General features: G+C 43.8%; 1 protein-coding gene and 1 non-coding gene across 2 annotated transcripts; one reads left to right on the top strand and one right to left on the bottom strand.

The window, feature by feature from the left end:
- Window positions 1-57,055: 57,055 nt before the first annotated feature.
- On the bottom strand, window positions 57,056-225,152 carry PARVA (parvin alpha). Its single transcript, XM_068989329.1, has 13 exons — window positions 224,977-225,152; window positions 123,500-123,589; window positions 123,345-123,415; window positions 121,209-121,311; window positions 107,881-108,021; window positions 98,723-98,838; window positions 95,183-95,241; window positions 93,575-93,594; window positions 91,977-92,038; window positions 91,241-91,309; window positions 88,523-88,624; window positions 87,433-87,505; window positions 57,056-61,248 (listed from the first exon to the last, which is right to left on the bottom strand). Exons 1-13 carry the CDS (start codon window positions 225,110-225,112, stop codon window positions 61,172-61,174), a joined length of 1,119 nt encoding a protein of 372 aa, XP_068845430.1. The 5' UTR covers window positions 225,113-225,152; the 3' UTR covers window positions 57,056-61,171.
- On the top strand, window positions 192,446-192,518 carry TRNAG-UCC (transfer RNA glycine (anticodon UCC)). The gene has a single exon. It is a non-coding gene; the product is annotated as a tRNA-Gly (tRNA).
- Window positions 225,153-239,968: the final 14,816 nt, after the last annotated feature.

The raw sequence follows: 239,968 nt of genomic DNA on the forward strand, positions 1-239,968 counted from the left end.
AGAATACTGGAAATAAAAGCAAAAATAAACAAATGGGACCTAATTAAAATTAAAAGCTTCTGCACAACAAAGGAAACTATAAGCAAGGTGAAAAGACAGCCTTCAGAATGGGAGAAAATCATAGCAAATGAAGCAACTGACAAACAACTAATCTCAAAAATATACAAGCAACTCCTGCAGCTCAATTCCAGAACAATAAATGACACAATCAAAAAATGGGCCAAAGAACTAAATAGACATTTCTCCAAAGAAGACATACAGATGGCTAACAAACACATGAAAAGATGCTCAACATCACTCATTATCAGAGAAATGCAAATCAAAACCACAATGAGGTACCACTTCACACCAGTCAGAATGGCTGCGATCCAAAAGTCTACAAGCGATAAATGCTGGAGAGGGTGTGGAGAAAAGGGAACCCTCCTACACTGTTGGTGGGAATGCAAACTAGTACAGCCACTATGGAGAACAGTGTGGAGATTCTTTAAAAAACTGGAAATAGGACTGCCTTCTGACCCAGCAATCCGACTGCTGGGCATACACACCGAGGAAACCAGAATTGAAAGAGACACGTGTACCCCAATGTTCATCGCAGCACTGTTTATAATAGCCAGGACATGGAAGCAACCTAGATGTCCATCAGCAGACGAATGGATAAGAAATCTGTGGTACATATACACAATGGAGTATTACTCAGCCATTAGAAAGAATACATTTGAATCCGTTCTAACGAGGTGGATGAAACTGGAGCCGATTATACAGAGTGAAGTAAGCCAGAAAGAAAAACACCAATACAGTATACTAACACATATATATGGAATTTAGTAAAGATGATAACGATAACCCTGTATGCGAGACAGCAAAAGAGACACAGATGTATAGAACAGTCTTTTGGACTCTGTGGGAGAGGGAGAGGGTGGGATGATTTGGGAGTAATGGCATTGAAACATGTATAATATCATATAAGAAATGAATTGCCAGGCTAGGTTCAATGCAGGATACAGGATGCTTGGGGCTGGTGCACTGGGACGACTGGGAGGGATGGTATGGGGAGGGAGGAGGGAGGGGGGTTCAGGATTGGGAACATGCGTACACCCGTGGCGGATTCATGTTGATGTATGGCAAAATCAATACAGTATTGTAAAGTAAATAAATAATAAATAAATAAATAAATAAATTAAAAAATCAAATCAAAATTGAAAAAATAAATTTCTCATTCTGTTAATCTGCTGACTAATTAAGCTTGATCTCAACTAGGTTACAATTTCTACCTCCAAATTGGTGCAGTCAAACATATCACAAAGGGACCCTAGGTATAGGATTCACCCTCTTAGGAAGAGGAGAGGTGGAGAAAGTGGAAAGGTGGGGGTGGGGAGTAAGTGACTGGGAAATAACAAATACAGTTAATATTAATAACTAACATAGCCTTTCTTTATGCTTATTACACAATGTAACTCCTCTGTTTCAGTGCCTTGACCACACCAACCTCTCTCCCACTTCAAGGTCTCAGCAAAGGCTGATCCCTTACCATTTCCCCCTAGTCTGTAACTGGTTATTTCATACTTATTTATTTATTTAAAACAGATATCTTTTAAAAAAATTATATGTTTGTTTATTTGGGTATACTGGGTCTTAGTTGCAGCACATGGAATCTTCCCTTTTCGTAGAGGCATGTGGCAGGAGGGGGTTTTAGTTGAACTCTTAGTTGGGGCATGTGGGATCTAGTTCCCTGGCCAGGGATTGAACTCTGCAGCCTGCATTGGGAGCGCAGAGTCATAGCCCCTGGACCACCAGGGAAGTCCCTTTACTGATCATTTAGATCTTAGCTTAAATGTCTCTTATGAACAGATGGCTCCCCTAAATGCTCCAGATTATAATTTCTCATAACATCTTTTCCTTGCTCTTCAATCTCAGTGTGAAATTATGTATTTATGTGATTATGTTCATGTCCTTATCCCCAACAAGCTTTTAAGTTCCATGAAGGTAAAGGATGTATCAACCTTGTTAAATGATGTATTTCCCATGCCTGGAAAACTAGACTAATAAATCAATAAGCCTCTCTACCGCAATAGTATGAAAAAGCAGGTTGGGTGTTTTGGTGGCTGGACACATTCCTGATTTTAATATTTGAATGTGAATATGGAAATGATGTGATTTTTGGAAGGCATTTTGCTTTGGTAATGAGCTAGTAAACGAGGAGTTGATATTATTCTAAACTTTCATAAGTTGCGTCATATGTGTATCTGCATAACATTGGCCTTTAAAAACCGATAGTGTCAACAGTTACCATGTGTTGTGGCGCTAGTGGTAAAGAGCCCGCCTGCCAATGCAGGAGACATAAGAAACTCGGGTTCCATCCCTGGGTCGAGAAGAGCCTCTGGAGGAGGCATGGCAACCCACCAGTATTCTTGCCTGGAAAATTCCATGGACAGAGGAACCTGGCAGGCTACAGTCCATGGGGCTGCAAAGAGTCGGACACTGAAGTGACTCAGCATGCACCATGTGTTGAGCACTTACTCAGTGCCAGACACTGTGCCTTTTTGTAGACATCATTTTATCTTCACAACCACCCATGAAGTTGTTATAATTGCCTTTTTACTGATGAGGATACTGAAACTCAGAGAGATACAACAATGGCCAACAGCTTACATGCTGGTAAGAATTAAGACCCATGTCTGTTTTTAATCAACAATATAACTAAATTTTGTAACTTCTAAATAATTCATTTTAAGAATGATTTAGTAGGCATTTTGCCCCCTTTTCTAACTCAAGATAAAGGAAGGGAAATGACCTAAGCTGTAAATAGCAAAAAGTCTTCAGAGAACTTTCCTGCCTCGGCAAAACATAAGTAAAGCAGATACCTGTCTGTGCAGAAGTGTGAGAACCTCCAAGAAGTCCAGTGTGGAGAAGATATATCTCCTAGCCACCAAGAGCCATGAAGGTCTCTGTGGGAAGTTAAGTTCAGATTTGCAGGTTGAATCCACTGGTGTGCCAGCTCACAAAAGCTGATTGTTCAATTTTTAGGAATTTTGTGAGCTGGTTATTGGATGTAGCCATTATTAAAAATAAAATTTATAAATATATAATTTGAAATTATACCAGAAACAAAGATATTACAAGGTATCTAATCACTTCTTAATTACTACATTTTACTTTTATCTATGCTCTTGAGTTGTTTCCATCTATTGACACTAAATGGTGGAAATATTAATACTGTTTAGTGATTAGAGTGCCACTGTGCATCTCTTTTTTATTGTGTGTTCAGTGATGTCATATAAGTAGCTTGAGGAGGTCCATCATGGAGCATTTATACCATTTGTTGTTTTTCAGTCACTAAGTCATGTCTAATTCTTTGTGACCCCATGGACTGCAGCACTCCAGGACTCCCTGTCTATCACCAACTCCTGGTGCCTGCTCAAACTCATGTCCATAGAGATGGTGATACCATCCAACCATCTCATCCTCTGTCATCCCCTTCTCCTCCTGCCTTCAATCTGTCCCAGCATCAGAGTCTTTTCAAATGAGTAAGTTCTTCACATCAGGTGGCCAAAGTGTTTGAATTTCAGCTTCAGCATCAGTCCTTCCAATTAATATTCAGGACTGGTTTCCTTTAGTATTGGCTAATTTGATTTCCTTGCAGTCCAAGGGCCTCTCAAGAGTCTTCTCCAACACCACAGTTTGAAAGCATCAGTTCTTTAGCACTCAACTTTCTTTGTGGTCCAACTTTCACATCTGTACATGACTACTGGTAAAACCATAGCTTTGACTATACAGACCGTTGTTTGCAAAGTGATGTCTCTGCTTTTTAGTACATTGTCTAGGTTTGTCATGGGCTTCCCTGGTAGCTCAGCTGGTAAAGAATCTGCCTGCAGTGCAGGAGACCCCAGTTTGATTCCTGGGTTGGGACGATTCCTTGGAGAAGAGATAGATTAACCACTCCAGTATTCTTGCCTGAAGAATTCCATGGACAGAGGAGCCTGGCAGACTACACTCCAGGGGTTGCAAAGAGTCAGACATGACTGAGTGACTTTCAATTTCACTTTGTAGGTTTGTCATAGATTTTCTTCCAAGAAGCAAGTGTCTTTTAATTTCATAGCTGCAGTCATTGTCTGCAGTGCTTTTGGAGCCCAAGAAAATAAAATCTGTCTCTATTTCCACTTTTCCCCCATCTATTTGCCTTGAAGTGATGGGATCAGACACCATGATCTTAGTTTTTTGAATGTTGAGTTTTAAGTCAGCTTTTTCACCTCCTCTTTCACTCTCATCAAGATGCTCTTTGGTTTCTCTTCACTTTCTGCCATTAGAGTAGTATCATCTGCATATCTGAGGTTGTTGATGTTTCTCCCAGCAATCTTGATTCCAGCTTGTGATTCATCCAGCCCAGCATTTGCATGATGTACTCTGCATAGAAGTTAGATAAGCAGGGTGGCAATATACAGCCTCAATGTACTCTTTTCCAAATTTTGAACCAGTCTGTTGTTCCATGTCCCATTCTAACTGTTTCTTCTTGATCTGCATACAGGAGGCAGGTAACATGGTCTGATATTCCCATCTCTTTAAGAATTTTCCACAGTTTGTTGTCATCCACACAGTCAAAAGTTTTAGCATAGTCAACGAAGCAGAAGTAGATTTTTTTTTTTTTAATTCTCTTGCCTTTTCTATGATCCAACCAGATGATCTCTGGTTTCTCTGCCTTTTCTACATTCAGCTTGTACATCAAGAGGTTCTTGGTTCATGCACTGTTGAAGCCTAGCTTGAAGGATTTTGAGCATTACCTTGCTAGCATGTGAAATGACTGCAATTGCACGGAAGTTTATACATAGAAATCAGCAAATGCTACAAATGAGCCTCCATTCTCCCAAAAGATTGTTGCTAAACATTTATGAGGACACCACCGATTTATTCCCTGGGAAAGGGGCAAGGTTCAGAGCCAATGTCAAAAGCAAAAAACAATAATTAAAACTACAGTTGCCTGTGGTTGCTGTCCTCTGTATTTGGGGAAACTAACACTCAGGGGTACTAAGGAATGGGGCTTTGTGTCTTACAAATAAAAATGTTTGGTATAGGTGTTCTTTAGTTAAAAAGAAAAGAAAAAAGCTGATGAGAATATAGTTATGAAGGAGAAATTAGACACTTAATATAAACTCAATTTGAAAAAAAATTTAGAGGCTAGAGAGTCTCATTAAATAACTATAAATGGGATTGTTTTTTATTTTAGACCTGATTAAACTTGGGATTTCTTTGGAAGGAATGATGCTAAAGCTGAAACTCCAGTACTTTGGCCACCTCATGCGAAGAGTTGACTCATTGGAAAAGACTCTGATGCTGGGAGGGATTGGGGGCAGGAGGAGAAGGGGACGACAGAGGATGAGATGGCTGGATGGCATCACTGACTAGATGGACGTGAGTCTAAGTGAACTCTGGGAGTTGGTGATGGACAGGGAGGCCTGGCGTGCTGCGATTCATGGGGTCGCAAAGAGTTGGACACGACTGAGCGACTGCACTGAACTGAAACTTGGAGGTGATGCGTGAGGTTTAATATACGTGTGCATGTGTAGTCATGTCCTACTCTTTGCCACCCATGAACTGTATGTTGCCCCTCCAGGCTCTTCTGTCTGTGGAGTTTTTCAGGCAAGAATACTGGAGAGGGTGGCCATTTCCTCCTTCAAGGGGTGTTCCCAACCCAGGGATCGAACCCAAGCCTCTTGCCTCTTCAGGATTGGCAGGCAGGTTCTTTACCACTAGCACCACCTGGGAAGTCCAGGTGGTGTAATGTGTGTGTACAAAGTTTACTCTTGCCACATTCTGCCACTGTCCTGCTACTGCCCTGCTGTCCCCGTCTTTGGAAAGCAACAAGATGTTTGTGTACATTTTGGCATGCTTTGTCTCCAGTTATATTTGGAAAAGGCTCTGGAACATGTCTGAAGAAGCTGAGTGTTATTTATAGCAGATAAAGCTAACGGTGCTACAATGTGGTGGTGGGACGACGGTTAGAGCTATTGTCAGCACCAGAATTTTGGCTGTGCTTGTATAAAAGGGTTTTTGTAGGGGTTTTATTTGACCTTTGAAATCTAATTCTTAGCAACCCAGGCAATATGGTAAAGAACATGAAAAATTATGGAAACCTTCAATTTAAATTATTTGAGTGAAAATTAGCTAGCCTCAATACCTGGGACATTTTTCCTAGCATGATTTTCCTGCTTGTTTAAAATTTTTCCATGCAAATTAATTAATTACAAAGCAATATATGCTTATTGTAGTAATTCCAATGACACACACTATGAATATCTTAGAAACTTACAACCCAGGACTCAGAGGTCAGATTCCATAAGTTAAGTAGTTTCAGTAGTATTCCAAAATTTTTCTATTGATTAGTACTTAACACACATAAGAATGAAAGTTCCATGAGATCATATTACTCTGCAAACTGCTTTTTTGTTTTTTCTTTTTAAAATATTGTGATATATTATCATACATATGGATGATTATAGAAATGGATATGAACATTTTAATGAATTATAATTAAACATACACAAGTGCAGCCTCTAGTCAAGTTAAAAAATACAAAATTGTCTGCACCTTAGATGCTGTCTGTGTCCCTTCATGATCACAAGGACTTCTCAGTCTTCCATAGGAAACTATGACCTTGATTTTTGTGACAATCAATGCCCTGCTTTTCTTCATACCTGCATCACATATCTGTGTATCCTGAAATAGTATTTTGTTTAATTTTGACTCTTTTGAACTTTTTATGAAAAAAATCATACTGAATGCATTTTTCAAGACTTCTTTCTTTCATTCAATAATGTTAATGAGATTCCTTCATGTTGTTCATGTAGCTATAGTTCATTTATTTTCATTGATGTATAATATTTCATCACCTGGATATGAGTCGGTTTGTTTGTCCATTGACCTGTTGATGAACATTTGTGTTTTTAATATTATAAATAATGCTAAGTAATTTATTTACATCTCTTGGTATAACTGTATAAAAGCTTTCCTATGATATGTACCTAGGAGAGGGATTGTTGAATTGTAGGATTTGCACTTGTTTATTTCTACTAGAAAATCTAAGTTGTTTTCCAAAATAGTTTTACCAGTTACTCTCTGACCAGCAATAGACAAGAGGTCCTATTTCTTCATATCTTTGTCAACACTTGGTACTGTCGGACTTAAAACCTTTTGCCTGGATGTGGAATCTCATCGTGGTATTCATTTGCATTTACCTGATTCATAGTAATGCTTTTTCCACATAATTAATGACAATTTTGATTGTCTTTTTCTAAAGTATCTATCCAAGTCATCTGTTCATTTTTCTTTTGAGTTGTTTGTATTTTATTTAATGATTCTTAAGTATTCTTTAGGCTTCCCTGGTGGCTCAGAGGTTAAAGCGTCTGCCTGCAATGCAGGAGACATGGGTTCGATCCCTGGGTCGAGAAGATCCCCTGGAGAAGGAAATGGCAACCCACTCCTACATGTAGTTTTTAATCAAATCTAAGATGCCACTGGGGCTTCCCTGGTGGCTCAGAGGTTAAAGTGTCTGCCTCCAATGCGGGAGACCTGGGTTTGATACCTGGGTCAGGAAGATTCCCTGGAGAGGGAAAGGGCAACCCACTTGATTAAAACTGCATTGCTATTTTGTTACATTAAAAAAGAGAACATTATCAATTAAATTATAACCTACCACTGACTGTGATATGTACCTAATTTCTGTGGTGGCAAAGTGTGGAAAGTGTTTTAAAAACAAAAACATGGTATTCCAAGTACAAGATAGTTGGTAGACATATGTGCTGCAGACAGCTTCTCCCAATTATGGGGTTGGATTTTCCCTTTCTTTCTAATTCCTTTGACTAACTGAAGTAGTAAGTTTTAATAAGTCAAACATCTACTTTTAAATAAGTTATCATTTTATTCAAAATAGGACATTTATACAGAAATGTGCATAAAGCCCTATATGCATTATATTTTATTTTTTCTAAGTATAACATGTATAGTTCTTATTTCTTAACATAAAGGTTTCAAATATTCAAAACTAAAATTATATCAGTAATGATGTAGATACAACTCTAAAATTGAGTATATACAGAAACAAATTAATCTTGTTGTATTTCAAATAAACATTGCAACTTCAGAGAAAAATAAATGAATCCAGGTAATTTGGGGCACAGTACTCTACCCTTAATCCTCAATCTACCCTGAATATTCATTAGAAGGACTGATCCTGAAGCTGAAGCTCCAATACTTTGGCCACCTGATGTGAAGAGCTGACTCCTTAGAAAAGACCCTGATGCTGGGAAAGATTGAAGGCAGGAGGAGAAAGGGATGACAGATGGTTGGATGGCGTCACCGACTCAGTGGACTTGAGTTTGAGCAAGCTCCGGGAGATGCTGAAGGACAGGGAGGCCTAGAGTGCTGCAGTCCACAGGGTCGCAAAGAGTCAGACACGACTGAGTGACTGAACAACTTTACCCTCAGAGTAAAAATAAAAAAGAAATGCCAACAGATCTTAAACTCTATAACTGGTTGGAAAAGTCAGGGTGGTTGTTTTTTGGTTTTGTTTTTTTTTTTTTAGTTTTTTACTTTAATAAACACATACCTTTAAAAAACCCAGGGGATTAAGATATATTTCACAGCCATACAATTTATCCCTTTAATGCATTAAATTCAGTGGTGTTTAGTGTAGTCACAGAGTTGTACAAGTGTACATTTTAACAAATAGAAAGAAATACTCATGTAACCACCAATCAAGGTTAGGAGTAAAACGCTGGGGAAGCCCTCTGGAACTCTCTTTTCTTTTTTTCTTTTTATTGAAGCATAGTTGATTTACAGAGTGTGTTAATCTCTGATGTACAGCGAAGTGACTAGCTAGTTACACATACATGTACATTCTTTTCTGTATTCTTTTCCATTATGGTTTATCTCAGGATATTGAAGATAGTTTCCTGTGCTATGCGGTAGGACCTTATTGTTTATCCATCCTATATACATAGTCGTTTGCACCTGCTAACCCCAAACTCTCAACACTTGCCTGCGCCCCTCCCCCGCCCCCGCCTCGGCAGCCCCAGGTCTGTTCTGTTTCTGTTTCACGGATTCATTTGTGTCTTGTTTTAGATCTACTTTTTTCTCCATATTTTTTTTGCATCTTGTTTAAGAAAACCTATGAAACAGTGAAAATATTTTCTGAAAGTGATACAGTTTTACTTTTTCCATTTCATCCTTAATCTGCCTAGAGTTTATTTTAGGTGTAGTATGAAGTAAGGGTCCAAGAATGTATTATTGATTATGGCCTATTTCCTTATGAGTGACTTTGATATGGGGTTCTATACTTTCCCATTGGGCTTCTCTCATAGCTCAGTTGGTAAAGAATCCGCCTGCAGTGCAGGAGACCCGGGTTCAATTCCTGGGTTGGGAAGATCCCCTGGAGAAGGAAATGGCAATCCACTCCAGCATTCTTGCCTAGAGAATCCCATAGACAGAGGAGCCTGGCAGTCCATGGGGTCGCAAGAGTTGGACACGACTTAGCGACTAAACTACTACTACTTTCCCATTATTTGTCAACTTTTGTGTCAATACTGTATCAAATTTCCTGTAGCTTAGCCTTGGTTAGAACAAGTCCCTCTTCACTGTTTTTCTTCAAGGGTATTTTGATTATTCTTGATCCTTTGCACTCATTTATCACACACACACAAATTACCTCCCAAACAAAAAATTGCTAAAACTTTATCACATCGAATCTATGAATGAAGTTGAGAAGAAATGACATCATTATAATATTGAGTCTTACAATTCATTGTTGTGATATGTATCTCCATTTTGGGGTCATCCTTACTAATTTCCCTTGATAGTGTTTTATGATTTTGAGGATGTTGTCCACATTTTTTATAAGACTTTCTCCTGAATACTTTTTATGATATTAATATTTAAAGCAATATTTGTGTTTTTTGTGTTTTGTTGTTGATACATAAAAATATAATTCAGGGTTGTTTATTGCCCTTGTATTCAGCAATATTGGATTAATTCAGGTTTATTAATTCTAGTTATTTAAGTTAAAAATTTGTTCTGTGTATGCAATCATAACATTTGTGAATAACATCAACACTGTTTCTCTTGATTTTGTGCTTTCCATAATGGATAGCTAGGATTTCCAGTGTAACAGATTTAGCAATATGTAGAATAAGACAGTTTTGTCTTATTCCCAGTCCCCAAAATAGTTTTCTACAATAAGAATGGTGTTTGCTATTGTTTTGAGGCTTGGGTTTTTGGGGGTTTTTTGAGTTGTACTCTGTAAGATTAATGAATTTCCTTGGGTTCAAAGCCAAGTTCTATGAATAACTAGTTGGGTGATCTTTGGCAAGTAATTTTACCTCTCTGTGTTTTCTCGTGAGAAAAAGATAGATGTCCTACTCTAGATTCTTAGACATATAGAGACTGGGACAAGGATTAAGTGCAAATGCTTTATTAAGGAAGTGTAATCCCAGGGTAGCAAGAATGAGTGCAAAGGAAAGTGAGGCCAGGCAGTGTGAGAAGCAACACAAGGTAATGCCTCACTCCCCTGACCACTGTCTCATGACAAGCTACGAACACATGAGCAGTGGCTTAGCTGGTGAGTCTCTCAGCCATGCAAGACGCCTCCAGATAGGCTGAGGGACAGCCTGGGTCTCAGAACAGTCAGCAGGTAGGAAGGAGGAGAGGGATTCTATCCTCCAGTTCCCTGTTTTTCCCTGCAGCAGGGATGTCAACATTTGCCCCACTGGAAATTAAGTTTCCCTCCTCCTCTGTTGCATCATCAGGCCTTTTGGCAGCTGTGGGCAACCAGATCCGATACTTTGTGGAATGGCATTTCCTCTGAGCCTGGAGGTTGTCGGGGGGAGCTGTAGGCTCCAGGTAAGTGTTTGGCCAGCCTCGGGCATCAAGACCACAGGGGCCTTAGAAAGTCCTTTGGCTGAGGTGGTGAGTGAAGCAGAGCAAATGGCTGAGAGTCCAGGAGATGTGAGGCTGAGACTATGAGGACATGCACAAGAGAGGTTTATTTATAGGGCTAGTACTAGTACCTACATCACAGGGTTGTTACATGGATTAAATACATTACTAGTTTTTAGGTGCTTAGAAAAGTGCTTGCTACAGTATGAGCTCTCAAATACTATTAGCTAAAATGCAACTTAATATATCAACCTTTTCTGTATAGGCAATAATCCTTGTGAAATGCTTAGAGAAGTCTTCTTTACTCAGCTATTATAGAAATAGCATCCACCTAGATTTTATTCTAGAGTATGAAATGAGGTCAGATCGCTTCGTATTTTTCCAAATGACTTGACACCAGTCAAAACACCATGTATTAAATATTCCATATTTTGCCCTTTGCTTTGAACTTTGATATATAATACATTAAATATTCATACTTATTTGCTGATTTACTAATTTTTATTTCATTTCATTGATATATTTATAAATTGTACTGTTTAAGAATTATCATCTTATGATAATAATGTTGTATGACATGTTTCCATTTCTTGTTCTTTTAAGGATTTTCCTGGTTATTCTCACATGTTTATAATTTTAGGTAAATTTAAGAATCATTTTTTCAGACTCCTTCTAAAAACTCAAGATGGGATTTTGATGGAAAAAACACTGAATTTATAGTTTAAGTTAAGAAAAATTTATGATAGTGAAATTTCCTTTTAAAAAACAAGATATCTCTTTCCATTTATTCAAGATTTAATGTTCTTATAGAATTTTGAATTTTATAATTTCCAACAAGTTCCAAACATTTCTTGTTACATAATTCCTAGATAATTTATTATTTTCTATGGTTGTGAATGGGATGTTTTCTTATATATTTTACTTGAGTATCACTTGTATATCAGAAATCTCTTGCTTTATTTTTAATATTTTAGTAGCTTTATTAAGGTAAATTTTACCATATGGTAGAATTCACTCATTACCAGTGTGCATTTTGATGAATTTTAGTAATGTTGCTGAGTGGTGGAACAATCACCATAAATTAATTTTAGTATATTTTCTTTCCTCCTCTGAGATCTTTCATTCCTACATACAACTAATCCCAGTTCTCATCCCCAGCCTCAGGTGAACACTAATCTACTTTCTGAACAATTCATATAAGTAAACCATATAAATAAACAATCTCAAGTGTCTGTCTTTCATTTAGCGTCTCAATTCTTTTTGAGATTTATCTGTAATTTAGCCTATGTTAGTAGTTTGTGTCTTGTGCGGTGTGTGTTTAGTCGCTCAGTCGTGTCCAACACTTGGCAACCCCATGGACTGCAGCCTGCCAGGCTCCTCTATCCATGGGAATTCTCCAGGCAAGAATACTGGAGTGGATTGCCATTCCCTTCTCCACGGGAGCTTCCCAATCCAGGGATCGAACACAGGTCTCCCACAATGCAGGCAGATTCTTTGCTGTCTGAGCCACTAGGGAAGTTCAAGAATACTGGAATGGGTAGCCTATCCCTTCTCCAGGGGATCTTCCCAGCTCAGGAATCAAACCAGGATCTCCTGCATTGCAGGCAGATTCTTTATCAGCTGAGCTACCAGGGAATCCCAGTTTGTTTCTTGTTACTTCCAAATAATATTCCACTATATGTTTGTATCAGTTCAGTTCAGTTACTCAGTCATGTCCGACTCTTTGCAACCCCATGGACCGCAGCACACCAGGCCTCCGTGTCCATCACCAACTGCCGGAGTCTACCCAAACCCATGTCCATCAAGTCGGTGATGCCATCCAACCATCTCATCCATTGTTGTCCCCTTCTCCTCCTGCCCTCAATCTTTCCCAGCATCAGAGACTTTTCAAATGAGTCAGCTCTTCGCATCACGTGGCCAAAGTATCAGAGTTTCAGCTTCAACATCAGTCCTTCCAAAGAACACCCAGGACTGATCTGCTTCAGGATGGACTGGTTGGATCTCCTTGCAGTCCAAGGGGCTCTCAAGAGTCTTCTCCAACACTACAGTTCAAAAGCATCAATTTTCCTGCACTCAGCTTTTTTCATAGTCCAACTCTCACATCCATACATGACCACTGGAAAAATCATAGCCTTGACTAGATGGACCTTTGTGGACAAAGTAACGTCTCTGCTTTCAAATATGCTGTTTAGCTTGGTCATAACTTTCCTTCTAAGAAGTAAGCGTCTTTTAATTTCATGGCTGCAATCACCATCTGCAGTGATTTTGGAGCCCATAAAAATAAAGTCAGCCACTGTTTCCACTGTTTCCTCGTCTAAATGCCATGAAGTGATGGGACCAGATGCCATGATCTTCGTTTTCTGAATGTTGAGCTTTAGGCCAACTTTTTCGCTCTCCTCTTTCACTTTCATCGAGAGGCTCTTTAGTTCTTCTTCACTTTCTGCCATAAAGGTGGTGTCATCTGCATATCTGAGGTTATTGATATTTCTCCCAGCAATCTTGATTCCAGCTTGTACTTCCTCCAGCCCAGCATTTCTCATGATGTACTCTGCATAGAAGTTAAATAAGCAGGGTGACAATATACAGCCTTGACATACTCCTTTTCCTATTTGGAACCAGTCTGTTCCATGTCCAGTTCTAACTGTTGCTTCCTGACCTATGTACAGATTTCTCAAGAGGCAGGTCAGGTGGTCTGATAGTCCCATCTCTTTCAGAATTTTCCACAGTTTATTATGATCCACACAGTCAAAGGCTTTGGCATAGTCAGTAAAGCAGAAATAGATGTTTTTCTGGAACTCTCTTGCTTTTTCCATGATCCAGCAGATGTTGGCAATTTGATCTCTGGTTCCTCTGCCTTTTCTAAAACCAGCTTTAACATCTAGAAGTTCTTGGTTCACATATTGCTGAAGCCTGGCTTGGAGAATTTTGAGCATTACTTAACTAGCGTGTGAGATGAGTGCAGTTGTGTGGTAGTTTTGGGATTGCCTTTCTTTGGGATTGAAATGAAAAGTGACCTTCTCCAGTCCTGTGGCCACTGCTGAGTTTTCCAAATTTGCTGACATATTGAGTGCAGCACTTTCACAGCATCATCTTTCAGGATTTGAAATAGCTCAACTGGAATTCCATCGCCTCCACTAGCTTTGTTCGTAGTGATGCTTCCTAAGGCCTATTTGACTTCTCATTCCAGATGGTTGGCTCTAGGTGAGTTTGAGTGATCACACTATCGTGATTATCTGGGTCGTGCAGATCTTTTTTGTACAGTTCTGTGTTTTCTTGCCACCTCTTCTTGATATCATCTGCTTCTGTTAGGTCCCTATCATTTCTGTCCTTTATTGAGCCCATCTTTGCATGAAATGTTCCCTTGGTATCTCTAATTTTCTTGAAGAGATCTCTAGTCTTTCCCATTCTATTGTTTTCCTCTATTCCTTTGCATTGATCTCTGAGGAAGGCTTTCTTATCTCTCCTTGCTATTCTTTGGAACTCTGCATTCAAATGGGTGTATCTTTCCTTTTCTCCTTTGCTTTTTGCTTCTCTTCTTTTCACAGCTATTTAATTTAAGGGACTAGATCTGATAGACAGAGTGCCTGGTGAACTATGTTTGTATCACACCTTGCCTATTCTTTCACCAATAATGGACATTTAGATTGTTTTCAGTTATGGACTATTAAGGACAATGCTGTTATGAACGTTTCATGAAGTCTTTGTGGGGACATATGTCTTATATCTCTTGGGTAGATATGTAAGACTGGAATGATTGGGTTATATGTTAATTTTATATTTAACTTTTTGAAAAATTGCCTAACTGTTTTCCAGACTGGCTACACTATTTTACATCCCCACCAGCAATGTGTGAAGATTCTCTATTGACTTTAATATATTTATTTTGTATGTGACTATCTTATTGAATAATCTTTTCTTTTAGTGGTCTTTCTGTTGATGCTTATATTAATATGTACTCACAATTTCAAGTGATAGCATTCCAAATCAAACTACCTGAAGTATTGGTTTATGTAATTAAGAGAAATGTAAATAAAAGCAAAAAGTGTTGGTTTATGTAATTAGGAAGGACAAATGAAATGCTGATCATATACAACTAGAATTCAGTTTAAAAGATAATTAGGAGCTTTCTTTCTCTCAGCTATGCTTCTTAATACTTATTACTCTTAAACACATTGACAGATGTAGATAGAAGTTCAATGATGATACACTTTTTCTCCTTTGATGTCTTTATGTAATGAATTATGTTGATCAGTGCAGTTCAGTTCAGTCACTCAGTCATGTCTGACTCTTTGGGACCCCATGGACTGGAGCACGCCAGGCCTCCCTGTCCATCACCAGCTCCCAGAGTTTACTCAAACTCATGTCCATTGAGTCAGTGACTCCATCCAACTGTCTCATCATCTGTTGTCCCCTTCTCCTTTTTCTTTCAATCTTTCCCAGCATCAGGGTCTTTTCAAATGAGTCAGTTCTTTGCATCAGGTGGCCAAAGTATTGGAGTTTCAGCTTCAGCATCAGTCCTTCCAATGAATATTCAGGACTGATTTCCTTTAGAATGGACTGGTTTGATCTCCTTGCAGTCCAAGGGACTCTCAAGAGTCTTCTCCAACACCACAGTTCAAAAGCATCAGTTCATCAGCACTGCTGCTGCTGCTGCTAAGTTGCTTCAGTCGTGTCTGACTCTGTGCAACCCCATAGATGGCTGCCCACCAGGCTCCACCGTCCCTGGGATTCTCCAGGCAAGAACACTGGAGTGGGTTGCCATTTCCTTCTCCAGTGCATGAACGTGAAAAGTGAAAGTGAAGTTGCTCAGTCATGTCCAACTCTTAGCAACCGCATGGACTGCAGCCTACCAGGCTCCTCTGTCCATGGGATTTGCACTAGGCTTTCTTTATAGTCCAACTCTCACATCCATACATAACTACTGGAAAAAAATATAGCTTTGACTATATGGATCTTTGTCAGCAAAGTGATGTCTTTGCTTTTTATTACACTGTGTAGGTTGTTCATAGCTTTCCTTCCAAGGAGCAAGCATCTTTTAATTTCCTGGCTGCAGTTTACTGTCCCCAGTGATTTTGAAGTCCAAGAAAATGAAATATATCACCAAAATATATAAACACTTCCACTTTTTCCTCTTTTGTTTACCATGAAGTGATGGGACAACTATTGTTACAAATTTTCCTTTTACATATGTTATCAAACCCACATTCAGCCATTATTGCCTTTGTTTAAAATGTCATTAGCTTTATTAGAATTTATATAAAAGAAAGAAATCTTATATATTTACCTATGTAGTTACCGTTTGCAGTGTTCTTTCTTTGTGCAGATCCATTTTTGAAATCATATTTCTTTTTGCTTCTGCCTGAGGGATTTCTTTTACTATTTCTTATAGTGTGGGTCTGCTGGTGGTAATTTTTCTTTCTTTCCCTTTGAGTATCTGAATAAATCTAATTCATCTTTTCTTTTGAAAGATCTTTATGCTGAGTATAGAATTCTAGGCTAGGCTGATATTTATTTTCTTTCAGGATATTAAAGATTTTGTCTGATGTCTTCTCATCTGCATTGTTTCTGGGAAGTTATTCTTGTTCCCCCATATGTTATATATTGCTTTTTATGGGTTTATTTAGGTATAATTGATAAATTAGAAGGTATTTATAGTATACCTTGTGATGATTTGCTATGCATGTACATTGTAAAGAGATTCCCACCATCTCATTAATTAATACACCCATGATGGGACTTCCCTGGAGGTCCAGTGGTTAAGACTGCATTTTCACTGCAGGGGGCACAGGTCTGATCCCTGGTTGGGAAATTCTTGCATGACACAGTATGACAAAAAAAAAAAAAAAAAACAACCAAACCTCAAAAAGCACCCAATCGGAAAAAAACCACCCACATTCACTACCTCATATATTATCTTTTTTTTTTTTTTTTTTGCCAAGAACATTTAAATTCTACTCTTTTAGAAAATTTCAGTTATAAAATACAGTGTTATCAACTGTAGTCACCGTGTTTTACATTAGATCCTCAGACTTTATTCATTTTATACCTCCTTTTACCAACCTCTCCCTATTTCCCCCACCTTCAGCTCTGGCAATCACTTTTCTACTCTCTGTCTCTATCACTTGGACTTGTTTTTTAAGATAACACATATTTAAGTGATAGCATGCAATATTTGTCTTCCTCTGACTTGTTTCACTTAGCATAATGCTCTCAAGTCCTATCTTTGTTGTTGCAAATAGCAGGATTTCCTTCTTTCTAATGGTTGAATACTATTCCATTGTGTATGTTCATGTAAGTGTGTCTGTCTATCTATCTTTCTTCTCTATTCATTCACCCTTGATGGAAACTTAGGTTGTTTCTGTGTCTTGCTATTGTGAATAATGCAACATGAACATGGGAGTACAAGTATCTCTCTGATACTGTGTTTCCATTTCCTTTGGATACATACCCAGGAGTGAAATTGCTGGATCATATGGTAGTTCTATTTTTAATTTTTGAGGAAACCCTGTACTCTTTCCCATAGTGACTACACCAATTTACATTCCCATCAATAGTGCACAAGGGTCTCCTTTCTCCTCATTTTTGTCAACACTAATCTCTAGGCTTTTTGATAGTAACTATCCTAATAGGTATGAGGTGATATCATGGTTTCGATTTCATTTCCCTGATGATTAGTAATGTTGAACACCTTTTTATGTACCTCTTGGTCATTTGTATGTCTTCTTGAGAAAAAAATGTATTCAGTTTTTAATTGCTTTGTTTTTTGCTATTGAATTTTATGAAATCTTTATATATTTTAGATATTATCCCCTTACCAGATATACGATTTGAAAATATTTTCTCATTCAGTAGCTTGCATTTTCATTTTGTTGATGGTTTTCTTTGCTGTGTGTTTTTTAGTTTGATATAATTCCATTAATTAATTTTTTCTGCCTTTGTCTTGGTGTCAAATCCAAAAAATCATTGCCAACACCAACGTCAAGGAGCTTACTCCCTTTCTTCTAGGAGTTTTATGGCTTCCTGTATTACATTCAAGTCCTTAATCTGTTTTGAGTTAATTTTTGTGTATGGTATTAAACAGTGGTCCAGTTTCACTTTTTGCAGGTGTCTGTCTACTTTTTCCCATCATTTATGAAAGAGACTATCCTTCCCTGTATAGTATTGGCTCATTTGTTGTAAATTAATTGACCACATATGCATGGGTTTATTTCTGGACTCTGTATTGTGTTCCACCAATCTGTGTGTCTGTTTTTATGCCAATGCCATACTGTTTTGATGACTGTAGCTTTATACTATGGTTTGAAACCAGAAGGTGTGATGCAACATATTGTTTTGTTTTAGCTTTCTTTAAAAATATGACTGCTTTTAGGTTTTTTATCACTTGTTTTGAATGATTTATGATGGGAAGTGGCATGTTTTTCTTAATATTTCTTGTTCTTGTGGTTTGCTGAGGTTCTTGGATCTGTGGGCTTATAGATTTTACCCAACTTTTAAAATTATGATAATTATTTCTTGATATATTTTTTTCTGCTCCTACATTTTCTCTCCTTCAGGGACTCTGATTATAAACATAATTAGGCCACTTGAAGTCTTCCTGTAGCTCACTGATGCTATGCTCATTTAAGAAAATTTCCCTTTCTTTCTTTTGGATAATTTCTATCCTTCCATCTTCAGGTTAATTAACCTTTTTTTTCTGCAAAATCTAATTTGCCTTTAATCCTATCCTTATATTTATCATCTCACACATTGTTGTTTTCTCCTCTAGAATTTTTTGTTTGTTTGTTTCTCATTCTTTTAAAAACATCTTACATACCTCTACTTAACTGTTTTTTAACGTGTGGAATATAATCATAGTAACTTTTAATGACTGATGTTTGCTAATTTTAATAACTGTGTCGGTTCTGATTTGGTTTTAATGTTTATATTTATCTCATTATGGGTCATCTTTTGCCTTTTTTTCTTTTGCACCTGGAAATTTTAAAACTTGGATCACAGACATGGTGGGTTTTTCCTTGATGGATGCTGGATACTTTTGTTCTCACCCTTTGATCTGAGACACAGTTAAGTTACTTAAAATCTTTCAGGATTTGTTTCTAAGATTTATTAGGCAAAGCTAAAGCAGTGCTTAGTGGAGGCCTTAACTATTCCCCACTATTAACACAAGAGTCTTCTGTGTGTTCTACCTCACACTCTGAGAATCATAAGCTTTCTCAGCCTGACTGGTAGGAACAGGCACCATTGCTAGCTCTGTGAGAGTGCTGGACATTGTTACTTCTAAATCTTTAGATGATTCTTTTCCCAGCCTTGGTGCCTTTCCTCACACACATGTGCTTATTATACTCAGTTGAATAGTCGAAGAGACCTTCTACAAACCCTGGAACTCTTTTTGCAATGCTTGGTCTCCTCGTTCACTCTTGTCCTGTAAATGCTAGTAACCCCAGTCTCCTCAGGCTCTCAGCTACATCTCCTCAAGTCAAGGATTATTTCCTTTTTGATGAATTGACCTCTTAATTATTATTAACTGTCTTTCTGTATCCATCACTATATCCTTTGTTCTAATTCTTAGTGTTACTAATGAAGTGACATCTTTCTAAGTATTCCACCCAATGCCTATGAATTAGGAGGTTTTCCATGTTGGCTGGCAGGAAAATGAATTATTCCTGGCTTGGTGCGAGCTTTGGGGATTTTCCCTGTGCTATTTTTGGTTGATTATTTCCCCATCCTTGGGTAGTTTTCTCACAAGCATGCTCTGATCGGTATTCAGTTGAAGACTCAAGAGGCTCTGATGATCTCTGGAGCTGTCTCCTGGCTGATTTTTCTCTTCTCTGGTTTTCTGTCCTGGGAGCTCTAGCCACTTCAGCCTCCCATCTTACAGCTCTCTCTTTTCAACATAAGGAAACTGCAAGACTCTGCCTCGCTTCTCTTTTCCTGTGTTGTGGCAGGAAAATTCCCTCCAAGCAGTAAAGCTGAAGTAATTGTTGGGCTCACCTTTTATGTTCCCTCTCTCTTAGGTGTCACTGTCCAGACTGGCTGATGACCAATATCTGAAGACCATTGTTTCATATAGGATGTCATTTTGGGGTTGTTTCAAATGAAAAGCATATCCTATCTCTGTTACTTCATGTTGGCCAAAAGTGGAATTTCTCATATTTGGTAACTTTAAGCATATCTATCTTATGGATTCAGACCGTACCTAAGATTTCAGTTATTACATCGTGTTGTATATGGGGCACACAGTTTACTCATGGTACATTAGTTTTCAAATGTCTGACATTGATATCTTTTATTATAAGTTCATCCTCAGTGGGCATTTTCTGTTGAAATCCTCTGGAGCCAGTCAACACTGAAGGCATATCCTTCCAGGGTAGTTTTGTATTTCTGTCTGCCAGGATATGTTAAATTCTCAGCTGTTCAGTATTCCCACCTATTAAAAACCCACAGAAGATAAACTGACAAAATATATAAAATAATTCTTTTCAACCACTGGACAACTTTGATGTCCTCAGATTACATGGAGAAAGTCAATTTCAAGTCCAAAGCCATGTATGTTGCAGGCTTCCATTTTTGAACTGTCGAAGAGGCTTTTCCTATTTATCAATCTAGATCCTAAGAAAAGACTGACAAACTTTCTTATGATCCTCATGTGCTAATTGATAGTTTTTCCCCCTTAGGAGGCGCTGAGCTTTGTGTAGATATCTCATCTCTAACTCCTAGCATTACAAAAGGCTTTTCTGTCCTTACAAGAGTATGGAAATCCAAATCCCTAGGTTACTGAAACTAGCATCAGTTTTCTTCCTCAAGGGCCTTCACAGAGTCACTTCTCATATATACTACTCTGATTTTTAGTTTCTTCTTCATTTCTAAGATGTGGAGATTTCTCTTTATTTCTTATGGTATTAACTATTAAAATATATGTGACTATATATTAGTATACTATATAGTTTTATATAGTTAATATATAACAATTAAAAGTATATGTGTGTGTGTGTGTTAGTCACTTAAGTTGTATCCAACTCTTTGCAACCCCATGGACTGTAGTCTGTCAGACTCTTCTGTCCACGTAATTCACCAGGCATGAATACTGGAGTGGGTTGCCATTTCCTTTTCCATGGGAATATAACTCTTCCAGATAACTACATGACATCTTTTTGATTACTAGTTAGTGGCAACTTAGTGAAGCTTCCAGCCTTCAATAATTTGCAATTAAAAAATAAGTACCTAAATACAGACAAGACAAAGGATTTTTTAAAAGATATTGTCAGTAATTAAAGGAAGTGGTGGTTGAGAAATGGGACCAGGGAATGAAAAAAGCAAGAGAAAAAAGAGTGGGATCCAGGCCAAAGGGGATAGGTGAGGTAAAACTAATAATCACTATTCACTCACTGACAGTGTGTAGGTCCCTTCACATGTGGTGTCTCACTGAGCCCAGGGAACCAGAATGTGAGAGGTCTGATTTTAACTAAATCTGTTATTTGTATTAAAATGTGCTGCCTCCTTTAAGTGTGTAGAACACACTGGATTCTTGTGAGAAAGAAGAATGAGGATAAGATTATTATAGCCCCTTTGAATGAACACCTTGATCCTGATCTCACTATTTTGCAGTGAAAGTATATGCATATACAGACATATATGTATGTATATATATGTGTACATATACCTATGTAATTACATTTCATATATGATAATAATGATGATTTTATCTATACTTATACCTTCAAAGCAAGATTTTTTGTGGTGATTCAGGCTACGTGTCTATCTGATTTTGTCAGTGGGAATTTGCTGGATGTCAGGCCTAGACACTCTTGCACTGCGTTCAGTGAAATTTTTCTGCAAAAGGCTAGGTAGTAAATATTTTTGGCTTACAAGCTATATGTTCTCTTCTTGCAACTACTCAGCTCTGCTATTATAGCATGGAAGTGGCTATAAACAATATGTAAATACATGAGTGTAGCCCCGTTTCAATTACATTTTATTTACAAAAACAGGCAGTGGGCCAGAATTAATCTGTGGGTTGTAGTTTGCTGACCCCTGCTCTTGAGTCTATTCCATGATGAAATGCCATAATCACATACATTTATCCATAAGCCAAGCCTTCCGCTGTACTCATGAACCCTTCAGGGGCTGAGTCAGATAGAGTCTGGATAGCAACTCTTGAAATTCCAGCAAGAGTTGGGAGAAAATGAGATGTACTCTTTGGCACACAACTCTTTTCTTATCAGAGAAAAGTTAAACAATGCTGGTGATGGCCAGGGAATTTTCACAAAGATAGTTATATTATTCCATTGATACTTTGAATCATCCTTGTCTTCTCAGAGCCTGATGGGTCTGGTAGAATTATCAATGTGAGGTTGGGTTTTTAGATTATTACTTGTTAGAGAAGTGTGTGAGTTTTAAGGAAAGTTTTTTTAAAAATTGTTTTGTGTTAATCTTAACCATTAGTTTAGTAATTTTATAAAAATACAAAGTGGCTGGGCCAAATAGTGACTTTCCAGTCATGACAACTTCCCTTTTGAATGCCATTGATCTTAGTTTCATCGAGGGTGTAACAGGCGGGGTTGGATTTGAATTGGTATGCACTGAAGGTCAGTTTTCATTCCAATCCCAAAGAAAGGCAATGCTGAAGAATGCTCAAACTACCACACAATTGCACTTATCTCACACACTAGTAAAGTAATGCTCAAAATTCTCCAAGCCATCAGCAATACGTGAACTGTGAACTTCCAGATGTTCAAGCTGGTTTTAGAAAAGGCAGAGGAACCAGAGATCAAATTGCCAACATCCGCTGGATCATGGAAAAAGCAAGAGAGTTCCAGAAAAACATCTATTTCTGCTTTATTGACTATGCCAAAGCCTTTGACTGTGTGGATCACAATCCACTGTGGAAAATTTTGAAAGAGATGGGAATACCAGACTACCTGACCTGCCTCTTGAGAAACCTATATGCAAGTCAGGAAGCAACAGGTAGAACTGGACATGGAACAACAGACTGGTTCCAAATAGGAAAAGGAGTACATCAAGGCTGCATATTGTCACCCTGCTTATTTAACTTCTATGCAGAGTACATCATGAGAAACGCTGGGCTGGAAGAAGCACAATCTGGAATCAAGATTGCTGGGAGAAATATCAATAACCTCAGATATGCAGATGACACCACCCTTATGGCAGAGAGTGAAGAGGAACTAAAAAGCCTCTTGATGAAAGTGAAAGTGGAGAGTGAAAAAGTTGGCTTAAAGCTCAACATTCATAAAACTAAGATCATGGCATCCGGTCCCATCACTTTATGGGAAATAGATGGGGAAATAGTGGAAACAGTGTCAGACTTTATTTTTGGGGGCTCTGAAATCACTGCAGATGGTGATTGCAGCCATGAAATTAAAAGACACTTACTCCTTGGAAGGAAAGTTACGACCAACCTAGATAGCATATTGAAAAGCAGAGACATTACTTTGCCAAAAAAGATCCATCTAGTCAAGGCTATGGTTTCTCCAGTGGTCATGTATGGATGTGAGATTTGGACTGTGAAGAGAGCTGAGCGACGGAGAATTGATGCTTTTGAACTGTGGTGTTGGAGAAAACTCTTGAGAGTCCCTTGGACTGCAAGGAGATCCAACCAGTCCATTCTGAAGGAGATCAGTCCTGGGTGTTCTTTGGAAGGAATGACGCTAAAGCTGAAACTCCAATACTTTGGCCGCCTCATGCGAAGTTTTGACTCATTGGAAAATCAGTCAACACTGATGCTGGGAGGGATTGGGGCAGGAGGAGAAGGGGACGACAGAGGATGAGATGGCTGGATGGCATCACTGACTCGATGCACGTGAGTTTGAGTGAACTCCAGGAGTTGGTGATGGACAGGGAGGCCTGGCGTGCTGCAATTCATGCGGTGGCAAAGAGTCGGATACGACTGAGTGACTGAACTGAACTGAGCTGATTTGACTGCTCAAGACTCTGGGACCCAGAGAATGGATAGCGCCTGAATGATGTTGTCCTAAGCATCAAGGCTAAGTAGATTCACTTGGCATATAGGAATATCATTCCATGATTTTTTTAGTTTGCTTTCTATTTGGACTAGGACTTTCTTATACAGCATTTCTGTTCTCTTCAGGGAGTTTCTTTCTCTTTTTTTTTTCTCTGTTTTGGCCCTGCAGTGTAGCTTGTGGGATCTTAGTCCCCGAACGAGGGATCAAACCCAGGCCCTCGGCCATGAAAGCACGGAGTTCTAACCACTGGACTGCTAGGGAATCCCCCTTCTTGGAGTTTCTAATTGCCTTTCTGTTCTTGTGTTGATAAAAGGATAATGTGCCTTCATCTTATAATCCAATTTATGCAGTTTCCATTTTTAAATATAATTTTCTATTTAATTTTTGGATTATAAATAAAATTTTAAATAGAAAATTTAATTTTTGGAGTATGGTATACATTTCCAACAGTCAAATATCAGTAATTCTAAAATAGTCTCCTTCTAACTTTATTCCTATATTTGCTCAATTCCTATAGTACTACTCATTGTTATTAGTTTATTAATAATCTTTTCATTGAATTTTTATGCATATGCAACCCAGTGCACATAATATTTTTTCTTCTCTCCTTTTTACACAAGGGATCATATAAATATTTTTCTGTGTCTTGCTTTTCACTTAGCAATATATCTCCATGATCTTTTTGTGTTAGTCCATAGAGAACTTTTTCATGTGTTTTTACAGCTGCAGTTTTCTGTTGTTTAAATAACCATAGTGTATTCAATCCTTATTTTACTGACATTCTAATCTTTGGCTAATGACAACAATGTTGCAATGAATAACTCTGTCCATTGGTCATTTTGCATGTGTCTAAGTATAAAAAAAGGCCTAAGAGTGAATTTTTGGGCCAAAGGTTATATATGCATCTGAATTCTGATAATTATTGTCAGGGGCTTCCCCGGTGGCTCAGTAGTAAAGAATCTGCCGGCCATGCAGGAGCCACAGGAATAGCGGGTTCGATCCCTGGGTTGGGATGATTCCCTGGAAGAGGGCATGACAACCCACTCCAGTATTCTTGCCTAGAGAATCCCAGGGACAGAGGAGCCTGGCAGGTTACAGTCCATGGGGTCACGAAGAGTCTAACATGACTGAAGCAACTTAGCATGATCGAATGCAATTATTGGCAACTTGTCCTCAATACGGGCTGTACCATTAAAACCCCTAATGGAAATGTATAAAAGTAAACGTTTCTTTAAAGTGATGTCATCACATCAGTCTAAAATCTTTTTGGATTTTTGCTAGACTGATGAGAAATAATATCTAAACATAGCTTTCGTTTACATTCCTTTTATTATGAATAAAGTTGAATATTTTCTATGCTTTATGAATTGTATATATTTTTTCTCTGAATTTTTCATATCCTTTTTCAGGTTTTTTTTAAAAATTATAGTTTAGGGTTTTTTTCATCTCTTTCTAGGACATTTTATATTGTGAGGAGATTAGCCTTTTGTTCTGAAAAGAACTGCAAATATTTTCCCAGTTTGTCATTTACCTTTTGCTATTTTGGTTGTTTAGGAACTAAGTTTGACTTATGTTAGAGTAGTTCTTTTTTTGTCTTCAAGTTGTTTTTGTTTTTTACAGGAGTCAAAATTTTAACAATTTTATTTGTGGCTTTTTGATTTTGTGTTTTGATTAGAAAATTCTCCACTCCAAGGTTATAAAGAAAATTGTCTACTATTTTTACAATACTTTATGATTATCATTTAACATTTCAAGATTTGATGCTTTAGAATTTATTCTGTTCTCCAGTGTGAGATATGGTTCTAACTACATCTATCCTCACTATTCACAGATTCTATGCTTACAAATTCACCTAGTTGCTAAAATATGTTCGTTACTCCAAAATCAATACTCGCAATGCTTTTGCTGTCATTTATGGACATACAAGGAGTGGCGAATATTAGAATTTCCTGTCACATGCGTGTTCTCAGCTGAGGTTGACCACAATGATGCTCTGCCTTCTTGTTTCAGCTCTGGTACTGGACATGAGTGTTCTTTTTGTGGTCCATTTAGCACCACATTTTGCATTTCTGTACTGTTTCTTGGGAATTTTGCTATTTAAAATGGCTCCCAAGTGCAGCACTGAAGTGCCGTCTAGTGTTCTCAGGCACAAGAAAGTTACAATTATAGTACCTTACAGAGAAAATATGGCTGTTAGATAAGCTTTGTTCAGGCATGAGTTATAGTGCTGTTGGCCATGAGTTACATATAATGAGTCAACAATGTGCATTAATAAGGGGTCTTTAAACAGAAAGGCCCATGAAACAAGGTATTTGTTGATCAGTTGATGAAATGTTGTGACCAGAGGCTGGCAGAACCCTAATCCTGTATTTCTCCTAGCAAAAATGGTTCAGCATTCACTAATTCAGTGTCTGCAGCTTTTTTATAGAATATAACTACTGCTGGTAATTCCCTAGTGGTCCAGTGGTTAGGGCTCCATGCTTTTACTGCTGAAGGCCCAGGTTCAATCTCTGGTTGGGGGACTAAGATCCTGCAAACCCACCCTTCACCTCAGCCTGACATTATATATATGTATATATGTACATACACACACACACACGCATATATTTAAAACTACTTCTGATGAGAATTGAATGTCTATGGGTTTTCACAATGGCTACTAACTGCCCCAACACCATCAACACCATTTCTCTCCACTAATTTGAGATGTCTCCTTTATGGTACACTGCAGTCTCATTTCTTATTCTTTCTGTTCATCAGTCTGTGAATTCATGTACCAAGAGCACATGAAGTTTTATAAAAAAAAAACTTGTAAAATCTGCTAAGCATAGTTCCCTCCTCATTTCTTTTCTTTTTTTAGAATTTCCAGGATATGTTTGTTTTTGTCTTTCATATAATTTTTAGAATCACCTTATTTAGTTCTGAAAAACTTACTTATATGTTTATTGAGTTGATTTACAAATTAACTCTGGAATAATTGACATCTTATGACACTGAGTCTTACTACTCACTTAGGCAAATCTTTTATTTTCTTCAGGAGAGTTTAGATGTTTTCTTCATGTAAACCTTGAAAACTTCATTATTATTATAGTTATTGTTATTGTTACTCTCACTACTGTTATTTCTATGAGATTAGCAGTCTCAGAAATCCACAAGGCATCTATGGAGGATGGGAAAAAACACGTATGTTCCAAGCCTAGTTGGTATATCTAAAGAATATTTTCACATGAATATTTAAGGAGAGAGAAATCTAAATAAACCAAATCTTATGTGGAGTAGAAGAGATTAATAAAAATGTAGGAAAGGCTTTATGGTTCATTTAACTTACTTTAGCAAATACTTCCAGGGCTTTACTGTGAATCAGGCACTGTTGTAAGTACTTAATAATTATTAATTTCTTTAGCCTCACAACAACTCTTTAAGATGGGTTTATTACCATCATGACCCTCTTTTTACAAATGAGGAAGCTGAGGTAGACAGAGGCTTGAGGTCACACAGCTTGTTGAGGGGGCAACTGGGATCAGACAGAACTGACTGGCTTCTGGGGCCTTGCTTTTAACCAGATGTTATTCTGCATTATATGGAGGAGCAGTTGGAATAGAGACTAGATTATTATGGCCCAAATCGTAAAGCTTCAATGTGTTGAAAATAGGTAACTTGCAGAAAAAATATGAGATTTTTATTCATGACTTGAGAGAGATCTCACAGTGTCAATAACACTGTGGAGGCCAGAGGTGGACTGGAATATAGTGGCAGAAGAGTCACCTTCATTCACAGAGCTAGCCCCACGAGAGGGGTCCCTTGAGTGAGAATCAATGAATCTGGGGGTGGTGAGGATACCTGTGCGATTCTGTGCAGGCCACATGGCCATGGGGAATCATCCAGTGATCCCCAAAACTTAAAAAAAAAATTTGGCCACCCTCATGGTGTATGGAATTTTAGGTCCCAAACTAGGGATTGAACCTGTGCCTCCTGCATTGGAAGCACAGAGTCCTAACCTCTGGACCACCAAGAAAGTCCTGAAATTCAACTGTTTTTTATTCTGATTAATAAGGAGAGAGTGGCTGGTTTAATGGGACTGGAAGGAAGCTATGTTATTTATAGCTATTTTGTTGTTGTTCAGTTGCTAAGGCATGTCTGACTCTGTGACCCCATGGACTGCCAGAGGGACCCCATGGAGCATGCCAGGCCTCCCTGTCCCTTACTGTCTCCTGGAGTTTGCCCAAGTTCATGTCCATAGAGTCGGCGATGCTTTCTAACTATCTCATCCTCTGCTGCCCTCTTCTCCTTTTGCTTTCAGTCTTTCTCAACATCAGAGTCTTTTCCAGTGAGTCAGCTCTTCCCATCAGGTGGCCAGAGTACTGGAGCTTCAGCTTCAGCTTCAGCATCAGTCCTTCCAATGAGTATTCAGGGTTGATTTCCTTTAGGATTGACTGCTTTGATCTCCTTACTCTCCAAGGTAATTTCAAGAGTCTTCTTCAGCACCACAATTTGAAAGCATCAATTTATCAGCACTCAGCCTTCCTTATGGTCTACTTCTCACATTTGCATGCAACTACTGGAAAGTTCCCCTTTGCTTTCTGCCATTAGGGTGGTGTCATCTACATATCTGAGGTTTTTTATATTTCTTATGGCAATCTTGATTCCAGCTTGTAACTCATCCAGCCTGGCATTTTGCATGATGTGTTCTGGATATAAGTTAAATAAACAGAGTGACAATATACAGCCTTGTCATCCTCCTTTCTCAATTTTGAACCAGTCAGTTGTTTCATGTAAGGTTCTAACTGTGGTTCTTGACCTGCATACGGGTTTTTCAGGAGACAGGTAAGATGGTCTAGTATTCCCATCTCTTGAAGAAGTTTCCACGGTTTGTTGTGATCCACACAGTCAAAGGCTTTAGCATAGTCAATGAAGCAATAGTAGATGTTTTTCTGGAATTCTCTGCCTTTCTCTATGATCCAACAAATTTTGGCAATTTGATCTCTGGTTCTTCTGCCTTTTCTAAACCCAGCTTGTACATCTGGAAGTTGTCAATTCAAGTACTGCTGAAGGCTAGATTGAAGGATTTTGAGCATAACCTTACTAGCATGGCAAATAAGTACAATTGTCCAGTAGTTTGAACATTCTTTAGCACTGCCCTTCTTTGGGATTGGGATGAAAACTAACCTTTTCCAGTCCTGTGGCCACTGCTGAGTTTGCCAAATTTGCTGACATATTGAGTGTAGCACTTTAACAGCATCATCTTTAGGGTTTGAAATAGCTCAGCTGGAATTCCATCACCTCTTCTAGGTCTTTTTTTTTTTCTTTTTTGTAGTAATGCTTCCTAAGGCCCACTTGAGTTCCTAGGGCCCACCTCAAGACATCAGGTTCTAGGTGAGTGGCCACACTATTGAGGTTATCCCAATCATTAAGACCTTTTTTTGTATAGTTCTTCTGTGTATTCTTGCCACTTCTTCTTAATCTCTTCTACTGCTGTTATGTCCTTACCATTTCTGTCCTTTATCAAGCCCATCTGTGAATGAAATGTTCCTTTGATGTCTCCAATTTTCTTGAAGAGATCTCTAGTCCTTTCCTTTCTATTGTTTTCTTCTATTTCTTTGCATTGTTCATTGAAGAAGGCCTTCTTATCTCTCCTTGCTATTCTCTGTAACTCTGCATTCAGCTGGGGATGTCTTTCCCTTTCTCCCTTGCTTTTTGCTTCTCTTCTTTCCTCAGCTATTTGTAAAGCCTCCTCAGACAACCACTTTGCCTTCTTTCATTTTTCTTTGGGATGGTTTTGGTCACTGCCTCCTGTACAATGTCATGAACCTCTGTCCATAGTTCTTCAGACCCTCTGTCTTCCAGATCTAATCCCTTGAATCTATTCATCACCTCCACTATATAATCATAAGGGATTTGATTTAGGTCATACCTGAATGGCCTAGTGGTTTTCCCTACTGTCTTCAATTTAAGTCTGAATTTGGCAATAAGGAGTTCATGGTCTGAGTCATAGTCTGCTCCCGGTCTTGTTTTTGCTGACTGTGTAGAGGTTCTCCATCTTTGACTGCAAAGAATATAATCAGTCTGATTTCAGTATTGACCATCTTGTGATGTCTGTGTGTATAGAGTCATCTCTTGTGTTGTTGGAAGAAGGTGTTTGCTATGACTAGTGCATTCTCATGGCAAAAGTCTGTTAGCCTTTGCCTTACTTCATTTTGTACTCCAAGGCCAAACTTGCCTGTTACTCCAGGCATCTCTTCCTACTTTTGCATTCCAATGTCCTATGATGAAAAGAACATCTTTTTCTTTCTTTTGGTGTTAGTTCTAGAAGATGTTATAGGTTTTAAGATAACCATTCAACTTCACCTTCTTCAGCATCAGTGTTTGGGGCGTAGACTTGGCTTACTGAGATGTTGAATGATTTTCCTTGGAAAGGCACTGAGATCATTCTGTCCTTTTGAGACTGTACCCACGTACTGCATTTCAGACTCTTTTGTTGATTATGAGGGTTACTCTTCTATGGGACTCTTGCCCACAGTAGTAAATATAACGGTCATCTGAATTGAATTTCCCCTTTCCCATCCATTTTCGTTCACTGATTCCTAAGATGTTGACATTTACTCTTGCCATCTCCTGTTTGACCATGCCCAGTTTACCTTGATTCACAGACTTAAGATTCCAGGTTCCTATGGAGTATTATTGTTCTTTATTACTTTCGCTACCAGACACATCCACACTTAGTGTCATTTCTGCTTTGGCTCAGCTGCTTCATTCTTTCTGGAGCTATTAGTAATTACCTTTCATTCATCTCCAGTAGCATATTGGACACCTTCCAACCTGGGGGGCTCATCTTTTGGTGTCATATCTTTTTGCCATTTTATGCTGTTCATAGGATACTCAGGACAAAAATATTGGAGTGGTTTGCCATTTCCGCTTCCAGTGGACTACATTTTGTTGGAACTCTCCACTATGACCCATCCAGCTTGGGTGGCCCTGCACAGCATGGCTCATAGCTTCATTTAGTTATGCAAGCCGCTTCACTGCAACAAGGCAGTGATCCACAAAGGGGATTTACAACTATAGTGCTACATAAAAATAGTTTGGTTAAGTGACTACATTATCTCATTTCAGATTAGAGATGAGGGTGGTCAGACCTATACCCTAAAACTCAGGGTGAAAGATTCTATTAATAAATAGATAAGAAAAATTAAAAGAGACATGGATTTATAGATTGGAACTATGGAAAGAGGAAGTATATAGGAAGGATAACAAGAGATGAAGGAGATAATTGACATTAATTATGCACTGACTGTGCCTCTGTTCTTTACAGACATGATGTAGCTCAGGAATAAACCATTAAGACAATGAAACAGAAGATCTAGAAACAGATCTTTGCCTTCGTGGAAATTTAATGTATGGTAAACATAGCACATCAAAGAATGGGGATAGGAACACTGGGTCTCCACTTAAAAAGGGAGAGCTCAAGTCCTATCCCCAAATAGGTTCCAGATGGAATACAGAGTTAAACCTAAAAATAAAAAGTTAGAAGAAGGAAATATACTCCTTTATCGTCGTGAGTGGGAAAGGACGCAAAAGTCAGAAGCTCTATGTAGAAAGAAACGGATGAACCTGACTACATCGGATTTTAAAAACTTTTATGTGACAGACTGTATTATATCAAAGAAATAGCCTAAGTGAAACTTTTTGCCACAGTTGTAATAATATTCAGAGTTCCTAGAATCAACAACCAAAGACAAAGAACCCAATAGAAAAAGTGGGCAAAGACAATGAATAGGCAATTCATAGGAAAAATATAACTTGCCAACAGTCAATGGAAATCAAGCTTAATGTCGCAGTACACCTGGAAAGAAAGTGTTCGTCACTCAGTTGTGTCTGACTCTTTAATGAATGACGAAATACTATTTTTTACCTATAGTTTTCCGTGATTTAAAAATTGATGGCATCCATTATTGGCAAGAGTGTTAGGAAGCAGGTAGTCTTAAACAATGAGGGAGGGAATTAAACTGATACAGCATTTTTAGATTCAAATGTTCATCCCCTCAGACATAACAATTCAATTTCAAGATATCCACCCAAACAAAGGAGCACAGTGATAGGCCTTTGGTGCAAGGTTGACTAGGGTCCAAATCCTGGCCTGATAACTTATTCCCTGCTGACTTTGGGGGCAAGTCATTTAACCTCTTTTTTCCCTCAGTTTTGTCATCTTAAAAATGGAAATGATGATAACACCAACCTCAGATGGCTTTTGTGAATATTAAATAAGTTAATACATGTAAAGTACTTAGAATTGCATGATGATAATTACTATTTCTGTTCTATAAACACAATAGCCAGGATATTCAGTATTACTTGTAAAGGTTAAAAAAAAAAAGGAAAGAAACCATCTATTTGAATAAAGTAACCCTTCTTGTTACTTGAATGGGGAAAGGGTCAATAAATACTATTGAAAACCATGTAGACATTAGAAGAACAAAAGAGTCTGGTCATTCATTAGTTGAACTTTTCTTTTCTTTCTTGGGGCTCCCAGTTGGAGCAGTGGTTAAGAATCTGTCAGCCAATGCAAGAGACACAAGAGATGTGGGTTTACTCCCTGGGTCAGGAAGATCCCCTGGAGGGGGAAATGGCTTCCTACCATATTCCAGGGACTGTTCTAGCACTGGAGATACAGTCGTGGAGGGAACAAAATCTTTAACTGAAAAAGAAGGTGCACCAAGAAATGTTCAGAAAGCAGTTGCAGAACAGTGTGTTTGGAATAAATATATTAATGATAAAAATTAATAATTATATAAATATCTATGGATATGTGGAGTGTTGAGAAAAATATGTGGAAAGATACCTAGCATCTTTTTTCATCTTTTAATGTCTCTGAAGTGGGCATGCATCTGACAATTGATGGCATTTCAGATTACATGAAATCTGGTAGGAGCGAAGGTAATCTCAGAGGTAGGATCTATGATTGGGTAAGTGATGAAAGACTTCTGTATTGTTCTATATACTTTAATATTGTTTGAAACTTTACTAAGAGGCTTACTTGTATAAGATAACAACAACAAATGTAAGATGTTATGAAAAACCTTGAATGAACTTTTTGGCCAACACAATACTTGTTTATCTTTTAGCCTTTGGAGATGAAATGAAAAGATGTCTTCTTGCAAACCTGGAGATAAGATGAAACAGAAAAATAAACTCCAGAGCTCCCAGTGTCTCCATTCTTTCTGTGTCCTAGCCTAATGGTGCTAGAATAAAAAAGTCTTATCTTAACAGCCCTTACTTAACAGTTCTTACTACAGAGAACTCTTCGCAAAGGTTTACCACTCCCTGGTACCAATGCTACCACAGTGGGAAGGAGAATCAGAGCATAGGGCTTCCAGCAGAGAGCATTTCTCAGTATGACCAGCACAATGGATTTTTAGGGGACATGCAGAAGTTTCTGAATGCATAGGCTCAACCTTCCTTTCTAGTGTGGCAGTAAGATATGTTCTTTTTTTTTTTTTAATTGAAGGGTAATTGCTTTATGATATTGTGTTGATTTCTACCGTACATCAATATGAATCAGCCACAGGTATACTTATGTCTCCTCCCTCTGGAACCTCCTTCCCACCTCTCACCCCATCCCACCCCTCTAGTTTGTCACAGAACTCCGGTTTGAGCTCTCTGAGTCATATAGCAAATTCCCACTGGCTATCTATTTAGTAAGACATTTTCTGATGAGCTGCTCTTTGGGGGAGAACGTGAATATCATGGTATCTAATTTAAAACAGAAAATCCCACTTCTACCATTGTCCTCCATCTGATGTAGCCTTTCCTAAAAGCTGGAAGGGGTTGTAATGTGAGAATTCTGGTGAACTCTCCTGGTCTCTGGAGTACGTTTTAAATGATACAATGAAGCCCTTCAGGAAAATGAAAATGCACTGGGTTTGAATTCCTCTCTTGGGGAAGGACAGAGAAAGCTGTAGGGATGAGCAAGGTAGGGAAGAGGGGGTTGGGCACATTCCCCTAAAGTCATTTTCTTGAGGATGAGAGAAAGAGGAATGAGTATAAAGATCAGCTGAAGAAGTGGGACTCTTTGATGAAATTCTTTTAATGAGCTCCTGTCCGCAGCCGTGCAGGAAGTGGCCTGTGCCATTCCACTTCTGGGCAGCTGTAAGAAAGAACTGAGCAGCGTGGTTTCTGTCGTGTCATGGATGTGAGCCAGGGCGGAGACATAGCTGGTCCTCTGCAAAGCATCCTCGGGCCAATGGCGCTCTGTGCATTTTTCTGAGACTTTGGATCATTCGCAGTTTGCCCCATAACTCCCACACATTTGCCTCTTAGTGTCCCAAAGCTCTCCCTGCTTCAACGTTCCCATAGGAATGTGGATGCCTGCCAAGCGACCTCATGAACATTCCATTCATCTCCTTGGCTGGGAGGCAGCAAGGAAGCCAAATTGGCTGATATTTAACTGTTTGGGTCCCAAATTCACCCTGCAATGAATGCCAAGCTTGTTGGAATTTTCCAACAATCATGAAGAAAAACAGAAGATAAAACAAAAGAGAAATACTTATTTCTTCATATGATCCCATCTCAAAGACAGTTATTTTTAAAGGTAGCCTAATGAAAACCACATTCTCTGGTTCTCCTTGTGAAATGGCCTTCCAGCAGACAGGCATTTTGAAGTAATGAGGCTCTGTGAGGTGTGACTAAAATCAACGTGACTATTTTTTTTTCTTCTCCCCAGCAAACACAGCAGAATATAGCCATCCAAATGAAGATTGCTGTCTTCCAAGTAACCTCAGAGGCATGTTATTCTGCAATTCTAAGATGCTCAAAAGTGTGCAATATTCCTTTTAGGGAAATTTCTCTCTGAGTCTTGTTCTCACTGTTTTGCTTTCTGTTTATCATTCACCCAGCATGGTCTTAGACACCTCCTGTGTGCCAAGCCCCCTGCCAGCCCCATGGGGACAGAGTGAGGAAGGAGATGCAGTCTCACTGAATAATGGCAAGAGGTCCCCAAGGGCCAGTGGAAAACGTTAGCCCAACTAAGGTTTGAATCCCAGTTTGCTTTGTGTGGGTTGTGTAACCTTAGGCAACTTTTAAAAGCCCTTTGAGTCACAATGTCCTCATTCCGAAAATAAAGGTGGTAAAACCTACTTCATAGGATTGCTTTGAGGGGAAAATCAGATAAAATGTGTAGTAAGTAGCTTTGATATAGAGGCTAATACAGGTTAAATGCTCAGCAGATGAGAAAGCTGGTAATTATAATTGAATTATATAGCCAGTTCAATCATCTTATTTGGACAAGACTCTAAATGTACCTTTGGAAAAATCAATTATTTTATTATGGTTTATGTGGGTAATACAAGATATAAAATGCAAAGCAAACAAAAATTAAATGACGAAAACAAAACCTCTTCCTTTCCTTTGCCTCTCTGGCACTAGTTTTCCTCCCCAGGGGTAGCTGGTATGACTAGGATCTATGTCTTGGATATAGGTCTCTAACAACATTTGTTCATTCTCGCTCCATCATTCTGTTTCTAACGATTATTTGGCATTCCACTGACTGCATGTATCATGCTTAATTTAGCCAGTCCCTTTTCGATGAACATTTGTTTCTGATCTTTGGCCGTGACAGTGCAGTGAAGACCACTCTTGAGCTTGGCTTTGGGTAAGAATGATGAACCAAAGACATACATATGGTGGACTCCTGAGACAGGTTGGACAATGCCTTTGGAATAAGGTGACTAGTTGGAAGCAGAAAATGCTGATCTGAATGGATTCCTTCAGGACTGTTGTCTCAAAAAATACTTCACTTTTCTATTCCTAGAATGTTCATACCACTCCCCGAATCGGCCTATTTGAAAAGTATAGAGTCTACATAATAATACTATAAAAACTGAGGTATTTTCATCCAGATATGATTGCCATAAAATCCCTCCAAGATATATAATAAATGGACTAGTCTTTCTTTGGTTGGCAAAAATGAGTCAAGGATGCAGAAATTACAGACAGCTACTCTAGAAGCAGCTATTAAGAAGATTCACACTCTAATTTTCTGCCACAGCTTGAAACAGCAAAATGTATTAAAATGCACCACATCGGTTAACATGCGTTCGATTAGATGAAGCCTGCCAATTTGGAAGGAGGGCAGATATTCCTTGGTGGCCATCTTTGCTGTTGCCCAGACCTGTGTGTGACTGTGTGGGCTGTGTGTGGAACCGAATCAGAGAAAACCTGTAAGTGAGGTTCTGGACCTGGGGATTAACCTTCCCGGATGAATCATCATTTCTGAATCAAGAGAAAGGCCCACATGGCAGGGAGGCAGGGGAATGGAAGTCTTTCTAAGAAGTCTCTGCTGTCAGAGGCACGGAGGCCCAGATGAGCTCCATGCAAACGAAAACTGGTCCCAACACCGTCTTGAGCCAAAGAAAATTCTTGGTTGAGGTTGAAAAAATGTCAGATAAATAGTTTCTCCTTGCTTCTCAGCAGGCCCCGGCTATCACTGCAGTCCAGATCTGGCCTCTGAGCAGTTCTGGCAGGTTTATCTTGGACCAGCCGCTGTGATGAAATCGCAGTAATTCCAGGTTTCCCTCAAATGTAGACTGAGCCAAAGGCAATCTGGGCTTCTAGCATCCGGCTTACTTCACTGCCCTCCCTCCAGTCCCTCCTCAACTTTCAAGCTTCTGATTTTTTTAAAAACTGAGATGGGGATGATGGACAAAACCCTTCCAGGGCAGCCCAGAAATCTGAAAAATGTCTGTTTCAGGTTAGAAGCCATGGATGTGGAGCACAAGTGAATCCGTTTAGGTGGGCTAGGTGGTGAGATGCGGATGGACATGGGTTGTGTATCTGACGATACACCAGGCTGTTTACCAGACTCCCTACACAAAAGCTCTCGTTTAATTCCCCAACAACACCGCGAGGTGGGAATTGTTGTCTCTATTTTACAAAAGAGGAAACTGGATCTCAGGAAAGTTACCTTAGAACTCAGCGGCAAGGAGAAGTATCTGGATTTGAATCTGGCTGTAGCCTCTGCTTGTTCTCACTATGTTACAAAGCTGGCCATAAGCCAGAAGACCTTATTTAGCATCCAGGAAAATTGGCTGGGATAGAAAAACTAAGGTAAACAACGGAGGGGAAACCAAATCTCAGATGGGAGAAGGTAGAGATGGGTGGGTGGGGTACATGAGCAAAATGACAGAGGCAGGCCCGCATTCACCCCGAGCCTGACCTCTGAAAACCTAGTGAGCCCTGGGAGCCCAGGAGAAGGTTATTGACCAAACTTCCCCAGAAGCACTTATTTAAGAAGAACTTTGAGCGGCTGGCACAGAGCCTGAGGTGCTCTGAGAAGCTGCCCATTGCTCTTTGCTGCAGAGGCAGAGGAAAAAGATTCCTGGTACATCCAACATAGAAATACGCCTGTGCTCTAAGGGGTTCCGGTTCCAGACACGCTGGCCCGGGCTGCTGAGAGACCTGCAGCGGGACTCATGGGGTTTAGGGAGCGATGTTTATGGAATTTCTTATAATTCCTTTCAAACAGACTTCCTGGGCCAGATGGGTGGCTCACTGCCTACTCTTCCAATTCCGGGCTCCCAAGAGGATGGCTGCAGATCTGCTTTAAGCACAAAGCATCCTCAATCCAGAGACTCTGAGCAGAGTACACCCCAGCAACTTCCAACAGCGTGTGCCAGTAGAGAGGAGCGTGACTCACAGGGGAACCTGTGGGATCCTGAACCTCCTGACACATCTGGAAGGATGCTTGTGAGCAAAGTGGCCCGACAAGTGTCTTTCATCTTCTCCTGCGGCATCTTAGAGCATGTTCCTTGGCTCATCCTGAGGCAGCTCTAGAAGGTCCAGAGGTACCAGGAGGCTGGTGGTAAAAGTGAGGAACTCTGAATTCAGATTCTGACCTGAGGAAAACCTATTGTTTAAAAAGCAAAGAGGGAAGAAGCATCTCACGTCCCTGCTGACAGGTTCTCCCTGGAGGGAGTCTCCAGCTGAGGGAGGGGAGACTTTGAATCTCTGAATTATTTTGTTGGAAACTATGTGAGGCATTATGAGCCACACGAACGTGGTAAAACTGCTTGACTCTGCATCTCTTGGAAGGGGGAGGGCACTGCCTACTAAGTAGAACAGAAGAGACAAGGAAAGATAAGCAAAACCTGACCTTATGACTGTATAACTATAGTTTTTGAGACCCACATATCCACATGCTAGTTTAACTTTACACATTTTTTTTTCATTGGTAAACTAGAACATTCAATTGGGCAAGGGGCACAGAGAATGTGACTGACAGAAAAAGGGTGGGCTCTGAGTTAGATACAGCTGTATTTGTCCTTGGGTCTGACATCCTGGAACCCTGAGACTCTGGGCAAGTTACTTCCTGTCTCATGATGTCACTTAATCATTTGCCAATGGGAACCAAAAAATACCCTGACAATCTTTAAATGTTTTTTTTTTAATTGGAAGATAATTGCTTTACAATGTTGTATTGATTTCTGCTGTAAAAAAACGTGAATCAGCCATAAGAATATATAGATATTTATACCCCCTTCCTTTTGAGCTGCCCTCCCACCCCACCCCCACCCCACTCCTCTGGGCTGTCACAGAACACCAGGCTGGGCTTCCTCTGTGATCCAGCAGCTCCCTACTCGCTCTCTGTTTTACGCATGGTGGAGTATGGATGTCAGTGCTCCACTCAATTCGTCCCAGCCTCTCCTTGTGTCCACAAGTCTGTTCTTTACATCTGTGCCTCTATTCCTGCCCTGCAGATAGGTTCATCAGTACCATCTTTCTAGATTCCATATATATGCATCAATATACAATTTTTGTTTTCTCTTTCTGACTTACTTCATTCTGTGTAATAGGCTCTAGCTTCATCCACCTTCCTACAACTGACTCACATTCATTCCTTTTCATGTCTGAGTAATAATCCATTGTATGGATTGTACCACAACTTCTTTATCCATTCCTCTGCTAATGGACATCTAGATTGCTTCTATGATCTGGCTATTGTAAATAGTGTTGCAATGAACATTGAGGTACCTGTGTCTTTTTGAATTATGAATACCCTGAATCTTGACAGGAATGTTATATATTTTCAAAATTTGTAGCACATTATGTGTACTTAAGTAAATGCTAGTTAATAATAAAAGCAATAAGAATAACAATAACCCAAAGGTGTCAGATGGTAAGTTCAAGGGCAGACCCTTTGCCTATACTCGCAGCCTTGCAAACTGCTTGGCACATGGTAGGCAACCTCTAAATATCTATTGCCTTAAAGTGAGCTGCTTTGTTAGGTGCCAACTCTCTATAAAGCATTGTTCTGGATACACTCTGGAAGTAAGTGAAAGGCTGGGTAAAATCCAACAGACAAGGATTCTAGTCTCTGAGTTCTTCTCAATGTTACAGTTTCACTTAAAGCTAGAGAAAACAGCATCTAGCAGGATCAGGGATAGTTGGTTCAGTTCAGTTCAGTTCAGTCACTCAGTCGTGTCCGACTCTTTGCGACCCCATGAATCGCAGCACGCCAGGCTTCCCTGTTCATCACCATCTCCCGGAGTTTACTTAGACTCGCATCCATCTAGTCAGTGATGCCATCCAGCCATCTCATCCTCTGTCGTCCCCTTCTCCTCCTGCCCCCAATCCCTCCCAGCATCAGAGTTTTTTCCAATGAGTCAACTCTTCGCATGAGTTGGCCAAAGTACTGGAGTTTCAGCTTTAGCATCAGTCCTTCCAAAGAAATCCCAGGGCTGATCTCCTTCAGAATGGACTGGTTGGATCTCCTTGCAGTCCAAAGGACTTTCAAGAGTCTTCTCCAACACCACAATTCAAAAGCATCAATTCTTTGGCACTCAGCTTTCTTCACAGTCCAACTCTCACATCCATACATGACCACTGGGAAAACCATAGCCTTGACTAGACGGACCTTTGTTGGCAAAATAATGTCTCTGCTCTTGAATATGCTGTCTAGGTTGGTCATAACTTTCCTTCCAAGGAGTAAGCGTCTTTTAATTTCATTGCTGCAATCACCATCTGCAGTGATTTTGGAGCCCCCCAAAATAAAGTTTCCACTGTTTCCCCATCTATTTCCCATGAAGTGATGGGACCAGATGCCATGATCTTAGTTTTATGAATGTTGAACTTTAAGCCAACTGTTTCACTCTCCACTTTCACTTTCATCAAGAGGCTTTTTAGCTCCTCTTCACTTTCTGCCATAAGGGTGGTATCATCTGCATATCTGAGGTTATTAATATTTCTCCTGGCAATCTTGATTCCAGCTTGTGCTTCTTCCAGCCCAGCATTTCTCATGATGTACTCTGCATAGAAGTTAAATAAGTAGGGTGACAATATACAGCCTTGACGTACTCCTTTTCCTATTTGGAACCAGTCTGTTGTTCCATGTCCAGTTCTACCTGTTGCTTCCTGACCTGCATATAGGTTTCTCAAGAGGCAGGTCAGGTGGTCTGGTATTCCTATCTCTTTCAGAGTTTTCCACAGTTTATTGTGATCCATATAGTCAAAGACTTTGGTACAGTCAATAAAGCAGAAATAGATGTTTTTCTCTTGCTTTATCCATGATCCAGCGGATGTTGGCAACTTGACCTCTGGTTCCTCTGCCTTTTCTAAAACCAGCTTGAACATCTGGAAGTTCACGGTTCACATATTGCTGAAGCCTAGCTTGGAGAATTTTGAGCATTACTTTACTAGCGTGTGAGATGAGTGCAACTGTGCAATAGTTGGTTAGGTCCACCCAAACCATTCTCCCCTTTTTCCTTGCTAGCAAAATCCTGATTGTATTCAGGGCTCCATGCTTCCTCTCCGTGACTCAGGGAGGCATAATAAATATTCATTGTTTCAGGGCAGTCATCCTGGTGATCTCATTCCCTTGGTTGAGATTGTTTTAAGGGTGGCCATGAGGCTCAGTCCTGGCCAAGGAGACATGCGAGACATCTCTAATGGATACCAGGAAGGTGTCTTTGCTTTAAAAAAAGAGGAAGAAGACACATAGGGGAAAAATTCCTGTCCCTTTTCTACCGGCTGTTGTTGAGGCTGTCTGTGAGGCCTGTTATGGAGGCAGCTGTCTCAGGCCCATATAGAGAAACACTGACCTCTGAGGATGGCAGCACTGAACTCCAGAAAGAACCTGAGTCTTTGATGACATCACTGAGCCACTGAATTAACTAGATGAGAACTCTTGTTATGTAGATGAAGTTTTTAGGCTGATCAAGTTACAACTTATGCACTCTCTAAGTGAAGGCAACCTCAGTGATACAGTCCTTTGTGGGTTTGTTAACATTGGTTCTCCTTCCTTCCCCTTCCCAGAAACAGGACGCCCATCCGCCAGGAACACTGTGGGAGGGGTTCCTGCCTGGTGTGGGAAATGAGGCAGGTCCTTTCAAACTCCGATTCTCTGCTCCTGTGCTCTTCAGACAGGAACTCTGAAAAGCTATTGGATAGAGTCCCTTAGGGAAACCAGAGGCAGTGTGGGGCACTGGAAAGAGTGCAGGGCTTGGAGGAAGAAATCCTGACCTTGATCATGGCCAGCCCTGCAGTTCTGGCTGAATCACATAAGCTTGCTGAAGCTCAGTTTTCTTAACTGTAGAATGGGGATAAAATGAGCCCCCCTACCTCAGGATAAGGATTAAGTGAGAAAATGTCAAAATGTTTTACAATGTGAATGCCTCTTTATAGACGATCTTAAAAAAGGCTCAAAGAGCAGAGAAGAAAGGCTTTCATTTTCCTTACTAGAAATATATGGAAAAATAGAGATGTGAAATATATGGATATTTGTTGGGAAACAAAAAATTGGGGGAAAGTGGTGGTCTTCTCTAGGAAGGATTTCATGTCCTTTTCCCAACCAGCTTCCCCAAATAATACGATTCTTTCTGAGTGGTTTAAAGAGCAGAGCAGCTGAAAGTGTGGGGTAAAAAGAAGTCCCTTGGACAGTGGCCTGCGGCCCTGCTACCATGAACTATTAATAGCCTGTAAACTCTTGGAGCAGAGCCCCAGCCTCTCCCACCCGGGGACTGTCGAGGGGTCAGAGCACTGCCTGATATGGTCTCAGAATACTGGTGATCCCGGGAATTCTCCCAGTTAGGGAACTTTTTTTCCTGCTGGGTTGGGCCTGGCTGGACTTCCTCCTGCTGAGCTCCCAGCCTGAGTTGCTAGTCAGGTTTACGTTCAGCAAGCAATAGTGGACCTCTTTCCGGGGGCTCCAGCCACGCATGAGCTGCCTTGACACACATGATCTCATTGTACCCCCCAGCAATGAGCAAAGCTGTTCTCCAATAACAGAATCCAATTCTGAGAGTGGTCGTGTCCTGTTCAAAGTTGTTCATAAAGGAAATTCGGTTCTAGAACCCACTTGCTTGTCTCTAAACCAGCGCTCTAATGTTTATATCACTGCGGAGTCTGGAGACTTCCGGGCCTCCAGCAGGGCCATCCACATCGTTTGACCATGACAGCAAGAGATGTATGGAGCAAGAGAGCAGCAGGGCTGAAGCCACATGGCACCCAGACTCTGTGGGCCCGGGGAGCTGACATACCACTTCAGCACGGCCCTGGTGGCCAGTCTGAGAGCCCACGGAGCAGGCAGGGCCTCTCTTTCCCTCTCCTTGCATGTTACACCTGATCTTTTCACTTCTGTGCTTAGAGAAACTTAGAGGCCCTCTGGTTCCCAAACACGGGACAAAGACAGTCCCTTAGCTTGACATTCAAGGTCCTTCACAACCCATCCCCTGTCTTTCTCTCAACCTTTATCCCTACTCCGTGCCTTCTGTTCCCATTTGGACCTGTTTACAAGTCCCAGTATAGCCATTTCAAGGGCAAAGATGTGTCTTTTTCCTTTCTGAACCCCTAGAGCCCACTCTAGCATCTGGAGGAGCTGTGATGCTCTGGGACTGCAGGAAAAGCTGTCTCCCTTTTAAACTGGGTCCAGATTGCTGGGGCTCCTGGGTCTGGGATGCTTGGCCTTTTTTCCTGTTAGGATGTGCTGGGGTCTGGGGTCTTGGTGCTTTCTGAGGTTTTGGGTGCAGTCTGCTTCCAGAAGTCCTTTTCCAATGGGTTTGGCACAAATATTAGACTCTGAGTGTTGTTTTTTTGGGTCTGGATGGCAGTACTTCCTATAGGGGAATGAAAGCATGAACATCCCCTGAGTGCTATTGAGGGGCCAGGAACTGTGCTGGGAGCTGGTGCCCCAGGATTCATGTCTAGACAGGGGCCAGTCTACCGAAGATATAGTTTTTCCCACAAAGACTGGGAAGTGGAGAGCTTCTTTGATTGGCCTATTCTGAGAACTAGGATCACTAAGCTTGTACATAGAATCTACTGAGCTTGTGTTCCCTCACCACCAATACCTGGAGCTCTGGTGAGTATAACAGAAGGGTTTGCTGGGAATGACTGATCCTACTTTCTGCAGTGAGAACCTGACCCAGTCTGTACTGCATTCTAGTACACCACGGGTTGGGGGAGGTCTGAGAATTACAGGGTGAGTTGTCTGCCCTGACTCAGGCAGGCGTGCCCTCCTTCCAGTTTCTGTATTTCCCACCTGGGAGCTCACTGCCAAGTTTTACTGGGTGCCCCTTCCTTGGACCTTCAGGGAATTATCAGTATCTGCAGTGGTTCAGTTGGCTGTGCACACAGTCATGGGGAATTAGCAACCATCGAGGTTACTTCTGTCTGGTTGGTCTGCCCTGCCACCCAAATCCCCAAATGAATTCTCACCTGTGACCTTGGTTGCTCAGAGTTCAGAGGCCTGGATGTCTTTGTTCTCCATCCCAATCAGCACTAGCTCCCTCCTGCCCTGGGGCAGAGAAGAGCTAGCCCTCGCTCTGCCTTGATGGGGGAGGCATTTCTCCCCTGGGCACAGGCCCCTCAGGGGGAGTAGTGAAGTCGGGGCTCTGCCGGTTGATCTTGCCGCAGCCTCGGGTGCGTACTTTCCCACGTTCCATGCGCTCTTTTGGTGTCCTCATGGAAACTCTGTGAAGTGGAGATTACTATCACTCCTGTTTTGCAGATGAGAAAAGATTCAAAGAGAAGCCGCCACTAGTGGCCGAGCGGGAACTGCATCCAGGCCTGCTTCCTCAGTACCCGACTCATGTCCTTCATTCAACCAGTTAGAAGCTGGCCCTTCAGCACAGGCCCGAGGGTTTATCCTCCCTGCCTTTCCCAACCACCAGGGCACCTGGAAGTGCGGGATGCCCTTTGAAGAAGCACGTGTTCACAAGACTTGATGAGCCAGCTGCTGGGGGACCTGGGGCTTTGGCTGGGACGTGCTTTGGACCACGTCCTGTTCTGAGGCTGAGTCATCTCTGGACATTCATACTTGGTCCCTCTATGGTCTCATGTTACCTGTCTTACAGCATTTTTTTTTCTAGACCTTTCTTAGCACACCTTTAGGGTGCAATGGTTTCATAGGTAACCCATGTCCTCAGACAAGCCGAGCTCACTTGCTTTTTCACTTTTCACCACTCCACATTGTCTGTGCCAGTTTCTCCCATGTCCTGTGTCCCTAAGAAGGGAAAGTAAACTGCTCCTGTTTAATAAGAACCCACTGTGTGCCAGGCACGGACACATCATCTCCCTGAATTTACTCGTAGTAAGTCTGAGAGTTTATTCCCATGCTTACAGTTCAGGATAGTATCTTTCCCTTTAGTGTCGTTCCTTACCTAAACAGTGACGAAACTGGAATTTGAACCTGGGCCTTGTAACTATTCCTTCTATATATGCCCATTGTCTCCTGAGGAAGTCGGAGCCCACTGTGGTGGCCGCATAAATTCAGACTCTGCTGGGCCTGCACATGGGCTCTGTCGGCTTCCACAGACTTTGGTCTCTTGTCCCAGGCACTCTGCTCAGCCCTTCCTTCTAGTGGTTTTATTTGCTGAGAATCCTAGGCTCTGAGAGCTGGGAGGAAATTCAGAAGTCCCCTGGTCCCCCTCCTGCTCGATCCTCAGAGGTTCCTTGGAGGTTAGCAGGGCAGATATCGTCTCCTTCTTTCTTAGAGGAGGAAATGTTTTCAGAGAGGCTGTGCTGGTCTTCTCTGTTTGCCCCTCCAGGCCTGCTTCCAAACTAGGTCCACACTTCTCTGTGCCCCAGGAGGCTGCAACAGCTGGGCTCCCCTGGGGGCCGGCAGGAGACTCAAGGACCAGAGGAGAAAGAGGGGGTGTTTACCCCTCTGCTCCTCCCTGCCCAGCCTCAGTTTGGCAGTAGTGAGTAGATTCTTCCACCAAAAGCCACAGCTCCCATTTGGCGGCCCTTTCCTGTAGCTATAGATCCTGTTGGGTCCCTGTAGGGCCCCTACTCCCACCCCTGGTGTGGTACCAGGTCCCCAGGGGTGCTTGCTTCCAGTGCTTCAGCACCCCAAATTGCTCCCTTAGCCCCACCCCCAGCTTTGAAACTGTGACATTTTCCCTCCTTCTGAGTGGCCCTCGCAAGGACTCCTGCAAGTCAGTGCCTGACTGAGACAGAGGTGCCATGACTTGCCCAAGGTCTCTCGGCACCTCAGGACTGGAGCTAGCTCTTGAACCCGGGTCCCAGGACTCCTTGCCTGATGACGCATCTCATGTGCTGCCTGCCCTGCTCTGCAGCCCCAACACTTCTTCGCAAGGCTGAGCACTCTTGCATCCCATCTCTCCTATGGATTCCTGCGGTACATCCCTGCCTACCCTGGGTCACTTTGGAGGAACTGATTACTCTGGGTCTAGACCCCATGCCCTGACTGACCCCATCTTCTCCAGGGCTTTCATCGCTGACCCAGGTGCAGTTCAGCCCTTAAGCCTAGTAGTCAGAGCCCAGCCCTTGAGGCCTTTTCCGGCCCTGGACTCAGCCCTGAACTCCAGGGATTTCCCCAAAGTTTCCAGTCTGTCGAGCTCCTGGTCACTAGCTAGGTAGGTGGCCAGATTCTCCTCCCTCTGCCTGATGTTGGATATTGGAATCACGTCTGCCTGTCTAAACCTTGTGTGAGCTTCAGCAGCCACACAAGCGTCGCCTCCAAGGACTATCTCCATCATCAGCTCCAACACCCTCCGCTGGTGCCAAGAGCTCTCTCTCTTTGAGGAGACCATAACCAGTAGCCAGATTTGGGGGCACAAATACCGACACCCTTACCCTTCACCCCTGGGGAAGGGAGCCAAAGCTGGGCTCATGATGAGTAATACTTCCTTTGGAAAACAAGTGAGATAGGAAAGGAAAGGGGGCAGAAATGCAGGTGTGTTGCGAAATGGCAAGAGGCCAATGCTCGGCTCTGCAGTCTCTTAGGCTCGTCAGTGTGAGTAAGATAACCTCACTGGGGCATCGAGGTGCCTCTGTGGGCTCAGGGCCTGAAGTGCACACGGGTGGGGTGTGTGCACAGAGGGGCAGTACAGGGGGACCCACAGGACTGGTGGGCCTGCCCTGACGTGTTCTGCCCATTTCCCATTCTCGCCTGTGCAGAGGTAGGTCCTGCCTTCTCTCTCCTGGCAGGTGTATCAGGCGGCTTTCATCCTTCCCCCACCCGCACTGAACATCGTCCTGGACTTACAGCCTGCTGCCTCCTCCGTGAGCCATGTCACAACGATTCTGACAGCCTGGTTCATAGAACACGAGTGACACATTTCTGTCACCTCTGGGGGGACCTCCCTGAGGAGCGGCATGGGATTTGGTTTAACTCCTGACTCTGCAAGTTCTGGCATTCCTGGGCTGGAAGGTCAACCTCACAGGGCCGCCCTGAGGAGTAAGGGGGAACTTGATCTGCAGGAGTGACTCGACACGTGTGCCACATTCGGGTCAGGATCCCGCCGAGGCCTGGAGCTCAGCCTCACCCACAGAGGGCCTCACCACGCCATCCTCACCCAGAGGCAACAGGGGACAGAACCCATGTGGGTCTCATATGTGTCATAAACAACCTGTTCTCACCCAAGAGCTAGCGGCACTGTGTCTAGTGCCCAGAGTCTAGGCTGGGGAGTCGTGCAGACCTGGGTTGGAATTTGGCGCCACCATCTCTAAGCTGCAGGCAGCTCATTTATAACATCTGTGAAAAATGAAGCTGATGACATGTCCCTTAATGCGCTGCTGTGAAGATTGGGGGAAATGCTTATATACAGAGCACATATTCAAGTGTATGGTCAGGCCACTCAAGATGGCTGTCCTCTTGCTCTTCGGACATTCCCCTGCTTCACCTCCATCCTGCTGACATGACCGTGTTTGCTCCCTGCCCCTTAGGCTATAACAGCTCCACCTGATAGCTTGTTAAAGGAAAACATTTGCCCTCATGATGTTCATTAACCTGAGGGGTTGTGAGGGGCGTGCTCCTGCCTCTGGTTTCCCTGGTAGCTGATGCGCTAACCTGATGTCAGTTCCCCTGTAAGAGGCAGCCGCCTTCTCCTCCAGATGGTGAAGACCTTGCTGTGTCCTCCCCACCGCACGTGGCGGGGTGTCGCTCTGGCCTTGCTTCAGACATGTAAGGTCTCCCTAGCCATGAAACCATTGAGGCCTCTCTCATTGTCTCTGAACTGCTTAGTTGTCCTGAGGCTGAACAACTACAAGGCTTGCAGGCCTGTGGGGTGCAGCCCAACATCGGACATGCCAGTAATTTTCATATCATCCCGTAGCGGGGTCAGAGCGTCTGGGGCCAGCTTTACCACCAGCCCACTCTGTGGCCTCCAGCAGGCTGTTTCCACGGTGGGGCGGTGGGGCTGAATGAGATTATTTCACAGTGCTCTCAGCACCCAGACCCCATGACTCTTCCTCCCCTTCCTAGGCTCTGCAGATCAGCTTCCTGGGAAGCCCGCTCTAAGATGAGGGACTGCTAGGGCCAGGCAGACAGGAGTGGGGAACAAGATACACCTGCTGGGAGCGCGGCTCTCAGGGCCAGCACCTGAGAGGGAGTAGGAGCGGGCGGGGAGGAAAGCTCAACAGTGAGGCGGCTGCAACTCTCGCCAGGAGTTCCGAAGGGCTGGCTACGAGGAGACGGCCTGGACAGAGACAAGGTACTGGCCTCTGTGTCACTGCGGACCAGAGCTTGGGTCCCCAAGGGAGGGCGTGTACACTTGGACCCCCGCCTCCTTGGCTGAGGTCGATGGCGGCATGGGAGGCAGCTGTGGGAGGAAGGGAGAGGATGTGGGGGCATGGGAGCCTGGGTCTTAAGGGGGTTCTGGGTGGGTGCCAGAGGGTCCACAGCAAAGCGCTTCCCACCCCCCAGGCTTTTCTAGAGGAGAGTTGTTCTGCTGGCTTCTCTGACTCAGTCTGGCTTGGCCTTCCCCAACAGAGAAGAGGCGAGTCAGTGTCTCTCCGTGAACACTTGCCCCCTGCCCGAGGCTGCCAGTAATTCTGAAGGCAAAAGCCGAAGAATTTGAAGCATTTATGACTTAGCAGGATTGTTCCCAAACTGCGGGCTTCTTGACATGGTGCCTTCTGGATTTCACTGAGGTTGCTTCTCCGCTCTGAGAACCTGGCCAAGGGCTCCCCGGGTCTTGCTTTTCAGGCTGCTCTCTGGCTGTAGGCTCTGCGGGCCTCTGTCTGCAAGGTTGCTTGGGTAATATGTGGGTGTTTGCAAACCTTGCTGCCTGCCCAAAGGGAAATGCACGGAAGCTGGTTCTAGCCCCTTCTAGAGGGTCATCTTGGCCATGCCACTTAAACCCCCCTGGGTTTGTTGGCTCATCTCCCATGTGGCTTGGTGCTACCCTCAGAGCTTGGGATAGTGGCTTTTTCAGAAGAGAGCAATTGTGGAACCAGACACTCTTCTAGTAGGTGTTTCCTTCTCTCAAGCTTGGGTTGGTAGCTACTCTCTTACAGATTCTGCCTCCTGCCCCTACTTCCAGTTGCAGTTTATTGGCTCCAGGAGTGGGCTTCTGACCTAAACAGGGGCAGCGATTAGCATTCAGGCACCTATTGGAGCCTTGTGTTGGTTTCCAAGTGGTAAACTCTGTACAGCATTGCGTTGGCAAATAGCTTTCCTTTCCTCCCTCGCTCCCACTCCACGGCAGACATCACTGGTCAGCCTAAGGAGGAAGAGTGCAGGCTTGATTAGTCACGTCTGCCTCAGGAATGTGAGAAACAGAGTGAGCAGGCTGCTACTGGCTGACCCTGGTCTTGCACTTGTAGGAATGAGAGCAATAAGAGCTTCATACCTACCACGGCATTCTCAGCTCTGCAGAATGTCCACAGTCACACTCATTCAGTCCTCTCGACAAGCACTGGGTTATACAGTGGTCCTGCTCTGCCTGGGATGGTTACTATCGTAGTTGGAACACAGCTTCAGGAGGGAGGCCCTAAGAGGGTGAGGTGGGAAGGTGGCACCTTCTGAGTCAGGCAAACAGAACCAAGGCCAGTACTTTTTGTGACAAGCCCCACCTCCCCTTACACCTTTCTACAGAAATAAGAGCCTCAGAGAGGTCAAGTGACTCACCCGATGAAACACAGCTAGCAAATGCCAGGGCTTGAACCCAGGTCTTTTGCTCTGAATAGAAGTTTTCAGGGGTTCTAGCTGTACCTAGTGGTTGTACCCTCTTTCCTGGGTTTGTTGTGGGTCTTTGTAAGTTGACTCCCTGTGTCATTGGGCAATCTAAAAGAAGGAGAAGACGGCTGCCGTGTCTGGCTTGCTTGCTTTCTCTCGGAAATCTGTTCTGAACTGTGATCTCATAGTTATTGTAAATATGCATCGATGCGGCACCTTAAACTTTTTGAACTACATTTATCTGGAGGCCAGTGTGAGTAATCCTGGATCATGGGGGGAGGAAGCAGAGACTTGAACGCAGGCCCTGCCAGGGCAGCCGTGCTCTGAGCGGGGAGTCTGGGCAGGGCCTGGACTGTGAGCCAGGACGGCTGTCATCACACTTCTTTAGTTTCCCACTGCTGGGTCCTGGATCCACTGATATGCCTAGCCACAGACACAGGAGCCAACTCCCTGACTGGGGAGTTTGGGAAGGAAGACTGGAGAGGGTAGGGTAAGGTTCAAGGCAGACAGCAGCTCAACAGCCCTGGAAAGGTTGGGTTATTCAAGACCCAGTGTCTGGCTAGAGCGCCTGGGCACTTTGATGGCAGCTCTCTTGTCCTGGCTCTCTCGTCCCCCTCACAGGCTTAAGCTCCTGTCTTTTAAAACTTTTTTAGTTATTTTTAGCTGCACTGGGTCTTCATTGCTGCGTGTGGTCTTCCTCTAGTTGCCACAAACAGTGGCGACTCTTTGTTCCGGTGAGCGGGCTTCTCACTGTGGTGGCTTCTCTTGTTGCAGAGCATAGCGGTTGCAGCACGCAGGCTCAGTAGTTGTCGTACATGGACTTAGTTGTTCCGCGACCCGTGGAATCTTACCAGACCAGGGATTGAACCCATGTCCCCTGCATTGGCAGGTGGATTCTTAATCACTGAGCCACCAGGAAAGTCCTTAAGTTCGGTCTTGACCCCTCACTACATTGCCATTCCCCAGTGGGGCTCAGAAGGCTAGTTGGGCAGCCCCCTCGGTGATCTCAAGCTTTATTTACTGCCAGGGCTCAGCCCTACCTGCTGGAGGCCTTCTCCCTGTATACCTGCCTGGACTGTGGAACCTGTGTGAGTCACACCTGTGGACCTCAGCAGGTCTGGCTGCTTGCCCTGGGCCCAGCCATTGTCAGCAGCCTCAGGCTGTCCAGACCCAGGCCCTTGCCTCCCTCTAGCCAAAAGCCTTGTGCCCAACCTGTCTCCTGCCTTCCACCCAAAGTTGCACAGCCCCCCAAGTTGCTACTCCAGGGCAATGACAGGCCATGTCTTTGGAATGGAAGTGACACTCCTTCAGACTTTTATGCCTGCACCCCTTCTCAGAGCATCCCAGTAACCAAGTATTTGGCCGAAAAGACACAGAACATACCATCAAAATAACACCTTTGGAGTTTTGTTGAACTCTCCTCACCCTAGGTTTCCCTGGTGCCTCAGATGGTAGAGAATCTGCCTGCAATGCAGGAGACCCAGGTTCAATCCCTGGGTTGGGAAGATCCCCTGGAGAAGGAAATGGCAACCCACTCCAGTATTCTTGCCTGGAGAATCCCATGGACAGAGGAGCCTGGGGGCTACAGTCCATGGGGTCGCAAAAGAATCGGACATGACTGAGTGACTAACACTTTTGCTTTCTCTTTACCCAATTATAAAGTTTCTTACAGTCAGTTAAGGAAAGCCCCACCATTCCTCCTTTGCCAATCAAATGATGAAATACATAAAATGAAGTCAAGAAGAAATATAGTATTTAAGATGATCCACAGTTAAAGTCAAGCCCCACATCACTCTTTTTTAAAGATTTTTATTTATCTTTGGCTGCACTGAGTCTTCACTGCTGCAAGCGGGCTCTCTCTAGTTGCAGTGAGAGGGCGCTACTCTTTGTCATGGTGCATGGGTTTCTCATTGCGGCGGCTTCTCCTGTGGAGCACAGGCTCTAGGCATGCAGCTTCAGTAGTTGCAGTGTGTGGGCTCAGTGATTGTGACACACGGGCTTAGTTGCTTCACAGCATGTGGAATCTTCCCAGACCAGGGATTGAAACTGTCCCCTGCACCACCAGAGAGAAGGCCCTGGTCCCTGTTTCTAGCTTGTGTGGCCAGGATTATAAGAATATGGAGGTAGCAGGGAATTGTGGAAAGAATTTCAGAGTGGAGATTTCAGAGTCAGAGCTGGGTTTGAGTCCCAGCTGGTGAACCTCTGTGGACACTGTTTTCTGTTCTGTAAAATAGGGATAACAATAGTCCCTACCTGAGAGTTTGCTGAGATGTCTGCAGGAGCCAACTGTATGCTTGGCACATAGTCAGAGTCCAGCAAGAGTTTATTTAAAGTCTTTGCTTTACAGCTGCAACTCATCACTGATTCATGGCCTCCTGAGCAGAAAGGGGCTGGAAGCTTAGCTTTCGCAAGAGGGAGCATCTGTCCCTGGCAACACCCTTGGCTATGGCAAAGCACAGGTTACGTATGACACAACCAAAGTGGGGGTCTGGTCCCAGAGACAGAGGGAGTAGCAGGGTCCTAGCAGGGATAGCAGGTGGAGGGTGACAAGACTGAGCAGAAGCGTGGGAGATGCAGCCCAGGTCCATGTTGGGTCTGGAGTTGTATACACAGGGGGACGAGGCATGTCTGTTTTGTTCTCTGTGGTGTTCTTTGCCCAGAACTGTGTCTGGAGGCATAGGTAATGTCTAAATATCTATTGAATGAGTAAAGAATAAATCGATGAATGAACAACCTTATCAGTCAGAGCCTGGTTGTTGCAGGAATTCCATTTGAAAACAAGGACAAGGAGAACAGCTGCTTGCAGGAAATGAAGGTTCTCCGGCAACAGATGGGTCTGTCTGGATGTAAAGAGTTAGCGATTGGTCAGGTGGTATAGAACCAGGTTCTGGGGACATTGAGCGGGCAAAGGGATTTTGGTCTATGGACAGTGGAAGCCAGTAATGTTTCCAGAGTTTACTGAGTGAGAACCTGAGCTTTGGAGCCAGGCTTCCCGGGCTTAAAGCCCAGCTCTGTCACTGGCGAGGCATGTGACCTGTGTCAAGTCACTAAGTCTCTCTGTGCCTTCATTTTTCTTCCTGTAAAGTAAGGATGATGATAGTACCCACCTCACAGGGTTGTTGAGAGGATTAAATGAGAAGATTTGTATAAAGTGCATACTGTAAGTTCTCAAGAAGCACCTCTGTTCATTTTGTTTGACAAGGTGTAAGATTATCTGAGCTGTGTTTCAAGAAATTTAAGCAGGGAACATGCACAAGATGGGATAGCCCAAAGGGAAATTATTTCAGAGGCCATTACAATGTCCAGGTGTGAGAGGATGAGGTCCGAGTCAGGGAAATCATTGAGTGCCTGAAGAGGAGGGGAATCAATGCAAGACAGGTGGCTCATGAAGAGATAATTAACAACTGATTGGCTAAAGCAGTGTGGGGAGCAGAAAATTCAGAGCACGCGCATCTGAGAACGAGGATTCTTGGGAAGAAGAAACCACTTCTGCAAGAGACAGGGATGTCTAAAGGAGAGGCAGGTGTAGGGAGGATAAAAATTCAGTTTGGGGTGTGCCAAGTTAGACGTGGGCTACCCCATTCAAAAGGAGATGTTTATTGCCCAGCTGGCTGGGTGAGACGTCGGGGCTAGGGGAGAGCAGGCTCAGGTGGTGGCCACAGAGAGATGTAAGGAGAGAACTGTGGAGGTGCCTCCAGGGGGCAGTCACAATCGGGGGCTGGGGCAAGGAAGACGGAACCTGGGAGCGGACAGTGCAGCAGCCCGAGTGTGGGAGGGAAGCAGAACACAGTGCCTCTGAAACCTTGGCAGCTGAGTTCCTAGAAAGAAGTGATGGACAGCAAGGTCAGATGCTCCACAGCCAGGGAAACAAGGGCTGAGTTAGCCTGATAGATGGAGTGATGACCGCTGAGAACAGTTTCAGCTTCTTGAAAACTAGTGGTAGGTTTTAGGAATTTCTAAAAGAAAGGAAGGAAATGGGATCAGTGTGGATCTGTAGATTTTCAGGGAATATCTTAAGGAACAGAATGGGGGGAAAATGGAATTTCAGGGAGGACTGAGACAAACACAGGTGTTTTTCATTCTAGAAATAGGCATGGCTTGGAGTAAAAGTCAAGATACTGGAGGAGGAGGGAGGCTTGGGTTTGTAGGAGGGTGAAGGAGCTGGTCTTGGATGAGGCAGGTGAAGGTAGAGGCAGCCTGGAAATTGAGGCGGGAAGTGAGAGGCAGCGAGAAGTCGATGTTGTAGAAAGAACATGACAGCTTTGAAGGCTTAAAGGGGGAGGAAGTGGGAGAGTGGCCTAGGGAAAAGGTAGGAATAGGTGTTTGGGGAGATGAAGGTAATTCACACGAGATGAGAGGAGACGTGCAGAAGCCAGGGATCACCCAGTGGCGACTGAAGATGCCCCCAAGAGTGATCAGTTGCTGGTGTATGTTCACTGATTTTTTTTTGCGGCAGTTCTGTGCTGGGGATTAAAACTAGCAATGCCTCTCAACGGGGCTGAACAAAGGGTGATTTGGAGTGGAGAGAGAGCTTTGGGTGCAGTGACAGAGTCAAAACGTCTTACAGTTAAAACATCAGGTTGGACTTTGGGCTCCTTGGTGGCTAGTTGGAATTTGTGGAATGAAGTGATTTCCCAACAAAAAGCAAGACTTTAGAAAAATGTTCCTAAGTCTCCATTTGGCTTTCGGGTGAGTTGTGTGGATTTTTTTGAAGGACCAAATCTGTATGGAAGATGAAATTGCTGATCCTGGGGGCAAATGCCACTAAGGATTACATGGCAGCTGGGGCTGGGGTATTTCATGGGAGAAGCTAACTAGGGACCCTCAAAGGCATCGGTCCTGCCTCATCACTGAATTATCTCAAATGAACTGCATTTGTCATTCCCATTAGGATGGATGACTCCATCTGGAACAGGGATCCTGTACTTTCTGATCCCATTCTCTGCATAGAACGGGGCTGGCCCCAGAACAGGCATTTCACAGATATCTCGGACTTGATCACATTCTGATCATGTGCAGCTGGGGGGCTTGTTCCTGGGTATTTGGTGTTTTGTTCATCAGTACTAGGGCAGGTGATGCAGGAAGTGTGGGCTCAGGTACTGAACAGAGGATGCAATCAGTGCCCCTCCCTGCAATGTGCACCCATCACCTGGAGACTCACAGCGTGGAGGAGATGCAGCATAGGTGGCCTGAGTGCCTAGCTTAGCACGTGCTCACTGGGGGCTGTCTTATTATCTAGTATTTCAAGCCAAATGTCTCCTGTTCCATGAGAGTATATTCTCCAGTATTGTGGCAATTAAGGAGCGACTGGATGTCCTCTGAAGCTGGAGCAAAGAAACCCTTCCAGGAGCTGCTTTTCAGAAACACTGGCAAATGTTTGCCATGGGCAACGCTGTGTTTCTAAAGGGCAGGTGGTGAGGCCATTGTCAGGGTTTCCAGGAAGACACATAAGAGCCTGAGCATCGTGCAGTCCTAATCCTAGCTCCCAGACTGAGCAAATGTGTAGCTGATTAAATATTTATCTATTGTCCTGTCCACCTCAATAAAACAGGGCACTCTTTAAAGTGGTTGCCTTAATGACGTTTGTGTGTCTTGGAATGCCACCCCAGGGCAAGCAAACGACATCTGAAAATGTGAAAACATGAAAATCAATAACAAGAAATGAAAAGTTCATTTCACTGATAAAACATCATTTATCTTAATCATTGGGGCTTCTCAGAAATTCCTAAGTGCCCTTTTAAATGCCAGCATCAAGGCTAGTGCCCACAGTGTGCAGAGGGGAGTCGAGGCAAGAATCCTGATTGCTTGGGCCAGGGAGCCAGCTAAGGAGAAGTATGCTTGTGGGGCAGGTGCCCGCTGGACTGGTTTCCAACCAAGGAGCTCCCAAGCGGGGGTGTCTTCTAATATTTCTGGTATTTCACTTCCAGTGAAAATAATATACTACTTTCCTATGAAAGATATTTCACAAGACCCTAACTGTGCAGCATAAGTGACCCACTTTTGGTAGGCCTTATGTAATAATAATAATTCATGCTGATTAATAATAATTGGGAGAATGAAATTATTACTCCACTTCCAGGAACCCTATACCTTGCCCTGCTCCCAGGCTGCGTGCCCACTCCCCACACTGAACCCAAATAGGGATGAGATAGTACAAGTCCTCTGGTAAGCAGGTTGGAGGCACTGGTCCCCAGGGAACAGCTTTCTGGCTGGTGGGCTCTCCTTTCCTTTGCTTTGCATGTGCAGCCTCATCCAGCCTTCTGGTTTCCTTGTGTGTTCAGTCATGTCCGACTATTTGCAACCCCATGGACTATACCCCATCAGGCTCTTCTGTCCATGGACTCTTTCAAGCAAGAATACTGGAAATCCTGCTCCAGGGGATCTTTCTGATCCAGGGATAGAAACAGCATCTCTTGGGTCTCCTGCATTGGCAGGAGGTTTCTTTACCACTCCACCACCTGGGAAGCCCCCTTTGGTTCCTTAGCTCTTCTCACAAGACCCAAATGTAGAGATGATGGGGATGCCCGAGAGCTCCTTGGATCCCTGCAGGAGGGTAGAGTATTAGGAGCGCCCAGAAGGCCTTGCCTTTGGATAGCACACCCAGGCTTCCTACACAGGCTTGAGACCAGATTAGCGTGGGGCGGGGCAGAAGCTGGAGCTCCTCTCCTGGGCCCTTTGCTCTCCAGCCACAACCATGGTAAGGAGATGGGAAGGGCAGCCCATATTACCGACATAGGTTTCTCAAATTTTCCCCACACAGTGGCCAGAAGACTTTTTTAAAAACACACATTGATTCCCATTTTTCCTATGATAGAATCTGTAATCCTCTTATCTGACACCTCTTCTCCCCTCTCACTCTGTACTCGAGCCATCCTGACTTCCTACCAGTTTGTTTAGGGAACTGAGTCTTCCAGCTGGGATCCTGTTCTTAGTAGTTCTTTACTTGAATGGCTCAGTGATTCAGGTGTCACTTTATTTTTATTATTAGAATGTCTTTCTTTTTTAAATATGTTTTTTTCATTTGGCCGTGTTGGATCTTCGTTGCATCACATGGGATCTTTTGTTGTGAACGGACTCTAGTTGTGGCACACAGGCTTAGCAGTTATGGCACACAGGCTTAGCTGCTTCTTGGCATGTGGGATCTTTGTTCCCCGGCCAGGGATCCAATCTGTGTTCCTTGCTTTGCAAGGTGGATTCTTAACCTTTGGATCACCAAGAAACTCCCTCAGGTGTCACTTTAAAATATTACTTTGCCAGGGACCTCTCTTGACCTCAAAATCTAAATGAGACCTCCTTCAGAGTTTTATGTAGTTCTCCACAGAGGTCATCTCAATTTGTCAGTACCTTTAATTTGTGATTATTTTTAAGTTCTATGAGTGAGCTTTGATGGCCACTGGTCACAGTTCACCTAACGCATCGTAGTCACTCAGTACATGCTTCTAGACCATATGGCCTGGAGGGCTACATGAATGGATGAGTTCCACAGAGTACTCAGCCTGCAAATTCTTCAGGGACCAAATAGGTCCCGTGGTCAAGCACGACTGGGCTGCCCTCTTCTGGTCTCCCCTTAGAGAGTCATAATCTTCATTAGTGCAGGAACACTGAGTCGGGCTCCAATGAGAAAAAAAAGAAAAAAATAAAACCCAAACAGTAGAAAGGGAGTTTAATTTTCTTTGCTCTCTTCTTTTCTCAACTCAAGGGTGACATATTTTTCACCTCACATCTATTAACATCCTACAGAATATACTTTTCAAAGATGCTTTACCGGTGCTTCCTGCCTGGGAAATCTGCAAATCTCAAAAGACTGCTGAGCTTGGGGTGGGGACTGGGCATCCTCCATTGAGCACCCTCATGGTGCCTGGCTACTAGCATCATGAACACACATGCAACCACTATCAGAGCAAAGCATCAGGCATAAGCAAATCTTGTAGCTAGCCTGGGTTTATATTTTTTTAGGAGAGAGAGAGGAAAAAACAGTCAAAATTCGCTGTGTGCAGATAGAATCCTTGCAGTTGTAACAGTGAGCAGCTCCTACGTTACTAGTCTTTTACTAGAACCTGAATGTACAAGTGTTAGGAAGCTGATTAGTCCACCAACCACCCAGCAATTGCATCTCAATTCAGTCTTCTTGTTCTCAATATTCGCAGCAACTCTCGAATTTTCCAACGGATATAAGCGAATTTTGGGCGGGGGTGGAGACTGCATGCAATATTAGCATTAATGGAGGTTTCAGAACACACCCTTTTGGCATCTTTAGTATGTTGTATGTAGGTAGGGTTCTTGAGGCGGGGTTGTAATTAAGTGCAGTGGATTTGAAATTATTTTTGATCATCCCCTACTTAGGGCAAAACTGCTTGACTTACCGACTCCATCTAGTCTCATTTTCCAGTGGAAAAATAAATTAATGATAATTTAGGGGGAGTGGATTATGTATACATTTGTTCTAGCACTGGAGTAAGGATGATTCATATTTGAACCACAATGTATACATGTCTGAGAGTCAAGTTATTGGAAAATTACAGCCCAGGGATACTGTTGATGCAAATAAGCTACAGTGTACTCTGTTGGGTTAACCAGGAAAACCACAACAAAATAAACTGATAATGATAAAGCTAAGCTAACTGTAATTCATAATTAAAAAGTACCAAGAGCAGCAATTGCAAATAGCAACCAACTCGAGACAACACTGATGATGTGCTGATAAAGAGTCCTTCTCCCAGACTTTGGAAATGTCAGCTCTGTGCCTGCACATGTGAAATTGGAGCCTTCTCATAGAGTAGACGGGCTCTGCATGGGTGGCTGGGTTTGTAGAAGGATACTGTGGGCTACTCAGTAACTTTTAGTATTTTCTGAGTCAATTACAAATTAGTAGCCCTAGTAATATGTACAACTACAAGCTTAATCAAACTGTACACCATTCACCATAATGATCCAAAAGAGGCCTTTAAGAAATAAACTCAGTTGAGGAAACAGGGGAATGTTTCTGGTAAAGTCCTCTCCAACCCCCACTCCAGTAGGTCCCAGTCTGGACTGTTTAGAACATTACCTCCTTCTGGTGGGGCTTTCCTTTTCTAGCTCATACAGAGCAGGGGTGTGCATCTGGATTTATAAAGTGCTCATGTTCTCAGTTTAATAAGAGTTTTAATACCCAGCACAAAATAATCTCTAAGATAGAACATTAAATGAAAAAAAGCAGTGTGCGTGATAGTATGTATTATGTTATTTATGCTTAAAAACAGTCTTATATATGTTGACAGACATGTATATACTTTATATTGTTGGGGTATCTGGAAGCAAATACTAGAAACAGAACAAAATAGCTGCCTCTGGAGACAGGTACTGTCTGCTGGGAAAAAGGAGGGAGGAAGACTGGGTTTTTCACTAGATATCCATACATGCTTTTTGAATTTTGCACAATTTACACATTAACTATTTAAAATATGAAAGAATCTAAATTTAGAAAAGAGGGAAAAAAGGATCCAGTGAGCCTACAGAGACTTGATTTTTGCCTCAGCTTTTTTTTTTTTCTTTTAAAAGAGACAAAGGTTATGTTTGGTTTATTTGTTTTCTGATGCCTTTTACCCCCCTTCAAGAACAGTCATGTATTAGGCATGAGGTTCCATAATGTAAAGAAAAACCTCTACATGAGATGGCAGGGTTATAAAACCAGGCCCAAGCCCTGGAATTTCAGAGTAAGGTAAAGACCTTGGGCTCAAAACACCGTTTTCTGACAGATTGGACCTGCTATTAAAATTTTTCCAAGTGTTCTGATGTGTTTTCATTTAGTGCATATGTAAAATATAAAAAGGAGTGCTCTTCATAAGTCACTTGTCCACTGTCCATTTGCAGCTTGAATATAAGAAAAAAGCACAAAATGGAGACAAAATTCATATAGCAAAGCACATTTAAATGAGTTCATTTCTCTTATTTCATCTGCTTTAGTATTGCTCAAGGAGACAAAGCAATTATTTATGCTGAATCGCTATCAGGAATTTAAAAAAGAGCAAACAGAAATAGTACTGTATTTAGTGTTTCTTAGTGACAAATGTAGTTCACTAATTATGTAAAAAAGGATTGTATTCTTTTACACAGATGGACACAAGAGAGTACATTTTCTTTGTATCTTAAATGCTGAGTAATACTTCTTTCTTAGAGTGAAATCTCTCCAGAAATAAGTAGTATATTGAAATTATATGGGTTTTGAGTGACTGCAGCGAGACTGTAGAGTCAGAATTGATGAAAAGCAGGAAGGAATGTTTGGACACGACAGAAGACCTCCCTCTGGGTGGTGTAGTTAGAGATCATGATGAATTCCTCAAATCAGAGAGGGGCTTTGTGCAACTGGGCCTCAAGTAGTGCTAAAGTAGTCACAGACATCCAGAGGTGGGGATACAGGCTGCTGTTCACCTAGCATACTTCAGAAAATTCTACAGTGAAGACATATCAGTACAAGTTATTACCTATCCCAAGGCTTTGGTCAACTTAGAGTACAAATGTTAAATACCACAAGCCACATCCCTCGGTCTGAGGATGTCCCCCTGTATGCTAAGTGTGCAAGTATTTGCCAGACGCTTCTTGTCATCCTAGTCACCCCCGTTCAGCCCCTTTCCTACCCCAGGCCCTGCAGGCTGAGACAACTTGAGCCCTGTATTCCAAACTTGGGTTCATGTAGAGGGGATCCATGTAACCACAAGCCCGCGGGTAACCCACGCAAGGAAACCTACTCAGATTGGGTCTAAATAACTTACATTTTTGCTTGCCTGAATTAGCCAGTAATTGCATGTGGGTAGACTTCGCCAGAAATGGTCTAAATGATCAATTAGAGGGCAAAAAGGAGTTCCTTTCTTTAAAGCTCAAGAGTCCCTGTTGAAGAGCCCTACTTCCCAAGCCCTGCTCGCATGGGCCTGTGCCCAGCTCTCTGCGGTGCCTGGGTATATTGTACATTTGCCTAACGATAATGAATCGAGGACTTATTTTGTAGGAAAATATAGGGCACTTCCATTACATGCAATCAGGCAAAAAGGCTGCAAAATGTGCCACTCCATTAATTTCAAACAGAATCCTTTCCAAATGTCACCCTGAAACCCGAATAAGGGGTTATTACAAATCTGAAGGAATTAAGCGTAATTTTCATTTGTACAAAGGAGTTGAGGGATACGGCTCCTGCCACACACACACTATTAATTGGGCTAAATTTGATTTGCCAATTTCAGTGTGAACCACCGAGTCCTGACCTAGCCTGGCTGGCGCTGAGATCAGGGGGTCCCACCGTCTTGGAGGGCACAGGTGCACATGCACGCATGTACACACGTGCACACGCAAGTGCAGAAGGCACAGAGAGTGTGACATGACGGGCTCGCTATTAACGAATATGGTCTTCAAAGAAGCAAAACAAACGGCAGCTTCTGGCGAGTCACGTAACCTCTCTGAGCCTCAGTTTCCGTATCTGTAAAAGGGGCTGAGAACATCATCTTCAGTGGGAGTCACGAGTATGCGCGAGTTGGAGTAGGTCAGAACATTTAGCATGGTGCCCAGCTCATAGGGTACACCCACTAAATGGTAACTCTTATCTTTGTTTTCATCTTCTGAGGGTGGGTGGGAGGGTGGATGGGCTCTTGTGCCTAAGCTGGTTCCAGATTACACAAAAGGAAATCTGGACCTGGAACCAGGATGGGACAATCTTCACAGCCATTGTGGGGTCAGCCTCAGAGCCTAGGAGGTCAGGTCAGCCCACTGAGGTCACTTCCTTCCTGATCTCATTTCCCACTATCTCTGGGAAAAGAGCAGCCGGAGTTGGAGGGGAGCACAGAGCAGGAGACAGGAATAAGCAGGATAAGGCGCTTCCGGGGACGGTCCAGTCTGACCCTCACTCCACGTTCCGGTACTTGGTGAAGAGGTTGTACAACACTCGCAGGGTAGATTTCAGGTCACAGTTGACGATGTCTGCATAGGAAACAAAACAAAAAACACATTGCTTCAGTGGTGCCCAAATTGGCATGGGTCGTCCCCTTCCTCTTGCCACCCACCATGGGTGCCCAGCATGGTCCCAGGGTGGGGGTGTGTGTGTGCTCTCCTCTCTCCCACAGGACGTCACTGTGTGCTCCTGAAGAGCCAGCTCCCTGTCCTGCTAGGACAGAAGAGCAGCCCCACAAGACAACCAGGGCCAGGTGGGTGTTGAAGGATGGGAGGGCTGTGCAGCAAGACTTCAGAGCAGGGGGCAGTGAGGGGCAGAGGTGCTGGGGTGTGGGTGTTGCACCTCTCACTGAAAGACAGTGGGCCCCAGGGCACGCAGCCTCTGCCCTGGAATCAGCATCTCAGGTGCGAAGACCCTGACCCGACTCTCTCTGGTCTCACCTGTGTCTGGGTGCCCCTCTGCCTTTATCCTGCACCACAGCGCCAGCTTGAGTGGTAGAAAGGAGGGGACAGCCTGGGGCTACAGTGGGGGACAAGGCGGTGGCTTAGGACTAAGCCACCTCTCCTTTAAGAAGGGAGGGTGGGCCCCTAGAAGGCATAGGATCCCACCTGGCAGGGGATACTTGGTAGATAGGTGTCATTTGAAAGATTAAGGACAGAGCAAGGTGGCTGGGTTTGAGGCTGGGAGCTGGACTCTATTATCAGGAGAATTCCACTGTGGGTCCTGAGCTTTCATGCAACCATTTCCTCCCCCTCACTTCCCCGTCCCCTCTCTCTGTTCCTCGCTTCACTGGTCACTTTCTCTGGCTGCCTCACAAACCCTCTGCTGACGCTGACTTCTCCACCTTCTCCCCATGAGGCTCTGCTCTGGCCCCTCTGCATTCATGACCCTGCTGGAGACCCTTCCCTGAAGAACCAGCATAGAGAAAACGTAAAGAAAGGAACTCTTTGCCTACTATAGGGCTACATGCTTGTGTCTCTGTCGCTTCAGTTGTGTCCAAGTCTTTGCGACCCTATGGACTGTAGTCTGCCAGGCTCCTCTGTCCATGGAATTGTCCAGGCAAGAATAGGTATTGCTATGCCCTCCTCCAGGGCATCTTCCTGACCTGGGGATCATACCCATGTCTCTTGCATCTCCTGCACTGCAGGCGGATTCTTTACCCACTGAGCCACCTGGGAAGCCCACACAGAGGTACAAACCGTGGTAATTATGAGGAAAAGTTAAAAGAAGAAAAAGGTAAAAGCCTTTCCCTTGTATATGACTATACAAGGTGGGAGAGTTGACGATGAGGATTACCTAAGTCCTAAAAGGACAAGTGGAGGGAAATTTCAGGAGCTGGGGTGGCTGTTTCCCTTGAACTGGGTGCTAGTTACAGGTGGCTCGTGGAATATTTCACTAACCCACACTTTTATGTGCCACTCTGTTTATGTGATATTTTTCATGGTAAAAGTTATTAGAAAAAAAAAAATCCCTAACTGTGCAGAACGTCAGATGAAGTAAATGGTGTCAGAGAACAGAAAATAATAAATGCTCTAGGATTCAAAAGCGGGAGAGAGGAGGCTGAGCTGCTGTGAGAGAAGGGTTTTGGGACAAGGTCAGGGCTCCTGCAGTGGCCTGGTGAATAGGAACGGGGCTCATTCAGGACCAGCAGAGCAGGAGGTGGGGGCTCCAGTGGCTCCAGGTCTTAGCCTGGGAAACCCAGGCAGTTGTGGCCACTGCCATAGTCAGGTGTGCCCAGGTCCCAGCACCGCAAAGATTAAGACCAACTGGGCCATAAGCCGAGGGCCCAGGGCTTGGGAATCTCCTTAGGGCTCCCTCAACTCCTGGAAACCCTTCTGCCTGCTCCTGCCCAGGCCTCATCTCAGTTGTACACCAATCCTGCTTCACCCTGCTGGGCTCAGACTCTGCTCCAAGCTCTCTTGCTGACAGACCAGGGGCTCAGGGACCAGCTGCCAGGCCCGGAGCGCAGCCCCCTTTCTACTTCCGTGTTGGTTCCTGCACAGATCTGAGCCTCTAACTGGGATCCTGCCCCGTAGCTGAGACATGCTACCTCGCCCTGCTCAGGATGAATCACTTTCTGCCAAATACAGTCCCGTGTCCTCTGGGCTGATTCCTATCCTCCCATTTCTGCTTGATGTTGAGTGTTCCTTAAATTCCACCCAAGTCAAAGATTAGGGCGTTAGCCTAAGGAGGAACTGCTAGAGAGGCAGACAGGGGCAAAGGTGAGCTCAACAAGGGAGTGTGTGAAGGGGCAGGTAGGGTAACACTGAGGCCTAACTGGTTCCTGGGGCAGCAGGTTCCTAACTGGGCTCCTCCAAGCCTCTTGCCCTCTCCTGTCCATTGTACTCACTGCAGTTAGACTACTTGGTTTCTGGGTATGGTTGTGCAAGATGCACACTCCACAGTTCGTTATTCACATTTGCACAGTGTTACCATAGATAACAACATAACTCTGCTCCTAGGAGGTTTCTCTGGTGGCTGAGATGGTAAAGAATGTGCCTATAATGCAAGAGACCTGGGTTCGATCCCTGGGTTGGGAAGATCCCCTGGAATAGGGAATGGCTTCCCACTCCAGTATGCTATGGACAGAGGAGCCTGGTGGGCTATAGTCCATAGGGTCACAAAGTGTCGGACATGACTGAGGGACTAACAGGAGGTGTGCAGCTCACAGCTTGTATGGTCAGACAGCCATGCCACTTAAAGTCCAAAATCCTCATCCAAGGCTTCACAGGGCAGAAGCTGACTCCAGCCCACCTCTCCAGCCTCCTGCCATGTTCTGCTCATTCACTCTGCACTGACCACACTGGCTTTCTTTCACAACCTCCCAATAGGCTGTCCTCCATTATCTCAGCCTCTGCACACACTGTTAAACATCTAGATTGTTCTTCCCAAGTAGCTGACTCCTGATCCTCTGTAGACCTCAGCTCAAAGCACTGCCTCCTTCATGAAGTCTTTCTGACACCTGGTCTTGGTGAGGGCACTCTGTCTTATGTTCTCAAAACTCCCACACTCTTCCTTCACAGCACTCTCTCCAGTTCTAAATCAATGATTTGTGTGCTTATTTGATGAAATCTGTCTCTGCCTGGACTCTGAGCAATGTGACTGCAGAGAATTGATTGTGTTTTGCTCCAGTGCCTGGCCTGGTACCTGGCATGCACAGACCTCAGACATATTATTGGGAGATAAATGAATGAACTGATGCTGAACCTGAAACTCTAATACTTTGGCCACCTCATGCAAAGAGCTGACTCATTTGAAAAGACCCTGATGCTGGGAAAGATTGAGGGCAGGAGGAGAAGGGGATGACAGAAGATGAGATGTTCGGATGGCATCACTGACTCAATGGACATATGGGTTTGGGTGGACTCCGGGAGATGGTGATGGACAGGGAGGCCTGGTGTGCTGTGGTTCATGGGGTCACAAAGAGTCGGACATGACTGAGTGACTGAACTGAACTGAACTGAATGAATAATTGCCCAGTGTCCTGGAAGCCAAGAAAGAAAAATCCAGAAAGAGGGGATGACTAATAGAGCCATATGCTCCCAAGAAGGTAAGAGCTGGGAAGAGTCTCAGGGGACATGGTCCTACTGGTGGCTTGAGAGAGAGCATGGCCACGTGTAGGTGGAGGCAAAGTGTTCACAGCAGAATGAGCAGTGGCATGGGTGCAAAGGAGGAACTTGGGAGCCTGATGAAGGACAGACACGGATGGAGATGAGAGGATTTGTTTTTCTCTTTTAAAGATAGATGAGTTCTAAGGTTGCTTGAGAAAGAAAATGGCCAATTGAGAAAAGGTTTCAAAATGCCCATTTAACCTAATTAATTTTATTTCTTCTTTTATTGAAGTAAGTTGGTTTATAATATTACATTAGTTTCAGATGCACAACACAGTGATCCAACATTTTCATAGATATACTCCATTGAAAGTCACTAAAAACAATGGCTATATCTTCCTGTGCTGTGGAGTATATCCTTGTTGCTTATTTATTTTATACGTAGTAGTTTGTGTCTGTTAATCCCCTACCACTATCTTGTTCTCCCTCCTTCCCTTTCCCTTCTGGTAACCACTAGTTTGTTCTCATATCTGCGAGTCTCTATTCTGTTGTATTCATTCATTTATTTTTTTAGATTCTACATATAAGGGAGATCATATGGTATTTGTCTGTCTTTATCTAGCTTATTTCACTAAGCATAATATTCTGTAGGTCTGTCTATGTTGTTGAAAATGACAGTATTTCATTTGTCTTTATGGCTGAGTAGTATTTCATATTATTCATATACCACATTTTCTTAATCCATTGATTTGTTGATGAGCACTTGGGTTGCTTCCATGTTTTGGCTATTGTAAATAGTGCTGCTGTGAACATCAGGTGCATGTATCTTTTTGAACTAGAGATTTCATCTTTTCTAGGTACATACGCAGCAGTGGAATTGCTAGATCATATTGTAGTTCATGCGAAGAGTTGACTCATTGGAAAAGACTCTGATGCTGGGAGGGGTTGGGGGCAGGAAGAGAAGGGGACGACAGAGGATGAGATGGCTGGATGGCATCACTGACTCGATGGACGTGAGTCTGAGTGAATTCCGGGAGCTGGTGATGGACAGGGAGGCCTGGCGGGCTGTGATTTCATGGGGTTGGTTGCAAAGAGCTGGACACGGCTGAGCGACTGAACTGAACTGAACTGATTGTAGTTCAACTTTTAGTTTTTAAGGAAGCTCCATACTATTTTTCATCAGTTTAGTCGCTCAGTCATATCCGACTCTTTGCGACCCCATGGACTGCAGCATGCCAGGCTTCCCTGTCAATCACCAACCCTGGAAGCTTGCTCAAATTCATGTCCATTGAGTCGGTGATGTCATCCAACCATCTCATCCTCTGTCGTCCCCTTCTCCTCCTGCCTTCAATCTTTCCCAACATTAAGGTCTTTTCCAATGAGTCAGTTCTTCGCATCAGGTGGTCAAAGTATTGGAGTTTCAGCTTCAGCATCAGTCCTTCCAATGAATATTCAGGACTGATTTCATTTAGGATTGACTGGTTGGATCTCCTTGCAGTCCAAGGGACTCTCAAAGAGTCTTCTCCAACACCACAGTTCAAAAACATCAATTCTTCGGGGCTCAGCTTTCTTTATAGTCCAACGCACATTCATACATGACCACTGGAAAACCCATAGCTTTGACTAGACGGACCTTTGTTGGCAAAGTAATGTCTCTGCTTTTTAACATGCTGTCTAGGTTGATCATAGCTTTTCTTCCAAGGAGCAAGCGTGTTTTAATTTCATGGCTGCAGCCACCATCTTCAGTGATTTTGGAGCCCCCCAAAACAAAGTGCTTACTTCAGCAGCACATATACTATTTTCCATAGTGGCTTCAGTAACTTATATTCCTACCAGCAGTGTAGAAGGGTTCCCTTTTCATCCTCTCCAGCATTTACTATTTGCAGATATTTTCCTGATATCCATTCTGAGAGGTGTGAGGTGCTATCTCTGTTATTCTGATTTGCATTTCTCAGATTAGTGATGCTGAGCCTCTTGTTTCCCATCTGTATATCTTCTTTTAAAAATGTCTGTTCAGGTCTTCTGCTCATCTTTTAATCAGGTTGCTTGACTTTTTGCTATTGAGTTGTATGAGCTACTTATATATTTTGGATGGTGGTTTAGTCACTCAGTTGTGTCTGACACTTTGTAATCCCATGGACTGTAGCCCGCCAGGCTCATCTGTCCATGGGATTTTCCAGGCAAAAATACTGGAGTGGGTTGCCATTTCCTTTTTCAGGGGAACTTAGCAACCCAGGGATTGAACGCAGGTCTGCATTGCAGGCAGTCTCCTGCATTGCAGTCAGATTCTTTACCAGCTGATCTGCCAGGGGATCCTCTAGTAACTACTTACTGGTAATACAATTTGAAAATATTTTCTCCCATTCAGTAGGTTGGTTTTTTTTGGTCAATGTTTCTTTTGATGTGCAAGCTTTTAAATTTAAGTCCCATTTATTTATTTATGCTTTTGTTTCTTTCCTGTTAGGAGAGAGATCTACAAAAATCTGCTACAATCTGTCAAAGAATATCAAAGAATATTTGGCCTGTGTTCTGCTGTAGGAGTTTTACGGTTTCAGGTTTTAAATTTAGGTTTTTAATCCACTTTGAGTTTATTTTTGTATACAATATGAACAAATGTTCTAATTTCTTTCTTTTACATGTAGCTGTCCAGTTTTCCCAGTACAAGTTACTGAAGAGACTGTCTTTTCTCCATTGTACATTTTTGCCTCCTTTGTTGTAGATAAACTGAGCACAAGTCTGTGGGTTTATTTCTGGGTTCTCTATTCTGTTCCACTGATATATATGTCATTTTTATTACTGTAGCTTTGCAATGTAAAGTTATAGCAAATGATTCCCCCAGCTTTGTTCTTTATTCTCAAGATTACCTTGGCAATGTGGGGTGTTTTGTGGTTACATATAAATTTTAGGATTATTTTTTCTAGTTCTGTGAAAAATGTTATGAGTATTTTGGAAGAGATTATGTTAAATCTATAATTGCTTTGAGTGGTATGGACGTCTTAACTATTAATTCTTCCAATCCATGAACATGGAATATCTTTCCATTTCTTTGTATCATCTTCAATTTCCTTCATAAGTGTTTCATGGTTTTCAAATTATAGAACTTTCACTTCCTACAACTTAACTGAATTCATTCATTAGTTCTAGTAGTTTTTTGGTGGAGACTTTAGGGTTTTCAAAATATAGTATCGTGTCACCTACAAAGGTGATAACACCTTTGTAGTTTTTCTTCCTGTCCAGTTGGATACTTTTTATTTCTCTCTTCTGACTGCTATGGCTAGGACTTCCAACACTGTGTTAACTAGAAGTGATGAAAATGGGCATCCTTGTCTTATTCCAGATTTTAGAGAAAAAGCTTTTTAGCTTTTCACTGTTGAGTATGGAGTTAACTGTGGGTTTATCCTGTTGTCGTTCAGTTGCTCAGTTGTGTATGACTCTTTACAACCCCATGAACTGCAGCATACCAGGCTTCTTTATCCTTCACTAACTCCCAGAGTTTGCTCAAATCCATGTCCATCGAGTCGATGATGCCATCCAGCCATCTCATCCTCTGTCGTTCCCTTCTCCTCCTGCCTTCAATCTTTCCCAGCATCAGGTCTTTTCCAATGAATCCACTCTTTTCATCAGGTGGCCAAAGTATTGGAGCTTCAGCTTTAGTCCTTCCAATGAATATTCAGGGTTGATTTCCTTTAGGATTGACTGGTTTGATCTCCTTGTTGTCCAGGGAACTTTCAACAGTCTTCTCTAGCACCACAGTTCAAAAACATCAATTCTTTGGCACTCAGCTTTTTGTATGGTCCAACTTTCACATGCATACCGAACTCCTGGAAAAACTATACTTTTGACTAGATGAATCTTTGTGGGCAAAGTGATGTCTCTGCTTTTTATATGCTGTCTATGTTTGTCATAGTTTTTCTTCCAAGGAGCAAACATCTATTAATTTCCTGGCTGCAGTCACTATCTCTAGTGATTTTGGAGCTCCCCAAAATAAAGTCCATCACTGTTTCCATTGTTTCCCCATCTATTTGCCATGATGTGATGGGAACGGATGTCATGATCTTAGTTTTTTGAATGCTAAGTTTTAGGCCAGCTTTTTCACTCATGTCTTTCATCTTCATCAAGAGACTCTTTAGCTCCTTTTCACTTTTGGTCATTAGGGTGGTATCATTTGTGTATATGAGGTTAGTGATATTTCTCCTGGAAATCTTGATTCCAGTTTGTGATTCATCCAGCCCAGCATTTCTTATGATGTACTCTGCATGTAAGTTAAATAAGCAGGGTGACAATGTATAGCCTTGAGATACTCCTTTCCCAATTTGAAACCAGTCCATTGTTTCATGTCTGGTTCTAACTGTGGTTCTTTGACCTGCATACAGGTTTCTCAGGAAGCAGGTAATGTGGTCTGGTATTCCCATCTCTTGAAGAAGTTTTCACAGTTTGTTGTGATCCACACAGTCAAAGGCTTTAGTGTAGTCAATGAAGCAGAAGTAGATGTTTTTCTGGAATTCTCTTGCTTCTTCTATAATCCAACAGACGTGGGCAATTGGCCTTTTCTAAATCCATGTTGTACATGTGGAAGTTCTCCGTCACGTACTGCTGAAGCCTAGTTTGAAGGATTTTGAGCATTACCTTCCTAGCATGTGAAATGAGAGGATAATTGTGCAGCAGTTTGAACATTCTTTGGCATTGCCTTTCTTTGGGATTGGGATGAAAACCAACCTCTTCCAATCCTGTGACCACTGCTGAGTTTTCCAAATTTGCTGGTATATTGAGTGCAGCACTTTCACAGCATCATCTTCTAGGATTTGAAATAGTTCAACTGGAATTCCATCACCTCCACTAGCTTTGTTTATTGTAATGCTTTCTAAGGCCCACTTGACTTCATACTCCAGGATGTCTGGCTCTAGGTGAGTGACCACACCATTGTGGTTATCCAGGCCATTAAGACCTTTTCTGTACAGTTCTGTGTATTTCTGCCACCACTTCTTACTCTCTTCTGCTTCTGTTAGGTCCTTACTGTTTCTGTCCTTTATCATGCCCATCTTTGCATAAAATGTTCCCTTGTCATCTCTAATTTTCTTAAAGAGATCTCTAGTTTTTCCTGTTCTATTGTTTTCTTCCATTTCTTTGCATTGTTCACTTAAAAAGGCTTTCTTATCTTAAATCACCTTTATTGTATCAAGATATGTTCCTTCTATACCAACTTTGAGAATTTTTTTTATCATGAATGGATGTTGAATATTGTCAAATAGTGGCACAGAGGTTAAAGCGTCTGCCTGCAATGTGGGAGACCCTGGGTTCGATCCCTGGGTTGGGAAGATCCCCTGGAGAAGGAAATGGCAACCCACTCCAGTATTCTTGCCTGGAGAATCCCATTGAGGGAGGAGCTTGGTGGGCTACAGTCCACGGGTCGCAAAGAGTCGGACACGACTGACTGACTTCATTTTCACTTTCACCTTTTGTGTCTACTGAGATGATCATATGATTTTTATCCTTCCTTTTTTTAATGTGATGTAGCACATTGATTTAGGGATACTGACGAACAAAGCTAGTGGAGGTGATGGAATTTCAGTTGAGCTATTTCAAATCCTGAAAGATGATGCTGTTGAAGTGCTGCACTCAATATGCCAGCAAATTTGGAAAATTCAGCAGTGGCCACAGGACTGGAAAAGGTCAGTTTTTGTTCCAGTCCCAAAGAAAGGCAATGCCAAAGAATGCTCAAACTACCGCACAATTGCATTCATCTCACATGCTAGTAAAGTAATGCTCAAAATTCTCCAAGCCAGGCTTCAGCAATATGTGAACCGTGAACTCCGTGACGTTCAAGCTGGTTTTAGAAAAGGCAGAGGAACCAGAGATCAAATTGCCAACATCCACTGGAGCGTCGAAAAAGCAAGAGAGTTCCAGAAAAACATCTATTTCTGCTTTATTGACTATGCCAAAGCCTTTGACTGTGTGGATCACAATCCACTGTGGAAAATTCTGAAAGAGATGGGAATACCAGACCACCTGACCTGCCTTTTGAGAAATCTCTATGCAGGTCAGGAAGCAACAGTTAGAACTGGACATGGAACAACAGACTGGTTCCAAATAGGAAAAGGAGTATGTCAAGGCTGTATATTGTCACCCTGCTTATTTAACTTATATGCAGAGTACATCATGAGAAATGCTGGACTGGAAGAAACACAAGCTGGAATCAAGATTGCCAGGAGAAATATCAGTCACCTCAGATATGCAGATGACACCACCCTTATGGCAGAAGTGAAGAGGAGCTAAAAAGCCTCTTGATGAAAGTGAAAGAGGAGAGCAAAAAAGTTGGCCTAAAGCTCAACATTCAGAAAATGAAGATCATGGCATCTGGTCCTATCATTTCATGGGAAATAGATGGAGAAACAGTGGAAACAGTGTCAGACTTTATTTTGTTGGGCTCCAGAATCACTGCAGATGGTGACTGCAGCCGTGAAATTAAAAGACGCTTACTCCTTGGAAGAAAAGTTATGACCAACCTAGATAGCATATTCAAAAGCAGAGACATTACTTTGCTGACTAAAGTCCATCTAGTCAAGGCTACGGTTTTTCCTGTGGTCATGTATGGATGTGAGAGTTGGACTGTGAAGAAGGCTGAGTGCCGAAGAATTGATGCTTTTGAACTGTGGTGTTGGAGAAGACTCTTGAGAGTCCCTTGGACTGCAAGGAGATCCAACCAGTCCATTCTGAAGGAGATCAGCCCTGGGATTTCTTTGGAAGGAATGATGCTAAAGCTGAAACTCCAGTACTTTGGCCACCTTATGAGAAGAGTTGACTCATTGGAAAAGACTCTGATGCTGGGAGGGATTGGGGGCAGGAGGAGAAGGGGACGACCGAGGATGAGATGGCTGGATGGCATCACGGACTCGATGGACTTGAGTCTGAGTGAACTCCAGGAGATGGTGATGAACAGGGAGGCCTGGCGTGCTGCGATTCATGGGGTCGCAAAGAGTCGGACATGACTGAGCAACTGAACTGAACCGAACTGAACCATCCTTGCTTTCCTGGGATAAATCCCATTTAATTTGGGGATTTTTATATTGTTGAATTTGGGTAATATTTTTGTCATGAATTTTTATGTATATTTATCATAGATATTGGCCTGTAATTTCTTCTTTTTTGTAGTATCTTTGCCTGATTTTGGTACCCGGGTCATGATGACCTTGTAGAATGAATTTATGAATGCCCTCCTCTCTTCAGTGTTTTTAACAGTTGAGAAGGATGATATAAGTTCTTTGTGCTATACAGTAGGACCTTGTTCTTTATCCATTCCATATATAATAGCTTACCTCTGCTAACTCGAACCTCTTACTTCATCTCTTCCCCAGCCCCCTCTACCTTGGCAACCGCAAGCCTGTTCTCTATGAGTCTGTTTATGTTTTGTAGATATGTTCATTTGTGCCATATTTTAGATTCCATATATAAGTGATTACATATGGTATTTATTTTTCTTTTTTCTGACTTCACTTGGTGTGATAATCTCTAGTTGTGCCTGTGTTGCTGCCAAGGGAATCATTCCTTTTTACAGCTGAGTAGTATTCCATTGTATATTGATATATGTATGGATTCTTCTTTATTCATTCGCTGTCAATGGACATTTAGGTTACTTCCATGTCTTGGCTATTATGAAGAGTGCTGCTGTGAACACAGGGGCGCATGTATCTCTTTGGATTATAGTTTTGTCCAGAAATATTCTGAGGAGTGAGACTGCTGGGTCATACGGTAATTCTGTTTTTTTGTTCTCCGAGGAACCTCCATACTGTTTCCCATAGTGGCTGTACCAACTTACATTCCCACCAGAGTGCAGGAGAGTTCCCTTTTCTCCACATCCTCTCCAGCATTTGTTATTTGTGGAGTTTTAAAAATAATTTTATTTACTTATCCATTATTTTTGGCTGTGGTGGGTCTTTGTTGCTGTGCAGGGGCTTTTCTCCAGTCGTGGCAAGCAGGGACCACCCTCTAGCTGTGGTGCACAGGCTCCTCATTGTGGTGGCCCCTCTTGCTGCAGGGCACACAAGCTTCAGCAGTGCAGCACATGGTCTCAGCAGTGGCAGATGCAGGGCTCTGGAGCACAGGCTCACCAGTTGCGGTGCATGGACTTAGTTACTCTGCGGCACATGGGCTCTTCCCCGATCAGGGACTGAACATGTGTCTTCTGCATTAGCAGGTGGATTCCTTACCACTGACTGAGCCACAAGGGAGTTTTTAATGATGGCCATTCTGACTGGTGTGAAGCGGTACCTCACTGTAGTTCTGACTCGCATTTCTCTAGTCATTAGCAAGACTGGGCATCTTTCCATGTGTCTTGACCATTGTTATTTCTTCTCTGGAGAAAGATCTGTTTAGGTCTTCTACCCATTTTTGGATTGCATTGTTTGTTTTTTGTTGTTCTTGACCTGTATGAGCTGCTGTGTATTTTGGTAATTACACGCCTTTGTCAGTCACATCACTTGCAAATATTTTCTCCTATTTTGTACATTGTCCTTTAAAAAATGGTTTCCTTTTCTATGCAGAAGCTTGTAAGTTTGGTTAGGACCCATTTGTATATTTTTGTTTTTATTTCTATTGCCTTGGGAGACTGACCTAAGAAAACACTGGTACGATTCAAGTCAGAGTATGTTGTGCCTATGATCTCTCTAGGAATTTTATGGTGTCATGTTTTACGTTTAAGTCTTTAAGCCATTTTGAGTTTATTTTTGTGTATGGTGAGAAGGTGTGTTCTAACTTCACTGACTTATATGCAGCCCTTCAACTTTCCCAACACCATTTGTTAAAGAGACTGTCTTAATTCCCATAGTATATCCTCGCTTTCTTTATCAAAAATAAAGTTACTGGAGGTGTTTGGGTTTATTTCTGGGCTCTCTATTCTGTTCCATTGATCCATCTGGCTGTTTCTGTGCCAGTACCACACTGTCTTCAATTACTGAAACTTTGTAGTAACCAAAAGTCTGGGAGGATTATGCCTTCTGCTTTGTTCTTTTTCTTCAGAATTGTTTTGGCAATCATGGATCTTTTATGATTTCACATACATTTTAGGATTATTTGTTCTAGTTCTTTGAAATATGTCATGAGTGACAGGATTGTATTAAATCTGGAGATTTCTTTGGGTTGTGTGGAGAAGGAAATGGCAACCCACTCCAGTATCCTTGCCTAGAGAATTCCATGGACAGAGGAGCCTGGTGGACTACAGTCCATGGGGTTGCAAAGAGTCCGACATGACCTAGCAACTGACACACACACTTGGGTTGTATGGCCATTTTAACAATATGAATTCTTCGAATCCAAGGGCATGGGATATCTCTCCACTCCTCTGAATCATCTTCAATTTCCTTTATTGATGTTTTATAGTCTTCAGTGTATAAGTCTTCCATTTCTTTTGTAAGGTTTATTTCTAAGTATTTCTTTTTTGGGAATTCAACTTTGAATGGTATTTTTTTTTTTAATGCTGCTTCTAGAATATTTATCTTAAACTTTGTTAATCTATGTATTTCTGGCTGTGCCGGATCTTCATTGCTGTGTGTGGGCTTTCTCTACTCGTGGCGAGCAGGGGCTCCTCTCTAGCTGCGGTACATGGGCTTCCGAGGGTGCTGGCTTCCCTTGTTGTGCAGCATGGGTTCTAGGGCTCTCAGACTTCAGTAGTTGTTTCACATGGGCTCAGCAGTTGTGGCACATGGGCTCAGCTACCCTATGGCATGCGGAATCTTCCTGAACTAGGGATCGAGCCTGTATCCTTTGCATTGGCAGGTGGATTCCCAACCACTGGGCCACTATGAAAGTCTGGTACTGTTTTTTACATTCCCTTTCTGATATTTCATTGTTAGTGTAAACAAATGCAATTGACTTTTGTACGTTAATCTAATATCCTGCTACCTTGCTGAATTTGTTTATCAGTTCTAGTAGTTTTTGTGTGTAGTCTTTAGGGTTTTCTATATAGAGAGAATCGTGACATCTGCATGTAATGACAATTTTACTTCTTCCTTCCCATTTGGATAACTTTTATTTCTTTTTCTCATCTGATTGCTGTGGTTGGCAGGACTTCCAATACTCTGTTGATTAAAAGAGGTGAAAGTGTATGTCCTTGTTCCAGATTTTAGCAGGAAGACTTTTAGCTTTTCATTATTGAGTATTATATTGGCTATAGATTTGTCATGAATAGCTTTTATTATGTTGAGATATGATCCCCCAATACCCACATTGGTAAGAGTTTTTAACATGAATGGATCCTGACTATTATCATATGCTTCTTTGGCATCTGTTGAGATGATCATGTGGTTTTTGTCTTTTCTTTTGTATGTGGTGTATCACATTGACCGATTTGCATATGCTGAAGCATCCTTGTGTACTGGGGATAAATCCATTTGGTTGTGGTCTATGATCTTTTTCATATGCTGTTGGATTCAGTTTGCTAATGTTTTGATGAGAATTTTTACATCTATATTCATCAAAGATAATAGCCTGTGGTTTTCTTTTTTGGTAGTATCTTTATCAGGTATTGGTATCAGGGTGATGTTGGTTTCAGACAATGTCTTTGGGAGTGTTCCCCCCTCTTCAGTTTTTTGGAGGAGTTTGAGAAGGACTGGTGTAAGTTCTCCTTTGTTTGGTAGAATTGCCTGTGAAGCCATCTGGTCCTGGATTTTTATTTGTACAGAGTTTTAAAATGACAGATTCTGTTTCATCTCTGGACTTCCCTGGTGACTCAGTGGTAAAGAATCCACCTACCAGTTTGGAAGACACAGGTTTGATCTCTGGGCTGGGAAGATATTCTAGAGAAGGAAATGGCAACCCACTCCCATATTCTTGCCTGGCAAATCTCATGGACATAGGAGCCTGGTGGGCTCTAGTCCACAGCATCACAAAAGAGTAGGACGTGACTCAGCAACTAAACAACAACAATTGCATCCCGAGTGACAGGTCAGTTCAAACTGTCTTTTTGATTCATTTTTTGTGGGCTTTCTATTTCTAGAAACTTGTCCATTTCTTCTAGGTTGTCAAATTTGCATATAATTGTCTCTAGTGAATCAGTTATAAATATATATATTGCTATTGTTCTGCCGCTTAGTTGTGTACAACTCTTTGTGATTTCATGAATGGCAGCACGCCAGGCTTGCCTATCCTTCACTATCTTCTGGAGATTAAATCAGACTCATATCCATTGAGTCAATGATGCCATCCAATCATCTCATCACCCACTTCTCCTCTTGCCCTCAATTTTTTCCAGAATCCGGGTCTTTTCCAATGAATCTGCTCTTTACATCAGGTGGCCAAAGTATTGTAGCGTCAGTTAATATTCAGGACTGATTTCCTTTAGGACTGACTGGTTTGATCTCCTTGTTCAGGGGACTCTCAAGAGTCTTCTTCAACGCTACAGTTGGAAAGCATCAGTTCTTCAGTGCTCAGCCTTCTTTATGGTCCAACTCTCACATCTGTACATAACTACTGGAAAAACCATAGCTTTGATTAGATGGACTTTTGTTGGCAAAGTGATGTCTCTGCTTTTTAATATGCTGTCTAGGTTTGTCATTGCTTTTCTTCTAAAGAGCAAATGTCTTTTAACTTTGTGGCTACAGTCACTGTCCACAGTGATTTTGGAGCCTAAGGAAATAGTCTGTCACTGTTTCCACTGTTTCCCCATCTATTTGCCATGAAGTGATAGGACTGGATGCCATGATCTTAGTTTTTCGAATGTTGAGTTTTAGGCCAGCTTTTTCACTCTTCTCTTTTAACTTCACTAAGAGGCTCTTTAGTTCCTCTTCACTTTCTGCCATTAAAGTAGTATCATCTGCATATCTGAAGCTGTTGATATTTCTACCGGCAATCTTGATTCCAGCTTGTGTTTCTTCCAGCCCAGCGTTTCTCATGATGTACTCTGCATATAAGTTAAATAAGCAGGGTGACAATATACAGCCTTGATGTACTCCTTTCCTGATTTGGAACCAGTCTGTTGTTCCATGTCCAGTTCTAACTGTTGCTTCTTGACCTGCATACAGGTTTCTCAGGAGGTAGGTAAGGTGGTCTGGTTCCCATCTCTTTAAGAATTTTCCACAGTTTGTTGTGATCCACATAGTCAAAGGCTTTAGCGTAGTCAATGAAGCTGAAGTAGATGTTTTTCTGTAATTCTCTTGCTTTTTCTGTGATCCAACAGATGTTGGCAATTTGATCTCTGGTTGTTCTGCTTTTTCTAAAACCATCTTGTACATGCGGAAGTTCTCAGTTCATATACTGTGAAGCCTAGCCTGAAGAATTTGGGGTATTATCTTGCTAGCATGCGAAATAAGTGCAATTGTGTGGTAGTTTGAACATTCTTTCCCATTGCTGTTCTTTGAGACTGGAATGAAAACTGACCTCTTCCAGTCCTGTGACCACTGTTGAGTTTTCCAAATTTGCTGGTATATTGAGTGCAGCACTTCAACAGCATTATCTTTTAGGATTTGAAATAATTCACCTGGAATTCCATTACCTCCACTAGCTTTGTTCGTACCAATGCTTCCTAAGGCCCACTTGACTTTGCACTCCAAGATATCTGGCTCTAGGTGAGTGATTAAACCATTGTGGTTATCTTGGTCATTAACAACTTTTTTTTTGTACAGTTCTTCTATATATTCGTGCCACTTCTTAATCTCTTCTGCTTCTGTTAGGTCCATCCTGTTTCTGTCCTTTATCATGCCCCTTTGCATGAAATGTTCCCTTGATACCTCTAATTTTCTTAAAGCAATCTCTAGTTTTTCAGATTCTGTTGTTCTCCTCCATTTCTTTACATTGTTCACTTAAGAAGGCTTTCTTATCCCTCCTTGCTGTTCTTTGGAATTCTGCATTCAGATGGATATATCTTTCCTTATCTCCTTTGCCTTTCGCTTCTCTTCTTTTCTCAGCTATTTGTAAAGCCTCCTCAGACAATCATTTTGCCTTGTTGCATTTCCTTTTCTTGGGGATGGTTTTGATTACTGCCTCCTGTACAATGTTATGAACCTCCATCCATAGTTCTTCAGGCACTCTATCAGGTCTTATCCCTTGAACCTATTTCTCACTTCCACTGTATAATCATAAAAGGGATTTGATTTAGGTCCTATCTTAATGGCCTAGTGGTTTTCCCTACTTTCTTCAATTAAGGCTGAATTTTGCAATAAGGAGTTCATGATCTGAGCCATAGTCAGCTCCTGTTCTTGTTTTTGCTGACTGTATAGAGCCTCTCCATCTTTGCCGCAAAAAATACCATCAACCTGAATTTGATCTTGACCATCTGATGATGTCCATGTGCAGAGTCATCTTTTGTGTTGTTGGAAGAGGGTGTTTGCTATGACCAGTGCATTCTTTTGGCAAAACTCTGTTAGCCTTTGCCCTGCTTCATTTTGTACTCCAAGGCCAAACTTGCCTGTTACTCCAGGCTTCACTTCCTACTTTTGCATTGCGGTCCCGTTTGATGAAAAAGATATCTTTTTGTTGTTGTTGTTAGTTCCAGAAGGTCTTGTAGGTCTCCACAGAACCATTCAACATGTACATATATCACTCTTTTAAAAATTCTTGTCCCATGTAGGTCATTATAGGGTATTGAGAAGAATTCCCCCTTCTATACAGTAGGTCCTTATTAGTTATCTCTTTTATATATAGTAGTGTGTATACAATTATTAAGATTATATGTGTATAATCCCAGTCTCTCAATTTATGTCTCCACCCCTTCCTCCCCCCTACCATAACCATAAATTTGTATTCTACATCTGTGACTATTCCTGGGTTGTGAACAGGTTCATTTGTAACATTTTTTTAGATTCCACATACAGGTTATATTGTTTGATTTTTTTCTCTGACTTACTTCACTCAGTAGACAATCTCTAGGTACATGAGTTCTCATGCAAATGACATTATTTACCTGTTTTTTTATGGCTGAATAATATTCCATGTGTATATGTGCCATATCTTCTTTATCCATTCCTCTGCTGATGGACATTTAGGTTGCTTCCGCGTCCTGGCTATTGTATATTATGCTGCAATGAACACAAGGGTGTATGTATCTTTCTCAATTATGGTTTTCTCCAGATATATGCACAGGAGTGGGACTGCAGGATCATATGGTAGTTCTATCTTTAGTTTTTTAAGGAACCTCCATACTGTAATCCATAGTGGCTGTTCCAATTTACATTCCTACCAACAATGTATGAGGGTTCCCTCTCTCCACACTCTTTCTGATCAGTTTTTTAAAATTTTAGTTCCTTATTAAAATCTCACTATATTAATCTATTCTTTTCCCTAATACACTTTGCATTCTTATTACTAATGCTTTGAACTCTTTATCAAGTAAATTACTTCCATTTCATTGTTTCTTTTCCACGGGTTTTCTCTTGTTCTTTCAATTGAAATAAATTCCTGTATCTTGTCATCTTGCTTAACTTGCTCTGTCCCTGTGAGATTAGGTGAAACAGTTACCGACTCCATGGATGTCCTTGTGTGGAAGTGACTATGCAGTCTGCATGTGTCCAGTGGCTTTGGTGGGAGAGCTGGGTCTGACATGAACGTGGGTCACATCTTTCCCCACGGTGTTCCGGCAGGTGTCACGCTGGTAGGAGGTGGGGTTGGGAGATGGGGGGGCTAGATGTAGAACTAGGTGTGAGCTGGGCCTTCTGCTTTGCTCAGTGGCTGCTATCACCCTATTGGGAGAGAGGCTGGGTCCCAAGTTGCTGAAGCAGAAGCCCTCAGGTGGGAACTGAACTGGCTCTGTTCCCCATAAGTGTGTGATCTTCCCTGCCCATTGCCCTCTCCCTAGAGCAGAGCAGGATGGGGCTGGACTGGGTCACAGAGGTGGTCTATGTGTGGGCTGTGGAGGTCCCAGCCCTAGTTAGGGTCTTAGACCACTTCTGATGTGCTGGCTCCATAAGCACCAGAAGAAGTTTCCCCTGCCCCTTTCAGAGGCTGTTCCATGTCCAAACCAGCTCCCTCCCTCAAAACTGAGCATTCCCCTTGGCCGCAGCAGCCCTTGCCTTAGCGTGGAGCAGCATCACGGAGCAAGTGGGGCTGGAGTGGTACTCATCGCAGGCTGGGGCATATGCTGGGGCAGTTATGGCAAACCAGCCAGGGTCCCCTGCTGTTTCAGTCTGCTTCCTCCGCCTTGTTTTGAGAGCTAGCAAGTGTGCTCCTCATGAGAAGAGTCTAGGTTTCATATAGCCCTCCTATTTGTCCTACTGATTTTCAAACCTAAAGGGACTCATCCACCTGGAGTCAGATTCCAGGGCCAGGGTGCCCAATATGTGGCTCAGACTGCCCCGTCCCCAGGGGGGATCTCTGTCCATGTGATCCCCCTCCTCATATGCATCCCCTCCCAGGAGCAGAGGTCCTTGAGTGCTTCCCTTCCTTTCCTACCCAGTTCTGTGCGGATCTTTTATATAGCATTGGTTGTACAAGAGTCTTTCTGCCAGTCTCCAGTTAGTTTTCAGTGAAAATTATTCCACATGTAGGTATATTTTTGATGTGTTCACGAAGGAGGTGCACTCTGCATCCATCTACCGTCATATTGATACGTCTCCTCTGTTTTAATTTTAATGTCCACTAAAATTTGAAGTGTATCTTCACTACAATGGGTTAATGATCTGCTTAAAGCCATTTAATGTCTTGGAATTGGTTTTCTCACTGGTAAGATTGGGTTTCATGAACATATGAGAGAGAGAGAGAAGTCGCTCAGTCATGTCTAACTCTTTGCGACCCCATGGACTATAGCTTACCAGGCTCCTCTGTCCATGGGATTTTTCAGGCAAGAGTACTGAAGTGGGTTGCCATTTCCTTCTTCAGGGGATCTTCCTGACCCAGGGATCGAACTCAGGTCTCCCGCATTGAAGGCAGATGCTTTACGTCTGAGCCACCAGGGAAGCCTCATGAACATATGAAGGGCTCCCTAAATGGTAGTTTCCTTTCAACTTTCCCATCCTTGCCTAGCAGCAGAGCTTAACGGATAGCTGTTAAGTCTGTGCTTAAGTCTGTTAAGTCTCCATTGCACAACTCCAGGGGGTACCATTCACATAAAGTAAGCCCTGCTCCTTGGGAAATCTGAGTTCATTCTTTCTGTAGGTCATCACCAGAAGGTGGGCCTGGTGAAGTGAGGGACTATAATCAGAGACACTACTTACTGTGTGTTCTTAGCAAGAAAGCCAAGGGCCACACGGGTAGTTCCTGGTAGGCCAGTCGGTGGGCCTTCTCAGCTAGGAAAGGAGCTTTGGATTCCTGGGAATGATCTATGACTCCCTGCAAAACTTGGGCTAATAAATTGTATTATTAGCAAGTCAGTACTGCTCTGATCTCTTCTTTATGCTGGTCCAGAGTCCCTGTCTGGGAGCAGACAGGACGGTAGGGCTTCTGGATAGACAGCCAGAGCAGAAGCTGTCTGGTCAAGGCCAAGGAAGAAACAAGTCAGACTCAAGGCCATGCCCTCCATGGACCCACTTGGGCCACCCCAGCTGCCCTCATTCCAGTCTGAGGTCCCTTCTCAGATGCCTTCCTACCTCCATCTTTGAGTTCCCTGACCAAGGTGGGAGGAAATCAGGAGGCTCAGTGCCACCAACTGGTGGGGGCTGGAATAAATGGGGTGGTCACAAGCCCGCTACTCAGGGTGAGTCCAGGCTCTAAGATGTCCTTTGTGTTCCAGCCTCCATCCCATCTCCAATGGATGGAGCTCATATGCAGTCTTTGCCTTGCTCTTCTGTTTCCATCCTTTGGTATGGGTTATTTTGGTGGTGATTTGCTACCCTGTCTAGTGATTTAGCCATAAGCTTTACATTAACTTTTTTTAATATGACAAGCATCCAGAAAAGTACATGCTATACACACACACACAGAGTTTTAAATAGTTGTATGAAAACCCTCATGTAACCACAATTCATGAACAAGGTAGACTATTGCCAGTACCCTAGAAGCACCCCCTTCCTCTCTGCATTCAGGTTCACAGTCACCCTGCAAAGGTAACCACTATCCCCACTTTTATCGTGATTACTCTTGATACATAGGATATAAGATTACGTTCCACCAGCAACATATGAACCCTTAAACATCAAATTGTAGTTTTGCCTATTTTTATACTTCATACTACATAGATTTATACTACACATTATTTTGTGATTTTTTTTTTTTACTCAAAATTGTTCATAGGATTCATCCTTTAAACAATTTCATTGATGTATATTTTATGGTTTTATTGATGTATAACTAATAATGTTCTGTTGTCTTTCAAGAAAATTTCTCAATTTGTGAACTACTTCTGGTAAGTTTTCAGTGCCTTGAAATGGCTGCTTTTGATCATTTTGTCCAGTTTTACACTTGCTTTTTTTGCAGAGGATAATCATTGACCTCTTCATGCTTCAGCAAATAGAAGTCTCTTTCGTGATTTCTCACTTCATTCCTTTTTATTGTTGCCATTGTGCAATAATCCATGGTATGAGTGTACTTCAATTTATTTAGCTTGCTTACTGGGGATGCACATGCCAGTGTAGTCCATTATGGATATTCTTAGACTAGTGGCTTGGTATATGGACCTGCGTACTTATGAGTGGAATTGTTAGTCATAGGGTATATTAGTTTTCTATTGCTGCTTTAACATATTATCATATATCTGGCAGCTTAAAACAATCCAAATTTATCATCTTACAATTCTGAAGGTCAGAGTCTAAAACGGGTCTCACTGGGTGTCAGCAGGGCTATGTTCCCCTCTGGAGATTCTCAGGGAGAATCCGTTTTCTTGCCTTTTCTAACCCTCTAGGCACTGCCTGCAGGCTTCGGCTTATGGCCTCCTTTCATCTTCAGTCAGCGAGGCTGGTGGAGTCTTTCTCACGTACATCACTCTGGTTATCCTGGATCGTCGTGGGGGTTCCAATGAGGATCCAGCTGAAGATCCTCAGCTTACATCTGCAAAGTCTCTCTTAGCATGTAAGGTAATAACAGGTCCCAGGGGTTAGGAGGTGGACACTTTGAATCATACATTTACATTTGTATGATCAATCTTTTTTAAATAATTTTATTTAGTTCTGGCTGCACTGGGACTTAGTTGCTGTGGGTGCTCTTTTATTTTAGTTGAGGCAAGCAGGGGCTGCTCTCTAGTGGTGCTCAGGCTTCTCACTGTGGTGGCTTCTCTTGTAGAGTATGGGCTTCAGTAGCTGCGACTTGTGGGCTCCAGGGCGCAGGCTCAGTAGCTGTGGCGCACAGACTTAGTTGCTCCGCAGCCGTGGGATCTTCCTGGATCAGGGATCAAACCCCTATCTCCTGCATTGGCAGACAGATTCTTACCCACTGTGCCATGGAAGCCCCTATGATAAGTCCTAAATGTATTACATAGGACAGATAGGGACTTCCCAGGTGGCACTAGTGGTAAAAGAACCTGCCTGCCAATGCAGGAGACATAAGAGATGTGAGTTTGATCCCCGGGTCGGGAAGATCCCTTGGAGAAGGAAATGGCACCCCACTCCAGTATTCTTGCCTGGAGAACCCCATGGACAGAGGAGCCTGGCGAGCTATAGTCTATAGGGTTGCACAGAGTCGGACACGACTGAAGTGACTTAGCATGCAAGCACACAAGGACAAAGAGAAAGTCTCTGTTGCTGTGCATCCTTGCTGACACTCATATCAGAGTTTAAAAATTTTGCCACTGGTCTATAAACTATCTCCTAAGGGAATGGGGGAGGGAAATTCAATCATTTCCCATATTTCCAGCCTCTGACCAAATCCTTCCGCAAACAGTATTGATCATCTACACTAACCTGCCTTCACCTGCCTGGATTTTCAGCACTGTGTGCAGTAGCCTGGTCCCAGCTGTTAGACTCCTTATACTTTAGACCTTCCATCAGCCTGCCGGCTGTCTTACATGCAGACTTCATTCCTATCTGGTTCTAGGTGTCTTCTAGTCCCCATCTGCCTAGAGTGCTGGTATCTTAACCATATTCAAAGATGAATCTATCTGAATGATTACAGAGTGGTCATGTGCAACTGAAGAGGCATGGTACGACACCCTAAATAGAAAGCCACCACCTTCATGCCAATATTTCAGCTGCTCCATTGGCCATGAACTTGATGCTAAAACTTGACTTGCATTTACACTAACTGGGGCTGATTCATTAGAAAAGACCTTGATGCTGGGAAAGATTGAAGGCTGGAGGAGAAAGAGATGACAGAGGATGAGATGGTTTGATAGCATCACTGACTCGATGGACGTAAGTTTGAGCAAGCTCCAGGAGGTGGGGAAGGCCAGGGAGGCCTGGAGTGCTGCATTCCATGGGGTTGCAAAGAGTCAGACATGACTAAGCGACTGAACAACAACTGGGGTACTAAAAGATTATGAAGTGTGAGTAGCAAAAGTCATCTGAGATGGAAACCCAAAGTGTCCAGGGGATTTCAAGGTATAACAGAGCTTTGAGTGTGAAACAGCATGGCAGAGGAAGCATTTTCCTGACCTTAAAAATATTTACCATAAAAAAATGCCTCTACTACAGCCAGTTTGATGTTGAAACACCCTCAAAGAACTACCTAGATAAGCACTTTTTGAAAAGTCTACAGCATTTACTACCAAATTTCACTTCCCAGGTAGAAGCAAAGAAACAAGAGAGAATGCTGTACACTTCTCACAAAGTACAGTCTCACAGAATTCTATTTCACTTCTACTTTATGCACTGGAAATTCTCAGCATGGGCACAGTGCCCAGTATAATAGCAAATAAAACAGACGTGTTTTTCCATTCACATCGGTCAGGAAATTTCATATTAAGCAGTTCAATAATTATATAAGAAATGTCATCTATATGCTGAAATATCCCTATAGACTAATTGATATTGGAAAAACCATGTTAAAGGGTATAAATGCTTGAAAACTGGTGTCAGAAGGAGAACTTCCAATCTGTAACCAGAAAGTTTCACATTAGGCAGATCAAGAAGACGGAGCAGAAATGCTGGCCGGAACTCTTCCTGCTACATCTCCCATACCCAGAAGCAGGGTGCTTTTAACAGCTGGCCACGGACGCTTAGAGTCCACTTTTAAAGGTATTAGAATGGCTTGAGTGGCCTTGCAGAGAGAAAGCCTCAAGAGGGACAACAGCATTGCTACAACTTCTCCTCTGGCAGCAACCAGGTGCTCAGAACAAGGTGATGATAAATAGGACTAAGAAACTGGCCTTTGCTGGCCAGCTGATAGCTACTGAGGTCTGGAAAGCGTTATTAGACAGGGACCAACTAATGTCTTCACAATCGACCTCTCTCCTCTGGTTTTCTTGCTTTGTCCTCCAGCCTCATGAGTAAAGGCATTCCCATAAGATACTGTTGCTGCTGCTGCTAAGTCACTTCAGTCGTGGCCGACTGTGTGACCCAGTAGACAGCAGCCCACCAAGCTCCTCTGTCCCTGGGACTCTCCAGGCAAGAATACTGGAGTGGGTTGCCATTTCCTTTTCCAATGCGTGAAAGTGAAGTCACTCAGTCGTGTCCGACTCTTAGCGACCCCATGGACTGCAGCCTACCTGGGTCCTCTGTCCATGGGATTTTCCAGCAAGAGTACTGGAGTGGGGTGCCACTGCCTTCTCTGATACTGTTGCTAGCCCTTCTCTTTTCTTTACATGCTTTCCTGTTGTTCCATTCTCTCTTGGTGTATAAGTGGAAGACTTGCAATGATATAACCACAGCCCTGTTCTTTGGCCTGAACTCCAGTTCTCTTTGGTTAAAACCTCAAGGTTTCCAAAGCTGACACTTACGTCCCCTCTCAAGCTTGTTTTTCCTCTTACGTTCCCCAGTGCTGCTGATGGTGCCTCACACTACCTTCCAAGTCGTCTCTCTGGAATAGAGCTCTGAGCACACCACCCACCTGCTCAAGAACCTTCCATGACTCCTACTGTTATGGGATCAAGTCCAAACTTGCTGCCTTGGCATCAAATCCCTCCAAGACTTGCTTCACCATTGCCAACTGAACTGAATAAACTCAAAAGCTTTTGCACAACAATGGAAACTATGTATAAAACGAAAAGACAACCCACAAAATGGGAGAAATATTTGCAAACAATGCTACCAACAAGGGATTAATCTTCAGAATTTACAAATAGCTCATGTGGCTCAACATAAAAACAAATAATAGCAAAAAAGAACAACTGGCAGGCCTAAATAGACATTTCTCCAAAGGAGACATACAGATGGCCAAGAGGCACATGAAAAGGTGTTCAATGTTGCTAATTATCAGAGAAAGGCAAATCAAAACTACAATGAGATCTCACCTCACACCAGTCAGAATGGCCATCATCAAAAAGTCTACAAACAAAATCTGGAGAGGGTGCAGGGACATGGGACTTCTCCTACACTATTGGTGGGAATGTAAATGGACACAGCCACTATGGAGAACAGTGTGGAGATTCCTTAGAAAACTAAAACCAGTGCTCCCATATGATCCAACAGCCCTACTCTTGCACATGTATCTGGAGAAAAACAAGGTTTGAAAGGATACATGCACTCCAGTGTTCATTGTAGCACTGATTACAGTATCTGGGACATGGAGGCAACCTAAATGTCCATTGACGGCTGAATGGATGAAGATATGGTACATATATACAATAAATATTATTCCGCCTTTAAAAAGAATGAAAGTATGCCATTTGCAGCAACACGGATGGACCTAGAGACTATCATACTAGGTGAAGCAAGTCAGACAGACAAAGACAAATATGATATTGCTTATATGCAGAATCTGAAAAAAATGATACTAGTGAACTTACCACAGAACAGAAAGAGACTCACAGACTTAGGGAACCAATGTTTACCAGAGGGGAAGGGGTAGATTGGGAGTTTGGGACTGACATGTATACACTGCTATATTTAAAATAGATAATCAACAAGGACCTATTATAGAGCGCAGGGAGCTTTGTTCAATACTGTATAATAACCTAAATGAGAAAAGAATTTTAAAAAAGAATAGATCCATTATATGTATTATGGAATCACTTTGCTGTACACTTAAAACCAACACAACATTGTATACTCCGGTATAAAAGAAAAAAAATACAAAAGCCTTATCTGGTCCTTCCAATTTAGCCCAACTCCCACCATCTCCTCCGACACGCACAAATGTGCACATTGCTTTAATTAAGCACAAGCAAGGGAGCACTGCTGGGGCATTTTGCTGCTTTTTGCATTTTTTCAGCCTTAACCTTTGCAATGCAAACCTGACAAATCAAGCCTTGTCCTTAGGCAGAGTTGGAGCTGGCAGAGCGCAGAAAAGGTAGTTATGCTCAGAGCAGAGCGCCTGTGATGCCCTCTGCATCTTCCCCTTGCCTACCTGGGAGATAGCTCTTGGGCAGGTCAGCACCCTGTCCAGGGACAGAAGAACCTGGAAATCAGGCCGGGACAGTTCCTGCAGCTGCACCTCTGCTCTGCATCATGTCTGCATGGGCCCTCATACCGATGATCCCACACATGGGATTTCAGGTTCCTTTTTATTCCCCCCATGGCTGTGCAATCTGCAGCTCACCAAGCATCCCCAGAACTGAGCAGCTGTGCCCTGTCCCACCTTCCCTTGCAATGGCAAAGACGGTTTCAGAGAGGACAGTCTCCCTTTGGTATCAAACACAAATCATGCTCTGTGCCATGAAAACCTGTGTGCAGGGGAAGGTCTTGCCTCTTGCCACGAGCCCAGGGAAGAGCAAAGTACCTTCTGGCCGTGGTTTAGGCTTTTCCAATCCTCCGTCTTGCATGAGCTCAAAGGCAAAGGAGACATTCAAGACCTGGAAAGAGAAATGAAGTGTGTGAGGCGCTGCACACTCATTCCTGGCCCCTTGCGGCTCCCCGGGACCTGCCCGTGGAAGAACGAGCACTGTAGCCAGAGGGGCAGGGGCTGAGCTAAACTGAGGCTGGCTTTTGAGGCAGAAACAAGGCGGCCAAAGTGGGCCTGCCACACGGAGTGTGGACGAGGCCTAGCCTCTGCTGGTGAAGCACTCCCGGAGGAGTTAAAGGTCCTCTCCATGTCCTACTGTATTCCTGAGTCACGGCCAGGACGGTAAACCCAGGAACATCTGTGCCCACAGTCGAAAGAATCTGACAGTAAGACATGTTCAAAAGGACCTTCTCGGTGGCGCAGTGGTTAAGAATCTGCCTGCCAATGCAGGGGACACTGGTTTGAACCCTGGTCTTGGAAGATTCCACATGTAGTGGAGCAACTCGCGAGCCGCAACTACTGCGACTGCGTGCCGTAGAGCCTGTGCTCCACGATGAGAGAAGCCACCACCGTAAGAAGCCCAGGCTCCGCAAGGAAGAGCAGCCCCAGCTCGCCAGCAACCAGAGAAAGCCTGGGAGCAGCAAGGAAGACCCTGTGAGGCCAAAGTAAAATAAATTTAAAAATAAAGTTTAGAAAAAAAAGACATTCAAGACGCAGAGAAAGGTTTCTGCTTGGGACCAAATGCCCGTTGTCTAGCAGGTGGGCGGTGGCAGCCCAGGAGAGGCATCAGAACTTAGCTGAGAGGGAGCCTCACGTCTGACCACTTTGCAGCCATCTTCCCTGTCACCTCTGGGGAGGAATGAAGCTGGGCTGTGGCCCCTGGCAGGGTGTGGCCAGGGGGTGCAAAGGAGGGATGCTCAGGGGCCTGTAGGTCGCTGTCCCCCAGCTCAGCTGTGCGTCACCACGGCCCCACCTCATCCAAACACTGAAGACCCTGGGGAGACAGGAAGCCACCACCTTTACCCAGATGGTCCCAGCACAGGTATGGGAAGATGGGTCAGGCATATGGGCTGGGGCCTCCTCTTACCTTCTGTTCAAAGCTGTCCGGGGTCAGGAAGAAGCTGTGGAGGGGCACGAAGTAGCCCTCCAGGAGCCCCATGAGCAGCACCAGGTACACCCCATCTGCAAACTGGAGGAGAGAGCCAGGTGAAGGCACTGGGCCCTCTAGCCCTCCAGCCCTGGCCCATCCAGGGGCCCATCAGCTTCCAGGTCAACCCCCAAAGGCTATGTCCTCAGGCAGGCTGCTGGCGGGCAGTGATGAACAGTGGCCCAAGGCGGGAAGGTCTGCTGCCCCACACACAGGCCCACGCTCCTGATCTCAACTGGTCTAGTATTTATTGAGCGCCGACTCTGTACCAAGCCCTGATCTGGCACAGGGAGCACAGAGGTGGGTCAGGTGTGGCTCCGGCCCTGGAGGAACTCACGGCCCAGTGGGGAGACTCCTGTGGAGGACAGGCATGCAGCTGCTGCTGCTCTGAGGGAGGGAAACATGCTGGCCTGCGTGAGACTGGGAGAGGTCACTCATCCCGCAGCAGGCACCAGGGAAGGCTTCCGGAGGAGGTGCCGCCTGGATGGAGACGCGAGGGATAAGCAGGAGTTAGTTCAGGAAGGCAAGCAGGAGGGAAAGGGTAAATGTGTGTAAGTTGTCTAGAACACTGCTTGGTATGTAGGCAACACTTAACACATATTAGATATTAGCTATTGCTACTTTTTATCCTGGAAAACAACAAAGCATTCAGGACAAAACGTCCTGGCTCTTGCTGACAAAGCACAACTGTGTGCTCAGGGCTATGGCAAGAGGCTTAGAGCTGGTCCCTTCCATCAAGGACAACAGAGGCCTGACTGGCTGAGAGCCTGGTCAAAGGAACAACAGGCGCTGAAGCCAAGCAGAGGGGTGCAGGCTTTCCACGCAAGGGAGGGGAGGCACGTGTGTGCTGGGCAGGCTTTGTGGGCACAGTGGGGGGCTGTGAGATGAGGAGTGTGAAAGGAGTAGGTGCTGTGGGTTTAGAAGATAAAGGCCTGAGTGAAGATAGAGTGGTCAGGTGCATACCTGATATTCTAGAACCTTTCAAAGGAGGCAGAGCCATCAAACATTTATATAAACAACAGTTGCTAGGGTTCACAAGAGGTCAAAGTTCTTGGAAGCATCTTAGGAAACTTTTAAAATACTAGACTGAATTACCCATTATCTGGGCTGGGCCCAGAGTCTGAGCTCTCCTGGGTGACTAGCTGGTGGGGCTGTGGCTCAACCTTGGTTATGGGCAAACCACCCTGAGCATGAACTTGACCTAGGAGTGGCTTCCTCCCTGTGTTCATCCATCTGGCCTTCAAGTCAGGTGGGTAGGGCCTGAGCATGACTCATTCCAGGCCACCCCATGGTGGACCATGAGAAGCAGACCCCAACATCTGTGTCAAAATCAAGGCCCTTCCATGGAACAGGTTAGCTGGGCCTTCCTCTGGCTGTGGCTGGAATGGGTTGAGGATGAAAGAATCCAATCTGTCAACTCAAGAGAGGACGTTGGGTTAGGGTCAGGGTTACTCATAGCTCTGAGTGCCACAGACCTAGCCTGCTGCCACCCCCGATTGCAGTTCCAATGACTTGGCGGTGAAACTTGCAGACAGACCCCACACATGCTCAGCAGAGACCCCCTTCCCTGCCCTTGAAAAGTGAAGAGGAAGTTCCAAGGGCTCATTCCAGCTCTCTCCAGTAATCATTACTTCTGCAGAATGTCCCCATCTCCCGTATATGACGCTGCCTCCAGAGTTGAGACACACCCAGGGAGAGCTCAGTCACAGACCTGGGAATTACCTTTAAAAATATAGGAGGTGCCCATGTATTCAAAAGAAAATCACACTTTAGAAATTAATTGCAAATGAAAGGAGATTGGGAAATGGAACACATTACGTATTCTCAAAGTATCTCCTAAATACAGATTAGCTATTAATTATAATGGGGAGGAGCTTTACAGTAGGGAAATCTGGGAGAATGCCAACTTAGCCAAGTGATCAAAGTTACCACCACCAGGTACCGAACTGATGGACAAAAATACCTGAGAAGAACACAGTATTGTCTCAGTGGTACTGTTCTTGAACATGCATAACCTACCTCTAATCATGAAGGAGAGAAATAGATTCTAGGCACCATATAGCTCACATTCTTCAAAAATGTCAGCATTAGGCAGACAGGCTGAGGATTTGTTCTTTATTAAAAAGAGAGTAAAGAGACATGACAACTACACGGCTCAGGTGAGAGTATCAGGACATCTGTGTTTCTTTGAACCATGTGACACTGCTCATGTCCAGAGTAGTCAAACAGCAGCAATTTCACATGGTTCAGCCAAAATAGGTTAACTCTGCACTGATGATAAAACTGCCTGAATTTGACTACTGTATTGTGATTCTCTAAGAGCATGTACTTGTTCTTAAGAGACGTATGCTGAAGTATTTAGAGGTAGAAAGAAAAAAAAACCCAAATGTGGACAAATGCTAACAATCGGTGTATGTGGGTGAAGAGTACATAGAGGTTCATGACAATACTCTTGCAGATTTTCAAAATAAGAACTAGGAAAAAATTCAGAGAAATCTCATGTAGTTCACCCCTCTGAGGAGAATAGAATTCCCTCTCCCTTCCCCAGAGAAGCTCCAGGGTCAGGGTGGAAAAGCCTCCCGGCGACGCGGGGCCCTGGGAACAGTGGCTGGCCTGCGGGGTCTTGTCCCCCACCCTGCACTCGGGGTTGTCACCCACCTGGGTTTCCAGTTCTGTGACCTCCAGGTTCAGTTTATTCAGGTGTTTGTTCACGAAAGTGATGAGTGTCTAGAAGAAAAGCACAAGCCAGGCCTTGAGATGGAGACTCTTGCCCCGGAGGCTGCCCCGTGACTCCACCGTGAGGACAGAGGACGAGGCCCAGCCAAGGCGGCGCAGCCAGTGAAGCTCTTGTGGAACTCCTGCGTCCACAGGGAAGGACAGCCCCCCAGGATTCGCAGGCCCAGGCACTGTATGACTCAGATAGCCAGGCCCAAGACTGGGCAAGGAGCGGGGAGTGTGAGAGGACAGAATGACAGCTGGGGTGCCTGAGCCCAGGCTCAGGGGGCCAGAGGAGAAATGACCACATCGGGTCCCTTCCAGTCTCCCCTCTACTTGGTACAGGTGCCTGCGTCCAGGGAGACAGAGGGAGGTCTGCGTGAGGAGCAGGGATGGCTGGGGGTTCAATGTGAGTGGGAAGACAGGGGCCCGTAGCCTCAGAACCTCCCAGAGATGCTGTGATCTGAATGGGAGAAGAAAGAAACTAGATAAGGCATCCAGCGAGAACAAGACAGGTGAAACAGACATCAAGCAGGAAAGCCCTGTGTTTGTGGTCATCTGGACATGACACCAGTTTCAGAAAGCTTGCAAGCTGCTGGGGGTGGCTTTTCCTGATGTCTTTTGAGGTCTCACTCCCCTTCCTCCCTCCCACCCTCCCTCTCAGGCACCTCTTTCCCACCTTTTTCACCACGTTGAGCTTGTCTGGTGCATGGTCGAACAAGGTGTCAAAAGCATCACGTTCTGAAAAAAAGAGAAAGCAAATAGAGCCCAGAGCTAGTGCCACCCCAGGTCCCAGGCACCAGCCTCTACAGACCAGTGGTCACCTCCAGGTGAGAATTCTCTGGGGGATAAACTGTGCTGGAAACTTGGGAAACTGGGCTTGGACAGAGGTCTGGGGTTGCTTCTTATCTTGGGGTCCTCTCCCCCTCTGTGTGTGTGTGAGCACGTGTGTCCACCCTCCACATCAACTCTCTTTAGGCTGGGTTTGGGGGGCTCTAGCAGGCAGTCTGGCTTGGAACTAGCCATTTCTCTTCACTATTTTGTATCCCTTGATACCATGATTTAGTCATGGTTCTAAAGTGTTTCTAAAGCTTTCTGAAAGCAGAATGTCATCCAAATATCAAATCACTTCACTCCCTAATTTTCAAAACCCAGACAGGCTTCCTGGTAGAGGGCAGACAGGCAGACTGGGAGCCACAGAGCTGCAGCACAGAAGCGGAGCTCCCCCTCCTGAGGGATCCGGTCACTCCAATCCTTTTAGCCTCGCCTTCCTCTTCTATAAAATGCGCACTGGACATGAAGCTCCCCTAGATGGGTTATGAGGATGAAAGACTAGAAAGTACATGCTCCTTAAACTCTGAAGTATCTGCTGATCTGAGTTATTATGTAGTATGATTAGAATATTTCAAAATAGTATCCACAGTGAATATAGAATCAGAGAAAATAGTGAAGCCATGCCCCCTGCAGGGATTTTCCTTGCTACAGCCCCTAGGTCCTCTGATCTGAGGGGTGAAATAGTGGAAGGAGGTACTTCCCTGGAGTCTAGTGGCTAAGATTCTGCTCCCAATGCAAGGGGCCTGGACTCAATCCCTGAACAGGGAACTAGATCCCACGTGCTGCAACTAACAGTTTGCATGCCACAACTAAATGATCCTGCATGCTGCAACTAAGACCCGAGGCAGCCAAATAAACAAGCAAAAAATAAATAGTAGGAAGAAAGAGTGGAGATGGATCTGCCACTGGGAATGGGGAGTTCCCAAGAGGAGCCCAGCCCTGGGAGGCTTGTGGTCCTGGGCTGCCTCTCCCACTCTCGCACCCACTCTTAATGATTAAATCCGAGAATGGGAATTGGGATCTTGGACATTCAGAGACCTTAGAAACAAACCCAAGGTTCTGGGAAATGGGAGAGGCAGGAGGTGTGATGAGCAAAGAGGCAGCTTCGAGAAGGGCTGGACAGAGTGGGGAGAGGGGGCTGTGCTGTGCGCATCACTTGCTCTACTTCCACACTATTCGCAGAGCAAGACTGCCCTGCGAGCGCCCAGGACCCACGCAGAAGCCCAGCAGTGCCGATGGTCTAGTGACCTGCAGGACTGCAGCTGTGGTTCCTTCTCTTCCCACCAGCGGCTGACCCTCCCTCCCCACCAGCCAGCCTGTCACCAGGCTGGCGCAGACAAACACACAGGAAGCAAGCTGAGTGCCTGTTCTTCCAGCTGCTGCTGAATTAACTGGACCCCACTGGCAGGCACCAGCACCAGAGGACAATCTTACGCAACTCACCATGCCTTCCAGAAAGAGCCCTGCGGGAAGAAGAGAAAAAACAGTGTGACTCTTCTCTCCTCACCTTTGGCTGCAGATCCCCCAAAGCTTCCTTCCTTGGCATCTTATTCTGCATTAAGTCTCCAACTATGGGTGGTCTTTACCACATTACCACTTCTTTTTCCCCTTTGCTTTACAGATATACTGGTGTTCACACAAAGCCTGGTATAAGTGATGCTTAAAGGACTTGCTTTAACTATATTTCTTGCTTTAAATAAACTCATACTATCGCTTACAATTGAGAAAGAATACTGGACTCAGAAATTCAGGATCCCCAACCATGTTTTAGGAGCAGGGCTCAGGGACCATCCCAATATGGCATTTCACTGCCCAGTTTGCTGAAGGCATTGGCTTGGGAAGGTAGGTTTGGCTCTCTCCCGTCCATCCTGTGATACCCACCAAGGCGCACCTGCCATTGACCTAGAATAGGTTTTCTCAAAGAGGGCAGGAATTGGAACGATACTCACAGCAGTGATGCAGCAAAGCAGTGAGAGCACAAGAATTAGGGACAGACCACTTAGCTTTAAGTCTTACAGAGCCATTTGCTTGCTGTGTGACCTTGGGCAAGCTACCAAACCTCTCTGGGCTCCAGGTTGCTTACTCTTAAAATGAAGATAACACGGTAAACAACTCAATCAGATGTTCTGAGCATTACATGATTTAATATATACAAATATTTTAGTATAATTTCTAGTATATACTAAATGCTCAATACATCTTTTTTCTCAATTCTTATTATGTTTATTCTAACTGTATATCTATCACCTATTAAGCAATGACTTGCAGGTAGTGTACTGGGAAGAATAATGAACTTAGTGTTCAAGTCAAGTAAACCAAGGATGGCTTCTCCTCCATCTTTGGGCTGTGAGGTTTTAGGGGGTATAATCATTGCTCCATGTGCCCCTGCCCTTTCCACTGGCTCGTCTTGTTTGAAGGAAAATAGAGGAAAGTTGGGAGAGCAGGAGAAGATACAAACAATTTTGCTGGTTTTGTGTGTGGCCAGGGCTCAGGCCTGCCCAGTGATCTCAGATCCCCCCACACCATCCCACTCTTTGTGCTTGAGAACAAAACTTATCTTTCTTATGACAAACCTCTTACATATTCGGATATTCCAGTTTCTGTGAATGTAAATTGAAAAAAAAAAAATCCACCACTGTAAGGTAGAGAGGGACTTTTTGGGTCATGGCACGTGACCATATAAATCAGATTCAGAAAAGGAAGAAAAACGTCCTTTTGAAGGTTAACAATTTAAATTCAATCCCATGTTTATGGCATGACGATTTCATGCTGGTTGGCTTTTTTGGGCACACTTTTTCCTGGAGTGCCACAAAATTAGAATTTTTCAATCACGGCTAATTCCCTCTCCCCACTTCCCCACCCAAGTTTGTACCTTAAGCATTGAGAGGCATGTTTTGAATGCATGGAAAAGGCTAAACTATAATCATTGGCTGAAGTCTAATCCCTCTTGCAATCCCAATAAATGAAAACTAAATATCAGCAAATGGATGAATTTCGGAGAAACATCTGTGTTCCATTACAGAATCGCTGGCAACAATGGTGTTGACATACTCTGTGTTACCAGTTATTTCCTCTTGGATTTGCCGAGACTGGAGGATTCCTTCTCGTTTCTGAAAACGGGGGTGGGTTGGGGAGGAGGAGAGAAAAATATGCTTTAGAAAAATACAAAAAACTGATTAACATTCCTGATACTGAGAAAGTTACTGGCATTTAAGAAATGAAGCCAGCGATGAGATACTGCTAGAAGTGAAACAAGGCCCCTGGTTTCCTGGGACTGGACTGTACCATTCATACTTAAGTGCAATTAGTGTTTATTCCAAACAAGTCGGCTGTTTCTTGGATGGCGACTCTTTTCTTTCTTTATTGGAAGACCTTCTGCTGGAAGCACACTGCCTCCTGGAGAAATCCACAGAAAACCAAATGGAAATGAAGGCCAGGGTGTGTCTGCCCTCCGGCTGGGGCCACAGGGGGAAGCAGAGAAACACATTTAACTGGCGGGTGGGGGGGTTGGGGTGGAGGAACTGAGGCCAACTTGGAGAAGTCAGAAGGAGAGTTTTTAAAAAGTGTTTAACTAGGGGAGCTTTTCAGTAAGTAGTACAGTCCTTAGGTAACTAGCTTATGCTCTGAGAAAAGGGTAAGGACTTTGTAAGTCCATCCACGCATCTATCTGCCCATCATCTGTCCACCCCCTGCCATCAACTTATCCTCTTTCTTCTCCATTTCATTAATCAGTGCCTTCTCCGCACAAGCCCCTCTGTTGGACTTATGACAGTTTCGGACCTCGAGGAACTTAAGAGTAAAATGGGGTAGATGAAAAGGTGAGCACGAAGGTTTTCCTCAAACAAGCTCCTGGTTTATGCCTCAGGACCCAGCTCAATTATCAGAGTAGGATTTTCTTTCCCTCTCAAATGTGCGGTGGATAAGCAATTACATGGTTGCCCCCTGCAGAGAGGAAGTGCTGAGAGCAGGACCAGAACAAGTGCTTTGAGCTGGGAGGGTCAGCCTAGGATGGGGCTGGACACAGATGAGAGCCCACTCTAGTGGGAGGAATGGCCCCCGCAAAAAAGGCAGAGTCGGGGGAGCAGAGGCACGATCAGAATGCTGTTCGGAGAGACAGAGGCTGCTACTAGTCAATTTTTAAAAAATCAATTTATTTGGCTACACCTGGTCTTAGTTGCAGCATGCAGGATCTAGTTCCCTGATCTGGGATCAAACCTGGTTCCCCTGTTTTGGGAGCGCAGAGTCTTAGCCCGTGGACCAAGAGAAGTCCCTACTGTTAGTCAATTGAGTGCTGGGCATGTGAGCTGCTAAAGCAGTGCTGGGGTTCAGGGAGATTTTCTGATGAAGGTGAGGAGAGAGATGCATTCATCAGGTCCTTACCCAATCAGTTACCAGACACTTGGAAGATAGTCTAGGCATGGCAAGAGGTTGTCAGAGCAAATCCATCTTCCACAAAGGCCAAGGTGTGTCAAGAAGGAGCCTCCAAGCTTTATTCTCTTAGCTAAAGCCCACCTTCTGACCCTCCTGTCCCAACTTTCACAACCTTTTCTTGGCATTCCCAATAGCCACAGAAACTAGCATCCTTACAAAATCCTTTTACAGAAGGAAAGGTAGAGCTGGGTAAAGGCCATGCCTGTATCTGGATTAGATTAAGAAGAATGAACTATCAAAGCAAAAAAGGAAGAAAAAAATGTAAAATTCCATTTAAAAAAGATCCAGTGAGGATAAACCAGGACTTTCTCCAAATTCAGCATCAACATATGTAACAATTTTCACATAGGACTAATAAGGCCATTCACAGACATCAAACCTCATCTCCAACAACAGACAGAATTAATAAATGCTTGTACATAGAATGGAAAAGAATTTTGGGTTCAGTGCCCCTCATAGCATCCTGATTCACTTCAAACCACTATTTGTTCCCTAAAGAACTAACCCTCTAGTTCAGTCAGCATCTTACAGCCATTTCTGAGTCATGCTTCTGTGCCTGTTTCACTTGATAAAGCAAAACACCCCATAAAACCTGACATGCCTTGATGCCATTTTACATAACACGTCCTCCTTTCTCCCTCGTGCTAAGGAAACGGCCTGCAGGAGAAATTAAACCAGTGACAGGCTTCTGATGGCTTATAACTGAGCTCAAAATAAGGCATGAGACACGGGCCTGCAGTGACCACTGTTTCACCCGCCATCCTCACAAATCCTGAATCATAGTTTTAAAAAATATAATGAAATGGATTCACACTTTATTGATTGGTAAAAAAAAATGACACAATAGAGATGGCCTGGATTCGCTAGGAAGATGCATATACCAGGAGGCTCTGGGCTGGCCGACATCCATAAAATCCTTCATGCCATGCTTGACACAGTTGAGAGCCCAGAAGTGAGGCCAATTAGTCCCTTTCAGTCAGCTGCATTCAGTGTCTGAACCACACATGTGTGCACTGACAATGGGCCTCTGATAGCCCTCTCCGCGGCTTAGGTAGTCCTGTCTCTGGGCAAGCAGGGCCAAGGTGTCATATTCCTATTATACCCCCTTAATGTTTGGCAAGTTAAGTACCCAGAAGGCATTAGAAAAAATACTTTTTCATTAGGGCACAGCTGAGTGGCACCCCCATGTCCGCCTTTCCTCCAGTTCACTTCTGATTCCTGAAAGCTTGGCCCAAAGAACTTTTGTCCAGGAAGCTGGCCTGGCCTGGCTTCTCAAGCAAAACCTACTGGCCCTCCAGGCTCTTCTTCACCAAGGGATGGCAGAGCCGCCAGACAGAACCCTGGATAACCTTGAATAACCAGGGAGTTGTTCATTAGGGATGTTCTCCCTTGCAGCATGTTTATTTGGAAAAGAACAGAAGCCAACAAAATGACGACCTTTTGCTCAACAGCATAAAGTTGGAAAATAAAATTGAATTTGAGTATCTAATGGGGTTAGGAGCAGAATGAGATAGTCATGGGGAGAGAGCATCCCCTCATTGTGGAAAGGACAGAGCCATGTGTAAATGGAAATTCCACATAATAATCTGCACAAGATGACTTGATACCCCAGCTGTGCTTCTCTGGGCAGGTGAAAAGCAGCAGTGCCCTCAGCACGGGCACGGCCTGTCAGGGTCTCTCTCAAACACACGTGTACACACGCACACGTGCCCTCACATGCACAGATACCTGCCTCTTCTCAATAACTGGTTGTTGAACCAAAAAATGACCCTCCATAGATTGCAGGACATACTTACACACATAGGAATATGTTCTCCTAATCCTACTACACAGACCTCACAAATACATACAGCACCCACCCTCAAATACATAACACCCAGGTACCTTCCTCACGAAAGCATGTAAACCCCAGGCACATGCCCCACATAAGGCTGTCCCGGACACAAGCACATGCTGTTCCACCCTTTGTATGTATATCGGAAATAAGCCCATACGCATCAGAAAGCTCACTGACATGCCTCCCAACACACAGCACACCCAGGCACACTCAGCACTCATTCAGTCCTCCTAGCAAGCTTCCCAGTGTGCCTGAGCTCACCCCGGAGCTCAGCCCCTGCACCCCTTTAAGGGCACTGATGTTTGTAGTGGTTTCTGACTTACCTGGACCACAACCACTTGGATGGAAACATGGTCAGGCAGTCGGATTGGTGCCCGGAAATACTGGGACAGAGCAACTAGCAGATGCAAGATGGCTACCAGGCTCTTGGCATGAACGGCTGAAATGAAAGATGATTTATAAATCAGAGAGTCTTCTTCCAGGTTCTAGGCAGATATAAACAGATATTCAAAACAAAGCAGTGCCACGTGGGGCTACTGCAGTCTGTGTCCTGGTCTTGTGAGGTGGTTCATGGCCATCAAACCTTATCTTCAGCTACATGCAGAAATAAATGCTTGTACACAAAGTGGAAAAGAAATCTGGGGTCAGTGGCCCCTCACCCAGCATCCTGATTCACTTTGATCCACAATCAATACTCCTTTCATCCCACCCCCAAGGGTCAGGGGACACCCGTAGTCATTGTAGGCCTCACCCTGGGCCCCCTCGGTTCTCAGCCAGATCCCACGGGTTTACTTCTTAGATCGTGTTATTCCTGGACTGCAGTGTAGTGCTTCTCCACTCTGACTGGGATCCCGGCAACCGCTGGAGCCTGAGCGCAGATCAGCGCGGCGCCACCTCCAGCTTCTTGCGCACTCTCTGCCAATGACCGTAAGCATGGCTGCTGTTTCCCCCTCCCTTCCCATCTGATGGGGAACTCTATGGGTTATCAGCCCTAATCTTGTTCCAAGGCTCTACACAAAGCAGGCTCCCAATCAGGGAACACGGAGTCAGGACACCAGGTGCCTTCCTTTGCCCAGGGCTTTAAGAGCCCCAGAGGAAGGCATGAGAGACACCCCAGGATTTTGTTGCTCTCTTGAGTGCCATGCATAGTCAGTGCAGGCAGTGCCCTTTGGGTCATAGCTGGGAGGGGGTGTTCATGCCCCAGCTGCCTTCTGTAGCTGAGCTGTGTGTGCTGGATGTTAAGCCGTGTATGCCAGAAAAGGCTGGGAAGCTACTGAGTTGTAGCTTTCTGAGATGAGAGGAAAAAAAGGGTTTGATGTCACGGGCACACAGGGTCAGGCCAACTGGAGCTTGTGTTCTGACCTGACAAACTACCATTCCCTTACTGAGTACACGGCCTTGGGTAAGCCATTCAAGGCCCCTGGGGTTCAACCTGCTCAACCTCACACGTGAGGATAACAATGCCTATGAAGAAATGCAGGTGGTAAGAATTTCCAGACATAACATAGGCAAAGCTCCTAGCACATAGCAATGCCTAGGAATGGTGGGTTTTGCGTGTGTGTGTAATAAAGTTTTATTAAAGTATAAAGGAGATAGAGAAAGCTTCTGACATAGACATCAGAAGGGGGCAGAAAGAATACCTGCCTGTTGGTCTTTAGCTGGATGTTATATAGTTACTAAGTAAAAAGTAAAACTAAAAAGTCGCTCAGTCATGTCCAACTCTTTGTGACCCTGTGGACTGTAGCCTACCAGGTTCCTCCGTCCATGGGATTCTCCAGGCAAGCATACTGGAGTGGGTTGCCATTTCCTTCTCCAGGGAGATTTTTTTATTATCACTTATGAGAAAGTGCCTGGCATCCAGACAACTAAACCACGTCAACTTTCTCCCCTTTCTTTCATGAAAGGAGAAAGTCTCCGGATACTTTACCTGCCTTCACAGGGAAAGTAAGTCCTACCAGCCTTATGGGTCTAATTACAGGGGCATTTAAGGAAGGAACAAGAAATGTCTATTTTGTGTAGTTAGTGAGTGTGAACTGGGCCCATTATTAGGGTGTCATTCTGTCTGCCCTGGGATCAACAAATCTGCTCTAACAGAAGCTTTGGGAAATCACCAAGAAAATGAAATGATTCAGACCATTCTTGGGAACTCATTAGAGTTTTCTGTTATCATTGCTGCTTCAAAGAAGGTTTTCCACTGACTCTGATGAACAGCAACTCAATACCACCACCATACAGCAGATAAACTGCTCCTAACGCATGGCCTTCCAGAAGGAGTTTTCAGCTTGGGGCCTTTGGCTTTGTCAACTAAGAATCCCCCAACATTTACAGCCTTAAAGAAGGCACCTGGGGGCTTCCCTGGTGGTCCAGTGGTAAAGAATTCATCTGCCAAGGCAGGTGGTACGGGTTTGAACCCTGATCGGGGAATGAAGATCCCATGTGCTATGAGGCAGCTGAGCCCACGCAGCAACGAGAGAGCCCAAGTACCACAGATGAGACCCAGTGTGGCCCACTCACCCTTTCAAAAAAGGGCAGCTGGCATGCGACAGACCCACTGACATGATGCACAAACGCAAAATCTGGGTTTGTTCTTCCAGTCAGAACTGACCACATCAGTCCCGTCACTGAGGCGTGTAAGGACATTTGCTCCCGCTACCCTTTTTTCATGATGCTGGAAAAGCTGTGGTCAGAGATTTCGTTCTCACACTCTGGTGATGCCGTATGCTACCTTGACTGTCTCGGTGAGCAAAGCAGAGCTGTGTTGTAGGCACACTCTTCCGATGAGTGCTCTGTCTTTCTGGGTGTACGTTCACGAGAAAAAACTATGTAGTTTCTCTCTCTCTCACATCACATACATGCTGTGTAAAAAGGATGTTAAATAATAAATGCTGGAGAGGGCATGGAGAAAGGGAATCCTCCTATCCTGTTGGTGGAAATGTAAACTGGTGCAGCTACCATGAAAAACAGTGTAAAAGTTCCTCAAAAATAAGAGTTAACACATGAACCAGCAATTCCATTCCTGGGCATATATCTGAACAAAATCATAATTCAGAAAGATACCTGCACCCTTATGTTCCTAGCAGACTATTTACAATAGCCAAGACAGGGAAACAACCTAAACGTCCATTGACAGATGAATGGATAAAGAAGATGTGGGAATATATAAATGGAATATTACTCAGCTATCAAAAAGGATGAAACAATCCCATTTGCAACAACATGGAAAGACCCAGAGAGTGTCATACTGAGTGAAGTAAGTCAGAGAAGGAGAAATATCATATGACACCCTTTAAAAGTGGAATCTAAAAAGAAATGATACAAATAAACTTACAAAACAGAAAGAGACTCAGAGACTTAGAAAATGAACTTATGGTTGCCAGAGGGAAGGGACGGTTAGGAAGTTTGGGAAGGTCATGAACACACTGCTATATTCAAAATGGACAACCAACAAGTACCTGTTGTACTGAACTTGGAACTCGACTCAATATTACGTGCCACCCTGCATATGAGGAGGTTTGGGGGAGAATGGATACATGTCTATGTATTGCTGAGTCCGTTTGCTGTTCACCTGATACTACAACATTGTTAATCGTCTATACCCCAATACAAAATTAAGTTTAAAGTTTGGGGGAAAAAAAGATATGGCATATTTACAGGATAGAATACTACTCAGCCACTAAAAAGAATGAAATAATGCCATTTGGATGGACCTAGAGATGATACACTTCCCTGGTGGCTCAGACGGTAAAGCGTCTGTCTACAATGCGGGGACCTGGGTTCAGTCCCTGGGTTGGGAAGACACCCTGGAGAAGGAAATGGCAATCCACTCCAGGACTATTGCCTGGAAAATCCCATAGACAGAGGAGTCTGGTAGGCTACAGTCCAGGGGGTCGCGAAGAGTCGGACGCAACTGAGCGACTTCACTATATCACTATCACTAGAGATGATCACACTAAGGGAAGCAAGCCTGACAGAGAAAGACAAAATATCACATGATATCATTTATATGTGGAGTCTAAAATATGACGCAGATGAACTTACCTACAAAACAGATTCACAGACACAGAGAACAGACTTGTGGCTGCCAGGGAGGAGGGTGGGTGAGGAAGGGATGGGCTGGGGGTTTGGGGTCAGCAGATTCAAAGTAGTATACATAGAATGGGTAAACAAGGCCTTCCTGCACAGCACAGGTAACTATATTCAATATCCTGTGATAAACCATAATGGTTAATTATCATGTAATATATTATCATTTTTTAAAAATCTGGGAAACGCATATCCAAATGTAAGAGGGTGGTTTAGACAAGCAGTCTAACTTCAATTTTTTTAAAAAAAGTAAGCAGAGAAATCCTTTGTTCCAAAAGTCATCAGGCAAAACTGATAAAAAGGAGTACAACTGCTCTGGTTCCTTTATCCTAACTACAGAGCTGCTTCTCTTCTCCTCAGTGGTGCCTGAGATTTTCCTTGCAAATCCCAAGGTTGGGACAAACATGATTTAATAGTCACTGCTTAAATAAATTATAGAACATCCACAAGATGAGATAGTTTGCATATATCGAAAATCACTGTTAAGACAAAGTAGACAGATGTAAATATTAAGAATATAATATTAAAGAGAACTAGAAATAAGGGAAATATACATTTATGGATTTATGCCTATAAATACACATATATTTGTACATACACACATACATACATGTATATAAATACACACACACACATATGCACACAAATAGAGACATACACACATGTGCTTGTTGCCAAGCCTTGGAAAGCGAAAAAAAAATGCTATAGCTGAAAGATTGATTCTTTTTTCCTGCTTCAAACGTTTCTTTAGAATAAAGACATGTTATCTTTTCAATTAAGAAAGCTTCTGACAACCTCTGTGTATCTGGGCACTCTCATTCTTTTATCTCCCAGCACATCTTCCGGGTGTCTTCTCCCTGACGCCGGGCAGAATGCAGGGCCGCTGTGGCCTGTGCTCCAGTCAGGGTGGAAACGTGCAGAATGACAGCAGGGCTGAGAAACCAAGACTCCACTGTATAAACTGGGCCCTGCAGACCCCAAGAGGGTCGCTCTAGGGCTGGGAAACTGTTTCAAGGGTGCTGCTGAGTGAGAAATAGTTCTCCAAACATGAATTGTGGTGGAAACAGAAATTGGTACAATTTGGGAGGAAGCAGTTTGACGGTATGTGTTAGGACCTTAAAATGTACATATCCTTTGGTTCTAAACTAACACTGCTGGGTTTTTATTCCTAAGAAGTAATTATATCTATGAGCAGACAGAACTCCTCAGGCTGTACTGATATTAGTGAGAAAATGTAAAAAAAATCTTAAAATCTGTCATTAGTTAAGTAAATTATGATATACCTAATCTATATCATATAATATTTTAAAAAGTGACATATAGAAGGATAATGATCTGTAAAGATAAACACTTTCTAAACACATATACAGGTTTATCTCATCTTCATAAAAATATATTTTATATGCAAAGTATATGCACACATTTTATTCATTTATTGATGTATTTAGTTCTTACAAACACACACACACAAACCTCGAAGGAACATCACAAGGCTGACAGTGCTTGTATCTGATGGACAGCTCTTGGGGGCAGTATGTGTGGCTCAGTACACAGGCGCAGCCAGACTCTCTGGGTCTCATCCTGGCTCCACCACTCACCCACCGTGTGACACTCCTTTAGCAAATAGTATAGTGCTTAGTATTGCCAATCATTTTTCCAGGCTTTAGGGATACAGCAGTAAAGGGACAAAAATCCTTGCCCTTGGGAAGTTTACATTCATTGTTTCTTAACCTCTCTATGCCTTAACTTTCCCATCTGTAAAATGGGGTCAGTAGAATCTTTACTTCAGATGGTTGAATAACGATTGCAAGGCTCAAAATATGTAAAGTGTTTAGATAAGTACAAGGCATACAGCACTATAAATATGTTAAATATGTTAGATGTTATTTAAGTGTCTTTTAACTGTATTTTCTAAATTTTCAATAATAAAAATTATTACTGTGAATTAAAAAAAAGAAAAGGAAGAATCCCCTAAAACCCTGGATCAAGGACCTTGGAAACTCAGTGCTGCCCCTGCCACCTTGATCCTGAGTGGAAAGATGACACAATGTCCTCAGAAAGAGCCAGGGAAGATAACCGAGAGAGGAGGGGTTAGAGCCTGCCCTGGGAGTCGTGCCCGCCACATTCCTTATCACAGAAAGCACTGCGGCCTGAAGCCCCAAGGCATCACAGGGAGCTGGTCCCTGAGATAATTATTCCCTCTGACCTAGTCATTCCTCTCAGTTCTGGAAAGCTATCTGATGAGAATAATTCAAGAGAAGCAAAGAGTCACAACCTAACATTTAACTCGGCACTATCTGATATTAGCAATAAGCTGGAAAACATTCTAAAAAAGATCAATGTCAACATAGGGTTTAAGTTAACTATGGGATACCTAGCCCAGGAAACAGAGCAGCTATCAAAAATTATAACTACAAAGACCACATGTGAATATAGAAGATGTGTATGATGTAATATTAAGAGAGGATAACAAAATGAGTTTGTACATGCCTTCATCAAGTAAAAATATGAAAAACTATGCATTGATGTGGATAGTAATGACAAAAAAATGAAAACAGCTAGATGAGGGTGGTAATAGATGTGATTATTTTACTTGTAGACATTTCCCTAGAAGAAATGAAAGTGAATGCGAACCCAAAACAAATCATTCAAAGCCATTGAAGACAAGGGTTCTGATGTGGCTTTAAAAAATTCCTATCTTCAACCAGGCAAAATGGTTTGTGGACGGGGAAGATGAAATGAGGAATGTTTCAGATCAAGGAAATGTCTTCCAGAAAGGGTTCTAGAAAGGTGGGAATATTGTGCCTTATTTAAATGAGGCCAGTATGGATGACAAGGAGAGAGGCTGAGACAGCATCAGATACATTTGCGGACAGAGAGGTAGGTGGGGGCTGGCCAGATGTTAAGGGTTGATTTGCTTACTCCAGCCTCAAATTCATCCTGGAGAAGGAAATGAAAACCCACTGGAGTCTTAGCCTCCAGTCCCCCTGAATGTGACCTTATTTGTAAAAATCAATGCAGATGTGATTATTTAAGATGAGGTCATGCTGGAATAGGGGGAGTCCCTAATCCAACATGACAAGTGTCCTTATCAAAAGAGAAAATTTGGACACAGAGATATGCATAGAAGGAAGACGATGTGAAGAAATACAGCAAGAAATCAGCCCTCTGTGAGCTCAGGAGAGAGACCTGTAACAGATCCTCCCCTTGCAGCTCTCAGAAAGAACCAAGATACCCACCCCTTGCTCTCAGACTTGCGGCCTCCAAAACTGGAAGCAAATAGATTTCTGTTGCCTAAAAACAAATGAAAGAAAACAATTCCACTTTCCTATTTTCCGAGTTGGAGTCCATGATACAGGAAAAGGAGTTTTGAAACAAGGTCCTACTATAGTAGGACAGGGAACTATAGTCAATATCCCGTGATAAATCATAATGAAAAATCATTTTTAAAAGAATGTATATATATTTATGTATAACTGAATCACTTTGCTGTACAGCAGAGATTAACACAACACTATAAACGAATTACGTTTCAATAAAAACAAAAAAAGAAAAGAGAGCTCCAGAGGGTTTCCTCGATATTTTACTCCTTCCCTGGTGGCTCAGACGGTACAGAAATTGCCTGCAATGCAGGAGACCTGGGTTCAATTCCTGGGTTGAGAAGATTCCCTGGAGAAGGGAATGGCAACTCCCTCTAGTATTCTGGCCTGGAGAATTCCATGGACAGAGGAGCCTGGTGGACTACAGTCCATGGGGTCGCAAAGAGTCGGAAAAGACTGAGCAACTAACAAATCACCTATACTTCAATTTAAAAAAAAAGAGGTAAAAGGTGTTTTGTGTTGCAGAGGTATATAGAGATGGTCCATTTTCAAAGGAGTAGGAAATAGGATCAAACAAAACTGACCAGAGGTCACCATCAGAGGGCTTTAATGCTTATTACTATTATGGATTTCAAGAATGCAGATACGTTACCCAAACTAGTGATCAGCTCCCTTTCCCTCCCCCGCTGAACATGATTAGCATTCCTGGGGCCTGGGGCAGCCTCTGGGGCTCACAGCCATGGCCTCCCCGCTCCCACCCTCAGGTATCTACTCTGCTCGGCAGAGGATGCCTTGTTCCCAGTGCTGTGTGCTGCTCCAGGCAGCTTATCATGCCTGCAAGCAAAGGTGCAGTTATGCTGAAGGAGGTACTTGGCATCTTTCTCCAATGTCGGATATTAGGAACCCGCTAAAGAGATTGCCAGTGGCAGCTACTATGTCTCTGACTTGGAGAGGTGAAGATTCCCCTTACTTTCTCAGGTCTAAAAGGTGGTTTTTTGGGGTGGGGTGGGGTGGGGAGGAGACGTCCATTTTAAGTAGTATACATCAGGGCTTCCCTGGTGGTCCAGCGGTTTAGGAATCAGGCCGCAATGCAAGGGACGTGGGTTTGATCGTTGGTCTGGGAGGATTCCACATACTGTGGAGCAACTAAGTCCATGTACCACGACTACTAAGGCTGCACTCTGGAGCCCACGCACCAGAACTACTGAAGCCCGGTGCCTAGAGCCTGTGCTCTGCAACGAGAGAAGCCACCGCAGTGAGATGCCCGCTCACCGCATATAGAGACGGCTCGTGTGCAGCAACAAAGGCCCAGTGCAGCCACAAAAAAAAATTTTTGTAAGTTGTATACATCAGATGCAATAAGATATAATACTCAATCTCTTAATACTTAAAAGGCAAAACCTACAATCTAAGTCATTTTATTCATCTAAATGCATATTTTTATTCTATCACAAAGAACAAAACAATGTTGGGCTCCCGATAGGAAGACGTGTTGTTGCTACTGGATTCGCTCAAATCTATTGATCTCATGTTGACTGATATGGACTCAATTAGGTCCATATTAGACAGCCAGGCCCTTGAAGCAGCAAGAGAATGAACCATTTATAGTCTCTGAGATCCTTGAGCTACACTTGCATGAAAACCTGAATTTTAAAATCCTATTCCAGTACCTATGCTCTCAACCATATCTTTGCTCCCTCTGGACAGTATGGGGGTGAGAGGAAGGGGGTGGGCGTTGGAATAGAGCCAAGTCCCTGCTCCCTGCTTCTCAGCTGCTCAAACTAGGGATCTCCACTTTCCAGAGCTTTGACAGGCTGGAGACAGTTTTCTCAAAAGGGTGTGCTGGGACTCAGAAGTAGCTCAATGAACAGGAGTTCCCTTCCCAACAGTCTACATGAGGTTTCTACAGAACACCTTCCTCAGCTTCCTTTGGATGAGGGTGATGAGCTTGCATTTTAAGGAAAGGCACATCTCGCTCAGAGATATATGGGTTTGCACCCACCCAGCTTATGATGCAACCTCCTGGGGAAACCCCACAGGTGTCCTGTAACAATCCCACTTCCCTCCACAAAACTCACTGTCTACATTCCACTTGATGCTCCGAGGAGGAAGTTTCAGGGTTTCATTGATCTTCTCCAGGACAGTCTGCAGCTTTTGCTTCTGGGCAATCTCTGACTGGGTGACCTCAGCGACGTTCAGCTTCTCACTCTCGAGTTTTTCTGGGGCGACAAGGGAAAGAGAACAGCTATTACTTTTGCTACACACCACCCTAAGCCACGTACTCACACCTTCACTCATTCACTCACTCACCAAATACACACTGAGCACCTAGTAAGAGAGGGTTGCTGCGGTCCCTTCCTCAGCTGATGGTGGCACTGTGGTGCTCATATGTATTGTGAAGACCTAGGGAATGTGTCTTGAAACCCCAAAATGATAAGGCCTTAGGACCATGAGTGAGTGAGTGAAGGTCACTCAGTCGTGTCTGACTCTTTGTGACCCCATGGACTATATACATATACAGTCCATGGAATTCTCCAGGCCAGAATCCTGGGGTGGGTAGCCTTTCCCTTCTCCAGGGAATCCAGGACCATAGGTGGGCATTTAACCCAGTTTATTATATTTGAGCTATTTTACTGGGGTTTACCCTCTTTTTTCATGTCTGCCTTCTTCTCCAAGGACATTCCTGTGCCCTGACTGGAAAGCCTTCCGTGCTTCCCCTGGGCAGTGGTCAAGTCCTAATTCAAGGTGTTTTGAATACTCTCATAGTGTAGTACAATATGAACCATATTTATATCTCAAGAACCTTCTTTCCTTTTAAACCCACTTGGAAGATAACTAATTTGATGTGTCCTATTTAATCAACTCTAACGCACACATCCTTTCACATTTTAACATCCCTGAAATCAGGCTGTCTTAAAACTGATGGGATCCTACAACTGCTGACAGCCAGATGGAAGCTATAAGAGCTACCACTGCTTCTGTGTGGATGAACTTGGTCATAACTCTTCACAGTGTGGTCACCTCCACGTCTCAGTAGGCCTACAAGATGCTGTATCGCAGAAATTAACACAACACTGTAAATCAACTATCCTTCAGTAAATTTAAAGAAAGCCTACATAAGCAATTTCAAAAAGTAGAACATAAAAATTCCAAGTCACAAGAAAGCATCAGGTAATAGTCTAATTGAAGGCTTTTTCCTCTTTGAGTGGAGCTTATCCTGGTATGTTTTAAAATCAGTCGTTTGGGTATGCAATGACATAACCCCTTAATACTTACAGGCAAAAAAAAAAGTCAATTTATTAATGTAAATTTATATTTCTATCTTAAGGAACAATTTTGGATTCCTTAATGGGAAATATGTTGTCTGCTATTGGATTCACCTAATCCACTCTCCGCAACCTATTGGAGGATTGACAGGACTTTCTGAAGCATGTTTAAAATGTCTTTTCTCCTCATTTTTTAGGCATGCCATACAAACTAATGAAACTTCACCATACATCAATGGTCTCCATATAGCTTACATTATCTTATTTCTCAGTAGTTGTAGCTTATCCAAGTCAAATGTCTCTTGAGTAATTTTTGAAGACAAAATTGCCCAGTAGAAAATGGGTTATGGAAAAGCCTGAATGAACTTTTTTTGGCCAACCCAATATATAACAGATCTTATTCAATCATTCCCCTGTAGATACACAGTCAGGTTATATTGTACTTTTCCCCCATTTGTAATAAAGTTACAGTAAACATCCTGTGTGTGTGTGTGTATGTATATATGTATTACCAACTGATTATTACTGGTAAAAATAAAAGTTATTGTCTTACAAATTTTCTTCTTGAATACAGTCATCTTACCAAATTCCTGTATTATTCTTTGAGTTTTTAGTATTCTCTAGGCATACAAATAACATAAAACATTACTGTCCCTATTTTGCAAGCTTATGTCACTTATTTCAATTTTATGACATTTTAAGATAGATTTCTTTGAGAGTCTCTTCTACTGTTTCTACCCTTCATATTATTTTAAAAATATTCAACCCTTAAAATTTAAGAGATCTACTCAAATAGTCCTACAGTTAAATAACGTCATTCAGTGTTACTAAATTCTTTTTAAAGTCTTCTAGTTTTTTTTTCCCCCTTTATTCAGCTAATTTCAGCTAGTTCTATGAACATTTTCCATTACCAAATTTTTATTCTTCCAGGAAATTGTTTCTCTCATGTTTTTATAGTTCTGAAAATTGTTCATCATTAGTTTAACTTGTTGTAAAGTAGTAGGCATGATTTTGAAATAGGATGCTATTTAGAAAATTTTCTCAGATAGGATTATATTGTAACTCTTTCAGTTGTTTTTGAAGTTAGCATCCAAATAGGCTTTTGCAGAGGTTATTTATAGAAAACAATGAAACAGTATTCAAAAAGTTCTCAAATATTAAAACAGGGCAGAATAAACTCAAGTATTCTGAATGGTTGTCATTCAGAATTGTTAGATATTCTAACAAACACAGTCGCCACATATATCATATTATATAAGTGTAACCACCCTTTCAAAGAATTAGAATACATAAACTACTCCTTCCAATATGAACAATTCCTAAGTTATTATATTTTTGTTTCCAAAAACATGGAGAGGGTTAGTTTAAAAAAGTTTTCTTTATTGTATCATGGTCAAAGAATTTGGTCTGTATAATTTACTGAGGCTTTATGGACATAGTCAAATTTTGCAAGTGTTCCATGCAGTTGAAAAGAATGAAAATACTCATTTGGAGGTGTTGCTGGTCACTTAGATTGTCTAGCTCTTCTCTAGTTTTATGAACTTTTTCTTAATGTGTTATTAGAAGATATATGTTAATGGTAGATTTGTCAAGTTCTTGTAATTCTGACCAACATTTAAAATGTTTTATATAGTAACATTTAATGCATAAAAGTGTTTTAGTTTAAAATGTCCTTATTTCCTAGTAATGTTAGTCTCATTAATAATGTAGAGACTCTCCACAGCAATGTTTTTCTCCTTAGTCTATTTCATATTAAAATAGTTACCCCAGCTTTCCTTTAATTAGTATTGGCTAGTAGATACAATTGTTTCCATTTTTTTTTCAACCCTTCTGTATCCTCATATATTAAAGACTATGTTTAGTAAACAGCATATAGAAAGATTTTTTGTTATCTAGGCTGACAATCTTTTAAAAGGATAAAGCCAATTTACATTGATTGGGTTTACAAATATACTTGGATTCAGTTGTATCAGCTTATTTTGAACTTTCTGTTACTCTATTTTTCTGATTCTTTATGTTCCCCTTTCATCCTTGTTGTCTTTCAGATTAGGGCTTCTATTCCCTCTTACTTTCTCCTTAGTAAAAGTAGGGAGGCCATATACTCTGATTATTTTAGTGGTTTCCTTAGAACTTTTATCATGTGTATTTAACTTGCAGTCTTATGCTGATTAGTCTCTTTATCCACGTACTGAATAATACAAGGACCTCAGCACACTAACTGATCACTCTTCCTGACTTAAGTGCTAGGATTAAGTGTCTGGGATTCTGATTCTACTGTCTCTTCATTTTTTGTTGCATTTCATATCTTTTCTGGGGGTGCATTTTCCTTCTTTGTGGAGAACACTCTAGACATTCCTTTGAGTGAGGGTCTGTTGGTAGTAAACCCTCTCACTTCATGTTGTTTAAAATGCCTTAATTTTCTCCCCACTTTTAAAAGTTTTTTTTTTTTTTTTCTGGATGTAAACCTGTAAGTTAACAATACTTTTCCACACTTTGAAATTTTCATTCCAATAATCTTGGGATTTTATTGTTCCTGATAAAAGACAGCTTTCAGTCTGTTGTTACAGGTAATCTCTTTTTTTCTCTTTGCTTTTGATCTTTTCTTTGCCTTCAGTGTTCTTAGGTTTCATTATGAAGATTTTGGCTTGTTTGCCCTGTTTGGGATACTCTAAGATTCCTGAATCTAGACTTCATATCTTCTATCAGTTCTGAAATTTTTAATTCATTATGTCTCTAATTATTATCTATACACCATTCTCTCTGTTTTCTCCTGCTAGAATTCCAATTAGCCATGTGTTGGATTTTCCTAATCTCTGTTTTTAATTCTCATTTTCCACTCCATTGTCTTTCTCACGTTGCATTCAGGGTAATTTCTTCAGTGCCATATTCCAGTTCGTCAATTCCTAATCAGCTATGTCTAATCCACTGAAGCTTCTAATTACATTAGTCCATTTTTTTCCCATTTCTAGAAGTTCTATTTAGTTCTCGTTCATAGTTTGCTTGTTCAATTTTGATAGCTATTTGTGCTTTTATCATCCTTTCAATAGTCTTAAAACTTTTGACATATTAAATGTATTTTATATTCCATAACTGATCAATTGCTCATATCTATAGCAGAGTACATTATAAGAAATGCCAGACTGGAAGAAACACAAGCTGGAATCAAGATTGCCAGGAGAAATATTAATAACCTCAGATATGCAGATGACACCACCCTTACGGCAGAAAGTGAAGAGGAACTAAAAAGCCTCTTGGTGAAAGTGAAAGAGGAGAGTGAAAAAGTTGGCTTAAACCTCAACATTCAGAAAACGAAGATCATGGCATCTGGTCCCATCATTTCATGGGAAATAGATGGGGAAACAGTGGAAACAGTGTGAGACTTTATTTTGGGGGGCTCCAAAATCACTGCAGATGGTGACTGCAGCCATGAAATTAAAAGACGCTTACTCATTGGAAGAAAAGTTATGACCAACCTAGATAGCATATTCAAAAGCAGAGACATTACTTTGCCAACTAAGGTCCATCTAGTCAAGGCTATGGTTTTTCCTGTGGTCATGTATGGATATGAGAGTTGGATTGTGAAGAAGGCTGAGCGCCAAAGAATTGATGCTTTGAACTGTGGTGTTGGAGAAGACTCTTGAGAGTCCCTTGGACTGCAAGGAGATCCAACCAATCCATTTTGAAGGAGATCAGCTCTGGGATTTCTTTGGAGGGAATGATGCTAAAGCTGAAACTCCAGTACTTTGGCCACCTCATGCGAAGAGTTGACTCAGTGGAAAAAAACTCTGATGCTGGGAGGGACTGGGGGCAGGAGGAGAGGGGGATGACAGAGGATGAGATGGCTGGATGGCATTACTGACTCAATGGACGTGAGTCTGAGTGAACTCCAGGAGTTGGTGATGGACAGGGAGGCCTGGCGTGCTGCGATTCATGGGGTTGCAAAGAGTCAGACACAACTGAGCAACCGAACTGAACTGATAGCATTTGTGGGATGAATCTGTAGTTTATTGTTTTGGCTGATGCTGTCATACTGGCTTACTTTCATGTGTTTGGTGATGTCTGATTTTGAGCTCATTTACCTTGGAATTTTATCTCTAGGAATGTTTTGTAGCCTGGAATTAATGTTCATCCTTTTAAAGAGGCATATGTTTGTTCCTGCCTTGGGAAGCACAAAAAACTTGGAACAAGTTTTAAGTACATTTTCAGCTTGGGGCATTTAAAACCACATAAGTACTGTGAATTCTAGTCCAAAATTTGTGAGTACAGACATTTGATGATTAGGAATTATCAGTGCAGTCTTCTTTCTTGTGTCCTATTCATGTCCAAGGCTGAGATAGACATTTATCCTTACTTACCCTCTCTGTGGGACAAGATTTTCTATTTCACCCACTGAAAGTGTCACACTTCAGAAACCCTGGTGTATACTCAGGAGTATCTGATCCAATTCCCCTTCCTTTCAGGCTTCAGGCTTTCTCTCTTGACCCTGTAAGTGTGAGTCATTAAACCTCAGGCTAATTACTGTTTAGAAATTAACACTTATTTTACTGGATTTACACTTCCTTGTTGTTCTTGGCATCAGCAGGATTTCATTCCTTTCCAGTTAAGCCATACAATACAAAAAAAGTGTGTTTTTTAAGGTTTATATTAAAGTATGCAGGCCAAGAAGATTTGCTTCAACATTTAGTGAGCCATAATGTTCAACCTGAAAACCTATTTCCTTATCTTATTACATTAGCTTGTATATCCAAAACACTTATAATGGTGGTAATAGCTACCCTCTCTGACTTGTTCCTCATGCCATGCCTTTGATATTTCACTATGTAATGTGTTCACTGTTAAGTTTTGTATAAATGGTCTTTATCATATTTAGGTAGTTTCCTTCTCTTCCTGTTATACTTGGGATAGCTGTCAAAATGTATGAAGCATTATTATTTGACATCTACTGATAGATTTAGTTTTGCTATTGAAATTTACATATGTACTTAAAAATTGAGAATATACAAACCTGGACAAAATTCAGGCTGTGAAAATTAAGTCCCCTCTTCCCTCTGCTGTCCCAAATTTCCCAGTTCCATGCTATAGGAGAGCTTTTGTGACTCACCAGATATATTCTCTACATACTCAAATATTAGATGTGTCTCAATGCACAGAAACACTGACACAATACTTCTGCCATACTACAACAACCATACTATTTTTTTTACTTAGTGAGACACTCTGGAGAGCTTCTCTACTCTTATAAATAAAAGAATAAGAATAAAAAGACTTTCATCCAGCTTTTGAGTTTTTCAGAGACCAGAAAATGTCCCATCCAATTTAAGAATAGCAGTATACATTATCTTCAATCATCTTAGAATCAATGACTATCATAGCAACAGCTAGGGCAGTGCTATTCAAAAGAAATTTCTTGATGGAAATGCTCATTTCTGCACTATTCAGTATGGTAGCCACTAGACATATTTGGCGAGGGAGCATTTGAAATGGAGTTGGTGTGACTAAGTAAACGAATTTTTAATTTTAATTTCTTTTAATAACTACATGTGGTTACTACTACTACTACTACTACTACTACTAAGTCGCTTCAGTCGTGTCCGACTCTGTGCGGCCCCATAGATGGCAGCCCACCAGGCTCCCCCGTCTCTGGGATTCTCCAGGCAAGAACACTGGAGTGGGTTGCCATTTCCTTCTCCAATGCATGAAAGTAAAAAGTGAAAGTGAAGTCGCTCAGTAGTGTGCAACTGTTAGCGACCCCATGGACTGCAGCCTACGAGGCTCCTCCATCCATGGGATTTTTCAGGCAAGAGTACTGGAGTGGGGTGCCATTGCCTTCTCCGACATGTGGTTAGTGGGTACTATATTGAATAGCTCTACTGTAAAGCTGTACAGGTCATCTTCCTGGTTTTACAGAAGAGTGACCCGAGTTGCAGAGGAATGTTTTCGTGGCAGAACCAGGATTGGAACTCTGATCGATCTTGCTTTTCATTACTCTTTCAATTTTAGCATAGCTACTACTTCAGCCTAAGTACTTTTTTGGATGTGGGGAAGAGATTCTCAAAACCAATATGACCAAACCCTTCAAGATGCCGTTCCTCCTGGGACTCGTGGAATCATCCCTATTTAACACTCACCATTTAGAGTATAGCATCTTTGACTCAATGGACATGCATTTGAGCAAACTCTGTGAGACAGTGGAGGACAGGGGAGCCTGGTGTGCTGCAGTCCAAGGGGTTGCAAAAAGGTGGACATGACTTAGTGGCTAAACAACAACAATGTAGAGTCAGCCTACTCTAAATTCGGCTGCTCATTCTACACACCACTAGGTTCTCTTAAGAGATGGGAATACCAGACCATACTACCTGCCTCCTGAGAAAACCGTATGAAGAGCAAGAAGGAATAGTTAGAACTGGACATGGAGCAATGGACTGGTTCAAAATTGAGAAGACAGTATGTCAAGGCTGTATATTGTCACCCTGTTTATTTAACTTCTATGCAGAGTACATCATGAGAAACGCTGAGGTGGAAGAAGCACAAGCTGGAATCAAGGTTTCTGGGAGAAATATCAATAACCTCAGATATACAGATGACACCACCCTTATGGCAGAAAGTGAAGAAGAACTAAAGAGCCTCTTGATGAAAGTGAAAGAGGAGAGTGAAAAAGTTGGCTTAAAGTTCAACATTCAGAAAACTAAGATCATGACATCCGGTTCCACCACTTCATGGCAAATAGTTGGGGAAACAGTGGAAACAGTGGCTGACTTTATTTTTGGGGGCTCCAAAATCACTGTAGATGGTGACTGCAGCCATGAAATTAAAAGACGCTTACTCCTTGTAAGGAAAGTTATGACTAACCTAGACAACATATTAAAAAGCAGAGACATTATTTTGCCAACAAAGCTCTGTCTAGTCAAGGCTACGGTTTTTCCAGTAGTCATGTATGGATGTGAGAGTTGGACTGTAAAGAAAGCTGAGTGCCAAAGAATTGATGCTTTCGGACTGTGGTGTTGGAAAAGACTCTTGAGAGTCCCCTGGACTGTGAGGAGCTCCAACCAGTCCATCCTAAAGGATATCAGTCCTAGGTGTTCTTTGGAAGGACTGATGTTGAAGCTGAAACTCTAATACTTTGGCCACATGATGCAAAGAGCTGACTCATTGGAAAGACCCTGATGCTGGGAGGGATTGGGGGCAGGAGGAGAAGGGGATGACAGAGGATGAGATGGTTGGATGGCATCACTGACTCAATAGACATGAGTTTGGGTAAACTCCAGGAGTTGAGGGACAGGGAGGCCTGGTGTGCTGTGGTTTATGGGGTTGCAGAGTCGGACATGACTAAGCGACTGAACTGAACCAAATGATTATAAAGTAAGTATCCTTGTATCCAAACTAATATAAATAAATACTGGATACATAAGTCTTATCCTTACAGAAGACTTCGAATTAATACATGCAGAAGGAATGGGAGAATAGGAAAACAGAAAACCTCCACTAGACCACCACAGTAATAACCAGCAGACATACTCCACCGATTATAGTTATTAGGACGAGTGTAAGAAAAAACAAGATATTTTTAAAGTCTTAAAGTATCTCCCTGCAAATAAGTTAATAACAAAGAGAAAAGTAGTAAAACTTTATAGTGAAGAAAGCCTGGCCAACACCACCTTAACTGAGTGGTCAAGGTTAATATCACAAGTGACCAGTCACGGTAACATCGTGTCTGTCCTGAAATGATGCACTGAGGACACGTCAGCTCTGTGCGACCCCTCCCCAAACATACAGCTCTAATCATGAGAACACACCAGACAGACCCAGATTGGGGTCCATTCTGCAAAATAACTAACCAGTCCTCCTCAAAAGTGCCAAGGTCGTGAAAGATAGGAGACGTGACACCTGAATGTAATGGGGGATTCTGGGTTTACCTCCTAGAACTAAGAAAAGACATGAATGTAAAAACTGGTGAAATCCAAATAAATTCTGCGATTCAGTTAAGCACTGTCCTGAGGCTGATTTCTTAGTTTTGATCTTACCCTCTGCTTGGTGAGATGTTGACATTAGAGGAAGCTGAGTAAAGGGAGACGGGAAACCTCTTGGCTGTCTCTGCAACTCTATTAAAATTATTTCAAAATAAAAAAGTTTTAAAGAAACACTGACAAATGGGCTGTGGGTTTAAGTGGTAAGACAAATCGTGAAATATAAAGAAGATCTGGGAGAACTTCAGAATGCCTCCAAGGCAGGAAACAGCTTAACGTAAGAAGAGGAGTTTGGAGCCAGAGAAGTTAAGACAAATGATGGGGCTCTGAGCTAAGGAGGCAGCAGTGGGGTTGGAAAATATTGGTGACAGCCACCCCTGACCCAGTGCGCAGTGAGCCAGGCACTTTTACAAATGCTGCACGTGTTCCAGCTGACTGAGAAATGAGATGGGTTTGACACATATATATGGGAATACAGTTGTCAGCACTGTGACCAACAGAATATGAGGGAAGAAGGAGCAATTCAAGATTACCCCCAGATTTCTAATCTGGGCTTGTAATAGCATTCCTCAAGGTGGAAAACAAAATGGGTTTGGGGAGGAGGCAGATAAGCAGAGTTAGGGGCAGGCGGGTTACAGGTGCCTACGTGACATGCAGGTGCACAGGCTGGAAAGGCAGGGAAGAGATAGCCTTACTCACAGCTTCAAAGAGAGAGCTGTTCCAAGATAGAGATCTGAGGCTGATGATCATTTAGTCGATGGTTGAAACTGTAGCAACGACAAAATCACCCAGGAAGAAGGTATGAAAGAAAAAGAGGAGGAGGCCAAGGATGGAAGCTGGAGGAAACCCAACCATTACGGAGAGAAAAACAGAGAAGGACGACTGAGAAGCGGGTGGAAGAGTAATGGCAGCACAAGGCCACAGAGACAGTCGGGTGGGGGGAGGCAGATGAGATGCTCAGTAGGGTCAAATGTCACCATGCACGAGGGACTCAGGTGACACTGGTGACATGGGAAGGAAAAGTTGATGGCAAGGTGGTGCACCCAGCCCATATCCCAGGAGGGAATGCTTAGTGGTGGGGAAGCAGGGAGAGGGAGTGCCAACCTTTATTTTGAGAAATGTGGTTGGGCACGAAGAAAGAAAATAGCCAGAGGGGTCAAGGTCGGAGGGGTCACCCCAAATCCCCATCTCCAGACCGCCTCCTCCCAGGAGCTCCTGATGCACATTTTAAACTGCAAACGAGTTCTCTCCAATGGGCATACTGTCTGTAGCTTCCAAATGTGTATGTCTAGCCTTCGACCCACAGTTAGGTTGACAAAAGAGGCATCAGCTCTGTTTTTAATCACCTTTTCAACGTGAAGTTTGAGATCTGAGGTGGTCTAACCCGACTGTCGGAGAAGGCAATGGCAACCCACTCCAGTACTCTTGCCTAGAAAATCCCATGGACGGAGGGGCCTGTTGGGCTGCAGTCCATGGAGTCACTAGGAGTCGGACACGACTGAGCGACTTCACTTTTGCTTTTCACTTTCATGCACTGGAGAAAGAAATGGCAACCCACACCCAGTGTACTTGCCTGGAGAATCCCTGGGACGGGAGAGCCTGGTGGGCTGCCGTCTATGGGGTCAGAGTCGGCCATGACTGAAGCGACTTAGCAGCCGCAGCAGCAGCAACCTGACTGTCCTTGATACCTGACTTGGGGCAGCATGGATGATGCTGGGCAGTTTTGTAACCATTCCCAGAGGCGACACTGCTTCATGACCGTGTTCTGTTACCCCACAGCCATGTCCCACCCCTGCTTGCAAAGTCCAGCATAGAACACTTCCAGACAGTGTCAGGTCCCAGGTAGAAATCTGGTGGTGCAGTTAAAAGCTACAAATGCTAGGAGAGGTCGTCAGTGAGGCTCAGGGTTTCTCCACATCTGCACGTGCCAAAGCACGTTCCCCTCCATGTTCAGTTGCATTTACAAGCCTTTAAATATTAATACTCATTAATATTGATGTTTGAGTACCAAATGAGCTTAACTTCCTAGAAATTACTAGATTTTATATTATTCATTCATTGGTTCAGTATACATTGATTAAGTGCTGGGCAATGTGTTATTACTGGACAAGACTGGAAAAAGGAATATGACATGGCTCCTGCCCCTGAGAAGCCTACATACGCTTATACGGGTGTGCTTAGTCGCTCAGTTGTGCCTGACTCTTTATGACCCTGTGGACTGTAGCCTGCCAGGTTCCTCTGTCCATGGGGATCTCCAGGCAAGAATACTGGAGTGGGTTGCCATGCCCTCCTCTAGGGGATCTTCCTATTCCAGGGATCGAACCCAGGTCTCCTGCATTGCAGGCGGATTATTTACCATCTGAGCCACCAGGGAAGCTCAAGAATACTGGAGTAGGTACCCTATCCTTTCTCCAGGATATCTTCCTGACCCAGGAATCAAACCAGGGTCTGCTGCAATGCAGGGAGATTCTTTACCAGCTGAGCTACCGGGGAAGCCCATACATTTACATAAACAGCTACAAACAAAATGGAACATCTTACAATAATAAAGGCATATATATTGTGTATACATGTCTTATGTATTATAACATAAAAGCATGTATGTTATATATAGGTGTGTGTACCTATATAACAAAGGCATACATATTATGTACATGTGTGTGTATCTATATAATAAAAGCATGAATGCTTTATACACGTGTGTGTATCTGTATCTGAGAGAACACAGAACACATGACTATTCCTTTCAAATGTGACTATGTCGTGAGTGGGGGCACGTTTGGTTGACTCTGCAGATAGAAAGAATGAGCAATAATGGTTTACCTCACTGGATAAAGGAGGAAGAAGGGCCCCAGAGGCAGAAGAAAAGAAAAGGCAGAAGAGGTGTGAATATGCCCAGTGTATGTCATAATATGGCGTGGTGGCCATAAACACAGCAAAACTGCCAATGGAATGATAAAAGATACTGACTGACTGGGCACTCACTGGGTGTCAGGTGCGATTTGAAGCATTTTACATGGCGTGAGCCACACGTGTGAGTGACTGGAGGTGAGGCTGACAAGACGGATGCAATGCTTTGAATGTTGTGCTAACAGGTCTGGACTTTGTCCCACAGGTAGGGGAGAGCGAGTACTGACAAAATGAGACTTGCAATTAAAAACGGTTCCTCCACCAGCAGCGCCAGCTGGCCACAAAGGGGAATGGGCTGGAGGAGGTGAGATGGGAGGCAAAGAGGTGAGATGGGAGGCAAAGAGGTGAGCTCGGAAATTGTTTCAACAGTTCAGACAAGTGAAAATGGCAGGGAGGAGGGGATGCGGGAGAGAATTCTGAGCAAGAAATGGGGCCATGGAGACTCCCTGCCCCACAGCCATGGAGAGGCAGGGAAGAGAGGAAGGGGTTCTATCCACTTGGAAGGAAAGAAACATCCTTAGGAAAGAGGATGCGCTCAGTGTGAGGCACTAGTGGGAAGCTAAGAATGGGAGTCTAGAACTTGGGGAAGCGGTTAGGAGGACAGGAAGTGGGGGACAGAGAGGAGAAGTCCAAATCCAGGCACGATGAATCTGTCCTCTCAACACTAATGTCACCCAGAAGTCTCCTTTCCCTCCCCAATAGCCCCACACTTTCACGTAACAGCTGTGAACTGACTCAGGGATGCACACGCTGCCAGAGGTGAGACACCTGGAGACACACGGGAGCCAAGTGCCACAGAGGTCCACACACCTGCGCACTTGCACCAATTGGAGAGAGATACTCAGAGGAACACACACACATACACACCCATAGCTTGCAGAGGTATGCATATATGCATGCAAACACACACATATGTACAGGTGACAGAGGCATACACACATACACGCAGCTCCACACGCCTGTAAATACACCTACAGAGGCCACAGGCGCACAATTTTCTGGAGAGGGTGAAGCATGTTTTCAGTGTGCAGTGGAGTCTTATCATATGCCCTCCTGGCGATTCTCAACTGCTAGGCGGAGCAACACTGTCTGGTCACAAAGCCTCCCTTTGCAAGGCATTCATGTAAAACATTCCAAGAGTACATTTCACTGGTCTTCTAGCCCAAGGTCCCCCATCCCTATTCCATTCAGTGAACTACTGTGACTGGAGAACAGCTCTGAACTAGATTTAAACACACCCACTGCGACATTCAACTCTCCTCTTACCAAAAAGTTTCTGCAGGACTTGGCCATCGTATAAATCTTCAGCCAGGTCTTTCACAATGATTCTTTCTCCAACCAAAACATCGTTAATCCAGTCAATTAATACCTGCAGAGAGAGAGAGAGAATAAGGGAAGAGTCATAGGGTGTTTCCTTACACACCAGTGTTCTCATCCTGGACAGTGAAAATTTGAATGAACTTCAGATTTTGCGGTGTCCTCTGTGGTCCGTGTCTTAGCCTCTGTGCATCAGGCATTCAGCAGAGGCGTTCCAGGTGACCAGTCACTCAGTTAATCCACACGGCATCCCGAGAGGCAGGTAGCATCAGTTTCGTTTTTCAGCTAAGGAAACTGAAGCTTGCACAAGGCCACTGTCTTTTTAATTTCAACCTCTTGCTTTATTTATGAAGGTATTATTCATATACGATAAAATTAACCAATTCTAGGTATACCGTGTGATGACTTTTGGTCACCGTCCATGGTTGTGTAACCACAACCACAATCAAGATACAGAACAGTTCCCTCACCCTTAGAAGGTCCCTCTGGTCTCTCTGTGTCCAGTCACCTCTCCTGATCACAAGCTTCAGGCAAGCACTACAGTTCCAACTTTTTGACCACTTCCCCTAAACGGAATATCACCCACTTTTTTTGGGTGGGGGGCATGCTACATGCTATGTGGGATCTTAGTTCCCGACCAGGGATTGAACCCACACCCCCTTGCAGTGGAAGCATAGAGTCTTAACCACTGGACTGCCAGGGAGGTCCCAGAGCATCACCTTTTGACTTCTTTGACTTGGCATAAGCAGACTGCCTTTACAACACAGGCAGGAGCTGGGCTAGGTTTCCACCCTTGAGAGGAGGCTCGGGCTTTCAAAGCACATTGTTCTACTGGCCTAAGGCAGGGGCTTCTATGCTTCCTCCCTTCCTCCTTCCTCTCTCTTCCCCTTCCCTCCTTCTCTCCTTCATCCATCCAACCATCTACACATCCAGCACTTATTAATGTCTGCTATATATCACTCTGTGCTGGATCCTGAGGGTACAAAAAAAGACCATCCCTGATGAAAAAAAAAAGAACACTCTTTAACCCCAAGCACCTCCCCACTTAGTGAAGGAGACCGAGAAGTATATGAGTAGTTGGAACGTCATGTGATGACAACAGTATGGAAGCAAATTCTTGAACCACAGCGGCACACAGAGGGGCTGAGTGACAGCCCTGGGGTTTGGAGAGGGCTTCCCGAAGGACGTGACCTGGCTTTGAAGAGCAAGGAGAGCGCCTGGGCAGAGGGACTGCATGGCCAAAGGCCTGGCGGTGGGAGCGTGGAGCAGCTGTGTGCAGGTGTGCACTGGGCACTGCCGTGAACAGGTCTGCTGTCCCTGCGGCATCCTTGCCAAGCAGGGATTATTTGAGGTTAAAGAGGCAGCTGGAGCATGGAGATGCCAAACACCACCCCCAGGACTGTGGGCTGCAACCTGCAGTTCATAGGAAGCTACACACAGGTTTTGAACAGGAAAACGATACATTCAGCTTTGCGTTTTGAGTGAATCCCTCTGCACCCAGCGCCTTCTGGTCCTGTTTTAAGTGTAGCTTGGAGAAGCTGAAGAAGACAGACACAGAAGGGGGAGGAAACAGAGAATTTTTGAGGGTGACCACTGGTCAGTCACTGTGCCAAGTACATTACGCACAGTTTGTTATTTCATCTTAATCATTAGTGTTTGAATCTCATCTCCTCCACTTATGCCATGACTATAAATGAACAATCACCGGGCTTTTCTGAGACTCAGTTTCCTCATCTGTAAAAGAGATGGAGATGATACTAAATCCAACTTCAGAGGGTACTTTTGAGGGTCCTTGGGAAACGCAGTGAGAGGACTGTGTGAGTGAGAAGATCCTGGCAAATGTGAGTTTTCTGCACTAAGTTCTCCAGTGTCTATGGTCAACACCATTCCTTGGGCACCTGTTATGTCCCACCTCTGTTAACCTGTAGATGTCCACCTTCTGGACTGCAAGCTGCCTGTGGCCAGGGACTGCTGTGGATTTCTGTTCTCTCTGCAGTGGCTCGAGTGGTGCCTATGCAGGGTGACTGGTCTAGAGACACCTGTGCAGTCGGGAGGCACCTAAAGCCCCTTCTAATTCCCTCTTACCTTCATCAGTTCCTGAAGTTTGGGGTCGCTGCGTGAGTTGGGATCCACCATCGTTCGCACTTCATTCTCCTCTTTACAAAAAAGAAAAGGCAGTCAGTGAGGCGGTTGCTCTGAAGGCATCAGGCTAACCCAGAGAGAACAAGAGACCCCGTTACCCAGCATCGTGTCCTCAGGGTCCAGCTCGAAGGGGATGGGGCTGAGGGGCAGGTTGATGGCGTTCATGCCTTCCTCCTGAAGCTCGGACACTGTAAGAAGGAAGCGCAGCGTTAAGCGGCAGCGCATACCATGTTCCACACTGATGCAGACTGAGAAACGAAAGCACCAAGGTTAGCCTACAGTTGTGATGCAGCCTGCATCCAATTCCTGCCTCTTCTTGCTAGAAGGACCAAACTGTCCCCTTCATCTCACTCTCTGTCACCTTACTCGCTTTCCTAGAAAAATCGGGTATGGACATCTGCCTGCCTTCAGTACTGATCTTGGAATAAATGGAAGCAAAGTGAGCACTGACGTCTTTCTTAAGTCTCTGCCACGCCTCCCTCCTGTCTCTCCTTCAGGGGCTTGCCATCCGGTGCAGAGTGCACGCTTGACAAGTCTTTGCTGACTGGATGCATGAGGTCCCCATGCTGAGGCTCCATTTGAGCCACAGGCCTTTTCCATTCTCAGGTCAACCCTCCTCTGACTTCTCTCCTGAATTGGCTCCTGTGCATTTTTTCGGACATTTTTTCCCTCCCTCCCTTCTCCCCACCCCCCTCCTCCCATCCAGCACTGCTCGAGGATGCCTCATGCTGGCCCCTCCCTGGGCTCTGGATTTATCCCTTCAACCATAGGGAGTCATGGGCCCTGGGGTCAGGCACCTCACTTCTCCAGGCCTGTTCCCTCAGCTGAACATCAAAAGCTGGACAGGTGACCATTAAGTTCTTTTACAGTTTCCCAAATCTTAGAAGTCTACAATTCCATTGTCCTCAAGAAAAATAACAAGAGGTCAGTGACCACTAGACACTTCCAGCCCACCCCCTCCATCCACTGACCTCCACCCCCTACATGAAGCCCTAGTAAAAAAGAAAAATACAAATCCCTACCACAAAACCAGTTGTGTGATGGCACTTTGCTGAGCATTGACCTTGCATTATTACCTCTCCTAAAAGCAGTGGCTCAAATCCTCTCAGTTCTACTCAATTCCAGTTTGCACTTAATTCCTTTGCACCAATTAAGCACAGAACAAGCGTTTTCTCTGAAGGAGCTGGTCACCAAACAGTTCTTAAAGAGGTGATATGGCAGCTGCAATCAACTTTGGTAAAAGCAATGTCCCGTCTTTCCATTTTATTTTTTTGTATTGACTCTGGCCTCACCGATTGCCAGCATACACTTGCAAGTACTCTTAAGCACAGGCAGCTGCTTACAAAGAGTTCTTTCATATCAGCAGACGTCACTGATGGTTGCAGTTGGACAGAGAGCGAGATTGCCTAACAAAGGGAGTGAAACCCACTCTGCCCTAGAGAGACACAACTCGCATTATGAAGCTGGTATTCAGTCCTGGTGCTGTGGGCTCTTGACATTCAGATGGGATATCAGCCAGTCACCATCTTGAATCTCCAAATCCACAGACACCCACCATTCTATATAATTCCCCCCACAAAACATAACTGAAGTGACACTTTCAAGGTTTAAATGATTCTATAAATATGGGCTTACGTTTGCTTTCCAGCAAAGCACAATTGCTTCTTTAGACTTTATAATGTCTCCTAGCACTCCTCCTAGGACTAGCCGTTTGCTCTTTTTTTGTCCAGGCTGTTTCTCACAAAGAAGCAAGATTTCTACCACTTAACAAGCATCACTACACAGGCGATGGGAAGGGGAAATAAAGTTACGTTTCAGTGTGGGTATGAGACTGGGTTAACTGGCCAGTGAAGAGACTAGCTCTTGCCCAAAACCTTCCCCATCTGTATATCCACCCCACCCCAGCCCACCCTGCCACCAGGTCTGTGCTGTCTGATACAGTAGGCATTAACCACATGCAGCTATTGAAATGTAAATGAATTACTAACTCAGCTTCTTAGTTCCCCCTGTCACATTTCAAGTGCTCAGTGGCCCCCATGGGGCAGCTGGCACCCCACTGGACAGTACAGATGTAGATTCCCATTATCACAGAAGATCCAGTTGGATGGTGCTAGCCTGACTGATCCCATAGATCCAAATGCTGATGATATCCAAATTTAAATCTCCAGCCTGATGCATGCTGCGTTACATATTTTTAAAGTTAATAAGATTGTATTATCTAACACTGAATTCAAGGCAACAAAATCAGGGATAGGATAAAAATGCAGCACCTTCCTAGATATTTTTCATGTACAAAAACAACCAAGCTCTGTCCTAGTTTCTTCTTTTGAGTGGTTTTATTTACCCAGCACCACTGGGTTGTGAAAACAAGAGTCAACTCATTATTAAGAGAAGAACCAGAAACAAACAAAAACAAACAAAATCTCTAGCCTAGGCCTGACCCTGAGCTCCAGATTCACTCAATATCTCCTCTTTGGTCTACTAATGGAGGTCTCAAATTTATACATCCAAAGCAGAACACGTGATCTTCAGTACCCTTACCTCCACTGTAACAACACCGCATCAAGACTTCTCCACCTTCCTTCTTATTCTCCTCAGTAAACGGCACTACCTTTTGCATAAGAGTTCAAGCCAAAATCTGAGCAATCACCCTTCCCTTCTTCTTTTCCTCACTGTTTGCAGCCAATACATTGGCAAGTTTTCTGGGTTCCCCCTCCAAAACAGGACCCTATTCCAACCACTTCTCACCAGCTCCATCATCACCATTCTGGTTCAGGCCACTGTTATCTTTCACCTAAATAACCAGAACCGCCTTCTAACCTGCCCACTGCTTTCTGATGCATTTTCCCCATGTCAGTCTACTTCCTAGAGCACAGTCAGAATGATCTATAAAGATGTAAACACGATCATACATTCTCCTGCTTTATGCTTCCTGTGGCTTCCCCTCATGTGCATGCTTAGCTGGTCAGTCATGTCTGATTCTTTTGTGACCCTGTGGACTGTAGCCTGGCAAGCTCCTCTGTCCATGGGATTTCTCAGGCAAGAACACTAGGGTGAGTTGCCATTTCCTTCTCCAGGGGATCTTCCTGACTCAGGGATTGAATCTGCATCTCCTGCATTGCAGGAGGATTCTTTACTACTGCCACCTGGGAATTCCCATTCTACTCAGAATAAAACCCCAATTCCTTCCTAAGACCTACAAGACCCTCTGAATAGTCCCCTGCCTCCCTCTTGTGTTGTATTTTCTCCATAGCACTCATCACAATCTGAAATAACTGTTATTTCTACATTTATTATCTATCCCCTTCTCAACAGAGTGTAAGCTGTGGAAAGACTGGCACTTTTTCTCTTTTGTTCGCTATTAGATCTCTGAAGAGGAGTCAGGACTGCCTACATTCAAATCCAGGCTCTACCACTTATTAGTACGTGACTTTGGACAAGTTCATCCATCTTACACCTCAGTTTCCTTATCTGCAAAATGGGGGTGATAATAATATTCCCTACCTCCTAGAGCTGTTGAGAAGATTAAATGAGTTAATACATGTAAAACATTTAGAAGAGTATCTGGTGCCTGGTTAAAAGCTATGTAATTATTTGCAATTATTACTTAAAATGATAAGCACTCAAGGACCATTTGTTGAATAAATGAATAAACCTGTTAAGACCACTCTTCCACTGCACAGGTTATAAGTTGAAGCACAATTTACCAGAGCAGTGTATAGCATGCAAAGACTTTCAGCCTGTCCTTAGCGGAGGAAAACCATACTTTGGCCTGATCCTGTGTATGCGTGTGTGGGCACGTTTCTAGGGCAGAATTTCCAGCTTACTTTTTGTAAAGAGAAAAAAGCTACCTCGGTCCCAAGACTGTTGTCCAGTAAGAGCCAATCTGAATATAGAGATATCTATACCTCTAACGTGTGACTAGAAACACCATATTTGCAGCCAGGACTCCTAAAGGTGGGTCTGAACAGCGCCTCTTTTTCTATGTAGATCACTGTTAGAAATGTTTTTAGATGAAAAATCCCCAGTCAGAAACACTCCCCTCTGCCCTGCCTCTTTAATTCACTCACAGAGACAAAACAAACCCAAGAAGAAAGGCAGAGATATGTTTGCAATTGGAAATGTTTTTTTTCAGGAAATGATTTGGTACAGGAACATCATTCCCATCCCATTAACTGCTGACTCGGAGCCAACTGTTTGTAAAAGTGAATATGCAAACTGCCCGGCTCAGGCTTGGCCCCCTGCCCCATGGGGCTGCATTAGTGGCCATGTTCCCAAAACAGCCCACGTGCTTTGGAGGTTTCATTTCTATTAAACCAAAGCAGGACCCAGCAGAAGCTCCTCGCCATCCCTGCACTCTGAAAGAGAAAGAGCTGCAATTGAATTTTCTCAGCATAGAATATGAATATGATGTTTTCCCCTGAACCTCCTCTAACAACCTAAAACTAGGTCTGAATGTGCAGCCTTTGGTGTCTCGCGGCGCCATTAGTCATAACTTAATAAACAGATTAAATGCCCAGCTGAAGGTCGGGCTTGGGAGAGCAGGGCGATTGCCTCAACTCCTGAAGCGCTCGCCATGAGGGAGGGAGCCTGGCTTTTCTGGGAAACACAGCGTGACTCTGGGTCCAGCTGTGTAGCAGAACAAGTACATGGATGGGCTTTGAAGTCTGAAAGACCTGGATTTGAATCCTATTTCTCTTTTTTATCAGCCATGGGACCTTATGTTGTTGACTTAAACACTTCAAAATGTGGTAGAAAACAATTTTGTTTAAAACAAAGGTGTAGCTGACACTATTAGTTTCTTCCCCAATAATGATTTTATTTTTTCTCTCTCTCTGCTGAAATAATACTCTCTCATTTTGTTCCAGTATACACTGCACAACTCCCCTACCCCCCAACTGCCATGCTTCTAGGTGAGATTTCGATTGAGTTAAGCTAATCATGATAATCTCAGTTCCTTTAGTGGTGACTGGCTCAAGCATTGTCAGGTAACACAATTCTGGTTAAAGAGCTGTAACTGGAAATTTCTAGAACCTTCTAGAAAAGCTGTCCTTCATTTTAAAAAGGGCTCAAGGAAGAGAAGGTATCTTTCTCCTTCTAACCATTACTGCATCAGGATGTTATGCCTAGATTTGTAGTCATGAGGTTAGGTCTGCCCGAAGAAGCTAATACGTTAAGGTTGGCAGGGAAGAAAGAAGGGAGTTCTTGTTGATACTGCTAAGCCACCATCCCTAGAGCCACCCTGGCTTGTGTGTCTTGTTATAAGTGATAAAGGAAGTTCCTTTTTTGTTTAAATCAGCTGAGTTGGTGTCTTCTGGGGCTTGGAGCCTTAACTCTCTAATCGGTGCATGGGACACCAAGATTATAAAGCTGATGAATGAAGGCAGTAGGTATACAAAGAACAGTAATTTTCCCTCCCTTTTTTCATGAGAAACAGAATAGCTGCAGATATCTCTTATACTCCAAAATATATATACAAGGGCCTGAAGAACACCAGATGGAAAGCAAGTATGGTGAGAAGAATGGACAGAGGCTTCTAAGAGTACAAAAGGGTCCATTTGTGTAAAGCTAGCAATTTCATTCATGTGACCAATACACATTACTGGGCACCTCCTTTGAAGCAAACCCTGTGCCAGCACTGGGCATAGGGTTTGGGGATTTGACATGAGTCTGCCTCAATCTGTTCTGCTGGGAGAGGCAGGCACGGAAAAACACAGTGGGCAGCATGCTGCAATCGGATGAGAGACATGTAACCAGAGGGCTGTGGGAGCTCAGCGGTGGGGGCGACAAGGTTAACTTTCGATGGGGAAGACTGGGAAGGAGTCTCAGAAAGGGGAACATGTGAGCTGGACTTTGAAAAACTTACATTTTCATCCAACACAGGTGCCTCACAAAAGGCACATCTTGTGTATAAACAGCAAAATGTAGACAAACAGGGCAGCTGCTGAGACAGCAGTAGTTATGCCTGAACACTGGGAATGTAGGGCACACACAGGAGAAACAGGGAGGAAGAACAAGGGGTGAATAAGTAGGCAGGGTCCAGAGTGTCGAGGGCTGTGAACTCATCTGTTCCCCAGCCTGCGCTGGACCATGCTCCCCATGTCTGTAGATGAGAAACCCAAACACCATACTGAGGCAGAGCAAGAGGATAAGGAGGTCGTTCTTTCTCCTTCAGTGCCAGTGAACCCCAGTGAGGTACTTAGGCTGCTCTAGCTCCTTCTTGGGACTCCAGTGATTACTTTCTGGCCGTCATGAAAGCTCACTCAAGCTCCTTTAATTTCTAAATGGCTCAATGGTCCCCCCAGAAGTTCTTGCAGCTAGAAACATCTACACTGTCTGACTGGCAAATCCCAACAACTTTTCTCTATGTGGAAAATCAACCTGAAAGAACATCTACCAAAAAACACTTAATGGTGAGAAAATGGATGCTTATACCCTAAGATTGGAAACAAGACAAAGATATCTCCTCTATTCAAAATCATACTAAAAATTCTAGCTATTACAATAATGCAGAAAAAGGAAATAAAAGGCATGCAAGTTGGAAAGGAAGAAATATAACCTTCCCTTGTGGCTCAGAAGGTAAAGAATCTGCCTGTAATGTGGGAGATCTCAGTTCGATCCCTGGGTTGGGAAGATCCCCTGGAGAAGGGAAAGGCTACCCACTCTAGTATTCTGGCCTGGAGAATTCCAAGGATTGGAATAGTCCATGGGGTTGCAAAGAGTCAGACACGACTGAGCAGCTTTCACTTTCATTTTCCCTTTTGTTCGTAGATAATATGATTGATTGTGTAGAAACTCCCACAGAATTGACCAATGATGAAACAAAAAAACAACTACAACAAAACCCATAGCCTTCTGTGTTAGTTGCTCAGTCATGTCTGAATTTTTGTGACCCAATGGACTGTTCACAGGAAGCCAGGCTCCCCTGTCCACAGAATTCTCCAGGCAAGAATACTGGAGTGGGTAGCCATTGCTTTCTCCAGGGGATCTTCCTAACCCAGGGATTGAACCCTGGTCTCCTGCACTGCAGGCAGATTCTTTACCCTCTGAGCCACCAGGGAAGTCCATACTCTTAGAACTAATAAGCAGTTATGGCAAGGGGGCACGATAGAAGGTTAATAGACAAAAATGAATTGTTTTCCTATGCACCAACAATTAATGATTAAAGTTAGAAATTAAAAACACAATATCTTTTATCTGCTGTGCTTAGTCACTCAGTTGTGTCTGATTCTCTGCAACCCCATGGACTGCAGTCCACCAGGCTCCTCTGTCCATGGGGATTCTCCAGGCAAGAATACTGGAGTGGGTTGCCATGCCTCCTCCAGGGGATCTTCCCAACCCAGGGACTGAACCCAGGTCTCTTACATTGCAGGTGGATTCTTTACCGTCTGAGTCACCAGGGAAGCTCAATAACATTTATAGTAGCACCCAAATATGCAATACTAAGATATAAATCTAATGGCATGTACACAGGGATGGCATGTAGAAAATTACATAACTCTGATGAAAGAAATCAAAGAAGATCTAGATAAATCGAGAGACAGTCAGATAAATGGATTATAAGACACAGTATTAAAGTGTCAGTTTCTTCCAAGTTCACCTATCAGTTCAGTTCAGTCTCTCAGTCGTGTCCAACTCTTTGCGACCCCATGAATCGCAGCACGCCAGGCCTCCCTGTCCATCACCAACTCCCAGAGTTTACCCAAACTCATGTCCATCAAGTCGGTGATGCCATCCAGCCATCTCATCCTCTGTCGTCCCCTTCTCCTCCTGCCCCCAATCCCTCCCAGCACCAGGGTCTTTTCCAACGAGTCAACACTTCGCATGAGGTGGCCAAAGTATTGGAGCTTCAGCTTTAGCATCATTCCTTCCAAAGAACACCCAGGACTGATCTCCTTCAGGATGGACTGGTTGGATCTCCTCGCAGGCTAAGGGACTCTCAAGAGTCTTCTCCAACACCACAGTTCAAAGCATCAATTCTTTCTTCACAGTCCAACTCTCACATCCATACATGACCACTGGGAAAACCATAGCCTTGACTAGATGGACCTTTGTTAGCAAAGTAATGTCTCTGCTTTTGAATATGCTATCTAGGTTGGTCATAACTTTCCTTCCAAGGAGTAAGCGTCTTTTAATTTCATGGCTGCAATCACCATCTGCAATGATTTTGGAGCTCCAAAACATAAAGTCTGACACTGTTTCCACTGTTTCTCCATCTATTTCCCATGAAGTGATGGGACCAGATGCCATGATCTTAGTTTTCTGAATGTTGAACTTGAAGCCGAGTTTTTCACTCTCCTCTTTCACTTTCTTCAAGAGGCTTTTTGGTTCCTCTTCACTTTCTGCCATAAGGGTGGTGTCGTCTGCATACCTGAGGTTATTGATATTTCTCCCAGCAATCTTGATTCCAGCTTGTGCTTCTTCCAGTCCAGCGTTTCTCATGATGTAATCTGCATATAAGTTAAATAAGCAGGGTGACAATATACAGCCTTGACATACTCCTTTTCCTATTTGAAACCAGTCAGTTGTTCCATGTCCAGTTCTAACTGTTGCTTCCTGGCCTGCATATGGTTTCTCAAGAGGCAGGTCAGGTGGTCTGGTATTCCCATCTCTTTCAGAATTTTCCACAGTTCATTGTGATCCACACAGTCAAAGGCTTTGGCATAGTCAATAAAGCAGAAATAGATGTTTCTCTGGAACTCTCTTGCTTTCTCCATAATCCAGTAGATGTTGGCAATTTGATCTCTGGTTCCTCTGCCTTTTCTAAAACCAGCTTGAACATCTGGAAGTTCATGGTTCATGTATTGCTGAAGCCTGGCTTGGAGAATTTTGAGCATTACTTTACTAGCATGTGAGATGAATGCAGTTGTGCGGTAGTTTGAGCATTGTTTGGCATTGCCTTTCTTTGGGATTGGAATGAAAACTGACCTTTTCCAGTCCTGTGGCCATTGCTGAATTTTCCAAATTTGCTGGCATACTGAGTGCAGCACTTTCACAGCATCATCTTTCAGGATTTGAAATAGCTCAACTGGAATTCTACCACCTCCACTAGCTTTGTTCCTAGTGATGCTTTCTAAGGCCCACTTGACTTCACATTCTAGGATGTCTGGCTCTAGGTGAGTGATCACACCATCGTGATTATCTGGGTCATGAACATCTTTTTTGTACACCTATAGATTCAATGTAATCCTAGTCAAGAGTTACAGCAAGCTATTTTGTGTATATTGACAAACCAATCCTAAGGTTCACATAGGAAGGCAGACTCAAAGTAGACAACAAAATATTAAAGAAGGACAAAGCTGGAGGATTGGCACTACCAGACGTCAAGGTAAATGACAGCGGCAAAAGAGCAGGCACATAGGTCAATGCAACGGAATAGAGAACCCAGGAACAAACCCATACAAATACAGTCAACTGCTCTTTGACAAAGGAGGAAAGGCAATTCAATGGAGAAAGGACAGTCATACCAACCAATGCTAGAACCATTGGACAGCCAACTGCAAAAATTAATCTAGACACAGACCATACACCTTCCATCTTAACAAGATCTTATGCAGATTTTAACGAAGTCCAAGTTATCGATTTTTCTTTCATGGTTTGTCCTTTTGGTGTTGCATCTAAAAACTCATCGCCAAACTCCTAAATCAAATAGATTTGTGATATTTTCTTCTGTATATTTTATACATTTTATATTTAAGTCTGTGATAATTTTGAGTTTTGTGAGAAGGTCGTTAAAAACAAGGAAGGTCTGAGAAAATGTGACAGCTAAGAGAAACCTTAGAAGATGTGACAGCGGAGGGTGACACAGTATCCTGCAAGAGAACTTGGGACAGAAAAAGGCCATTAGGTAAAAGCTGAAAAAAATCTGAATAACTTAATAATATTAATATGGGTTCATGAATTATAACAGATGCAGCATATTAATATAAAATGTTAATAAGAGGGGAAACTGAACATAGGCATAAGTGAACTCTCTGTATTATCTTTTCATTTTCCCTATAAATCTAAAAGTATTATAAAAATAGTCCATTAAAAAAATCAACCCAAATTTTCTATTTTTCCAATGAAATACAGTGCTCACTGGGGGGAAATCCATAATTTTAAGAGACGCATATGTTTCTTTCCATCACCAAGGAGACAATGGTAATTTATCCAACATTAGCTGACCCCTATAGAAGCATTTGTACAGGAAACAAGGCACAAAGACCATTTCAAAGTCCTACAGTGCAAGCGGTACTTATTCCCAAGTGAGAACTTGTCTCCACACAGAAACTGTATGGTTTTTAGGTTTGTTTCCAGGGCTGAGATGAGAAGACAGAGCTTCCTCATAACTTCAGGATGCCTGGCAAGGTCATTTCTGCTTTCCCAAGAAGAGCTCTGTCCCACCAGTACAACCATCACTGAAGGTGTCTTTATTGCTTTCTCTGGAACTGCTTTGGAAGCTGAATCTATCCATTGTTCCTGATGGGGCTTTATGACATGGCTGTTGTATTAGCTTTCCATTGCTGTAGTAACAATTACCACACACTTGGTGGCTTGAAGCAACACAGACTTATTATCCTTATGGTTCTGCAGGTTAGAAGTCCAACATGGGTCTCACTGGGCTAAAATCGAGGCATTGGCAGAGTTTGCTCCTTTCTGGAGGCTCTAGGGGAAGGTTCATTTTCCTGTCTTTTCTGGCATCTGGAGGCCACCTGCATTCCTTGGCTTGTGGTCCCCTTTCTCTATCTTCAAAGCCAGCAGTGGGGGACGGGGGTCAAATCCTTCTCACATTGTGGTACTCTGACCTCTTTTTTTTTTTTTGCCTATCTCTTCTATTTTTAAGTACCCTATGATTACACTGGGCCACCTGGAAAACCCAGGACAATCTCCTTATTCTAGAGTCAGCTGATGAGCAGCCATAATTGTGCCTGCAGCCTTAACTTCCCTTTGCCATGTAAACTAATATATCCCTAGATTCATTAAAATCCATATCTGGGATATGGATATCTTTGGTGGGGGGCATTACTCCAACAGTTTTCTTGGGGGACAGGTTCTGTTCTTAATACTCACCCCCGCCTACAACACGTGTGTTCATTCTTCTTCTATGTGAAATTATCAAAAGGAAATGCAGAATCACCACCCCTTCCATCCTAGCCCTTAAACCAGAGTTTTATTACTTAAAAAAAAAAAAAAACTTATTTCAGTGGCCATAATATACAGCATCAGGCAAACACGGGAACAGCTCAGAGTGGCCTCAGCAGACTGTCAGGGTCTCCCCACACTCTGCTCTACCTGGCATAGCTGTTTAGTCACCAGGGTCTGACATCTGGGCCTTGAAGCACAGCCAAAAAGGAAACTTAGAGGTTGGTATTGTGATGGGAGCTGACAGGGGAATCTATAGTCCCAAGTCTTAAAGTTTCCACCCGTGTCTTTGTTTTGGTCAGTTTTATAGTCTCTGCAGAGTTGGAAGGCTGCCAGGCAGATGGCCCCTGGACATTAATTCATTGCTCAGCCAAACACATGATTCAGCAGCCCTCCAATTGCAAGTACACTCAGAGGGAGACGGATGCACCGTTGACTAGCTTTGGGCTGTCAAAACCATGTGAACGGAAACACCGGTGAGGTCTCAAGGAAGCCTTGGGAATTTAAAACAGTGCTCAGGCACAGAGGGTCTATGATCAAAATCAAACACATCACCGCTCTTCGTCTTTTGCCACAGCATGTCCGCTGTTGCTTTAGATCTAGCACCAGAACCGTCTTCTTGGTTTTAAAGGTCTGTTCCTACATAAGTAGAAAGTGGTGTAGGTGTCACTCTGGGAGTTTATAACGGGTAACACCAGGCTGTCATGCATGCGTGTGCATCTCTGCGCATCCATATACCCTCGCATTTGTATTAATAACAGCCTTGGGGAGACCATAGCAACTGACCTGGTATGTTAGCTAATTAGATGTGAAGTGTGGGCACAGCAACTCAGGACAGCCAGGGTGAAACTGGCACTGCTCATCTCTTTCACTCATAAGCACACATGGGCATGTCTGGTACCAGGGGCAGGGCCAGGAGCTGTGAATACAATGACAAACAAGTCCTTTCCTTCTGGGGTTGGTTGGTGGATGCCCGAAGAACAGCTACCTATGGTGACGGTGAGAGACCAGTACACCAGGCATGTGCTGCTACACCCTGAGGAAGTGCTCAGAGGATGCTGCAGCTGGGCAGGGAGGGGAAAGATGTGCACACAAACTGCACAGCAGTAATGCTCTGTCCTCCATGCAGTCTTGAACCAAGTCCTGAGAGCATTCTTCCAAAGTGGAGAGGACAACAGAGGAGTACATGGGAGATGCAGAGACCACCGGAAGACCAGCGGGGCTCTAGGCAACCAGCGGGGCCTCTGCGACTCACTGGCTTTGTATCTCTGTATCGCCGCAGTCAAATTTCTTTCTTTCTCTGTGGCTCTTTGACCTTTGTGTCTATAGCATTCTTATTTATTCATTCAAAGTAAGCCAGGCACTTATTTTTGCAGTGGCTTGATGCTGCTTAAAGTGCCACATCAAGGACCAGTCCCTTGGAATTTCCAAGTGGTGGACTCCACTGAAACAAGGGCTCTGGGTAGGCGGGTGGCCAGTGAGTGACAACGGCACTGATGTCTTTTGCTTGGATCAGTTCACTAGTGGGCTAAATCTGGATTTGTCTGGAGGTCAGCTGGTGGTTTATCCTGAAGGAGCACTGTTGGTGGAAACTCTCCCTTGAATGGATCATGGTGACCTGAGAGAACACATACTCACGCTTCGTTTCTTTTGTGCCAGGGACGCAGATGTGGCACCTTTCTTTAATAATATATACGTTTACTCATTTAATCTTCCCCCCAATCCAATGAGTAGGAACTGACTATCCCCATTTTGCAAATGAGGAAAATGAGGCCCAGAGAGGTTATGTAGCTTGAGCAAAAAAGTGGAACCCAGATTGATCCCAGGTCATCTGGCTCCTGGAATTTGCTCAAGTTCATATCCATTGAGTCAGTGATGCTATCTAGCCCTCTCATTCTCTGCCACCCTCCTCTCCTTTTGCCTTCAATCTTTCCTAGTGTCAGGGTCTTTTCCAATGAGTTGGCTCTTTGCATCAGGTGGGCAAAATATTGGAGCTTCAGCTTCAATATCAGTCCTTTCAATGAATGTTCAGGGTTGATTTCCTTTAAGATTGACTGGTTTGATCTCCTTACAGTCCAAGGGACTCTCAGGAGTCTTCTGCAGCACCGCAGTGATTCGAAAGCATCGAATCGTCAGTGCTCGGTCGTCTTTATGGTCCAACTACACTCACATCTGTACACTACTGGAAAAACCATAGCTTTGACTATGTGGACCTTTGTCAGTAAAGTGATGTCTCTGCTTTTTAATATGCTGTCTAGGTTTCTCATAGCTTTCCTGCCAAGAAGTAAATGTCTTCTAATTTCACAGCTGCAGTCACTGGAGCAAACTCCAGGAGAGAGTGGAGGACAGAGAATCTGGCGTGCTACGGTCCAAGGGGTTGCAAAGAGTTGGACATGACTTAGCAGCTGAACAACAGCTGGCTCCAGAGTTTACAACCTTAACACTACACTGTATGTTGTTCCAGTTCTGCGTAATAATGTTTTTTGTACACTGAACCCTACAGGTGGTCTGGTCACTCTTCGTAGGCTTAGCCTCTCTGAGGACAGAGGCTACGCTTAAGCTGTATTTTTGTTTGTTTTACATAACAAGTTGACTTATTTCTGGCTAGAAGAGAAAAAATGCTAATTTAAGAGAACCTGAAAAATATTTAAAAACTAAGAGGAAAACAAGCCTACTGCTTAGACATAGCATGTTATATTTTCTTCTGCTTTTCTACGTTTTATATACACACTTACACATACTCCCATACTGGGTACATACTGGGTAGTTCTGTGGCCAGCTTTTATAGTACCAGAGAATCTCACTGTACTTCCTTATGCCATCAAAGCTATCCCTTTAACTGGCTTTCTCAACCTCTGTTGAAGGTATGCACACACATTGCTTAACCCTTCCATAACTGTTGGACATTTAGGTGGTTCCCAGTCGTTGGGGAAGGCGGCTGGATCTGGAGGGTTGAGTCATTTGGCAGCTATGGAAGGGGGTGAGGTGGGGAGGGGAGGGGGTGCTTAGGCAGCAGGACCAGCAAGTGCAAAATGTGGGGCCTCTGGGGAACCAGATGACAGCCTGATGTGAGGTTCAGGCTACAGGCTCTTCACTCTGTTTAGTGGATGAGGAAGCTCAAGTTCAGAAAGTGTAGGAGACTTCCTGAAAAGTTCTCTGGAAGAGGATTCTACCAGTTAGCTGTCTCCATTCCCCAGTGTATGAGTTTGAAGTCATTTGAAAGCGGGAAGAAATCCCAGGAAAAGGGGTGAGGGGTGAGGAAAGAGATGCAGAGGCGTAGGAAGAGCCAGCAAAGGAGGCCCATGTTACTGAGCCGGTTACCTGTGGGCACCTGAACCGCAGCTCCTACGGGGCTAAGGAACCATACACAGTGTCTCCAGGAGACTTCCCTACTACTGAGGTGGCCCCGGGTGCTACCCCTCTGTACTTCTAGGCCACACTGGGTGCCAGCTGAGGGGGCTTCAGAAGCCAGAACCCTGGGACAGAAAAGTGGAGGTGCCTGATTAAGTGGGGAGCCTTCTGTGTACACCAAACCATCTACCAAGCCGGGCTGAAAAAGGAGGTGACCTGGGATGCTGTGTTCAGTGCAAAAGCATCTACTGTGCTCACCCGGGGATCTGGGGGCCAGGGTCTGCCACCTCTTCCCCTAGGAGACAAATTCTAGGAGACCCGGTGGGAGCTAAAAGGGTATGTTTTTGGCAACATATCTGGGAGGGGAAAATACTCTTGTTCTCCAAGGAAGAAGCAAACCAGAGTGGATGGGCTGCAGAACCCTCTTCATCTTATTCTGACACTAACCCCATGCCATTCAAAATAGACATTCCCTTAGTCCCAACTGTGACATGCCCAGGCTGGAGACTCAGAGCTGAGCAGGAGATGGACCTGACCTGGCTCAGGTCTGCCCTGAGAGGAGGCTGGTACTGCTGCTGGGCAGGGTGCTTGCATCAGAGCACAAGACCACTCTAAGGAAACTTCTAGGGGGCAGGGGAAGGGACATACCTTGCCCTGAGCTCCTGAATAGGCCAGGCCTTATGCTGAAGACTTCTGCTCATTAGTCACTCCCTCCATCCCTTCTGGAAGAGAGACTCCTCCTTCTTGGGACGGAGCAGAAGTTTTGGAACTAACTCATCATCACACCACTATAATCACAGTGCTGCAGGAAGTTTCTGACTTCTTCATCTAATGGAATGAGGCCTGGTAAAATGTGCTCATTGGCTTCCTCCCAGTCTTAAATACTGATTGAGCACCTGCTGTATGCCACACATATTCTAGAAAAGAACGAACCCTTGCCGTAGGAGCTCACATTCATGTACACCTGGAGTCTCAGTGGTCTGAGGATCAACACAGGCACGGCTCAGGGCAATGAGGGAGACCAGGCTAGGCCTGCACCACCAGGAGGGACCAGGGAGGGCTTCCTGGAGAAGGCAGTGCCAGACCCTTCCATGGCTGCATCTTTGTTCTTCTATCCATCTCACTTAGCACTGTTTGTAATTATCTATCTGTGCACGTATCTGAAGAACCCATCTCCCCCACTATTTTGAATGTGCCAAGAGGCCTGCCCACTGCTGCACGGCCATGCTAATATGTATTTTCGGAATGAATGGGCAGTGTGGCCAGGCTGATCCTTGAACAGTGCTCCCTTCTGGCAGAAATAAACATAGCACAAACAAACAGCTCCACCTTCTAGGTCACAGCCAGATGGTAATCTTGGGTGGGTCTGGGCTTTAAAAAAAAAAAAAAAAAAGAATTGGAGACAGCAAAGGAAGGAGCAGAGAAGGCCGACAGGTCTTGGCTCTTTAGGCGGAAGCATTTTTTGCTCATTATCTAGGCCTCTTCAGCATTATGACAAAGTGTTGTCCTAGAGCAGACATCTGTGCCCATCGCCCTGGAAGCAGTGACAAAATGCTGCCCGTCTCTGTGCCTCACAAGACTTATTGCAGCTCCCTGGGTCCTTTTTTTTTTTTTTTTCCCACTAAACCAATAATCCATGTTGACAGCAAATCTGTACAGAGAACCTATTAAAAGAAATTGTAGTAAATCAGAGATGCTTTAACTGTCTGTCTGGTGTTCTGATTGCCTGCCCGGCACTTCCACTGTAACTTCCTTCTGTACAACCTGCCATTTGATTAAATTCCACGGATAATTATTGAGTCTTGACTACGTGCAAGGCAATGGGTTGGGAGCCTCATCCCAGTTGCATCTTCCAGGCCCAGAGCATAATTTAACTTATGGACAAAAATACACATGTACAACGGAAGCAGAGAATGAGAGGCCACAAGAAACTGTAAAAACCATTTCAAGGAAGGTAACATTTGATCCCTGTGAGCAAGCAAAGGATGACTGGTACCAAACACTCATTCATTTGTGTTAAGTATGGATTTAACAGTGTTGCTGAGCAACTTTCCTGGGCCAGGTACTATACAGAGAACCTATTAAAAGAAATTGTAGTAAATCAGAGATGCTTTTACTGTACTTGGTGTTCTGATTGCCTGCCCAACACTTCCACTGCGACTTCTTTCTGTACAACCTGTCATTTGATCCAGTTCCACAAATTACTGGAATTGGGGTCAAAGGGATGAATAAGACCTACTCCCAGAGCATGGTCCCCTGGGAGAGCCAAAGCAGTATCACTTAACTCATCTGGAGGTGGAAGTCTGAGGGGAGCTCCTTAAAAAAGATGCTTCAGTTGCTTCTTAAAGGGGAAGTTTGAGTTTATCAGGTGAAGAGGAGAGAGGAGAACAGACCCATTTTCAGGACGACTGCTGGAGCGCAATGAGTCTGTGAGGCGTCAGAGAGTTAAGCCAAGAGCCAGAACACACAAGGTGTGGATTTACTCCTGAAAGCAGTGTAGGATAAGGAGAGCAGAGTTCTGCAGGTTTGCAGAAGGCTCAGGAAGATTCCTTAGTGGACCCATCCACGCAGCAGTCCTCCTGGGATCTAGCACCATGATTAGGCAATCTGAGCTGGCCTGAGCTCTGAAGAAAGGAAGAATCCCAGCTCTGCCTCTTATTTAATAACTTTTGTCCCCTCTGAAGTGGAAATCATAATTCTTAGCTCACAAGACTGTAAAGAAGCTTAGATGACACAGCACACATGAAGTACTCAGCACAGTAGGACATGCCCTAGTGAGCATTTGGTAACTGCTAGCCCACTGCTCCCCAGAGTGTGTCTAGGAATGTGGACAAGCCCTGGGAGAGAGTGGGGCTGCTCAGAGATGACCTCATGAAACAGGCAAGACTTCGGCGAGGCAACAGAGCTTAAGAACAAAGCTGGAGGAGACTTTTAAGAAATGATGACCTATCCCTTTGTCTTGGGTTGATTAGGACAGAGAGGATTGTGAAAGAGGCAGTAGAAAAAGGCCCATGAAATGTTTTAGAATGCAGAAGGAAGTTTTGGGTCAAGTGGCATGGTGAAAGTGCCCAGGAATGTTAAGAAGTGATATTTTGTGGATGTTACAGAGACTGGGAGGTGGTCTGGAGGCAAGGTGGAGGCTAGATGGAGATGACCGAGGGGTGATGACCATCACAATTTTAACAAGTGGTGGTGTTGACTGTGGTTTGGCTGGATTTTCAGAGGTGGGAAAAGATGCTGTTCAACATGCATAGCACCTGGATTGTGGGCTCTAAACAATAATGCCATTTCCTATAAAAGGAATCAGGGCTTCTTGGACAAAGGGCCAATTCTAGCTCTGAGGCAGAAAATATACAAGATGAGCCTGGAGCATCTTATTGCTAGAAATCAGTTAGGTATGAACTTGTACCAGATTAAGATCACATCCAAGAGGCTTTCACTGGCCAAAGACAGAAAAGTTTGAGCATCAACATGGATAACTGCAAGGGGTCCAAATACATCAAATATAGTTAAATCCACAAATCAATAATAATGCAGAAAAAAAACAAAACAAAATTCAACACCTCTCTGTCACCTCTGGAAGATGCTAGGAAACCCCTTCATTCTGAAAACTGGTGAATAAAAAGAAAATATCTGATGTTTATCCTCGCTCTTTAAATCAAACCATACTTGCATTGATCAAATGCTTAATGAGGCACCATTTATCTTTATAAAGCATTTCAGCTGATCAATGATGACAGAATAGATGAATTAGAACACGATGATTTGGAAACCCCTAATGAATGAAGGTTTCCAGGCAATGAGCACTAATGGATCCTGACAAACCAGTGACGACCAGACATCATGCCTCTCCTTCCTCCTGCCCCCAAAGGGACACATCACCATCACTTCCAGGTCCACCTCTCAATTCTCAGGAGGCACAAGGGACCGACGAACAGGTCCACTGGCACTGTCAAGGCACGGCTAGCAAAATCTAGACTGTGGGAACTCAGTGAGTTTCTTCAATACATATATTTCGAGGAATAAATGAGATCTGGTATAATATCAATTAATTGCCAGGCATGGGTCTTATTTTGATCTTGATTTCAACAAACTAAAAATAATAAATGATCAAAGTTATGAGACTGAAGAGCTAAACGTGTTAAGGAATTGCTAGACTTTTATCTACATATAATATAATAATTGTGTTTTTCTTTTTTGAAAAAAAAAAAACAAAAAACCCTTATCTTTAAGAGCTATAACCAATATAAAAATACTGAAATGGTGTACCTGGGATTCACTGCAAAAGAATCTTCTGGTGGGGGCTGAGGGTCAGATGGGAGGCATACATGAAACAAGGTTGGCCATGGATTAATCCATGTTGAAGAGGGTGATGGGCTTAAGGGTGTGTACCACGGTATTCTTGCTCCTTTAGTATCTGTCAGAAGTTCTCTATAGCAAGAAGTTCGTGTGTGTGTGTGTGTGTGTGTGTGTTTCATGGTACTGAAGAACTAGATTCTGGGTGAAGAAAAGCAGAAGGAAACCAAAGGCTTGTTTTATAAAATAAGGAGGCAGATCAGATCAAACAACTAAGAATAAGGTCAATCTGGAAGCAAAAAATGGAACTAATAGGGTAAGCATGATTAATATTCTTAATGGATAACAACTTCATTCTAAAAATCCATAATAACAGTCTATCAAAGTCCCTAGGGAAATTTAATACAATATATTACATGGCAATTAATATAAGGAAAATATATATAAATATCTAGTAAATAAGGGGGAAAATCATCCTTTTCAATGGTCTCCACAATGTATTAAATGAAACAACAAAATGCCTCTCACTCAGCATCAGCCTGGGTTCTTTTCTCTCCACCCCTTCCCTCCCTCTGCGTCGGTTCCACACCCTGCCCCAATGTTGATACCCAGCTCTGCTCTGGAGCGTCCCAGAGTCAGCTGTAACTTCAGGATCCCTCAAGTCTCCTTCGTTCCCCCGAGAGATGCTGGGACTTTCAACACAAGTGCTTTCCCAGAGGGTGCAAATGAGTGACTCTGGGGTCTATCGATTCATCAACCAGCTGTGAATCTGTCATAAAAGCACTGTGGGCCCCTGGGAGGAGTCAGGTCCCCCCTGCACATCTTCAGGGGAGCCAAGGAGACTGTCAACACAGCCATCCCTCGGGTTCCCACGTTGACTAAACGTTGCTCACAGCTACCTTTTTCAATCCTCTATCAGTTGTGGTCTTTTCAGAACCCGGATCCAAGAGCCGAAACTGATGTAATCTTTAACCTGTCAAGGTCCATGGGGAGGAATTTCAGCCCAGGCATAAACCCAAACATGTTTAGGTTCAAGCCATGTTTAATCTGAGAGGAAACCGAGCGGAAAGTCTTGCCAAGGACTCGCATGCACATCAATCAAACCCATTTCAGTCCCTGTCTTTATCTATTTATTCCAAACTATTTGTGAGAATTTCAAAGGTCCATTAGGCATCAGTGATTACGAGCTCTTGAAGTAAGATATTTATCCAGTTGATATTACTGTCACTAATGAGAATTACAACACCCTCCCTGCTCCAGCTACTGAGCAGAGCTGGCTGTTAGGTCTCAGGAAAAGCATTTAGCAGGCTAATAGCTCACGGGAGCCGAAAGCTTCTCACTACACTTTCAGAATGCATGCTTAGATTTACCTTTACAAGGGAGCAGAGGACAACAAGCAGTAAAATTGGGCAGATCTTTTCTTTCAAAAGTCCTTCATTCTTGTATTTCCATGTTCATCCTCTTTTTGCCACCCCCAACCTCTAAACATCTTACACACATGCCCACACTCTCCCCCCACCTATACACCCCATCCCTCCAGAGCTCTCTTTAACAACAGAGCTAGGCTAATGCAGGTCAGATTGACACAACAAATCTTCAGAGGCAAGAGGAGGGGCATCTGCCATCTCAGAAGCCCAAACACAAGAGATGCAACCAGGAGGTGGCCAGGGCACCCCCAGCAGAGAACCACCCCCTACCACAGCACATCCAACTTCGCCCAGACTCTGACCCACCTTTAGGGCAAAGTGCCCCGCAGCCCATGGTCTAGGATTTCAGCCACAATCATGGTATCTTCTGCCCAGAGCTGAGCCCTCCCTGTGGTGGCCCTCACTCCTTTGCTTTCAGGCCCAGTTTCCGAGGTCCGGAGGTCTGTGGAGCTACAGCATCTTTTCAGCCATTTCCCGAGGAGAAGGCTGCCTGCTCAACCCACAACTCTCAGCTCAGTGCATCAGTTGAGAACAAGTGGCTGCCTATATAATTTAATATGATGCCACATGGGACTCACAGACCTGCTGCAAAGCAAACAGGATTCTAGCGCTTGCCTCTTGGCAACTAGAAATCTGGAGTGCCTGTTTTTTTCTGTTCAGGCTGGGTATACACCTCAGTCAGAGCTGGGCAGGGTGTTTTCAAGGGGTTGATGCTTAGACTACTGAGAAGTGAGTCTCATCTGGGGGTACCTAAAATTCCTTAGCCTGCCCACAGACTCAAGGTCATAAGCATCTCTTTAAGCACAGCAAACTATGGGTATAGCTGGGAGACCTAAAGCTGCCCCAGACACAGCATGAGGGCCATGCTGTGCTTTCAAGTCTTGTCTCAGTTATGGGGAACCCATCCTTTCAGGAAAGATAACCTAAACCCACGGTTAGGTAATACAGATGGGAAGGTATCTACATAGACATTTCCAGGCACGAACTTACCATCTTAGACGTGCATTAAGGCCAAGAAGAAAATGTTCTTGTATTTGAACATTTTCCACCATGGCCCATTGGGTTTGTTGGCTAGAGGGCTTAAGGCAAAGGCCTGGCCAGGGGTGAGGGGTGGCCTGTGCGTCTGTTTCACTTCCAGATGAAGCTGGGAGGTGGTCCAGTACTGGCACTGGCCCAGTGGACTCCGCAGATGCTAGGACAAGTTCATTTGCATCTTAGTAGAATACGGCGGAGACTCAGGACAAGTTCCCAAGATGCTAACTCATGAGGCATTGGTGGGGATGCCCACCACTCTGATCAGTCCTCCAGGACCCTGTGTCCAAATCACTCTGTCCCAGGGGTGGGGAGAGACTTAACAAAGAGACAAAGATGGCTTCACTGAGAGTCAGTCCTGGGGAAAATCCCCAGGCTGGAAGGAGATGCCATGGCCAATTAAGCAGAGGACTTTTACTTCCTATTCTATCTGACCGCAGAGATCAAAGTATAGATTGTGGTGGAGACAGCGCTGTGGGGGGGCCCGAGGACGCTCAAAGGCCCAGGAGCAGCGGATACCTGGAAATGCTACGGGTGCATTTTCCAAGGCAACATGCTTTGTGCACCCAAATGAAGGGGAGAAGGGTCAGGATCAAGTAACTGATCCAGACCCTCCCTCCCCTCTACCCCTCTCTAGCAGGCTGACCAGGTGATGACTGAGTTTGCCACTGTTGTTGTTTAGGGGATGAGGAGGCAGGAGGCTATCTGGGGTAGTTTCCTCTAAGGTCCTAGTGACCACCTAAAAACCCTGGAAGGAGAAAAATCCTGGGATGTAATTACTATGCTATCCATGATCATCTGTAAACAGAGCCAGCTCATAAACATCAGCTTTATGATTATCATCCAAGAAACACTATAGTTCTTCAAATAGCGTACACCTAAAAGGCATAAAGTATGCGATTCAACTAACATTTTTTGATTAATTATCATGTGGCTCGCATTAAGTCGACCTTGCATGCCCTAACTCAGTTAATCTGTGAGATGTAGAATTTATGACAGTGAATTTGTGTCATACCTGCTGCCTAACGCATCAGAGTATGTAAAAGAGAAGCCCAGAAATAGCACTGCAGGACTGGACTAAAAGGTTTTGATTCACAGCAAAGGAAATTTAATCAAAGCATGTAATGTCAATTACTGTCATTCATAATCACATTAGACCTCCCCAGAAATAATACAGATATAAAAGTCTAGAGTTACCTGCATGTTTGATGTAAATAGGATAAAATTATCTAAGTTCTGAAAATGTCCAGATATCAGAAAGAAAAAGAAGTATCTCTACCTAGCATCATGTGGCATCAAATTTCATTACGTAGGGACTTGATATCCAGCCACAAGAAAATCCATTCCTCATCTGAGAGTGGGTTGTAAAAATGTCCAAAGGTGCCTGACAATCTTGGGTTTAACATGGTCATGATTTTTAGCTCCTATAAACAATGAGACGCTCCTGCTTGTTTTGACAAGGCTCAGGAGAGGCCAGACAGCGAATACTCTTAGCCCGTCCCCAACACTCTTTGGACACTATATGGTGATAAGGAGCAGACCCTTTCACAGGGCAGCTTTGAAGTCCAGTGGAGGGAAAGAATCAGAGGAAAGCTCCAGGGCAGAAAAAACATGGCACGACTGCCAAGCCACAGCGAGGTCTCAGCAGGTCCATCTATGGGCATCCAACACACTGCCATTTCACTCCCTCGCCCCTTAATCACTTAGGGAGTGCACACCACTGCCAGAACTCAAGCTGAATACAGAGGCCACTCGGGGAGCAGGACAGCAGTAAGATCCTCGCATTCTTAGGATTACAGTGCAGTGGGGGAGAGGGACACTAAGTTTAAAAACATACACGTTCATAAAAACAAGGCAAGTTCCTACATTACTATATGTAAAATAGACAGCCAATGGGAATTTGCTGTATGTCTCAGGGAACTCAAACAGGGGCTCTGCATCAACCTAGAGGGGTGGGGTGGGGAGGGAGATGGGAGGGAGGTTCAAAGGGGAGAGGATATACGTATACCTATGGCTGATTCATGCTGAGGTTTGAAAGAAAACAACAAAATTCTGTAAAGCAATTATCTTTCAGTTAAAAAATAAATAAATTTTTAAAAAGGCAAGTTCAACTGAGACCTAGGTTCTGCAAACCTTAAACGGGTATTCTAAGACTTCTATTGCCAGAGGTCCTGGCAAAGATGAAACAAAATATACAAAGCCCTTGGCTTGATGAAAATTAATAAAAAGTCCACTGCTACTAGTACCACTATTCTTACCGTTAGTGAGGGTCTTCACCAGACACTGGCTGTGTGACCTTAGGTAAGCTAATTTTCTCATGTTTCAGGCCCCCCATCTGTATAAAGGGATAATAATCATTCCTAACAAAAAAAAAGATTAAATGAGCTAATATGTAGAAAGTGTTTGGAACAATGCCTGGCACATAGTAAAAGTTTGATAAATGTTAGTTGTTAGTGGTGATTATTATTTTGCCAGAATCTAAGACATCACGTCAGCTCATAACAGGCTTACAATCTAGACCAGGGTTTCTCAACAGAGCCACTATTGATGTTTTGGACTGGATCAGTCTTTGTTATGGGGGGCTGTCCTGTGCAATGTAGGGCGTTTTGTAGTAGCCTGGCCTTCTATCCACTAATGCCAAGAGCATCCACCCCCACCATCATGACAATCAAAAATGTCTCCAGACATTGCCTAATGTCCCCTGAGAGGAAAAATCGCCCCCATTAAAAAAAAAAAAAGAAAAAAAACACTGGTCTAGCTGGAAAGTATAACGCACCGAGAGGAAGGGAGATGATACAGAGTTGGAGTCTGTGGTCAGGAGGAGAAGAGAAACAGTGAGTCCACGAGGGAACCCTTCAACAGAAAGTCAGGGAAGGTTGCTTCAAGAGGTGCTGCAATGGTGCTTCATGACCATCTTGAATCCACATCCCTCTTGCTAAACAGAAAATTCACTTTGGTGAGATTTCAGATTTAGAAATGAATTAAGCATCATGACTAAGCCCCAATTAAAGCAACCATAATACACTGAATATAATTTTCCATTACCTACAGTTAGTTTCCTCCTCTCACCAAAATCCTGATAGAGCTTCTTGGCTAAATGTTACCCACACAGATTTAGATAAGCTGGGGAGAGAACAAAGAGAAAGGAGCAGGGAAAGGGAAACTTCTGGGGCACCCTCGGAAAACTCTGGAGCAATTTCCACTGACATCTGTGGAGACTAGCCCAAAGTTCAACCAAGTGGCAGCAAGTGAGTCCGCTTTCAAGAGGAACGGGGTTTGGTCCACGCTGGCTCCCAGCTGCAGCATCCCATCCCAACCTCATGACTCGGACCAACTGACTCTCATCTGTGGGACTCAGTCCTGCCTCAGTTTCCAGGATTCCATCTTGATCTGAGACTGTCCTGGGCTCAAGAGCATCACCATCTGACCCCAAAACAGAGCTTCATTCTAGTACCAGAGAGAGTTCATTATCCAGTCTGTTATCAAAGTTCTTATTGTTGACCTGCCTTAGTCCCTGTTGATGAATCCTGGTCCAAGAACCCCTCCCCAGTGTCTGGGGCTAAATGTATCCCAAGACTGCTGCTGCTGCTGCTAGGTCGCTTCAGTCGTGTCCGACTCTGTGCGACCCCAGAGACGGCAGCCCACCAGGCTCCCCTGTCCCCGGGATTCTCCAGGCAGGAACACCGGAGTGGGTTGCCATTTCCTTCTCCATCTGCTTTTCTGCACATCTGAGCATCACTCCCCCAGGTTCCTGCTGCTGTGCTCCATCTACCCACTGGGACATCCCACTGCCTTGTGTTGGACACTTCTTTGTTGCTGTTGGTTTTGGGGAATGGTGATCAGAGATTACTGTATCCCATGCTGGACAGACTGCATCTTCATGTGAGCATGTGGACCAGTACTGCGCTCAGAGAGTGCAATCCTATCCCTGAGAAGAGTCACATCCATATCCCATCTCTTTCTGCCTTCTTCCTTCTGTTGTTTGTAGCTGGCCATGCTGCACTATGGCCGAGAGAGATCGTATTCCCGGTGTTTGGTTATCTCTGTTGTGTGGCAGGTGAATCAGACTGTCACTCTCTACATATGACTCAACTATCATATAGTGTATATATACTGTAAACCAAATACCTCCTGTATGCAAGATATCCTATGGGAGAGAAGGGGAAGAGAACTAATGCTTATGGAAGGTTTATTTTGTACCATACATTCATTTATGTTCATTACAAGATTATTTAATTTTAACTCACCACCACTCCAAGAGGTAGATACCATCATTAACAGTTTCAGTGTGAGGAGGAGAGGCAATGAGGCATCAGTTAGCTTAGCACTGGTCCAGCTGACTTCAAAACTTATGCTCATTTCCTTGACAACCAGGAGTAGTCTTTTTGATGGATAACTGGAGCTTTATGGGGTTTCTATCCTTTCTTCCGCCTTTGATAAATTTTCATAGTATATATATGGCATCTACTTTCAGGGCTAGTGACTGAACTCAGAGCACTCACACAAACTTTCCTCAGCCTCCTCTCCTATGCTTTTTCTGCTATGAGAATTCAGGTTTCAAGTGCTTTCCTCAAGGTCACACAGAAAATGAAAGGTGGGATTTCCACAAACACTCTCAAGGGGTCTGCATATACAAGAACTTATTACACATTTATGGGAGTCACTGTCTCAGTGAGCAAGGTACCAGAGGACCCTGGGTTTCCCAGAGGAAGTCTATGCACCCAAGCAGACTGGGATGCTACCTGCAGGGCTTGGGGTTCAGCCGTGTGCCCCAGTCCCTCTCTCCCTGCTGCCAGAGATCAAGGAGTTGGCTAGACACTGGCCACTGGTTCACAGGAGGAACACAGGGGTTGGCATTTGTAAGTTTCACATTTGCGCAATGGACTCCCCACCCTTATTTTTAACAGATTAGCACTTAAGGCTTTAAAAATACCACAAAAACATACACTAGAGATTGAATTGTCTTTTTCCTGCAGTGGAGGATAGTAACTAGACTGACCTTTACATGGATGGACCTGAAGTGACTTCATGGTTGAGTTTAAATGGCTATGTTCAAGGATTTGCGTACCACAAACACGGAGCCTCATCACCTACTAGAACCAGGTGCATCGGTATTTATGGATCACAGTCAAGAGGGAGAGAAGAGAGACGGGGAACAGAGGGTTCCACAGTCGAGGAGTACAGCATTAAATAGGAAGTGGCCACCCCTGCTGTGGGCTTCCCTGGTGGCTCAGTGGTAAAGAATCTGCCTGCCAATGCAGTCGAAAAGGTCTTGATCCCCTGGGTCACGAAGATCCCCTGGAGACAGGAAATGGCAACCCACTCTAGTATTCTTGCCTGGAGAATCCCATGGACAGTGGAGCCTGGCAAACTACAGTCCACGGGGTTGCAAAAGAGCCGGGCACGACCGACCGACTGAATACCACCACCACCCCTACTGTATGGAGATACATTTGAAGAAGTAACCAGCATCACCCTTGACACTCAATCTACAAACCAATAGGAGTCAGAGCCTTATTCTTACTTTACTCATTATTTTTATGGTGAACAGGCTACATTTAGAATATCTAAAATCGGCAATAACGAATAACGAGCCAGAAACCACAGAATACACTTTTACCTTAGAAAACTGATGAACTGCACAGTTTAGACTCTTATCTCATCCTTATAATTGGACAAAACTTTCACATGACCACATCATTATTGCCAGAGTTTCATTGTACTTTTTCAAAATTTAACATTTTAAAATATACCTTCTCTCATGTTCACAAAGTGAATATATTTGATATTTTAATAATATAATACTTATTCTAGACTATTATATTTCAGTTATCACACAATTGTTGGTAAATTGGGTTGTCTTAGGTAAAAGTGTGTGTGTGTGTGTGTGTGTGTGTGTGTGCATACGTACAGTTAACCCTTGAACAACACGGGGATTAGAGGTATCCATCCTCTCCTTAGTCAAAAATATTCAAAAATCGAATATAACTTTATAGTCAGCCCTCAATACGTGAAGTTCTGCATTTAAGAATTCAGCCAACTGCAGGTCATGTAATACTGCAATACATATCTTTTGAAAAAAAAAATCTTTGTAAGTAAACCCATGCAGTTCAAACCTATGTTGTATCAAGAGTGTGTATATATAATATACAATATAGTATATATACTTTTTTCTAACAATACTTTTAATTTAATAATAATAGTTTTTCTAATAATTTTCTTGGGATATATTTCCAAAAGTAGAATTGCTGAGCCAGTCAGGGATTGCTTTCGTGTCCTGATATATTTCACATATCTCCATACTGTCCTCTAGGAAGGGGAAAAGAAAAAGAAATATTAATGCCTTCTGCAATGTGCATGTTCCTACAAAGCTCTGCTCAAGTTATATTTTATAGCTTTTGTTTACTTTTTATAGTATACATAGGTGTGAAATGGTAAATCGCAGTTGTTTTAACTTGAACATATTAAATTACCTCACTGGGATTTGTTTACAGTGAATATTTCTCTTGTGTGAATTATCTACTCATATCCTTTGACCATCTGTCCAATGAAGTCTTGATTGTGCCCTTTAAGATTTATATGAAATTCTCCAAAGTGTCTGGATGGCAAGTTTTAGCTGTTATGTTTATTGTAACTACTTCCCCAATCAGTTGCTTCTCCTTTTACCTTTTAGCTTTGCTGGTTTTCTTTGTACAGAAAAAAGAAAAAAAGGTGATTTTTAAAAATGTAATTGAACCCAACAAACTTATCATTGATAATTTCTTCAATTGCTTCAATAGTCAGGAAATTGTCTTTTCTCAACAATTGGGATAAGTATACCATGAAAAAAAATTAGCTTTTTTAACCATCTGGCATTTGTTGTGGTATAGGGATACAGTGACCATATTTTCTGAATCAAAAATTGGAACATGCGATCTGACAAGTGCCAGTATTCTTATGGGCAAAATGGGACAGAATATTTGAAATTGAGACTGTCTTGGAAAATTGAGGACACATGGCCTCCGTATGTATGGAGCAAGCTGTTATTTTAAAGGTACAGCGCCAGACCCTCTTTTCTCAGCTCCTGTCAACTCCAAGCAACAGAGATTTTCAGTCTGAGGCTCACCTCACATGAATCCTGAGCCCTGCCTTTCTTGGAGACATAGGCTATTTGGTAGGGCCAGTTCCCTCAGAAGGGAGGGTCGAGAATTAGTTATGTTGCGAAAGCCTACAGTTGGCCCCTCAAGATCCATTTTCCCCCTACCCTCTCCTGCCCGAGAGTGGCTGTGTTAGTGGGCAAGCTTACCCTCTGCCTCTGATTAAGTAGACCAATGGGGAGTAGCCCAGGAAGGCCAGGAGAGAGAGGAGCCTGGGTTATTTCCTGATTCTCTTGCTATGGAGGCACCATCACCAAAGGTCATAGGCTCTGGCTGTTGGGTGGCCCTCTGCACACCATTTTTTTTTTTTTTTAATCTCTGGAATTCAGTAACCACTCAGGCCCAGGAGTGATCACAGCTTCCCATGGTTACTCACCCCAGGATGGAGTATACTTAGCTCACTTCTTTTACATAAACTTGAGTATGTAGGGACCTTAACTTCGACGCCCAATGTCCAGGCTGCCTCAGTGCGTTAAGTATATGCAACATCGAACTCAGTTAGTTTTCCCCAGACTCCATCACAATGCTCCGTTTCTATCTTGAAGCACAGCCCTCCCCGAGTCCACGGCCTTCTTGACCACTCTGTCAGCCCCTCACTTGGAGGACAGGACCCCTCAGCTCTACCCACTGCCTATAGGCCACCAGGCACTACAATCCAACTGTTCATATGATCTTGAAATCCTAAATTTCCTGTCCTACTTCTACCCCATCCCAGCTGCTTTCTCTTCCCCCAGCTCAGGGTTAGGGGTTCAGAAGGCCCAGGTCCACCTATGTGGCAACAGTCAGCAGCTTCTTCCTTCACCCAGACAGTCAGACTAATACCTTTAAGACACACTGGGCCAGTGCCCTTACACATAAAAACTGGATGAGTCATTGCAAGCACACAGTGATAATCATCTGAGCTGCCTGTTCCTGGTCCCCCACATGTTTTTTAGTGGGGGCTCACCTCTTCTTTGCCCTTGAACTTTGCCTCATGGTGTTGCCTGGAGGACCCTGCAATGCCTCCTTTGTCTACTGACCTATGTCTCACCCACAGCTGTTCCCACTGACAATGTGGATTCCACTTCTGCCAAGTCTATACCATTTGGGGGCAACACTGACATGCCCCCACTCCATGGAGAAACCATGAGCAGACAGAAGTCAGGGCAGAAAATTCAAAACACACAGTGCTGGAAGTGACTATCTCTAGGTTCAGCTCAACAAGCCCCCACTGAGCCAGGCTCAGGATCTATAAACCAAGCTGAAAAGGACGAGGCAAACAGGAATGAGATCTCAAGACAGGAAATGTGGGGCACAGACAACAAGCAAGTGGTGATCCACATATATGAGAAGATCTGGGAAGGCTCTGGAGGAGAAGCTGGGCTCAAGCTAGAACTTAAAGGTAGAGGAAAGGAAGAAAGTACGGAAGCAAGGTCTTAGGGACAGAAATCAGCATCTTAGGGATAGAAATCAGCAGCAACGGTCACTATATGAAATCACTATTGGCTGAGGGCATGGAGAAGGAAGTCAAAAATTATGCCACAGCTGCTTCCATTCCATCCAAGTATCTGCGTGCACCCATCTGATACTCAGTGTGCTGCACCTCTGACTCCCTTGGGTCTGGAACAGGGTTGAAAAAGAGCAGGCATCATAAACTCTTGCTGAATAAAAAAAAATGAATCAATACACTTGACTCTGTTATTGCCAAAAGCCCAGAGTTCAGCTTTCTATCTTTGAATCCTACATCTGCAGGGAGAAGGAGTTACCCAAGAGAAAAAACAGTTTGTGACAGATGCTTTTAAAAACTTAAGTCAACAAGAAACGTGAAACACCTGGAGAGTTCCCCACTGGCTATGGAAACAACCTCTTTTTCATTTAGGGGCCATGGAAGCCCTCTGCCTTCTACCCTCATGAAGCTTCAGGTTCTTATCCCCTCGGGTCCTCAGACTCACGCTGGGCATCTGGTTCCTCAGGGAACCTGGTGGGTCGCTTGCAAGAGCTCTGCTCTTGGGCTGAACTCCTGGAGCTCGACCTGGATTTCTGTCTAGGGCCTGAGGCTTCTGTGCTGCACAGTGGCTGCCCCCTTCTCCCTTTTAAAAGCAGCTTCAAGCTTCCAGTGTTAGATTTATTGGCCTTGAAAACACAAAGCCTCTCCCTGCATTTCCCATTCCTGTCTTGGGCTCCATGGAATGGGAACCTAGGGACTAGGCTGGATGGGACTAGGTGGGAGCTTCAATGTCTTCCTATTAATAATGCTCATATAATAGAACCACTTACATTTGCTTAATGGTTTACAAAGCTTACAGATACATCTTCTTTAATTCTGAAACAACCCTGCTAACTAGGCATCATGATCTCTAATTAACACTGAGGCTCAAAATTGCCAGGTCCCCCAGCAGCGGCACCAGGTACTACCCAAGATCTAGGATTCCTTATCTTCATTCATAGCTGCTGCCTCCTTAGCTCCTGATTCACTCCAGAGAGTAGGATCCAGGAGAGCTGATGACCTCCTGTCTCCATGCTGCTGAGTTGGTCCATGCATTAAAGAAGGGTCGGACTAGGGTATGAGGGGTGAAGATCCTTCTATCACTCATCTCACAATCCTGCAAACTGCCACCAATGTGCCACAAAGTATGCTTTCTTTCTCAAATCCCCAGTTTACTCAGTTTTGACGCTCAGCTCTGACTATTCATTTTTTGAAGCTAGGCAGTGAAGTGGACAGCAATTCCGTATCTCCGATTTCCTGCAGCGTCTGGAAAGTTGTGTTAGGCTGGGTAAATGAAGAGCTAAAAGCAGCAGGAGGAAAAATCATAAAAAATGTAGCCGTTTTGTTTTAGTCTGCCTCTCTCTGCAGATTTGGTTGGTGACCTCTCTCTGAGTCATGAAAGGCTTTAAAACTTGCCCTGATTTACATCTGCAGGAAACAGAGTTTACTTCTTGCATTTTTCAGTCCCAAACCATAGTTTATTCCTTTCTATGTGGAATTTCTTGATAATACCTCAAGACGAAAATATACATACATAATACTTTTCGGCTGCATGGTGTGCTTTAACCAAAACCGCTCATTTAGACAAGAGTCGGTAGGCTTTAAGCCAATTACCCCCAATGTATTCTGTAAGTTTTAGCTGGGCGGTCCTCTCCTCATCAATTAAGTCATGGGAAAAGGCTCAGGATCACCAATGATCTCATTCGGAGAGCAATCTGCAAGGAAAAGCATTAAAAAAAGAAAAAAAGTTTTCTACCCAAGAGTTTAGAGGCAAGGGTCTATTTTCATTATTTTTGGCATCTGAAGTATGGCAGATGGTCTAATCTTTCACATCTCTATATACTGAACTCCATTCCAGAGGAAAAAGAAAGAACCACAATTTAGCAGAGGTCAAGAAGACAAAGTTTATAACTGTACACTTACCTCCCCCACTTCACTGGGCTGCCAGGCCTCTGTGGATTATGGCCATTGCTCTTCAGTTGCAAATAAAAGATTCCCCCTTCTACCAGCCCTCCAAGCTAATGAATTAAAGGAGCTTAGAAAAATGAATACTGTGATAGTCAGAATCCTAAAGTTGGCCCTCAAGATTTCCTATCCTAAAGCTAGGACTGTGACTATATCATGCCCTGATAATGTTAGGTTAAAAGGCAAAAGGGATTTTGCAGATATAAATAAGGTTACTGGTTAGTTGGTTTTAAGTTAATCAACAGAAGATCAACTGGGTGAGCCTAATGTAATCATATGAGTGCTTTAAAAGCAGAGTTTTCTCCTGCTAGTAACAGAAGAGGAATTCAGAGAGGTTTGTGGGAGGGATTCGATGTGTGGGAGGGATTCGATATGTGGGAAGCTCTCCCTGCTGATGAGTTGGGGGTCACACGTCAAGGAGCTGAGAGTGGCCTCTGCAGGCTATGTGCAATTCCTGCCAAAAGCTAGAGAGGAAATAGAAACCTCAGTCCAACAACTGCAAGGAACTGAAGACTGCCAACAGGCTGAATGAGCTTGGAAGCGAAATCTTCCCCAGGGTCTCCAGATAAGAGGCCAGTCCTGCCAATTCCTTGATTTCAGTCTGAGACCCTGAGCAGAGAACCCAGCCCACCCAGACTTCTGACCTATAGAACTGTGAGATAATAAATGGGTGTTGCTTTAAGATGTTGAATTTGTGACAGTTCATGATGTAGTCAGAGAAAACTAATACAGATACCCAGACAAGTCTATGGACAAAACAAATACAGAAGCCAATACAAATATCATTAGGCCACGACGTGAGAGAGAATCCCCTGGCCGTGAAACCCTCTCGGACACCTGGACTCTTTCTCCCTTTAGCTTTTCTTTTGAGCTTGACCAACTTCCCAGGCTTACATGTGATGAACATGGCTGTCAACCCAAGCCTGACCAACACCATGGGGCCACACCTATCTCCAACCAAGAAAGTCACTGTGTTCTCAGTTCAGATTCTGAGAGAGAAGCTGGTCATCCCATTTATCTGGCAAATATGAATGGAGAGCAATCAATGTTGCAAGAATTGTTCTAGGTACTATGGGGAAACAACAACAGACAAGATACACTCCTGCTCAAGGGAGTTTCAGGCCTCCTGAAGGGCAGACAAACACATTCGTTAGGCCAGCAAAGGCAGGCTGTAAGGAAGCACAGAGCAGGGCTATGGGATACAGGGACACCAGAAGTGTCCTTTTTAAATTGTGGGCATGGGCCTGCAGAGAGGGGAGCATTTTTAACATATTTGGGTGATGTGAAGGAGCCAGAAATGCAAACACAAAGCGGAAAGAACATTCAGGAAGAGGAAACAGAAAGTGAAAGGCTTTTGAGTGGAAATGTCCTGTGAAGGGAACAAGGCAGCCAGTGAAGCTGGAGCACAGAAAGCAAAGGGAGGACCCCAGGAAAGAGGCAGGAGAGGTGGCCTGGCCCAGCTCAAGCAGAGTGGAGAGGCCGCGGTAGAGAATTTGCAAAAGCGGCAGAGTTGACTGCAAGGGAGTGACATGGATTGGCTGAGATCCAACAAGGTCTAAAATAGAGTCTCCCAGACCTCTCTCTCCTGGGTTATGGGTCTTTAGGCTCCACAGTTGAGTTATGGGTCTTTAGGCTCCACAGTGCCTACCTTAGCCCCATTCTCTCACAATCTTCCTCCAAACTGGATAAGCCAACCCTTAACCCTGAACTGCCTCTTCTGTCCCCTTTCTTCCCATTCTGGTCCAAGTTTTCCTGGAATTGACCCAATGAACACTTAGTGAGCACCAGCCTCATGACTTTATGCATGGCAGGAGGGATTCAAGCCCTCGGTTCACAACCTGATATCCTACTGATTAGCTGCCTTAATTCAGGCAAAAAACTCAATCTCCTGAGCTGCTTCTATGACACAGAGACAAAAATACCTACCATGAAAGGATGCTCAGGGGTTAGCGTTATTAAGCAAAGTTTGTAACACAAAGCTGGACACAAAATAGGCCCTTGGTGAGTACTGATTGAATAAACAAATAAATGAGTGACAGGGTTGAAGCATATCTGATGACTGGATATTGAAACTGTGATGAATGCTTCAACAGAAGTATGAGGTTAAAGAGTGAATGGGAAGCAGAGACCATGTTGCTGCCTCTCTGTCTGCCTCCCCAGCACATTCCCTACACAGGCTGCCCGACTCCACTTCTGTGCATCAGCCTCGGTGTCTTCCCCACACATCTTCCTCAGAATAGATGAATGGCCTCCTCCTTCCCAAAGGAGTTTTGGTACCAAGCATGGCCTTGACATCCTTTCTTTTATACCCCAACATGTCATTATCTCTATATCCACTCAGTCGGCTGTCTAAATTCAATTTAATTCTTGTGAACAAATCTTCATGGAACACCTACCACGTGCAGGGTACTGTGCACACAGAGATGAGAAGGCTTCAGTATCCATGCAGAGCTCACATTTTAGCAGGGACACCACCAAGATGGCCAGTCCACCTGGCCCCACAACAGTAGCTATGGGAATATGTCCATGAGGACTTCCCTGCTGGTCCATGGCTAAAACTCTGCACTCCCACCGCCGGAGGCCCGAGTTCAGTCCCTGGTCAGGAAACTAGATCCCATATGCTGCAATTAAGAGTTCACACACCATAGCTAAGGTCAAAGATCCTGCGTGCTGCAACTAAGATCTGGCACAGCCAAATAAGAAAGAAAGAAAGAAAGAAGTATGTCCGTGGGACAGCAGCAACCTGAGGGCTGATCGACCTCTGGTGAGGCCTGATTGACCTCTGGTGAGGCCTGGGAGTTTTCAGGGAGGTTGGAAAGAGAAGGTTTCTCAGAGGAAGGGACCCAGGAGTTGAGCTTCAAGAATGGATAGGAGCTTGCCTGGTAGAGGAGGGTAGAAGATACCTTTCCTATAGCTCACCTCTTCCTTCCCAGGGATGCTATACCTTTTTTTTTTTTTTTTAATGAATTTTTATTGGGGTATAGTTGATTTGGGCTTCCCCGATAATTCAGTTGGTAAAGAATACGTCTGCAGTGCAGGAGACCCTGGTTCAGATTCCTGGGTCAGGAAGATCCCTTGGAGAAGGATAGGCAAAGGTCTGTCTAGTCAAAGCTATGGTTTTTCCAGTAGTCATGCATGGATGTGAGAGTTGGACTATAAAGAAAGCTGAGCATCGAGGAACTGATGTTTTTGAACTGTGGTGTTGGAGAAAACTCTTGAGAGTCCCTTGGACTGCAAGGAGATCCAACTGGTCCATCCTAAAGGAGATCAGTCCTGAGTGTTCATTGGAAGGACTGATGCTGAAGCTGAATACTCCAATACTTTGGCCACCTGATGTGAAGAACCAACTCATTGGAAAAGACCCTGATGCTGGGAATGATTGAAGGCAGGAGGAGAAGGGGATGACAGAGCATGGGTTGGTTGGATGGCATCATCGATGCAAAGGACATGAGTTTGAGTGGGCTCCGGGAGTTGGTGATGGACAGGGAGGCCTGGCGTGCTGCAGTCCATGGGGTCGGAAAGAGTCAGACACGACTGAGCGACTGAACAGAACTGAACTGATAGTTGATTTACAATGCTGTGTTAGCTTCTGCTCTACAGCACACCAAATCAGTTACACATACATCCACTCTTTTTCAGATTCTATTCCCACACAGGTCATTACGGAGTACTGAGGAGAGCTCCTTGTGCTATACAGCAGGTCCTTATTAGTTATCTATTTTAATATATAGTAGTGTGTACATATCAGTCTCACTCTCCCAATTTATTCCGCCCCCACCCCGTATCTTTCTTATTCCTTTAGCAGAGTGCTTCTCAAGCAATCTGAAGAAAAGCACCAGCTTTTAAAAATTTCCAAATCATTGTAGACTGGTATTTTGCAATATTTGACCAAATTAAGTTACTAGAAAATGTTGAAATAACAGAATAGACAAAATGCATGCGCATCGATCATGTGCTCTGGCGGTACAGTGAGTCAAATGGCTGTAAAAGTTTCTCCCCTGGGACTTCCCGGGGGCTCAACGGTAAGGAATCCTCCAGCCAATGCAGGGGACACAAGTTTGACCCCTGGTCTGGGACTGTGCCTCAGAGCACCTAGGTTGGTGCGCCACAACTTCTAAGCCCACAAACTTCTACTGAAGCCTGTGTGCCTCAAACCTTCTTCCACTGGAAGAGAAGCCACTGCAACGCGAAGCCCATGCAATACAATTAGAGAGGAGCCCCTGCTCTCTGCAACTGGAGAAAGCCCAGGTGTGGCAATGCGGACCCAGTACAGACAAAAACAACACAGAAATAAATCTTAAAAAAAAGTTTGTCCTCTGGTGGCGATGGTGGCACAAGAACGTAAATGTACTTAATACCACTGAACTGCGCACTTTAAAAATGGCTAAAATGGTAAGATTTCTGTTATGCATATTTTGCTTCCCCAGTGGCTCAGAGATAAAGAATCCGCCTGCAATGCGGGAGCCACAGGAGACGTGGGTTAAACCCCTGTGTTGGGAAGACCCCGTGGAGGAGGAAATGGCAACCCACTGCAGATTTCTGTTATGTATATTTTACCACACACAAAAGTTCCTCCTTCATTTTCATAATACCCCCGGTCAAAGTTTTAGAAAAGTCAAGTTACTTTTAAGTCATTTTGTGCTTTCATCTCTGTGATATTGTGATTTACAATAAGAAACACACATTTGGTCTTCATTCTCATTTCTGGTCATAGCTCCTAAAACTGCTGAAATGTCCTGATAAAAGCAACACAGGTTTTATACTCATTACAAGCCCCTTTCGATCGCTCCTGAATTTCTGTTAGTGAGGAGAATTTATGTTAATAAGGATGGGGGCTGGTTGTCAGGGGAACCAACTTCTAGGTGAGAGGGCTGGAACTTATCCCCACTCCCTGACTCAGGGGAGGGGAGCGGGGCTGGAGATTAAGTTCAGTCACAAACAGCTGATGATTTAATCAGTCATGCTTGCATAATAAAGCTTCCATAAAAACCTGAGAAAGGGCGGGATTCTGAGAGCTTCCAGTTAGAAAACACATGCCTATACTGGGAGAGTGGGACGCCCAGTGAGGGCTTGGAAGCTCTGAGCCCCATTCCACACACCCTGCCCTAAGCATCTCTTTCCTCTGCTGTTCCTGGGCTACATGACTGATAAATAGGTAATCTAGTAAGTAAACTGTTTTCCTGAACGTGGTGAGCCACTCTAGCCAATTAATTGAACTGAGGAGGGGCTGTGGGAGCCTTCAATGCATAGTGGGTCAGAGACATAGGTAACAACCTGGACTTCAGACTAGTTTTATTTAAAATGAGTGGGTATGGATGAGAGACCCTTGTAAAACTGAGGCCCTTAACCTGCTGGATTGGCAGCATCTTTCAAGTAGATAGTATCAGAATTGAGTTAAATTGTAGGACATCCAGTCAGTGGCCACTGAGAATCCGATGACTGCTTGACAGTGTTGGAGAACACACACTGAAACTACAATATGAAAATGGTCACTATTGCTTTTTGAAGGTGTTTTTTATTTTTTTTTCTTATGAAATAGCTTGCACTCCCATCTTTTCCTTCCCAACCTAACCCTGCACTTCTTCAGATCAGGTTCTGCAACTATCTGTTCAATGTCCTTGGCATGATTCCCTCCATCAAAAATGTCTTATATATGAGGAAGCTTAAACTAAGCTTCTGAAAACACCATTTTCATGTTCCCACTCAAAAATATTTAGTGACTCCCTGGAGCCTCTGGCATCAATTTTAATTTCCCTATCTAACTTTAATATAAGCCCAGGACTGGGACCTCCCTGATGGTCCAGTGGTTAAGATTCCACCTTGCAAGGCAGGTGGGGCACAGGATTGATCCCTGGTTGGGGAGCTAAGACCTCACATGCCTCACAGCCAAAAAGCCAAAGCATAAAGCAGAAGCAATACTGTAACGAGTTCAATAAAGACTTTTTAAAAAGTGATCCACGTTAAAAAAAAAAAAAAGCCTCTGACTGTATCACTCACTACTTGCTTTATGACATGACATTCCACTCCAAGCAGCCATTGTTTCTCTTAGGCCACTTGTCCCGTCTACTCCAGCCTGCAGTTATCTTTCTATTCTCAGAGCTCTTACTAAGCAACTTCAATGAAACCTGGATTAGAGATGATTACTGCAAGTACTCTACCTGTATTGTGCGTGATTTCAACCAGCCTGAGGCCAGGGACAAGTTCTGCTCAATCTCTCCTCAACTCTTGATGCCAGTGCCATAAAAAGAGGATGTTAAGTAATATGGGGTAAGTTGTCAGCTTAGTAGTGACTTAAGAGAATACCACTGTATCAGTTCAATCATCCTACTGAACAAAGTCTAGCAAATCATGACATCTTCCTAAGATATGCTTTACCCCCAATCCTGGGTAGATGATAATGTTTATCTATTTTATAAATGAAAACACTAAGAGACAGCCAGGAAAGAAGTCAGTTGCCCAAGGTCACACAACTGGTAAGAGGAAAAAAGGATTCAAAATAAAATGCCTAACTCTAAAGCTAGCACCATTTCCACTGTATACACCAGCTTTTAAATGGCATCTCTTCTCCAGGTTCGAGGAACTACCCATTCATTGTTCCTGATGGCCTATGAGAATTGCATCCACAACAGAGCAGTGCAAACCCTCTGCAGATGTCATGGGTTTGCCCCTCTATGGCCCACCAGCACTGCCATCAAAATGAATATTTTTCAGCCCTGAGACGCATGCCATCATCTCAGAAGTGGACTGTCAGGCATCAACGGTCACCTAGTGTTTCCCTTCCCATCCGTGTTGCATGCGAAGGATGTTTTCAGAAGTGGGTTGAAATAAGGTTTCAGAAGATCAACCCTATTTGCTTTTTTCCCACCTTGCAGGATCAAGGTCATGGATAGGAGTGAGGGGAGTAGTGGCAGAGGATGGCACTCAGGGAATATTAATTTTTAAGAAGCAGGAAGAAAAGGGAGATTCTATGGGGAAAAAACAGATGAAGTGCTCAGGGAACCCTCAGAGATACCTGTTATGGCCAAGAAAGAGGAGTACTCCAAGAGGCTGACCACTGAAGAGAGATCACATGAGACGAAGAAAGAGCATTTGGAAGTTGGGAAGTCATGGGTAACCTTTGCTGCAACAATTTCACAGGAAGCAGAAGTCAGATTACAGTTTGATACACCATCAGAAACTGCGAAAGCGCCATGCTGTAGGTGGATTTTCAAGACATTTGCTGAATAAGGGGAAAAGAGGAGATGACTGAGGAGAAAGGATTTGGGCGGCCCTGAGGGTTGGGGTAATGTTAGAGTCAGTTGGGAAGGGGTTTGTCCCAAGTCCTTCAGGCAGCTTATGAGATTATCCCCAGCAGCTCTTAGTGGGCCAGTGCCAGGCTCCGCAAAAAGGCCTTGTGAGTGGATTCAGGCTGGAGACTGCACAGCTGGAACAGTGAAAGAACAAAAGGGGCTGGAGTGGAGGTGGGGAAAACTGAGGACGCTGGAGAGTGTGGCTCAAATAATCTCCAGACGACCAGGGTGAGGTGTGGGAGACTGAGGGTCTGGGAGAAGCGAGGGTCAGGAGCGAGAGGTTGGCAAGCACGTCTTCCTGGGGATAAAAGACTAGAAGAGGTGCTGACACAGACGGTTGTGGACAGGGAGGGGACGCTCAGAGGGCAGACATTCGGGATTCCAGGCGTGGGAGCAAAGTCACGTAGTGGAGTGGATGGAGTCGCTGTCGATGCCAAGAGGACAGACAGAGGAGCTGCACGGCTGATGGACAGGTCAGGAAAGAGGTTGCTGCGTTCACAGAGAGGAAGGGCGTGTTTGACAACTCCAAGTGCTCAAGTCCTCGGTGAGCAAGATGCTTCCAGGGGCTTGTAACAGGGTGGGGTGTGTGTGTGTGTTGCCAGATCCTCCTCCAGGGAGAGTGGGCTAATCCTTTAAAGCAGAGCAGGTTTCAAAGGAGTCCTGGAGGCCAGTGAGCTACAAGTATGCACGGAAAACCAGGGGAGTGTGGGAAAAAGGCCATGTCCCAGAGACAGCCCTGAGTGTCTGGGAAAGCACATGAGGAGTGGGCTCAGGAGGTCTGACGGTGGGGAGTTTCTTGACAGCAGAGTCAGGACTCCAGACAGAGATCTTGGTGGAAGGGGTGAGAGGAGGCGCCTGGCAGGAGGAAGGGGAGCTGCACTGATGTGAATGAGAAGACAGAGAATACAGACAGCAGAGGCGTGGAGTCCCATATCTCATGCTGGCCCCTCATAAAGGGAAGGCAATCTGGTCTACTCTGAGGCACAGCAACCATCTCACAGAGGCCCAGAGCACCCTGCGGTCCCTGAGTGGGTTATCTTGGCCCTCCTTGCCTTCAGCTGCCCTGCGAGCAGAAGTCCGGTCACCTGACGGCGGTCACAGCCACAGGTAAAGGCAGCAAGTGCCACGGAGAAAGATGAGAGGTGAGGGCCAACATGGCCTTGGCGATGGAACGTGGGAGGGAGAAAGATGGAGAAAACAAAGGGACTTCAGGAAACCTAGTTTATGACTTTGGTGGGAGACTATTCTTCTGAAGGTTTAAAAAGGCATAAATGCCTTTCTAATCCTAAAAAGCATGCCGTAAAGGAAAGCACAGGCCTCTCTCAACAAGCTCCTTCCTAGCTGGGCCCTTTCGGGGTATTCAAGTCTTCTGTCAAGCTCAGAGATCTCACCTTCCCAAGAATCATGAAGACCTAGTTCTAATTCACTGGGCCCAGCCTGCAGCTGCAGCCGAGGTAGCAATCATAGCAATGGGAAGGCAGGATTGACCTGTGCCCCTTAGGCTGCAAAATGCCGCTCTCTGCTCTCCTGCAGGGACCAGAGGGCTGAAAACCGCTCCCTGCCAGTATGTTGGACTTGCCCCCTCTGCCTTTCCAAACAGGATGGAAAAACTGCTTACGTTGTATGATATTTTAACCGGAGGGCACTTGGAAAATCAGAAAGTGAGGGTAGCCTGCACAGGAGTCTCAAGGCCAACCGTGGATTTATGGAGACGTCAAACAGAGGGCGGCCCGTATCCGAGCCGTGGAGGTAAGGCAAATTATTGCTCGGCCGGCCTCCCATTTCTCTCTTTATTTTTATCTTCGGGATCAGGCGTGTTGGAGAGAAAAGAGGAGGCCTGGTAACAACAGCTTCCCCGTCATTCTTGGTTACTTACATCTGTGGTCAATTTTCCACACTTTATTCCATAAAAGGTAAACGAGGCACGGTACTTGCAAGAGGATAATCTAAACAATATGAACCATGTTACTGTTAAAGACCATCTGGTTGATCACACTCAGCCCCAGACTTTTAACTCCTTGAGGTAAGGAAGATGCCAAACCCGGAGACACCAGGCCCTCCTTGGGTCTTTTACTCCAGAATCTTTCCCTCCCTCTTCAAGTCAATTAAAACAATGACCTCTAAGGTCTCTGCCAGCCCTAATATTCTAGGCTGGCTGCTGGTGAAATTCGGCGAGCTTTGTGAATGAGCAACTTGCAAAATGCTTCTACCAAATGCCTCTTCTCTTCTTTCTCTTTAAAAGGAAACATTAAAAGCTGGGGGGGGGGGGGTGGAGGGGGGAGGCGCAGGGAAGCAAAGCAAAGCAAAAAAAAAAAAAAAAGCCCAACACACAACCCAAACTAAAATATTCTTGAGTGCTAGGTTTGTTTCCTTCATATCTGATTCTCCTACTTCCAGCCAAGGGATGATTTACATAATTTTAATTTGAAAAACCAACTGACACTTGTGAAGACACAGTGAGGCGTGCTTTGCTTTTATTTGGGCTTACACATTTTCTGGCCATCTGTTAGTCAAGAAAGTTGCAAACTCCAATAAGAGATGGGAAAATTGGAAATCAGATGGTGTTTTTCATCTTTTGGGTGGGGAGCTGATGATAAGGGATTCCTGGAAAGTTTCTAGGGGGTAAGGTCATCACAAAAATGAGACTTGGCCTTCCCTGTAAGGGGCAGTGTTTCCACCTGCAGGAGGAATTCAGCATCTGACCTCGAGGTTCAAGTGCATTTTATTCTTCCAGTCCGTCATTAAGAACTCTAGCTACCCGCCTCCCTCTGGCAACCTCTAAGGGTATTCGAACCATTAAAACAGTTCAGTTTAATACACCTTTTAATATTTTAACCCACATGGTATTGCAGCATTCCATCAAGAAAGCATCTTTCAGTATAACGGCCACAATAGAACCCTCATTTCTAGCCCAGATCTCCTTTGTGTGTAACCACAGATTAGACCTAAGTAGTCAGTTTTCTGGAAAAAGGTTTTCTGAGGTCAAGGCAGAAAACGAGCTCAAATACTATGGCTCTGCCAGGCTTCAACAATAATGCCTAAAAGCGACAGTGCTAGAGCTACTCCTAATTCTCCCTTTTAAAAGCATTCTGGAAAATCTCGACGACATAAACAGAAAAAGAAGACATCAAAGCCCAAGGGAAGGCCACTTGGCATCACACAGTCATGACAGAATGTGGCTCTTAGTTTGTCAAAGCACTTTAAATTCCACAGCATGGAGCGGTGGCTTTGCTGCTGCTGTTTAGTTTTGTTGACCTGCATCCTTCTTCTCCCCTCATCCACCTTGCGAGCTGCCTCTGCTGGATAAAAAGACAGAATACTGAGTTGAAGAGTTAATGGTCACCAGGAGAGCCCCTGGGAAATGAAGCTTCACATCCCATGATCATAAATCTCTTTCGAGGCAAGTTTGAACCAGGACTCAATTCTGCTACAGCTCCCAAAGCTGAGCATTCATCTTCAATTAGATAAAGTGACTTTCACATCTATTTATACTCTCTTCATTTCCCAACACATTTATCTCATGAAATGACAACTGGAAAACACTCCTGTCCTAAACACGCATGTTATTTTTAAAGAGAGTTACTGAACCAGGCTGAATAATGTAATTAACAGGCCTTTCACTGGAATTCACTTTTAATATAGGTTCTTAAACATCTGTGAGCAATGTTTTTCAAGCAACAGGCAAGAAAGAAAATGAGGGGAAAAAAAAAACGACGACGACTTAATCATTCCTCAACTGTAGTAGTAATTTCACCATTCAAAGCATAGTAGGAGCTATCTGGGCTTCCCTGGAGGCTCAGTGATAAAGCGTCCACCCGCCAAATGCAGGAGACGTGGGTTTGACCCCTGGGCTGGGAAGATCCACTGGAGAAGGAAATGGCAACCTACTTCAGTATTCTTGCCTGGAAAGTCCAAAGGACAGAGGAACCTGATGGGCTACAGTCCATGGGGTCACAGAAGAGTCAGACATGACTTAGCAACTAAACAACAACAGGAAAAATTTCATGTTAATTGAAGAACCAGTTTTACTTTAACTCTATGGTTGGACATCAATCACATTACAGCTCCTTTCCCTTTGGAGAAGTAGGTTCCATCTCTTGGTTTTGGTCAAATGGACAGGAGATGCCAGTGTTACCTAAGGACCCTTATCTCTATGAAGATCAGAGTTGTAGTCAAAACAGGGAAAGTTGGGAATTTCCAAAAACTACTGGGTTTGGACTAGTGCTCACACACACACTAGTCTGCACGCACAGCAGAAGACAAGGAAAAAGTCTCCAAGGGCAAGTGAGGTGCTGTGATTAAGTGTTGATGGCACAAGGAGAATAAGAGGCAGGAAAGTTGATGGAGATTGACGTGAGGATCCAGGTGGCATCAGCCTCAGGGGCATCTGGACATAAGCTAAGGCCCAGCTAGTCAGGCAGAAGGTCTGCATGTAGAAGGTCTAATAGTGGATGGTAAGGCTCAGGCATGGATGGGGGTGGGGTTGGGGGTGGGGGTGGGGGTGGGGCTGTTGGACAGGTGAGAGGTCATTGGGTTTTAAAGGAAATAGGATGTGGGGATAAAGGAGTGAAGCTACCTGGGAACCCACCAAAGATGGGAAAGGCAGGGTAGACACAATCAGAGAAGGGGCTTGGATTCTGAAAACTCCTTTCTGATTCTAAGCTGCTGAGAGGTGTTCTCTATCAAAACCAAGAGGGGTTGCACAGCCACAAGGCCTGAGCCTTTTGGCTTCGATCCAGAGGTGGGCGCTGAGCACACAGGGTATTCTGCGGCTCAAACCTTGTGATTGAGAGGATGCAGGCCACAGTGATGGTGAATGGGCAACATCCGGGCACTGTCCAGGCAGGGTGGGAGCAGGTGTGGGGGTACCTGCTGGGGTCAGATTGTGGGAGGGTCCGGCACAGCCTGGGAGGGCCAAGCTTGCCCATGCAGGGCGGGAGGTACTGGTGGAAATAGGGGATCCACTATTCACCAACCAACACAAAAATGAAGTGCTGCGTGTCAGCAGGCAGGTTACTCCAACCTCCCACTTGGCGGTTTTCTTTTACATTTTTGTGAAAGGAATATTGCTTAAGAAAGGAAAATATAGCTGAGGGCGGAGCCAGCAGAGCTTGTTTTGGTCAAATTTTTCAATAAAAATATGCCTTCCTGATAAAAAATATGTTTTTTATATTAGGAATCATGTCTCTCTGTTCCTGTGGTAGGAAAAAAAAAAAAAAAAAAAACTTGAGAACCTCTCTAACCCATCAGGCAGGTTTGGGTCTCTTTCAGGAGGCTGGGCGGGAGGGGGCTGTGAAGAACACTGCAGGCAACCGACTTGACAGCTGGCCCCAGTGCTCCGCTTATGACCATCCTCTGAGATCCTTCTTTCTCATGTTTAAAGAAAGAGACATGGAAGTAAGTGTGAACTGTAGAGTTGTTAGGAACTGCACTAAACGTCAGGATCAGGGTGAGTAATGGACCTGGGAAGATCCATGTCAAACCCCCGAGAGAATGCCTGGTATCAGATTCTGGAAAGAAATGAGCCACTATGTGAGTTTTCTTGCTGGGGCGGCATGAGCAACTACACCCTGTATGTCTGGGAGTGGGGAGGGGGGAAGGTATACAGAGTTCCTCCCCAGAGAGGAGACCTCCCCTCTCATTAGGAGTGGGGGCCATTGGGGTGTTAGAGCCTGCTCTGACCAGCTCTCTGGTATTACGTTTTTTAGGAATTCATGGCGCTGGTTGTTAAAAACAGCCATTATTAAAATTGAAATCAGACACTTACAATTAATGATACTGAAAAACAAGGGTAATAAATACTCAACATTCATCACTTGTTCTGTTATCTATGCTCTTGGGATTATTTGCATTCATGGGATCTATATGGTAGAAATGCTATATAATGATGTTCTGTATAACATTTCTCTTCCCAAGTCCACATTCAAAGATACCACAAAATTGGCCACGATAGGGTGGTATTTATACACTATTGTTGTTGTTGTTGAAGTCATTGCTAAGTCATGTCTGGCTCTCTGGCGACCCCACTGACTGTAGCCCACCAGGCTCCTCTGTCCATGAGATTTCCCAGGCAAGAATACTGGAGTGGGTTGCCATTTCCTTCTCCAGTGGATCTTCCCAACCTAAATCTCCTGCATTGGCAGAGATCAGACCCTCATCTCTTGCATTGGCAGGTGGATTCTTTACTGCTGAGCCACCAGGAAAGCATGCTACAAGTATGTAAATAGAAAACACTGCAGGTCAGAGCTTGGTTTCTTGTTCTGTTGATTATCTACAGTTACAAAAGTAACGGAAGAAATGTCAATAATGCAGATGTAAGTCATGTCTATAGTCATTACATTGTCAATGGTATAATAAAAGGAAAATACCCTCCCAGTATTTGAAAACGATTATTTGATTCGGCAAAGAAGGTGTTGAGGTTGGTGGTGAATGAGTAAGCTCTGACAAATGTAATGCTGAAGCTGAAAGAAGTTTCAGTTTAGTGAACATAACAAAGATCATCCCTGACTTGCGATGAAGTTACATCTCGATAAATTCATCGTTGGGGCTTCCCAAGTGGTGCTAGTGGTCAAGAACCTGCCTGACAATGCAGGAGATAGAAGAGACGTGGGTTTGATCCCTGACGCGGGAAGACCCCCTGGAGTAGGAAATGGCATCCCACTCCAATATTCTTGCCTGGAAAATTCCATGGACAGAGGAGCCTGGTGGGCTATAGTCTGTGGGGATGCAAAGAGTCAGACATGACTGAGCGACGAAGCACACAAACCCATCGTTAAGTCTGAAAGAGAAAGTGAAAGGGTTAGTCGCTCAGTTGTGTCTGACTCTTTGTGACCCCATGGACTGTAGCCTGCCAGGCTCCTCTGTCCATGGAACTCTCCAGGCAAGAATACTGGAGTGGGTTGCCATTCCCTTCTCCAGGAGGTCTTCCTGACCCAGCGATCAAACCTGGGTCTCCTGCAGTGTAGGCAGATTCTTTACCATCTGAACCACCAGGGGAAATAGCAAAAGTTGAAAATGCATTCAATACATCTAACCTGTCAAACACCATAGCTTGGCTGAGCCTACCTTAAACATGCTCAGAACACTTACATAAACCTACAGTTGGGCATTCTCATCTAACACAGAGCCTATTTTATAACAAAGTGTGGGATGTCTCATGTAACTGATTGAATGCTATACTGAAAATGAAAAACAGACTAGTTATATGAGTACAGAATGGTTATAAGAGTATGGGTTGTTCATCCATGGATGCCTGACTGCGAGCTGTGGCTGCTGCCACTGCCCAGCATCTGAGACAGTATCATACCAGTAGCTCATCACCAGCCTAGAAAAAGACCAAAATTTAAAAGTTGAAGTACTCTTTCTACTGAATGTATATAGCATTCACACCATCGTTAAGCTGAAAAATCATAGGTTGAACTATTGCACAAGGGTAAAAACGTAGTTTAGCAAATCACGTATCAAATTCCGTGACAGCAAATACATTGAGGAAGAGTGGGTGGATTGGGATGAAATTCCATTAGTCAAACCATGGCTGAACTGCAATCACAGGCTAGCTATGGATAACACAACACAAAAACAGCAAAAAAAATTCAGTGAGAATCAACTGGAGTGTGAAATTTACAAGAAAGAGTATTAGACATTGTATTATTACTTGTGAATTGGGTGCTGTAGATCCTTCCTATCAGTAAGACTTAAATGGTAAAGAATCTGCCTGCAATGCAGAAGACCTGGATTCGATTCCTGCATTAAGAAGATCCCCTGGAGAAGGGAATGGCTACCCACACCAGTATTCTTTCCTGGAGAACTCCATGGACAGAGAAGCCTGGTGGACTATAGTTCATGGGGTGGCAAAGAGTAGGACACGACTGAGCAACTAACACACTTACACACGCATTCAGACATACTTTTTTCCCAGAGAGCTGATTGTTAAATATTTATCAGTGCGCTTCTTTTAAAACTCTGAACCTGATTAGATTCTGGATTAATACATATCACCCACTCCCTACCAACTGACAGAATTTGCTCCTCCTCCAAATTCCTGAAGCTCCTTCTGTTTCTATTCACTTGGCAAATTCAACCCCTATACTGACTTCTCAATTTAAAATGTTTTAAACTTATGCCCCATCTTGTTTTAGGACAAAGGTCAGTCTCAGAAACTTTCTCCATGCCTTTTAAAGGTGCCAGCATGGATTTAGGTGCTCAAAAATGTCTCCATTCAGTTGGTTGATAGTTCGACGTAAGGTTCATGGGGTCTGATCTCTGCATTAGACACTCTGCCAACCCAGGAGTTTCAAGATGTAAGAACAACCCATCTGTCCTCAAGGATCTCAGAGCTTTGTAATGATGACGATGCTGGTGATGTGATGACTGTCAGGGTTTGCTAAGTACCAAATATGTGCCAGAAGCTATGCCAAGGATTTTGAATACAACATCTAGACACACCAATGTCTGTGAACTTGTGGCAGACCATCCAGAGAAGATACCTAAAGGTTATGGTACCTTGGCCATCTCAGGAGCCCACTCTGTCCTGGCTTAGTAATGTCTAATGCATACATGAGTGTGCAAATGAATGACTGAATGGCCTAGTGTTAGCATCTAGTTATCCATCCTTTCTGCTGCTTCGCTTCTTCTCTCAGTTTACCTAACTTTCCTTCCTTCCTTCCCTTCATGTCGAATGCACAGGGCTTGAGACTCCTTTATTGCCCTTCTCTGCTCATCTTCCGCCCACTGTTCTGCAAGTTTCCTAATTCCTCTTATAGAAAGCTACTGGAACCATGGAAGAGGGCTGTCTAAGGAGGGCCCCATAGGCTGGTGGCAAGCCCAATCCCAGGTGTGAAGACTTCTCCCAGGAGGAGGGAGTGTTGGAGCAGACTCGTGAATGAGAGAGTCTGTAAATCTCTCATTTACATGAAATGGGCCTCGGCAGTCACTCCCGGGGTCTCCTCCCCCTCCTCCTGCCCTCTCACTACAGGAGTTTCTGGGCACACACCTAGACAGACAGTCCTGCTCCCTGGAAACCGAAAACTGGTTTCCTCACGTCTCAGCTGGAAAGCCTGATGGTAATTTACTTCTCCTCTTTGGGCACTCACCTTTTCTCAAGAGAGTAAGAGTGAGTAGCACAGCAGCTATATTTGGCCTTTGTACCTGAACATATAACCTAAATTCACCCACAGACGCTTTCTTCTAATCTGTCCATTGCACTTGATAACCCATATGATACACGGATAAAACTTGCTTTTTAAAAATACGTCTGGGGGGGTAGAAAGCATTTCTAAAGCAGATGAAGCCCATCTCTGCTCCCTTCAACAGAAAAGGTTGAATATAATGTAACCTTTGCCTGCACAAAGGCAAGGCCATCTCTACTGCTGGTAATTGTTGATTTGGGCTAAAATAACCATGTGTACACATTGACGGTTTGATTTTTCTATTTTAGGAAGGGATTTAAACAAGATAATGCAGACTGGTCAGACTTCAACAGACAGGGAAAGAAAAGGTGGGAAAAAAAGAAAAAGAACGGGCCCCACAGAGGGCAATATATCTCCTCTCACATCTCATAACAATAAATTGTTGACTAATTTCATTATCTCACTCAACTTATCTGCTTCAGCTTGGTTAGCTAATTTAGCTAGGAGTTATAAATAATATTCCATACAAATGACTCACTTAATAATAATCATTTTTCACTTTTCTTTTTTTCTACTTATCAATTTTTAGTTTAATTCATACTTCATTTCTGATCCTAATTTTATTTTCTTGCTATGCTTTTGCTGGTTATTTTTTTCCCCCTAAATTCTAAATTCTTTAAAATAAGAATTCAAAGATTTTTAAAAAAAGAGTCTAAGTAAAGCATATTTATTCCCTTATATCATATTTCTTTTTCTAACCTTTTGCCCTGACCCCCAAATACCAATTTCTTCTCAATTACACAGCAGCCCCCTGGTCCAAGCTTTGACCTCTCACCTGGACCATTGAAAGAGTCTCCTAATTTATCTGCCTGCTCCTTTACTGCCTAGCTCCATCAGCCACACAGTGGTCAAGTGACCCTGTGGCAAGGCTCTGACCCAGTGGTCAGAGCTTAGGCTCAGGCTCTGGAGGCTCAAGGCAACCTGTTTATATATAGACTCTTTCACCAATATTCTGTGTGACCCCAGGCTAACTGCTTAACATCTCTAGGCCTTGGTTTCCTCAACTGGAAAATGGGCACAATAAAGTACCCATGTAATATGGATGCGCTCAGTATTAAATAAGATTATACAAGGTAATATTACTTGGACAGCACTAGGCACATACATTGGCTTGAAAAAAAAAAATCTCTAAAACGTATGTCAGATAGCTTAAAATCCAAGTACTTTTGAATCTGAATCTGCCTCAACCATGGGAAATTTCCCCTTTATTCATCAAGCCCCAGTCATACACTGGCCTTTTTTTTTTTTTTTTTTTTACTAAAAATAGTTGGCTCTTTTAAATTGGCTATTGATGGTATAATAAAATAAAATTTTAAGTGGCGCCTAATTTAAACATTTTAAATAGTTCATTGAAGGATAATCTACAACACAATATGTTCAGCCAAAAGTCAAAATAACACCTTTTTTTTTTTTTTCCAAGAAAGAAGAAATAAAGGCATGATCAAAATCATGACCAACAATTTGGGTTCATTTGGACACTTATCAATGACTTTGTAGGCATACTGGCAGGCATGATGTTCAAATATCAGTCAGGTCCACTTGACTTTTGAAATAATGGTAAGATTTTTAAAAACGAAGCTATATATTTCAGAATTAATGTCTAAAATTAAAGAAAAATATCCACCAAATATCACAACAGATCTTTAATGAATAAGTTTTTCTAACATTACAATTGTTATTTTAGGGAATACTTTTTCTTCGAACATTTAATTAAATGTTCAATGACACGATGGCCTTTGACGGTTTGTCAGACACACTAAGCTCTTTCACACTTCATGGCCTTTGCACAAGCTGTTCCCTCTGCCTGGTTTCCTTACTTGATTATACTGGGCTAATGACCCATCCTTCAGCACTCAGCTTAAATATCACTTCCTAAACTGACTGAGGCCCTGAACAACCACCCAGGCTAACTTTAATTGTCAATATCCTTCTCTTGCCTTTATAGCACTTAATACACTTTGGAATTATATATTTGAAGGTTAAGCACCAAAGAACTGAAGCTTTCAAATTGTGGTGCTGGAGAAGACATTTGAGATTCCTGTGGACTGCAAGAAGATCAAATCAGTCAATCCTAAAGGAAATCAACCCTGAATATTCATTGGAAGCTGCAATACTTCAGCCATCTGATGCAAAGAGCCAACTCATTGGAAAAGACCCTGATGTTGGGAAAGATTGAAGGCAAAAGGAGAAGGGGGGTGGCAGAGGATGAGATGGTCAGATAGCTCAGTGGACATGAATTTGAGCAAACTCCTGGAATTAGTGGAGGACAGAGAGCCTGGCATGCTGTAGTTCATGAGGTCACCAAGAGCTGGATGTGACTTAGTGCGTGAACAACAACAACTGAAACCAACAACTTGTTGGTTTACTGGTTTAATTCCAGTCTCCCCTACTTGGGTGTGAACACCATGAAGCCAGGGACTATACTGATTTTGTTCAACCCTGTATCTCCCACACCCAGCACATGCTAGGTACTCAAGAGTCATCTATTAGTGAAGGGGAAATAGCAGCTGAATTAACAAACCTGGAAGATGAGTCTGGTCCTTTATGGAATCTCCTTTGCCTTTTTCTCCTCCTAGGTTACATAAAACCTGCCTTTGGCCACAGATCTTTTTGGCTTTGCTTGGTAATGAAATGAGAATCCTTCATTTATCAAAATCCTTATTCAATAAGTATCTCTTAACTTCATCCACATACTCAGCTTTATGTACTGGACTCTCTTTGCTGAACAAAAGAAATAGAAAACCTGAAATCTCCCTCCACTCCCACCCCTACAGGGATATTAGACATACATAATGACACAGAAGATAATTAGATAATATGACAAGGCTGTGGATAGTTATTTGCCAAAAAGAATGACATGATCAAGGAATACATTAAGATGAGAGTGGAGAGAAATCACTCAGAGAAAATCCCAGACAGAAACTTTGGGTGGATCCTCAAGGTGAATGAAAGGTGAAGAGGAAAAGGGTATTCTCTGCATGAGAAACTTGGAGATGGGCAGAGGTAATGATGTCAAGGGATGGAGGTGGGGAGAGGAGGAGGCTGACCTGGGGACTCAAGCTGGGGAGTCCAGTTGGAGCGGTTGAGGGGTAGGGGGAAGCCTTGAGGAATCCAATGAAGAGGGGCGTGAAAATCCTCATTCTTTTTGACGCCCAACGTCACATTCATCTTGTCAGCCAGCATGCTTTACTTTGCAAACAGTCAGAGGTCTAAGATTCTCCTCTCAGCATTTCTATTAGAAGTTATAATAGAAAAGATTATAAGACAAGATGAATAAGAAATAGAGAGTAAATACAGGAAAGGCAGAAATAAAAATACTACTTTTTTTGGTGTCTGGGCCACCAGGGAAGCCTAATAGTATAAACAGAGATTGCAAAAACAACCAAATACATACCAGTGATATAAAGCTAGAAAAGGCAATGAAAAATGATATGATTCCCAATACTGAAAAAAAAAAGAAACAACTTGAGAATCTAGATGAATCTAGATGAATAGCATATCATAGTGAAGTAGAAATTATTGATATCAAACTATAATGGGAGTTAAAATAAAGAAATACTTAAAGTTAGAGCCACTACTCTTGATTTAGAGTAATATCACTAACATTAGTCTATAAAGCAAAAATAGATTAGCATAAGAACAATTAAATTCCTGCTAGAGTGCTCTGCTGCTGCTAAGTCGCTTCAGTCGTGTCTGACTCTGTGCGACCCCAGAGACGGCAGCCCACGAGGCTCCCCCGTCCCTGGGATTCTCCAGGCAAGAACACTGGAGTGGGTTGCCATTTCCTTCTCTAATGCATGAAAGTGAAAACTGAAAGTGAAGTCGCTCAGTCGTGTCCAACTCCTAGCGACCCCATGGACTGCAGCCCACCAGGCTCCTCTGTCCATGGGAGTTTCCAGGCAAGAGTACTGGAGTGGGGTGCCATTGCCTTCTGCTCTAGTATATGATAAATCACTAGCAAAATTTATAAGTAAAACTAAATACACAATAATAGCAAGGAAGATTGGAAGAGGATGTAATAATCAAATTTAAGGATATATTATAAAGTAATCTTCATCAAAACTGAATTTTGTTGGATCAAAGCCAGGATAAAGATTCCAATAAAATAGTGATCCCAGGGGTGAATTTAAGCACCTATAAGTCCTTAGAATACAGCAAGCAAACAAACAAACAAAAACTAAGAATCACAATAAGTGGATGAGAGAATCACCATCTAATAAATGCTGGTGGAAGAATCTGGTATCAATAAGAAAAAAAGTAGATTAAATCTTAACTTACCAAATATGAGGAATACTTTCCAAATTGGTCAATGAACTAATTAAACTCAGACAGCACTTAATCAAAAAGTATATTTACCCCAGTTATAGCAGAGATGGCTTCATGACTACTGAATAAATAGTATTATTAATATAAGGCAGGGAGAAGGTAGACTCAAATATTTTAAAATCTATTTAAAGTCTCCTTTAAAATTCTCAACAAAATATTAGCAAATCAAATCCAACAACACATAAAAAAGATCATACACCATGACCAAGTGAGAGTCATCTCAAGTTCACAAGAATGGTTCAACATATGCAAATCAATCCACGTGACACACCACATCAACAAAAGACAAAACTATACGCACATCTCGACAGATGCAGGAAAAAAACACTTAACAAAATTCAACATCCATTCATGATGGAAACTTAGCAAAGTGGGCATAAAGGGAACATATTTTAACATAATAACAGTTATTTATGACAAACTCACATTCAGTGGTGAAAACCTGAAAGCTTTCCCACTAAAATCTGGAACAAGAAAAGGATGCCCATTCTCATCTCTTTTTTTCAACGTAGTTTTGGAAGTCCTAGCCACAGCAATCAGATAAGAAAAAGAAATAAATACAAGGTATCCAAATTGGAAGGGAAGATGTAAAATTGTCATTATATGCAGATGAGAAAACACTATATATAGAAAACCCTAAAGACACAAAGGTCCATCTAGTCAAGGCTATGGTTTTTCCTGTGGTCATGTATAGATGCAAGAGTTGGACTGTGAAGAAAGCTGAGCGCTGAAGAACTGATGCTTTTGAACTGTGGTGTTGGAGAAGACTCTTGAGAGTCCCTTGGACTGCAGGGAGATCCAACCAGTTCATTCTGAAGGAGATCAGTTCTGGGTGTTCTTTGGAAGGAATGATGCTAAAGCTGAAACTCCAGTACTTTGCCCACCTCATGCAAAGAGTTGACTCATTGGAAAAGACTCTGATGCTGGGAGGGATTGGGGGCAGGAGGAGAAGGGGACGACCGAGGATGAGATGGCTGGATGGCATCACGGACTCGATGGACGTGAGTCTGAGTGAACTCCGGGAGTTGGTGATGGACGGGGAGGCCTGGCGTGCTGTGACTGATGGGGTCACAAAGTCGGACACGACTGAGCAACTGAACTGAACTGAACTGAAAGACACCAAAGAAAAACTACTGGAACTGAGAAATGAATTCAGTAAGGTAGCAGAATACAGGGTTAAGATACAAAAATCAGTTGCATTCCTTTACACCAACAATGAAGTAGCAGAAAGGAAATGTAAAAAAGCCAATACCCCGTAAAACTGTACTCCCCAAAATAAAATACTTAGGAATACATCTGACCAAGAAGCTGAAAGATTTTGACTCTGAAAACTATAAAACATTAATAAAGGAAACTGAAGAAGATTCAAAGAAATGGAAAGGTATTTCACGCTCTTGGATTGAAGAATTAACATTGTTAAAATGGATACACTACCCAAAATTATCCATAGATTTAATGCAATTCTTATAAAATTACCCATGATTTCTTCACAGAAGTAGAAAAAATAATCCTGAAATTCACATGGAATAATAAAAGACCTGGAATCAACAAAACAATCCGCCCAAAAAATAAAGCAAAGAGGCATAACTCTCCCAAGACTTCATACAATACTGCAAAACTAGTATTTTAGCTACAATTTTGATACTACAGTAATCAAAACAGTGTGGTACTGGCACAAAAGCAGACAAATGGATTAATGGGACAGAATAGACAGCCCAGAAATAAACTCACATGCCTATGGTTAATTAATCTTCAACAAAGCAGGCACAAAGATACAATGGGGAAAAGACAGTCTCTTCAGTAAGCGGTATTAAGAAAGTTAGATCATCTCACCATACACAAAAATAAACTCAAAATGGCTTAAATATTTAACATTAGACATGACACCATAAAACTAGTAGAAGAGAACATGAGCAAAACATTCTCTGACATAAATCATATCAACATTTTCTTAGTCTCCCAAGGCAATAGAAATAAGAACAGAAATAAATAAATGGGGTCTAATCAAACATACAAGCTTTTTCACAGCAAAGGAAACCATAAAACATGAAAAGATAACCTACAGAATGGGAGAAAATATTTGCAAATGATGTGACTGAGAAGAGCTTAATTTTCAAAATATACAAACAGCTCATAAAACTCAACAACCAAAGCAAACCACCCTATCCAAAAATCGGCAAAAGACCTAAATCGATATTTCTCCAAAGAAGACATACAAATGGCCAAGAAGCACATGAAAAGTTGCTCAACATCACTAATAATTAGAGAAATGCAAATCAAAACTACAATGAGGTACCCTCTAACACCAGTCAGAAAGGCCAGCATTTAAAAAAATCTGTAAATAATAAATGCTGGCGAGGATGTGGAGGAAAAGGAATCCTCCTACACTGTTGGTGGGAATGTGAGTTGAGGCAGCCACTGTGGAAAACAGTATGGAGCTTCCTAAGAGAACTAAAAACAGAATTACTATATGATCCACTAGGCCCACATCTGGGCGTATACCCAGACAGGAGTCTAGTTCAGAAAGATACATGCACCCCTATGTTCACAGCAGCACTATTCACAGTAGCCAAGACATGGAGACAAGCTAAATGTCCACCAAGAGAAGACTGGATAAAGAAGACACGGCACACATACACAATGCAATACTGCTCAGCCACGGAAAAGAAAAGAATGCCATCTGCCGCAACACAGATGCAACTAGACACAGTCATACTACGTGAAGAAAGTCAAGAAGAGAAAGACAACTGCCATGTGACTTTCCATATATGTGGAATCTAAAATACGACGCAAATGAACCTCTCCGTGAAACAGAAGCAGAATCGCGGACGTGGAGAACAAACTGGAGGTTGCCAACGGGGAGAAGGTGGGGGAGGGATGAAGCAGAAGGATGCGGTTAGCAGATGTAAGCTTTTATACATGGAATGGATAAACAACAAGGTCCCACTGTAAAGCACAGAGAACTATATTCAATATTCTATGACAAACCATAATAGAAATAATATTTTACAAAAGAATATACATGTATAAGTGAATCATTTCACTGTACAGCAGTGATGAACACACCACTGTAAATCAACTATGCTTCAATTTAAAAAATAAAAAAGTCTCCTTAATAAAAACTAACAAACAAATATAAAAGGAGCAAAACAAAGTTTTAAATTATGATAGATATAAGATATTTATGATCCAAAATAGGAATGGACTCTTATGTTATGATAAAAACATACTGTCATCAGTAATGACACCCTATTTGACAAACGGCTAATGAGGGAAAGGGAAAAGAGAGAAGGAACATTAAAAAGTGGTATCCTGTGCCAGCCTCTTATATACACATTATGCTCCCTGGAAATGTACCCAATAAACCAACACGGAGAAAATGTTCCACCTCAGTAATAATTTAAGAAACATGAATCAAAATAACTGTATACCTACTAACAAACAGCACAAGAAACGATAGAACAATATTGGCAGAGATGTCGGGGACAAGCGTGCTCAGCCATCACTGGGAGCCCTGTGAGTGCTCCAGCGTCTCTGCAGCCTGCCTGTTGCTATGGAACAAGAGCTATAAAACCTCTGATCCTTAATTCTTCTTTGAGCTATACTCCCAAGGGAATGCTCAAAAGGAAAAGAGAGACAGAAAGGAAGCAATGCGAACAAAGTTTCTAACAGCATATTACTGAGAAGCAAAATCAAACTGGTTTAAACGTCCAGTTACAAGAACAGGTTAAGTAAATTCAGTATAGCAACCCAACAGGATTCCATGAAGTTATTAAAAACTACAGTGATCACATAAGTAGATCTATGGATAGAAATGTAAACATGGAACAATTTTTAAGTTAGAAAAAAAAAAAAGTGTAAGAATCCTAAATGGAAGCAAGCATACTCCCGAACATTTCAAATCATACACAGAAGATGATGACTGTGAATGGAAGCCCTTACCTGACTGGGACACTTGCTCTCCAAATGCAGGGAGAAGTGAAATTAAGGCAGCAGCATCTGGCTGGCACAGCCATCTGCTAAGGCTTTGAATTCTATCAACAGGTCTTGAACTACACAATCCAGAATGTTCCAGGAATGACCCGTTTCCATATTCTAGAGCTTAGACAGTTAAACTCCAAAAGAACATAATCAGAAAAGGCTTGATCGGCCCCAATACTTTTGAAACACATCCTTCTGGTTTGTCCTTTTACTTCATGGATTAAGGATTGGAGTGTACAGATGATAACTGCACAATTTCAGTTGAAGAACTTAAGCCGCTGTTTCCCACCATAATACATACCCGACTAAAAGCACTGCACCTAGATGATTGCCAACAAACGCTTAATTTCTAACTGCCCTTGCAATCACCACCAACCTGACTGTAATGCATGGCCTGAGCAGTTAGGCATTAAGAGGCGGGCAGTTGAGACATGTCTTAGTGGATAGCCTAAGCGCATGGGAAGTCCATTTCAACAAAACTAGTCTGAAATTATCACAAAAATAGAAGAAAAAAAAATCTATTGTTGGGATTCATCCAGTATTTAGACTTGCAGAGAAAGACTTTGATAAATGTAGTCAGACTTACCACGTTGTACACACTCTCTCCAGGAAAGTTCATTCATTCTCATGGCCTAATGTCCACCGTGACCACCCCCACCCTGAACTCTAGTCCCACATCTTTGCCTAGACATCCGAGTAGGGCTGAGATGTTTGTAATCCCTCTGTTACCAGGCTTGAATGCCCTTGTCTGTGCCACGACTTCTTAGTGAACCAGATCCTCAATCTCCTCTCTTGTTGGCCTGCCTCCCTGACCATCCCATGTCAAGCAATCCATAATGGCAAATGCCTGAGTCCATCGAGATGTTATATACAGTAAACTCAGTACTAACTCTCAGAGCTGGTACGGATTGAAAAATATCCCCCCAAATGTCCTAAGCAGCTTGATGTGAACAGACAGATGACTGCTGCTTGGGTGACCATCGAGGGAAACAGGAACTGAAGACCTCTGGCAGCTCACTCCTCCCATTCCTTGCTGGGAGCAGTGGGTGGTGTGCTCTGGAGTTTACTGCCTGGATCTGAATGCTGGTTATGACACTTACTAGTTGTGTGACCACAGCAAATCACTTTCCTGCGCCTCAGCTTTTTCCAGCTGGGGATAATGGTGGTTCTTGCCCCCACAAGATTGCTAAGACTATAAAGTAATTTAAGACCTATCTTGTGCTTGTAACAGCGCCTGACACATAGTAGGCACTTGATAAACATTAGCTGCTATTATCATCTTCATTATCCTCTAAGAACAAGTCTTGGGCTCAGGATCAGAGTTCACAGAACAATCCTTACTTCAAGCAGGAGCAAAGACAGAAAAGATCCAGAGAGGAGGGGCAGGAAGCCATCCAGTAGCAAGAGAACAGAACAGAGTCACGTCCGTGGCAGAATGCCAGATGAACAGTCCAGAAACTTCTACGGTTCCAAGCACCCTTCACGGTCCTCCCTCCAGCTCTCCTGTGGTGTCTGCTCAGCCAGTGGCCCACCCGGTCTGTGTCTTCGGAATTCTTGTCCATGTACGTCCTTAATATTATCCCCATCAACTTCAGGTCATTTGAATAAGACTCTTTGCCTCTCTGAAATGAAGATCAACTAGCTGTGGCCTTTGTTTTCTATAAGAAGATGGCAGGAATCACTGAAGGAGAGTGAATTTATGGCCAAGCTGGGAGGCACCAGGCCTCTGGACTCCCAGCACAGTGCTCTTTCCAGGTGAACTCTCCCCTGGCATGTGGCACTGTCTTCCGGCCAGGCTGCTGCTGTTCGAGGTCTGTTTGCCTCAGACACTGAAGGCTTCTCCTGCCTTTCAGGGGTGTGCAGCAGCAATCATGGCCAGGGTTCTTCCTGCCACAGTACAGTGCTCGCCATTTTTAACATAAATAATAGAAACCAAAGGGCATGCATGGGCTTCAGATACTTCTCTGCACGCTCTTCAGGGCTGCCGAGTCTCCTGTTTCCTCGCCTGCTCTGGCTGTGCTCGGCTCATTGTTGCTGGAACCCCTGACAGGGAAGGCTGAAAGGGACTAAGAATTTAGCTCTGCAGTCATTTCCTTGAGTTTCTGAAAAGCCCTCCCTCTCGTAATTAGCAGCCTCACTTCCTCTGTGTCCTCCTTTTTCTCCCCTACTGTTGCAAAATCCATTTTCCCCAGCAGTAGAATCTCCCTTTTTGTCCAGCCAGAAGAATTTTTTAACTTCCCTGCTCAAATTTCAACCCAATAATCCTTCTCTAATGCACACCACCTTTTCCCTGTTTTAGACTGTCAAAGGCCCATCATTTCCCCATCTTCTCCTAATTTTTTATTCTTACTTGGACTTTTTGGCTCTCAGCCCTTCAGGACTTTTTCTTTTCTCTGCTTCAAACATTGTCTGCTAATACAGTATTCTTAGGCTCTTTTTCTCTTCATGTTGGGCTGAGATCCAATTCCAAACTGCCTTTGCTTAGTTATAGTTTATCTTTTTTTTTTTTTTCTAAGTCTCTCTACACTACTCAACACCACAAAGGGTGCTGGCTCCTGTCTTCATGTCTTACTTTTCCAAACAAAATGAATAGAATTTGCTTATTCCCTCATCTTTCCTCAACTATAGATCACCCAAAAGTATTCCTTGTTTTGCTATGGCACTGAAAGCAAAGGCAACAAGAGTAAAAAATAAATAAATAAATAAATTGAACTACACCAAACTTAAAACTTCTGTGCATCAAAGGACAGAATCGACAGAGGGAAAAGGCAACCCACAGAATGGAAGCAAACATCTGTCAATCATATATCTGATAAAGGGTTAATACCCAAAATATATTAAAAATTCCTACAACTGAACAACAAAAAAACGAACTACCTGATTAAAAAATGGGCAAACAGCTTGAACAGACATTTCTCCAAAGATACACAAATGGCCAAGGAGAACATGGAAAGAAGCTCACATCACTAATCAGGAGGGAAACATACGTCAAAACCACAATGAGGGACTTTCCTGGCAGTCCAGTGGTTAAGGCTTCTCCTTCCAGTGCAGGGGTACGAGTTCAATACCTGATTGGGGAGCTAAGATCCCACATGCTTCAGGGCCAAAAAGCAAAACATAGAACAGAAGCTATACTGTAACAAATTCGGTAAAGAGTTTAAAAATGGTCCACATCCAAAAATCTTTAAAAACACATACACACACAATGAGATGCCACCTCATACCCCCTAGGATGGCTGCTATGAACAAAACATGTGTTGGGGAGAATGCGGAGATATAGGAATTCTTGTGGTGGGAACGTAAACTTGTATAGCCATAATTGAAAATAGTATGGCTGTTCCTCAAGAAATTAGAAATAGATTTACCATAAGACTGAGTAATTCCACCCCTGCGCATATGCCCAAAAGAACTGAAAGCAGGAGCTCAAACAGATATATCTATGTTCATAAGAGCATTATTTACAACAGCCAGATGTCTAGGGACAGATGAATGGGTAAGAAAATCTGGTGTATATATATATACGTAATGGAATATCATTCACTCTTAGAAAGGAAATTCTGACACATACCACAACATAGGTAAACTTTGAGAACATTATGCAAAGTAAAATAAGCCAGTCGCAAAAAGACAAATACTGCATGGTTCTACTTATAGGGACAGAAAGTAGAACAGTGGTTTCCAGGGTCTGGGGTAGGGGACGGGTAATAGGGAGTAGCTGTTTAGCGGATATAGAACTTCAGTTCTACCAGATGAAAAAGGGCTCTGGAGATCAGCTGCACAGCAATGTGAATTTACTTAACACCACTGAACTGTGCACTTGAACATGCTTAAGATGGTAAATTTTATGTCCTGCGTTGTTTAGTCGTTCAGTCGTGTCTGACTCTTTGCGACCCCATGGACTATAGACTGCCAGGCTCCTCTCTCTGTCCATGGGATTTCCCAGGCAAGAGTACTGGAGTGGGTTGCCATTTCCTTCTCCAGGGGATCTTCCTGACCCAGAGATCGAACCCAGGCCTCCTGCTACCTAGGAAGCCCATGTTATGTGTATTTTACCACAACAAAAAAAAGAAAAGAAAAAAAAAACTTCTTGGTCACAGCCTGGTTATTTCACTAATTCATATACTAACTTGGGCAAGTTATTCAGTTTCTCCATGGTTCCATTTTTCTCATCTGTAAGTGGGATTAGTTAGTATCTACTCTAGAGGCCATTGTGAGGATTAAGTAAATTTTTATAGGCAAAGTATTTAGAAAACTGCCTGACATAAAGTACTGTTCAGTCAATGTCAGTTGTCATAGCAGTAATAATATTATTACAGTGTGTGAGCTATTATTCGAAGCACTTCCCTATGTTAGGGAAGTAAGTCTTCAACCTACCCATCTTCCCCTCCAACCTCCACCCCCAATAAAGCTGACATTTTACAGATGAGGAAACAGAGGTTCAGAAAGGTTAAATGATCTGCCTGGATCACATAGCCAGTGGGTGATGAATAAAGATTAAGTCTGGCTCCAATGAGGTCCAGTTGCTGAGAAGGAAGCAATCAGCATGCTGATTCCAAACCAAGTTAGAACTGAATCTTCCATTCCAACCAAGAACTAGGCGGTGGGGGGAGGCTGTGGCAGGGATGGCTGAGAAGCTGGGCTTTCCTCCAGGCCAGCAACCCACCAGCTAAAGAATCCCAACTGTCTTGGTCCTCCTCCCACACCCATCCTGCCCCGGGGATGAGACCAGCTGGATCCAACAAAGAAAAATCAAGACAAGAGTGGGAAGTAGTCCCAGAGGTCACCATGGCCTTCCAGCAGATGGAAGAGCAGATACAGAAGGGACTTCTCGGAGGCCTGTGGTCAGGACCTGCCAGAGCACCCTTGTCAAGCCCACAGTGGGGGGATAAAACCCCACGCCACCCAGAAAGTAGAAACATTTATCATGGAAAAGGCAGTGAGAAAGCCCCCACACCCCGCCTCAGACCCTCGATGGGCCCATGCTGATGTGCTTGGAGAACTTCTGAAAATGGGGCACGAATGCACTTCCTGGTTTTCCTCCAGACCAAGAGGGCCTGGGTCCACCAAGAACCTTCCAGTGACTGGCAGTCTAGGGTTTTTTCTTTTAGATAAGTGATTTCTCCTCCCCCTCCAGTCCCCAAGTCTTTTAAAATACCAGTGCTGGCCTTGGGTGGTCTCTGTCACTTGCCATTAGAACCTAGAGTCTCCAGCCCAGAGGCAGGGGCACCTACCATCTGGCCAGAGGCACCCCTACTGCCTCCCCATCCAGTTCTGCTGGCTGCAAGGGCATCCGGCCACCCGAGAGGACTCCGGTCAGGCTATGAGCAAGGAGGAGGGCTTGGCACCAGAGGGCCCTTGAAGCAAAAGAGCTCCAGAAACAGGATTTTGACATTTGGGAAGGTTTTTTTCCCCCCTTCCAACATTGGGAGGGGCTCTGTAAACACAAACTTAACTTGGGCCCTTCTCTGTGGGAAAAAAGCTTGAATAAATCCTCTCTCAGAGAGAAAAATCCCCCTCTCCTACCAATTTTTTTTTCTTTCAATTGTTTTTTAGAGTAGGCAAGTAATACATATTCATTGTAGAAAACAAATGAGAAACTGCAGACAAGAAAATTAAAATCACCCCAAACCGTACCTCCCTAGTTTTAATCATTGTTAACAGTTTAGGTATATCCCTCCAGACTTTTTTTCAATGTAAATATAAGTGTTTATACACATATAAGCATATACTTTCTGAAAATTTTTAATATACTGTGAAAATCATCCCATGTCAATAATACAGAACCGCATTGTATTTTTGATGTTATAGTATATGCAATATACATACACCATGATTTATTTGATATCTATTAGATGTATAAGTTTATTTCAAGGTTTTCACAAGTATGAACAATGCTGTTATCCACACAGTGTTCATACCGTTGTCTAATTGTTTCTTATGGATAAACTCCTGAAAGTGGAACCGCTGGGCACAGCGGTGGAGGCCACGCAGGAGAACGAGGCGCTGCAGGGCAGGTGCGCGGAGCTGCAGGAGAGGGTCCTGGAGATGCGGAAGATTGTGCACGGGTTTGAGGGGACTGTGAGCCAGGCAACGGAGGAGGCTCAGAAAGAGAAGGAATCTGTCACGGTCGAGATCCAGAAGGTTCTGAAGGAGAAAGCTCAACTGACGGCAGACCTGTACTACAAGAAGTCATTCTTCGACCTCTTCAAGCAGTTTGAGAAACAGAAGGTGACCGAAGGCTACCGCACGAAGGAAGAGCTGCTGAGGAAGTGCGTTGAGGATTACATAGCGAGGATCAGGAAGGAGGGCCAGAAGGACCAGGTGCTGAAGGACCAGGGGGAGGAGAAGCTTCAGCAGGCAAACAAGGAGATTGCCCAGGTCTGGAACAAGGCCCGGACGGATGCCCTGGCGCTGCAGGTGGTCCTGAGGAAGGAGCAGACGCGAGTCTACTCGCTGGAGGAGGTGGTTGAGCAGAGGACTACAGGGAATGGTGAGCTGACTATGATCTGTGATGACCTCACCTCCAAGACGGAGAGAATCTGACTTCGCAGCCCTGACCTGTACGACCTTCCCTTCGTGGATGTGTATGTTTGTCTAGCTTTTCCTTCTCTGTTGATCTCAATTCGTTTTTAAACTAGGTTGCTTTTGGAAAAGACTGAATAGAGTTTCCCTTAAATCTAAAAAAAAAAAAAAGTTATGTCATACACATAAATCTCCCAAATCCAACTGTTTCACTGATATATACAAGTTTCCTTAAGTGAGGGACCTCTGTGCTGTGCTTGTAATCTGAACCAGCACTCAATTTTCTCAAACACAGTTCTCCATCATAAGCAGTTCCAAAAGAAAACTCCTTAAACCCCTTGTCTATGATCTCATAAATGACTAAGTGGCATTTAAAAGATACACAATTTTATTTTGACTTTAGTAATCCACTAAACGACTGAGTGGCTAAGCACAGCACAGCACAATCCGCTAAACAGAGACCCACATGACAGGGATACCAGGATACTTGCCACACAAAATATATCTGTACAAAATTAGACTTAACTACCCACCACCTGACACCCCCAGCCTCTGCCCCTCCATCCCTCTGTTCCTTCTCCCTTCTCCTCCATCCCTCCTTCCATCTATCCCATCCACCCACCATCCACCCTTCTTCCTCTATCTTTCTTGGCAAATCACTCCCCTTCTTTCTTTTTCATCCCTGCCCTACTCTTCCTTATCGCCTCTTCTTTCCTGAAGCATTTGGGACCCTGTTATCAGAGCAGACAGTACTGGAGTTGCGCGAAGTTTCCAGCTGCACTGAGAGCTGGAGAAGCTGTCTGTGAAATCCTCAGTCTTTGGTATTCATTATTTAAGTTCTGTGGAAATGGGTTCGCTTTGAAGTCTACTGACTCATCCTCCTCCTTAACTTCTTATTTCCTGTAAATGATCCATTAGTTTTTGGCAAGGTCCATGTCACACAGCATTCCCATCAGAAGGGGCTGTTCCACAACCCTGGGCAGTGTGAACACTGCCTGAGCAGTGGAACTGGAAACATGATGGGGCCGTGTAGACTCTGCTTTCTTAAAAGCTGCTTCAACCAGCCCTAACACCACCTCGAATTAATAATGTGAAACACATGCTCCATCTGCCTGCTAAAGGGTGACAAAGCCATTTATGTTCATAATGGCCAAAATTATTCTACAGATGAAAAGTTTTCTAAAGCAGCTCACATAGGTTAGTCAATCAGTTCCACCAAGGGGGAAAATTCCCCCTCAATCATCCCACTTGAGACCTCTTTGCCAAAACAGCCAGTTCACTGTGGCATTAAGATGTTGAAAGGGGGAAACAAATGGAGATTATAAACAGTTCTCATAAGTTTTCAAACTTTCTGCCCCTGGTAAGGCATGCATAGATTAGCGCCAACAGCTTAGTGGGAAAGGTCATGTGCCTTTTCACAAAGATCCAGGGAGCCACGCAGGACTCTTGTGGACTTCAGAAACTAAACAAATCAGTTACAAGGGGGAGGGGGGGAAGCAGTTCTTTAAGAAAAAAATCAAACTGGGCTGGAAAAGTACTATTATCAGCAAAAACGCTAAATCTTTCCCCCTCCCCCCACCCCCACACTCCCTGCTCCCCACACCCAGCTGGTGGGAGCAGAAAGATATTCCTTTGATAGCAGAGCAAATAAAAGTTTGAATTACTGACTGCTCACGTTAATGCTGGATTTTACTACCACCATATTTCAAAATGAAATTATTCTAACATCTATGCCTCAAATTAAGATCTGTGATAATATATATTACAGTTCAGAAAATGTCTTAGGTTCAGATGATGTAAAGGCTGATTCCCCTGGAGAGTAAACACTGGCCATTGTTTCTCAAGGGCTAAAACTCTCCTCATCCCTCCAAATAAATTTAAGTATAGATGACATCAGGGAGTGCTGCCTGGTTATCAAAGCACATCTGGGGTGGGGGTGGGGAGGGCAAGATAATGCCACTTAATAGTCAAAGTGGTGGAAACGTCTTAAATGCAGGGTTGTCAAAAGAGGGCTTTCTCCTATAATTTACAGATATGAAAGCCCTATGAGAAAGTTTAGCACACAACACATGAAACTTAACTCTCTCCACTCCACCATGTTGGAATCCTGGTTTCAAGTTCCCCACACCATCTTTACTCCTACGGGCCCTACAATGTCTTTTGCGGGGGGGGGGCGGGGCAGGTATTCATAGATATCCAGGGGCCAAACGCCCATCTGTGTAAGTACAGTTGGCAGCTCACTTGTCAGACATACTCTCCCCAAGTCCTGGAGTCCTCGGTGCTCCCTACTGGCCTCCGCACATCACTCATCAAGGTGGTGGGGGAGGGGCACGTGGGGGAAAAGCAAAGAGCTAAGCCTGCCCACCAGTGCCCAGGTGGGCTCCGCAGCCAGCCTTACATTCTAAAAAGAGCACCGCCCTTCATTCTATGGCATTAGGTCCTCTGACACAGCGGCAGGACGTCTTCTCCCCTCGGCAGCTCCATGAAGCAAAACTTCACCAACTTCCACCAGGCACACTAATGAGAGGTTTGTTGTGAACAGGCAGCAAGGGTCAGCCACTCCTTACACTTCTCTCCTGCCCCAGAGATGGGGTCACTGGCCAAACGACGCTAAGCAAATAATTCTTCATGAGAAAAAAATGTATATTTCCACTTTTAAAATTACATTTCACAATTCCTCTCACTTCTTATGAAAACAAGATCAAATGTTTGTAAGGACTCACTTGAATATATTTTCACTTTCCAAGTGCAAAGTAGAGGACAAAAAAAGAGAAAGAAAGAAATTCTCAGCAGCCACAAGACAAGAACGCCTTTCTCCTTCCCTGCCAAATCCAAGCATTATGCACATAGAATGAACATGATGCAATAAAAACATCTCCAAACACTTTCTGATACATTCTCTCATTTAATCTTGCAACTCCTTAATGCTCACATTTTAATTGCAGTTTTAGAGCCTTAAATTCCTCCAAAGGTGCTAAAATACGAAAGAATGTGAAGCATGACTTCATACGAACTAGAAGCAAGAGAAGAGTTTCAGGCCTCTTAAAATAAAAATCTATCTTCAAACCCCTCAGAGTCTGCATGAAACACAGCAAACTCAGTCTGTTGTCCCGAGGGAAGCAGGCTGCTGTGAAATATAAGTAACTCCTCACTGGCACTGTTAGCTTTTTTGGGTGTTTTAATTTTAAAACCCGAGTGTAATTATCTCTTATTTACTAGAGTCACAACTCTTGCCAAAGGGAATACAAACCACTTCTTTGGGGATGAAGTTGCTGACAAAGGTTTGACAAAGAAAAATAATTAATAGCTCCATGCTGACCCCGGGGTAAGTCTCGGAGCACAGCGAAGTGAACTTGCCAAGGATGAGCCGGGCATGGGTGCGTGATGCCCGGCTAAGGGCATGGCACACACCCGGTCCTGAGAAGCTTGGAGGCTTCTGAAGGGACTTAGGCTATGGGACAAAAGTATGAGAGGTTTTTGCATATCCTCCTTTAGTCATGGTTCTGTGTTGAAACTGCTTTGCGCTCCAGTTACAAACGCTCTCCTGTTTAAGAAAGCTGTGGATAGACAATTAATGCCTTTCAGCTGGGGCTGGAGTGTTCTCCAAGTTTGGTTCTGGGCTCTATGGTTTAGCATGCTCATTCTCAGAAATTCTGGCAAGAGAGCCTTTGGGATAGGGAGCCACCAGGGCCAGTTTCCTGGAGCCTGTCCGATGGGCACCTCACCTGATCACCGTCACATTTGGGGAGCCAAACAGAAGGTGGGTGTGGGAGGATCATGAGCAGCTGGGTCAAAACCCTTAGGAGGAGGAGTTTGCCTCTTAAAACATGCGAGTTCAGAGATTTCATCTTAACTTTGCTCTTAAACTATAAAAGTCTTCTGAGTGCAAACAGCATTCAATTCTAGCAGATTCCTACCCCCCACCCCCCCATATTTTCATTTGTCTACTGTGACTGCTGGGAAGCTTGTAGCCCCAGAACTGTAAGATACTATCATCCTTTTTATCATTATTATTAATGATGGGTTTACTTGCAATACTATAACTTTCTGTCTCCTGCAATAATCCAATCCCATCCCATCCCCTGGAGCACAGACATGTTTCATGATTGGCAGCTATTTTAGATCCTTTTGGGGTGTGCTTGCGTGACTGACAAGACTTCAAGTCTTGAAGCCAGAAAGAATTTGATTTCCAGCCTTGACAAACCACTTAATGTGGCTGACCCTCAGCTGCCTCACCTATGTGACAGAGCTTGTATCTTTGTAGCAGAATGGGTGAGGATTATGCTGCTTTAATTCCCCCTGGATGCCCAAGGGCAAGTACCTGGCGTGGGCACAATGTCCATCCCAAAGCATAACATGGAATAGGTACTCAATACACTAGAGCTACTGTCATGAGTGTTAATAATACCAGCCACAAGGGCAAAATTAAAGCGGTTACTGACCCCAGAGAGAAATTTCTAATTCAAATTTCATTATCTTAAATCAACTCAGCTATTTTTTCCCCCTTCTCGATAGAATTCAAAAAAAGCCCTGAGATTTTGGCTCCAACTTCTCAGTTATAATCTTGGCTTTAGTAATATCCATTAAGAGTTTCCGATCCAGGGAGAACTATTAACTCTGCAGTAGAAGCAGAAACGCGGATATCTGAATGAAGTGAAGGTCTGCTGGCAGTTGTAACAAGATCATTTGCTCTTGCAAATGTTATTTCTTGGCTATCGGTATCTTTTGTGCGAATTTCTGCAGGCAGAAATCTCTGGGGGAAAAAGGCTGTCTGGGGCCCACACGTGTTTTCAGAACAGGCTGGTACATCCTGTCCTTGCTACAGAGCCTGGTACATCAGTAGCAAAACAGACCTCTCTTTGGACACACTTTTTTTTGTGTGAATTCTGCAGGACTCAAGGCTGGCTGCTGAAGTCACCACTCAATCTTCCTCTCAGGCTGGGTTGGTGAACTGCTCCCTGGAGCCCCCTGGTGGCCCTTTCCATGTTCACACCATGTACTCACACCTCTCAGGGGCAGGGAGAAAGTGGCTTTAAAAGAGCCACCCAAGGGCTAGTTACTGGCATCCTTCATCCACAGGGACATCCCCACATTTTAAGGATCAAGGAAACATGCTGTGTTAAGGCTGGTTACAGACACAGCACCTCTCTTAAATGTCAGAGTCATTCACTGAACAGCTAGCTCTTAAGCATTTACTGCACGCCAGGCCTCACACCAGGCATGAAGAATACAGAGGATTACGACTCAGTCCCTGCTCTCAAGAAGCTTCTGGCCCAGAGGGAGAGGTGGACCGATACCTGTACCCAGAAGGACAATACAGAGAGAAATGCCAAGTTTTGAGGGAACCCCGGGGACAGTGTCAGCCTCCTTAGGGAAAGTGGGAAGGACATCAGGGAGGGGGCAAGAGTTAACCTGGATCTCAGAGGCCAAGAATTAGCTGGACACAGGAAGGAGGGCAGGCATTCCAGGTAGAAGAATCAATATACATCAAGGGCCAGACTTCTTGGGGGACTGTTGTGGATCTGGAGGGCTCCCAGCAGGCAGAAGAGGCCAGAGAAGTGGGTAGGGCAGGCTGAGAAGGATCTCATAGGCCACACCAAGGACCCTGCTTATCTATCCGTGATTCTCCAAACTGTGCTTGAAAGTTCCCGCAGACGTTCGATTCTAATTTCATGGATGCTGAAGCTAAGAGAACTCTGTGGTAGCCATCCACGATCCACTGACTGCAAATTCCTGCGTTCAACTCCAGGGTAACCAGGAGAGAAACATCAAATTCCAGTACAGGGGCGTCCTACAAAATATCTACAAAACACCAGTACTCCTGAAAATTGCCATCAAAAACAAGAGAAGTCTGAGAGCCTGTCACAGACAACAGGAGCCTAATTCCTTAGAGGAGCCTAATTCCATTTCTGAGTGACAACGAAATGTAATATGCCGGGACTTCCCTGGTGGTCCAGTGGTTAAGACTCTGCACTTCCAATGCAGAGGTCCCAGGTTCGATCCCTGGTCAGGCAACAGGATTCTGCATGCCACGACTAAGACAGCGCAGCCAAGTAAAAAAGTATTCTAAAAACTAAAATAAGATGCTATCATACTTAAAAAAAATAATAAATGTAATCTGCTATCCTGGATGCAATTTTGCAACAGATAAATGAAGTTCCTAGGTAAAAACTAGGGAATAAAGTACAGAGCCTAGTTAATGATTATGTATCGATCTTGGTTCATTAATGGTAACAAATGTGCCATACTAGTGTAAGATGTTAACAATAGGGGAAACTATATACAAGGCAAATGGGAATTTCTGTACTCCTCAAAATTTTTCATAAGTCTGAAATGTTTCAAAAAAATAAAATTAATTTTTAAAAAGTTCTGTGTTCATACAGATAGCCAAACTACTGTCTGCAATGGGTTGTATAATTAAATATTAATTATACACCTGTATAATAAAATGATAATATATGTTACACATGAGAACTTAGAAGATTAATTCATATTCTAGTAATAAGAACCAACATTTTATTGAGTACCTATGCTCAGCCAGGCACTCTCTTAAGTAATCACTTCTGATCTCCAAAACAGCCCCATGCACTAAGAACTGCCAACATCCCATTTTACAGATGAGGAAATGAATTCAGCAATTAGACAACTCATTGGGATTATATAAGTGGCAGAGTCTGGATCTGAACCCAGCTCTGTCTGATGCTAGAGTCCTGATACTTAATAACAATTCTATACTTTACTGCCTCCTGGTATTCAGCTTTATATACTGATATTTCACTGAAAAAAAAAATGCATTGATTTTATTATTCTTTTTAATGTTTGAAACCACAGCTATAAATGGGGTGATAAGACGAGGGGGATTTCCAGTCAATGAGGGACTAGGTCAGAGCTGGTGGTTGGTGTTGACACATATGTTCTGACAGTTTCAGTGTGAAGGATGGACTGGTATAGGCTGGGCCCCTGCTGCAGAAATATTCTAGCAACATCTCCAAAAGGAGGAGGAGAGGCAACCAGAGAGAATGAACTTCCCTAAAAGGATAAAGCAAAGGCTCTTGCTTTATACAGGAACCCTTTGTATCCAGCCCCAACCAATCACATCCCGGGCATTGCTGAGCCCCTAACTTGTGCCTGGGCAGGTCTGCCTCCAGGAGCCCCTGTTTGCCGCCTCCACAGACAGAACCTGATGATTAGTAAAGGGAAAATAAGAGCAGTCCAAGCAAGGAGGCAGCTGGCCCAGAGCCCCCCCAGGGGAGGGGCAGGGCCTGAGAAGGGGTGTTAGTGGGGGGAGAGGGAGGGCTGGGGTGCCTCCTGGAGGCCTGGGGGCTGGGCCCAGGGCAAGCCCACCTCTCCCTGCAGTCCTTGTGTCTGGGTCACCAGCCAAGGGGATTGGAGCTGAGAGCCCAACCTCTCACCACCAGCTCAGCCGCTTCCCCTGCCCTCCCAGGTCAATGAAAAGCAGGCCTCATTTCACTTCTGTACTTGAGAGGCTGCCATGTGCCACCAGAGGCACATATGGAGTTTGGTACCTCTGGAGGTTGTGGGAAATACCAGAAAGTCTCCTAATCGGTCAACTCCTCCAGAGTCGTCTTATCTAGCCTGGCATGCCGTAGGCATCAATCAACAGATGGTGAACTAAATGGAAATCTTAAAACGCATGCGTCATAGGTCATACCGGAGCAAACTAAACTGGAGTTTGGAATATTTAGTACGAAATCTTTACCACATACTTAGTGGCTTGAAACGACACAAGGTCACTATCTCACAGTTCTGGCCGTTGGATGTCCAAACGGGTTTTTCACTGGACTCAGATCAAGATACTGGCAGGGGACTTCCCTGGTGGTCCAGTGCTTAAGAATCTGCCTGTCAATGCTGGGGACGTGGGTCCAATCCCTGGTCCGGGAAGATTTCACATGCCACAGGGCAACAAAGCCCGTGTATCACAGCTACTGAAGATGACATGCTCTGGAACCTGAGAGCTGCAACTACTGAAGCTTGAGCACCTACAGTCTCTGCCACAGGAGAAGCCCCTGCTCACCACAACTAGAGAAAGCCCACGCACAGCATCAGACACCCAGAGCCGCCAAAAATAGTTAATAATAAAAAGATGTTGGCAGGGTTTCATTCCCCTCTAGAGGCTCTAGTTTTTGTTGTTCAGTTGCCCAGTCACGTCCGACTCAGCAATGCCACAGACTGCAGCAGGCCAGGCCTCCCTGTCCCTAACCATCTCCCAGAGTTGGCCCAAGTTTATGTCCATTGCATCGGTGATGCCATCCAACCATCTCATCCCCTGTCACCCTCTTCTCCTTCTGTCTTCAATCTTCCCCAGCATCAGGGCCTTTTCCAGTGAAAAAGCTCTTCGCATCAGGTGACCGAAGTATTGGAGCGTCAGCTTCAGCATCAGTCCTTCCAATGAGTATTCAAGGTTGATTTCCTTTAAGATTAAATGGTTGGATCTCCTTGCTGTCCAAGAGATTCTCAAGAGTCTTCTCCAGCACCACAGTTCGAAAGCATCAATTCTTCGGCGCTCAGCCTTCTTTACAGTCCAGCTCTCACAACTGTACATGACTACTGGAAAGATCAAAGCCTTGACTATACGGACCTTTGTTGCCAAAGTGATGTCTTTGCTTTTTGACACAGGTTTGTTGTAGCTTTCCTGTCAAGAAGCAATCATCTAAGGCTCTAAGGGGAATGTAAAAGGTTCTATTTCCCTGCCTTTTCCAGCTCTGCAGACCCCTGCACTCCTTAGCTTGTGGCTGCTCCCCCATCTTCAAAGTCAGTAACACTGTCTCTCTCTGGCCTTTCTCCATGGTCGTGTCTCCTCTGACTCCCTTCTGCCTTGCTCTTCCTCTTTTAAGGATTATTATGATTACACTGGACCCATCTGGATAATTCAGGACACTCTCCCTATTTTAAGGTCTCACCTTAAAATTAAATTAACAACGTTAATTCCATTCACAACCTTAATTCTCCTTGGCGATATCAGGTGACATAGTTGCCAGGCCCAGGGGTTAGGACATGGACATCTGTGGAGTGCCATTATTCAGCCTACCACAAACTTCATAAGGTCAAACTGTAGGAGACCACCAGTGTCTCGCTAAAAGGTAAAAATATTAATTAACACTTATCAACCACCTACTACATACAAGGCATACCACTAAGTAATTTTGCATATATTATCTTATTTAATTGCAGTTAATATTCAAAGAGAAGTAGTGACTACTGCTACTAGTAAATCAGATCATGTTATTCACCTCTAAAATCCTCTGATAGTGTTCCATATGTTTTAGGGAAAAACTCAGTCTCCTGGCAGCCCCTTGGGATCTAACTTTGGCCCGACTCCCAGCTCCATTTCCCACCAGCTTCCCCTCGACCTCCAAGCTTCAACCATGGGAGCCTTTCGGTTCCTTGAACTTCTGTGGCTGCACCTGCAGACCCCTCTTTCTGGAACATTCATCCCTAAAGATCGTCGACCCTCTCTCATTATTCAGATCTCTAGCCTATTCACTGCCACATCCCCAACTCCTAAAATAGTGCTTAGCACACAGTAGGCCCATGATACACATTTATAAATGAACTAATCTGAATTATGCCAGTGAGGAAACGAGACGATAAGGCCAAGTTCACAGAGCTGGTCAGCTGGAATTCCAACTCAGAGCATACTCAACACCCCAGCCTCTCAACGAGCCACCCCCAAGCTCCTCATCAGACACCACTAGGCCAGCTGGGAGGTGCAGGGATGGCAAACACTAGCTCGAGCTCTTGAGCAGTCCCCCGCTCACTGGACGGCACTGAAATAGTGACAGAACCTGCTAACCAGGCACCACGCCCCAGTCAATCAGCGAGCCTAACGGAGGCTGGTCTACACTCTCGACTGGGAGAGCTATGAAACCAGATCGGGAGGAGACATGGTCACGGCAAACCAAGAATTCCTTATCAGGGGAAAACAATCCAGATGAACTTTTGGGCTAATCTAGTGCAATTGAGGCCTCCGAAATGAACCTTGAAAAAGAAAAAAGTTCCAATCTGCAAAGGAAGTGATTTTTCCATATTCTAACAATCAGAAATATGCTTTTTAAACATCAGAATTTTCATTCCACGTTGCTGTCATTTTGGGGGAATTTAAATAGATGACATGCTTTCCTATGGGTGACAGCAACAGCAGTCCTGGAATGCCATTATTTTAGGCATGACAGGGGAGGCCATTGCATCACGGATTCCCAGAGACTGAAATCCCAAGCAAGCTAACCACATTGAAGAACTCTTTTAAAATTCCTTGCAGGAGCTCTGAAAAACCAAACACATTAGCAGTGAGCCAGCAACCATCAGGAGAGCACTGTAACAATGGCACCACTATAGGAGGACTTTTGTCCCTTCTCATATTCCTTCCTGCCCCAACTGCAGATAAGAGAAAGAGGAGGAGGGAATGGAGGGAGCGAAAGGCCACGCCAGGCCCACCACCCACACCCATGCCGGAGTTGTGGGGCAGGCTGGGCCAGGGGGAGTGGAAGAGCATGGAACTGGAAGGGAAGCTGAAGTTTTGATTTCAGACTGGACTAGGCCTTCAAACCTACAGGTGAGTCCTAATTCCTTAAATGTCCTCATAGCTGGACATGCAATCCACCTAAGATGTCACAGAGCATGTTTTAAGGCAGTGCTCAGGCTAGGGAGGGCTCTTTCCTGACTGAACTCCAATGAAAGTCAGCTGATTCAATAAATTTGTTACAGGCTAAAAATCAAACGACCAACAGAATATCATTTTTTGGCTAGCAAGTTTATAAGGTAAAAAAAACAAAAACAAAATAATGCCCAGTTTTGATGAGAGAGAAGAGAACTGAGTATCCCCAAATACTTCTGGTATGTCTTAGCCCATTCGGGCCACTATAACAAAATACTACAGTCTGGGTGGCTTATAAACTACAGAAATTTAATTCTCATGGTCTGGGGGCCCAAGTCCAAAGTCAAGGCACCAGCATGGTCAAGTTCTCTGGTGAAGACTGTCTTCCTGGTTCATAACTGGCCCCTTCTCCCTATGTCCTTTTATGTGGAAGAGGCTAGAGATCTTTCTGGACCCTCTTTTACAAGGCATTAATCCCACTCATGAGGACTCTACCCTCATGACTTAAGGACCTATCTAAGGCCTCATCTTCTACAATTCCAGGCATCAGGAGTTCAGCAGATACATTTCAGAACACACACATTCTACAGATGGTTTACAAATCAGAACAAATTTTCTTGGGCAGTGCCTCTCACACTGCAATGTACACAAGTCACACGGACATCTAGTTAAGACGCAGATTCTGATTCAGTAGGTCTGGGGTGAGGCCCAAGAATCTTCCTTTCTCATAAGCTACCCAGTTGAAGCTGCAAGACTTTGGCCACTTGATGTGAAGTGCCAACTCATTGGAAAAGATCTTGATGCTGGGAAGAGTGAGGGCAGGAAGAGAAGGGGACAACAGAGGATGAGATGGCTGATGGCATCACCGACTCAATGGATGTAAGTTTGAGTAAACTCTAGGAGATGGTGATGGACAGAGAATGCTGGTGTGCTGCAGTCCATGGGGTCAGAGAGTTCGACATGACTTAGGGACTGAAAAACAGCAACCACAACTTGGTTATACTGATGGTATTGGTACGAGGATCACACCTTGAGAAGTCTAGAGAAAATTTGACCAAGTGTATCAAAAGCCTTAAAATCTTTATTACTTTTGACTCAGTAATTCTCCACTAATGATATATTCTAGGGACTAATAAGGAATATATATATATAAAGATGTAGCCAAAGATGTTTATCACAATGTTACATCTACAGTGGAAACTGGATACAACCTAAATATCTGACAACAGGGAAATTTATAAACAAATGATGGTAAAGCCATTGGTGAATAAAATAATAGTCATATCAAGTTCTTATAAAATGTTTGATGCTGCTGTGAAAAAAATATCCGTGACGTGAGAAACAAAAAGATAAAAATACAAAGATGGGTCAGTTTTGTGTGTCAATTTGGCGAGGCTATAGTACCCAGTTATTGAATCAAAAGCTAGATGTTGCTACGAAGGTATTTCTATAGCTAGGATTAACACTAAGTGAAAAAGATTACCCTCTGTAGTGTGGGCAGATCTCATCAGTTCAAGGCCTTACAAACACAAACTGAGATTTCCCATAAGAGAGGAGATTCTGCCTCAAGACGACAGCAGTAATTCTTGCCTGAGTATTCAGCTTGCTGGCCTGCCTTACAGGTTTCAGATCTGCCAATCCTGTAAACATGTACACCAACCCCTTGAGACAAATCTCTTCAAATATATGTGTGTGTGTGTGTGTGTATCTCTTAGTACAAATGCTTATGTGTGTCTGTATGTTATGTGTCTGTATGTGTGTATATGTATATACAATATACAAATACAGATATATTTCCACTGGTTCTGCTTCTCTGGAGAACCCTGACTGATACACACCATGAGTCTAAATTCTGTTAAAAACATTTATGTTACAAATTACATTGCAAAAGCTTGAGTCCCATAACTGAATATACAGTATGATTTTTATTTTATTGTTAAAATATTAGATATACAAATGAGAGAGAAAACATCCAAATATTAGCAATAAAAAGACTATGGTTTATTTTAATGTTTGTCTTGATATTTAATATTTTTTTAAATTTTTATAAGCATGTATTTCTTTTATGATCAGGGAAATCATAGTTACAATCTGATTTGCATTGAACCCTGCAATTTCAGTGTCCACTGAGAGGGAGACTACACAATTTTAGGCAATCTGAAGAAGAGAACACCCTTCTTCACCATTTCACCTGCTTCTCGAGTGACAAACTATATTCTCAGCATTTCCTCCAGACCTGTCCCAGCCCTTTTTTTGTGTGTCCCATTTGGCCTCTTGCCCTGTCCTTCATTGTCTCAAATAAAATACCCATTAGATGGGCGAGGCAGTGACTTTCATTATCCTTGTTTTATAAACGAGGAAACTGAGGCTAAGAGGGTTTAAGTGGTTTGTACATAGATACCCAGCTGGTAATTGACATAGCCCAAATTCCCTCCTTTGTAAACTGGAAAGCCAGGCACATGTGAGTGATCCCATATGGACCGTGTGAGAACCATGTCAATTACATTCTGAGGTCTCCTCCCCGGCCTGCCACAGCCTTCCTCAGTGACATCAGACAATGGCTCATTAATCTCCAGAAGAGACGTGGATGGCCAGGGTCAGGTGCCAGGACCAAAAGGACTCTGGGTTTGGCCACACGTCCAAGCACCCTGGCCAGGGCTTCTGATGACTCAAGCCCCACAGCTGGAAGTGAGCAGGACCACCCACACTGCCCCAAATGGGGCCAAACTCAGTGCTTTCTTTCCAGTCCCCATCTAGTGATTGGCACAAGGTCCTGGCCATCTGCCATCCCATGCCCATGAGGGCTGGCCCCACCACAGAAGACTTAGGCTACCAAAGCAATTCCAACTGCTGGCAGCATCAAGTTCTTGGACTGGGCTCTAGCATAATGGGCTTTCCTTCTTCCCCCTCCTGGGCCTGCTGAGACTGAGTGTACTCTTGAATCCCGTTAGGACTGGATCCTTTCCCTGGGACCCCAACACCCACCTTGGCATCCCCAGGGAGCAGGTCTGCATGTACCATGATCCCTACCACAAATGGGCTGATCTTCCCAAATTGTGAGCCCTTCACCTCCAACACGAGAGCCCCAGGATGTCCTGCTGTCACCTGCAACCCCAAGACCTAAAGGTCATCCAGGCTGGAATAACACTTGGTTGTTTGCTGAACAAATGAATAAACAAACTACACACAGGCCATAACTCAGGTCCTGGCCAGCCTCCTATCTAAGCGTTCCCTAGTGATTAAAAAAAAGTGCTATGGTAAGCCAGTTAGATGGCTTCATGGGGTGCAAGTTTATAAGAAATTCTAAAACATCCCTGGAATAAATTGGAAATATGGTACCAGTTAACTCGAGTTTCCATATTGCTTCCTCCATACTGATAAAGCATAATGGGTCCCCCTGTGTCAAAGAAGATGATGCACTTGGTGGGATGGGGAGGAAAAGCACAGTCCTCTTGGAAAGCTACTTGGGATAAAGCTGTTTGCACTGCCCAATGTGCAAACTGCAAGGTGTAACAAGAGGCCATACCACCAAGCCTGAAACCAGTGAGCTGACAGGATCCTGAGTTCAGCAGGTCCAGGTGTGCTGAAATTTAAAAACCAAACTAACCCTAGCCATTAGACCTATTTAGGGGAATAAGTGATGTATCTGAGTAACTATTAAACTCCCTTTTTAAATATTTTTCAAGATGTTGCTTAGCTCAGAAAATGATGCAAAATAAAAACACTGTCATCCCTTTGTCTTATTGTGAAGACAAACAGCCAACTTCTCCCCATCTGCCCTACATAAATGCTAAACACATACTTCAGTTATTTGGTCTGATATTGGTCTAGGTCCCACAGCAGAACCCCTCAGGCCAAATGCCCAGAGCGCTGGCGGGGGAACACAGTGGGGGCTCCGATCAGCTTCTGATCATCAGCTCTCCACCCCGAGGGTTGTGTAGGGTCCCCATGCCCTTAGAGGACTAATCAGGGCACCTGCTCTCCATCCAGGTGACATCAAAGCCACAGACTCCTGCTCACGGCAAAACTGGAAAACCAAGAGGATCCCTCTCCCTGTCTCTCCACACCCTTATCATCAATAGAAGAGGTGGGGGAAGGGGAACGTAAAGGAGGAGGCAGAGTGAAGTAGGGGTTCCACACTGATAGGGGTTCCAAGTAGGGGTTCCTCCTTGGAAAGAGGGAGAGAAGAGGAAACGGAGAAAAGTGGATAGGGTCTTAGAGATGGCGCCCGCCTTACTGGCCTCTGTGAGAAGGGAGGAGGCTGCCAAGACACTTGCTGGTGGGGTTGACAGCATGTGCGTTAGCACAAAGATTTAATAGGCAGAGCTAATAGAGCAGGATCGAGAAATGCCTTCTTCATTGTGCCAAGTACAGCACAGAGGAGTTACCATCAGCATCAGAAAATGTATTCGGGTTTCTGGGACTGAGTTAAGGTCCAGCATGGAGACTCAACCACTGAAACACACAATCAGAAAGGTATTAAACTTTGAGATGGAGGGCCAGACCCAGGAGAAAAACAAGCTCCTTCTTATTACCTGCAACAAAGCTGAATATACACATTGATATCCCTTTGGAACTGTGAGGAAAGGCAACAGCTCATGGCTTCATTTTTACTGAGAGCTTATTATGCGCCAGGCACTGCTCTATGTGCCTGACATGTATTAATTCATCTCACATCATGAGAAACATACCAGCAGTATCTCCTTTGCAGAAAGAAAGCAAGAGGCACAACAAGGTTAAGTCATTTTCAATTTTCAAGAAGTGCCACTGAGAATAAGCAAGAGCAATCCTGTAGAAGATTCTGTGACCAAGGGGGAAAAGAGGAAGTTAATTACACAGTATCCATCAAATTAGCTGGGGACTTCCCTGGTGGTCTAGTGGTTAAGAATCTGCCTTCCAATGCCGTGGATGAGGGTTCAATCCCTGGTTGGGGAACTAAGATCCCATACTCCTTAGGCAACTAAGACCATGTGTCACAACTAGAGAGAAGCCTGTGTGCCACCACCAAGAGTTGATGCCAAAAATTTTTAAAAAGTGTTTCTTAGTTAACACCCCCTGAGTCCTTACCATTTGTGGCTCCAAATCCCCTCTCTGGCACAGCTGGGCTGGACCAGTGGATGAGATGTTTATCCCCTGGCTCCCTCCCTGCCAGGCCATGGTTTGCTCTTCTACAGCTACAGCTTTCTTCCCAGCTGCTGGTCAGTGCCCCATCCCTTGCCCCTTAAAGGCTCACGGGTAGGCTCTGTTCCCAGCTGTTGTCGGCCCTGGGGTGCCTTGCCATCCTTGGTTTCCTTCAACTCCACCCACATCACTTGGGTGGAATGATGAAGGTCCCTTCATCACTCTCTCTGATTACCTTATCACGGATGCCAACTGCTCCCCACCAGGCTCTCAACTGATATGTGAAATTCTCAGCTCTTACCATGCATTGTTAATTCCCACATCAACCCTTGTAGGTGAAATTATTATCCTCACTCTACTATAGGTGGGGAACTTGAGAACTCTGATGGGTTGGCTCACTGCCCAAAGTCATACAGCTAGCTAAGTGGCAACGTCTGGGTCTGACATACGCAGTTGTATTTCTAGGCATCCACTCTCCTTAACCACTATGTAATATTGGCCCACTAACCTAAATTGTATCAAATGTCTTAGCTTACTTGACTGTCTTGGTTGTTCTATTTTAGTAAAAGGAGGACACATATTTAGTGCCATTAAACACCTGACCTGTGATGATGACTTCCCAATCCTATTGCTCCCCAAAGGCTACTGTTCTACCACTGGACATAAAAGAGAGCTGGTGGTGAATAACTGCATTCCAAAAAAAATCAATCTTATAAAGCAGGGGATATGCAACCCCATGGACTATATAGTCCATGGAATTCTCCAGGCCAGAATACTGGAGTGGGTAGCCTTTCCCTTCTCCAGGAGATCTTCCCAACCCAGGAATCGAACCAGGGTCTTCTGCATTGCAGGCAGATTCTTTGCCAACTGAGCTATCAGGAAAGTCCATCTCATTTCCCAGATAATCCTATATAATTCAGCACAACAATCATCAGCTTCAAAGACTCATGATCAATGTGAACACCAATGCCAGAGAAGCTGGGCAGCTCCAGCATTTTCCACTGAATGATGTTTGCTACAAAACACCTATTTTGCAAGAGGTTAATAGATGCTTCTTGAAAAGTAGGATCCTATAGCAAAAGTTTTATAAATACTGTATCCTATATGTTACTTAGCTCCTGCTTTAGAAATTCAGAGAGAGTATTAAACCTTGATAGGAAGAAAAGAAGTTCCTTTAACCTAGCTTTTTCTAAACTAATTTGAACCTTGTGTATTTTTTTTTTGAGTGGATGCTTATTAATAGCTTTCCTAAGTATGAAATTAAATAATTTCCAGTCTCAATTCCCTTAATGTCTATGTATTTTAGCTAGTTAAAATTATTTGCCCTTATGGTAACTATAGGTTCCAATTAGGGTCTTTTGCATTGCTTAAAAATATCCACCAACCCTGGAAGGGAACTGGAGGTTTGTTAAGGTGAGAATCACCTGCAGTGGAATATTCTGGTGCCACTACCACTGCCACACCTGCCATTGGCACAGACTTTGAAAGGGCACATGGAGAAATCACGTCTCACTGACAAAGATCTCCTGATATTAACTGTGAAAGTGGAAAGTTGCTGAGTTGTGTCTGACTCTTTGCGACCCCATGAACTATACAGTCCATGGAATTCTCCAGGCCAAAATACTAGAGTGAGTAGCCTTTCCCTTCTCCAGGGGATCTTCCCAACTCAGGGATCGAACCCCGGTCTCCCGCATTGCAGGTGGATTCTTTACCAGCTGAGCTACAAAGGAAGCCCAAGAATACCAGAGTGGGTAGCCTATCCCCTCTCTAGCAGATCTTCCCAACCCAGGAGTCGAACGGGGTCTCCTGCATTGCAGGAGGATTCTTTACCAACTGAGCTATAAGGGCAGCCCAATATTAACTAAGAGCTCTCAGCAAATCCCTTTAAGGGAAACACAGGTCCACATCTATTGCCAGACCTCAGCCTGCACTGCTCCTCGGGCCTCACTTTGCCTACACTGCTAGTAAAGCACACAACACATGGGAACATGGTTAAATATTTGTACTCAGACATCTAGACTTTCCTAAACTCATCCCGATTTCAAAAATGCTTCCTACTTTCCCCATCACTAACAAAAATACATCAGGAATCCCAGCAGATCAGTAGTTTCAAAAACTGCTTGATTCAAGTTGGCATGTGATACTTACAAAAGAGACAAAATTTGACACTAACACAGAAACAAAAGGAAAAGAAAAAATATTTTTGAGCAAAAAATTGAAAATACTCAAGAAATATCCCCAATTTAGTCTGTTGGGCTGCTATAACAAACTGCCATGTACGAGGCGTCTTACAAACAACAGAACTTTATTTCTCACAATCCTAAGGGTCAGCATCTAAGATCAAGGCACCAGCATGGTTGTGTGCAGCTGATGCATTCTCACTGGGTCCTCACATGGTGGAAGCAGGCAGGGGCTCTCTCTGGAGCCCCTGTGATAAAGGCACTAACCTCTCTCTGATCACCTCACAAAGGCCCCACCCCCTAACACTGCCACTTCGGGGTTAGGATTTCAATATATAAATTTGGGAGAACACATTCATTCAGATAACAGTCCCATATAGGGAACTGCCTGGCAGGCTAGTGGTTAGGACTCCAAGCTTTCACTGCAGAAGGCCCACGTTCTATCCCTGGTCAAAAAACTAAGATCCCATAAACTGCATTGTATGGCCAAATCAAACAAAGAAACACCACAGTCCCAATACTTGCTACATTGTCTATGTACACTATTTGGTCTGAATTCAGATGGCTTATTCTAAAGATGGGACCATCAAGACCATATAAAGCCATCCCCTAATTCTGGCAGCAGAGAAAAGAGAGAAAAGAGGAAGGGCCCAGAAAAAGGAGAGACCATACATCAGCAAGTACAGACTTTCTGTACAGATTGACTTGGCCTCCAACTTACAGTAGTTTGAAATCTGTTCAAAGTAATAACAGTCAAGTATAAAGCAAAAGAGGAAATATAAATGGCTACACGCATGGAAAACGTCCAACCTCACCAGTAATCAGAGAAATTAAAAACAATTAAGGTTGTTCTCATTAATTAAATTATAATTACGAATGCAGAAAAGGATGTTGTTAAGCAGACACTTTCATAGACTACTGCTGGGAGCATATATTGGCATATCCCCTTTTGGTAATAACTACCAAGAAACTGAAAAGGTTTCATATTGTTTGACCCAGTAATTCCATTCTAGGAAATCTACCCTATGGAAATATTAAATATGGAAAAGCAATTAGACTAAAACTGTTCAACATCATACTTTTGTCATGGCAAATAAATGGAAATATACTGAACCGCATGACAGAAGGACTAGGTAGGTCATCTATAGTACATTAATCAGATGGAATATTATAATATCATAGTCATTAAAGACTAAATTCTTATATTCAAGAATTATTTATAGTGAACATCGTGACAGAAAATACAGTGAGAAAAAGAAATGTGAAGAAATGAAAAATAAAATTTTTTTAAATTCTGGAAAACATGCTAAAATGGAAACAGTGTCTAAGTCAATGCAATTTGCAGAGTGATTGATTCACAGGACAGCAGCAGTCTGTGAACTGTATGTTACCCTATCAGGAAAATAATTTTAGAGTGTGCATTTGGAAACTTTTAGCAATTTAGTATTGCTGCGACATCCAAGCACATGTCTCATGGAACTGTGAGTTGAACAGGGTGCAGACCAGCTTGAATGCTGTCAAACTGGGATGGAAGTTCCAGGTTACACAAGCTGCACAGTAGTCACACACAGTGGGACATCACAGTCCACAGTGGACTGGAAATACGAAAGAACTGGCCCTTCCTGTGGGCCACTGGTCTAGGTGATAGCACTGGGGATGATTTAGTCGTCCTCTTCTGTATTTTTCAAAATTGGTATAATGTTATATTGCTACGATAAGGAAAAAACAGTTTTTATTTTTTAAATGCAAGTAAAAAGAGGAAAATAAATGTCACTTAACTGTTATAACTTTGGAAAACTTTCCTACAGAAATATATAAACATATAGTGGGAGGCAGGAAGACACAGTGGTGAGGAAGATAAGATTTCAGAGCTGACAGTCTGGGTTTGAACCCTGAATCCACTACTCCATTATTTACCAGCCATGGGCCAGTAGCTTAACCTCTCCGTGCCTCGGTTGATTCATGCATAAAATGGGGATAATAATAGAACCTATCTCACGGTGACTCATAGGGTTTGGCAGAATTAAATGAGTCAACACACATGAGACCCTGGAACATAATAAGCTCTATATAAATGTTCACTCTTATTATTACAAATCATAGGCAGGGATGAGAGCTACAGCCAAAACATATTTCCCAATGTCTTATTTGCAAAATGGGTCAAAAGGAACAGTAGAAATAGTAGTCATAACAACAACTAATATTAAGTGCTTGTGTGCCAGGTCCCAAGCTAAGTTTCTGACATGAATCACCTTATCCATTATTAACAACATTAGAGATTGCTACTAAGTTCATCCCATCCTTTCTGCAGAGGGGAAAACTGAGGTTTAGAGAAATGAAGTGACTTGCCCAGGGTCACCAAGCTCATAGGTGTGTCTCCCTCTAGGGCACTGAGCTGGGCACAGGAGGACAGGGGTCCCCAGAGGCTTGACTGAGAGCCCTTTGAAAGCAGAAACACACTGTCTTGTTCCCAGGGGGAGCCAGGGTCACCAGCCTATTCAAGGACCAGGCCACAAGAAAAAGCCAGGACTCATTTTCAGCCCCCTCACTGGGTCCCCCTCAGCCAGGCCGGCTACCAGTGGCTGTGCTCCACAGCCTGGTCCGGGTATTGCTCTTAGGGAGTGACCTAAGCCCTGAGGAAGGCAGCTGTTGGAATGTGATGGGAGGATGCCGAGACTCGTGAGTCATTTCACTCCCCCTCCTCGCTGTGGTCCTGGATACAATTCATTACACTGGACTTTCTGCTCCTGGTTGGTTGGGGGTTGGTGGAGCAGTCATCCCTAAAAGGAAATCAATCTGTTAGCTGGTCCCATCTCTCCCTGCCGTAGGGGCTGGAGGCAGAAGGACACTGGCAGGACCCAGCTGTTTCCAGGTCTGGAGGGATTCAAGGAGGCTTGTGGGATGCTCAGCAAGACCCTGGCTTCAGTCATCCACTGGGGGATATTCTTCTGTAATTTTCTCCACCAATGAGAAATCTGGGCCCTCTACAGCATAGAGCATCCATTCCAGAAGAGTGTGAAATCTCTACATATTTATCCTGAAAGTTGAAGGGAGAAAACAAAAACCCTTCCCTCAGAGAACAGGGATAGGGGGCCTGGGAGTAGACAGTTAAGAACATACAGAATTTTGCCTTGAAATCCAGAACATTCTATCTATACCAGAAGTCTGAGAGCTAAAATTGTATGGCCAAGGAAAAGCATTTCCAATAAAACTACAGTTCAGGACAACTTTAGTTTTTCTTCCCAAGTATTTCCTTTTTAGTGAGCAATTTGGTAATAACCCAAAATTCAAACAGAACAAATTTTTGACTCAGCAATTTCACCTCTAAGAATTCACCCTACAAATAAACAGATACAGAATGTTTTCATTTGCAAGCCTATACAATGCAGCATTTGGAGTAGCAAAATACTACAAAAAAATTAAATGTCCATTGATAGGGAACTGCTTAAATGTTAACAGTGGCACATCCAGACAGTGCATAAAAATGTTTATTAAAAAAATAATAAATCCATATGTGAAAGATACTCAAGATAAATGAGTATGTGAAAAGTATAAACTGCTGAATGCTCTTTTGGAGAAGGCAATGGCACCCCACTCCAGTACTCTTGCCTGGAAAATCCCATGGATGGAGGAGCCAGGTAGGCTGCAGTCCATGGGGTCACTAAGAGTCGGATACGACTGAGCAACTTCACTTTCACTTTTCACTTTCATGCATTGGAGAAGGAAATGGCAACCCACTCCGGTGTTCTTGCCTGGAGAATCCCAGGGATGGGAGAGCCTGGTGGGCTGCCGTCTATGGGGTCGCACAGAGTCAGCCACGACTGAAGCGACTTAGCAGGAGCAGCAGCAACTGAATGCTCTTTCCAGCTATTCCAGGGAGAGTATAAACATATGCTTTATAAGACAATACCTGACACCACACTATCATCATCAGATACACTATTATCTCGAAAGCCTGAGAGCTGGAAAAGAAATGGGCCCTTCCTTACTTTCCAGTTCATATATTTCTTGCCTCTTTGAATTTTTTTATCATAAATATCTTTAGTTTAATATACACAGAAGCAATAATATCATCTGGCCATACATATGAGGTAAGTTCCATGGGAGACAAGACACAGATATCCCTATGGCCTTGACAGTGTCTGCCAGGGACTCATATATATGGAATGCCCCCTGGGGATCAGGCCCCACTTTAAACACTTTGCAAGTACCAGTTCGTTTAATCCTCATGACGCCTCTGTGAAGTGGGTACTAGTAACATCCCATTTCACAGATGAGGAAACTGGGGCTCAGAGAGACTCCCTGGTTACACACCCACTGTGTAGTAGGACCAGAGAGTCTGGCAGGCTCTAGAGCCAGAAACCTCCCGACTGGGTTGCCTCTTAATAAATGTTTGTTGAACAAAGAAATGGACAAACTAGAAAAGCTGCCACCACCTTTAAGGCCAGAGAAACTGTAAATCATTAGCCACTTACTATTGATACTGTTTTATTCATCACTGCTAATTATTATTATTGGCGAAAGAAAAACTATTCAGAAAAGTGAAAGTCGCTCAGTCGTGTCTGACTCTTTGCAACCTCATGACTGTAATCCAGTCCATGTAATTCCATGGACTGGAATTCTTTGATAAGAATACTGGAGGGGGTAGCCATTCCCTTTTCCAGGGGATCTTCCCGACCCAGGGATAGAATCTGGGTCTCCCACATTGCAGGAGGATTCTTTACCATCTGAGCCACGGAAGCTATGCAGAAAAAGCCAGTTGTTTTAGAGTGAGTGATGCACTGAATTTGAATATGAAGAAACAAATTATGCTCCCTGCTCTACCACCTAGCAGCTGAGAGACCTTGGACAAGTCACTTCACCTCTCTGAGCCCCAGTTTCCCCACCTGTAAAATGTACATGACAGGATCTCCTACGGTTTTTGCAAGGATTAAATGCAACATCATACATGAAAGCCCCTCTGTGCTGGACATACCTTGGATATGTGAAAAAACAGGAAAAGATGTTGAGGATGGAATAAACTATGCTCAGAGCACCGCCAAGCCAACCCTCATCTTTTTCAACCTGCTAAGTTTTTTAAGTGAGCTGAAAAACTTATTCATATATACACCAATGATCTGAGGAGAAAATCAGGGTTTTAATTGTTCTGGTCCTGCCTCTAGAATATTGATTTAGGACATTTAATACCATCTCCAAATGCCAGGCTTAATTTGCATCAAGTTGGAAGCCGGGTTGCTAAGCGGTAGATGTTGATTTTAGGCAGGGGCTTGGGAAGGCCAGCAGCCCACCTTCCTGCTGGCCCACGGCCAGCCAAGAGCTGGCTTCACCTGGGACTCCGGAGAACAGGCCGGCTGAGGCGGCGGCGTCTTTGATGGATTTTCACCGTTTAATTAAAGTGCAGCTGGGGCCTGGGGCCAAGCTGTACCTTTCAGCAAGATATTTATCACAGGCTGCACAAGCAGTCTGTGTATCTGAGGCCATTTGGCCAGGGCAGAGCCTGACTTTGACCTGGCCTCTCCTCATCCAGGAAGCCTGTGCTCCTGCCTTTTGGAGGCCCTGGGGCTCTTTTTCAGAAGCTCCATTCTCCAGACACTAAACCTTGCCTCCAGGTGTATCTCAAATTACAATTCCAACACCAGCCAATGGCTCCCAGAGCCCTGGAAGAGCTGCTCCACAAAACATCCCAGGCCGCTCAGCTGGTCTTCAGCAAACTCATTTAGTGCTCTGAGCCCACCCTCAGCACTTCATTTACCATCCGGGGACTGCAGAAAGTCCATTCATTAAAGTCTGATTCAAAGTCTCCTTTTTTATTGTAATTATTATGGAAAATTTCAAATAGACTCCAAAATGAGAGACTAGTACCACAATCCTCCACGGACTCATCACCATCCTAAAATTGGCAACTCATGGTCACTTCTCCACCAACACTGTATGATTTGAAGCAAATCCTAGATATTCGATCATGTTGTCCATAAACATTCAGGATGTATTTTGAAAATATAAGGAAGGAGTTTTTTTCTTTTTTAATATAGCCATCCTACAAATTAACAATGATTCCTTAGTGTCATCACATCCCCAGTGTTTACATTTTCCCCACTGTCTCATAAATGACTTAGAAAGTTTGGATCTTAGAAGCAAGATCCAAACACGGTTCTGGCTGGGTTTTGAATGGGACCTACAGTGTGTCTGGCTTCCTCATTTTCTTTTCCCTTCAGCCCCCACCTTGTACCATGGGGTTTTGTGTTAAGGGCCTTTCAGAGCCCAGAGACACTGCTTACTTATGTGGCCTTGGACACATAACCAGCTTCCTTGCCTGGAAAATGGGACCAGTAATAATTCCCTATCTCCTGGGTAATTGTGACAATTAAATAAAGCAGAACATGTAAAATGCATAGAGCCATGTCTGGAACAGAGCAAACACTCAATATCTGTTCTCATGGTTATTGTTTTCTGAAGATAGCAACTTTGACAGAATTCCCAAGCACAGCAACCAGGCAGCCACATACAGTTATAGGTGGGAAGAAAACTGAGAAAAAAACTGGTGCAGTCCACCACATTTTTCTCAGGCTTTGAGCCACTGTTCATGGTGAGGAGGTAGAATGTGCTGATGTAGAGTCAGTCTCTGGTCCCAAACTGCCAGGGTTCAAATCTCATGTCTTCCACTTGCTAGCAGTGGCATAATGACGGATACACTTGCCAAAGCTCATTTCCTTTCCCTCCGGGCAGACAACTCAGCTCTGTCTCATGGCCTCTCTCACATGGAGGTCTGGCCCCATAACTGAGTTCTGGCCAGCGGTAAGTGGACAGAAGTGATCATGTAGGTGTCTGACCCATAAAAACCTCCCACTGCAGTCCTATTCTCTCTCTCACCAACTGGGTGATTGATGAGGATTCAAAGAACCTGGAAGAGGCAGAGCCATAGGGGTAAGGGGTCTGGGATCACTGAATGACCGTGTGGAGGGCAATTCAGTCAAGAACGCTGCCATTGGGTTCTGTTATAAACAAGAAATACATTTTTACGATGTTAAGCTTCTGAGAAATGGGGGTTTATCTATTACCACTGCTAGTGGCAATGGCAACCCACTCCAGTACTCTTGCCTGGAAAATCCCATGGATGGCGGAGCCTGGTAGGCTGCAGTCCATGGGGTCACTAAGAGTCAGACACGACTGAGCGACTTCACTTTCACTTTTCACTTTCATGCATTGGAGAAGGAAATGGAAACCCACTCCAGTGTGCTTGCCTGGAGAATCCCAGGGATGGGGAAGCCTGGTGGGCTGCCGTCTATGAGGTCACACAGAGTCGGACAAGACTGAAGCAACTTAGCAGCAGCAGTGTTACCTTAAGTAGTACACTAGCCTTGACCTTGAGCAAGTTACCTGGCCTATCTGTCCCTTACTTTCCACATCTGTAAACAGGCAAAGATGCTAATAATACCCGTTTCATAGCGTTGTTACGAAGATCCAATAAGGTAATGTACGTAAAGCATCTACTGCATTCTCTGGCCCATAACAGCACAAAGCTCTTATGTAATTGTTGTCATTGTTATGTTAATATTATTATTTGAAAGTAATGTTGTAATACCAAGAATTTCCACATTTCACTTAAATGGACATGTTCTAAATCTTCGCTGGTTTTCTGGCATATTTTTTCTTTAACAATTTGGGGCTAAAATTGTATTCCAGCCAAACAATTTCTCATTTAATAATGCAAATCAGCGGTGTAATAGGATGATGACAATTTGCTTCACAGGAAATAGTTCAGGAATACAGTCATTCTGCAAGATGAAGATGCACCTAGTACAAGGTGCAGCATGTCTCCTGGGCTCCCAGCCAACATCTGAAACATGGGAGGGTGAGACTTTGCCAGGCTCCCCCTTTCTGCATGAGCAGGCAGAACTCCCATCCCGCTCAGGACAAAGGAGGTGTGCATTGAACTCCACGGAATTTTAAAAGCCTAAGTGCCCAGGAAGACCTACAAATGGCCAAAAAGCACGTGGAAAGAGGCTCGACGTCATTAGCCATTACGGAGATGCAAATAAAAACCACAATGAGACCCACCGGAAGGGCTACAGTCAAAAACACAGATAACAAGCAGGGCTGGCGAGGATGTGGAAGTATTAGATCCCTCATACACTGCTGGTGAACAGGTAAAGCGGTGCAACCTGGCAGTTCTTCAAAATGTTAAGCATAGAGTCAGCATAAATGCCAGCAATGGCACTCCTAGGTTTATACCCAAGAGAAATGAAAACATGCCCACACAAAAACTTAATCTGAAAATTGACAGCTACATTCTTCGTAATAGCCAAAAAACTACAAACCATGCAAATGTCTATCAACTGATGAATGGATAAAGAAAATGTAGCGTATCTACATAATAGAAAATTGTTTAGTCATGAAAAGGAATGAAGTGCTGATACAAGCTGCAACACGGATGGACTTTGAAAATAAGTGAAAAAAGTAAATCACAAAAGACCACATATCACAGAACTCCATTTCTATGAAATGCCCTGAACAGGCAAATCTGGAGAGACAGAATATATGATGGTTACCTGGGAGGAGGAGAATGGAGAGGAGAAGGGGAGAGATTGCTAACAGGTACAGGTTATCTTTTGGGGGTAGTGAGACTGTTCTAAACCGAACTGAACTGAATGTTCCAAAATTGTTTGTATCAATGGTTGTATAAGTTTGAATATACTAAAAACTACTGAGTTATACCACTTAAATGAGTTAATTGTATCTCAATAAAGCTGCAGTATTTTTTTGAAGTGCCCACTGTTTTACATAAACCAGACCACCTCTCCTCTGGACTCGAGCTGTCATCAGAAACCAGAGCACTTTCTCACCTCATCAGAAGCCTTTGAGAATTATGTGCCCTGTGTTAAAATCCAGGTGCATCTCTGTGCACAATTTACAATGCCATGACCCACACGTATTAATGAGTCCGAAGCTCAGGGGAGAGGTCACAGTAGCTTGGGCAGTTACCAGCACATCCAGGTAGGAGATGCAATCGTCATCCACACTTCCATGAAAACTGATGATCCAACACAACTGTCCAACCCTAGTGATACAAGCAAGGTGTGTTTGAAGTTTGATTTGTTTGGTTTTCGGGTTTTTTTCCATTTAAGAACATAAGCGAGACCATGAATCACACTTCCAAGAACCAGAAATGCTGAAAGGGCTAGGTAGCTGGGAGCCCAAATTACTTAAATTGATGTCGTATCATCTGAAAAGCTGACATTCAAGCCTCACAAACTGAACGACAATTGCTATCTATCTAATTCATGGCCCTGGACTCCTGTTTCCCACCGGCTCCAACACCAATTTAAGCAATTCTGAACTTTGATCTCCGCAGCAGAATGTCTCAGATTTATTGAAGTGTCAGGTCCCAATTGTGCTAACATCCACCCCTGGCAGGGCCATTACAAGGTGTGAAATCTGGGTGCCCCTCACCCCAGCCAAGTTCAGCACAGGAACAATCAGAAGGAATCAACCTGCCTCTCCTGACCATCATGGAAGCCTTGTAATTTACCATAATAACAGGTGTGGAGGAAAAGCAGGTGAAGGGATCATGCTGTTCTCCAGGCGCTTGGACACGCCCTGGAGGGGCTGCTGAGCCTTGCCACCCTCAGCCAAGAGGCAGCTGCTTCTCCTTGCAAGGGGCTACTTCGGGACTTGCCTGTATCCTGAGTTGTTTAAGGTGGAATTGTGTTACTCTTCTTCTGCCTTTTGCAAACAGCATCAAAACTGTCAGTTCCAACTGCCCCTGTTTCTCCCAACTGTCATCATTAACTAGCTGTCATCTGCAGCTCTACCCACCAGGGCTGGGAGCCCAAGATAGCTCAGCCTTATGTTAAGTCAGAAACCCCCTACCCTACCCCGAGAGGAAAGTTTATTTCCAAGCCTGGAGTCTAGGGGAGGTAAGTGAGGCAAAACCCAGGCGTCCTGTGAGCCTTGGCAGCCTCCCCCGCCTACCTCTACTCTGGGGGAGGTGGTGAACCCTGAGTCCACACCAAGCATTAGACTGTCTCTGCTCTTTACCTCCTCACCCACGGTCCTGACTAGCCTGTTTAAGTTCCTCCTGGAGGAGGGCATGGCAACCCACTCCAGTATTCTTCCCTGGAGAATTCCATGGACAGAGGAACCTGTGCACTACACTCCATGGGGTCACAAAGAGTCAGACATGACTGAGCGACTAACACAAGTTCCTCCAGCTTCCACTGCCAAGACCCTGAATCGCAGACCTGATCTGGATGAGCCTCCCTAATTCAGGACTCAGACACCCAGTGGATGCTAAGAATCTCTATATCCTGCCACCTTGGTGCCCACCACAACAGACCAGGAGTGCCCTTGCCCCTGAAACTGGGTGACTGGGCTTGCAGACCCTCTTCCTGAACTCCTCTCCCACTTCCCCTCCCCACAGGAAGCATTTCCCTCCCAGCACGCCCCGTAGCCAAAGTCACGTTGGCCAACACAAAAACTGCTTTAGGAATAATGGTTTTGAATGAAAAGTCAATGTACACTGCGACTGGCAGATTACCTATTCTGCCAATAAATGTTTCCTGGAAAAACACAAGTGCAGGGCCTGCTCCACAAAGCCCCTTAGGGTCACTGGGAGCCCTGCAACCTGAGTTTACGGCACTGAGGGAGCAGACAGGGGCTGGCAGCCTTGCCCGTTTATCACCCAGCATCCTCATCCCCAGGAGATCCGCTGCATCAACCCCGGCTCCTTGGTGTCAGGTTGTATTTCACAGCATAAAGAGGGGAGTTGCCTCTGGATTTTAAAAGCGATAAGGGGATGAGTGAAGAAAATAGGATATGACTCAGTGATGAAATAAATGCCCGCAATACATCACTACTAAGGGAGGGTGCCTGCCTCCACAAGTGACTCCCAGAAATACCCCCTAGGGTGGTAGGTGTGATAATTACGTGCTCCAACTGGCTCCGATCCATTCTTAGGAGATGAAATGGGACACCTGACTACTGCCTTCTGTGCAGATTGAGGATACAACCCCAGAGGCAACAGCCAGGCCCATTCTGTCAAAATCCAACCTGAAACTCAGAAGGCTCCCAAATCCCATCCCTTCTCTTGCCAGCCTATGGGTTTCTTCCTTTGGCATCTTGAAGCACTGTATCTCCTAAGGGGTCCTTCAACCCCAACTCAATGCTGTAGCATTTAGCCCACTGTCTTGATTTCTTCCCATCTGTCTGTGGCCACCAAATTGGGGGTGAGGGGGCAAGTCCAAGAATTCAGAGATTAGGAGGTAAGAGGAAGTAATCAAGGGAAGGAGGGACTTCTTAAACAAACCTCCACTGGGTCTCACAGAAGCCTAGGGAGAACTCAGAGTAGGGTAGGAAGTGACAGCTCTGACTTCAAGGATGACTATTCCCAAGGCAGCCCCTCCTCGGGTCGTGTTAGAAGGACCAGCACTGAGGCTGAGGGCCAGGCCATAAAAGCATAAAGAATGGCCATAAGAGAATGTTGTGAAATGAAGACCTGCCTCTAGCAGAGCTTACCTTGTACATGTTAGTGGCCAGGCTGGAAATCTGTGCTCTCCTGACCCATTACTCTCCCATCCCACCCCACCCCACCCTACCAGTGACCGGTCCTCCCAGGACCAGAATATTTCAGCCTAACAATGTTGGTTTCACTTTCAAGCAAACTACCAGGAAGACCACCAGATCCAAAAGCAGTCATGTCACCTGGTTACCAATTATAAGTTGGTTATCAAGTCAACTGTTACCATTTGACCCTGTAATTATATTTCTGGGGCTCCAGGCAAAAAAATTATTCTGAATATTTTTTTTTTAATTTATGCATTATTTCTAGAAAAATTTAAAAAAGCACCAAAAGAAATGATTAAATAAGCAATAGGACATTCACTATTATGAATGCAATATTATGCACCAATTAAAAGCATGTTTAATAAAATCTAATAAGATGAAAAATATTTATAATAAATTAAAATAAAGATACAGAATTTTTATCTATATAATAAAGACGGTATGGGCTTTCACGGGGTCACAAGAGAGTCAGACATGACTGAGTGACTAAACAACAGAAATGGCACAGTTACAATTATAAAAAAGAAAAAATTTATAAAGAAAAAAATAGAAAAAATAAACCAAAATCCTAATGATTGCTTTTGAGAATTAGAACATTGCATGATTGTTTTCTCTATTTTCCCATAAATCCCATAAGCACAGGTTAATTTTATAATGGAGAAGAAAAAAAATAACTTTTATTTAAAAAGTCAGGAGCTAAGTAATTTGGTTTCTTCTCCCTTTCCCCAAGAGAGTGTGCGGTAGTTAAGGATATTTCAGTTTAATATCTGTTTAATATCAGTTTAAACTGATTAAGCTCACTGCTTCTTCCATCCATGGCCTAGCCATTTCCCTAAGGCTGGTTGGAAGGAAAGCCAACGACGCTAGTCACGAGTGGGTTTCTCTAAGGCTGCAGCAGGCAGGTATGTTCAGAGAAAACAGGATCATCACTTAGAAATGCTAATAGAGCCAGATTGATCGCACACCACACAGACAGCTGTCCCAGGCCTGAACGAGGTGGCAGTGACTGTGATTGGGAGTGAGGCTGGGCTCAGGGAGGTTCCTTCTCCTGGTGGGCTGGAGTCAGGAGTTGTTGTGCTAGCGCTCCCTTGCTGAGAAGCAGTGATAGAGGCAGGGCCTGGCTGATTTTCAGATTTCCTGAGTTCTCATTTAGTGAGTAAATGAAGCTAGAAGGGACAAACAGGGTGATGGCACGGGGCTGACTCGGGGGAATGAAAGGGATTCTGAATCTCCCTTGCAAGAGCTTCTGTCTGAACATTGCTCTCATCTTCCCCAAATTGCAAATAGGCTATTTCTTCTCTGGTCTTTCTTCCTTTAAGCACTTTAACATGAACATGTGAAATGTCATTTCCACAAAGCAAGCTTTTCTGTATGAAAACAAAGAACACTGGCCTGTCACCACCCTTGACCAGTGGGCCTCCTCTCAGGCTCCCTGCTGCCACCGACCAATCCATGCCCACTGGTTCTCGGACCCACTCTTCCAGTCTCAGGGGCCTTTGTGTGTTTGTGAAATAACAGAGCTAAGTGATGTTTTCCCACAAAAGGGTAAAGAGATTCCTGAGGGGAGGGAGGAGGCTGTTTTCTAAGCTCCCTCCCCCTGGCCCCTGCCCACCCCCCAGCACACGGCAAGAAGTAAAGGCCTGGGTGGAATCAGAGCACCAGAAGAGCCATCAAAGCTTAGAGCAGAGTTCAGAGTAACCTGGGCATCTTATTCCCACTGACAGTTCAGGGAGTTAGCACGGTTTTACAGAGCGCCTGTTAAGTGCCAATGCTGTGCCGGGCACGTGGGGTACAATATGAGCAGCATAAACAACGCCTGCCCTCTGGAGTCTACAGAGAAGAGAGAAAAGAAAGAATGAGGCCACCTTGTCCTGCAGGCCTGGTCCTCAGGGAAAGGCCCTCATCTGGGCTTCCCACTGACTGCAAAGCTAGAGAACATATTGAACATGTAACAGAACATTTACATTTTTAAAGGATGCTACTTTTATTTTGAAACATATTTTTGAAGTCTTTTATTATTAAAATTGTCATAACTTTCCCCAACTGTGTTCTTTTTGTCTATAGGATTTCATCTCTCCTCCTGTACTAATGGCTAAAACAAAATTATGAACTGCACTTGTTAACCAAATGGAGATATTCCCTGAGACAAGGAGACAGATTCCTAATATGGAGGTGTCCTTGGGCTGCGGCCCACTTATCCTGGTTTCCATCTCCTCCTCCCGACACAGAGGTGCCTTCATTAGTGGAGGAAAGAAAGAGGTCTTTGTGATGATGTCACTCCCAGACCACCCGACATAGACAATAAATGAACAATGAATTTGAGAGAAGCCTGGTGAAATGAGAGCTCAGAAGTCATCAAATACCAGACCTGCAAGGGGCTGAAAAGGTTACTTAGCCTAATTACTTATGTTAGAAATGAGCAAAGGGGAAGAGACTTGTCTAAGATTACACAGCCAGTTCGTGGTGGGCTGTTTTCACCAAGAAAAATAGGGAGAAATTCATTCCAGAGAAATTGCAATATCATTATGTGTTAAATGCTATAGCAGGCAGGACAGGCACAGGAACACTCATCACAGTGTGACATGCACAGCCACAAAGGTGGCAATGCAGCGTGCCATCGTACACAGGCAAGGTAGTATGGAATCACAGAGAAGGAAGTATCTCACTCTTCCTATTGGATCTATAGCAGGCCTCAAGCAGGATGGGATATCTGAGTTGGGTCTCAATGACTGAATAGGAAATTGTTGCATAGAGAAGGGAAGAAGGTCATTCCAGAAACATGGAACAGCATGTATAAAGGTGCAAACACGTGGAAGAACATGACGTGTTTGGGGGATGAAGAGCAGTTTCAAATGGCTAAACCGGAAACTTCCTGAAAAGGAAATTAAGAAGACTAAGACAAAGAAGGTAGACCACAGAGCAACTGTGAAGGACTTAATGCCATGCTAAGGACTCTGTTGGGGAGATTTTATCTTTGTGCTTAAAAATAAAACAACATATGAGCAAAAGGATGATGCGTGGATTGAACAAAAAAGGACCAGAGACAGGGAGACTAGCGGGGTGGATACGGCAATACTTTAGGTGGAAACTAAAGATGCTCAAATTTAACAAAATATGCAGTCCCGAAGAAGACAATGAGGTCTGAATTAAAACAGAAATATTTGGCTGGCAGTATCAGCAGGATTGATGAGATGATTGGATGTGGGGATGAAACAGAGCAGAGGCAGGCGAGCTACTGCCATGGCCACATCCAGCCTCCACCCGAGTCTGCACAGCCCCGGGACAACAAATGAGTCTCACGTTTTATAAGTGACCGAAAAAGGACAAAAGAGGACTATTTTGTGACATAAGTATGTGAAATCCATAATTTATGAAATCATGAATTATGAAAAATATGAATTAATATTATGAAATGTGAAACTTCAGTGTCCATAACTATATTTTTATTGAAACACACCACACTTGTTCATTTACCTATCATCTGTGGCCTCAAAGGCAGAGCTGAATAGAGACCAGAGGGCCAGCAACGTCTAAAATATTTACCATCTGCCTCTTAAAAAAAAAGATGCTGACCTCTGAAACAGAGGACGACTGCCACATTTCCACCTCAGCTGGTAGAATGGTGAGAGACCGGCAGCAGATCTGGGCAAGTGGGACACACAACAATTCCATCACGGGCATGCCGAGTCTCAGCATCCCGGACACAGCCAGGAGACAGGGGGAAGACGAATCTGGATACGCACGAAAGATCTGGAGTGGAGATGTGGATTGGGAACCATCCATTGGCAGGTGGTTGCCAAAACCATGGGATTAGGTAAGAGAATCCATGGAGGGGAAAACAGAAAGAAAGGGCAAAGCAGCTCCCCCGGGAAATGCTACTGAGAGGGAAACAAATACTGAAAGCCTGAAAAGGAGTCCAAAAAAATAAAATAAAATAAAATAAAGGCACAGGGAACAATTCACTGTGGATAAGATCAAGAAGGAGAGAATTGTAAGGGAAAGAAAAAGTTGAATAATACGAATGCCACCAAGAGCCCAAGTAGAATGAGGATTGACAAGGAGGCAGTGGATTCTGGAGACATTAGTCAGTGAAGTGTTCAATTCAGTCGCTCAGTCGTGTCCGACTGTTTGCAACCTAGTGGACAGCAGCACACCAGGCTTCCCTGTCCATCACCAACTCCTGGAGCTTGCTCAAACTCATGTCCATCGAGTCGGTGATGCCATCCAACCATCTCATCCTCTATCATCCCCCTCTCCTCCTGCCCTCAATCTTTCCCAGCATCAGGGTCTTTTCCAACGAGTCAGTTCTTTGCATCAGGTGGCCAAAGTATTGGAGTTTCAGCTTCAGCATCAGTCCTTCCAATGAATATTCAGGACTGATTCCTTTAGGATGGACTGGTTTGATCTCCTTGCAGTGCAAGGCTCCAACACCACAGTTCAAAAGCATCAATTCAGTGAAGTGTAAATCATGGAAATAAATTCTCCAATCAACTTCTAGGAGTCCATGCCTTCCCAGTTTCCCTCCTATCATGCTGGCCACTCCTTTCCAGCCTCTCTCGCTGGTTCCTCTGCATTGCCCACCTGCTACACATTGGAGAGTCCTTAGACCTCTTGTATGTCCCATGCTCCTTTGATGATCCCATTCACTCTCCTGGCTTTAAATACACCTACACAGTGTCTCCAGCCCAGATCCTTCTCCAGACTAGACTCCTAAAACCAGCTGTGAACTCAATATGGCCTCTGGGAAATCCAAGAGGCACCTCGAATTAAATAGATCCAACACAGAGGCCTGCCCTTTCTTTCCAAACCAGCTCTTCCTGTAGAATTCTCCAACTCAGCTAAGTCAGTTCCACCTTTCCAGTTGTTCAAACTCAAACCCTGGAGTCATCTTGATTCTACTCTCTCATCTTCCTTCCAGTGTTTCAATAAATCCTATCCACTATATCTTCAAACTATATCCAGAACTGAATGATCACCCCTCCACTGTACCACTCAGCACCAGACCACCACATCTTAGCTGGATCACTACAGGGGCCTGATAGATCATCTCCCTGCTGCCACCCTGCCCCCTTAGCCACTTATCACCATCAGAGTCATCTTGTTAAAACAGAAGCATGATCACGCTATTCCTCAGCACAAAAAATCTCTAAGACCTTCCCATGTCACTCTGAGTAAAGGCCTCCAGGACCCTACACAGCCCTTCACTCTAAGTACCCCTGAGACCTCACCACGTTCCACAGTTGTCCTCAACACACCAGGCCCACTGCCATCTCAGGGTCTTGGCATCGGCCATTCCCTCCCCTGCAGTGCTCTTCTCCGAGATACACATACGGCTCTCACTCACTTCCTCAGGACTTTACCCGAGTAAACCCTTCTTGGTGAGGCCTTCTCTAGCCACCCTACTTAAAACTGCCAGCCATCCCCCCTCCCTCACCCCACAACACTCCATCTCCCTTTTCCCTGCTTTATTTTGCTCTACGGCACTAATCACCATTATAACACACAAAGTTTATCCACTCACTATCTTGTTTGTGATCTGTCTTCCCTATTAGAAGGCAAGCTTGTGAGGGCAGGGATTTTTGTGTGTTCTTTCTCTGTCATACCCCAGTACCTAGCGCAATGCCTGGAACATGGTAGGCAACTCAATATATAATTGGTGAAAGAATGGGTATAGGGCACCAGGAAGTGACTAGGAGCTAAGAAAAGGGAAGCCGGTACAGATGGCTCTTCCAAGGCCTCTGCTGAGCACCTTGAGAGGAAACCAACATCGGGAGAGTGTCCACAAATGGCAAAGACTCAAGCACACTTGCAGATGTTAGGGGGATTAAGCAGTATGAAAAAGACTGGGGGTATGAGAGAAAGGGTAGGGCTGCACTGAGTCTGGGAAGAATGGAAATGAAGTGCCTCCTGAGCAAGGGAAGAAGGGATCTCCTTGGAAGGGACGAAGACAGGAGGAACAGGAAAGGAAAGGTTTAGATATAGATGGGACTGGGGGGTAGGGGGTGTGAAGAAAATTCAAAAAGTTCTGGCACTTAAATTTTTTTCTCAAGGGGCATTAGCTATTATTTATATTATTTTCATAAGAGTGGTATCAGAGGAGAAATTTGCAAGCACAATGCCTGTTTGTCTTACCAGAAAGGGACAAGTTACATGGGAGCATGCAATGCAGAGAGCTTTTTGTAACACTCTGGGAAAATGGCAAAGCAATGCTAACATATTTCCTTAACAAAAATTGTGGACGAAGGGGGTGTGTCTAGATCTGGCACTGAATTTTCTATCTCAAAGTCTGGGGGAGAGACTGAGTGACAAGGGTTTAAACAGGTCTGTTGGAAAATGAGGATGCAAGCTGATTAGGAGAGAAGGGTTGCTCAGCAATACTGAGACTTCCTCTCATGCTAGAAACCAAACATCTACTTCCCCAGTTACACTGGAAAGATAACGGGAGCCAAAATGGTACAGTCTGGGCATCAGACAAAATATAAAAACTCTAAGGATAATAAATAAGTGGATAAAATAAAGGAATAACCATTGCTGCCGGACTAATTTAGGGCACCTTCAGCTGGCAGATACCATTCAGGATGGTGTTCTTGGAAAGAGCAAGTCTTGAAGACAGATCTGGAGGAAGGAAGGTGAATGGTGACCCTTTGGCAAGTAGACTCTGAAAGGCGAACCTAAGAACCTACACAGAAGGTTCTTTACCACGTTAGTTTTAAAATCGCAACTAATTTGTTCCTGTGTTTCCTGTAGGGACTCGGACTGAAACTGAAAAGCCAGGAAACCAGAGGGCCATGAAGTTCATCTGCAAGAACCAGCTACAGGAAAAGAGGATGTTTGGAAGGGTCAAGGGATCCCACAAAGCAGGTCCACTTGGAGAAAGTGAAGAGCCACCATCCCACTCCTCCTGGCTGCATGAACAGAACAGTAGCAGATACAGAGAAACCAACTTTGGGCTCAATATAAAGTAAACTTTTCTAAAGAGTTGGCAAAGTGGGGTGAGCACTTCTGATAGGTCACGAGCTTCAGTAACTCTGAGTTGCCCAGTCTCAAGCTGGAGAGCCCATATTGAAAACGCCATAGGAAAGTTACAGGGATAGCCTAGAAAAGCACTCCCGAAGCCACATGTATTGCACAATATATATGTGGCTCACCGGTAAAGAATCAGCCTGGCAAGGCAGAAGACACAGGTTCGATCCCTGGGTCGGGAAGATCCCTTGGAGAAGGAAATGGCAACCCACTCCAGTATTCTTGCTTGGGAAATCCCATGGACAGAGGAGCCTGGCAGGTTATAGTTCATGGGGTCACGAAGTCAGATACAACTTAGCAACTATACAACAACAAAAGCACACTATTCCACAGTGGCTTACCAAAGTAACCACACTTTGGAGGAAACATTTTTAGGGATGTGTTTTGCTGCTTCTCAATTCAATATAGAGAATCAGAAGTCTAGTTCTCTGTGTCATGTTTGATAATTCTCCACTGAGTTTTCATGGTTTAAGATAAGTCAGGAATATGAAACTTATTTTACATATCACCATCACTAATTTAAAAAGGTTTATTCCCAAACCACAGAGGAGTCTGGAAAAAAAAAAAATTTTTTTTTTAACTAAGCAACTTCTACCTACACACCCATCATTAGGCCTTTTCCCAAACCGTCACTTCATTGCTCAAAACAACAATCAGGGTGCTACATATAACAAATATTGGAGAGGATGTGAAGAAAAGGGAAACCTCGTACACTGCTGGTGGCTATGTAAATTGGTGCGGCCACTTTAGAAAACAGCATGGTGGAGGTTAAGAAGCTAAGGCAGGACTGACTCTTTTGGACTGTGTAGCCCAGCAGGGCTTCTTTGTCCATGGGATTTCCCAGGCAAGAATAATGGAGTGGGTTGCCATTTCCTCCTCCAGGGGATCTTCCCTGCACTGCACCTCCAGCATTGGAAGGCGGAGTCTTTACCACTGAACCACCTGGGAAGCCCCAGAGAGGAAAGGAGGAAGGACAAATAAGAGGTATGGGATTAACAGATACAAACAATTACATATAGACAAGCAACAAAGACATACTGTATAGCACAGGGAAATATACCTCCTATCTTGAAGTAACCTATAACGGAATATAATCTGCAGAAATACTTAATCACTATCCTGTACACACGAAACTAACACAGTATTGTAAATCAACTATACTTCAATTAAGAAAAAAAAACAGGATGTAAAATCTGCCCACAGGACAAAATATTTTACATGTAAACTGTCCTGGAAAAAAAGTAAGTTCTCCTCAATTCACCCTGATGGGAAAAAGGAAATGGTTTTTGCAAGAGGCCTTAACTCTAGAGTTCACAGAAGGCTCAGAGCCCAGGATGCTACAGTGTGTGTGTGTCTAATCGAGGTTTCCTCCTAGGGTGCGAGTTTATCATCTTTCACAAGGTGGGACCACTCACTGATGACTGCCACCGCCCCACTCAGTCATTCAGCAAACATTTGGTGTTGGTCTACACATTTACAGAGCCCGGCTTAGCCCTGGGGACGGACTAGAGCTCCAGGAGGCCAAGGCTGCAACCGCACACTAGGAAACGATCTGATTTCAAAGACCAATGAAGGCAAAAAGTGAGAGTGACGGCGCCCAGAAAAGTTTCAGCAGAAACTTGGGAACTGCCAGCCTTCGGCGCGGAGAAGGCGGGGACTTCGGGCCTAGGGGAGGCCGCCGCCTCCGGGCTGGAGGGCCCGGCCGCCTCCTCGGCCCCTGGCCCAGTGCGGGCGCCTCCTGATCCCAGGCCCGGGCTGCCCCACCCGACCGCCTCGGGGCCCGGGAGGGCAAGCGCCCAGGCGACAGCGAGCCAGGCGGCGGCGAGGACTGGCCCCGCGAGACGTTCCCGGGCAGCGCGCGCCCGCGCCACCGCGCGCCCCCCTCCCCGGCGCCGGGCACCCGCGGCGCGCTCACGCCCAGCCCCCGGAGCTCCGGCCCCTAGCTTCCCGGCCCAGCCCGGGCCGCACTCACCCTCCTTGGCTTTCTTCCTCCGGGCCAGAGTCCCTCCGAGTTTCCCCAAGAAGGAGTCATCTTTCTTTCGGGACGGGGGCGACTTGGGAGTGGGGGACTTGGGGACAGACGGCGACTTCTGCGGGGACGTGGCCATGGCGGCAGAGCGGGCGGCCGCGGGCCGGTCGGGACGCGGAGCTGGCGCTGGGCGGACGCGGCGGGACTGAGGCTGCGGCTTTCCAAACGGAAGCGGAATTATTCCAAGCATTCAAGGCAGCTCACGCTCGCCTTTCCCTTCCCTCTCTCCCTCGCTCGCGCCGCCCTCCGCCCTGCAAGGAGCTGAGCGCTCGGGGCCCGCGCCCGCCGCCGCTGGGAGTAGGGAGGATGCCCCAGACCTGCGCCTGGCAGGACGTGGGGTCTCATCTGTTTCGCTGTGTGTGAGCCTCCGGCCTGGGAGCCTTGGAGCCTGGAGGCCGCTCTTCCCCTGCTCTGCACTCGGCACACATCCTCGCTCCAACGCCGAGTTCAGTGATTGCTGAACCGACCCCACCTGCTACTCTGCCTCCCGCTGATTTGGCCCGGCTGCTTGGTGAGGAGCTCGCTTTTCACCTGCTGCATTTCTAACTGTAGTTATTGGGCCCATCTCTTGTGCCCAAGAAAAAGAATGAGCTTGCTCTGGAAAGAAAGAGAGTGAACCGAAATGTATTCGGGCCCTACCCGAACAACACATCCAGCTATCAACCTCCTCTTCAACCCCATTCTAGAGTGAGAAGTCTGAAGTTCATGAGCACTCGTCAACACCTAGAGGCATCCATGTTTCTAGCAGTTCAGTGGCTTGTTCAAAGGAGGATCCCAAATGTAGGTGGAAATATGAATTGGAAGATGTGGTTGTCGGCTCCTGTGGGGGCTCCAACTCGCCCCCCCCCCCAAACTTATGTTGCCTAATTAAAAGCAACAGTGCCAACCACACTCATTTGGGCTAACGGGGTGGGGGGTGGGGCACAAATGTCCCCATTTCAAGGACTCTTGCTGGAAATGATTAAAGGCACGTTTTATAGTGCTTGGCCAAGCTGAGGTTCGCACTTAGACTCCCCTACCTGAATCTGACACACACACACCCCCACACACACACACCCCACCCACACACACCCTCCTCCCCCTCCCACCAAATACACCCCCACCCACTCATACTGTTTCCTCCAAGTAGCTACAGCTGATTGATGCTGAGTGATGACATGATACAAAGGGCCCTAATGCTTGATTGGAGAACAGCCAATCAGATAGACCACATCAAGAACCTGATCCAAGCTAAACACTGTTGTCAGAAGTCCAGCACTTAGTGATGATTGTGCAGACTCCAGATTGGGGGGCATCCATTTTTTAGCCACAGGGAGGCTGATGCCTGGACTTCCCAGGTGGCACTAGTGGTAAAGAACCCGCCTGCCAATGCTGGAGACATAAGAGGCAGGTTCAGTCTCTGGGTTGGGAAGATCCTCTGGAGGAGGACATGGCAACCCACTCCAGTATTCTTGCCTGGAGAATCCCATGGACAAAGGAGCCCGGCGGGCCACAATCTGTGGGGTCATAATGAGTCGGACACGACTGAAGTGACTTAGCTCTCACTCATACTGATGAGTAGAGAAGCAAAACAATGGAACAAATAAGTGTGTTGGAGAAACCTTGTGGTCTGAATAATGAAGAACCTTGGGAGTAGCTGCCTGGACTTAGAACCTCTTTCAAGGGCCTACCTGTAGTTCTCAGGAGGAACACTTCTGCTTCCTTCCTAGGACATGCTCCTAAAGCCTTGTAATAACCCATCTGCCTGTGCTTGAGCCGATTAACAATTCCTGAGAACATAAATTTAACAAGGTGGCCCACAGATTCTCAGTGTTCTTCTTGTCTTTGCTTAAGAGTCATAATTTTACCTGTTTTGAAAATTATACTTTATCTGTTTCCTCTTATCTAGTAGATACTGCTAGATGACTGAGCTTCTTCAGAGCCCACCATAGGAAATGACTGCAGTCTGATGGCTGCTAGAAGACAGGTATTCTTTTCTTCCTGAGTTCCCTTAGGGCTCTCCCTCTCACCATCTGTGTGGCTACAGCTGCTGGTGACTGTGACATCCTTGTTTAATGATATGGCAGAAAGTATTCCATTTCTCAAGATCTCCAAATGCTCCCCGGTGGTCTAGTGGTAAGGATTTGACAATCTCAACATCTCCAGAATCTACTCTCCATCCTTGAAACTCTTAACAAGGAATCATGAGACACACAGGTCAACAGCTGTGATATCATGGACAAATTTACTTCCATTTCTGAGTCTCTTTCTTTATCTACAGAATGATGTGGTAGAAGAGCATAATGGTTCCCAAATCTGACTGTGCTCTAGAAATTCTGATTCGGTACATCTGAAGTGAAACCAGGGATGGGGTTTGTTTTTTTTAAGTAGGGATTAATTACATCAGGGGATTTTGATGTAGTTGATTCAGGTACTGATGTTCGGGCATCTAGAATCACTTTCAACTCAAAAGTTTTATGGTTCTCTATTCTTCATCAACTGCTAATCTCTGCATGCAGGGCTTAAGTTCTAAATACAACATGCTCAGATTTGTACATGGAGATCTCGTAACTGCTCATGCATGCGTTTGTATATAGAATCCTCTTTGGTAATTTTTATGCATACTGAGGTTTGGAAATGACTGAGCAAGACTAAATGGAGAAACAAAGAAAAGTTTTGATTGTTGGATGCTTGCTCCCAGGAGATACCAGCAAAATAAGCTATAAAGCAAAACTGAGTTCATTGATGCGATGGTAAGGAGAGTCCCACTTGGTGGAGTCTTAGTAGCATCTTGGACTGAGGAAGAGCAGAGTAGGGATATTTATAAGTTTTGATATCTGGTTTAAGTCAGATCATTCAATGAGGGTTCAGTTCAGTTCATTTCAGTTCAGTTGCTCAGTCGTGTCCAGCTCTCTGCAACCCCATGAATTGCAGCACACCAGGCCTCCCTGTCCATCCCCAACTCCTGGAGTTCACTCAAACCCATGTCCATCGAGTCGGTGATGCCATCCAGCCATCTCATCCTCTGTCGTCCCCTTCTCCTCCTGCCCTCAGTCTTTCCCAGCATCAGGGTCTTTTCCAATGAGTCAGCTCTTCGCATGAGGTGGCCAAAGTATTGGAGTTTCAGCTTCAGCATCAGTCCTTCCAGTGAACACCCAGGACTGATCTCCTAGAATGGACTGGTTGGATCTCCTTGCAGTCGAATGGACTCTCAAGAGTCTTCTCCAACACCACAGTTCAAAGGCATCAATTCTTCGGCACTCAGCTTTCTTCACAGTCCAACTCACAGTCCAACTTCACAGTCCAACATCTATACATGACCACAGGAAAAACCATAGCCTTGACTAGACGGACCTTTGTTGGCAAAGTAATGTCTCTGCTTTTGAATATGCTATCTAGGTTGGTCATAACTTTTCGTCCAAGGAGTAAGCGTCTTTTAATTTCATGGCTGCAGTCACCATCTGCAGTGATTTTGGAGTCCCCCAAAATAAAGTCTGACACTGTTTCCCCCATCTATTTCCCATGAAGCGATGGGACCAGATACCATGATCTTCGTTTTCTGAATGTTGAGCTTTAGGCCAACTTTTTCGCTCTCCTCTTTCACTTTCATCAAGAGGCTTTTTAGTTCCTCTTCACTTTCTGCCATAAGGGTGGTGTCATCTGCGTATCTGAGGTTACTGATATTTCTCCCTGCAATCTTGATTCCAGCTTGTGTTTCTTCCAGCCCAGCATTTCTCATGATGTACTCTGCATATAAGTTAAATAAGCAGGGTGACCATATACAGCCTTGATGTACTCCTTTTCCTATTTGGAACCAGTCTGTTGTTCCATGCCCAGTTCTAACTGTTGCTTCCTGACGTAGTGTTTGATTAATTTTGACTAAGGATTGTGATAGACTAGTTTAGGATTGGTGGACACAAGGTAAGACTTTCAAAGTGTCTCAGAGAGTAAATAGTCTTAATGCTATCTATTGAAAAGTTTAAGGGTCTTATGTTCATTTCAATGAGATTGTGGATGAAGTCCTTAAATGATGAAGTTATTTGTACCTTTTATCTTTCTGTGCAAGAATTTTTTGGAATAGTTTATGTCGATAAAGGCAAAGACTGTTAAAGTCCTGTTAATATGACAGTAACCTATATGGGTGTGAATGGCCTCCAAGGTCTCAAAATTGCACAGCTGTTTTTTTATTCAAATTTTCTGCCTCTTAGATAATTCTCAATCTCTCTTGAAAGCCCAGGTGGAATGGATGGTGAATTATATATAAATCAATGTTATTCAAAGTGTAGTCTGAAGACCAATATTGTCTGCAAACTGCTATTAGTCGTTGATCTAAAAATAGAAACTGAGAGTGTTCAGAAACTTCTATACAATTAACAGTGCAGTTTTACAATTATTCCTTTTTATTGTAATTACAAAAATATTGATCTGCAATGAATTGAACCTTCACTGTGGATTGTTTGAAAAACACTATTCTAAATTATTGTGGTTTTCTTATAGATTTCATATGCTCTCTTGATATTATAGTCCTTATGGATATGAATTGTTCTGGCAATTCATATGCCAGAATTTGATATCATATCCTTATGATATCAATTTGTTCAAAATTAAATCAGTAATATATTGGAAGGCAGCTTTCATGGTGCCTGGCCCTGAAGTAGACTGAATTTAAATCTAGCTTAATCAGGGACATACACCACAGGCTGTTGTTTGATTAATAAGATGCAAAGAAGGACCTGCACCGGCTCACTCCAGTCTCACTTGGCTTCTACACTTATGGCTGCGCTGACCAGCTAGCTGCCTCTCTCATGCTTGGTCATCGGTTTCATCTTATCCAGTGGTTAGATGATGAGGATGGCTCATAAGTTATATGTGTGCTGCTGTGAGACTACTAACTGTCTCCTCAGTTTCTCTTCAAAATCTAGATCTAAGCCAACTGCCCTGGGAGAAAAGAACCCACATTCAGGTCCTGGCTCAGTGGCTAGATGACCTTGGACAAATATCTGCCCTTCTGTACGTTCATTTCCATAATCAATAAAGTAAAGTCAAGATAGTTCCTGCTCACTGGACACCCCACTTACCTTATCATCAATAATTTCAATCTGGATTATGCCCAACAAAATGAGTACATTTGTTTACCTGGATACATGTTCTAGAAATTTTATAGCAGCACCATTTAAATACCTATTAACAGTTGAATTGATAAATTGGAATAGTCAGACAATGGAATGTTATACAACAATAAGAATGAACAATTCACAACTATAAGCAGCAATAGGAATGTCCTTCACAATATAATGTTGAGTGAAAAAGTTCAGACATAAAGGAACATATGCTGTATCACTCTATTCATATGAAGTTCATAAAAAGCAAAACTAGTCTCTGGTGTTGGAGTCAGGTTAATGGTTAGGCTTGGGAGCAACCGTGTCTATAACAGGGCAGGGGGGAAGATGTTAATATGAGAGAGGCTACTGGAACTGGTGATGCTCTGTTTCTTGATCTGGATACTGGTTAATTGGGGTGATTTACTTTAAAAATCCATAGAGCTTTTAATAATTTGAGCAATTTTCTTTATGTACATTTCACTTCAATAACAATTTACACACATCATAAAATGGGTGATTTTTAAAAATGAAGCCATGGGATCGCATGCTCTGGAAGCTCCCCTTTATCTCTATGGTCTCCTTCTCCAACTCCCACATTTGATTTAGCTGTTAGTTGAGTTGTTCTGATCATCTAACCCTTGGGAAAGATGAAACTGATGACTAATGGCCCGTGTTACGCAAAAATCCATTCCAAGTAGGCCACTTTTGCCCCCAGACCTTCCCACCGAGGACCATTTTTCTAGCGAAGCACCTGCAGTACTCAGCCACCCAACACTGTTCCTATCCTGGTCCCCTCATCTTTCCTCAACAGTTCCAACAGGTGGGGCTTCGTGATTTACAAGGCAAGACCATGTCATGGTGAAGATCTAGGGTTCAGATCACCATTCATCAGCCAAATATCTTTATAAGTTAATCATTCTGTGCCTATTTTCTCATCAAAATGAGTACTTTCCTCAAGAGGTTGCTGGGATAACCAACAGAGTTAGTGTAAATAAATTACTCAGCTCAGTGCCTAGCAGATAACAAACCTTAGTTCAATAACTATTCATTATGAGTATCTCATTTGAGACTCATAAGTGATATTATTATTACCTCCATTATACAGATTAATAACTTGAAATTTGGAGTTTAAACAACTTGCTTCAGATCACATAGCAAATAACCGAGAGAATGATAGCCCTTAGAATCTGTTCTGTCAAAGAGACATAGAATCTAGTTTTCAGCTAGGATTATTGTCCTTCAGAATAAAGACTATATTTCCCAGCAAGGTGCAGTCAGATGAGTAAATTTTGATCAATGAGATGTAAGCAAAATTGTTATGTGGCAGCTTCTAAGAATTTTCCCAACAAATATGTGGGAGTTGGATGTTCACCTTCTCAGACAACCAGACAACTGTGTGATACAGGCCAAACCTCCCACTGAGAACAACTGGAAAAGCTGGACAAAATATAAAATAAGTCTACTTGAGAGCACTGGAAAGCTAACAGATTGTTTAAGGCCGAGATCCAGGAGAAGGACAAACCCCAGAGAGGTGAGCCTGTCACCTGGGACTACTTGCCCCTGAGAGGCACCTGCCAGTTTCAGAGGTAGCAGCTGAGAAGCCAAGAGGTTGAGCAGGGCAGTTACCAACCTAACCCACCTACCAAACTAACAAGGATAGGTAGACAATGGCTCAGACAGTAAAGAATCCACCTGCAATGCAGGAGACCCGGGTTTAGTCCCTGGATCAGGAAGATCCCCTGGAGAAGGGAATAGCTACCTACTCCAGTATTCTTGCCTGGAGAATCTCATGGACAGAGAAGCCTGACAAGTGACAAGTCCATGGGATTGCAAAGACTCAGACACCACTGAGTGACTAATACTTTCATTTTTTGTTCAGACAAAAGTTCAGGCAGCACCTGGGACTTCCCTGATGGTCCAGTGGTTAAGAATCTGCCTGCCAATACAGAGGACATGGGTCCGATCCCTGGTCCTGAAAGATCCCACATGCCACAGGGGTGAGCCACAGCTGCAGAAGCCCGAGCACCCTAGAGCCTGTGCTCCACAACAAGGGAAGCCACCGCAGTGAGTCCATGTACCCCAGCTAGAGAGCAGGCCTTGCTCACCACAAGCAGGAAGAAAGTCCACTCGCAGCAACAAGGGTCCTGCACAGCCAGAAACAAGCTCAAGCAGCACCAGACTCGGGCCCCCAGGAAGCCCCCCTTGCTTGATCTGGGACTCCAAAATACTCCACTCTAGTAGACAAATTGAAAATAGGGGAATTTTCGGTAAAAAAAACACAACTGAGAAAAATCACTAATAAATAGCAGATCCAAACAGAAGGAAATACTAAAGTGTATGGCAGGGAGAAAGGTTTTCCAGATGGAAGAAGAACAAATAAAGGGGTAAATATAGGGGTGTATCTAAAAGAATACTGACTACATAAAATGACAATAATGGTGTCTTACAGAGTTTACAAGTATATAAATCAAATTAAAATGCACTAAAGCAAAAGCATTTAAATTGAGAAGTGAGTAAATGAAGTTAAGTTCTGAGATCCAGGCATTGTCTGGGATGAAGTAAAAGTAACGATTTATCCTGGACTTTGATAAATCAGGGAATCATGTTGTAACCTCTAGGGTAACCATTAAAAGAATAGTAAAAGAGTAACTACTAAGATAATGGACAGAAATTGGAGTCTGTGTGTTCCATTCAGACAGATTTCATAAACTGTGTTTGTATCTGTCATCTGTCTTTTGCATCTGTTTTATTTTGCTACTTTCCTTTGTTGTTGTTGTTGTTGTATAGGTTTAAAACACAGGCTAGAGGTAAACTAAGCATTTCAAATCAAATGAAGGTAAAATTCAAGCTGGAAGAGGCTTTCACTGGGGAAATCTTCACATTCCCCAACAGTGAATACTATCTGTTATAGGTCGAATTGTATCCCCTAAAAAAACTATTGAAGTCCTAACCCCTAGAACCTTAGAATGTGATGTTATTTGGGAATGAATCATTGCAGATGTAATTAGCAATGTTAAAATAGCACATTGGGTCATACTGGATGGGCATCTAATCCAGTAAGACCAGTGTTGTTAAGAGAAGGATGAGGACTTCCCTGGCGGTACAGTGAATAAGAATCTGCCTGGCCAATGCAGACGACACAGGTTTGATCCCTGGTCCAGGAAGATTCCACATGCCGCAGAGCAACGAAAGCCCCTGTACCACAACTGCTGAGCCCCTGCTCTAGAGCCCACAAGCTGCAACCCCCGAAGCCCGTGCACCTAGGGCCTGTGCTCTGCAAAGGGAAGCCACCACAGGGAGAAGCCCGTGCACCGCAAGGAAGAGCAGCCTCCACTCACCACAATTAGAGGAAGCCCATGCACACCTCTAGTTGGGGTGCATGGACTTCCCTGGTGGCTCAGATGGTAAAGTGTCTGTCTACAATGCAGGAGACCCGGGTTCGACCCCTGGGTTGGGAAGATCCCCTGGAGAAGGAAATGGCAATCCACTCCAGGACTATTGCCTGGAAAATCCCATGGACGGAAGAGCCTGGTGGGCTGCAGTCCATGGGGTCGCAAAGAGTCAGACATGACTGAGCGACTTCAATTCAATTCAGGCACAGCAACGAAGACCTAGCCAACCAAAAATAAGTAGATTATTAGAAGAGAGAAAGACAGAAGGAGGAAATCTAGACCCAGACAAGCACAGAGGAAAGACGCTGTGAAGACAGATGGGAGAAAGTTCACTGGAGTGTCATCACAGCCAAGGAACGCCTGGGGCTACCAGAAGCTGAAAGAGGCCCGCAAACACCCTCCTCTAGGGGCCTGAGAGGAAGCATTGCCTAGAAGACAGCTTCATTTTGAACTTCTGGCCTCCAGAGCAGTAAGAGGATAAGTTTCTCTTGTTTTAAGTCACCCAGGTGTGGCAGGCAGCCCTAGGGAAACTGATACACTATCTAAGGGACAAAATGGGAGGCCCCAGGAGGTCATGAAGAGGGTTTTACAAAGGGTCTGGCTCCCAATCAGTCACTGGAGGTTTGACCACATCAAAACAGCAGGATCACGGGATGTGGAAAAAAGCTAGATACAGCCTCTTGAGACTTCTTTAACCACTGAATGCAGAGCGTGCTCTCAGGATGAAAAGAACATGTGAGATAAAATGGCATGGCTCCTGGGCTCAGAGTCTTAAGTGAGAATTCTCATTGCATGTCCCCCTCAGGAACTCCAGGGTGTTAGCAGTGGCCTTGAAGACCAGGCTGCCAGTGGCTGTGTCCTTCAGGGTCCCTACTTGCTGAGAGTAGGGGTGGACAAGTACTTCTCTAGGTGAGCTAGGAAGGTATGGGGCTGGGGGAGGTTGGCAGACCTCAATCTTGGTTTGTGACATCATGGACTGAGGGTGAGGATGTTTTTGAGGATCCCATGGATGATTCTATTCAAATGGTCTCTGATCCAGCCATGGGGGAATGTGTCCCAAGTTCTTGAAGACAGGTGACTTGCTTACCTATCCTTAAGATGCCTAGGAATGAACTGTAAACATTAGCAGGGGGATTTCCTCGCCTGAGCATGGTAGCTGAGTGTCAATTGCATGTAGAAGTGAAGCTTTAAAATCAGTGGCTCTTACTGGAGTCATCTGGCAGAGGAATAGAGAACCCTGCAGAGAATCAGTATCAGGGGTAATGTTTTAAGGATAGAAAGACACAGTTGTCAGCCGCTTTAGACTCAGCCAGGCAAGAATGCCTGGGGTTCTGGTGCTTCTGTTGGTGTGGTCTGTGTCACAGGCCACTGAGATTATCCCCAGGGTCTCCCCTCTTCCTTCCCAGGGCAGATGATCAGGGGAACAAGATCTCTTGTAATCCATTCTAATCCAGTTTCCTCCCACACCCACCTCAGATTTGTGTGGCCTAGAGGAGCAAGAGTCTCTGCCTCCGTCTTTGCTGGGGAAGATATTTTGCTGTTCATACTTAAAAGTTTCCTTTTAGGGAGAAGGGTTAGAAGTATTACATCTAAGGGCAAGATGCAATCAAATCACCAAGGCCAGACAGTGTCTTAAGAGTGGATTTAAAGAATCAGCCAAAAAAAATCTGCAAAAGGCTGGGCAAGTGTCAGCAGAGACCAGCTCAGAGAGAGAGAGAGTCCCAAAAGAAAGGCGACAACACTCTGAGAAGGGCATTTCTTGGACTTGTTTACTGCTTACATCTCCTCTTGTGGGAACTGCCCATTCTTACCCGTTCTGCCAGGATCTGAGGGGTCATTTTCTGTTTCTGCTGTGGGGTTGGAACAGTTTGAGATTCACCACAGTCATTCCAGTTACAAAGTTATTTGCTAGCCATTTCCATTTTAACTTGGAGCCTATGTAGGGCAGACTCACTCTTGCAAGGAAGCTGCAAGGCAGAGAGGAGGAGAGGGAGGCAGGGAGAGAGGACTAGCCCCACTTCACAGATGAAAACGCTGAGGCACAACTGAGTCGTTCAGGATCACCCAGTGAACAGTAGAGGAGCTGGGATTTGAGCCCTAAGTAGGGAGTCATGCTCAGCTTACTATGTTTAGAATGATGATACCTGTTTTTTTTTGTTGTTTTTTTTTTTAGCTATTGATTTGTTTTCAAATCACACACTTGTGGTTTAGGGACTACCCCACACACATGCACATACATTTCCTCCGAATTCTTAGGGATCCAGTTTCTGTTATTCTGGGGATGGGCAGGGAGCTGAATTCTTGTGCCACCAGTGTCCTATGGGCAGCTGCGCCAATATCAGTGTTGATTTGTTTCAGGGTCACATAGGCCCTCGAGGACTGTTTCCCAGGGACCCCGTCTTGCTCCCCACTATCCCTGCGCCTCCTCTCACCTCTGCACACTCTTCCTAAGGACCTGAAGAAGCCACACTAGTCCCCAGCACGCTCCCTGGCCTTCCACTCCCATCCCCGGGGCCTGTGCTCTTGGCTCCCTACCCCTGGGACTAGAGATTGAGTTGCACAGTGCCCTGCTTCTCAATTTAGTGCAAAAAGTCCCCTGGGGGTGGGTCCACGGCAGTGCGTCTGCAGTGCTTGAGTCCCCAGGATAAGCAAGATGCCTGTTCCTAGAGAATCATGGTTATGGTAAGATTGTTGTGAGGGGTGGTGGAGTTTAGGTAATTTAAGCGTTTAAACAATTGTTTTCATGTTTGAGTATACGTAGATGTAGTATAGAAAGAAATGAGACACTTCAAAAGGGCAGCCTGGTCTTCTAGTGCCAGATCTCCCCTGAACAGGGCTGGGCACTGCTGTGCTGGGAGAGCGTGGCAGTCAGAACCAATCAAGGAAAGAAACAGGCAAGCACAAGGCACAAGTCTGGGTGGGGCACAAGCAAGGTCACACAGCTGGGCAGTGAAGGGCAGGGCTCTACAGGCCGATGTCTGGGTTCACCCGTTTCCCTACTTTGTACCTGGGCTACCAGGTAAGCTCCTGACTTCTGTGTCTCCATCTTATCATCTCAGAATGGAGCAATGTTTATCTGAAGTATTTTGCTTTCAGGATTAAAGGGAATAATGCCCCTACAGAGCTTTTTGCAGGTGAATTCGCAGGATCCATTACCATTATCAAGGTCAGAGGGCTCCTGAGGGGAACTGGGACAGCATAGGTCCAGCTCTTTTTGTCTCTAGAAATGAGCTGAGAGAGGGAGTGAGCATGAAATTGCCAATTGTGCCCAGAAGGCCCAGGGGTGGTGAGCTGCAGCGACGGGGTCAGCTCCAGGCTGACAGTCTGTGGCTCTGTGGGCCTGGATGAGCCCCTGCAAGGGTGAAGGAAAACTTGCAGATGCCCTGGAAGGTGGCTAGCCTTACCCTTGGCAAGTTAGCACTTGTGGAACCAGAGCTCTCATGTGCAGTTACATTTACTTTCTGTTGACAGTCAAAAGAAAAAAAAAATAAATATTTTCAAGTGGTCCACCTGCAGACAAAAGCTTTCAAGCAATGAGGCAACTTAGTGTGAAATGATGGGACCGGCACTTGATTCACCTGATGTGGCTCTTCTGGTGAATTGTGCTCACATTTCATGAATTTGCATGTGCTGAGATTAAGAGCAGAAACAAATAAACGAAAACCTCAGTCTTAGAAGAGTGTGAGTTGAAGGGAGGGGCCAGCCCTGTGCCGAAGGGAGTATTCCTGTTGCTTGAATGAAATACAAAACCAGGTTGTACTGGGTAAGAGAAATAGGAGTCAGGACTAGGAGAGTTCCCCTCTATCCTCCACCCCGACTCTGAGAACAGCTTTCTTTGTTGAGCGAATACACCTGAGGTGAGCCTTCTTCACTCCTCCTCCCACTCACATCCAGGTAAGTCCTGCCAGGTGCCCCCGGAGGGAATAAAGCATCCAACGATAACTCACAGACTCCTACATGAAATCAAAGCTTTGCTCATATCCTTTCAATGGGTGCTGCCCTCAGAGATGCCAGACCAAGCCCACATGTTTGGATTTTCTAGACAGAAAATCATTTATTTTTGGTCCATTACAGTATTTATAGCAGTGCACATGTAAATCATTTCAGTTCCCAATTGTTGGAGCAAATTAATCTTTCACAAGCCACTCAGCAGTGAGGTTAGAAGATAAACAGTAGGTGCAACAGTACACACTCCCCTGTATGTGAACCTTCTTGTTATAATACAATAAACTCCTACATTTGAGCTCACTACATCCAATGAGTGCCGCTCTCTCCATTCATGTGGCAGCCCCAGCTGCCCCCTGCCACCTCTGCCCCGCTGAGGGAGTTCTCTGATCAACCACCTGGGTGGGTCTTGCTGCCATTTTCAGTTTGGAAGGAAAAGCCTGTAAATCTGCTTCCTGGGAAGACAGACATTGCTGAATTGTCATCTGCCTCCAGAATGCAGAAAACATCAATTTCATTGCAGCTCATCAGAGTTGGAAACACTTGCCACTTTCTTTCTCAGTTGCAATTAACATGTTGCATCTCAACATTGATTGATTCCAAGCAGCCTAACACTGCCAAAGTCAAGGTTTAAATGAAACAGTATAACCTGATATTATTTTTCACAGTTTTAGAAATATGAACACACTTGTGTTTTTATTGCCAAAGAAGCACTAAAAATAGTTGGGGGGATAAGTCTTTGTACTTGAGATAAACGTGAGTAGAATAGGTTGATGCTCATAATAAAAACCATTCTTTATTCTTATATTTATTTGGAGTTGTACTTGTTTATCTTTGTGTTTACTTGTGGGTTGAGGAAAAATGTTATTTCTGAATATTTCACCTAGCACAGGGCTGCTGAATCCCATGGGTATTTGGAAGATGTTTATTAAACAAATAAATAGATGAATGGTTTGGGAGAGCAAGCTTAATTAAAGAATTGTCCTCTTGGTCCAACTTACATAAAATTCTGAAATTTTAATCATGAGCCTTTCATTCAACTTAAAAGCTGTGTGAGACTATGAAATATGACCTGAGGCTGGGGCTTTCTGTTTCATCCTAAATGGTTCAGCCTTGATCACAAGTGTTATTTTATGGAAAAGTGAAGGCTCCATCTGTTTTCAAGATGATTCTACTCATATTGCCTACACAGAAACTTTTCAAATGGTACAACATTTTACCTTTAGAGAGTCTCAGAACATTCTCTGTTGTAATCATTTAACATAGTTCAACAGCCACAATATTTGTGTCCTTTTGGGAATGATCATTAAAATGGTTTTTAAGTACTGGGAAAACTGAAAGCTAGAGTAAGGAGAAGGCTGTTAAACACAAGGTTTATGTTTCAACTTGGCCAGATAAGACTCAGCCTTAAACCACAGAATATAATCTTTGGAAGAGAAAATGAACACATTTCTTCTCTCATCTATTAACAGAATACTGGAGCCAAGAACCACCTTCTCTTTTGACCCTCTTGGGAGAATCTTCTTTTAAGACTGAAATAGAACAAGTTAAAATAAGTGGCACTTAATTCTCTCACACAAAACCAACCCAGACACGACACATTTGAGCATCATCTGTTAAATGTATACAAGCATCAAGTGATGACTAAGCTTGAATATTTCTACCCATTCTAGAAGGAAAGCTGAAGTTATGTATCTTTGTTAAAATGAATTAACATTCTGGTACATCTGTAGTCTTATCTCTAAATGCCTGATGGCAGAAAGTATTATTTTGATTATCTCCATAAATCTTTAATACTATATAACTTAATGCCCCAAACTTCTGGGTTATTTGTATATTAAATAGCTTATATACTAATAGCTTAGTGTTAATAGGTCTTCTCCAAATTATAACACAGGAAAACCAGAATTACAAGGAAATCACCTTAACCATTTCCACCAAATACATAAATAAATAAAAATAAATAGCCCTAAGTGGCACAGTTTTCAGAGAGAGCGAGAAATAGATGCTTGTATATATTTCTTAATAATGGAATTCAGGCACTAGAAGACCTGATCATGTTAAAAAAGAAAAAGGAAGGAGAGAAGAAAGAAAAAGAACCACAACCTTTAGAACTTGGTATACCATGGAAAGGTGCGTCTTAATACTGCCCAGAACGTTGGCTGACTCAGGAAATGCATGCATACATCTAAGTTCCAGCCTGATCAGCTGACCAGATTGTCATGTATGGAGAGCATCTCAGACAAAAGTGGCTTATGGGTCAACTTTTACTGAGGAGAGTTAGCTCTCCAGGCAGTTGCAAAGCACCATTTGCCCAACAATACATGCATTTAAACACTTGCAGACATGAGAGAGGCCAACATGCAACAATGACTTCTCCAGTCTCACTCTTGTCAAAGATGGACTGACTCCTCAAAGAGTCCCATTGAGAGAAAATAATCAAATTCTTTTGAACAACAAATCACCATTTAATATGAACCATCAAAATGTCCCGGGAATCCCATGTCAGTGCACAAA

The sequence above is a fragment of the Capricornis sumatraensis genome, chromosome 16, assembly GCF_032405125.1.
Source record: "Capricornis sumatraensis isolate serow.1 chromosome 16, serow.2, whole genome shotgun sequence".
Taxonomy (NCBI): Eukaryota; Metazoa; Chordata; class Mammalia; order Artiodactyla; family Bovidae; genus Capricornis; species Capricornis sumatraensis.

Coding starts and splice junctions, on each gene's coding strand:
- PARVA (XM_068989329.1), bottom strand. CDS start 225,112: ATGGCCACGTCCCCGCAGAAGTCGCCGTCTGTCCCCAAGTCCCCCACT. Junction 108,022..121,208: donor AGTCCTGCAGAAACTTTTTG/GTAAGAGGAGAG, acceptor TTGTCGCCCCAG/AAAAACTCGAGAGTGAGAAG. Junction 88,625..91,240: donor TCACAGAACTGGAAACCCAG/GTGGGTGACAAC, acceptor TCTCTCCTCCAG/TTTGCAGATGGGGTGTACCT.